This window comes from Pangasianodon hypophthalmus, chromosome 23, assembly GCF_027358585.1.
Source record: "Pangasianodon hypophthalmus isolate fPanHyp1 chromosome 23, fPanHyp1.pri, whole genome shotgun sequence".
In the NCBI taxonomy this organism is placed as follows: Eukaryota; Metazoa; Chordata; class Actinopteri; order Siluriformes; family Pangasiidae; genus Pangasianodon; species Pangasianodon hypophthalmus.
In genome coordinates this window covers 18,533,498-18,788,440 of record NC_069732.1, presented here as the reverse complement: position 1 = coordinate 18,788,440, position 254,943 = coordinate 18,533,498, and the positions used below count along the sequence as shown (strand labels likewise).

Genomic DNA, 254,943 nt, shown 5'->3' with positions numbered 1-254,943 from the left:
GTAAAGTAAAATCGAAGAAAAGAAACGTCGAGGAAGACGAGGAAGAAGTATGAAAGTTAAAATCTTTGGCTTAGTGGGCAGCTAGTCTAGAAAAAAGAACACATTCATATAACTGTTTATGGCGTGCTAACAGCTAACAATAAGTGCTCGGGAAGTTGTTCAGAACTCCATTATGCGGTTACAGTGCGTGTGTTTAAGCAGGAACATGCTGTTTACTGTGATAGTGTCGGATCTGAATGTAGACATTATGAGATCTGTGCGGGATTAGCATGATCAGACCTTGCTGTCTGCAGTAAGAGCTGTGAACTGAAGGTCTGTGGTAGGTGGAAGGTCTGCATGTGCAGTCGGTGTACCTGGTTTAAACTCCTGCATCAACTCGCCATGGCATTATCCAGATCTCCTGAATCTGAAGTGAGGAAAAACTCGATTGTTAAAGTGACATCCTGTTTATTTTACAGCTCTTCACTCCAGACAGTGGTCATCTTGATGACAGCGATGAGGGGAATGATGATCTCTCAGACAGTGAGGAGAGTGTCTTCTCCGGGCTGGAAGACTCTGGAAGTGATGATGAGAGTGATGACGATGAAGAGGCAGAAGAAATCGATTCCGCAGAAGAGGAGGCAGATATTAATGAAAACGGAAAGAGCACGAGTGAGCCTTCCACCAAGACTGCAGGCAAACCTCAGGTATGGTCCATTATATTCAGCTAATATAATTTTCTTAGTGTTTAAGGAAATGATGACACACAGAAAGCCTTTGTTTTGGTTTTTAGACCAGAGTATAGTACTGTTCACTTTCTCATGAAGGTCTTTATTTCTCTGATGGAATAAACAGTTAACTAACCTAATAAACAAGTTTGTCTTGTAAAGTCCGAGTCAGTCAGCTTGCCAGTACGGAGAGGAGTCTTGACTGCATGTGTTCCTCGTATCCTGAGGGATGGTGGGTCAGGTCGAGCGGCGCTAGAGCCTTGAAGGACCTGCACTGCTGAAGCACAGCTGCTGGTGTTTGAGTTTAAATGCTGCATTGAGAAACAGTCCACCAACCAAAATCTACAGCCAACAGCAGCAACATTTATTCAGAGTCTACTGTATTTATCAAACCCGCCAACCTTTTACACAGCTTGTCTTTTTTTTTTTTCCTATAAATCAGGAGGTCAGTCACTCGACATGAATCTGGAATCAGAGCAAGAGTATGATACAGAAAATTACTGCACATAAAGCAAATACAGGAGGAGGATTGCACTTACAGCCTCATGTTCATATTCAGCCATAAGTGCAATATTCGTCTTGTGTTTGCTTTGCATGTGCCGTATTTCTGTATTACTCTTGCACTGTACTTTGTAGTGCCTGTAATCGTTGTCTATTTATTGTTATTTGCAATTTCAATAATTTTGTAATCTCAGATTTGTAACTTGCTTTTATGGCCTGGTCTCAGGATGCCTCCAACAGGTTTTCATTGTGTCTAACACAGTGACAATAAAACTTTGAATGATACACGCAGATGCTTTGAACCCCATATTGACCAACACTGCCTGGAAGCCCCGTCCCTTTCCCCTCAGTCTCACACACTCTCAGCTGTTAGCTAAGTGATGTGTCCTCGCTTTCTGTCACAGTAAATGAAGTTCATTTATATGAAACAAAATCTGTCAGTGTGTGTTCGAATGAACTATATACACTCAGGTCCATAAATAATGTAGACAAAGTTATTGTTATTTTAGCTGTCTACCACAGTATAAGCTCAAAGCACAGACTTTCAGCTTTAATATGAGGGTGTTTATATCCAAATCAGGTGAACAGTGTAGTAATTACAACACTGTGTATGTGGTCCCCCCTTTTTAATGTACCAAAAGTAATGGGGCAATTGGCTGCTCAGCTGTTCCATAGCCAGGTGTGTGTTATTCCCTCATTATTTCACTTACAAGTAAGCAGATAGAAGGTCTAGGCTTGATTTCAAGTATGGAATCTGTTGCTGTTAACTCTCAGTATTGAGTCCAAACAGCTGTCACTGCCAGTGAAGTAAGCCATCGTAAGGCTGAAAAATCAAAGCAAACCCATCAGCTCACACTGGTGAGCCCAGGAACACCAAAAGGCCTGGAAGACCACGGAAAGCAACTGGGGAGGATGGCAGGAGAACTCTTTCCCTGGTGAAGAATACAAGAACAGCTGACCAGATTAAGAACACTCTCCAGGATGTATTCGTATCTGTGTCAAGATTTCACCAGAGTAAATACAGAGAGTTTACTACAAGACGTAAACTATTGGTAAGCCTCAAAAACAGGAAGACCAGATTAGAGTTTAGCAATAACATTGAAAAAGCCGGTGCAGTTCTGGAACAAAGTCCTATGGAGAGATAAGACAAAGATCAACTTGTACCAGAATGATGGGAAGAGAAGAGTATAGAGAAGGGAAGGAAATACTCATGATCTGAAGAGTACCACCTCATCTTATGGCGTGGGTGTGTATGACTGCCAATGCAACTGGTTCCCTTTTATTTATTGGTGATATGATTGTTGACAAAAGCAGCAGGATGAATTCTGAAGTGTACAGGGAGATATACAGGGCTGCATTTCACACCCAAAGAACAAGCAGGAAGTGCAGACAGCTGCAGTAAAGACCTGGCAGAGCATCACCAGGGAGGAAACTCAGTATCTGGTGATGTCTCCGGGTTCCAGACTTCTGGCAGTCAGTGACTGAAAAGGATTTGCAACCTGCAGATATTAAAAATAACAATTTAATTTATGATTGCTAGTTTGTCCAATTACTTTTGGCCTTTTAAAAAGGGGGGGACCACATATAAAAAGTGCTGTAATTCCTACACAGTTCATCTGATTTGGATGTTCATACTGAAATTAAAGCTGAACGACTGCACTTTGAGCTAATCTTGACTAATTAGTTTCTGGTATACATGTAGTATGTGATAGACAGCTAAAATAACAATAACTTTATCAATGTCCAAATATTTATGGACCTGTCTCTTACCTAACATCATATTTATTAGGGATGCCAATGAAATATTTTGACTGAAAATGGTCAGAAATAATGCTTTAGGTTTTAATTAGACCTACAACAATGTGTCAGATCCAACACTTTACAAATAATGTTAATGGTGATGATTTGAATGTGATTTGAGGCAGTTTTTTTTTTCGACCAGCCGCTGCGGACGAGCTGAAACACCGAATAACAGTCGGCCATGTGGATATTTTAATCAATTGAAAATGGAAAAGATAGATACAGATAGATACAGTAGATAGATAGATCCCTTTATTCATCCCAGAGGGAATTTCACCAACAGCAGAAGCACTGAGAGTTAGTAGTATACTAAAAGTAATCTAATGTTATAAATGAAGCAAAATAAAAATAAATATGTAAAAAGAATACAGAATAAGAGTACGAAGTGGCAGTGCAGTGCAAGCATTGTAAACAGTGTAAACAGGGAAACAGTGATAAAATGTGGGATATGCCGTGCTGTATAGAGTGAATATGAGAAAAGGAAAGAAAAGGGAAAAATGAATAGAAGTGAAGTGGCAGTGCATATGGATATGAATAGTGGATGGTAGTGAAGTTCAGCTGTTGTTCAATGAGCTTAAGACTGTCTCAGTGCAAAGTGTGTCATATTGAGACGTCACTGTATCGTAGTGAATTAGAATTCTGTTGATGGTTATATTTAACCCCTACTGTTGTGTATGATAAAGTTGTGAAGATATGGAGAGTGGCAGTAGTGTGACCTGTTTACATTTTTGCTTTAGCTTCTATTATTTTATTTCCACAAAGCAATAATAATGAACCACCTCATCTTATGGCGTGGGTGTGTGTGACTGCCAGTGCAACTGGTTCCACAAAGTGATGATGATAATTGTCATTATAATAATAATAAGCATTTTGAACGTAACTTGTTTTACTTCTTATTTAAACACAAACCGTCAGAATACTAATTAAAATAAAGATTACAAATGACTTTTATTTTACTTTAGCGCGTGGGTTGAGTGAAGTGCCGACCCTGGCATATGTCAATCAAGCTGAAGGTGAATCATCATCCCAGGAAGATGTTTTCAGACTGATCGAAATCAGCATTTAGCTAATCATCATTTGCGTGGCTATTTTTTATTCTCATGCTGTAATAAACAGACTTACAGACATTAGCATTCATGTAGAAGGATATTAGAGGCGTAATTCATAGCACTAGCTTCACACTTAAGCAGCCATTTAGTAGGCAGTTTAGACCTTATAGCTAGCAGGTGGCTGCTGAGGCCTGGATTTGTGGCGTTTTCTGCTTTTTTTAGGCAGAGCTATCAATATAGAAAACAAGAACATTGCTTTATTGCTTGTGAAATTTGGATCAATTAATCTATAGTCCAAAATGCTGTCCTTGTGGAAAGTGTTGTAAATGCTAGATTATTTTAGTTTACTTTATACCATGAAAGTGATATTTTAAATGTTTCTCAGTGCTCTCACTGCTGCCCTCTAGCAGGACATTAGTGGTGCTGAGAAGGTGAGAGGAATCTTTCTATATCTTTACTTTTCCTGCTTTATCTCAAATGTACAATGTAATGGTTGTTATTATCCACATGAGCTGCAAAAAAAACGTCGTACAAGCTCATAACTCATCAGTTGTCATGTTACTGAGCAAGCCTGGAGGAACCTCACTGCACTGTTTAGTTTTGTGTGTGTGTGTGTGTGTTTGTGTGAGAGTGTGAGAGAGAGAGATTCCCCATGATGGTGGCACAGCAGGCAACAGTGATGCCTCACAGCTCCAGGGTCACCGGTTTGGTTCTGGACTCGTGGTACTGTCAGTGCAGAGTTTCTTCTCTCCCTGTGTCTGTGTCCACTTTTTTTGGACTCTCATGTTTTCTCCTTCTTCCCAAAAACATGCTTGCTAACTAACTAACTAAATAAATAAAGCATGCAAGCCCATTGGGGTTATTAAACATTTAATCAGAATTCTAATCATGATTACGATTACAGGCGATCGTGAAAAGTCATGATTACAGATGTCCACTTGCGTTATTCTGTGTGTTTAGGAGGTGTGTTTAGAGCATGTCACATTGTGAGAGGCGAATCACAGCCTTTTAATGTCTGTAGGCGTGTCCTTATCAACAACCTGCTGATCCACTGCTGCATGCCTTACGTTTCATCTCATTTCATGCTCATTTCCTGAACATGTGTGCTGATAAAGAAACATCCAGCACCTTGCAAAGTGTTGCTCAGAATCAAGCATTAGTACCGAAACGAAAGGCATCATCTGTGGTGTGGAATTATTTTGGATCCACTAGCAATGATGTCAAGCAGCGCGTTATACTGTGTAAGTTACGCTGAACAACTGTTTCTGCACCAACAAGCAGCTCCACAAATTTATTCAACCTTCTAAAATTCAACTTCAATTCAAGAGTGCAACACGAGGAGCGTCTTAGAGTGAAGGAAAAAGCACCAAGTCATGCAAGAACTGCTACACAGACACTTATCATGGAATCAGTGTTTAGTGCTTCCCGTATCCAGCAGGTTTCTGAAGTGGAGATAACTGAAGCGATCATCTGTTTCACTGCAAGAGACATGGCGCCAATTAATACAGTATGCAGGGCGGGGTTTAAAAAGCTCATAAACGCACTGGATAAGAGACACGTCATCCCCTCCCGCTGTCCTTTTTCTCACATTTCGCTATCTTTGAATCAGATCTGCAAAAGATAGTGCTCTATTCCACCAACACTGATTTATAGTCAGTAGAACTGAACTGTTTTTATGGCTTGTGTTCTTGGCCAAAATACTTGATAAGGCACTTTTTTTTTTTTTTTTTTTAATTGTTTTTCCATTGTTTTCATTTTAGATAACATCACTATACCATGCCTATTTTTGCTTTTGATTTTTTATTTAAAGAAGAAACCAAACCAATGTGTAGTGAGGTTTAATGCAATAGAAAAGCAATAAAAGTTTTTCGGGAAGACAGTTATCAGCTTATGTATGTGTATATAAAAATATAGCATGCAGTGGCTTCAATGTTATAAAGCGATTCAAAACATCATTCAGTGTAAATTCTAATAACTGTGATAATTAATCGCAATTACAATTTCAAGGGGAATAATCGACAATTATGATTTTTGTCATAATCGTGCAGCCCTATAGTTTAATTTAAGCATGGATGCACATATTAGTTTGTTCTCAGGGTGAATTATTTGGTCTGAGTGTAAATGTCATAGGTTCTCCTTAAAAACATGCAGAGAAATGAGTGGTGCAACAGAAGAGTGCTCACCCTGTCATTCGGAGGATGCGGGTCCGAATCTGCCGGTGTCCGGGAGTCTAGAGAGCAAAAACCGGCCATGCAATTTTTGGATCTGTGAGCTCATGTATGTGGAAGAGGGCAGATAGCTTGCCGCTGGGTGTTACACTGCCTCGTGATGCAGCATGAGCAGCAGTTTGGAAGGATGTGGTTGGCTGGCTTCATGTGTTTTAGAGGAAGCACGTGTTATCTTCCTAATGTGCCGTGTAATTTGCTCATTAGATTGCTGTTCTGTGCGAGACGTGCTGCCTGGTACCGGTTTCTAAGAAGCCACGTCTCAGCACACACACTAACTACAGTCCAGTGTCACTGACCTTTCACATCGTGAAGGCACTGGAGAGACTTGTCCTGGCACACCTCTGTTCTGTAGTGAGTCCATCACTAGACTCCGTGCAGTTTGCCTCCCAGCCACAGTTAGAGGTGGAAGATGCTATAATTTTCCTCCCTCACTGGGTTTATACTCACCTGGATGAACAGGCAGCGTTAGAACCATGTGTTTTTATTTCTCAGGTGGACAGTACGTAAAGCCGGGTTTACAGTTGCATGTTTGCGTCTTTGCACAGAGGGGGATCATGGGTACATGGTGATAATGTGGCACGCAGATGTGTGCTCGCGCTGAGTCTGCCTGAGCTAACTACGCATGCTATGCCTCAGGTGTGCCCTGATTGGTTGGGGGAGAGGCGCGTCTGATTGCATACCTGGAAACAGTTTGATGAGACATTGTGACGTTTTGTCTACTGGTTCATCTGAATTAATCAAATTCAGATTAATATTAGAGTAATACTGTTAAACAATCATTTTCCCTTATTGCATCCAGAAATTTCCATCTTCTATAGATGAGCTTGTGCTCTGAAACTGCTTTCTGAAAGCGTAGTCTGTTTAAAAACTTGAACCATCCTTAAACGGATGGAAACGCTGTGTATAAATCTCAGTTTAAACAAATTCACTGTCTTAGTTTTTCAGAGCACAGAACACTTCTCCTCTGTGAGAAAACTCTCACACCGAACAGCGAGTAGAAATGAACGCAATGGTTCACACACGGTGATGTGATCACATTACTGTATAATGGTTTTATTTATGGTAAACTACAATCATGATGTTGTTGTATATGAAAATGAAAAAGTGTGAGGCATTATAACGGCTGTAGTTTATTATAACGTCAGTTTAATCCTGCAGGACTGCACACGTTACTTTCTTGTTCTTCCCGATAAACACACAGTGTAGGTGAAGTAAAACACAGCAAGTCAATAAAAATAAAAACTAAAGCATCGTCAGGCAGCGATTGACAGAATTGTGGATTTAAACACTAGTTAAATTGAATAGCTTCGGTCCAAAAGCCGCTCATACTTCTGAGTACAGACGCTGAGTTCAGACGCTCAGTTCAGAGTTTTTTTTTTTCCTAAGCACTTTACATAACAAATTTATGCCCGTGTTACGTTCTTATTAATTATACCTACAGTGAAACGCAGAACTCTGCTTGTTTTGTCTTTTCTTCGCTGTCTAATTCTGTAAATTCTGATGTGGTTCATGGGACACTGCTCTGCTAGAGGACACGCTCACGTTATATGCAAGTATGAAGACGTTTTGACACACTCGCAGGTATGCACTTGCAGTTGTATAAACCAGGCCTAAGACTGCAGGCCTGTGTGTTCGAGACTGTGGTGTGTAGTACAGGAGCACCACAGGGGGCTGTCCTGTCTCCCTTCCTATTCACCCTCTACACCTTCAGATATACAGGGGTTGGACAATGAAACTGAAACACCTGGTTTTAGACCACAATAATTTATTAGTATGGTGTAGGGCCTCCTTTTGCAGCCAATACAGCATCAATTCGCCTTGGGAATGATGAATACAAGTCCTGCACAGCGGCCAGAGGGATTTTGTGCCATTCCTCTTGCAGAACAGTGGCCAGGTCAGTACGTGATGCTGGTGGAGGAAAACGTTTCCTGACTCACTCCTCCAAAACACCCCAAAGTGGCTCAATAATATTCAGATCTCGTGACTGTGCAGGCCGTGGGAGATGTTCAGCTTCACTTTGATGTTCATCAGTCCACTCTGTCACCAGTCTTGCTGTGTGTATTGGTGCATTATCCCCCTGATACACGGCACCACCTTCAGGGTATGATGTTTGAACCATGGAGTGCACATGGTCCTCCAGAATGGTTCGGTAGTCCTTGGCAGTGACGCGCCCATCTAGCACAAGTATCGGGCATAGGGAGTGCCATGATATTGCCGCCCAAACCATCACTGATCCACCCCCATGCTTCACTCTGGGCATGCACCAGTCCGGGTGGTCTCGCATAACGTCCACACCGTAACTCCCCCGGATGTGGGAAAGACAGTGAAGGTGGACTCATCAGAGAACAATGCATGTTTCACATTGTCCACAGCCCAAGATTTCCGCTGCTGGCACCATTGAAATCGACGTTTGGCATTGGCACGAGTGACCAAAGGTTTGGCTATAGCAGCCCGGCCATGTATATTGACCCTGTGGAGCTCCTGACGACAGTTTTGGTGGAAACAGGAGAGCTGAGGTGCACATTTAATTCTGCAGTGAGTTGGGCAGCTGTGGTTTTATGTTTTTTGGATACAATCCGGGTTAGCACCCGGACATCCCTTTCAGACAGCTTCCTCTTGCGTCGACAGTTACTCCTGTTGGATGTGGTTCGTCCTTCATGGTAGTAGGCTGACATTACCCTGGATAGCGTGACTCTTGATACACCACAAAGACTTGCTGTCCTGGTCACAGATGCGCCAGCGAGACGCGCACCAACAATTCGTCCTCTTTTGAACTCTGTCTCCCATTGTGTTGTGTGCATTGCAATATTTTATTTACAGCTGTGCTATTGCTCTGCTAATTCAACCTTCAGACTCTGCTCTTACTGGTGGAATGTGCAATCAGTGAAGATTGGCCACCAGGCTGCGCAAATATAGCCATGAAACCTCCGACACTATATTGGCCAGTGTTTCAGTTTCATTGTCCAACCCCTGTAACTCTGAAGAGAGCACTGCCTCTTACAGAAATCCTCAGAAGACTCTGCAGTTGAGACTCTATCAGTGGTGGAAGAGAGGAAGAGTGCAGGGGAGTTGTGAATGGCTTGTAGAATGGTGTAGACTGAACCACCTGGAAATACCCATCGTAAAGATTCAGAGCTAGTGGTTGACTTTAGAAAGCAGAGATCCACTCTGACTGAGGTGGTACAGGAGTGCAGTAAACGCTCAGGCTCTGTACAAAAATGGTGAGAGTACACCACACCTTCTGAGGATGCTACGATCCTTTAACATCTGCAGAGCTATGCTATGAATGTTCTACCACTCAGTGGTGGTCAGTGTGGTCTTCTACGCAGGGGTGTGCGGGGGCAGTAAGGTCAGGGCAGATCACCAGTAGGGTCAACAAGCTGATCAGAAAGGTTAGAGCCATATTGGGTGTGCAACCGGACTTTCTGGAAGAAGTGGCAGAGAGCATCACCGCTCACACACAACAGTCACAGCAGCACTTTACGTAAGAGGTTCAGACCACCAAAGAGCAACACAGAACGCCACCGGAGAGCTTTCTCCCTGTGCCAGTCGGACTGAACAACCTCTCCCCTTTCTGCAGGGGGGTTCTCTAAAATTCAAACACTGCTCACTGTTAAGTCAGTAATTTCATTTACATGTGCAGAATACTTCCATTTTCATTTTTTTATTTGCACTTCTACACGTACATTACATTACACTTGCGTTTCATTTACTTTACCCTAGACTTGGGATGATTGATGATAGATTCCACCTATCGCGATGGCTATCAGCGATTCCTGACACTATCAAGTCAGAAGATTTAAATGTCTGTGGCTTTAAGATCATCAGAAATAAGTTGTATCTTTTAGTAATATCGGTTTGCTTTTGGCCTGTTTTGTGTCCTACATGATCTTTAATATCCTGCTGTCTGACTTCAGAGCAGAGCAACACAACATCTTTCTCTGATGCATTTCGTCATGATTTTCTTTTCTCACAAAACATGTACAGGGGCTGAAATAAAAAAATCAGAAATGTTCAGGGTGACTTCATTATAAAAGAATTCAATGCTGTTGTTCAACACAGAGCACATACATGCCTAGTTAATATCATTAACTTCTTTTTATAATTTTATAATACAGTTTATTTACAGCTAATAACTTCAGCCAGCATTCCTGATCTTGTTAACGTGTAATTAATCCAGCAAAACTGACTAAATGCTAGTGACTAGCACCTACAGCCAACTCATAACCAGATTCCAGTGTTTTTTCTGCTGTAATGATGTTGGTAGTTAAATTATTCATATTGTTGTTTCTGAAACAGTCACAGACGAGGATAAGTAAACGCAGTGACAAACAGTGCAGAGTAATAAATACAATAAATTCTGAGAATAGACTATGTAATAAACGATAAATTATGCAATGCAGTACCACTAAATTGTACATAAACCTCTAGTAATATTTTGAAAAGTAAAAGTAAAAATAGTCCTAAGCAGCAGTAGAAATATGAAGTGACTTGTACATGTGGATTTTGTATATATGCCTCTTTTGTAAAGTAACTGAGTGCAGTGGATAGAGGAGGTAGGGTAACTGAGTGAAATGAAATGAAATGGCCATAAGGCAGATCTGTTTAGGAGTCTAATGGCCTGTGGGAAGTAACTGTTCATGAATCTGGTAGACTTGGCCCAGATGCTCTACAGCCTTCTTCCAGATGGGAGGAGTGTGAAAAGTTTGCCCCTTCTAACCCCTATACACTACTCCTAATCTCCAGCATCGGCATGCTCGTGGTAAAATTAGTTGTAATATACAAAAGTAGTATCATAACAAAGCAGTTTTACAAACAGGACTTTTTAAAGACCATTTTTTCTTGTTATTACATGTATGGTCATATATGAAGAATAGCTGTGAGAATAACTAGACCATTTCAAATGGAAGAGTTCTTCCACTTCATCCTTCACACACCATGTCTTCATGGAGCTCGCTTTGTGCACAGGGGCATTGTCATGCTGGAACAGGTTTGGGCCTCTTAGTTCCAGTGAAGGGAAACTGTAAAGCTCCAGCATACAAACACATTTTATACAATTGTGTGCTTCAGACTTTGTGGTAACAGTTTGGGGAAGAAGCACATATGGGTGTGATGGTCAGGGGTGCACATAAATCTGGCTATATAGTGTATTAATGAGCAGAGCTTGTGTATAATGTATTCAAAATAGCTAAGCTGAGGACAAAAAAAAAAAATCACCCAGTTGCATGCACCAACAGCATGTCTGAACAGTTTAAAATAAGCATCATTCCGCTGGAAACCACAAACCTGCCAGCGCTGGGGACTAGGCAGTGTTTTGATGATGTCCAGGATGCAAAGTAACAAATGTAGCTTCACAGAAAAAGTATTTAAGCATATTGCTTGAGTAAAACCTGTTAAACTCTAGCTTAGGAAACGTTTTGTTTTATAAGGGAAGCTCCCCAATCTACAGTGACTAAGACTAAGTAACTTTCTTTTCCACAATTTTTAGGCATGAAATAACTTTGTGTCTTTTAAGCCGTGAACTTTTCCCCCTTCTGAGTCACGTTAAGACGGTTTGATTCGCCTGTTGACAGAATGCAATGTCACCTAGTTCAATTTTATTTGTATAGCGCTTTTAACAATGGACATTGTTGCAAAGCAGCTTTACAGAAATATATAAATTCTGGATATAAATTTTAATGTATAAATTTATCCCTAATGAGCAATCCAGAGGTGACGGTGGTGAGGAAAAACTCCCAGAGACGACATGAGGAAGAAACCTTGAGAGGAACCAGAGTCAAAAGGAAACCCACCCTCACTGCTAGTGCTTTATTATTTAAATGCAGTATTGAAAGGTATCAAAGCTTCAATACGTCATGCAGCTCTAAATATAAAATACACCTGGAGTTGTTTAATGCTGCAGGACAAAGTGGAGTGTCGTTTTGTACAGTAGATGTGTCTGTGATCACAGGAAACTGTATCAAATCTGAAACCTTGAAGTCTTTGTCAGGAGTCGGGGTCAGTCAGTGGGCCTCACTGTTCTCGTTTCAGCTTTTTAATCCATCTAGCTCCTCTGTTTTCCTCCCTTATTTCACTTGGTCTGGACCATGATGCACACCAGGCAGAAGTTAATGCAGCTGCTGGAGAAGTTTTATGATCCCTGGGAGAGTCGGCGCAGCAGTCGTGGCTCTGCTCCAGCAGCGGCCACATTCACGCTGTGTTAGTGAGTGGGTGGGAAGGCGAAATGGGGTTCATCTTACCAGGAAGGCTTCTTTCTCTTGCAAATTGCACTCCCACGCACAAGTGCCACTCCACAGACATGTCTGGTCTACTTCCATCGCCAAGACACAAGATTTCTCTTCCTAGATTTGATGAGGGGCCGACTGTGGGCGGGAAGAGTGGGCTGATGGAAATTCACCTGATTATGACCTCCAGCGTTTGTGAAGGTGCTGAGGGCCTTCACTGATTGGGTGCCATTTTAATTGGTTAATGATGTTGGTCCACACTCACTAACTCATCTGCAGCTCACAGGAAGCAGCAGAATAATTAGGGATCTGGGGCCTGCATAAGAAAAATTACAGTAAGTCAGCCAACATAAGATAGGTCTGGCGTGTGTGTGTGTGTGTGTGTGTGTGTGTGTGTGTGCGCACTTACCCCGCATGCTGATGGCCGCGTAGGTGTGTGTTTGTTCACCCAAAGGGCCACTGGAGGTGCTCAGATTTGAAACGGATGTCCTGAAGATTACTGGCTCCAGTTTATCATGTGCTGCGCTCCAAACCACGTTCAGTGATTCAAAGTTTAGGTGATTCACAACTGTTCAGAATTATAAAAGGAGCAAGTTGCCATGGGCATTTGTTTCAAATTTTCCCCCACTCTTTTTTCCTCACAGACCACAGCTTTTCATCTTGCAGCACAGTCGATTTATTGTAGCTCTCACAGCACAAATATAGACATATATATTTGTACTCTGTTGATTTTAGTGAGCAAGGAGCAAAACTATGGAAAGCATTAGAGTAAGGATGCACATGTACGATGTCAGCGTGGTCGTACCTCAGGGCAGTGGTAGCTCAGTGGTTAAGATTGGAAAACTGATTGGAAGGTCGTGAGTTCTGTGAGGCTGCCTCTGCTGGGCCCTTGAGCAAGGCCCTTAACCCTCAACTGCTTAGTTGTATAAATGAGATAAATGTAAGTCGCTCTGGATAAGGGCGTCTGCCAAATGCCATAAATGTAAATGTCATGATGTAAATTATCTGTATTCTGAAACAGTGGCCAGTATTTCTGCTTTTATTTTTCTGTGTCGCATTAGTGTTTGAAGCAAACCTTTTGAGAAATTTAGAGCTCCAGGAGCAAAGTAGGTGACAAGTGGATGTTTCTCCGTGGTTAGTCCATCTACCTTGCTGGAAAGATTTGTTTTCTGATTATTGTTCAGATTAAACACTCCATAGTTAATTCATCTGCATCACTGGGAATATTTTTCCCATATTATTATTCAACAACTTTTACTTCTCCTTTTGTCCTTAGGCTAAATTTTACAACACAACAAGCATGGTTGTTCCATTTTACTCCTTCTTTAAAAGTCTTTAAAAATCATTTTCACCTTGTGTTTAACTTCTCAGGGCAGGCTAGGAAAAAAGCCCATCTCCCAGGTTTCTGGAGGCCGTTTCTTTGAAACGGCTCAGCTAGCTTGATGTGGATTTAACTAGACATCAGGGAGGAAGTGTTTCACTTAATGCTGCGTTCCAAAAGATATCAGGACACCCCAGTGCCATAAATTAGCATAGGTTACTCACCTGCCTCTCACCGCCTCCTGGGACATGCTGGAGCTTAAATCGTTCCTTTTATGTTTGTCTGATGGCTCTGCTTTTCCTGAGCAAGTGACTTACTGAATAAGGGTCAACGCTGTGGGATTTCATCCACAATGTCCCTGACCAAATGCCCTGTGTGTAAATCACATGGAGGAAGTTTGTGCAGTAAAACATTGCACACTCATGCTGCCATGCAGGACATAGAATTTAAACTTGGGAAATGGAAAGTAATGTGATTTTTAATGTTGTTTTTGGTGGTTAGACCTACAAATGCACTTTAGTCTGACCAGACAGTGTGTATTGTCCAAAAATGTGAGGTTTGAGTAAAATAATTGTGATTTAAGCTGGTTGACCTAGCAGAGGCGCTTTTGCTCATGGATTTGGCTGACTGTGTGACTCCGCATGCACAGGAGCAGCTTCGGACAGCTATACTGCGATATACAAGACGTGAACCAGCAATCCATCAACATCCATATACTCAGAAAACTTTTCCCCACAAATCCCACCTCTTGCTCTAAACCTCTGCCTGTTGGTCAGTTAAGACAAAAATTGTGGAGACAAATGTCCAGCAAGAGAGATTTGTCTGAACATTGATAAGTGAATAAAAAAATAGCCTGCATTAATGCTTCTCAGATGGTACTGTTTTTGTTTGGGAAATGTAAAGGCCTGTAAAACCCCTTCATGTGGTCAATCTTTGACATTTTCTACTGTATATAATTGTTAAATCTACATTGTGTAATCGAGCATTTCCCGTGATTTAACAGATTTTAAAAGCACTGATTGAAAATTCTGAAGGCCATCTGTCATTTTGACAGATATAAAATAAGGCATTTAATCTAGGCATGCTGTTCTAGCAGCACTTTACCTGCAGTAAATCCCTCTGCATGCACTCATTTAGCAGCAGTAGTGGAGCTGTGCACTTCCATGTTTACACGAATGCAAGTGTAAGTAATAGTGTTTCAAAACTTCTGGTGAGATGGTGAACAGTGGCAGCAAATACAACTCACAGCCACCGCAGCGTCGCTCAGTTCATGAATAATTCATACAAGCATCTGTACTTGAGCTTTCACTCATTTCACAGATGTGCTTGTGAGACAGAAATGGCTTTGTGCTATTCACCGGGATGAGGATGAGCGTTTTAAAAGGCAGCATGTCCGTCTGTAGCCGGCTTTTCAAAGAATCTCACTACTCAAAATCCACTGGCTATAACACCTGAAACATTGACTACACCCTCTCGATTTGAATGGACAGATCAAACGGCTGTTGTCTGGCAAAATGTTTCTTGACAGACTCAAAAAAAAAAAAAAAAAAGAAAAAAAAATCCAGCATTGTTTATTTGTAGGATGTGCTCGTACAGACCACGCCTACACAGCTGTTTCTCCTCCAGATAAGTGTGTTAACCTGTATATAAATTGAATATTAATTTTCATTGCACCCTGCACATGGCCTAACTAGTTTATTGGGATTGTTTTCATGAGCGCCTGTGACTTAAACTAACTAGCTAGCTATTAACTGCTTACCTTAATCTGGACTATACCGTTAACAGGCTGTTTGGATGCGTGATCACTCATGCATTTCAGTACTTAAACAGTGTTTAAGTGGCAACCGGAATGCTGCTATTCATTATCAGTTATTACATCTCAAGGTCTCAATTATTCTGTTGGCAAATTAAACTAATTTTTAATTAAAAAAAAAAAAAAAAAAAAAAAAAGACTGACAGAATTTGACAACCCTGTCCATGAGTGTAATGGATAATGATTTACTGTAACGCAAACTCTGCACCTAAATCTGTAACCTAATCTACTTCTGAAAATACAGCATTACTGCCAAATTGTAAAGAATTATTCATTTCCAACGGGACATGAGTTCTTACTGTATCAGCCTCAGATCCACGTCAGTCTCTGCCTCATCACCTGAGGTAAAAGTCACCCATGACACTGAAACACGAGCCTCATCTTCGTCTCTTCATCAGCTGATCTCCGTTCACGCTAACATCAGGAGGGAAATAATCGCTGATTAATTCAGGTTTTTGTCTGTACAGAGTGAATAAGCACTCTTCTCGGTTTTGGCGAAGTAACAGTGCCTTGTGGACATTTTACAGCTGATTTAGGGCTGGGCGATATGATGATATAATATCAATATCGTGATAAATTATGTCATGATACTCTTTTCTGAGAAAGAGTAATTATACGTTTGTTTTTTAATAATTACAAACTAAAAGGAATTAAATTTTAACTGCTGATTTTTACAGTTGTAATGCAGCACTGCAGTTTGCTGGCTAAATTGAATATTGTGATGCATATAATGTATCATACAGATGTCTAAAAGTGTTGTGATGTTTTTGTCGTATCGCCCACTCCTGCTGGTATCTGATTACAATCTGAATTGATTAGGCTTATGTCCGTTTCACTTTGGCACGTAGCTATGGTAACCCAATCAAATTCTGCCAGATGTTTCCTTTAACAGGAGGAGTGTCAAGGGTCCTGTAGCACTGATCACTCTCTATAAACGAATGTTGTTTGGCTTAACTAGGTTCGTCTCATCTTGTTTTTCATGTTGTTTCCAAATAACTTGCAGTAAAGTGACAGAAACAGGGAGAAGGACTCACACTCCTTTTTCTTCAAGGCGACTCGTGGACGCAGTCAGGACATAAAGCTGAACCCCAGCTGTAGAGAACATCTCTGCTAAACATTTTACCATTTGTGTCCTCTAGGGGAAACGTTGTTATGTTTTTAAGTTTTGATTTCAATTCCGTCTGAAAAACTTTGATTTGACTACACATTCATTTTTTTGTAAGTGCACTGAAATATTTTATTAAATGCTTATAGAATTTGTTGTGACCTTTTCTACAGACAGAAAACAGAAAGCTGAAGAAGGAAAAGCATGTGGCTGAAAAGGATGAAACAGAAGAAAAGAGTCTGAAATCAGACAGAGCCAGTGGCCTTAATACATCATCTCAGGTGGACGAGTATGATCAGGACACTTCAGATGAAGAGGTGAGGTGTATTTACTTTTTATTAAAGGCATTAAATAAAAAAAATTGCCAAACATATTACATGGTGTACGTCGCCTGTGTGATCCGTGTGGTTAATCTTCAGCTTCGTGTGTAATTACCAGAGATGAATGCAGTTTTGTTTACTTAGCTCCAAGACATTCCTGTTTTTTCCAGGAAATGTGTGTAGAGCTGTTGTTGGACCTTCATTAGGGGGTCGTGTACCAGGGGAATGAAGGGCTCCTGTTTTTGTTGTGGTTTGCTGTTTTTCCTCTTCTTCCTTCCTTTTCTTTTCCTTCTATTTTCCCCCTTTTTCTGCCATTTTGGCGACTACTTTCCACTGTCACAAGAGACTTTTTTTACATTTTTAAATGCTTTTGAGTGGAAAATGAAAACTGACTGTCTAGTAGACTCAAAAGTGATGACTGGGAGTAATTAAGGCAATCTTACTACTAGGTTCACAAAATATCATCCATACACACTAGCAGTCAAAAGTTTGCACACACCTGCTCGTAGAAAGATGGCTTTTCTTCATTTTTACTATTATAATATAATAATGAAGACATTATTCATGATGAATTATGATGAATTATGAAATGACCAAGAAAAGTGTCAATCAAATCCAAACTTTTTTATATGTTAAATTCTTAACAGCATTCCTGATGAAGCGTACACACTTCTCCACCAGCTTCCTGCCCAGGAGGATTTCTCCAATGGGCTCAGCACTTAGTTGGCCTCGTCTTCTAATTCTAAATGAAAACTACTTATTTATGGAAACAATTTCATTTAATTAATTGTACCTGGCTTTTATACTACACTTTAATACTATTGCATTAGAGTCACATTTTAAAAGTAAAACTGCTTTAATGTAAGCATAATGATAAATAGTTTAAAATTAAACTAGCTGTTGGGTTTATTAGTTGTGGAACATCTCTTAAGGTGAAGGAGGAGAAAGCTGGAGATGGAGGTTATTGGGCTGCTGCAACTCCAACAACTTTCAGATGTTCAGACCACTCTCTACCTGAAGTTACTGCTTTTCTGTAAAGTCTGTATTAGATTGCATTTTTTCCCCTTTCTTTTTTTTTCTTCTAACTTTAAGAGGCCTCCAGAGTTGTGATGCAGACCTTCTTTCATTACCAGGAGCTCTGTGACTTCTCATATTTGCATGTGGAGCCATTAAAGAATTCTTCCTGTTCTCTTTAATTTAAATGCTCCATTGAAAATCATTGAACCTTGGCACACAGAGGGCTGGAGTGTCTGCCAGGCTGTACAACCTAAACATGTCAGCCATCCAAAACTGTTCTTGGCAGTTGCCTACCAACCCGGAATGAACTGTTAACAGTGGCCTTCTTTTTGGGGTAGGTCCCTGCTTTGTGTATTTGGGGGTGGATGGGAGTCAGTGACCACCTTCCTCATTTAGTCTGTAAGTGCTGAAAAAAAGCCACATTTTTCAAAGATTGTGCAGGGTTGCTGCCGGATATAGCACCGTCTGTAGGCCTCCATGTGGCTCGCTGTTACAAACTTGAGACTGCTAATCATTTATTTCAACTTCATTGTTTTGACATCAAGCCTCTGACCTGTTAAACAGTGAAGTCGAAGTAAATGATTGTTAGCCTCATGTTTGTAACAGTGAGATGCCCACATGGAGGCCTACAGATGTTTTTTCCCTTATGCTTAGTTTGCTGTGCTCACGGAGAAGATGTGCTCTACCTGGGATTGTATGCATCATATTTCTCACAGGAAAAACCATCTTCTAGGGTCAGTGCTTGTGACTTATGGAACTTAAGTTGATCCGATCCACTCAGCGTTCACACTACATGAGCTGCAATAAATGAAGCGAGAGTTTCTAGCACACTACCTGTCCAGAAGATGTGGACATGTTCACCCTGTCTCATTTCAGGCTTCACTCCAGCTGAGCCTGTTGCACATTCTTAGCTTTGTTTTCTTTTTTCTGTTTTTGCTCCTGTCCCCAGTAACATTGTCGAGGTAACCACCAGTATCCCCAAATATATTTCAGTTTACTCAGATAGGGTTGTCTAGCACAAAGCAGTTGTGCAGTGCTTGTTTTTGCTTCTTTCCCATCAGACAAGAGCAGGAGAATCTTGTTTGCACTTCACTTCTTGTCTTTTTATTAAGACTTATGCTTGTCTGTCCCTTCTTCATTTTCTGCTTCATGTGTGGTTACAGGGAGGTCTTGTAACATTTTGTCCCTGTTACTTAGACCCTTTCTTTGCCTGGGGACAGCAGATAAGATCGGCTCTCAGTCAGTCTCTCTTGGATCTCTGCACAAGTTGTCTACAAATAAAACTCCAGACTTCCAAATCCCTAGTTTCAAGCCTTCCTCCTCTTCCACCCTCCTTTGTAATAATGGGCTATTTCCTGTGAGCAGAGTGTAGAGGGAATACGGGCAACTGCAGTGCCTGTCCAAGGCCTAGCCGGCAGGAAAGGAGACCCCCCCCCCCCCCGGAATGGGTTTTCCATGTGCTCAGCAAAATGAATGAAGACACATTGCGGAATAAGACTGACTGCGACTCCGTCTTCCGGCCACCGAGCAGCTACTGCAAGAAAAAAACCTGATCGTTACCAGGAGCTGTGCACAGTAGAGGGGCAGCACGGTCATTTGAACATGTTTGTGTGAGCATGCATAAGAGGGAGTAATGTGTTCATACAGAGAATTTGTCAGTTCTGAGAGGAGGCAGCTTGTATGAGACAGTCGCTCTGGTGTTACTGCATCTTTATTGAGCTATTGTGTGGCTCAGCGTGGGATTGAGAGGGTAATAGGCAAGCAGTTCATTGCTCATGGTTGCGTTTGCCGCTGGTCATCAGAGCGCCCTGTTTCTGTTACCTGCGGTTCTGCAGACATGGTTTGATAACATTGTAAGCATTTCTGGACTGGTTTCTGATGCAGTGGAAAAGTGAATGTTGATCTTTTTCAATGTCCAGTTATGGAGTCTACAGGGTCTGAAATATAAATATGTAAAAAGACAGAGAGAAATTCTTCAGTGTGGTATTGTTTAGAATGTACCCATAATTCTGGGAATTGCTATTAACTGCATTAGAAAATATTAATAAAGATAAGTGGTATATGGTGACAGTATGGTGACTGTCCCGAGGTGTGAGGTAAGAACAAGAATAGTGTTAACTCCCGAGCTTGATGAAATGAAATCTACTAAAATTAAAAGTGAGGCACAGAGCTGGGCAATATGATGATATGCTGTTGATTTCGTGATAAATTTCACACTATGCTTTTCTGAGATATCAGTGATAGTGTGATATCCTTCTGTGTGTGTTTTTTTTAATAAATTTAATTACAAACTGATTTTTTAATGTTTATTTATTTATTTTTTTAAATGTAGTATATAAGTTGCAGATGTAAACAGACCTGTGTACATTGTGATACATATCGTAAAAATGCATTCAAGAATCATGAAATGATATTTTTTTCATATCTCTAGCTGTCCACACCTGGAAGCAAATTGTGCTTTCATCTACACATTTAGATAATCCCTAAGCTTAAATTTATGATTGGGCCATGTCCAGGTGCAGGGCTTTATTACTTCCCCATGGACTCTATTGTCAATTTGATGCTAGTTAGCAAATAAAAGTAACAGTTGTAACAGCAGAAAGCTTTTGTGCTTGGACTTTGTCTCTAATGAAGATGGAGACTATATTACTCTGATCACGTCCTTGGAGCACAGAGGTTAACACTGGGGTTTCCTTTGTTCTCTCATTTTAAGCCCAGACATAGAGTATAAATGTCAATCTAATATTCTTCGACTGGGAGGAGATTTTGTTCTTTGTTGTGTGTATGCCGTGTGTCAGTTTTCCACTCTCTTTATTCCCTGATACTCATGCTCCCTGTAAAGTTGTTGACACTGTGCCTCTGAGGAGAAACAGATTTATATCTGAATTCATCAGTACTCAAATCTCCAGTAGCGTACAGGTAGGAGCAAAAGTAAATTCCTGCCTATATGAATTAAGATTTTAAGCTGGATATCAGCTCGGGGAACGGCGTAATCATGGGGGTGCTGAGCCAAAATGTGGTTGAAAAGCTGCGATACTCTTGGATAACTTTGGAACTGGAGCTTTGGCTTCTCACGGCACTCGCAGCAGGTTGTACAGACACTAGGGAAAGCCTTGAAGAGACTTTATTGTAATTTTTGCCCAAAATGCAAAAGTGTGTGTTTTGGTCTACTTCTTCTGACTATAAAAATGATCGTGATTTAATTTTTGATCATGTTTTACTAGTTTCTCCTAAAATTCATTGAAAATGCTATTTTGTGAGAATGCCCAGAGCTACGTCCAGAGTGGTATTAATATAACGCAGATCACGGTACCTCAACAGCGAGAAGACTTGCTTTTAACACCGGAATAAAATAATCATTCCCAGCCCTCAACGACCATTAAAACTTCCTTTATGGAAGTCAATGTAGCTATTAATGGTGTAGAAAATGCAGTTGGTGCTGCCTAACCCAAAGATGACTACATTTTCCACTGCGTGAGGGATCTCTACAGTTTTACCCATTTAGTTTTTTACTTCTTTAAGGCATGACAATATAAACCCTACAGTATGAAGTCCACTTGGAGTAGTCTATAGAAATCTACTGTACCTAATATTAATATCTTTATTTTTTTAAAAATATTTTTATGGATTTCATTTATTGTTTAAATAATAATAATTCAAAGTAATTACAGTATTTAAATATGTTAGAGTTAATGAATGGATATTTGTGACGTTGTTCATCAGGATATCGATATTATGTGGTCATTGCGCAAGCCCTCGTCTGGACTACTGAAAAATAAGTCTAGTTTTGTTCACATCCATTTTGATTAAGCCTTTTTTAGATTTATAAGAAAGTATGTGAAGAAAGGTAGAAGTGTGGTTTAAATGCTTTACAGTCACATTTTCCTGTTTATTGTTTTATTTTGTTTGTGTAGTCAGAAAGTGTTTAGCAGAATCATTCATTTAATCATCAGTAAGAGTGCATTTCTTACCAGTAAGGACAGATTATAAAATGATTTTAACAATATGTCATATTCAGACCCTTTAAAATAAGCAGTGACTTTAGCTTTTGTTCAAGCACACTTGAAGAATCCCATCAATCCCAATCTGATGTTTTAGACCGAGTTTGCATTGCTATGTATGAGACATGTTTCAGATTACAAATAAAAGTCTCTTGAATTAGAATTTAAAATATTCTGTTCATGTGATCATGAAAAAAAAAATCTTTCACGTGGAAAAGTCTTTGGGAAACGTATACCTGCACTACTAAAGTAACTTTAGCAAAGTTAAATCACTATGATTGTGAGAGATTTTTTTGCATCCACAGTGGGTGAACATCTTTCCAAAAGCTTTCCTTTCTGAGGATACAAAGGTCTGCTTTCAGTCTTCTTTAGTCTGCTGAAATCAATATGGTGATAAAATTGACAGATCGCTCGTAAATTATGTGGAATTTTGGCCTGTCACTGTGCTATCAGCAGGAAATCTCTTTTTAATAGTCTATTTAAGGAGAAGCAGGGATGTGTTTTTCTAAGTCGACGGGGGAATGTTGATCTAGAGCACTTGTCTGGCTTCGGGGGAGCAGTACGAGGGTGGTCTGAGGGACGTGACTAGGTGGATTGTGAAATGCATGCTGGTCGGACAGAGCAAACAGCACCCCGGGCTTCAGTTGGCCAGATTCTTGCAGGTGTGTGGGGGTAGGTGGAGGAAAGGATCGAGGAGAGATGATTCTTCAGTCGCTGCCAAACTAGCCACCTGTCGTTCCGTCGTTTTTAGGATTTCCTTTTCATCCGATCTTCAACACAGCTCCCTGTTGGCCCAACGTGTGTCCGGCCAGAAGGCCTGATTGAAACCAACTGCCAGCGAGCGCTGTCATCAGGGAGGGGGTTTGGAGCGAGCCCCTGCCGGGGGTGAGAAGGGGTCACGCAGAGGACTTAGAGGAAGGAGAATTCAACACTTTTCCCTTAACACATACCTGTGACAAAAGCTGTCTATTCTATATCACAAAGATGTACGATTCAACATACATTCAGACCATCATGTCAGATTTTCATTTTATTTTTCATTATACAACACTTTACAAAAATAAAGTCAAGTGAGGCGAGTTTTCTCCATAGCATTAGGTGCTAACTTTATCCATGACTCTTCCTTCTCTGAAATAATAGTTTACCTTCCATTTCTTATAGTTATAAATGACAGTATGCATACTTTAAAACTAAACAAACCTTACAACTAAACTATTTTTTTTTTTACCAATATGTAAGGAAGAGAATCAAAACATATCTGTATGCAGCTCACATCTGGATGTTTTCGGTTAATGGTTAAGAAGGAAAGTTGCAATCTCGGGCAAACTGTTTGCTCTCCTGGCCCCTACTAAATGGCTTTCACTTCTGTCATAATACTGGAGTCTGTAGTGAAGAAAGCTTCAGGGCATCATTAGATATTTAATTTTCAATAAATAACGACCTTCTCTGAGTGATGTACCGGATGCTTGGAGGCCAGGTGGGAAACCCATTTGAAACCTGGTTTGCCAAAATGCAAACTTTCCACACGCAATTTCCAAGGTTAAAGCCCTGTGTACAAGAATCTCCAGGTTATTTATTTATCAGGAGTAGAATGGCAAGTCCATGCTGGAAGTAACAGCTTACATCAGCCTTCATTTTTTGCTATGAGTAATTGCTTGCCCTCCAAGTGACCTCCATTTCAAGACTGTGGTTTTAGGTGTTTTAGAAATAATGATGAGATTTATTTTATGGGTTTTGGTTTATAAAGCCAAATAAGATGGTGAAAATGGAGGGAAATGGAGGCGAGGGACGGAGGTGTACGGAGGGCTGGGACATGCAGCTGTCTGAGATAAGGGGTTTTGTCTGGGGTTCTGGATGGTTCCAACTCGAACAAAATGTGTAGATTTCTTCCGTTAAGTTCCATGCTTGCTGGGATGGGATGCCTGAAGCAAAACAAGCTGATGCTAAGCAGAGCAGAACCAGGCCAGACCAGTCTGCTCGTCATCTGCTAACCATCCTCCAGACAGACTCAGGGCTAGAGGAAACTTGGCCATTGGGACCATTATTACAGTCACATCCAGTCTTTTGCTGTGGAGTTGGAGCTTGAAAATGGCCTATGTGCCCTGATGGTATGACCAGTGTGTCTCTGCAGATGGTCATGGTCAGGTTAGGGAAAAGCTTCCCTACTTTTATGCACTAGTGGGTTATTAGTCTCAGCATATGAAGGAGAGAGGTAAAAAAAAAATTGAATTACACTTCTCATAATGATCAAGAAATTATTGTAGGCAACATTCAGCTCCATGGAAATCTGTCCTGGAGAGGGAAAAGTGTAGTCACACTTGCACTTGAATTAGTTTTGAAATTTAATTTATCCAACTATATCCTATTTCATCTTTTATACAAAATAAAGCTAGTTTGACAATTTGTTAGTTTTCTTTTTATAGTTGTACACAAGGACATTTAGACACTAAAACTATACATTACAACTTAATAGTCTTAAGAGGTGATTGATTAAGCAGCACTGCACAATGCACATTCAAATGACCATAAATGAAATTGATTCATGTCTAAAAATCATTATTCAGTGCTATAGCATTGCAGTATTTGTGGTTTATATCAATGTCATAACTAGTCTGTACTGGAGCCAGTGGGGAGGTGGAGTAGGTTACCGGGTTTGTGTGGATGTGGCGCTGTGCTTTCACGCTGATCAGGGATGAGAGGCTGACAGCATGGCTCTCAGAGGTATACATGAGGGGAAAGTCTCAGAAGGAGTGTGTGTTGGAGTCTGAGACTGGACTGGTAACCTGACCTGTGCTGGTGAAAGTCCTTCCCCCCCCCCCCCCCCCCCCCCTCTCTGAAGTGATCTGGATGCGAGCCTCGAGAGGGCTGGGAGGTTTCGGCTTGGGAACTCAGTGGGCAGTTAGTTAAGGCAAGTGAGTTAGTAGCAAGCGGCAGCTACAGAGATCAGGAGCGTCCAAACCTTCTCTGCCTACAACTTACCAAACACACGAGAGTGCTATTGGGTGGATGGATAATGGGTAATGGAGGCTTAATTAGAACAGGATGTGTAAAGCTTGATTGTTGTTATTTTGTGAAGGCACTGTATACAGTATGAGTTGTATCCTGAGAAAAGGTATACGGCAGCACATACAGGAAAGATTAACATGGCCCCTGCACAAGGATGACACCGATGTGCCGTGCTGTCAACCTGATGTCATGGAAGGAAGAAGAAAGTGTTTAGTAGATATGGTGAATTGGGAGTGTTTCATATAAACTGTGTGCAGTTTTTTTTTTTTTTTTTTGTTTGGGAGGTGATTTACCAAACTGTAAACTTAAAGTGAGACATTACATACAGATACAGATCGGTACCAAAAAAAAAAAAAAAACCAATCTTGTCTTTGTTTTATGTTTTTAATTTAATGAACAGTGAGTATATGAATTTTGCCATATTTAACATACATTATATTGTTAATTTTTTAAATTATTGGCTTTTTATTATTTAACTAAATGTGCAAGACACATTTCTGAGAATATCAAATTTGATTTATTAAAGGACAAACTTATTGCCATTCTTCCTCCATTAACCTATAAATTTAAAGCGCTCACAGTGTCTGTCTTGATCTTTATGTCTGTACCCAGTTCTTCTTTTTAGTTTCTTGCTTTCCAGCACTCTGATCGTACAGGTCCAGTTTAAACTGCAGCGCCGCTTCTCTTTCCGGATGTTCAGTTGCTGAAGGTGTTTTTGTTTTTTTGGGTTTTTTTTTTTTTTTTGCTTTTTTGGGGTCCAGCCTTACATTTTGGTGAATATCTTTGCATCTGCTCTGTGCTAAAGCTGGAAGCTTTGGGGTTCCTAGTGAGTTGTAGAACTGAATATCTGCACTAACTTGAGGCTGTGGGGGATATGGAAATATTTTGAAAAGGCCGTGCTGTCTGAGAGGTTTAGTCGTCATCGTAATTGCTTTCCAGCCCAAGGCTTAGGGTCCGGGTGTAATTTACACAGAATCAATTAAATATGTTTTTATTTGCATATATACACTGTAAAGTCAAGTCTTGAGTCAGAAGTTTGTGATTGTCCTCAAATCTCTGCGAGTCCATCGGTTTCATCCTCTCTGTATTAATTCCTCAGGGCTGTTTTTCTTTCTCTGTCTTTGCTCTGTAATGAACATAGAGAAAATGTTTATTAGATTTATTAAACATAAATACTGTGTGTGAAATTCAGTCAATTCAGTTATTCAACTGAGTAAATATTTGGTAAGTTGACTCTTTGACTCGGTCTTGGGGATTTTTGTCTGTAATGCACTTTAACTCCACATCCATTACACGCACACGGCGTTTCTGTAGGCGTTAAGTCACCTGGTGTTTTTATGTGCTCACCTTATACTGTGTAGTACACACACGCACGCACGCGCACACACACACGCTCGCATGCGCACACACACTCACACACACACACACACACACACACGCAGACACCTGAGAGCTTGGCTGAGAGCAAGAGCAGATGTAATGGCATCGTTTGCAGGGCTAGGTTCTCCCGCAGGTGGAGCTTTTAGCCAAAATACTCAACACTTAATTAATTAAGTCTGAGTGAATTTCATTTCAAAACACCCCAAAAAGATTGTCTTTCTCTCTGTACCCAAACCCCTTTTTATTCCTCGTACTGATTTTAACTAATTGTAACTATGAGCATCACATGCAAGCTTGTCACATCACATTTTTCATATTTTGTGTAATGTGCTGTAAAGAGCTGAATTCCCAGGAGATGAAGCCTCACTTGCTCAGAGGTATTTTTTCTTTAGACTTGAGACATAACGCAAATATTTGGGTTTGTAGGTTGACAGGTAATGATGTCATATTTGGTATCTGGTGCAGAGTGCAGACGTCGATTAGATCAGGAGCTTTTAATAGACTCAGCAGTGTATAGTGGATGTAATAATATTTGCTAACTTTGAAAGCCAAACTGTTTTTGTTATTTTGTCTGGCTGGTAGTCTTCAAAAGAGATTTTTTTTCATCCCATTATTTATTTTAGGTATGAAGTGTGAAGTATGAGCTTTTAGATCTTATTCTTCTTTTGTACCTCATTAGACGTGCTGTAGGATTGTACTGTAATAAAATGTTTTACAGAGATGTCTGTGGAAAGGTGTTGAGCAGGTTTAATGCCTGCGTTTCTGAAGGTGAATCTGTGGAATGATTTCAGCTGATTGCTTACGTTAGCACGAACAGTGTTAAACTCTTCTGTATGCCGGTGATGAAGGAAGCCTTAAGAATTACACAGAATATATATGGAGCGTTGTACAGCTCTGGGACTTGCTCGTTTGTTGATTAGTAACCTGCTCAGCTGTCTTTACCTCTGAGAGGAACCGCAGCGAGGCTTCTGAAGTGCCTCAAAAACGCCACCACACACTCACGTTGTATTGAATTCCCTTTTTTAACAGCCTTAAGAACCCCCCAACCTCCTCTTCCACAACGCACACGCACACACAGTCTCACACACACGCGCACAGTCTCATACAGGGGCGCACAGTCTCATACACACGCACACAGTCTCACACACACGCACACAGTCTCATACACACGCACACAGTCTCACACACACGCACACAGTCTCATACACACGCACACAGTCTCATACACACGCACACAGTCTCACACACACGCACACAGTCTCACACACACGCACACAGTCTCATACACACGCACACAGTCTCATACAGGGGCACACAGTCTCATACAGGGGCACACAGTCTCATACACACGCGCACAGTCTCATACAGGGGCACACAGTCTCATACACACGCACACAGTCTCACACACACGCACACAGTCTCACACACACGCACACAGTCTCATACACACGCACACAGTCTCATACAGGGGCACACGCACGTACACCCAGTCTCTCACACACAGTCTCACACACACACGCACACAGTCTCATACAGGGGCACACACACGTACACACTCACACACACAGTCTAGCACAAGGACACACACGCACACTCACACTCACACACGCACACACAGTCTCGCACTCACGCACACAGTCTCATACAGGGGCACACGCACGTACACCCAGTCTCACACACACATGCACACACAGTCTCACACACACACACACACACAGTCTCGAACAGGGGCACACACATGTGTACACACACACACACACTGGTTGAGCGATCACCATCTTCTAAAGTCTTTGTCCTGACCTGCTAAAGATATTATACAGGTATTTCATAGTGAAAGAGTAAGCACTTCCTTCTAATGAGCTGTGAATCTGTTTTTTTAAAACAAGATTTAGAAAAAAGAAAGATATAGAAAATCTCTATTTTGTTATCTTTGTAGATATTTTTTTTCATATGACGTCATTTCATGGTTGTTGCTTGTGTAAATGAAAAAGTAGGCCTTCGGTGCACATCTTTCAAACGCACCTCTGTCCAATCACTTTAGTTAAACTTTTAACCAGATACATCATTTACTTGGGGAAAATTTTTGTTATGGCAAAAATGTATTTTCTTTCATAAGCACAATCAGTTTTATATTTTATTCTCATATTTGAAGTAACAGCCTGGATGTTATTTTGCCTGTCACTCTGAATTCAGCTGGTGGCTCGCACTGACCTCTGTCTGGTTTATCTCACAGTACGAACATATTAAACCTGGCAACAATTAAACATTCATATTACCTCAATGTGTCCCCCTTTCAATATGTTTTTCTTTAGAAACAATAAAGTAGTGAGTCTTGGCTGAGCAGTGTGTTTTGCTCTGTAATAAGCCGGGCTGAAGAGTGTGGTTTGGCGGGATCTCGTGGTAGGGCTCGGTCTGGTTTAAATATCTCAATAGCACAGAAATCCTCAACACAATTGTCTAATTTTCAGCACAACATGCATACTCATTTCATCTGCTGAGGTCAGTAGGGGGGTGGTTTTGGATGCTGCGATCATGCCTGTGGCCTTTACGTTTTTAGAGTGATACTAAACATTTGTTTTACCCCACTTTGCCTGACAAATTTGGTTAAATTGGAAAACTCATACTTCTGAATACCTGCTGTGAAGAGTGTTTGGGTTACTTGTTTTAATATGTACAATAATTGTAATATTCCATAAATTTCCACACTGTCCATTTTGCATCTTTGTGATTTATTTTTTTTATTTTATTTTTTTGTGTAGGTTTCACAGTGTGTTTTGCTTGACAGGGTTATTAATTGAGCGGTTAGGAAGAACTTTAGGCAACAAGACTAAGAGTGTAAATCGCTCAGGATGGTGCTGAGCTGCTTGACAGATGCTCCCACAATGCCATGGGCCTAATATTTAGTTCACGGAACATTTACATTTGCATATTTATACCTCCCTTCGGCCCATTTGTCATAAATATGCATATTTTAATTCACCACTTCTGCATCAGTATGCATTTTTGCAATTTCTTTGCATCTTTTTTTCTCTCTGCTTTTTCCAGGTATTTTCTGCCCAGTGTATTCCTTACTCTGTTTTCACTGAGCTATGTTTTGGAAGTGCTTTAAATTTCTGAATGGGCAAAATGCGCAGTGTGATGGTTATATATCAAACCAAAAAATGTTCCTGCTTCATGGCTGACACAGATTGTCCCAGGCATATTTTGTATTTCACGTCTGACCTCCCTTAGCTGCGCGAGTTTAAATTACAGTTTTCCACTCTGTTTTTGGTTTGGTGTTGTTGTGTTCCTCATGGCTAGAGTGTGATTTACAGATTTATTTTTAATGTACCGTGATGTTGGCTTTATGGGCTAAGGTCAGTGACTCCCTGAGGACCGGTGGCAGGAAGACAGACGGGGTGTTTGCATGCTGCCTGACAGTGTTTTGTCGATCAAATAGTTTCCTGCAGCAGATGTGATATTTTGTAAAGTCTGTTTATGAAGTAATGGTAACAGCACTGAGTGTAATAGCAATAGGGATATTTAAGTAACTCAAGCTCAGAGAGCTCAGTATGTGTTTCAGATATCTTGATGACTGAATTTAATATCAGAATTCATTGCGGTAGATTACAGGTTGGTATTAAGCCCTAAACGGAGGGTAATAACAGTCTTGGCGAGTAATGACCCATCGTAAGCTCAATACTGAAACTGACATCTCCCAAAATCTCATTTTTCAATTCATGACAAAATGACCATGTATTTTAAAATGTTTAATTTAGCATCATGTGACTTGACATGCTATTTATGCTTCTGCCAGTTTTCAATCACTTAAAATCACTTTTCTAAGATTCTAGGAGAATATATTCAATATATATATATATATATATATATATATCTGTAGCCATCATGCAGCTGCAACTTGAATGCAGTAGATTCATCCTTCATCCCATTGATTTTGCAGGCCTTATCAGGGCAGACATCTATGTTTGCCACTCACCATTTTCCTCTGGTTGCTGAGGCAGAAAGTGCAGATCTGTTTGGGCTGCGAGTTCTCAGAATCTCGTGTAGGTGATCCATGATGATGATAGTAGGCTGCCGAAGGTCCACCGCTGTGGCATGGCTGCCCGTCACCACAGGCCTCGCCTACCAACAGGACGTTGCCGAGATGCGAGATGTAGCTGGAAGCAAGGCGGAGAGTCTCAATTTTGGACAGCTTCCTGTCTGCCGGCTCAGTGGGGATAAGAGTCCTGAGTGCTGTGAAGGCTGTATTCACACTGTTGGTACGGTCTCGTTCCCGCGCATTGGCCGCATTACGCTGCCGCCCCTCACCTGGTGGACCACTTGCGGTGCCTGGTAGCACTCCACCAATCCGCCCTCCTCCACCTCCACTGCCCGGTTTCCGTTTCCTGCCGCCCACCTTGAGCTCGTAGCCAGAGGCATCCAGTCGGAAGGAGCGGTCATCCGAACCCGAGCTCTCGCTGCCATTCTCCTCGTCCTCAGACATCATGGAGATGTCCGAGTACAGGTAGCGGCTTGGGGCTGGACGCACCATTGCAAATGACATTTTGTGTAAAACCTTCTAGAGCACGCTTTGGCTCAGATCTCAGACGTGGTCCAGAGTCATGCAGGGTTGGTCATGCAATCACGCAGTATGTAGAAATTATACAGCATGCAGGATTGTGACTCACTCTCCTCACTTTTGATTCCTTCCGAGCATGGGGTGCACCTCAGCCTCGATACCTCATGGAATACTGGCTTGGGTTTTTTTTTTTTGTTTGTTTTTTTTGTGAAGCAGCACAAAAACGTCCTCTTTACTTTCTGAAGGCTTCTACTGACAATAGTGTTCTGTCTCTTTACCTTCTTTACTCACATCCACTGTGTTAGGTCTGTCTATCCACAGCTTCTCTGGCTTCTTTGAAACTTTGTCCCGTTCTCTGCCTCTCACTCCCTCAGCCGCTAGCTCTGTGCCTCTGAGTTGAGCTCCACGTGTGGTTTCTGTCTGAGAAATTCAGTATGGTTTGGATTTATATGCTGTGGGAGTGTCTGGGGTGAATGTACCCCTCCTCTCTTAGTCCCTCTCTCTTTTCCTCACTCACTCTGTCCATCGCTCTCCTTCACTGTTTATGCAAATATCCCAGCTGGCAGCATGGCGGTGGCAGGCAGCTGAGATGAGCTATCAGCTCCCATATTTAACCCTCTGTTCACTGGCCTGTTTTAGCACCAACTTCACATCTTTTACTGTAGTCTCTGTTTTCTTCAGTTGTATTATACTGTGTGTTTGAGAAACAAACTTGCTTGATTAATGAGAAACCAGGTCTGACAATGCGCTGAAAACACAAAAAGAGCAACTTCCTTTTTAACCAGTGTTTAAATCCACACCAGCATTTAAAAAGACTTCCTTCAGACATAGAATGATAGATGGTTTGGAAATCTTTTGAAGATCACAAAATATTAAAAATGATGTGATACTGGTTTCATCACCTACATACTGTACAGCAGTGCTAATTTAATTTAATGACCACTACAGCTGTTATTAATCGTCTCTTTATATTTGCGTCATTTTTTTTTTTAATTAACAACTTTAATCATTTATATAACAGATTCAGGTGTTGGACACACGTATGCAGCGTGTGTATGTATCTTGTGGTGAGCATCTGCCTGGCGAGCTTTATTGTTTCTTTTGAGAGGGTGTTGTGTATAGCGGCCTTGTGGTGGCTTTAACTGCAGTACAAAAATCTCCACCAGACTCAAACCAAAGGGGTTTAGTCAGAAGGAAGCAAAAAGACTTCAATACAGACAAGCAGGCAAATGTTGAATCTCCCATCTAAGACTCTCTTAGATTTATCAGAAAATGCATTCAGAGTGCATTAGATGTCAAATTAATCGTATATATATATGTTTGATCCTTGAGGATGATTTGTAGTCCTGTTTATGTGTGGGTCGTGGACATAATGAGGAATCCTGGGCCCCTAGAAATAATATTGCTCTAATAATAAATAAAATTGCTCTTGTCCCCAAACCTCCTTTTCACCCCAGATGAGGTGGCTCTCGTATGGGAAAGTCTATAGATGCTCTTTGGTTTGGTGTAAAAACTCAGGTTTAATTAGCTTTATATTAAAGACAGCACCGCATTGTTTTTTTCTCATTATAATTATTCTCAGTGCCACGCTCTGCTTGGGATGCACTTGACGAAGGGGAAAATAACTGTCGTTGCTCATTAAAACAAAACCAGTCCCTAATTTAAACCATGGCTAGACACTGTTTGAAAGTGCCTTGATGTTGTAGTGTGTTGTCCACAGTGTGTTGATGGCTTTATTGTCCCTGTTTTCACACTAAACCCTGGTGATGTGGCTAAGATATGCCATTTAAACCCATTCAGGTTGCTAGTACATGAACTTTGCTTCCCCCATTTTAACCCTCCAAAACCCCTGAGCATGCAAAGTGGAACTATTTTTACAAGCAGTGTACCCATAGTCCAGATCCCAGATTCAAATTGCAAGCAATACTGAAAGTTAAACTTCATTTGCAAGCGTTCTGTCCAGTTTGGGATTGCGTATTAATGTCAGCATGCTTCCAGAATTTCTGGAAAATATTAAGGTATAAATGTTGAAAAATCATTTTCCTCTCATTTCTTAAGATCCAAATTTCTAACATATAAGATCAGGCCTAGTCTGACTGTATAATGATGTGGTTTGTAACATGTCTTTACAAATGATGCTTTGAGATTGACTCTGATAGAAATTTTTCTTTTTTTAAATAAAGCTCAAAAGCTCAGATGTTCTGAGGGCACAGTAAATCCCTATAAATGCAGACTTGTGTGTTTAGTCTGTCCTGAACCATAGCCTCATTAATGAAGGATGTGAGCTGCAGTCAGTGGGTCAGCCAGACAGGATACCTCATTTCCCATAGAGCTTAAGAGCTCCACAATACCCTCCATGATCATCAGTATCAGTAGTGGTAGCTTGTGTCTGTCTCTCTCTCTCTCTCTCTCTCTCTCTCTCTCTCTCGCACTCCAGCAAAAACTTTTTTTTAATTCAGCCTCTATTTCTGTCTTAAGATGTTCTCTGAATAACTTGTGCTTGAGCAAACCTTGTCTGTAGGTCAAAGCAAAAAACTGTCTTTCTTAAAACTTTATGGTTAGTAGGTGTGTTTGGGTGTGAACCGTTACAGAAACTTTACACATTATCATTAATGAAAACATTAATAGCTGCTACAAGTACAGAGATTTATACTCCTTGTGGGAGACGACTCATTTGCCTAATCCTAATAAGAAGGAATTTTGACTCACTTTACTGGCAGCAGTAAATCATTAGTAGATTTTTTAACACTATTGTACTCAAATAATGGTTTCCTTATGTCATGTACAAAAATCGGATATACTTTCCTCTTTTTAGATTTCACTGGAATAAAATCTAAAGGTTTTTTATTTCCTCTTGAAACTAGTTTTATATCTGAATTGCTTTACCATTCACTTCCCAGTTTAATTCTCTGAACAGACTAAAGAGTATCAGTTGTCTGAGTCTTTGGATTTCACAGGGAGAGTTTAGTTCAGCCCCTTTGTTTGTGATACTGTGGAGAAGAGTATAATCAAACTTTTAAAAAATAAATGAAAAAATATTTGTGCTTGTTTCATGCGTTTGGCAAAAAAAAGGTTTAAAAGATATTATATTGGTCTTTTTATTTAGTTTTAGACAGGATCAGTCAAACTAGGCAGTATAACCTTCAGTTGAAGCAAGATGTGCTTTTAATAGTATCAGTAGTTATTTTTGTAATAACCATTTCCAATATTGTGTTTTTACCTGATTATAGTTTTGTTCTGTTACCCCAGAAGGAAGGAGGTGAAATTAATATATTGCTCTTTCTTTTGTTCATTACAACAATCTCACGAGTCCTCTTTAGGACTTCTGCTTTGACCCTATGAGCATTAAGGAGCAAACTTCATACAGCAGATTATATATTAAAAGTCAAACTAGGCTGTAATATGACGACATTCATTAGGGTTAAGTGAGACCACAGTGGCCCTTTCCTCAGATGGAACGTTTTGTTACCTCATAAAGCCTTGCGTCTGGGGTAACAAATGACAACGCTTGTTATCATCCTGTCATATGGGGGTCTGCCCACTTGTTTTCCTTAAAGCAGAACCAGAGGTTCTCAGCTGACAGCCATTAGAGTTCTCTTACTTCCCCCAGTGTGATGTGACATCTAATCCCGTCCCCCCCACCTGCGGAAAGCTCTTTCTCAGCCCCGCACCTCTCCCCAGACATGGTTCTCCAGCTGGGGGATGTGTCTCCAGGCCAAAGCGCCGTCAGTCTCGGGTTATGCTCCCGGCGTGTGCTGTGCGTGACCACAGCTGCTGTGATCCAGCCATCAGAGCCACGGCTGCTGCGAGCGCGTGGGCTTCAGCGGGGGTGTCTCCGTCTGGACAGACCCTGAGGATATGGGCCTCTGTATCACTTTCAGCCTGGTGCAACATAGTCAGCTTAATTTAAGCCAGACACAGACAAACTGAAGGCCCCATACACACACACACACACACACAAACACACACACACACCATTCACAGTATCTCACTCACACACAGAACCTGCTAAGGTCACAACAAGAACTTCAAATAAATGAAATGGTGGGATCTTATGCAGAGAGGCAGAGTGTAGGCAGTTAGATTAGCCTTTTGTTCTGGTTTGAAATTGCACTTATTGCAACTTTTCCATTATTATCCAGGTCCTTTAATGGCGTGTTTTCTCTCGGGTACATTTGCACTGTGTTGAGCATATAAACAGGCTGGAAATACGAACGAGCAGAGGAGGACTTCTGTGAATTTAGTTATTCCATTGTAATAAGAATATGAACATCTCATGGGTTCATATTAAAGGGGCAGTGCACTGTGTTCTTCCATGAGTTATGGAGAATGTGTTCTGATGTTTTGCACATTGTATGTTAAAATGAATCTGCAATTGAGAAAAAAAATTCACTTTTCAGTGAGTTATTTTCTAATATTCTTTACTCAGCCTGCATGGTTTTGGATATTATTCCATGGTCATTTTCCAATTTCTGATTTTTCCACCGGGCTGTTAGTGGTAGCCGTTAGCAGCGTTCCTAATGGCCCGCGTGCTGCCAGTCACGAAACCCACACAGACACGAGTACGAATGAACACACCTCGCAAAATGTCAACACGCATTCTCTCAGCAGACGCATCACTCTGTTTGGATGGGGTGAGTGGAAAGTGGAGCAGCGGACAAATTCCACGGTGGGGTGAAGATTACTTGTATTATAAATGATCCCATTAGAGGGAAAGGCAAACCTACACTTGTGGAAAAGAGGCACAGTCTGCTGAATTTGCTCCATGAGAGTATGCTATGGAACCACTTCCATAAATCCCTTTGCTTAAGCAGCTCTGCTCTCTCAGCTTCTGCCCTGTCTCCCTCAGCCCCTTTTAAAATGCACCACTCTGGGGTAGACGGACTCGGCAGTTGCCAGCCTATGCCACCACAAATGACCCTGTTGCTGGAAAAAATTTCAGGGCCAAGTTGAGTTCATACATCACATCAACATTAAATGTATGATTCTTTATAACGCATCATGTTAAGTTTGAAACTGAGGAATCTTGCAGTTTTTTTTGTTAGAAACAATAAATTGTATACATACTATACACTCCATTAGAATTACTGTGGAGGTCTTTGTATAAAATATTGTTTTGAAAAGCACAATATTTTAGAATAATATAGTACAGTCTTGATTTAGACAAAACATATTGAGCTTTTCACACACTCATGGCTCAAACCACAGGAAATCTGGCAATAAATTTACTGATTGAGATGATTTTATTGATTTTATTTATACAGCAGTATCAGGAATCACTGATTCCCACTATTGAGAACAGCTATCAAGTTGGACAATTTAAATGAGATTCCTCTGTAATGAGGTAATGTGTACACAATGTGTTACGTATGTCTGGCCACGCCCCCTTCCCCCAATCCTCTCCCGTATGGGTAAGAGTATCGCCAATCGGCGATAGTCAGGGGGCATGATAGGATGATGGCACATTGCACATGATCACAAGCCTTGTAGGTGCACTTATGTTGTACCTTCACTTGCTGACAATTTCATTGGGTACAGCTGCACTTTGTAGGTATACAGTTACTGACTTTAGCCCATCTGTTACTATGCACAATTTGTCAACCCATCTCTAGTTCAACAATGAAAAGAGACCACCATAGGATTACCACTGACCAGATATTATATCTACAGTGGACCATTCTCAGCACAGCAGTGACCCTGGCATGGTTTTCCCCAGGTGGTGCTGGAGGATTGTAGTCCATAGCTCTCTTTCTATTCTTCCATCATCCCCCTGCATTAGACAGCTGTGTATCTGTGTGGGTGATAAAGGTGTGCTGTTACCATACCCCCTCCCACACTGCCACCTATCCCCATCTCCATTCCTCCAGTCCAGAGATCTTCCTGAGCATGCAGACACGTCCATAAATGTCTGAAATATCACACACACTCTACTAATAGACCACTGTGCTCACACAGGGACCAGAGGCCCGGACCACAAAACTTGCAGTGGATACCCCACATCCGTAACGACACCCCTGTCAGCTGTTTAAGGCATTATCAGAGTCTGGATCTGATTCTCCTGTTTCTCCTAATGCTCTCACTGTACTTCCCTTCCAATGTGTTAATTTACCATGGCAGTTTACTTTGATAAGATGTCATGAGGAAAAATGCTCCTCAGTCCATCGATCATGTCAGAGTTATCAGTGGGCTACAGTTTTAAGCTGAACACAGGTCAGCGTATGTGAATCACATTATCACTACGAACTAACCCATCAGATTAGAGTCAGATTAATAAATGAGTTCAGCGTGAACCAAATCCTCTGCTTATTAATGACTGCTTGTTTACTGAACCACATTTTAGGGCTCCTTCCCCATTTAGGTCCACATGTTACCTCTGTTGAGACCTTGAGCCAGTCATTTTAAAAGAAATGGTGGCGAGTTATTTGGGAGAAAAGAGGAAAGCAAAGACCTCTCTACATCTGTGGTCTCTCTCCTTCTCTTTCTCTAGACCATTGAAGTACACTGAACTCATTGTTCATGGAACTATATGATTGTTTGGAAGCATATGATTGTTTTAGCCATTATAAGATGTTAAATTGTGGACATGGATGTGCATGGTCAGCAGTAATACTCAGATAAGCGGTGGCATTCTAACAATGCTTGATTGCCGTTAAGGGCTCCAGTGTGTGCCAAGAAAACATTCCCACCATCACATCACCACCACCAGCCTCACAGGTTGCATCCGTGGATTCATGCTGTTGACGCCAACATTTTTCCTTAACCATCCAGTATGTGTGAGTCTGTGCCCATGATAGCCTCAGATTCCTGTTCTTGTCTAACAGAAGTGGAACCTCATGTGGTCGTCTTCTGTTGTAGCCCATCTGCCTCAACATTCAGTGTTGTGCATTCTGAGATTGTACAACCACGGCGAGAGTGTTTGAGGTGTCGTAGACATCCTGTCAGCTCGAACCAGTCTGGCCATTCTCCTCTGACTCCTGTCCTGTATAAACACCCGGGACTGATGTGTGAAAATCCCAGGAGCACTTGAAAGAACAGTGTTGTGATGGTCCATCTTCATTTATAATAAGAGCACTGTACTTGTGTTTTAATGATGTTTCAGGATAAACTATTAACTGTGACTTACCTTTCATGCATACTAACCTGAACTTCAATGGCAGACTTATCTATTATATCGATCATGTTTCCTTCCAAATAACCTGACAGCCAGATGATGTTCAGACGGATACTAGGGCTAACATCTACACAGTTACACAGATATGCCAGGAGTGTCTTTTTTTTTATTATTCACAGTATTTTACCCTGATTTTAGTGCATTTAATACATCTTTCCATCTGACTGTCTGATGCATGCAGCTTGGTTTGTTCTGGTTGATCCTTTAAGATGTGCAAGACTGTGATTTGGATCTGTTTTCTGGAACAAATTTGTATTTGATCACATTGTTGCATTTATTTGCATTGAGGTACTCAGGTTTTTCCTCCTGTCTAGACGGTCTCAGGTTATAGAGCGCATTTAAAAAAGTTACTGTCAGAAGATTTTTCTCCCTAAAAGGAACAATGGATAAGATTAGTGATGGTCCTGACAAACTTGCTTAAGAAAAAAAAGTCTTGTGGCATTCATCTAAGTCAGAGTAATCTATGATTGTTTTCCGCTGCCATAAAGTAAACTTTGTAGTGAGCAGTTTGGAGAAAAATGTGCACGCATTTATTGTCTAGACTGTGAATGTGGATTTATTCTTAAATCAGATGCCTTAACCCATGTCCTTTAGCCCTTACCACATATGGAATAATTCATTTCTTCAAAGGCAGTGTATCATTGTAGGTATATACTACACCAGGTTCATACCTAAACTCACAATCCATTATTCTGTCTTGCATCTTGTAACATTGGAGGAATTTTCTCCTTCTGCAGACTTTTTATTCAATAGTTTAATCATAACACAAAATATAGCTGAAGAGACACTTCTAGAGCATCATCTTGGTTTTTTTGAGAGCCACCGAACATTGCATTTTAAATATTTTATTCTTTTTCTAATATGTGTTTACTCATTTTGCATTCATAGTAGGAATTTAAGTCACAGCTTTCTTAAATTCTGCATTATAATGCTGTTAATATCCAAACTGCCAAGGAATTCTGAGAGGTCAGCGGTGCGGACAGGCGGAAAATGTGAGCCATTCTCCTGTCAGTCTGCAGCAGACACGTTGATTTTCCTTTCCTAAACCTTGCAGCTATCCTGACAGCAGCACCAACTTATTTTTACCCTTTTTGACCAAAGCCACGGGCGTGCAGGGCAGCTTAGTGATCCACAAAAAACAAACCAGAGGGGAAGTCTCAGTTCGGCACTTCTGCTCCATTTGTTGTGATTGGGGGACGTTTTGTGGGCTCCTGACCTGTCTTGATGGATGAGGCTGTCATTTGCTTGCCACTGTGTGTCTCGATGTGCCAGTGTTGCATCACGCTAATTACTGGTGCACAGAGATCCTAGCATCTGTATGCAGAAGATCATCCGGCACTCATTTGCCTCTGTCCTGTGTGGGTGCCTGCTGCAGTCTTCTGCTAGATTATCAGTTAGAGACAAGTTCGAGATCTGGATGACTTTTCCAAAGAAGAACCACTTTCAAACACCAGCTGATGCCAGCACACTGCCATATTTCACTGTCTTATTTTCATGAGTAAAAAGAAGAAGAAGTGAGTAATTACACTGCAAATATCTTCTTTCAATAAAAACAAAATGTGGTGTTCTGGAAATAAAATTGGGAATATGGCTCAAATAGCTCCAATAAATGTATCATTATTTTAGGATTAAAAAAAGAGCAATGTGTAATGAACTGAATGAGATGTTAAATGTAAGACAGTCCTCTGGAGGTCATTTGCTAAGCTCTGGAGTGCCTCAGACCCTTTTATGCATGCACCTCATGAAAATATGGGGAGTCATGTTCACCGTTACGGCCTCAGAGGAGTTTATGAACTATGAGGCATCTTCTTAAATCTGGGCTCTCTACGTTTGATCCTCTCTTGTAAAGATCATATTTCATGGGTGTGGCATCCCAGCAGACAATTCCTAAAAGCTTCACTGTGGCATTACCTCATCTGGGTTGTCCGTGTAACCTCGGAAGCGGGAAGTTGGAGCTCGGAATGAAGTCTTTTTGGACCTTCATGCGTTCGAGCTACAAAGTGGGGGAAAAAGCGAAGATGCCTCTATGTCGTCTTTAGTTAGTAACAACTTAGATAGCTAACTGTGACGAGTGCTGTATATTTTTCTCCTCAGAACAGTGAACTGTAGCGTGAGTTAATTAGTGAATATATCTGTATGTTGATAGATCTAAAGTATATGCTTGTAAATACAGTGTGTGTGTGTGTGTGTGTGTGTGTGTGTGTGTGTGTGTATGTATAACACACACACATATATATGCACACACACACACACACACACACACACAGTATAACTCATTTAAAGATAAGAGGTGCTACTGTGTTTATTGTTCATGCTGTGAGCAGGCATGTTGAATATGATGTCACTTGCTGAGGAGTTGAGGAGACCGAAGTTCCCAAGTAGGAATTCCGAGTAGAGGAGGCCTTGACTTTGGTTTTTCCTAGTCCTGCTCGGAAGTTATGAGTCACGACGTTTAGTTGAATGCAGCATATGTGTATGACTCGCTGTTTGTACGGCTCTCTGATAAGATTGTTGAATTGTTCATGCTTATGTTGCTTTGAGCACTGTGTTGGTTTGAAACATTGGTCCAGATCCGTGTGAGTGTCAGCATTGAGAAACATCCTCTACGTGACTTCTCTGTGCAAACCAATGACCTCCTCCACCAAACTCTCCCCCACAATAGCAGCTTTACTCATACCAGACACTTCATAATGGCTGTGTTTGCCTGCTGAATTGAAAGCAGGTGAGCTGGAGATTTTTCAGGGTCGAGGTGGACGACTGTGTCCCTCTGCTTTGTGTTCTTGCAGACTGTCGCTGGAGTTGGAAAAGTCTGTTTCGGCTCATGCAGAGACATTTAGAATCATTTTTAAGTACTGTTAAAAAAGCTGCTGATGACGTGATGATGACTTGTATTAAGCTGCTAAGTATACTTTATCAGTTTTTCAAAAATTTTAGTCATGATTACTATAGTTTTACTTACTGATGGTACTTTCTAGAATTTAAAGTTATTAAAATGCTACAATATTTATCTTTAATAAATGGGCAATTGCAGTGTGTTGGATGTGATATTTGCACTCACGCTGGCTAACAAAATGCCTCAGAGACAAGCTTAGGATCAGTGCGTCATTTTTGACGTTTAACCTAAACCCCTAAAAATGTATTGATTTACAGGTTTCAAATACATGTAATCAAATACATACAATTTCAAATACATACAATTTATCAATGTTATGGATGTGACATCAAACACAATTTTTTTTTTGTTTTTTTTTACAAATTTTGTGAATTTTAAAGACCTTCGCAGAAAGCATCTGGAAAAAAAAGGAATATGTGGTCAGTCAGATTTAAGAGAACATATTACATATAGTTTTCATAAAAATATTAAGATTCTTATCAAAACATGATGTCCTTGTTTATACTGAACTTAAACAAGTTTCTAGTTTAATAGAAATTCATTATCATAATTCAGATTGAATTATGTAGAGTGAGCCGATGAATTCACTCAATATTAATGTGTATTATGAAGTCTCATGAGGATGGTGGCGCTGATGTGAATAAATAACTATAGAATTAAATTAACGAGATTAAAATGTGCGGTAGAATAGCGCAGTGTCTGTGGTTGTTGCAAAACGCCAGCGCACCCAGGTTCGATCCTCAATTCAGGGGAAAGCGCGAGGTTTTATTTTATTCATGGCTTTGAAAATACAAAGAAGATGAAATGAAGATCAAATCATGTTGGATGTATGACAACAAAGTGTGTTAATGTAACACAATTCACTCAGATGGAACTGATGTACGCATTTGAATTAATTTCATTGAGCTTTTTTTCAGTGTACATATAACATGAAAGAGACTCGAATGAGCAGTGAAGTGTAGTTTTGAAAATATTTCTTGTTTTGAGAATACACCATTAAGAAAAAAAAAAACTGGTGTTATGAATGTGACATTTTTGCGTAATGGATGTGACGTGTCCGTATATTTGATGTATAAACAATGCAATTTTCTCTGTAATTTATCCAGAGAAGTTAAATACATTGAAAAATGAGTGAAAGACATGAGTCAGCATTTTAAATGTAGTTTTGTTCCTGTGCTTACAACTGTATTTTTCCATGGTAAAGTTTGACATTTGCATGGAATTGTTTAAATTCTCATTTTTCATTAATATTAAGTTAATAGTATAATAATACTTAATAATACTTTCCACTCGGTTAGCATAGTGTTTTTCCTGTTAAGAAACTAACTCAGCCTGTTATGACTTTATTTTCATGAATAGGCGTCACAGTTGGTGAGCATAACAACTTGATAAGGGGTTTAAGCCCTAACACTCATTCTTTTTTTTAATTTTTATGATTTTTAATGATTTTTTTTTTCTCCTCTTTCTCCATGGCAGTCTACAACTTTCACTCATGCAATTCCATGTTTTAGGCAAAATTACACAAAAATCAGTTTAAATTTAAATATGTGTGATGGAACTGTTTAAAAACTGGTTTAGACCTTTAGATTTTTTTATTGTACTGCAGTGACTACATTTCTGTGTATCTCCACTCATTTAACCTGTGCTTCCTAACAGGGTGGAATAAACATATCACATGTAAATGTTCTTCAGGAAATTCCTTTGAAGAAAAGAATACAATTCGCACATCTTTTGTAAAAATACTAAATTAAACCTTTATCACATCTTAGTGTGTCATGATGTTTCACACTCTGGGTTTTTTAATATGATGTGAAACAGAGTTTAAATGCATAATGAAGAATCAGGTACGTTGGGAAAACGTGTGTGGAAATGAACTGTGGGGTTTACCTGGTGAACCGCAGAAACAATAGCACTGACAGAGGAATGATTCCACAAGAATTCTGTTATAATTAAATAAATATTTTTAACAGATTAAGAATATACTCAAGGATACTTGTAGATGCATCCAATTGAAAAACTTACAGGACTTTACCACAAGGTTTGAACCAGTGCTAAGTTTTATAGACAAATGAAGAAATGAAGATTAACTGAGAAAGGAATTCATGTTGCAAAACATATCATGTTATCTGTTAAACATGGGTTCACTGGCATTTATGGCAGTCACTGTACAGACTCATTTACGTTTATTGATGATGTGATTGCTGAAGTGTACGTAAATGTCCTAATTGCTCAGATCCACCCCAAAACCCACTGGCTAACATTTCATCCCGAAGCAGGACACTGAGCCCAAACACTGGTCTGGGAAGATACCAAGCATTTGGTGGTGTCTTCTCTGTACTTTTCTCCAATAAATGCAATTTAGGCCACAATCAGAGCAAACATTTCACTATTCAGTTGCAGTTGCGCAGCCAGGCCAGAGGTTAATGCCACAATTTTGAAGAATGAGGGGTTCCGCAGGTTCTGCAGCTGCTTGAGGCTGTGGGAGAGAAAGCGTGACATGGCTGCCCGCTCATTTCTAATTGGATATGGTAGGGGTGTTTTTATTGAAATCACTCACAGGTGCACGCCTCACTTAAAAACCTCTGAAAACTTTCAGCTGTCCAGTGTAAAGTGTGTCTCTCTTTATGGATGTGTATGTATACTGTCTTCTCAGACTGTTTATTAGCTTATTATTGCCTGGATAATAGTGTTGTGGTGTATGTAAGTGACTGAGTGGAATAAGGAGCTTGTGAAGGGCAGGGGTTTGTATGTCCTCAAACTAGTTTTTACCACCTGTGCCCTGTGGAAGGGGTCTGACCCAGGGCTTTATCCAGGCGTGGGTATTAATGAGGAAGGGGAAAGGGCCTGAGCAGTTTTAGAAGAACTTTCTTTCCTCAGACAGAGAGGCCAGAGAAAATTACTAGGGCCTCATGTATAACCCTCTGAATAGGAGGGAAAGAAAGAGGACAGAGTGTATTAACCTTGATTTTATGCTGGCTTGAAATAATGGATGTTGAGCTGCGAGACTGAGCGCTCTCTCTCTCTCTCTCTCTCTCTCTCTCTCTCTCTCTTTCTCTCTGTCTCTCTCTCTCTCTCTCTCTCTCTCCTCCCCTCCTCCACTCTCATCTGTCTTTCTGCTTTCAGGACATCCGCAACACAGTGGGCAATATTCCAATGGAATGGTACAAAGATTATCCCCACATCGGCTATGACCTGGACGGCAAAAAAATCTTCAAACCAATCAGGAGCAAGGATGAGCTAGACGAATTCCTAGACAAAATGGACAATCCTGATTACTGGTGAGTGGGACTGGGCAATATGAGAGATGATTATTGATGTTGTGATAAACCAATATCATGATACGCTATTCTAAGTATCGTCAGGTTTCAGTGCTTTTATAACTCGTTTGTTCACTGTAAAAAATAAACCAATTGTACCAATTGTTTAATTCTCCCTCCTTTTCTTCATGAAATCCTTGGCTTGTACATATGATGCGTTAAGAAGAAGTCGTCTCCAAATATTGCAGTATGATATTTTTCTGTAACACCCTCCTCTCCTGATGGGACGAGAAGGCCACCCGCATGAAAAGAACAAATCTTACAGTTGATATTGCTATTGACATATCACTTTTTTCCTATTTCTTTTCCAGGCGCACAGTCCATGACAAGATGACTGGCACAGATATCCGTCTGTCCGATGAGCAGGTGGATCTAGTGCACCGCCTGCAACAAGGCAAATTTGGTGATGTTAACTTCAACGAGTATGAGGTACCCCCAAACACAAACACATGTTTTATAGACTCTCACAATCTCAGCATCTGCAGTGTGGCCTTTTTACTGTGATTTGTTTTATGATAACCCCTGTATACAGCAGGAGGAAACGCAAACCACCTTCACTTATACAGCCTCATACCACTAAAGTGCCATGCTGCGCTTACCACTAGCTAATAGCTCTTGATCACAGCATGATAACATGCCAACAGTTAGTCTTATGTAGGAGGGAAAGTCTGTCACCAGTGGGCGGAGTCCACATATAATAATGTCTAAACATGTCTAAATGCCGTCAGCGCGATCTTTATTAGCGTTACTGCTAATTGTCCATTAACTTGTATTATAAAGTAAACAAGCAGTGAGCCACTCCACACTTAAGGCTTCCTGTGATCAGTTTGGTAAAATAAAAGCAACCTCAGACACTGTTTAAAGACAGTTAAGTGTCTGAAAAAGCCACCTGTCATCTGGGAAATGGTGTGACAAGTTAAATCTGTGTGTGTTGTCTGCAGATGCTGATAGCCCAGCTGTTCTCAGTTATGTCCTTTACTCATGTCTGTTCCTAATTCTGTGAGCGTGTTTAGCAGTGAACGTAACAAAAACAGTTTGTACTCTGGCTGCCGAGTCATTGCACCATTTTCAGTTTTTTTTCCCCACCCTTTGTTAAATGTAGATTTACCATTAGGGTCAGTTATATATGACGCATGTCTGATCTGCCATCTTGCTTTCATTTCTCCCAGCCTGCAATTGACTTTTTCTCCAACGAAGTGATGATCCATCCGGTGACCAACAGGCCTGAGGACAAACGCAGCTTCATTCCCTCTCTCATTGAGAAAGAGAAGGCAAGTGCCCCCAGCTCAGTCCTTTCTTCCAAGCCTCTCTACCTCATCTCCCAGCTTATGATGTAAATCATTATTTGTATATGCTGCACGTAATGCAGCTGGGGTTAGATGAGAAGAGTCATGTTTCGACCAGTTGAATTTCTAACTGCTTGCATCTGTACAGCATTATAGGTAATGATTCCCACATAGGTTTTTTTTTTTTTTTTTTTTTTTTTTTTGGAACGAGGTCTAAAACTGCAGTAATTGGAAGCTGAAAGAAATTAGACCCACAACCTTTTTAGTCAAAGTATTAGAAAAAAAAAGCATTCACAGTCTCTTTTAATGCGGTGGTTTAGACAGTCAAGCTTAAAGTTCTCCAGTAATTTATATCAGTTTGGTTTCCTGCTGTAAATTGGTCATGGGTGATTTGTGTCACTCTGTAGACCTAAGCTTCAAATAGCTTGTAGTGTTACTGTAGTAATACCAGAGTTTTCAGAGCAGGACCATCAGACCATGCTTTTTCCCTGTGCTACCATTAGGTAGGCAAGCTGGTTCATGCCATAAAGATGGGCTGGATTAAGCCACGCAGGCCCAAAGACACCACACCTCAATACTATGACCTGTGGGCACAAGAGGACCCCAATGCCATCCTGGGGCGCCACAAAATGCACATCCCTGCTCCAAAGATGAGACTGCCAGGTCACGAGGAGTCCTACAATCCCCCTCCAGAATATCTGCTCACAGAGGAAGAGGTCTTTTTGTTTGTTTGTGTGTGTGTTTCTTTGTGTGTTTCTTAGATTTTTTTAGATCTAAACATTTCCACATGGGCATATGTTCCTAATCTATCACAATGAGGTTTCTAGAATTTGCATATAAGGGATTTGCTTGTGGTTTGCATACAAAGTGTAAGTGCTTAATACAGGTGCATCCCCACTTAAAGCTGCATGTAATCTGGCCTTGCTGTTTCACAGAACTGCCCTTTATCCAACATATTCAGTGGAAGAAAACTGGATATTAATGGGGGCTAGCACATATGAGTAAGAAATGGTAGTCCATGTCTGTTGTTTTAATGAATGTTTTTTGATGATTGTTTGAAACCCACCAGAGATTGGCATGGGAACAGCAGGACCCAGAGGACCGCAAGCTGAACTTCCTGCCGCAGAAGTACCCCTGTCTCCGTGCCGTACCTGCGTTCTCACGCTTCATCCACGAGCGCTTCGAGCGCTGCCTTGACCTCTACCTGTGTCCCCGCCAGCGCAAGATGAGAGTAGGTTATCTCACTGTTATTATAATATAAGGGACACGCAGCAATGTGTGCTCTCTTCATAGTAACTGCTTAAATTACCTTCATTTAAACTGAATACCTTCAACACACAATGGAAGGATAGTAAGCTTTCTGAGCATAATCATGTTAAGACATTCAGTAAATTAGGAAGAAATTGCATTGACAGTATGTACATTTTATGCTGAACTGAGCATCATTATGAATCTGTTGTCTCACAGCATTATGTCCCCAATGTGTCTTCATCTCCCTCTCACAGGTGAATGTCAACCCAGAGGACCTGATTCCCAAGCTGCCCAAACCTAAAGACCTGCAGCCCTTCCCTACCACCCAGTCCCTGGTAGGTGAACATCAGCCCAGGACAATCACAAGGCACTGCAGAAGGACAGTCACCTGAACTTCCACCCCTGATTTTGAAGATTCGAGTCACAAACTAATCCTAAAATGAGATTGGGCCACAGTATGAAATGAGCTTAGGGTATCAAATTTCAGAGACACTTTAATGTGGGGGGAAGAAACACATTAGTCTAGTTGGGTGGCATTTTTCAGGGAGAGGGGAAGATCAGATGGGAACGTTGAACAATGCTGTTTTTTGAAATATTTTCAGACAGCCGCTCTTGTAAAACTCTCAGTAAACCAGAGTTTAGTCTGCCATTTTTCAGGACTGTAAATAGAGGAGCTCTAAACATCTGGGCAATGGCAATGATTTAGTGAGAAAAGCTGCTTTGGTTGTCCTCATATGATCTCACTGAATTTATGATTATATTGCGCTTAGCCAAGGCCATGTTATTCACTTTTGCTTCAGCTTTTTTAATCTTTTTAAGACTGAACATGTCACTCATAAGTGACACATACTTAAGGGTTTAAACTTTTATTTTAAACATATTTAATAGCATATTCTTGACCTTCTTTGGGTTCCTGTGTTCCCTGGTATTGTCTATAATTAACAGAGTTGAATTAGCTTTGTGGTATGTGTGCAGAGTAAGGTATGTAATGTGTTAAAATACAAGTTTAGATACATCACTTAGAAAAATTGTGAATATTGAGTCATTTTAAAGCTGGTAATAATAGTTTCTGATCCCTCCACAGGTGTACCGTGGTCACTCCAGTCTAGTCCGTTGTATCAGTGTGTCTCCCAGCGGACAGTGGCTGGTATCAGGTCAGTCTTTTCATAGCCATGCTACTCAATTTTCTAATATAACAGATGATAAAATAGCAAAAGAAAGCAAACACTGCAAATATGTAATTGGGAAGGGTCTTTTTATGTTGCTGTGTCTATTTCATCATATACTGTGGCTCATCTCAGCCTCAGCTCCAGGCCTCGTCTGCTGTTATTTCAACCAGTAGCTGAGCGGCTGGTTAAAACATCCCCAGAGCATTCGCTATGATGTCATGGTGGTGGTGATGGCCCTTCATAATGGAGGGCCCGGCGTCCCATTTGCAGACGTCAGACTTGGAGTGAGGATGAGCACAGACACAGTTTTGCTGGAATTACTCGAACCAGATAAATTAGTCACGTCTAACTCACCACTCATCTCCCTTTTCCTCTCTTCTCTAGACAGGGTTTTTTTTCCACTGTATTTTTATAGATTTTGGCTGCTTGGCTTTCATTGTTAGCTGCTCTGGGAAATCAAACAGGAAAGAGACTTCACTCATGTTGTTGCCATTTAGGATCTTCATGAAGTCTCAAAGGGACCTCAAAATATGACCGACAACAAATTAGTTATGGGTGCTATTTATCAGGAAAAGTTCTTTGCTTCCATTAACTCTTGACTTAAGATTCTTTTTAAGATCAAGAACCTGCTTTACCTACTAAAACATTTTTAAATAACACAAAGGCAACCCCAGATCATGCTATAAAACACATTTAAATGATTACAGAGGCAGTTCTGGATAAACAGCAACTTTTTTTTTTTCCCAGCCCAGAAGCTCTGCCTGTTTGGTCTTTCTTTAAATATATAAACGCTTGCTATAATTGAATATTTTCTTGGGTAGTATTAAGCATCTGATTGCCATTAGCTTTGGTATTAAATATATGAAAGAGCTGTAGAAAAAGAATAGTTTTAATAACATTGAGCCCAAGTCAGTTCCTCTACGCTCTAGTGAAGGGAGTGGTGCCGCCAAAGCCACAAAACCCAAATGATATCCCTTTCAGTATGAAAATGTGGTCACATTTCTTCGGGTGATTTGAATGAGGCAGCCTAGGTAACTAATAGGCTATCAATTAGAAACAAAATAGTGGTGGTTACCCCATACCCTGTGTTAATATCAGTCTTATCTAGGCAAAGTAGGGGAGCCTTATCACAGCTGTGTTCTAATATAGTATATGTGTAGGTGTTTGCCATTAAATGTACTTTTATTCTGGCTGAGATAATGAAAACAAGTACACTTATGACTAATGCTATGACTAACACAGCTGTAGATGGAGAGGAAGGCTGGCAACAATTTAGTGGCAGTATCTGCTAAGCCGTCCATAACAAAGGACTCCATAAAGCCATATGCAAAACCACTAGAGTCAAGGCCGCTGTTTTGTCTTGCTGTAAAATATATTAAACCAGTAATAAAATGTCCTTTCCCACAGTAAAAAAGGCAGTTGACAACCTCCCAGGCATTACAACCCTTCTCAAGTCTATAACACACCCACCACCCCACCCCTAGACCCAAAATTTGTTTTTCAGTTGTGTATGTGTGTTAATTGCCGTATCACTCCGTATCACTGGGTTGGATGATCGTGACTGTTTTGCTCCAGACTTGAATAATGTTAGTGCATTCTGCTGAGTTTTACACTTAGCTTGTGTTCTAGAAGCAAATCAAAAGGAAAATCTTGAGAAGGCACTATGCTAGTGGCAGAAAAAATCCAGGACAAATTTGTTTTAAAATAGAGAAAGCTGTTTCAGGAAACTTCAGCAGTACTTTCCTCAGTACTTTAGAACTGCCTTTTCTGACCCCTTATGAATCTTTTTTTTTTTTTTTTCCTGGCCCAATTAACAAAACCACCACTCCAGTTGAGTTCTCTCTCTTAAGTTTAGTAGCGTTTTGGTTCTTACTTGAAGCTGCCACACAACAAACCTGTTAAGTGCAGGCAGTGCGAGAGCTCCCTGTTACCCCATCCAGCATTCCACATAAACAGTATGGCCATGGAAGAATGAGAAGCAGGATTTCAAACCCTGCTCGATGTGCCTGAACGGGATGGAAGGATGGAACCTCTGTAACATGTCTCCCAAATGCTGTTCAGGATTTCACTGCAGAAGCACTTACTGTATCGCAGCTTCTGTTTAGCGACAAATCTGACAGTCCTGCTTTGTAGAAGTGGTTTGATATCTTGTTTCTGAAGTGCATTTGTGCTGTTTGTTCTGCTGCCCAGCTGAATATAGGAGTATCTATAAAGCTGAAAGTAGAAAAAAAAAAAAAAACACAACTACAAATTAGTGGGGTGGAGACAGGAGATTTGAGGGGTCAGAAAAGGCAGTTGTAAGCCACACACAGGAAGTACTCACGAAACACCACGCCATCATTCACGACACGCTGCACTGGCTGGGGTCAAGTCCAGTCAGGAAGTCATTATATATTCGATAAAATATTAGTGGTAGTTGTGCTTTTTTTCTTAAGCCAAATGTGGGATATTCTAAGAAGATATCCTGATGTCAAATGCCATAAAAGTCTCAAGAGGTTTTTTCCTCTTCTTTCAGGTCACGTTGTTGGTAAAAGCAGATACGTTATTGTTGCTTCTCTTGTCCTGCAGTACAAGAATAAAAATGAATCAAATGGAGTGTAGACGGAAATCAGATGTCACACTGATGATTACCATTCACAATTAATCTAAATTTATACACAGGGAAGCCATGCAAACACAGTCAGACCCACGCACATCGAAGCGAGTGTCCGTGCTGTGTGTGTTTGGCTGAGCCGGAGAGATTTACGGAGGAGACCACAGCTATGTGTGCCAGACGGACCTCTGGGCCACGGCCTCAGGGACCGTCCCTGCTCTGCTATATCCGTCACCATAGCGCTCACTACTTAAAAAACGATTATGGTTTAGGGAGTTATTACACTCCACCCTCCATCCAGGACTGCTTGACTTGTTTTTCCTGCATTTATGAAGCGTGCAGGTATAAAAGTTTCACAATGACACACTTTTAGCTGCCTTGTGTGAGGTGGATGTTGTCCCAGTGGTAGGGCTGAAAAGTTGAATGTTGTGCATGTGCATCCTGTAACAAAGTCAAGCTGGACTTTAACACTTAGCCAGGGTGCCAGAGCCATTTTTATTTTTCAGCAGCACAGGCAATAGCAGAGGAGAGCTTGAGTGGTGGAGAGGCAGAGTCGCAGTGACAGATGTGATGTAAGATCAACAGAGTGCTTTGTTGTTGTGCCTTTGTGTGTGTGGGGTCCTGTCATGCGCAACACACTGTCAGAAATGTGTAATGCGTAAAGCACACTTTCACTCAGTGGATGAACCATATCATGACCAAGAACAATGTTAGGAAATGGCCCATCACACACAAGCTTAAGCAAACACACACACACACAAACACACACACACACTTTGCATGCACATCTGTATAGACTGCAGTTATTTGGTGTTGTTAATCAGTGTTCTGATGAACTGCTACCAAAAAAGTTTCACTGTTTGCTCTTCGACTTTCTGACCCCAGGCTCAGACGACTGCACAGTGCGCTTCTGGGAAGTGAGTACGGCACGCTGCCTGAAGACGGTGGAGGTGAGCGGGGCTGTGAAGAGCGTGGCGTGGAGTCCCAACCCTGCTGTGTGTCTGGTTGCCGTTAGTTAGTAAGTTCATTTCCCCTTCCTGTTTAATTAGCCACAATCAGGCTGGGTGTTAGCAGAATGTACACCACTTACACCCCATGTGACCCCTCATGCAGCAGGGTGTGCAGATTTGTAGCTCTTCAACTGGAAAGCATAAAAATAGTTTCATGTTGTAATAATGGTAAATAAACTCTGTGAACAGACCATTTGCATGCTAATTATCTAGTGACACACCTGGAAGCTCCTCCTCTCTACCGTGTTAGTAGCTGTCCTGTGAGTTTTGTGTAATCCTATACCGTCGTCTTATTGGTGGATTTTAGCGCCATAGCAGCAGTCACACTTTTAATCTAAATTTTCTGACACTGCCAGAACTTTGTTGCCAGGTGTCTTTGGTTGCTGCTGCACTAAATCATCTGCCGGTGAGCGTCACATTATACATTCTAAAACCGCCGATCTCAAGTCACGACCAAAGATTATCCTTGGCGATGTATGGTTGTGCCTGCGACAACACAATCAGGCCAAATATCGTACAGTGTAAATCCAGCTTAAGAAAGTAATCTCAGTATGGAGACGAATGATAAACATTGACGCTAAAACCTGCACTCCAGTACGTTATGTACAGTAAGAATTATTGGCACCCTACAAGAAAATTAAGAGGAGGTGGAGGGGATGTTGGGATTTAATGCATCAGATAAACAATTATTCAGGTGTTCCGCTCAAATTGTAGGACGAATCACTTTTTATTTCTACATTATATTCACTCCCAAAAACATTTTAGTAGAATTTAAATATTTGGGTATATTTGTTTGTATAAAATATGCACACACTTTTTTTCTTTTTTTTTTTTTTTAAGTCTCCACAAACTAGTGACCTTTGATCATGTCCTGTTTGCACACACATACGCAATACACATGTAAAAAATATATTTTCATACAAAGACAGAGAACAGAGAAAATGAAACAGATGATTGTTAAACCTGCTCAATAATCAATAAGCAGCTAAAAATATCATGGAGCACAGTCGGGGACTGGCACCATGAATTCCACAACAAAGATGGATTTTTCCCATAAAACAAGGCTGACTGAGGTTAATATGTGGATTAATATTTATGTTTAAAAAAATATTATACTAAAAGAAAAATGTGCAGAATCTCCAAACACTGAAGCTAAGACTATCACTCATTTCACCTTATTTTAAATTATCATTGTGGCCAGTTTGCTAAGATAGCATCTCATCATTTTTATTATTCTCGGAATGTCTTAAAGAACAGGAAACGTTCAGTACAGTTCAGTTTTCACCCAGACATCCCTTGGATGAAAGATGAAAAAACAGAACAGATAAAACAACACAATCTGTGTGGCATTTATAGAATATGGCCAATGTGTGAAGGTTTTTGATATTTTGCAGATATATATCAGTGATTTAGTAAAGCTGTGTGTCAGTTTTCATAAGTCAAACCGAAACTAAAAATTCCCACAAGATTTGCAAATGCTTTGGTAATCCTGATTTTTGTCAGTCTTGCATGTGTATGTTGATAAATGCCATCATCTGTAAATTACCAAGTGTGTTCTTGGCACAGCTGATTACATTTAGTGACAGCCACAAAACTAAAGCTTACAGAGAGCTGAAAACAGCAAAATAGCGCTCCCTAAGTGCAACATGTGCTAAATCTTCCAGTAATGCAGCTCAGCCACTGCAGCGCATTAGCTTTCACAGACACACACTAACTCTTCCTCCATTTATAGGGCACCATTTCTTTTGGTAATTAAATGGCTAGTCTTATTTCTCTTAATTTATGGATTTGTTTTGGATTGCTGTTCTACTTAAACAGTTCTGTAGCTGCAGGTTGGCGGTTTCTATCCTTACAACTGAACTGAATTCTAAGATACCACAGTTCAAAGCTAAGTCAGGAGTAGCTCCAGGTTTTACTGAGGGTTCTGCTCTCTGCTTAATTCTGGGGTCGTATTGTGACTCTGTGTGTGTGTGTGTGTGTGTGTGTGTGTGTGTGTGTGTGTGTGTGTGTGTGTGTGTGTAGTGGTGAGACTGTAGTGCTGATAAACCCTGGGCTTGGAGATAAGCTGATCTGCAGTGCCAGTGATCAACTCATCTCCTCCTACGAGGACCCAGAGGAGGCCAAGGAGCAGGCGGTGCAGTGGGCAGTTGCTGAGGGCAAAGGTCATGATCAGGGCCAGCGGCTCATTCTCACTCACCCCAAGGTACCCTAAATACAGAAATACTCAAGTACACATGAATGCTTGTCATTAGAGTGTTAACATGCACTGTGTTTATTCCTTTCTTATGACACCGATACTGCTAGAAGCAGTTGTATGATCTCTGTGTAAGATATTTGTATTACAGGGCTGATCAGTGCAGCAGAACAGAGTCAGATGAAATGATAAAATTTTGATGTCTCCCCCCCCCAATCTCTCTGTGGTGTGCTCTGTCCCTCACATAAGCTGTAGCCAGGAGGCTTTTAACTATTGGCAAAAGCCACAAGGTTGTGGTCGTCTTTTTCCTGAAATGGAAAGAAATATAAGACGCCTCCAGTGTCCAATTAAAACTACTGGAAAAAGAAAAGCCGGCTCACCAGCTGGCAGGCTGGTAAAGCCAGTATTAATAGCCATAAATTTAGTCTTGGAGTGTCTTTGAGGTTATAATTGGATTAACATTGTTGAGGTTACCGCAGAATGACTTTGACCATTGACCTTATGGTCATAAGAGGCATCCTCCCTCTTTTCACAGTGTTTCACTCCCCCCTTCCTTCCTGTCTGTCTGTCTCTCCTCAGGCTGTGAGACAGGTGAGTTGGCATGGCAAAGGTGACTACCTGGCCTGTGTTATGCCCGATGACGGCAGCTCTGTACAGGTGGTGATCCATCAGGTGAGCAAACGGCGCACGCAGAACCCCTTCCGTAAGAACAAGGGCATGGTACAGTGCGTCTCTTTCCATCCCATCCGGCCCTATTTCTTTGTGGCCACACAGCGCTATGTGCGTATCTACAACCTCATCAAACAGGAGCTCACCAAGAAGCTCATGGCCAACTGCAAGTGGATCTCCAGCATGGCCGTGCACCCGGGAGGTGAGTGTACCTGACTGGGTTTGGGCTCTCTCAGGAGTACACACATCATCTCTGTAAAGTTCATATTTTTGAAATATTTATAAAAAATAGTTTGTGCTGGTTTGTTGTTATATGACATTGTCGATGGCTCAGTGACAGGGCTTCCCAATGAAATATACTATATTTTATAATGATGAAGTGCAATCTCCCTGCTGTATGTTTTGTTTAAATTGTATTTTACAACTGCAACTGGTAGAGAACTGGCAGATCATGGCACACTCGAGATGCAACATTAGCCTTTATTAAAGAGTCAGAAATAATTGAAGCAATGACACAAATCAACGAGTGAATGGATGTTTGGGAAGCTCAGTCCAGCACCCACCTGAATCCGGCCCTGCAGACTGACTATTTCAACATAAATCAGCACAAACTAATGGCACTAATTTGGTTAGATTCTGTTTTTTGTTTGTTTGTTTTAATATTTGAGTTGAATTGGTTTTAATTTACTGCAGCATCACTCTCTGCCGTAGACCTGCACTGAAATATAGTTATCTCAGGAACCAATTCCGCAACAATAATCAGCACAAATGAATGACAGAGATTGTGTTTTTTATGCAGCTCCAAAGCCACAGAGGTACAGTTTCAGTCCAGGGGTGGTGTACACACCAGGAGTGGTATTCTGTGCCTAGGCTAGCATGTATATTAGTTTCTATTTATGATCTAACCCTTGAGTTAAAGACTTGAGTAATTTTAGAGTGATGTAAATTTGTGATAAGGTATCCTCAATATTTGTATATTAATCAGCATGTTCAACTGTTTCTAAAACCAGGGATTTATTGTATATCTGCACTGCTTTCTTCATTCGAACTTTGATGGATGTTTAACACTAGAGTTTGATGTATATAAACATTTTCAATTTTGTATACTGTAGGATTTTAAATGAATAAAACCCAGTGTGAAACTGTATATGCCCACTGACTGATAATTATCAGTTGGAAGTTGACTGGGATTTAGTTGCTCTGTTTCTCATTCTGCCAGGTGACAATGTGATCTGTGGCAGCTACGACTGTCGACTGGCCTGGTTTGACCTGGATCTGTCTACAAAGCCCTATAAAATGCTCCGGTGAGACAGTGCCACTGCATGTTTTCATCATTGGAGTGTCTGTAAAGGGGCTCTAAGGGGAGCATTTTGCTAATGCCTGATCTTCATGACATGAACCTTCTATCATTATATACTGTCTTTAAACAGGCACCATAAGAAGGCTCTGAGGAGCGTGGCCTACCACAAGCACTACCCTTTGTTTGCCTCAGGCTCAGATGACGGCAGTGTTGTTGTCTGTCACGGGATGGTGTACAAGTGAGTGTCTTTTCTCCTTCTTATGTATGTGGTTTAACTTCTCTCTCTGTCTGTTTCCCTCTTTCTTTGACTTCTCTTGCTCTCTTTGTAATTCATCCTCTCCCTGTCCTCTGCTCTCTTATTCCTTATTCTGTCCGTTCGCACATTGGGCTTGGATCCAGTGTATCCACAGGATCATCCAGCCTGTATGGTTAGGAATGCTCTTTGAGCAGGAGAAATGGTCCGTGCATGGTCGAAGGCATCAGCTGGACTTAATAGATCTGTTTATACCCAGCCAGAGGATGTAATGTTATTTTTCCATTTTTGCCATCAAGTCTAGCTGTTGATGGTAATACTGCAAACCATATTTCCAGTAATGTAGGTTTTATTGTAACTATAAGCTTCTCAACCATTTTGCTCCACAAAAGGAAAGAAAACACTCACGCTGTATTTTTTGCACTAGCCTGATGATATCTGTTGTCTGTTTCCTCTTCTTTCCTCTCACAGTGACCTGTTGCAGAATCCCCTCATTGTCCCAGTGAAAGTTCTGAAAGGTCATACCATCACTCATGACTTAGGGGTGCTTGACGTGGCTTTCCACCCTACCCAACCCTGGGTCTTCTCCTCAGGGGCTGATGGAACAGTCCGTCTCTTTACCTAGTCAAGTTTTTTCTATAGCTTAGTGACTCAAACTGGATTAAGAGAGAATGTGATTTTTAATTTTCATTTCTACAAGTTTTAGTACATCTACATCTTGTTACTCCCAGAAAATGTATGTACTCAGTATAATCTCTCTCTTGCCTTGTCTGTCACATTTTTATTAAAAACAAGAGAAAGAAGAAAATATCAAACCAATTTCAGAGAGCCATGAGCATGCTTCACTGCATAAAGCAGAAACCCGTCTGATTACCCCTGATTACCTACTCCTGAAACCATGAGCGGTCCGGAAGGCCTTTTCCCACACTGCCGAGCAGCCGCCTCACAGTGAACCAATACTGAACCGCTAATCCTTGGACAAGGAGACAACTCATGAAAAAATATATGTTCTACTATTAGACATGCCAAAAGAAACAACAAAGAACAAAGCTGAAGCTGTGAGCTTCAGGAGTCCTGTCCTACCCAAGCTCATTTTTCAATTAAACCCAAGCTTGTTTTACGTCCTGATTTTGAACTGCTGTTTCAGTTATTTGCCAGTGTTCGTGATCAGGCACGCTATACTGAGTCATTAAACATGTTGAGTTGTGAAACGTTGACTGAGTGAATTTCTGAGAAACGTTATTTTTAATTAAAACTGGTGTTCCTTGAAGGGCCTTTTTGGCATTTTCTTTTGCTGTCTTTTCTTCCTTCATATTGCCATAGGTCAGTGAGGGGGGATTTGAAAACTCCTGAAATATATGCAGCAGGAGACTGGGGAATGGGGCTCTTTTCCTGTGTGGGGAGGCCCAGACGTGAGCGATCAGAAGCCTGTGTGTATTATAGATCAGGTTTCACCGAGGCAGTCCACCTGCAGGCGTCTCTCTCCCCTCTCACCATGAGGCTTGAGTCTGCACGCCTGCCGATCTTCCAGAAGTGTAGGGGCAAACCTGTCAGTTTTGTTCAGATCATTTTACAGTCTAAAACACCATACTTTAAAACTGAAATTAATGTCTTCACTGATATTCTGAAAAGAATGTTTATCAGACTCATTTATTGGGAACTGTCTGCACATTGTATCTATATAATGGCCCAAAAATGGTATATAGACAATGATATGTGTTCAGTTCCTGCTCTTGTTGAAGAGCAGGTTGTGGTGTAAGGGGAGGATTGATCCCTGCTTCAGCAGCCCTAGGAAATTTTAGGATGATTATCATGTCAAAACTATATATGTCAATGCAGTGTTAATGTTTCATTATTTAATTAAGATTCTGTTTAAACATGCTGCCAAACTGCCTACTAAAGGAATGTGCTTAGGAAAGTATCTCACATTGTCACGTTTATTTGTCATTAACTTCTTTAAAAAAAAAAAAAAAAAAAAAAAAAATCTGCGCATGTTACACTATATAAGTTGGAAGCACACAATTGTACAGACCGTCTCTGTGTGCTGTAGCATTACAGTTTCCCTTCACTGGAACTAAGAGGCTCAAACCTGTTCCAGCATGACACAAACCTCAGCTCAAACCTGTTCCACCCTGTGCACAAAGCGAGCTCCATGAAGACATGGTGTGTGAAGGTTGGAGTGGAAGAACTCAAGTGTCCTGCACAGAGCTCTGACCTCAACCCCACTGAACACCTTTGGGATGAACTGGAACACCGACTGAACCCCAGACCTCCTCGACATCCCAACATCAGCGCCTGACCTCACTAATGCTCTTGTAGCTGAATGAACACAAATCCCCACAGCCACGCTCCAACATCTAGTGGAAAGCTTCCCAGAAGAGTGGAGCTTATTATAACAGCAAACACAGGGGAATAAATCTGGAATGAGATGTTCAAAAAGCACATATGGGTTTGACGGTCAGGGGTGCACATACTTTTGGCTGCATAGTGTATATTTATATAGTAGGGATGCAGCTGAATATGAATACATTATTTGGATTAATGTGATAATGTGCTCGAAATGAATATGAACACAGATACGAATAGGTGGTGCACTACTCTGAGTCTTTGTATAAAGCAAGCTTGCAGAAAGGACATCTATTTGAGACTAAATCTTGTGGGAAGCACAAAAAAGTGGAGTGGGAGGTTTTTACTGTGCTGTGATGCAGACTCGCACATTAAGTGCACAAATATGAAAATCATGGGACAACCAAAGACCAAAGTCATTAACGTGAGCGTGCAGTGGTCCTTACTAACCGTGCCTGGTCACTGTCACTATCGTTTAAATTAGGCCTAATTTATATTAATATGTTTATATTTTGGGAAATTAGTTAGAAAATATTACGAGCATGTACAAACAAAAATACTAAATGCATCAGCAAGTTTTAAAAAATAAAACCCTGCACATCTGTAGTTGATTTAATTATGAGCTGGAGTGATATCAGAGGCAGAATACACACACCATGCTGACAGTGCTGTTATTTTACCACTCCAGGAGGTAACCGAATACGAATACATTCTGACTGAACAGAAAATGTGTTCTATTGATAGATATGGAAGGTGCACTATTTATCATTTTTATGTTTGGCTTTTTTCTTGGCTTTTTGTGCAAGTGGGAGATTTTTACTTTTATGCAGTGTGGGCTTGAGTAAAGTTCATTAATGTGAGCAGGAGGTGCACTGTTCTTTTTGTTAGTTTGTAGCCCGACCTAAACGCTGCCTTACTTGGCTCCAAAATAAAACCATATTGCTGCCATATTTCTGTATACCTGGCCCAGAATTCACAACAGATATGTATTTTATTTATAGAGCCACCACTCCATATTGACCACGAAGACCAAAAGGCAGCATTTTTTAAATTATTTAAAAAAAAGAATGAACTTGTATGTTTATCGTGTGTTTTTATCACTCATACACAAATCTTTATTAAAAGTTAAATTTTCACAGAAAATCATGCAGGCATTATAATGAAATGCTAAAAGGACCCCATTTTGACTCGTAGCAGCACTTTGTCCAGTGAACTTTTCTGATCTTTTTGGTAACAAACCCAAAACTAAAGTTAAATGAGAACATGTTTCCAAAATAATTACTAATAAACATTATATTATTTAGATACTATTATATTAAAATATTATTAGGCAGCTGTTGACCTTAACAGTTGTTTGATTTGGGAAAGACGGTTAGGAAAGCTCGTTCCCCAGCTTACTCAGTCATATTAGATAGACAGCTTGCCAGAAAGGTCCACAGGATGTTGGGGTGAAACCAACTGCTGAACTTCGAGCTCCACCAGAGTACTAACAAGAAAATAAAACTGACCCGGTGTTGCCATTGGCTTTGACCAGTGTTTGTCTGACCTTCAGAATACTGCCATGTCCCCTAAGATCAGACGTAGATACCCTAATAAGAAGTGCTTTAATATTGTGTACATGTGAGCTGTGAAATTGACACGCCTCTTAAAGTATACTGCATTCTTTCCACAATTACTTTTGTTTTTGGTCTTGAAAATCTAAAAAAAAAAACAAAAAAAAAAAAAAAGAGCTACTATATGAAATGATAGTGACGCATATTGTTATTACTATTGTGTCTTTTTTTCCCTGGTTCTGTTTTACATCTGTTGTTTCTTTGCTTAGGGTTAGTTTTCATGTTTGTTAGTCTGTATTCTCCTCCTTTATGGGACCTCATCACTTTGTGGAGTGTTTAATAATACCAACAGAGTTCAAAGGTCCTGTGAAGAAGGGTGGAGGGAGAGGCTAAAATGGGCCCACTTCATTTTACCACATTTATCAAATAACACTCTCAGATACAAGAAGACTGCTCCACTGATTGCAGCTGTATATGTTCAGCGTTCCCCAGCACACTCCTGCTATAACGGCCGTGAAGGAAACTGCCTTGCAGTATTATTATTATTAAATCAATGCTTTAGGATTTTGGTTGCATACATAATATATGGAAACTTTAAAACATCCAATTGTCTGTAGATTTGAATGTTTAGTGTAATAAAACTGACAGTCATTGGTGCCTAAACTGCAGCACTGAAATCTGGAAAAATGGAGACGGGATGTCCAGACGTGCTTGACACTCGTATTCAGACTGAGAATGGCACGAGACAGATTCCGGGGCAAAGCGTTTGTCTGCAAGATGACATCGTAAGCGCGCAGAAAGACTTGGTGACCTCTTAATGACTTCCTCTGGTCGGCTCCTCTTCTCAGGCACAGCCAAACTATCAGAGGTACAGCCTGATGGGCCATCACAGATCCTTGTCCCTGCAGTAAAACTCTTTTATTAGCTCTGCTAGACAGCGTACAGTGAATCGGGTTTTATTATATTCGGGGTTTTGTGCTGTTAAATACATAAGTTGCACCGCATATTTTGCATCTTGCCTCTCCATGATTTGAGTATGACTTCAGACAGTGGCACCGAAACAGTCTGAAAAGAAACCCCTTTGGAGGCTTAGAATGTCTGTCATGGCCTGTCTCGCCCACAACCCTGTGTGTGTGCGTGTGTGTGTGTGTGTGTGTGTGTGTGCGTACACACGTACCTGTGGTTTTCCTGTAAGTGAAACCCAATAACAGTCCCATTGCATCACTCTGAATACTTTTAGAGGAAAATGGATGCAATCTTGGCAGTCACTGAGTGTTTCCATTGCTTTTTCAAAATCTTTTTCCTCCTTTACTTACTTTCCCCACAGAGAGCGCGGTCAAAACAAACAGCAAATATGTGGTGTAGAGAGACTGGGCACAAGGAAAGCCACATTCCACTCTAAGTGGAAAAAATTAGAGTTCAATTGTACCCTGTCTGAGTTCTAAAGCTCCTAGCGATTTTGCTTCCATAAATTAATTTGGGAACGTTGCTAAGAGGCTGAGCATTTTAGACGGCTCATAATCATGCTGTCAGCGGCTTTTTCACTGGAATACCCCCTATAGGAAAACCATACAGAAAATGAGGACCAAGGCCCTACAAGTTAAGTAATCAGCAGGTATGATGCATTACTGGGCCGCATTCTGGTCTGAGACTGAACACACAGGCTGTCATACTGACAAATGGCATTTGGGATGTAGAAACAGCTGGATAGCAGTGTGACGATTTTGTGCTCGAAATAGTAGAATGAAAGACATTATTAAATCCCACTATCAATCCCCTTGACTAATGTATCCGTTATATGTACAGAAAAATATCTTAACTTGTGGCCTTGTATTTGGCAACATGAACAGGATCGAAAAATATACACAGTTGCAGTATTGCTAACAGCTTTCCTCCCAAAAATACATCCCAGCACGTCTCCGCAAAGACTGGTCCAAGAGTCCAGTATGTAAGTTGTTGTAGTTGAAAGAAGGATGACTTTTAAGTGGAGATATCAATAAAAATTTGCCTTCTGCAGAAGCTGAAGTCTGGTGAGTGCACAACTGAGCGACACCGGGCTGTTACCTATATAAATCCTATAATATAAAAAGTTTTTTTTTTTCCAAAAAAGTCTACCACAAAAGTGCTGCAAATCATTCATAATGGTCTGTTCTTGCACTGTATTCATTACTCACACAAGGGCTTTGGCAGAAGATACCTGTATCATACTCTCACTTTCCTCCAGAGGTCTTGGGCTTTTGAGTGTTCTAGTACATGGAGAAATAATGCCTCAAAAGTGATTTGGCAGTTCAATAGGATTTTTTCTTCTATCCAAAAAGAAGTTTGCCTTTGTGAAAAAACACTTAAAGCCTTCTTGAAGTATTTATTGTGGTGTTTTCTGTCAAAATTTGATTTTACTCAATATGCTAATGCATGCAATGAGCACACTATCAAATCCAACCATCAAAACAACGTGCAGGTTTTATGGAGTGTCGTTCTTCATCTGTTCCATCTCTGACAGAGCCACACATCTGTACTAACAAATTCATGTCTGGCCAGAGATAAGGTAAATATAAGTATAGCATTTTTACAACCATAATTTGCAGCTGTATTTTCATCCTCATTATCTGTGCCATCAGGAATATCAGCAATAACAGTAAGACTAGTTTAAAAAGTGTTTCTAGGCCTATAATAATGTTCATTATATGTTCATTAGAGCTCTTGCCATATGAAAAGACTCCTAATGTGGTCAAACTTGTAATATCTGTGGACTTAATACATATTCTATGCACTCCCACTTACATTTATAGCATATCTTAACTTTTACACTTTTTGTGTATTTTCTGAAAGTTACACAGACAAATTGGAAAGCACTGTCATGATGCACTCTTTATTTAATTGATCACGGATTAAAATGACCTGTGTATGTATATATATATATATTGGCACCTCTGCCGTGCACTCACTGCAAAAAAATATATCATCTTAGCAAGTGAAAACATCTGAGCGTATGGTCAAATATATCTAGTGTTTCTTATTATAAGATTATAATAAGACAAATACTTTAGATTAAGATTATAAGATTATAATAAACCAAATTATAATAAAACAAAATATTAGTTAAAAACATCTAGAAATAGGTTTAATAATCTTGTAACTGGCTTACTGTAATCCTATAATATGAAACTAGATACAGTATATAGTGTATACTATGTACTATATCCAAGATATTTTAACTTGCTTTTTTTTTTTCAGTGCTCTGGTCTTTAATCGATGGCTACAGAATTCAGTCCATTATGCCACAGCAAACTGATCTCATGAGAAATTCTCAGAAATTAAAATGAACTAGGGTAATGTACATGGATGTTCTTAGACATAATTCAGCTCACACTATATACAGCACACCCCTGCACAAACACATTGGGCACAAAGTAAGCTGCACAAAGCACAACTGCACAGTGTTTACTGCACTAGTTCTCTCTGCTTTCTTCTCAAATATGCAGCTCACATATTGTGTTAAAATTAAGAGTTTATCACATAAAACTTTAAATGACCTAAATTCTAGGGGTTAATCGTCTAATTATTCAAACTGAGAATTTTCTTTTACCTAATTGTGAGAATATGACATGTAATTTCCATAAGAAAGAACAAATAAGAATTCCGCTATATTATTCAGATGAGTACTAGTGTTGCGTTCATTAATAAATGATTCTTCAGTCGTGAATCAGTCTCATCAGTTTGCAATGCATGAAAGAATCAAACTTTTTTTTAATCTACACAAAATATCAAGCACAATTTTGATAAACAAACCTGATTACACTGATGACTTTTGAGAAGTTAAATGTAAGTAAAAGATTATTTCTTAAACACAATTATTGCTTGATGCTGTTGTGACTGGTGAATTTTTTATTTTTTTTAATTGCTTAGATCCATAACTCTAATAGTGCTTCCAGAGAATAAAATCAATAAAATAAGTGCTGCATTTAAAACTTCTGGCTATTTAGCATGCTACCTCTATTTAGTGGTCTGTCAAAATCTGAGCTCCGAGTCCTTAATAACGTATTGTCTAGCTGCTTATCTTAACTAAATAACTGTTTAAAAAAGTTAGAGTTTGGCTGTTTTATGCTGTTTATGCATGCTGTCACACTGTGAGGTTTTCCCATTTAAAATTGGGACCAGCTTTGTCTCCAGAAACAGCGATCAAACGCTTTACTGGTGTTGATGTCTGGGGTGATGTATCCTGCAGTAATGTTGCATCCTACTACTATCCTACTGAGACATATCAGCACACAGTCTGGATTTGGCATTGACAGAAGAGAACTTAAGGCCAACATCTCACTGCCAAGAGTTTTTTTTTTCCATTCCAAACAGTAGCAGCCAAACACATTATTGACATTGTGAGGGCACATTAAAATTATTTTCCTAGCATCACATTTGAAGAACCCTTTGCCCTGCCCCTCAAACAGACACACACAGTCACGCTGAATGTATCTCTCTAATCATAACCGCAGTCAAGAGATGAGGTTTTCACTTTGGAATCTGGATGACAGTAATTCCAAGACAATTATGGTTTTGAATGGGTCTGGGTCTAGGTTTACTGAGTATTAGACACAGTCACGCTTTTAGTGTTAATGTATAAGCAAACCGACACAAATCTCTTCATAACCACACTCCCCTGATAATACCACTAAGCTGGCTTTGCTTTTTATGCTGTGGACTTGTAGCAGAAGGCAGTTACCAATTTAAGCTATGAATAATGTCTGAATAAGCAACGGTCTATAATTGCTTTTGTTCCAGGGGTGATAAAAGTTGTGATGATATAAAAAGATGCTTTGAGTTGCAGTTGTACTTCTTCAGAGAGGATCTCAGATCATGGCTGGTGTTCAGACACGTCCTATTGTTTCCTGCTTAGAAAGAAATGCTTAGATGCACAGACTTCACAGACACGCAGAATCCAAACACACACGGCTGCTGTCCCAGACGCTTAGGGACACTGTGGCCAACACAAGCTGAACACAAAGCACCAGAGGCAGGAGCAGGCCAACCTGCTCACTCACAGATCCTCAATCTTATTTCGTCTGACTGTGTTGTCCTTCCTGACAATGGAGCCCTTCTTCAGCTTTGAAGACTTTGGCAGATGTCGCCCAAAAAAAACACACTCCTGCATAACTGTCTGTTTTTTTCTACTTAGTTATGAATAGCCAAAAGGAACTGAAGCCCCTGTATGTCTTATTGAAATGGAGTATCATTTAGCGAAAGGCAGTCAGGTTTGATACTCTTTGACCCCAATTTGGAGCACCTGCAAAAATCCAAACTTTGGGAGTTTACAGTCTCTTAATTGGATGGAAAATGGTCCTGTGAACTCTTGGCAACCAGCTTAATTCAGATCTGTTACAAATTACTGCTAAATAGGGGAACCTTTTTTTTTATTTTCCTCCACATGTGCTTACAACCCAGCAATGACATCATGGTGCTCTAGCTGTGCAGACGTTGGTGGAAGTGAAACCGCACCAAAATTGAGTTGCCTGAGCTAATTTAGAGAAAAGTAAAAGCCTGCTCTCTGGTTACTTTAAGCACCACATTTGATATGGAAGGGGTGGCTTTGAAGGAGAGGCCAGAGAGGCAGACTCCTGCCCTCCGTGTGCAGTAACGAGTACTGGCGGCACCCAGCAGCAGTCTTTTATTATCCGGACACACACGGACCTCTTCCAGCATGTGTGTGTGTGTTTTAACAAAAGTTCCAGGACACCCTCACACCTACACTAGCACATGTCGTGCTGGTTTCCTGTGAGTGCAAAGACTGGGTTTGGGTTTGTTTTTGTATGATTCTAAGGCGGTACTCTTGGGTTTATTACTGCTGATCTGGTAGGACAATTTTACTTGTCACATTCAGCTCTGTTCTGGTCATTGATAGGTTTTATTTAAGAAAGACTATGCAGTACTCAAAATACCAGCTTCACAGTGTCTTCAACCACCAGAGCTGAATACTGAATCGATTGCTGTTTGTTTGAATCGATTACCCTTACACTATTTCCCTTTTTCCTGATTGTTCTTAACAACAAAATGTAATTATCTTTTTTACCGTATATTGGCTTACATCATATGTTTGTCATATCCTGTGTTATGAGTAGTACATGAGTAGATAATAGTGACACAACAAGCAGAAACATACTCTGTGGTTTTCCACTTTAGAGCTGCCTCCCTTCCAACATTTGTTGAAGTATAAAAGTGGAAGCATGTTTGTGAATGTTTAGTAGAATAATAAGATTAATAACCCCATTTGGGACCTACCTTGAACTCTTGATGACTCAGTGTGGGTTTGTGAAGGATGTGCTGGATGTAGGTGATTAAAATGCCTCAGTGCCCAAGTCTGGACATTCACCCTGTTTCAGTACCATTTCTTTCTGAAAATTAACGTCGACGTCTCAAAGCAGGACGCAGCAGATGCTATCGTACCCATTTACTGCTTTCTCACTCTGTTTTTTCCACAGTGAAGAGAGAAAGAAAGGGAAAAGAGCAGAGAATGGAGTCTTTTTTATTATTAAATATACAATACTGTGTAAAAGTCTTGGGCATCCTAATTTTAATACAAATTTTGTCGTAGATGTTTATTTTATGACTTCTGCATTATCGGGTCAGCAAAAAAAAAATTATATTTCCAAACGTTACTTTTCCAGCAAAAATTAAATGTTACATAAAAATGTTTGTATGTCAGTAAAGAAGGTAACATTGTGTAATAGACTATTTTCAGACAAAATATGAATGCAGGCTGTCAGGGATTAGCTGAAAAAACTTCAAGATACTTGGAAATGACTTACCAGCCGATTTCCTTATGAAACTGCACAAAATGTACCTGAGATGTATTTTTAAAGGCAAAGGGTCATCATGCTAAATCTTGACTTTGTTTAGTTTATTACTGTTTACAGTATTATTTTCATGTAGAAGCATTTAATTTCATTATTTTTGAACGCATCTTTGCTTTGCAGCATTTCTTTTGAACAGCATTGTATATGTATATGTTTATGTAAAAATTGTAAACATTACATTACAGCTTGGGTTGTCATGTCTATCACTCTTCACCACAGTTGTTACAATTATCAGTTTTTACCTCATCTCTCTGTTTCCTTTCTGTCGATTTTAGATGATGCGAGACCCCCTGATTTATTCCCCCTAAACCCTTCCTGCCCTGGCTCGGAGATAATCCCCACCCCAGCTGTGAGGTCCCCCCCTTGGCTGTAAATCTAAGCCCCTAAATCCTTACCTGGATGTTATTCAGAAAGTGCACTTCTAACAGGAATCTGGAGGAGGAAGACGGTTAGGAGAGGGGCAATGTGATCCCTGAGCTCCTCTCTCTGTGTAACACCATGTGAAATCCCAGCTGGGGAGATCACTGTAATGTACACATATAGCATTAACAAAGCTGTCCATGCCTTCATGTCCTCTTAAGCAGAAGTGTTGATGTTGTTCAGGAACCAACTCTTCATTCCGAGTGAATCTCAGTAGGCTGCAGTGGATTCTTCATGCCTTGCAGGGAGGTGATTCTTAATGAATCATGCAGAGGGTCTGGAAGGACAGGAAGCAAGGTTTTTATGACATCCTTGCTCTGTTTGTTTGTTTTGCTCTTGTGCTTTGCAACTCATCTTTGGACTTTTGCTGTATTTGACTAGAGGTTGTAACTCATAATTTGTAAAAAAAAAAATATATAGATATATATATAAATTTAGGTGTACTGGTGTTCCCAATAAGATGGACGGTGAGTGTATATATATATAGCTTTTGCTGTAGTTGACTGGAGGTTGTAATTTATACACACACACACACACACACACACACACACACACACTCACTCACTGTCCACTTTATTAGGAACACCTGTGATAACTTTGCACATTTATTAAAAAGAAAAAACACTGACACATTATAAAATATCACATTAACATAAGTATTCAGACCCCTAATTTAGTTGCAGCACCTTTGGCAGCGATTACAGCCTCAAGTCTTTTTGGGTATAATTCGACAAGCTTTGCACTCCTGGATTTGGGAATTTTCTGCCATTTTTCTCTGCATATTCTCTGTCAGGTTGGATGGGGACTGTCGGTGGACAGCCATTCCAGAGATGTTCGAATTGGGTTCAAGTCTGAGCTCTGGCTGGGCCACTCAAAGACATTCACAGAGTTGTGCCTAAGCCACTCTTGTGTTGTCTTGGCTGTGTGCTTAGGGTCATTGTCCTGTTGGAAGGTGAACTTTCGGCCCATGTTTTCATTAAGGATATCTCTGTATTTTGCTGCATTCAGCTTTCCTTCTACCCTGACCTGTGCCCCAGTACCTTCTGCTGAAAAACACCTCCACGGCATGATGCTACCACCACCATGCTCCATCGTTGGGATGGCATTGTGCAGGTGATGAGCAGTGCCTGGTTTCCTCAGGACGTGACACTTGGAATTGAGGCCAAACAGTTCAATCTTCATTTCATCAGACCAGAAAATCATGTTTCTCATGAGTTGAGTTGAGTTGAATCATGAGTTCTTTAAGTGCTTTTCAAGTGGGCTTTCGTGTGTCTTGCACTGAGGCAAGGCTTCTGTCTGGCCACTCTGCCATAAAGCCCAGATTGTTGGAGTGATGGTTGATCTTCTTCAAGTTTCTTCCATCTCCATACATGATCTCTGGAGCTCAAAGAAGAGTCCTAGTTGTCCAATCTTCTTCCGTTTAAGAATTATGGAGGCCACTGTGCTCTTGGGGACCTTCAATGCAGAAGAAATTTTTTTTGTAGCCTTCCCCAGATCTGTGCCTCGAGACAATCCTGTCTCTGAGCTCTGCAGGCAGCTCCTCTGACCTCATGGCTTGGTTTTTGCTCTGATATGTATTTTCAGCTGTTAGACCTTATATGGACAGGTGTGTGCCTTTCCAAATCATGTCCAATCAATTGAATTTGCCACAGGTGGACTCCAATCAAAATGTAGAAACATCTCAAATGATCCAGAGAAATGGGATTCACCTGAGCTAAATTTTAAGTGGCCTGAATACCAATACCAATGTGATATTTCAGTTTTTTCTTTTTAATAAATTTGCAAAGTTATCACAAATATGTTTTTTGCTGTGTCATTAGGGGGAATGGAGTGTAGATTGATGTGAAAAAAATAATTTAAAGCATTTTAGCATAAGGCTGCAACATAAAGTGTGGAAAAAATGAAGGGGTCTGAATATTTTCTGAATGCACTGTATATGTCCTCAGCCCTCTGAAATTAATTTCTGATTACACCACTGCCAACACAACACACAGCGTCCTTCTGAATCAATAGCTGCGAGTGTGACTTACATCAAGCGCAGCACACAGGGGTTAACCAGCATTTCAGACTGCAGTCAAGCCAGCCTCAGTAGGAACAGGAGTGCTCGTATACACAGTGGTTTACAGTAACTACCCTTCGGATGGGAAAATAGGCTACTGCTCATTGGTTTTAGTTAAGCACTGTAATGTGAGCTCGTGTGAGATTTACAATGGCGGTCACTGCGCTACGGATCTGCTGTGAATTCTGGATAGTGTGAAAATGTTGAGCAGTAGTGTACTATTGGCCGTTTCAGTATTATTTTTCCAAGTTCACGTGGGCCGAATGAAATGAGGCTGCAGGCCAGATTTGGCCCGTGGGCCTTGTGTTTGACATGTGCTTTAGTTCAATCAACATACAGACATATTCACTTAAATCTATGACACTGACTTTGAGGAGATAAATATACGTGACTCATCACAGTTAGCTGGCTAGCCTGTTGCTAACAAAAGACGAACATGGAGGCCAAGTCCATGTTTTTTTTCCCCACTTTGTAGCTCGAATGCACAGAGGATGAAAATTAGGCTTTCTGGGGTAGGTCGAATGCAGTATTTGACTCAGCGCTGGTGCACACTCAGACAGCGTCACATCAATCACAGGTTGCAGCCTCCAGGACCAGCATTGGATCACAAAAATAAACTGGGTGAAAAGTGGTGAAAAAAGGACCAGGCAAGTCTCATCTGTTGCACATTAGCTGGAGTGGGGCAAACAGTTTAATTTCCAACTGCCTATAATTATAGGACTGTTGAGGAAAAGGTCCATTTCACCCCATCATGACTGAGTTTGTGGGAGTTGATCACTGATGTCTTACGGTTGCAAGGCCATATAACCTACTGTCAAATTTGTGTCCCCAATGGGAGAAGAAGGTCTAATATCAGATCATGATGTTCCAAGTGCTGCAACCAGATATAAGGATTCTTATGACATTATATGGTTATCACAAAGATTACTGTTAATCCTGCAGTTAAATGGATTTAACTGCCTAATGTTAGAACACTCTTCTAATTTATAGCCCCTCATTTGTTCATTACTTAAATGTTGCAATTACTCTCCATTTGCAGTTTTCTAAATCCCTTAATGCAATCCAACTTAATCAAGTCAATTAGTTATTAAATGTATTATTTTCCTTATGAAGTGTTAGAGTACATTGGGGGGGGGGGGGGGGGGGGATTTTTAACATGTGTAACATAAAATTCATATAATTTTATTTTAATTATAAAATGATTAATCATTTTTCTATAATAATGACTAATTGTCTAAAACAATTTCTCACCAAATCTATACGAAGGCTTTAGCCATTAATCCTAATGGTGTAAATGAATAATGAGATGGTTATTAATTTAAGGACACAGGTGTATTGTTAGCAACTTTGGTTAGTCTGATAGAAGAAAAGAGAGACCAATAAATTTACAGGATTAAAATAAATATGAGACAGAGCAATGAGAGCAAGAGAACTCTCAACAATTATAGAAATTTATTACAGTCATAAACCTTCATGGAAATCCAACACCTGATGTATGGCTAAATGAAATACAATTCATATCGAAGGCAATCAATCTGACCATCTTAAGAGAGTCGTGAGGCCTGTGCTGAAACAAGCCCTGCTCTGGAAGCCTCTAGAGGACTTTTAAACTGAATATCACACCCAAGGTGGTCTGGTTGAAGGCTATGGGCTAAATGGGAGGCAGATGCTTGTCCATGACCACCCGTCCCGCTTGTTCCCTCCAAGCATTCTCAGATACGACTCATGCTAAAGCTGTCGCTGTCTCACACTTCTCTGATAAGTCACTGTGCATGTCACACCAGTTCCTGCTGTGAATATGATGGTGGAATACTGACTTTTGCTTCAGTCACAGATCAGATTTTATCACTTCTATGGAACTTACTGGACATGTTATATGAAATACAAATCCTTAAATAATAAAATTCAATGACTAGAAATAACAGTGACAGTCCAGTCCAAGTGACAAAATATCAGTTTCTAGAAGGAAGGTTATGTGCTGTCCAGCCATTCAGACCGGAGCTCAGGTGACTGACATGGATGACAGTCCAGAATGAGGGGAAATGGCACTGGTGTCTGAATATCAGTTCTCTCATTCAAACAGTCTGAACCACCACTGTCTTGGTCTGAGTCTAGATCCATGTCATAGATCTGCTCACTGCTCCACACTGTAGCACTGGGCTGAAAGGGACACTGACCCCCACACCCCCACCCACCACCCCAATCTGATGGTTCAAATAGCATTTAGGAGCAGAAGAGAAAATCTGTAGAATCTCCAATGTCACATGGAATGTCATAAATGGAGATTGCTTGGCCCTTCTACAGTACCACTGGGCTCAATAATGTCAATTATTTTTGTTTGCCCTCACATTGACCCTTCCAGCATAACTGACCCTCAGTCTGTCAACACTAGTGCTGGGCTACAGACAGCAGACCAGTGGCATTATCAATATATAGCCTTCTCATCAGCTTGACTGAGAGAGGTGACATGCTAATGCACACATGGTTTTGGTTCCTAGCTTTATTTTGGGAGCAATATACAGCTTATTTACCTGCACTTCTGCTAAAATACTCCTGGCCATTTTTAAATTAAGACAGATGACCATGAGAAGTCTTCTTGTTTTGCCATTTCAGCAAAGTCTGTTTTTCTTTTTTTAAAGGAAAAGAGTTATAACCATTGAGCATTTAACTGGCAATCTAAGATGTTTATAATGACATTATTTCTTGTGCCTGTGTCATGACTGATTTTATTCACTAATTTACAAACGCATTTACACTTTAGCCTCCATCAGTCAGAAGAATAGGGATAGGGTTGGGAGAAGAACCTGTTTTATTCTTCATCTTCCCCAATGTGTTAACTGAACCCAAGAAATGTCATATTGTAGTTACAGATGTTAAAAGTTTACAGTTGACCATAGTGAATAAGAGAAAAAAAAACAATTAGGCAGTAAGGTTGAACCTTTGGGTTGAAGGCTTATCCAAATCAATGTGTTTGTGCGATTGCCAGAGGTAGCCATGAAGTGGAGCCGTTTGGCAGAGGCCCACAGAGCGAGAAACAGGAGCTCTATCTTAAAGTCCAAACACTGCTGTTACCATGATTTATGAACGGTTAAGTTTATGATATGGGACGTGTCAAATGAAGGTCAAATGTGAAAGGGAATTGAGAAATATATCACGTATTGTGGTGCGTGAAATGGTTTTAGTTCACATAGGATGCTGAATTTAGAAATCCAGCTTTCTGAGAACAAAATCCACTGCTGCGTGGCTTGACTGAAAAATGTGTGTTGTCTAGATAGCGCTCTTTAACTTCATGGGAGCATGTTGATAATGAAGTATATTTCTAAGCAAATGTTATTATGGTGATGTCACACAAGCAAAAATTGGTTATTTATCAAATGATGATAATGCTGGTGTACATTCTTATAAGATTTATACAGCATCAGTAAGTAACTACTTACTTAGTATAGCCATCAATACTGTAGAAGCACTCCTCAGAGGCTTGGAGCAGTGGGGGTGTAGAATTTACATTATATACTGATGGATAGCAAATTAAAGGAAACACTGGGTGGCTTTGTTATGCTGTGGGGTCATGGTCTGGGTCTACTTGTTCACTGAGGGAAGAGTCACTGCAAATCAGTACAAAGTTATTCTGAGTGACCACCTTTATCCTCGGATGAAACATTTCTGTCCTGATGCGAGTGGTCTCTTTCCGGGATGACTCCGCCCAATCCACGGGGTACAAGGGTTCAAAAAAACGGTTTGATGAGTATGAAAATAATGCCTTCACAGTCAAAGCTATGGGAGATTATGGACTGACGTGTCAGACAGCTTCTCCACCAGCCTCATTATCCAAACACCAGTTGAGGGAATATCTTTTGGAAGAATGGTGTTTATCCCTCCAGTATAGTTCCAGAGACCAAATCTGTGCCAAGACACACTGAAGCTGTTCTGGCAGCTCATGGTGGTCCAAGACCTTACTAAGACACTTTAAGTAAGTGCTGGTTTTTCCTTTAATTTGTCACTTGTCTGTATGTACTTGTGGGAAAAAAGTTGCACTTACCTTTATTGTGATTAATAGATGAGCTGGGTAGAGGCTGTATCAGCATGGTGGAGTTTTGCTAGGTCTTGCAGCCAGGTAACTGTTGTGAGGGCTTCTTATTTATTCATTAAAGAGCTCTCTTCTTTGCTATAAATCTGTTCCTCTTACAAGTGAAAGCTTCACACAGAGCCTTGGTGGAATGAGCTGTATGCACACATAAAAATGCTTGTATAGTTTGGATGTTTTTCTTTGTTGCTAGCAGCATATCTCCATGGACTCTCCCAGAGTATTTTAGGTAACCTCTTTAACAGTGGAGGTGAACTGAAACATGAATATCAAAGACCTCATATCTCTTTCTCGCCCACAGATCTGTCAATATATGATGATATGCCAGCCGGGCGTTTATTTAAGTAGTAGCTTGATTTTGGCTGATTTCACATAATTTGTTTTTCTTCCTCATTTAGGCTGCCCTGCTGTATGAAGCGTAGGAGTCTGTTTCCAGTGGATTGGGTCCATCTGGTTTCTGAGTGCTTCCTGGTTAATACTCTTACCACCTGTTCAACATCGTGGTTCCCCACAGCCTACCCACACAGTGCACACCAGAGCACCTAATCAAACAAGAAGGTGTACTTTTAAACTCAACAATTGTTCAACATTGGACCGTCAAAGGAAGTAATATTACCTGGGACACATGGTTTTACTGATAAATGGGACTGAAGTACTCAGTTTTTTCATTGTTTTAAAAGCTCATTTATAACTCCATCAGTCAGAAGGTGGAGAAAGAGAGAGTCTGTTTCCCTGTTCTTTAGCAGTCGGAAGGATAGAGACACAATCTCTATCTATTCATAGTATTCTTCATTAAATATATAAGGAAACTTAATTGATATTGTGGTGTTATCCAGCAGAAAAATATAGTTTGTCTGCTAAGGATAGGTTTTTGAGATGAATGAGTTAATGTATACTAATTAACCAAATCCTCAAATTACTGCTGAAATTAACTCGGGTTTCCCACTACATATGAACCAACCTCCTTACGCTCTGCTAAATGGTCAGGGTGGGATTGAGGGGCGCAGGGGGCAGAGCTCCCCCACCTTTGGTTTTCTGAACCAGAAGAGGACTCGAGGTCCAGAACTATAAATTCATCGTCAATAACTGCTTTTTCCTGGGAGCAGTGGGCATGAGGTGGGAATACACCTGAACCAGTCCATCATAGGGCATCAAAAAAAAAATCAGGTAATATGAATTCACATTAAAAAAAATTCAACCTGTTGAAAATTCAGGTTAAAATGAGTAGAACTCCACACCAAGAGGGTCGATGGGAATGCCTCTGCCACCAACAACTCTATCACTTCCTGTTGCGAATTTATACGCCTCAAAGATCCTTACAATACACTTCAATCATGGAATAAGCTAAAAAAGAAAAACTATTTCAGAAGACTATTTAACCTAGCTGTAACCTTGACCCTGTTTGGATTCATTCCAAAATACAATCAGTTCATCTGCTGGATACAATGATAATTCCATATAAATCCCACAAACATTCAACCACTCACTCTTGGGATATCAAAAAATTAATTCCATATCAGTCCACCTACCTGCATGTTTTGGACAGTAGGAGGAAACCAGAGAACTTGGAAGAAACCCATGCAAACATGGGGAGAATATGTGAAACTCTACACAGACAGAAACCCGAGCTCTGGGTTGAACCAGGGACCCTGGAGCTGTGAGGCAGCAACGCTGTGCCACTGTGCAGCCCACTATAAATGAATGGAAATGTAAATTATAGCATGCTGTAATGATAACAATGATTATGTAATTCACACTGATTTAAAGGCTTTCATTTCAAAATTGTAAAATGTCTTCTTTCTGTCAAGGCAATTGTTACCTGCTGTACATGCATTTGATCAGAACAACATGTACGCCTACAGGCTTATCTTGGCTTTCCTTTTCTTTTCTTTTCCAGAAAATAATCAGAATATATTTTTGACATCAAACAGCTGACAAACAATATATTTCATACAGTTAATCTGTACAGGAATTTCAGTCTGTAAATAACTTGGAGAGCTATTTATATGTTTTATTCCTTCTTATTTGTGGTATATTGTGAGTTTATTGTGCACTGTTAAAGTCTCATGAACTGTTAAGTCTTAGTCTTCCTTGTTGCTCTTGTGTTGTGGCTGTTGTGGCACCAAATTTCCCCTTGGAGATAAATAAAGTACTCTCTACTAAACAAGGAACACTGGAATCTTAAAGTCAGACCACCCAATAGAAGTAGTAAAATGAAGCACTCGTGACACGGCTTTTAATAATAAAAATATCTTTAATAATAATTCATTATATCAACTATGTAGGCTATGAATACGCCCTACATAAAACTCCAGGACTGTTCCCACACTGTTGCCAGTGAAGCAGTAGCAGAAGCAGTGTCCATTACCTGATCAGATGATACATATCCCACTTTGAGCATAATAAACTTGTGGAGACTTTGTGTGCTTGAGCATAGGGCCAAGGAAAATAGCTTCTGCTATCTATTATCATCTTCAGGAAAGACAGGAGATAAAATAGATGTTCACTGAAAATTGATTTAAGCTAGTGTTAGAACCGGATGTCATTGCTAGGAAAGCACAACTCTCTCCAATAATTTTCTCAGAGGTCATCTTTTTGCGCCGGAAACCTAACCATTCGTATCGGCTACTGTTCCAAACCACATTCTCGCAGTCCGATGATAATTGGTTTTTCGACAGCTCCAAACCACCTCCTTCGGCTGCTGTCAGAAGAATATATTAGCCAGCCATATTCCTCAAAAAGTTTAAGATCTCTCTAGGTAATTTCCCCTTTTCGACCGCTGGAAAGTCTTCCGCTGAGGGATCGCAGCCGTTGCTGAAAGCAGCCTGAAGATTAACTGTACCTGTCAGTTATACGCTGAAAGGCTCCAGAGCCAGTAGGCTACTAATCGCCACACTTTAAAACAAACTGTCATTTTCTCTCGTGCGTCAGTGCCAAAGAAAACACACAGTGAAAGGAATGATGTGATGTCGCGTACCTGCACCAAGTCTGCCTCCCATGCCTTTTCTTTCATTACCTGGTTGTTATCACGCACGAGCGCCGTTAAATCTATTTTTCTCCCCGTCTGCCTTTCAGCGCACAAGGAAGCGCTGCATCACAGCACACAGGCCTGCCGTTTAAAACGTGTCAGAGAAGGCCAGGCTTTTAAATGTGGAATTACAACTAATCACGTTAACATTTTAAGCATGATTGAAAATCATGTTTCCCATCTCCTGGATATATTCACTGTATACATGCTTGATGTCATCCTCTTTGAACGAGGGACATTTCAAAAGCCTATATGCATATCTTTGCTCCAAGGTTGCCATTAAGATAAGGTGCTACTGTGTTTACTGTTCATGCTGTGAGCAGCCATGTTGATTTGATGTCACTTGCTGAACTCGGAGATGAGGAAACCATCCTGAGTTCCTGAGTAAGAATTCCGAGTTGAGGGGGGCATTTTCCTCTAGTTGAATACAGAATACATTTACCTCTAGTTGAATACAGCATACTTACAGGATGTACAGGTTACAATCTGATGGGCAGATTATTTATTGGATTCATTTATTGAAGATTTTACAAAGATGAAGTGCATCTCAGAATTGTCATACTGTTTGTTTTGCTATTATTTATTTCTTATTTTGCACACATTGTAAATGTGAAAGTATCTCACTAGATGTGATAAATGAGGATTGCTGGTTGTAGCTATCAGATGTTGGCTTCACAACACAAACCAACATAGCAGTTATTCCAATTCTGTAAGTGTACTGTATGTGCTGCCATAAACCCTGGTTTCCTCACACCTCCCAAAAACATGCTGAAGTGAAGTGACCTGTGGCCAAGTATGGTGACCCATACTCGGAATTTGGATGCTGGTGTGTGAATTGATGACTCTAAATTGCCCCGAGGTGTTTGTGTGTTTATGTGCATGGTGCCTTGTGATGGACTGGTGTCCCTTCCAGGTGTATTTCCTCCTTGTGCCCAGTGCTCCAGCACTGACCAGGATAAAGGGCTTTCAGAAGACGAATGAATGAAACCACTTCACAGCTTTGGTGAGTACTTTCCGTGGCTCACTGTCCTACTCGGCTCCTGAGATTCTGCTCTGAGGTACAGATGAGAGCAGGCTCTGGAGCTTGTGACCACACGCCTATATGTACTACATTACGGTAAAGGGGCAAACATTATGCTTGACAATTTACTAGATTTAGATTTTGAGTCTAGTTCTCCTGTATAGTGTCAAGATGATTTTTTTAACTAAGTTTCCAGAAAATACCCACATTTATTTGCATATTATTCCTGGAAACTGCAAAATTGTTTAGCAATAAATACAATAAAATAGACACTCAGTATTCACTCAGTGCCTCATGAACATTTTTTCAATATAGGGACTGAATGATTTTCTTTTCTTCTGCTTTTTCTCATCAGGAAACATCGTTAATTCCACAAACCAAAGCTACATGCAAGTTCTCTTCTCTGATACTAGGATTTTACTTTCTTATTCACTTCTTGGTGCCTTTTAAAGTGATGATAAATTTTGGGTCCAGCAGATGGCACTAGTAATTGAAGGTAAAGAGGTTGTGATGTTATGCCATAATATTTTTCAGGTGCATCTCTTTTAAATAACCTAATATACCTGATATATACCTAATATACCTCATCTTATTCTACCCATTAATATACCTTCACACTGTGAGCTACTATTAGATAACAGCTTACAAAGCAGATGTATGGCAATGGTAATGCTGAGAAGCCCATTCCCAATGTTGAGTATGTTGAGGAAGTGATGAAGCAGTAGGTAAATGGTGCACACTACACCAGTCCACATCACAAAAACCTACATCACAGTCAAGACAGACAAGATGGACTATAAGGGATTTTAATATACAATGTTCATATTATAAAATCTGTATACAGAAAACTGACTTCTGTATAGGTGACTTCTTTTTTTTAATGTCCATCCAACACCCCCTGTGACTCCACAGCTGATAATCTGATTAGTATACTGCCATCCAGACCCAGTTTCTCCTAAAACTAAGGGGGTGTTTCATAAAGATGTGCTTTTTAATCATTATCACTTTACTAGCTCATAATATTAAAACAGCATAGCACCAAGGCCTTAGTTATAGGAATTCATTTTTGGATGAATTATGTTATACAAGTGACTCATTAGGAATTGGTGATGTGTGTGAGATGTGTGTGAGAGGTGTGTTTGGTGTCCATCCTGATGGCTGGTCATCGTTCCAGCCCTTCCGGATTTGAGTTGCGACACCTCTCAGTTTCCGCTTTGAGCAGCTCTTGTTGCTCCTTCTCAAGCTGCTCCTGCTCTTTGGCATCCAATTCCTTCAGCTTCTGCTCAACGTCCTCAGGGATCTCCACCTCCATTAGGTTCTCCATCCCTGCATCCGGCTCATCTCCGATCAAAACCTGACCACACCCAGAAACACGCAGACATGAACCAAAACTGTGGGCAGACCCTGTCAACTTCATGAGCATGTCTGATAGATTAGATTTCAGTTCAGTAAGAATAGTCAGGAGCAGCAGTACAGTATAACCTGATTAATGAGTTTCCAGACACCACTTAGGTTTTATAAGATTGCTATTAATTAGACAACCTAACAAGATGGGAAAAATATGTTCTGTAATCCTGCAGCACAGGGCCAGTAAAAAGCCATTAATCTTAAGTAAATATTAGGCTTATGTTGAGCCTTGCATGCTGAATGTTTTATGACGCTGATTAAAACAGTTGGGTAAAAAACCAAAATGACTCGAGCTCTGCTTGTGGACTGAGATCAGAAGGGATCTCCCACATATTATGGAGTACACCAAGCTTTATTAGGAGACCTTGTGACATTTTTTCCATGGATCTGTGCTCATGTGTTACTACTGCCACAGTGCCACAGTGACAAAACCAGGAGTTTTCCACCAAATTATGCATCCTGTCTATTTTTTCTTTCCACTCAAGCCAGTAAATCTCCATTTGGTGTACTGAATTCCATCTGCTTGCTGTCTGGGGTCATACCAAGCACAACAACCAGACAAGAACTTGTTACGTGCTAGCCATTCACCCGAGCAGGTAAAGTTACGCCACAGGAAAGGGAAGCTTGTTTCATGCTGTATGACTTTGTGAAGTCAAATTGGCATAATGTAACTGAACGTCACACACTTAATGTTATAACATGACAGAATTTGACATCAACAAAGAGATGAGTCTATACCTGAACAAGCTTTTCACAGGCAGAAATCACTTGGGGATCCTTCTCCCACTTATGAAACTCCCGCATAATGGGATAAACATTTTTCTTCTTCATAATCTGCCGTCCCACTTTGGTGGCTGTAAGCTGTGGTAAATCAGACATTACTATAGCACTAGAAACATTCACAGCAGTTGTACATGAAATGGGAATGTGCAGTTAAATCACACTGAGCAGACAAATAGGAAAACTGTTTCTTACCAGCAGTAGTGTCTCTATAAGCATCTTGCGGATGTCTGGGTCTTCCTCTCTTGTTTTGTCCTCAGGAAGGTACTGCAGATCCACAGGCAAACCTTCACGCAAACATATAATCCAGCAATCAGCACCCTGCTATACTGTCAAGAATTTAAAATGCCTTTGGACCATGGCCACTGGAGACGGTATTGCCATGGCACCACTACTACTTCATACTGTATGTGCTTGTTGAACGTCTCATTCCAGATTTATTCCCAGTGTGTTTGCTGTTATAAAAAGCTCCACTCTTCTGGGAAGCTTTCCACTAGATGTTGGAGCGTGGCTGTGGGGATTTGTGTTCATTCAGCTACAAGAGCATTAGTGAGGTCAGGCGCTGATGTTGGGATGTCGAGGAGGTCTGGGGTTCAGTCGGTGTTCCAGTTCATCCCAAAGGTGTTCAGTGGGGTTGAGGTCAGGGCTCTGTGCAGGAGACTCGAGTTCTTCCACTCCAACCTTCACACATCATGTCTTCATGGAGCTCGCTTTGTGCACAGGGGCATTGTCCCCCCCCCATAAACTTCCTGCGACCCCCCTGCCTGCCCCTTCGCTTTTGCTAATGTAAGACTGGAAGTGCTACGCACAAATTTCTTGCTCCCTGCAGTGAAATGCATTTACACCCCCTCCAAATATGTATTCTATACCCCACAACAATTCCTGTTCACTTCCAATGTATTTGTTGTTGTTTTATTACATTTAATTTAAATTACAGTGAAATGGCTCATCATGATTGTAACATGAATGCTTCGTGATGACGCTAAAAGATGACGCTGCTATCTAGCCGAGCCGAGTCTCTACCATAACTCGGCACAACTGGTCGCATTGCATTCTGGGACTCTGAGTGAAATGCATTTACACCCCCTCCAAAGGCTAACAGTGACGCTGCTAAGCACTAACTAGCATGTAACGATCTGTGCCCTTTTGCTAATGCAATATCAGAAGAGATATCAGACAAACAAGGCTTTGCAGCTTATTTTTCTTCTCTCATCATCAGTAAAACACCATTTGCATGAAACCTGTGTCCTAGTGCTTAAAAAATAAAAATAAAAATAAATATTGCAGAGCCAGTTGCTCTTTCTTTATCAGTTTAAAGTCACACTCTGAATTTCCATTTCCATTTCTAAATCAGTTAAACATCTAGAAATGAATATATCATTGAATAACATGCCATGTTTATTATAGGATGTCAAGCATTAAGGAACCATAATTATAGAAAAGCTACAAAGCAAGTACTATCTCTGTGCAATGCATGTTCATCAAGTTGGGCTTGGCATGAAAATTTGGCAATAAGCGGTGCACCTCCTGCTTTGGTCTCTGGAGTTTTCTCTTTATTGGGTTGGTTATGCTTCTGAAACCCAAGTGCAGTATTAAAAGGGGAAATATACCACAAAGATACTGTATAAAATTATACAAACTGACTGGTGACACCGTCCACATCTTTCATTCTGCATCAGAATCAACTGAATATTTCTGGCTATTTTCAGGAAACAGTCCTGATCTTAAAGGGAAACTCCACCCTGAAACACTGAAATATTTGTGATGTGTTTAGACATTGTGGTGCTAATCTGTTGGTTGATTCTGTATTGATAAAAGTGATATCTTTTATCTCCTAAAGACAAAAGAGCAAGTGCTTCTTTTCTCACTCACCATTTTCCAGCAATGTTCAGTGTCATAATTAGAAATCCAGCATAGAAATAGTGAAGACAGCAAACCCTGCACTCAGACTCCCAGAATGCAATGCGGCAAGTTGTGCCGAGTTATGGCAGAGACTCGGCTCGGCTAGATAGCGACCTACAAGATGATGAGCATGATGGTACTGACTGGAGTACTAGCATGAAAGCTCAAGCTTTGGAACCCGATCTGTTTGAGCGGTGCGTACAGATGAGCTCGTGAGAGAGCTTAAGGACAAAAGTGCTGCTGCATCGCTCTCTTTAGGTAGACATGGTGCAACATGTTGATGAAAGAATTTTAAACTAAAAAAGGTTAACTCAGAATTTCATTACAAAAATCAATCTTGGAAACTACTGAAGATCACAGTCTGCAGCGTGGAGTTTTCCTTTAACGTACAGCCTGCTCATGATTTAATTAACACTGCCCTCTATTGACACATATCAGCAGCTGCAAGAGTAAAAAGTATAAAGATCTAAACAAGAAAAAGGTCTCAAAAAACAAGACTTTGAAGTAAAACACATTTTAGTTTTTAAAACTAAATTTTATGTTTCATAAAATATAATGCAAAACCTACCCTCTACAAGATACCGCTAGGCACAGAACAGGGCCAACAATAAACACATAAATAATACACATGTGCTAAAAAAAAATAAAAAAATAACTAAAAAAATAGTGCTATTATTTATCTCTTCCTTGATGGTCTGAATGTTGTCATGCATTAGTATAGAACAGAGTTCATTAGAGCTAAAAGGAGAACAATTACCTTCATTCTCCTCTTCAGACAGCTCCTCTGGCCCGGCCAGCGGCAACAGCAGGAAGGGCAAAATATCCACTGCGTCACTTAACAACCACTCATGATGGGCTGCGACACAAACACAAATGAAATGTCCTGAGGGTGCTATCTACTTCATCTACAAGATTAAGAGGTCCAAGATGTGCCACAGACAAAACAATAATTTGCTGCTGCATCACAAAGGGCTGCTCATTCAGTATTAAAGCAGTAAGTACGGGATGCCACTGAAGAACACTGCTAGCTCCTGTGGTTCAGGTTCCAGTCACTCGGTGCAGGTCACCAGTTTTAGATCCATCAAAACACCACAATGCTACCTCCACCATGCTTCAGCATTGCTGTTACACACCATGTTCCTCCTGCTCACTTAACCCTATTTGATGCCTCAGTAAATATTTCCAAACTGCTCCAAAACATCATCAGCAGCAGCAGTCCTGCTAACTGAAGACTTCTCTCTGACGTGGACACTTTCTTAGTGTTCTGTAAAAACCAGAGACCCTCAGGAACATGTCATGTGATTGTAACAGTTGTAACATTTTTTTTGGACAGTATAAACCACAGTGCTCAAAAATACTTCTAGCAATTTCTCTGTAATCTTTCATTCATCACAGTAATAAAAGTAATAACTGTAAAATAAAATCCATTAATTTTACCCCCCCTACTGGAGCCATCGAGCTTTTTAGTCCTGAACTTTCCACTCACATAACAGATCCAAGTCTACATTATTCACAGGCCTACTTGTTATTGAGGTTTGGATAAAACCCATTCAATTCAAGTCACCAGGCAAACAGGCGAAGAACTGAAAGACCTCAATATTAAATATAATAACTTGTAAATCCCCCCCTGGCTATGCTTCATGGAGCCCTGGGGCTCATAGCCCACTTTTCACTGTCTTAGAGAGTTCCACCAAAAATCTAAATTTATTAACTAATAGATTAATGATTAATCTATCTATTAATCAAACCTAATAATTGGCAAGCTCTCAAAACAATACCAGAAAAAATGATAAAACAAATCTACTGTTATAATGTTGTCTGCTACAGGCACTTAATTAGGCCATTAGATTCAAGTCATTTAATAAAAAGTCACAAATATTTCTCACTTCACTTATACCTATTCTTTACTTGCATTTACTTGTTTATTTATATTTACTTGTTAACTTATACTCATAAGTTAACAGTGACATTTAACAAAACCCGCTAATATGTAGGGTGTTCAGACATGTTTGACTGGCAGTGTGGATTCTAGAAGGCTGTATTTTTTACTCTGCCTGAGAGCAACTCGGACTCTGCATGTTAGCACTTGGTTTCTGAGTCACTACTGTAGACATGGCAAACCTATGTTCTAGAAATGTGTGTCTCAGAAAGTTACCAAATATTACACCAGCTCAAGCTTACTGTAGTCAAAGCAGCAGTTTCGGAGTGTGCCCACAGCTCCACCACGTCTGGTGACTGACGCCTCATACTGCGTGTAGGGAAGAAGCCTCTGTATCACACACCTGCAGCAAAAGGTGAAAAAACAAGACTGATGTTCAGCACAGTATAGTGTAGGTCCTATGCTAACACAGCTCAGACTTTCCTCCGTGAAATTTATTCTTCTGCCAAATTCTACTGGCTTCCCCAAATAAGACTGACCTTTCCTTGTCCAGGATGAAGTGCCTGGCCTCGGGTAACTGTGTGAGGTTGGACAGCAGTGGCCCCAGGTAATGCAGTGATGCTTTCTTATTAAAGCCCTCAGTGCAGAAGATCTCGACTATTTTGGCCAGGCCGATCTGCTGCTCCTGCAGCTCATGTAACACATCCACACATGTTCTTTCATGCCTAGACAGGTTGGAGAGGATGGAGCAGATGCGGTCAGAGAAGTCATACTCTGGGTCAAGGATGTGGTTTAGCAGCACAGGTAAAATGCCCGCCTCCTTCACCAAGGGCTTGTGCAGTGTTTCGTCAGCCGAGAGGTTGATCAGGGCATGGTAAGAGTCCTTCACAATGGCGATAGAGACATCTGCCGTGAGCGTGACCAGAGCCTTGAGGAAGTCAGGCTTTGTCCGCAGGTAGCGGCAGCCATCTCGTGTTCCTGTCAGACCGAGGATGTACTCCGTAGCCCGGCCCTTAACGTCTGCCCTCGTGTCCAGTCGGAGGAAAGAGAGGAGCTCTTGAGCTTCGGTGTCACTTAGCATCGTGTGTGCCAAAGTGTTCATGGGCTACAAGGGCTTCAGAAAGCTCTTGGTGTCTACAAAACTAAAGACATAAACAGATGATAAGATGACACTGGAACATCTACTAATAAATATGGAAGATAAAGAACAACAGGGACTATGGAGTCATGTTGCAGTTTGGGGCAGCATCATGTTGGCGATGTACTGAACGCTACATGCAGTGCTGCCAAATTAGCTCTTGTAGCAAGAGTTGGCAAACTTCTAGACCCTATTAGCAACTTTCTTTCAAAAAAGAGCCTAGCAACAAATGCAAAGACTTTCTGAACAGAGATTAATGACTGTACTGTACTCGATACGGCTCTCCAGCTCACATCACAGCTGCTGTTAAACGAGCTGAGAGAGCAGGTTCACTCCACTCAACACCAGTGTGTAACGTCTGACTGTGTCGTACTTGTGCGAACCTATATTCCCTACGTCCAATCACTGATCACTACTGTTCCCTACGTCCAATCACTGATCACTATTGTTCCCTACATCCAATCACTGATCACTATTGTTCCCTACGTCCAATCACTGATCACTACTGTTCCCTACGTCCAATCACTGATCACTATTGTTCCCTACGTCCAATCACTGATCACTACTGTTCCCTACGTCCAATCACTGATCACTACTGTTCCCTACGTCCAATCACTGATCACTACTGTTCCCTACGTCCAATCACTGATCACTACTGTTCCCTACGTCCAATCACTGATCACTACTGTTCCCTACGTCCAATCACTGATCATTACTGTTCCCTACGTCCAATCACTGATCACTACTGTTCCCTACGTCCAATCACTGATCACTACTGTTCCCTACGTCCAATCACTGATCACTACTGTTCCCTACGTCCAATCACTGATCACTACTGTTCCCTACGTCCAATCACTGATCACTACTGTTCCCTACGTCCAATCACTGATCATTACTGTTCCCTACGTCCAATCACTGATCACTACTGTTCCCTACGTCCAATCACTGATCACTACTGTTCCCAACGTCCAATCACTGATCACTACTGTTCCCTACGTCCAATCACTGATCATTGCTGTTTGTCCCACCTGCACACTTCTTTGTTCTTTATTTTAGACTCTCTTCTTGGCTATATTTCCTGAGTATTCACTACTACTGCTTCATTTTGTCTGCATATTGGAAAGAAATTATAATACTTTGAAAATGCGTAATATTAATGCTGCCATAACCAAAGACTTATTCTTTCTATAAGAAATTTTATAATCTCTTATTCTAATGAAACTCTCTTCTGTTCTAAGTATCTACAGAAATCTTCCTTCACGCCGACCAGTATGCAAATTATTGCATTAGTTACTTTCACCTGAAAAGAGCTGACAACATTGACTACAGGTAGTAGCAATAGTCGTAGTATTAGTAGCAGTACCAGCAGTACCAGTAGCAGTAGTAGTAGCAGTACCAGTAGCAGTATTTGTAGTAGTAGTATTAGATGCAGTAGTAGTAGTAGTAGTATTTGTAGTAGTAGTAGCAGTAGCAGTATTAGTAGCAGTAGCAGTATTAGTAGTAGTAGTAGTAGTAGTAGCAGTAGCAGTATTAGTAGCAGTAGCAGTATTAGTAGTAGTTGTAGTAGCAGTAGCAGTATTTGTAGCAGTAGCAGTATTAGTAGTAGTAGCAGTATTAGTAGCAGTAGCAGTATTAGTAGTAGTTGTAGTAGCAGTAGCAGTATTAGTAGCAGTAGCAGTATTAGTAGCAGTAGCAGTAGCAGTATTAGTAGCAGTAGCAGTATTAGTAGCAGTATTAGTAGCAGTAGCAGTATTAGTATTAGTAGCAGTAGCAGTAGCAGTAGCAGTATTAGTAGTAGTATTTGTAGTAGTATTTGTAGTCGTATTAGTAGCAGTAGTAGCAGTAGCAGTAATAGTAGCAGTAGTAGCAGTAGCAGTAATAGTTGCAGTAGTACCAGTAGCAGTAGTAGTAGCACTACCAGTAGCAGTATTTGTAGTAGTAGTATTAGATGCAGTAGTAGTAGTAGTAGTATTTGTAGTATTAGTAGCAGTAGCTGTATTAGTAGTAGTAGCAGTATTAGTAGTAGTTGTAGTAGCAGTAGCAGTATTAGTAGCAGTAGCAGTATTAGTAGTAGTTGTAGTAGCAGTAGCAGTATTAGTAGCAGTATTTGTAGTAGTATTTGTAGTCGTATTAGTAGCAGTAGTAGCAGTAGCAGTAATAGTTGCAGCAGTAGCAGTAGCAGTAGTAGCAGTAGCAGTAGTAGCAGTAGCAGTAGCAGTAGCAGTAATAGTTGCAGTAGTAGCAGTAGCAGTAGCAGTAGTAGCAGTAGCAGTAGTAGCAGTAATAGTTGCAGTAGTACCAGTAGCAGTATTTGTAGTAGTAGTATTAGATGCAGTAGTAGTAGTAGTAGTAGTATTTGTAGTATTAGTAGTAGTAGCAGTATTAGTAGTAGTTGTAGTAGCAGTAGCAGTATTAGTAGCAGTAGCAGTATTAGTAGTAGTTGTAGTAGCAGTAGCAGTATTAGTAGCAGTATTTGTAGTAGTATTTGTAGTCGTATTAGTAGCAGTAGTAGCAGTAGCAGTAATAGTTGCAGCAGTAGCAGTAGCAGTAGTAGCAGTAGCAGTAGCAGTAGTAGCAGTAGCAGTAATAGTTGCAGCAGTAGCAGTAGCAGTAGTAGCAGTAATAGTTGCAGTAGTACCAGTAGCAGTAGTAGTAGCAGTACCAGTAGCAGTATTTGTAGTAGTAGTATTAGATGCAGTAGTAGTAGTAGTATTTGTAGTATTAGTAGCAGTAGCAGTATTAGTAGTAGTAGCAGTATTAGTAGTAGTTGTAGTAGCAGTAGCAGTATTAGTAGCAGTAGCAGTATTAGTAGTAGTTGTAGTAGCAGTAGCAGTATTAGTAGCAGTATTTGTAGTAGTATTTGTAGTCGTATTAGTAGCAGTAGTAGCAGTAGCAGTAATAGTTGCAGCAGTAGCAGTAGCAGTAGTAGCAGTAGCAGTAGCAGTAGTAGTAGTAGCAGTAGCAGTATTTGTAGTAGTATTTGTAGTCGTATTAGTAGCAGTAGTAGCAGTAGCAGTAATAGTTGCAGCAGTAGCAGTAGCAGTAGTAGCAGTAGCAGTAGTAGCAGTAGCAGTAGCAGTAGTTGTAGTAGCAGTAGCAGTATTAGTAGCAGTATTTGTAGTAGTATTTGTAGTCGTATTAGTAGCAGTAGTAGCAGTAGCAGTAATAGTTGCAGCAGTAGCAGTAGTAGTAGTAGCAGTAGCAGTAATAGTTGCAGCAGTAGCAGTAGCAGTAGCAGTAATAGTTGCAGCAGTAGCAGTAGCAGTAGCAGTAATAGTTGCAGCAGTAGCAGTAGCAGTATTAGTAGCAGTAGCAGTAGCAGTAATAGTTGCAGCAGTAGCAGTAGCAGTATTAGTAGCAGTATTTGTAGTAGTATTTGTAGTCGTATTAGTAGCAGTAGTAGCAGTAGCAGTAATAGTTGCAGCAGTAGCAGTAGTAGTAGTAGCAGTAGCAGTAATAGTTGCAGCAGTAGCAGTAGCAGTAGCAGTAATAGTTGCAGCAGTAGCAGTAGCAGTATTAGTAGCAGTAGCAGTAGCAGTAATAGTTGCAGCAGTAGCAGTAGCAGTATTAGTAGCAGTAGTAGCAGTAGCAGTAGCAGTAATAGTTGCAGCAGTAGCAGTAGCAGTAGTAGTAGCAGTAGTAGCAGTAGCAGTAGCAGTAATAGTTGCAGCAGTAGCAGTAGCAGTATTAGTAGCAGTAGTAGCAGTAGCAGTAGCAGTAATAGTTGCAGCAGTAGCAGTAGCAGTATTAGTAGCAGTAGTAGCAGTAGCAGTAGCAGTAATAGTTGCAGCAGTAGCAGTATGGATCTTGCTCAGTCCAGTTTAAGCGGTGAGGGTCTGGATGGCTAACTATCCCAACATGCAACGCGGTGTTACACACTTTTATTCTAGTCTTTATTAAAAATGTTAAATAAACCTTATTCTTCAATAACCATAATTGTTTTGTTTGTTTTTTTGTTAGAAATCAATGTCACACAGTGACGTTGCCATCAGATGAGATGAGATGAGATGAGGTCAGAAGGTGTGATGTGTAATATATGTGTTAAATACAAAAGTAAGTTGTAATGTTTTAGTAATAAAAGTAAGCGGCAGTAAATAACAGCGAAATGATTTCTCACCTGAAAACAGTGAACATGACTGAAACGGAATCTGTTAAGTGCACTTACCGACTTCAGGACTAAAACACGTGTGTGTGTGAGAGAGAGAGAGAGAGAGAGAGAGAGAGAGCTCTACTGCCACCAGCAGGCCTGGAGTGTGCAGTGTGCAGATGTAATAACGCCTCCTGTGTGCACAGCCTGTCAGTGATGGAGCAGAGAGTGTGCCTGTAGTAAACCTGAATTCATCTGCAGAAAGGGGATGAATTATGTGTCCATAACTCACAGGCTGTAAACAGTGGAATGTGATGTCGAGCTCCTCTTTCAGGGAAATCCTCTTTTTAAGTGATAGTCTCAGTAAGAGCCCATTCTCCAGCAGACTTCTGCAGCTGCCGTGAGGTAGAGCTCCCTGCTCCCTGCTCCAGAATTACAGCATCAAACATATCGAACAAACCAACTGAACTGTCCAGTCAAAATCAAATCAATTTTTTCAAATCAATAAAACATTCCAGTTACTAAAAGAGAATTTGCTGTGGTTTCATCACAGGTTTGAAATGAAGGATAACGGATGTTTTTTCTGTAAAGTCAGAGATGAGACAACAGCCCACTTGTTTTATGACAGTATATTTGTAAAGAGTTTTTAAAGATGTGCATAGCTGTGAAAAAAAAGAATCCCCCATTTCACCAGAGATCACCCAGTTTTTTGATTCAGATAATAACATTTTATTTTTATTTATTTTGTGTTAAATGAATTGCTTAGCCCTGCCAAGTTTTTAGTGCATAAATGCAGGTGCGTAAAAGCAACACCTCTATTTAGAGCCTTTAATAATGATGTAGTATTTTATTCACTTCCTTCATAATATGCGAAAACACAGTGGAAAGAAATGTTTGTAACTACTTGATGAATTTAGATTCTTTGATTTGTTTTCTTTTTGTTTCTGTTATTCTTTCCTGCTCAGGAAGCCTAAGGCACATCTGCACATTGTGCACGTACATTAGTCACCCCAGCACAGCCTCTCCACACTCTTACATCAGGCAGACGCTACAGGAGGGTTAAAGCCAGAACATCAAGGCTGAGTAGCAGTTTCACCCACAGGCCATCAGGCTTGTGAACAACACCCATCTTCACTACAAAGATTACCCTTGGACTATCAGAGGTGTCAACTACCCCATCCTTCCTACGCACACACACACACACACACCTCAATGCAAACAACATCAGAGACTACAGACTAACTCTGCATACTTTGCACACACACATACATCCTTCTCAATGCAATAAGCAGTATGGACTCATCCACATCTACAGGACTTTGCACATGCATGTCTTCTTTGTTACATTGCACACAGTACACTTTATACATGCAGTTATTTTTGTCTCTTGCATTTTTGCACTATTAGTAATTTTGTAATTGTAAATTTGAAATTTACGCCTTGTGTATTATTTTCTTATGTCCTTAATTTATGTCATAGGCTGCTGGAGGACTCACAGAGTAAGAATTTCATTGTGTGGTGTAACAGACTGTTTCCTGTACATATGACGATAAACTCTTCAATCTTGAATTTTGTATGCTTTATGCTTTTTGTATGCCTTTGATATTTTTTGCTAACATTTGCAAAATAAAAAAGGGTTAATGTACTTTTACAAACGGTGTATGAGTTATTTCAGAATGCCATAAAATGTGCTGTAATGTTGTGCTGTAACAACACATGCATGGTACAGATCATCAGACAGGGGGTGTGAAGCAGGTAACCACAACTCTCTCTCTCTCTCTCTCTCTCTATATATATATATATATATATATATATGTGCGTGTATGTGTGTGTGTGTGTGTGTGTATATATGAATGTGAAAATTCCTAAAAGTCACTAACAAATCAATAATATAAATTTGTCCTGTTGTCATATTCACATCATGATTGTGTAAAAGTATATTATATAAATCTAAAAAAAGATTTATAATAAGGCTCTCATTAGGGAATTGCACTATTTTGTTTTTAAATTGAAAACAGCTTATCTGGTTATCTTATTCAAATAAACTGAACACATGCCGTGGAACATTTTTAAATAAAAATAAGATTAAAAGAAAATTACAAGAAAAAAGAAACCATTATATCAACAATAAATAAATATCAAATGCACAGAGTTCAATAAGCCTTTATATGTATATAAAATGAAATTATGTTTATGAAATAAATAAATATTTGGAGTAGAGCTCACCATTCTACATTTATGAATGTGCTGTTTTCCAAGAAGAAATAATAACTTAATTAACAGTCAGAAACAAGAGTGCTGCTTCATTTCACCCTGTCAGACTGAAGGATGTGTTGAAGAAAAGTCCAGTAAAGAGGAATGTGGAGAAAAAGAAGTGTTCCAAAGATGACTTCTTCTTCTTCCTCCTCAGTGCAGATTGAGCATTCTGCTGAAAGGTCAGCTGTAAATGTATTTAGTCAAGTGGCTTTATTGTCATTTTAACCATATACAGCTAGTCAGTACACAGTGAAATGAAACAACGCTCCTCCAGGACCAAATGGTGCTACATAAAACAACACAGAACTACAGGAGAATACACATATTTACATACAGTGCACATGCAGACGGCACAAGACAGCACAAAAACTACCAAAACAAGACAATAGTGCAGCGCCGACTAGCACACAGTTCCAGTAGGAAGTGAATCAGATGAATGTAGTGTAAAAGAGTAACAATATAAGTTGCTGTAAATGTAAACATCAGGAGTAGCAGCCGGGTAGAGAGTATAAAGATTATATACAGTATATAATACATATTTGTAGCAGCAGAAATTGAATACAGAAATGTGCAAAAATTGCAAAGAGTATGGGGTGATGTTCAGTTGTGTGTGTGTGTGTGTGTGTGTGTGTGTGTTCAGTCCAGTCTCTGAGTGTTGAGGAGTCTGATGGCTTGGGGGAAGAACCTGTTGTACAGTCTGGTCGTGAGGCCCGAAAGCCTCGGTACCGTTTGCCAGACAGCAGGAGTGTGTAGAGTGTGTGTGAGGGGTTTGTGGTGTGTGGTGTGTGGTGCAGTGTGTGGAGTAAATGTCTATGATGGAGGGAAGAGAGAGCCAGATGATCTTCTCAGATAGTAACATGTTACAGGGATAAAAAGGATAAATGATTTACAGCTGAATGTCTTTCATGTCAGTAGGTAAAGAAAAGCTTCAGCTCATCTACACACACACACACACACACACACACACACACACACACACACACACACACACACACACACACACACAAATATACACTTTTCTTTTGAAATGTCATTCATTCGAGTCTCCCTCACCACAGTCCGCCCTGTTTAGCCCGTAGCTCGGCGCTTTTTGATGACGTTGTGTAAACCAGGTTGAAGTTTAAACGAGTCTATTCTCCCTATATATGTGCACTACATAGTCTGTGAAATAACAGGTCGCGCACACTACATAGTGCACTATGTGTCCAGTAGGAAGCCATTTTGTTTTCAGCCTCCGAGCCCATGGTGCGTTTGAAACATGGCGACTATACAAGTTAGCGAAGCGGAGAAAGTGTATATTATGCATGGAGTGCGGGTAGGTGAACATGCACCTGTGAACATACACCTGTTTAACTACACATTTAGGTTAATTTTACTGGTCCTGGTTTAAAGATAAATGCTGTATATGCTGTTTAACACACATGAGTGTATGTTACAGTATTAGCCTTGTGTGCGGTGGAGTGGTGTGTGCTGATCTCTGAGGTCTGATCTCTGAGGTCTGATCTCTGATCTCTGGGCTGTTCGGGCTGTGTTTTGGGGCAGGATGGTTTAAGAGTGGACGGGCGTGGCTGTGAGGACTACAGGCATATGGAGATTGAGTAAAGCTCTCTTCTAGCTGTGATGTTCATGTGTTCACACTGAAAGCTCAGACTGTGCAAATGTGCTGCTCTGGACACACCACAGGTCAGCTGATTGCATCTAATCTTCATTAATCTGATCACACACACACACACACACCTGCAGCTGTACAGCTGGAACAAACATATACACTCATCTGCACTTCCCAGAGCATCAGTAGACCTGTACTTGAGAACTGCTGCTGTAATCATAAAGACTGTCCTGTGCTGATCCCAGGGACGGCCACTTTATTAGAAACACTTGTAACCCTGCTTATTCATGCAGTTATCCTCTCAGCCAATCATGTATCTGCAGCACAGTGCTTAAAATCATGCAGATACAGGTCAAGCGCTTCAGTTCAAACATCAGAATGAGGAAAAAATCTGAACTCTGATTTTGGTTGTTGGTGTCAGACAGGTTGGTTTAAGTATTTCAGAAACTTCAGCTGTCTAGTTTGGGTGCGTCTGTGCCCACAGTAGCCTCAGATTCCTCTTCCTGGCTGCCTGGAGTGGAATCACATGTCATCGTCTGCTGTTGTAGCCCATACATGTGGGTTTCTGTTGTGTGTTCTGAGATGCTTTTCTGCTCACCATGGTTGTACAGAGTGATTATTACAGTAGACTTCCTGTCAGATCAGACAGGTCTGATCATTCTCCACTGATCTCTCTCATCAATAAGGTGTTTCAGCCTGCAGACTCTCCACTCATGGGATGTTTTTGTTTTTTTGCACCATTCTGTGTAAACTCTAGAGACTGTTGTGTGTGAAAATGCCAGGAGATCAGCAGTTTCCGAAATACTCAAACCAGCCCATCTGGTACCAGCAATCATGCCACGGTTAAAGTCACAGAGATCACTCTTTCCTCATGCTGGTGTTTGATGTGAACGTTAACTGAAGCGCTTGACCTGCATGTGCATGATTTTATGCATTGCGTCTCTACATGATTAGATGACTGCATGAATGTGCATGTGTACAGGTGTTCCTAATAAAGTGGTCAGTGAGTGTATATATTAATTTAATTTACTCAGTTTATTAGGTACCTACCGAGTAGCTACCATCATTGGTCATTTCTCAGGTAAGCTGATGATAGAGAAACACTTCTTAGTTACTGTTACTGATTGTAGCCCATTTGTGCTATGAACATTTTTTGTTTGAACCGTCAGTGAGGTATGTGTGAAGATAAAACCACCTTCACACACTTCCAAGTTCAGATACTTTGTGCTGGTTGTTGAGTGTGCTGCTCCATGAGCCCTCCAGTCGTAGGCTTCAGAGGTTCCCTAACGGCCATGTGTGTGAAGTAGGGCAGGGCAATTCAATATAATATTGATATCGTGATAAAATTTGAGATTGTGTGTATCATGATGTAATTTATACATTTTGTAAGTGTTTTTTTTTTTTTTTTTTTTTTTTTGACCACATCATTACAAATGAGACATGGATTTGTTTTCTATTGTCTTTAATATTAAAAAATTTAAAAGATTTAAAAGTGCATGGACACTGAGCAGTACCTTCCCTCTGAGGGAAAAACTAGATCACTCAGAGGCCAATAAATACGGAACTGACTTACACAAGGTATGACAACTGATTTCATCTTAGAATTGTGTTTGAACATTAGCATTGTGGGTTGCTATAGAGTATTTGTAGCTAGTAAACTTGGCTTTGAATGTTTAATGAAGTATCACAATGATTTCTATACTGTTACAGGGACAGACAGACGTTCTTGTGGGAATAAAAGCTGAGATCGGCAGGCCGAGGCCCATGGTGCCAGATGAGGGTTATCTGGAGTTCTTTGTTGACTGGTAAGTAAATATTTAGCTAACAGGATGCACATGATCTTTGGCTTTTCAGATGCAGCTTAAGTTTAAACTTGCATTTGATTTTTTTACTCAATAGGAGTGTTTTTTTATGGTGCACTTCTTCATATCGCAGGCACTTTGGTTACAAATCTCACTAAGAGAGTAAAACCTGCATATGTTCTCAACAGGGCTGGATGATATGAGCAAACTACCATATAACACCACCATTAGACAATTCTGTGATACATGATATGTGTCACGATATATAGGTTTGCTAACAACATGCCACTAGTTCTGCATTTAAAAAAATTAAAACCGAGTTTAGTTTAGTGATAATTTATTTATGTAGATATTAAAGTAACACTGAAAACAGAAAAACATTTCAGAATTTTAAAGATATAAACCAGTACAAAACTTTAACATTATATCAGCTGCTTCCAGCCAGAGTTTGTAATTGTTAGTTTAAAACACAGAAACATAAAAATGTTATCTCATTAAAATAAAAAAATTAAATAAAATAAAAAGTTATCTCATTATCTCAGAAACGTATGTTGTGACGTAAATTATAAGGATGTTGGTACTATATTGTCACATTGCCCAGCCCTAGTTCTCAAATTAAATTTTTTCCACTGATACTGCTTTCTACAGTGCACTGTTTTTCCCTGTCTGTTTCAGCTCAGCAAACGCCACGCCAGAGTTTGAAGGTCGTGGGGGTGAGGAGCTCAGTGTGGAGCTGAGTAACAATCTGTATAAAGTCTTTAATAACAGACACAGTCTGGACCTGCGCAGCCTCTGTATCTGCGCTGGAGAGCACTGCTGGGTTCTGTACGTGGACGTGTTGGTGAGCAGTTACACTTCAGAACTTCATAAAAATGACCATACGTTTTAGATTATATGCTCTCAATTCCTAGCCACATTGCAAATTCAAAAACAGATGCAGTTTCTAAAACACTGCTAACGGCACAGCAGAAATGCCGAGTCTCGAGGATGCGCAGATGAACCTGACCTGTGATGGGAGATTGACGTACCATTGAAAAATTGGTTTGTATATATTTGTACATAAATATCTAACAAAGACTGGAAGTGTGTATAACTCACACTGTGGGGAGCAAGAGCCATTCATTCATTCATTCATTCTTCAGCACTTCTTACTGGTCAAGGTCCAGAACCTGTCCTGGGAACACTGGTTAAGAACCAAATATATTTGTAAACGTTCATCTGTTAAAGGAAAATTCCAACATAAATTTGAGTCTTAGCTTGCCAGTTAACGAACAAGCCTAGTTTATATCGCTGTAACAAACCAACTTAGCTCTACATCAGTCGTGTTCTTACTGAGGAGTTGCTTGTAATGGACATTTAGTTGTCTAACTTTGTTCAGCTTACAAAAGAGTTTATAGCTTCTGTTTGGGCAGCACTTCAGTGTCCCCAATGTTTTAATCGTAAAACAAACCGTAACATGCCACAAACTACAAATGTGTAAGCATCAGGAGACTTGCTGACATTGGTGACATTTATTTCTCTTTATTATTTCTCTTTATTTCTCATACTCTGAGTTTCTATAAGATATGTATACATGTCCGCTCATCACAGGCTAGACCACTGCATAGCATCATTTAGCCACTGACAGGACGCCAAGCCATAAGGATCTTCCAGAGTTTCACCATTAAAACTAACAAGTGTTTGTTTAGCTGAATAACACTCCCTGCTATTCTATTCTATTCTATTCTATTCTATTCTATTCTATTCTATTCTATTCTATTCTATTCTATTCTATTCTAGTATTAATGTATATTGTAACTGTAGCTGTGCCACTGGAATCGTGACTTTTACATGCCAGTATGTCTGCTTCCAGCTCCTCCAGTGTGATGGAAACCTGTTTGATGCAATGTCCATCGCCATAAAAGCAGCTCTGTTCAACACACGGTACACAACACCACTTTATGTTAAATATCTATGTCTCATAATTTGGTTTATCTTCTTGGGAACCCATGGCTATAAAGGCTGATCAGGAATAGAGATTCTCACTGTTGTACCTAGATGTGTAGTTTTGTGTAATGATGTTGTTTTAGACTGGACCATCACCCTTTGCAAGTATCTAAATGCAAATCAGGTCACCTGACACTGTATACACAGCCGTGAAAGAGCATTACAGGGTAAATCAGAGCCTCAAGACACTACCATTTTCATCAGAGATCTTTGGTACTGATAACATCTTTAATTAAGGGAAAACACATATGCACAAGAATATGTGAAAGTCTGATTATGATGTTTTGCATATCTATACAATGCATCAGTTGCGTGCCCCATCCCTCGTCTCAGCACCACTTAGTAAAGGTGTCGACTCTGGAATATTGTGTGCTGTATGGAAATTACTGACAAAATATTTTCATGCAGTAGGAATGAAGAAATAATGCTGTTTTACTTTAGTATCCATATAAAGCTAGAAATATTCACTAAATCAGACTGAGAACATCAATAATCGAGGCAGATGACACCATCCTGTAGCTGCCTGCTCTAACAAGCCTAGCTCCAAAACTTTGCACTGTCTTGCATTCAGAATTTACATGAAACCACATTTGTATTTCTTAATGTGTATGGATGAGGTGACAAAAATTTTCACTTGATTTTGGATAAACAGGATTCCTAAAGTTCACATATCGGAGGACGAGGAAGGGGGGAAAGAGATTGAGTTGTCTGATGACCCCTATGACTGCATGCGTCTCAACGTGGAAAACGTCCCCTGCATTGTGACCTTGTGCAAGGTGCGCATGTACCATCGCTCACCGTTTATTAATTATACACAATGGCCAGTATTACTGCAGTGTTTTTACACCACACGTTTCCAATCCCGGTCCTGGAGTACCCCAGTCACAGTCCAGTGTATTCTAGAGGTGTCACAATACACTCTAGCCATGATACGATTCAATTCAATTCACAATACAGGCTTCATGATTTGATTCAATTCTCAGAATATTTTGAACAAAATGTTAAGGATGAAAAATGATGACTGAAAAGACTTTTTATTTCTGAATCATAAACAATGCAAAACCGTGTGCATTGCTACAAACACAGGTTTAATATTGTAAACAAAATCTAGTACAGATTCACCATATATTTAAAAATAAATAAACGAATTTGTAAATTCTCCCAAAAATTTCACTGAATAAACAAAGTCTCTAACCCAGGGAAAATGATGCACAGAATCATAATGAGCTCAGTAGCAGTGCCTGAGGCATCATTTTAACGGTAAATAGAGCTCCAGAGTTAGCTAAAACGCCTGACTTCCATGTCATGATGCATCATTACACTCCTAGTGTAACGCTCTAATGCTGCAATCCATTGCAGCATCACACACCAACTTCAACTGAGGAAAGCCTGTTCATTAGGTGATTAGTTGAATCAGGTGTGTTTAGAAGCAGGGAAAACACTACAATGGGCAGAGCAGGAAGTACTCCAGGACAAGGGTTGGGAACCTTTTGACTGTTGGTGTGTGTGTGTGTGTGTGTGTGTGTGTAACAGATCGGCCATAGGCACGTAGTGGACGCCACCTTGCAGGAGAAAGCCTGCTCAGTAGCCAGTTTGCTGATTTCAGTCACCCACAAAGGAACAGTGACTTGTGTACGGAAGCTTGGAGGAGGCAGTCTGGACCCAGACAGTATCTTTGAAATGACAGAGGTGGGCAGATTATAGACAATCAACAATGAGATATATGACAAGAGAGGACGATGTTCCTAAATACATTAAATTTGAGAAATCATTAATCCCAGTATGGATATACATTTGTAAAGAGCTTAGTAATGCATTAGAATTAAGTCCAATCACCACTGTTGTGTGTGTGTGTGTGTGTGTGATTAGACGGGAAAGCGAGTGGGGAAGATGCTTCATGTACCGCTGATGGAGCTGCTGCAAAAAGAAGAGAGTCTTGGAAGAGAGAGAACAAAAGTGGGCTTCCTGGCCTAGCATCTCTCTTTTTTTAACCTGTATTTTTTCTATTTTCAAATCTGAAATAAATATTTGTTTTTCCTTTTTAAAAGGTGGTTTCTTTTCCTTCAGCACATCTACAGAACAGCTCTGCTCTTCTGCTGCGTGTTGAGTAAGGTTTTTGTCGTCCACTGATGAAGGAAACGGTGGCTCTGTATTTTTAGTTCTTTAAAAAGAGGTTCCGAAAAAAAGGGTCATTACAGTTCCACTGCTGATCTTCCTTTATCTTTTCTGAATAGCGTACGCTGCTCAGGGAACTGTTGCTTTTAGACATTTAATACACAATTATTAGCTCAAAGTCTAATAGGGAACAAGAAACAATAGGGGGAAAGTGCCCTTTGACACATCTGCTTTAAAACTTAAAATTTATTCATTAAAAATGTGAAAAGTATACAACTTTAAAATATATTTTTAAAAAAAATCTACATTTGTACACCTGAAACCAAATTATTCAATATTCTTCAGAAGTCTTTCAGCAGAAGTAGAAGACACAAACTGTTAGCAAATAAAACAGGTTTCCCAGAAATATTGCATGAAAAAGATCCTGCTTCAGAGTTTCTTTTGAATAACCAGGTCAGTGTAACTAACAAGCTTCTCAGGTTTCTCATTCCCATTACACATAACGGAATTTATGAACAAGCAGGTTAGGTATAAGACTTACAGTCAGTAGATAGGATTTGGAAAAAAAAGAAGAAAAAAAAAAACCAGACAGACACAAATAAAATCACAGGTTTCACAGAAGCAGAAAGTTCTGCTTAGTTTCTCTGTAAAACATCCATAAAACAGGCATAGAGAACACTCCGTGTGTGTGTGTGTGTGTGTGTGTGTGTGTGTGTGTGTGTGTGTGTGTGTGTGTGTGTGTGTGTGTGTACACACATGTTGACTGACAGTGCTGTTGGAGTTCAGTACAGGCAAGCAAATTCTGCTTGCTTTTATAACCTTCATGAGCTCCTGAGCAGCAGGACAGCCTTCTTTCATCGGGTCCCATCAGAAATCAAATGTACTCACTGATCCTAAATCAGAACTTTCAGACTTTAAGTCACATGGTTCATTATTCCACTGTGCACTACATGGCCTCGTCATATTCTGTATCGGGCTGCTCAGGCTCAGAGCAAGAGTCGGCCCCAGGCTCTTGCAAAAGCACTGGTTCTGCAGCAGAGAGGCGGATTGGATTTGGGTCGCCTGGAGTTTTGAATGTATACAGTACGTTATCCACCATCCTGCGGTCCTCATAGTCCATTGAGTCCAAATGACCCAGTGGAGTGCGAGGCCTGGAAGGGATAAAGGTTTCAGATGGAGCCAGGAACAGCCTATCCTCAGGTCCTCTCTCCACATTCTGCTCATATCCAGTATCCTTAATCGTCTTATCCATGGGGCCAGTGAATGTGTGATAACTATCCACTTGATGGCCATTGAAATGGCCAGAACCACTCCCGTCCTGCTGCAAAAGATGGCCATACACCATGGTATCATCAATGGAGGTGTACACATGGGACTCGTTGTCGGCTCGTGTTTTTGGGAAACTGACATCACCAGGAAGAGAAGCAATCCCTTTGGGGATGAAGATGGAGGACCTGTTGTTCATTTGCCGCTTCTTTTTTCTGTTGGTAAGACAGAAGTCAGATATTATTCAAGTTTTGAATCTGTACAAACACAAATCAGGAGATATAGGTGCACTAATATGTTTGGCATAACCAATTTTGTAGAGTCGAACATAACATTTAGTCCGTACACCTTAATACACAACCATTTATCTGGATTTATTTGTAAATCTTTCATAGGAGCATTTAAACAAGAAATTTGGTGTTCATGAAAATCCCATACATTTGGAAAAACGTTCATATCCTACTCATGCTCCTGAGTGTGTAGATTTACGCATAAGAAAACTCACTAATGGTAAACCTTGACTGATCAGCTTCAAATCATATAAATCCAGAGGAGTTACTGTACAAGTTTATGTGTATTTCAATTACACACACATATTTTGTGATGTGTGCCAACATTGACTTCCTTACGACACTTACCCTCCTGCTTTTCTAACACGGCACTAGTGTGAGAGAGATTAATGGCTGTGGGTCACTAAGACACGTTGCTTAAAAAAGTTTTTTTTTTTTTTTGTTTACTCGTCATTTCAGCTGTGTGAGATTTGCCTTTTTATGGAGTTTTGTGGGTGTCACCAAATGCAAATCAGCTGTGCCCTGCACACACCTGGTAATCTACGGGTGGTTGGCATTGATCAACATATGTGCGTGAGTATGAAGAAAATTAGCATTTCCAAAACTTTTGTAAATATGGCAGACATTTTTAGTTCGGTTTGGCCTATGCAAACATTTACCCACAACTTTATTAAAAGCCCACTGTGAAAAATTACATATCAATATTGTGAAAAATTTACACCAGTAAGAATACACAATAAAAATGTATAGGACAGAGGACAGAACCTATGAATTACCTTACCTACGATATACTACACAAACTACAATAAGAACGATGATCAAGACTGCCAAGAGTGTTCCAACCACACCCAAAATGATGTCCAGCAGTTTCCCTACAAGATAAATAAGCAGTGTTAATACTTAATACTATAAGTATCAATAAGTATCAGTGTCCACTGGCTGTTCATTCACTAAATCTCACAAATCAGAGATTAGATTAGAGATTGACTGAAGACAGGAACATTTAAATTGTAAAAACTTACTGGGCTTCTTCTGCAAGGAGATCTTGCTGAGAATGGCAAATTTGCCTTCCTCAGGCTCACAATTGGACACGTTGAGGTAGAAACTCCTCAAAATGTTGTGTTCAAGAACCATTTGCTTGTCCTCCCTGAAGCCCAGCTCCACATTTGAGTCTAGCTCCTGAATTTTAACTTCAGCATGATTCACAAAGCACTGTGGCCAGCTGACATTGCTGAAGCACAACTGAGCACTGTACTCCTCTGGAACATTTACAATCCATGACAAGGTGGAGTCCGGCTTCATTGCCCCAGGCCAGTTGGGTGTCACGAGGAGTGCAGGGGTTGAGATAAGCGGAGAGACTGTGTAGATCAAGGTCTCTGAAGAAAAGAGCGAGGCGTTATAATGACAGTAAATAAGGTCATACCAAGTGATCACTGAGCTCAAGCTTACCCCTGATCTCTGAACTAAAGGACACGTTGAGGATAGGTGCTTTCTCTTGTCTTAGGTCCTTATCCCCATCTGCAGTGGCAGTAACTGTGATGTTGGACGAGATCTGAACTCTCTGAATGATGCCTTTGCCAGTAGAGCAGAAACGGCCAATGTTGACGCCATCGGCTGCAGAGACCAGCGCAGACAACAGGCCGTCACACTCCTCCACTCCAGGCACTGACTGATACAGGCTGCCCTGAGGTGAGCTTAGCTCCACAGTGCCCTGCTCAGGAACATTCAAGACCCAGATGACCTGGCTAAGTGAAGGCGGCAGGCAGGAGGCTAAAATGGGGATGGTGAGGAGAGTCCCAGCTACTGGACATAAGGACAAACTCTGGCACTCTGAAAGATGACGAAAGGAAAAAATGTCAATGTGAGGCAAGATCAAAACCTTAAATCATATAAACACCATGTTCCTGCATCACTTTAACCTATTGGGCCTTGCTAATTACTTATCACATTCCTTTCATTTAATTACAAACAGTTTTGCACTTAAGTCTCCATCACTGCACAGCTGATAACTTCAACATAATAGACTTCATGCTAAAACTATAATGAATTCAGTAATGACTGATGCTCATATTCATAAGCTCATATGTTCCTGTTTACACAACTGCACTTTTGACTGAGTTTTTCCTTGCCACCTTAGGGATAAATTTATAAATTTAAAATTTATATTCTGAATTTATATATTTCTATAAAGCTGCTTTGTGACAATTTCCATTGTTAAAGGCGTTATACAAATAAAATTAAATTGAATTGAAATTTGTGTAAATTTATGGGTTTATCTTGGTTTGCTTTCTTTTTTCATATTTAATATTGACATCTTTTGAATGACTTTAGTATGAGTCCCTGACCTAGTGACCTAGCATGAGGATGTGTTTTTGTAGAAATTAAGTAAATCATCAAACCTCTTTTTTTTTTTTTTTTTTTTTTAACAGAACACTACTGTTTTGCTGGCAGCTTGTGAGGAAACCCATATATCATGCTACATATATACATGTATTGTAGCAATGTATCTGAGAATCGTGATATGATATTATTATCAAATTGTCCACCCCTATTCGGCATTATTTTAATTATGGGCAAAATGCCACATGTGCTGGATAATATTACAAACATGGCAGGAAAAAAATTAGAAAATATACTATGACAACTTTAAACATATCCCATTTTCTGGCTTGATTACCATCACTACTGACTGTAAACACACTTTCATTCACTGTTGAAACCAAATAAGAGGATACTAATGCTTACGAATAGTCTTAGTGGCTGTGAGAACAAGATCATCCTTAGGGCAGTCCAAGAAAGACAGGCTGGCTTTGGAGCCTGCTGCCACTACAATCTTCTCCTGCACCACTGCATCCATACCCAACTCACAGAAAGTGTCCAGATTCTTCTTCGCTATTTGAAGACTCAGTCCTTCATCATTCTGAAGATCCACTGTGCACAAATCTGAACAGGACAAAATGACAACAACGAGCAATATTCACCTGCACCATGCTCAGGTAAAACACTGCATTTAATCTATAGCTCACATGGTAACATATTACATGAGCAACATATTTTTACCAAATATCCAGCCTGCTAAATATGATGCCACTAGGACAGATATTAATTCTGACTAATTAAATCAATTTTGACAAGTAACTGTGTAGTGACACATGAAAAAGTATTTCCCTACCTGGAAATCCACTCCTAAACACAGAGACCCTAAAACTGAGCAAGGGCCCAGCACTCTTCACATCACAGTTTGTCAGAGACAAGTTGAAGTTTCCCTGATAATTAGCAGGTTGATCATCCGTCAGTGTTTTTTCAACTGGTGCCATGTTGGCCTGCTGGTATTTCACTTTAACTGGTTTGCTTTGGCATTCTGGCTTATTGTAGTTCACAAAATGAACTGTGAAGTTATGCTTGGGTGGTAAAACAAAGTTCCACATCATTGTATAATCAGGAGGAATGCCACTGGCACTGAAGAAGTCCGTGTTTGATTTGCCACGAGGTAGAACAGCATCTACAGCTAACACTGAACCTACAGAAAAGAGATGATCATATTGAAAATTTGGAAACAATGTTGATTAATTTGTTTTTATTCATTCAATCATCATCTGCTGTCTATGTTGACAGGCAAACACACACACACACACACTTATGCAGTGAGATAAGTAACAGTTGTGCAGTTTAAAAAAAGACCATTGAGCATAGCTCTTTAAAGGGGCCACTGCACTGTCAATATTCAAACCAAAATGGTATCCGTTCCCACCTCACACACAGCGTTCCCGGGAGAGGCTTCGGATCCACTGCGCCCCTGACCGGGATAAAGTGGTTACTAAGTGTGAGTGAATGAGTGGACTGTTCCTTACCAATAGCCTCAGAGTATTTGAAGGAAAATGAGCTCAGGGTTGTTTCTCTGGGAACCTCCAGAGTTATGCGCCCTTTCCCTTGAATTTGGATGCGAGTGATTGTGCCATTTTGACAGAATGTGCCAAGGTTCACAGGTCCTGTCCGTACGTACATTAAGATAGAGTAAGTGTGTTTGTCGGGACATTGTTCTAATGACTGGATCTGTCTCATTCCTGGAGCTGGAAACTCCAGCTGAAATGACTTGGTGGATGATGAGACTCTCATGTCCCATGTAAAGGTTCTGTTGAAATCTTGGAAGAAGGACCAGTCTGCTTGTATGGGATCATAGTTGCACGACTTTGAACAATCTAAGAGGAACAAAATATACTCATTGTTAGTTAATGAAGAAATATGTCAAGTATGTGAAACTGGGGCTTTTGATAACCGAGAGTCCAGGAGTCTCATTTATCAAAGCAAGTTCTAAAGTTCTTTGTGTGTAAGAACCACCAGTAGGCCCAAGAAAATTGGTACTTATTAAAGGTGCATACGCACAGCTGTACAAAATGGACGCTGGTAAATCTTACACGTGCTAAATCGCTCTGCTCGTGCACAGCCACGCTTGTTTGCATAAAGAAACGCCCTACGATCACTATACATGGTAAACAACTTTCCTTTAACTTTTTTTTGTTACAGACAGCATGGAGCATGTCAAAAGGTCTAAGTTGATGAACTTCATTGACAACGAAGTAGAGATACTGTTGCAGGAAGTAGAGTAAAATAAAAAAGGTTTATTTGGCACTTTTTGAGTGGTCAGAAAAGACAATAATTTACTTTATGTTTTGTCTGTGTCATCCGTCTGCACCCTGTTCTGTCTGAAATCAGTAATTACTCTTTCAGTTAGTTGATAAAATTGCTGATACAATCCCGAATACACATGTGCACAAGAAAAACTTGATAATCACATTCTCTGCGCAGAAACGGTTTATGCACAAAACTATGCATACGCAGAGGAGATAAATGAGAGCCCGGGTTTTTAGACATGAGATAGCAAAGTGGGGACACTACCTGTTCATGCAGAGCACAAGGACGTATTTGCCGAATATGATTTGTTCTGTAATGCAGTGAATAGCCACAATCTCAAAATACCTACATGGCTACAGTGATTAAATCAGCATGAAACAGTTATAGTTCATTGGGGACTCATTTATTACCTGTGTGTATGCATAGTTTTGTCCATAAACCGTGCACATGCATGTTTCTAGGCAGAGAATGTGATTTATCAAGTTTTACTTGTGCATGAGGATGTGCGTACATTTACGAACACTCCTGACTATGCTTATGCAAGAACCCCTAGTGGTAGAAAAGTGTAAACGCAGATAAACTGATTATGAGGAGCTCTCGATCCACTTACTGTCAATATCAGCACAACTTACTGACAGAATAATTACTGATTTCAGTGCACAGTGCATACAGGTGACACTGATGAAATGTAAAATGGGATAAATGCACATCTAAAGATTGACTGACAAGAGAGATGACTGGATTTCATTTGCCCAGTGCAGTTTCAGTTGCTCTCTGTTCTAGGGTTTTTAGCCATGGGCACATTTCAAAGGGAAATTGGAGCCAGGTCTGGGATTTCCCAACCAACTATGAGCCAGATAATGACACACATCTTATATGCATTCATATTGCTCACACTGCAATACAATACATTTCAAAAAAAAAAAAAAAAAAAAAGAAGCAGCAGCAGAAGAGACAATAATAGTGAGGAATTTTTCTAACTGTAATTGTGGTAATAGAATACCTAAACACATATTTCTCTTAAAAACATGTCTCTTTATGCAAATGAGTGTGGCCGTGTATTTGCATTTATGGCATTTGGCGTGAGCAGAACCAAATGCTGTAAATGCCGTGCAGAGCATTTTAGAATGTGTGGAATTTATCAACGTCCATAACATACAGGTCTTGCGTACACACGTGATAAAAGCCAATTTTTTTTGTGCAGTTAATTTTTTTTTACTGTATAAATATTAGGATTAACATCATAGACTAATAACAGTACAGTATGTAATGCTGAACTTGCATTTAGCTAATGCTAGTTGGCTTACATAACTAGCTAGCTATTTTCTGCTATTCTAACCAAGTGCAACTGGGTCAACAAGTAGGCCTAGTTGTGGTAAGCTCAATTTACTTTGTGGCAGGTAGCTACATTAGAGGGTCTCCCACGATTTGACAGATCACATCACCACCTCATTCAGCCACTGACAGGCATAAAATTAGATATATTATATATATGTCCCTGGAATCAGTTTGAACTAGTAATAACTAGTAACAACTAAAAGACTAAAAGAACTAGTAATTAACCAAAGCTGCACAGTTGTTCACAGCATTCAGAATGAAACAGGAAACAACTATACCAACTAGCGAGCTCCTCTGTTGCTACTTACCAAAGTCTCTATTAATCTCAATAGTGAAGATGTCCTGAGGTCTGCTGCAGGTGAAGTTCACCTGAGTGGTTTGAGCTCCATTGATGATGTATCGTGTGTCACAAGCCTGAGAGGAGCCTTCACCCACACACACAGAACAGTTAGGGCCCCCTGGCGTTCTGCTTATGATCACCTTGGTGAAACGTCCAGCGGTCACACTTAATGTATTTCCCTCTGGAAAAACAAAAAGGGAAGCATTTCAGCCAAAATGCTCCAATAAATTTGCAAAAAAGTACCCTATCTGTAGTTGTTGAAAAACACTGCTGATTAGGTAATGGTTGTATAATTTATACAGTAACATGATTCACCTATTCCTTACTGATAAAGAACAGCTAAGATACTCTTCCGTACAGATTACACAGACGCCAGATGGTTAATATATAATTCATAAAATGTGCTGCTGGAAATTGATTGTATCTGGAATTAGCCTAAAAGTTAATGAATAACAAAGAACTTCCACTATTACAGGAAAAATTTGCTTGAGCTATTACTGGTATTCCATCTCTCCAGAGTAACAAGTTTCCCCACAAGTCTAGGCTTGAGAGACATTGATTGCATAAATATTGCATAAGTGATGGCACACATGTAGACCTTCAGGATAATGCAAATAAAACAAATTTCGAAGATTAACATATCTAACATATCTGTATAATATTTAATATTGTGTAGGTCCCCCCGTGCCGCCAAAACAGCTCTGATCCCTCTCAAAGCATGGACTCCACAAGACCTCTGAAGGTGTGTGTGGTTTCCGGCACCAAGACGTTAGTAGCAGATCCTTTAAGTCCTGTAAGTTGCGAGGTGGGGCCTCCATGGATCGGACTTGTTTGTCCAGCACGTCCCACAGATGCTCGATCGGATTGAGATCTGGAGATTTGGAGGCCAAGTCAACACCTTGAACTCTTTGTCATGTTCCTCAAACCATTCCTGAACAATTTCTGCAGTGTGGCAGGGAGCCACTGCCATTAGGGAATACTGTTGTCATGAAGGTGTGTACTTGGTCTACAACAATGTTTAGGTAGGTGGTACGTGTCAAAGTAACATCCACATGAAGGCCAGGACCCAGGTTTCCCAGCAGAACATTGTCCAGAGCATCACACTGCCTCCACCGGCTTGCCTTCTTCCCATAGTGCATCCTGGTGCCATCTCTTCCCCAGGTAAGCGACGCACACACACCCGGCCATCCACATGATGTAAAAGAAAAAGTGATTCATCAGACCAGGCCACCTTCTTCCATTGCTCCATGGCCCAGTTCTGATTCTCATGTGTCCATTGTAGGAGCTTGTGGTGGTGGACAGGGTCAGCATGGGCTCTCTGACCGCTCTGCAGCTACGCAGCTCCATATGCAGCAAGCTGAGCTGTGTGTTCTGACTCCTTTCTATCAGAGCAGCATTAACATTTTCAGCAGTTTGTGCTACAGTAGCTCTTCTGTGGGATCAGACCAGACGGGCCTTCACTCCCCACGCGCATCAGTGAGTCTTGGGAGCCCATGACCCTGTCGCTGGTTCACCGGTTGTCCTTCCTTGGACCACTTTTGGTAGGTACTAACCACTGCACACTGGGAACACCCCACAAGACCTGCAGTTTTGGAGATGCTCTGACCCAGTCGTCTAGCCATCACAATTTGGCCCTTGTCAAAATCTCTCTAATCCTTACGCTTGGCCATTTTTCCTGCTTCCAACTGTTCAGTGTTCACTTTCTGCCTAATATATCCCACTCTTTGACAGGTGCCATTGTAAAGAGATAATCAATGTTATTCACTTCACCTGTCAGTGATTTTAATGTTACGGCTAATTGTTTATTTTATATATATATAAGCTTCAAATCTTTTCCCAATCATGAGAATATACAGGAAACATACCAGACCCTCATACAGCCAAACTAAACTGTAAACTACCTGTCTGCAGTGCGTCGAGCCATAAGGAACAGTTCAACAGCATGACATACAATAGTACAACTATTTGTTGTTCCCGCACAGCTGCAGTTACGGGCATTCCGGTTGGACAACTACCTGACACAGGATTATCACACGCATGAATCTTAAAACAGCATCAGAAACATTTGAAAAGAGATTATTGTATAAATAACACATTTATTTCATTGTTTATTTATGTATTTAGTTAGTACACCTACATTGTTCCTACAATATTGGATATTTTATCAGGTAGACCTACCATACAGATGCACTAGATACAGTTACTGTACTGACTATAACCCACCTGTTGCTAAGCACATTTTTTTTGATAATGGACAGTGTATAATGGGAAGGTATAGCAGCACTGTTCTTTTTAAGCAGTGTGTATGCCCTTAGTCGAAATGTTATTAGACACACAAACCTTATAATAAACATTTAGAGACTATAACAATCTTTTCCCATATGTAATGAGTGTTTAATGTTCCCCTAGCCCTTCACAAGGCTACTGTTGGCTGGATGTTTGTGGTTGACAGATTATTCTCACCCCAGCAGTGTTTATAAACCTCACCATCTTTCCTGTGTGTGTGATACACTCGTACCACTGCAACACCACTGCCATTTCAGTGCAGAGTTGTGAATGATCCACCAGCATGCTCAGTGGACAATGAATGACTGTCTGAACATATTTTCACACAATGTCTACAGATGTAGCTGGTTACAGTAACAGATTTTTTTGTTTGCTGTTGATCATTGCATGTTCTCATTTCTCTCTACTAGTGCCATGATTAAATCTCTGTGACAAGTGCTGAATCAACCTGAGAAAATGCTGCTAGAAACTGATGCAAATGAGAAATAAAATCAATAATCATTGCAGCAGGGTTTCTCATTTTCATAAATCTGACTCTGGTATAACATAACCTACATTTATCTTTTGGCTCAGGAAAATTCATTTTAAAAAGGATTTCTAAAACGCTCCAAACGTGTGGAGAATAAGAAGTTGTCCTGGACTGCTGCTATGCCACTCCATAATGTTTAAGCTTTCTATATCCAATTAAATGTAAATGTAAATCAATGTAGGGTTAAGAGTTGAAATCCAAGCACGCCTGAAAAGCCCATAAGCCTGAGCTGGACTGAGAGTTAGCTCTAGCTGTTGCCCCACCTGCAGTGTCTGCACTCAGAGCCAGGAGCAGTCCAAACAGCAGAAAACTCATTTTGTTTAATCCACCATCCGAAGACGCGAGAAAAAAATGAATAATATTCCACTTGTCTTCAGGCCTTGTCAGCTCGCATGTTGGTTAAAAGCGCGTTATTGTAACTGGTTATTCGGTTGCCCTTGTAGCTGACTTGCGGCGCCACTTCCGGATTGACTCACCTGGTTGGGCGTGGACCAGCTACCTGCCCAAACTTGACATGGACGGGCGAGTTGAAGCGCAAACGCGAGAACGTGACAACCAGCTCCTGCTGTACCGCGCTGACGGAAAGCCGCGTCAAAATCAGCGCGTTTTAATATTTAAAGCGTTTTAAATACTGCGGGAGTCGACTGATTAATGCTATTTTAATGTGATTTTCACGCGCGTTTAGACTCAAACCCCATGATCAGACTGCTCGAAACCCCGACATGCACGTGCTGCTGATGATCAGACTGCTCGAAACCCCGACATGCACGTGCTGCTGATGATCAGACTGCTCGAAACCCCGACATGCACGTGCTGCTGATGATCAGACTGCTCGGAACCCCGACATGCACGTGCTGATGATCATCAGACTGTTCTGACTTGCTGTGTGGTGCTTGTTGATGTAAAGTCTCTTTGCTTTTTGTAAAGAGGTGATCAGTTCACAGACTTGGATTCTTTCGTTGTCTCCACACGCCCAAGCAGGCGCATTCCCGGGAAGGCAAAAAAAAAAAAACCAAAAAAAAAACACCACCAAGCATCAACCAAATTAATGTAAATCTCAAACTACTACTGCACAGATATTGTTTCACACGATTATCTCTACTGCTGCATTTGACTATTTCATCATTTCTGACCGAGAAAAACTAAAGTAAATGCCCCCTCAACTCGGAATTCCTACCCTGGAACTCAGGACGGTCTCCTCAACCCCGAGTTCAGCAAGTGACGTCATATCAACATGGCCGCTCACAGCATGAACAGTAAACACAGTAACACCTCTTTAATCTAAATGAGTTATACTGCATATACAAGTGCTTTAGATAAATCAACACACAGACACATTCCCTTATTAAATCTGTATCACTGACTCTACAGTTCACTGTTCTCACAGTTAGCTGGCTAGCGTGCTGCTAACAAAAGATGAACATGGAGGTGTTTTTTCCCCATTTTGTAGCTGGAATGCAGGTCAAAAAATGACATAATTCAATCTTCCCACTTCTGAGGTAAGTCGAATGCAGCATTGGTCCCTTCAATGTTTATTGTTTATCAGGCCCTCTGAAGCAACTTTTTATTTTTATCACTTCTGTTTGGGCCTCAGGTGGCCTCAGTCCATTTCCAAATCAAAATCCCAGTGCGGTTCAATTGCAGTGTAAATCCATCCAGAATACATGGAGTGAAGCAAACATGCTGTGTCTTCTGGTAATTATTACACTGTGGGAGTCTCTGTGGTATGAACTGAGCAGTAAGCACAGTATCTAGGCACATACAAATATTTAGCCTAAATGCTAATCTCTAAACATTAGATACACTAAATGTTATAATGAAGATACAATATCCAAGTAGAAGAGAAACTTCTAAGAGCAAGAAAAATCATTACTCAACTATTTTACTCAGAAATTGGAGCACAAAGACTTTATTAAGCTGGCTAGCGTGCTGCTAACAAAAGAAGAACACTGAAGCATCCCTGGCTTTTCCCCAGTTTGTAGCTCAAACGCATGATGATCGAAATGCAGCATAAATCTCTCTCTCTCTCTCTCTCTCTCTCTCTCTCTGTGTGTGTGTATATGTGCATGTGTGTGCATGTGTGTGTGTGTCTCCTGCTGTGTCAGGGTTGGGCTTGATCAGAATGTCGTGCTGTGGTGGCAGATGAGCGCACGAGGGCAGCACAGCCTCATCAGTAACCGTCTCATTAACAATCCTATTAGCTGAAAGGAAGAAGTGTGCCAGTTGTCACTGTTCTCATTTAAAGCCAATTGGGGAGTTCACCACAACAGAAAGCTTCTTTCATTAATCTATGATTGAGATTTAATATCTCTTAAAAAAAATCAGACATGTTGACGTTATTACGTCCTTTTTGAAGGAAGGAGGCCCTTCAGGGACCGTTCTCTCATTTTCAGGGCTGCCCAGAGACAAACGTGATACACAAAGGAAGTAATTAGGAATAAGTCGCCTAGATATATTTCCTTGTTAATTTCTTTTTAATAGCAAACACAAATATCCAAAGCAAGTTCTTACTGGAACCTCAAGGGCCACTGATGTAGCCACAGTCAAAAACAATATTCCACTACAGTTAAACACGTCTGTGTGACATTAATGAGCAGTTTATATGAAAATATTTTCTAAATCAAACAACTGAAAACATCTGTGGACTTTTTTTTTTCTTTTTCTTTCTTATTTTCTTCTGCTTCTTTCTCTCTCACACACATTTGCACCCCACCTGGCTGCAATAAAAAATGACAAACTCATATTATTTAAAATGTCTAAAACATTTAAGCAACAGATCCAAAGTTTCTGGTTGATTTGTACACACAAAAAGTAGGTGAAAAGCACACTATGAGGTGTTTTGTTTTTTTTGGTGTGGTACATTGTGATCATGTCACTGTCTTTCAGGTTTTCCCCAGAGTGATTGCTCTTCTATCTGGCACAGAAACTTTTCCATGATCTGTCAGTGACAGGAGATGAAGTGACCATTAAGAATATTATCTATACTTGCAGCTCCTGAAGGAGCCAGTGAGACTCCATGCTGCTGTGCTGAAAGAAAATGGCATCATGTGTGTCACATATAGATGGCAGTGTTGATGTAGGCAGAAATGTGCTTCATGTATACCATTAATGTGAAAACATTTCTGCCTGAATTATTTTAGCAGATGTCACAAATTTGTCACCTGTTATGAGTGACTGCAGTGAGTTTTATAAGTTGGCAGCTACTCTATGTCTGTTAACGCTCAGCGTTAAAGGGTCGAAGCTTCCTAAAAGGGTTAGTTTGGATCTTTTTCTGGTAAACATTTTGTTGTAGGAATCTACATGGAACCGTTAAGACTTCCCCCAAGAGGGATGACCTAAGAAATAAAAAAAAAATTGCATGTGACCTTTTTTCCTTGTACTAACATCTGGGTTTTTGATGAATAAACCATTATAAGTTAAATATATATATATATATATAAAAAAAAAAACAGTTAAAGCCCTTAAGACCTCCTTGTTTGTCCATGTGGGTGAATCTTTAAAGGCTCAATGGAGAAGCTAACACATATAGTGTTTCACCATCATAAAGGTTTCGAAGTAAAGTTTAGGAAGTTAAGCCCCAGTGCAGTGGAAAGAATCAGTGACTAATCCCTGAATGACTTTATTTCTAAGAGTGCTCACATCCTTTCCGTTCACTCTTTCCATTAACCATTAAACTGACTTTCCAGTGTTACACAATGAGCAACTACGTTACAGAAATCAGACAAAACAAGGGCAAAATAAACATAAAGATGATAAATTTTTCTATATTCTATTTTACAATTTATTCACAAAACATAATTCCAAGTTTATTTAATGTTTTTTTTTTCTTTTCATTAAAGACCCGAACTAAATAGTCCTTTATTTTAAATTACATCGATTTTTGCAGTAAAAAATGGCTTATGAACAAATGAAAACTATTTTAGTAGCTAGTGTATCTAGCTACTGTATGTATTGAGTGTATCTAAAGACTGATTTCAGTGCAGGTTATTTATAATGCGTTACTGGAAAGCCGACTGAATCAAGTGGCTGTAAGATCGACGCTTTATTGCACCACATGGAAATGTGGACCTGAGACCGAAAGCGAAAGCGGCTGTGTGTGTGTGTGTGCGTGAGTGTGTGTGTGTGTGTGAGTGAGTGAGTGTGTGTGTGTGTGTGTGTGTGAGTGAGTGAGTGTGTGTGTGTGTGTGTGTGTATGTGTGTGCGCGTGAGTGAGTGTGTGTGTGTGTGCGCGCGCGCGTGTGTGCATGTGTGTGTGTGTGTGTGTGTGTGTTACGCAGGGCGTGGTGGCTGGTTCACTGAGCGGTTTGATGTTCTGCTTCAGCTCGGGCAGGGATTACTCTCAGGTCTGAACGCGGATTAGTGGATTCGTTCTGAGCTCTGTTTCAGGAATTAGATTTTATAAAACATTTCGGTGATGGCATGCCTCGACTTCTTCCGGGTACTGTGCCTCTCAGCGTGTTGTATTCTCAGAGGTAGGATTTGAGATCTTTGACTTACCCTCGTTGTTTATCCTCCTGCTGAAGTCTGTGAATACTTTCATTCTTCACGCGGTAAACCGCTGGCCTGATGTTTTCACACGGTAGTAGATTGCCTTACTGAAGCACGGGTTAGGGGTTTGCTTTATTTATGTTTTTTTTTAATTATTCTTTTCTATAATAAATTAACTTCAGTTAAAGGTTTGTTTCTCTCATGTTTGAGAGATTAAGCTAAATAACCACAAAGACTTTCTCAGACTCACTCTTACTAACATTATTCCACATTAAAAATGACCTTAATGACTCTCAGTCATTAAATCTGGTGGTTATTTAATTGCTGAAGAAACTAGCTGAGAATCCAATATGATCCAGACTATCATTCTGCAATCCAAACCATATTTGTTTTTGAATATGTTTCTAGGTGCCAGTGAAATCTTGGTGCTTGAGCCCTCGAGACTGGTGGTGGAATATGGAGCTAAAGCCTCAGCTAACTGTTCCACTAGCATCAGCCATAATGGAATGGGCTGGGAAGCCTCGCAGGGACCAGTGGATATGGTAGAAAATGCTCGGCTCCTCACCTGGACCGTGCCGACTCTTACACACTGGGATATACAGCCAATTTGCTATATTAACTTGCAAAATGAGTCACAGACTGAAAAGAATCTCCCAGTTACTGTTTACAGTTAAGTTGCTGTCTTTTAAATAACTTTATGTTTGAGTGATCAAGTGTCCAAAGATGCTGTAACTTATGCATTGTTGCCTTTAAAATGACTTTGCCATAAAACTGCTTGTGTTGTGGCATGAAACATAAAAGTGTTATAGTTTCAGGAAATGAAGCGAAGTGAATAAAACATGCCCAAATTTACATTGTATAACATGCACACCATGGAGCGTGTCTGGTCTGTTTACTCTTCTACATGCTACCATTATAAAGGGACTGTTCATCCAAATAATGGCTCAAAAGTGGCTACCAGTGAATGGACGGCTGCCAGTTAGAAACACTAGCTTTCATTCATCGGTAGCCATTATCACTGTTTAGTTGTTTTGTACTAAGCCATATTTTTACTCCACAGAGCTTCCCGATGCATTGTCTATCAGTTTTAAGAATTGCCCAGGACCAGTAACTGAGGGGGAAACCTGTAGGCTTCAGTGTGACATTCAAAATGTTGCACCTATTCGGTACCTTAAAGTCACGTGGTACAAACAGTTTCATATGGAACAAACTATGTCCTTTACTGAAACCACCATCATACCAGTGAACAAATCAATTAACTGCATGATCCAGCCCAGCAGAGATGATGATGGAGCTAAGTATTGGTGTGAGGCAAAGCTGGAACTGGGGCCAGACGGACCACAGCCTCCTCCTACAAAGAAATCGGATCCTGTCAGTATCACAGTACACTGTAAGTTTCTAAAATGCAACAGCCACATGTGCTCACACACAATGGATATGTTGAAAGCTGACTTCGTTGTCATTTAAAGAGGTAAGCAAAAGTGACAGAGCGCAGCAAGATGGTAAAAAAGCAAGGGCAGTGTCCTTTCTGCTTCTGAAGCTTGTTAGCCCAGTTCTGAGAAAGGTTAACTCTGTGCCATGTGATATTTTAACTGTTCTTTCTGAAACTTACGTTATTAGCTTTAGGTTTAGGTGTATATGACTGCACTGAACACTCCTGTATTATGTGACGTGCTTAGTGCACTGTTGTGTCTTTATGCTCCAGGACCTTGTACTTCCCTACTTTCATGTTTTATGGATCCAGCACTGTTTAGATCTTTTATGTGCTGATGACTAACTTTGACTAGCTGATTGCTTGTTTTTTTTTTTTTTTGCTTTCTTCAGACAAGCCAGTGTTCTCGAATGATACAGAGATCATAGTGTCAGGAGATGGGGAGATCACCTTAAACTGTACTACCAGAGCAAACCCTCCTTCTGAGTACACCTGGGAAGCACCATATCAGGAAAAGGCAGTTACGTTATCAGCCCCCTCATTATCTGTTTCTCGTTCAGGAAACTACACTTGCACTGCGTCAAACCCATATGGCAAGGCAAAGAAACTGTTCATCATCAAACCTAAATGTGAGTAACAAAGATTTATTTTGTTCTTATTTGATGTTCATTCCATCCATTTATTTTTATTTTTTATACAATGCAAATTGCACCATGGACCTTTCTCTTCAGTTTGGGCACTTAATATACACCATGATAGATTTATATTTATATATCTGATATATCACACAAACTTTATATTCAGCTACTCATTCATACACATTTGTGAACATACTATGACATGTATTCATTATAAGTAAAAAAAAAAAATATACAATTTATAACTTAAATTAGTTCTCAGCTGGTGAAGCACTATGTTCCTTGAGCTCTGCTGATTTTAGTGCTAAAGATAAAATAATACCTGTGCTTTAGTTCCTAATATCTTTTTCTCATAGATCGTGCCAACACCACTTTGTGGGCTATTTTGGGGGTCGGATTACTCTTTGCTGCGCTGCTGATTACAGTTTACATCATCAGAAAAAGGTATACGCCATGTAAAAGGTCTGCCAACCAGAGTAAGTCACCCTCTCCAGCAGTTCAGAGAGAGGAAGGTGAAGAGTTAGTTTCACCTGTTAAATAAGCTAAATTTGTTTCCAGAAAATGTGTGTTTTTGTGCCAGTGGTTGCACATAGTGATTCTTATTCTGGTACAGCATTGAGTAGCAAAGAGATCATGAGTTATAATCTCAGAGATGCTTGGTCTATTTGTAGTTTTTTTTCTGTTTTTAATGTGCTGTGACATGAAAAATAATCATCTTGCCCAAGGTTTAGACAAACAGGAGAAGAGAAACCCTGCTGTTGTGACTAAGACCTGTGTTAATCTGTCTGTGAAGCCTTCACTCTCATTTGCATTCAGTTCTACATATATTCTCTTCAGACACATTTACATTTTTTGGCTCCAGTTCACATTCCGATTTTACTACATAAATAATCACTATCACAGATAAGAGTGCTATTGTAGTGAAAATCAGCACGGCTGTGATTCGGCCATAGTCATGAAGCCGCAGGTTCGATTGCGACTGTGAAGTTGCTTTTTTTAACAGTTCTATAAACAAGCAATTAATATTGATAAATTATTAAGAAATTAACTAACATTTCACACACAGTATGTCCAAATGATTTGTTTATTTTTTATTTTTTATATTTTGAAGAGAGCTGTATGTGTTGCCATGGTAACATGCAAACTGACTGACAGCCAGTAGTGTAGTAACAGTTTCAGTGTAATGAACTATTGTTAGAGTTGGAATTTTTGTGTAGAGAACATGGACAAGCGGAGTGATACACACAGTGAAATGTCCAAGTGCTTTTTGCTAAATATCAGCACTCTTGGAACGCTGCTTGTCCAATCAGATTAATGGACCGGAACTTTGTAGGCCACATACATCTGTACATCTTGGTTGATACAATTCTGCATTGTGTATATGTATTATGTATTATTTAGCATGAGGTGGATATATAGTGGGCATATACTGTATGTTTACACACAAATAATTCAGTCTTTTTTAAGTCACTTAGTGTCACTAGGGAGAATGAAGCTGTAAGTTCATTCTTTTCGTTCATTGCTGCTGATTGCAATTACTTTTTACAGCTGGCCCTGAAGTGACTTACAGTGGAGTAACCATACATATAGCAGAGTTACAGCAGAGTTACCACATGGTACAGTCCATCACATCAACTATGGATTAACTGTGACAACCAGAATAATCAACCAGCAGTGTCAAAATACTTTTTTTTGTCTAATTATGACCAGTATATCTATTTTATTTTATTATTTTTTTTTTTTTAAACATAATCTATTTTTTCGGAAGTGTTTTGCTTGAAAAAAAGGGGGCAGTCGTGGCTTAATGGTTAGAGTCTTGGACTTGTAACCCGAAGGTGAACCTGAAGGTCGTGGGTTCCAGTCTCTGGTCCAGCAGGGATTGTAGGTGGGGGGAGTGAATGACCAGCGCTCTCTCCCACCCTCAATACCACGACCGAGGTGAGACCCTTGAGCAAGGCACTGAACCCCCAACTACTCCCCGGGCGCCGCAGCAAAAAAAAAAAAAAAAAAAAAGGCTGCCCGCTGCTCCGGGTGTGTGTTCACTACTGTGTGTGTGCACTTGGATGGGTTAAATGCAGAGCACAAATTCCGAGCATGGGTCACCGTACTTGGCTACACGTCACTAAAAGGAAGGTGTGCTTGGGGTATCTTTGTAAAATTAAATGCTACTTGGTTTGACATGTTGTTTTCTAAGCAAAAAAAACAATGGTATGCTGCCACCAGTTACATCTAGCAGGCATGGTTCATCTATTTTGTTGATTATACCTGTTTTTTTAAAGTAATTTACTGATGGTACTATATAAATATGTTCAACTGTCTAAACATTGGGCTAAAAAGATATCTGTTTGATGTCTGTGTGCTTAATAAAAGTCGTGTTGTGCTAACTACTTGCTATGGCCTACATTAAAAGGGGGAGAATGTGAGCTTGTACAGACGGGTGGAATATACTATTACTGTTATTATTACTATATAATTATATATTACTATATAAGTGCAAATAATATGATTGAAGTTTGCTGCTTTTTGCAAATTCACAGTAATAACACCACAAAGAATCTCAGAAGCAAACCTTCAATTGTGCTGCATTCGACTAAACGTCGTAGCTCGTAAATCCCAACTCCAGCCTAGGAAAAACTAAAATAAACGCCCCCTCAAATCCTACTCAGGAACGCAGGGCGGACTCCTCAACCCCCAAGTTCAGCAAGTGGTAGCTCAGTGGCTAAGGTTCAGATCCCATCACCACCAAGCTGACACTGCTGGGCCCTTGAGCAAGGCCCTTAACCCTCAACTGCTCAGTTGTATAAATGAGATAAATGTTACTGTGTTTACTGCTCACAGCATGAACAGTAAACACAGTAACACCTCTTACCTTTAAATGAGTTATACTGTATATACAAGTGCTTTAGATAAATCAACACACAGACACATTCACTTGTTAAATCTGTAACACTGACTCTACAGTTCACTGTTCGGAGGAGGACAATATACATCACTCATCACAGTTAGCTGGCTAGCTTGTTGCTAACAAAAGATGAACATGGAGGTGTTTTTTCCCCATTTTGTAGCTGGAATGCACAGAGGTAAAAAAATGACATAATTCTAATCTTCCCACTTCTGAGGTAAGTCGAATGCAGGTCCCTTCAATAAGTGTTTATCAGGCCCTCTGAAGCAGCTTTTTTTTTATCACTTCTGTTTGGTCTATTTCCAAATCAAAATCCTCAGTTGCAGTGTAAATCCATCCAGAATACATGGAGTGAACCAAACATTATGAAGCGCATTATTCCACATGGCAGCTATACGTGAGATGGTAATAAATACCAGAGAATAGACCTGGAATGTTACAGAACGTGTTACAGAAAAATGCTCCATACAGTTCACTAATATTACTTATGTTAACTATTTTAAACTGTGTTTATGTAAGCATTTATCTATTTATTAATTAACAGCAGCTATGTATTTTTTTCATGTTCAGGTGATTTTATGCAGAAGGTTCACGCCTTCCACCTTATTTCTGGCCAGTTAATGAAAGACTTTAATTCCCCACCTATTCCAATAAACCACTCATTTTTAAATCTGTGAAGTGTGAAACCAAATTGGACCAAATATACAAATGAATCATTTTTTTTATCCTGATTTGGACTAGACAATCTTTCAAACAGGGTACTTCCACAGTTGAGGGTACCATTACATTTACGAATGTACATTTGTAGATGTATGTAAAGGTAAAAGATTTTAACAGGTAAAGTGTGCTTCACAACAACCTACGTGCATATCTCAGATAAATAATTTGGGGGTGCTGTTATAGGAAAATTATCAGTGATGCGGTGGGGTGAAGTGAAGAGCTGTTCACTCCGAAGTTGATTATTTTCCAATAATAACATGTCCTGAAGTTCTTTATCCACACACACACCAACAATTAAAATAAAAAAATGATATTTTTTGATTTATTAATGAACAACACATCATACTTTAAACCATTAAAAGTTACATTTAATGTTACATTATACATTACAGCATTACATTATCTTACATTATAGCAGCTAAAAGCAGTAACATCAACACCTTCTGACCAGATCTAGAGGTGATGCTGTTACTGGCGCCTACAGACACTTCGGAGCAAATCTTGGCTCATTTAGTTGGTTTCAGCTCTCTGAGAGCTTTGTCTTTCATGACAAGTGTGCATCACTAAACCTAAATCAACTGCACTCTGAACACACTTATATATCATACTGTACTACATCTCAAGTTTAGCAGGGTGCTGATGATTCACTGATTATAACGCTAAAGTAGTAGCTCCCTTAATAAAAAACAAGCCACAATATAATGAATCATTTTATGACTAGAGTTTCTGACTCCAGAGATAATATATCAAAAAACATACATATACACTATATAGCCAAAAGTATGTGCACCCCTGACCATCACACCCACATGTGGTTCTTCCTCAAACTGTTACCACAAAGTTATACACAATTGTATAGAATGTTTCTGTGTGCTGTAGCGTTACAGTTTCCCTTCACTGGAACTAAGAGGCTGAAACCTGTTCCAGCATGACAATGCCCCTGTGCACAAAGCGAGCTCCATGAAGACATGTTGTTTGAAGGTTGGAGTGGAAGAACTCAAGTCTCCTGCACAGAGCCCTGACCTCAACCCCACTGAGCACCTTTGGGATGAACTGGAACACCGACTGAACCCCAGACCTCCTCGACATCCCAACATCAGCGCCTGACCTCACTAATGCTCTTTTAGCTGAATGAACACAAATCCCCACAGCCACGCTCCAACATCTAGTGGAAAGCTTCCCAGAAGAGTGGAGCTTATTATAACAGCAAACACAGGGGAATAAATCTGGAATGAGATGTTCAACAAGCACATATGGGTGTGATGGTCAGATGTCTATAAACTTTTGGCCTGAATAGTGTATGTAATATTAACCAGTTTTCCTTATGTTAGAATTTGCTGGCCTTGAAATGCTTGTAATTATTACACTGTGGGAGTCTCTGTGGTATGAACTGAGCAGTAAGCACAGAATCTAGGCACATACGCATATTTAGCCTAAATGCTAATCTCTAAACATTAGATACACTAAATATTATAATAAAGATACAATATCCAAGTAGAAAAGAAACTTCTAAGAGTAAGAAAATCATTATTACTCAACTATTTTACTCAGAAATTGGAGCAGGACTAAGACTTTACTAAAGTTATACTGCAGTTGGCATTTTGAAGTCAAATTATTAGCAAGTCAAAGACATTCAATTTGTCTTCATATAAGCAAGTCAAAATAACATGTACACCTATCCATGACGGTTTCTTTACTGTACTGTTTATTAGGCACCTACATTGTATTTACACTCATTAGGCCATTTTATCAGGTACACTGAACATACGGATGCACTCTGTAGGTACACAGTTACTGGGCTCATTAATCGAGCTGGCTACAAAGAATTTACTTGCAGGAGCATTTACACAAGCAGTGTGGTGTTCAGGAAAATTCTGTTAGTTCATAAAAAAACATTTGTAGATATATACATGAGTTCCTGAGTCTGTGTAAATGTACATATGAGGAGACTTGCTAATGTGTATGTGTATAACTGCCATGGCTTACTGCATGCGATTACTTTCGCCTCTTTAGTCATTTTGTCATTTTCAGCTCTGTCTGAACTTTGTCTTGTCTTTGTCTTTTGTAGAGATTTGTGTGCATCTCTAAAACCTAAACTGGCTGTGCTGCGAAAGCACTTGGTCATTTACAGGTGATTAGCATCCAGTCCACATGATCACACGCATATGAAACTCAGCGGGACCACAACTTCTGTAAATCTGATGGAAATTTTTATTCTGGTTTTGTATACAAAAACTTTTACGCACAATTTACTGGACATTTGATAAACGAGGCTCAGTGACTCCATCTATCTGATGCTGTGCACAATATACAAGCTTCTCTTTACCGACAGGCTACAGACAGTAATTATACTCCTATAAACAAGGGCACGGTGGACAATACTTAAGGAATTGTACTTTGTTACTAGACTTAACTATTAGTTTGGTGTATTTATACTTGTATTCTTACTTAGTTACATTTTCAAGAAAACCCTCCTTAAATTTTTTATTTAGAACTTCAAAGTTGAAAGATCTCTTCTTCTGTCATACAGCCAGTGACTGTACGCCGTACATCAATAAAATGGGCTCAATTTAGCATCCAGTCAGGTTCATCAAACAGGTGTGTATGTGCTCATTTTATTTTAAAAATACCCTTTAAAATGTTAAACAAGTTGAGACATTAAATCAACTATCATAGACATTACACACAATGTTAGAAATATTCATGTATGTGATAATTACAGGGGAAGTTGGAAGATTTTTAGGTTGAAAAAAAAAATTGCAGGGCTCTGGCGTGTTTGGACATCTTAGTGAGGTCTTCACACCTGAAAGGGCAAAGTGTCAGTAGAGCAAGGACAGCTCAGAATACAGTGTAACTACTGTTGATTTTTTGTACTGTAAAAGTTGTAATGTTTTAAATGGATATAAAGGGAGAGTTACACATACCATCTGTAAATCCATCCAATTAAAACATAAGGAAGACATGTGAAACTAAACACCTGCGAAAAGGAAAAGACGCATGAATCTTAATGTCCGTTTTTACTAGAAACCCATACAGAATCTTTTTAATTTTTGTGTCTATGCTGTGAAGGTGAAGAGTCCTTCACCTCCATATGCTCCACAGCGCTCGTATGCTGTATGTATTAGGGTAAAGCTGTCATCTCTCTCCATAATATATAGCATTCACATTATCATTTATCATCCAGATATTTTCAGATTTTCTAAACAGTTGCTGATTTTTTTATTTCAGAAAAATAAAATCAGTGTAACTAAAAAAAACCTTTGACACATCATTCAGTGACATGTACAGTATATGTATCTTACAATAATTTCAGTACTTTCAATGCTTCATGAAAATGTCATAACTGCAGTCCTTACTGTCCCAGATTTATTTATCTTTAAGGTGTTCAGCCTATTCCCAGTCTGTTGTAGTTGACCATACCTTGTGTTGAATTATGTCCAGAGTCTCATAAAGTCTTACCTTTGGATTTGAGCTTGACGATGAACTGCTTGCTTGATTTGCCCAGTAAATTGTACGCAGTACAGGTGTAAGTGCCTGAGGAAGAAGCTGTGAGAAGCGGTTGATTATTGTCACGCTCCTGCAGGTGCAGTGAGCTCCAGCTGTACAGAGGTGGTGGATTTCCTCCTACTGAGCAATTAAGCATGATCTTATCGCCATCATCGAGCTCGACGACCTCCTGCTGTGGGTCGAATGAGTCAGGAGGGTCTGAGGGAAAATAATCATGAACATCTTCACCAATGTTCTCACAAAACAATGATACTGAACTATAGACAATGCTGGCTGGATGCACTTACAGTGAACATTAATGCTGAGAGGCTCTGATTTCACTTTGGGAGGAGGTTGAGGTCCTTCCAGTCCCAGTTCCAGTGCTGCCTCACAACTGTATGGAGCTCCATCCTCTGCCTTGCTTGGAGTGATCAGCAGCGTAGAAGACACTTGGACTGGGGTGGCAGGTGACAGCTCAGAGAACGTGTTATTGTAAACTTCAGTCTGCCCTCGGTACCACCGCAGTGTGAGATACTGGACTGGTGCAATGTTCTGCACCTCACACAGCAGCTGGTACTCTCTGCCTTCCACCATGGCTCCGGTGTGGTTCACCAAGCTGATGGAGATGCTGTCTGGAGTTTCTGGCAAATCAAAAAGTAATATGGTCACTCCTTCAACCTTTAACTCTATAGATAAAGTCTTATTATCTAAGCAATAATACATGCACATTACTATTCAAGATGGTTTTTCATACTGTATAGAACAAGGTTGAGCTTCTCTTCACACTGTCTGGGTGCAGTGAAGAAAACTCCGTAGCAGATTGGCTCCTCAATCCAGTCAATCAAGCTATCCACCTGCCACTGGACTGTGAGGTCATGGTGAGTGTATGATGCACCAATGGCTGACTCCCATCCTAACACACGTACAGGCCGGGACGCCACACAGCTGACTGACACCGGTTCTCCAAACCTCACCACTGCTCTTGAGGGAGAAATCTCAAGAGAGCAGTCATCACCTGATGCTAAGGACAGTGGGAGATTATCATAGACATCTACTGCACTGCAAGATTTCAATACTTGTAAGGGAAGCACTATCCATCAGCAGACTTACTGTACAGATAGAGACTGAATGAAATTGGCTGTTTTTCAGGGGGGTATTACTGATCAGGAAAGTCTGTTCTCTCTTTTCCACAAGCATTGTGACCAACCTCTATAAAAAAGGCTGCATAAAAGAAGGTGTGTACCCTCTTCACTGGCCTCACTCTTATGTCTTCCCACCACAATATCTCCGTCTAAATACTCCAGTAACTTTATCATTAAAATAGCTTAAAGCTTTGGGTCTGATTTTATGTGGCTGTTGGTTTCAGAAATAGAATTAAAGAGACAAAGATAGAGAAAACACACTGGTCACATGATCGATTTTTACATTCCAGTCATTCACCTCTGCGTGCTTGTGTGTGTGATCTGCTCTCAGGATCTCAGTACAAACACAGAGTCAGAGACTTGGGAGGCAATCTTGGAACAGGTCCATAACTCCTCCATGTGCACATATCTATAGTGTTCTACAGTGCTGAGTTGTCCATAGAGTACACTGGTCTAAGAGCAAACTCATCAACACATTGCTCTCACATTTTACTGAATTAGTAGTATTCTGACACTGTTAGCTAGGAGACTCTTTCTAGTTCACTGAAAAAACCCGCACCCACAAAACCCTCCCACGTCTTTGGATAAAGTCGGCTGGTTTTTTTTCTCTCCCTTCTTTTTTCTCCCCCTTTCCTTACTTCACTTCTATGTTATGCTATGTAATATTATGTTGTTATGTAGCTTTATTTTTATATTTGACAATGTTATTTGTTGGATTGTATGCTTGTTTATGTATTCTGTTTGATTACTTGCCACATAAAACATTATAAATAAATCATAAAAATGTAGTTTTAATACAGAGAATGTTCCTTTCATGTTCAGAAAACACTTCACATTTTTCCATTTATAAAACTCAAGGTCATTATAAACTAAATATAGAATTGTGCATATCATCTGTACTTCAGGCTCCTGCCAACTGTGTTAACTTACCTGTTTGGAGGATGAAGAGAACAAGGCATTTCAGCATATTCTGGAGCATGTTTGAGATTTAGTTGAAATCTACACAGTCCTGGTGCAGAGGCGAAAGGAATTCCGACTTGATCCTGCTTGGCAACCCAAAAACTGAGCTGTGACTTCTAACAAAAGCTCTGCTTTGCATCGCTGCTCTTGTCCATGCCATAGTTCGACTGAAGGGGGACCAGAAGGGACTGGGGCCCCCAGTAAAGCAAACCTTCTTTACACTGAAAACAATTGTAAGCACCCCCTCCTCGCTTCTAATGACGTTGCAGCGGGTTCGAGGGAAGCTTGCAAACCTTGAATTCAAATCAGGGGCAGTAGTTAAGGAGAATGTTCTGACTAATGTTCATAGTTTCTTATTGTGTTTCCAATTCAGAGCAAAATGATCCATTTAAATGTATGTGTACATGCGGTGTACATGAGCATACAGTATATACATGAGCAGTGTTGTAGCTGTATTATGTATCTCTTTGCTTTGCTAGAAGGAAGTCGCTTCAGCACACTACTCAGCACAGCAACACACCCAGTGCATTTTAGCAGCAGACTGGTTACAGTAGACTTTAATGCATCCCAGCTGTATGAAACTCATTGGACTGACTATATGTATGAACAGAGCAGGAAACTGCTTCATTCTTTTGAGTTTGAAAACAAAATACTGTAGTTACAAATACTTTGTACAACATCTATGTAATGATATTGTATTCTTTTTGATGTGATGTCTTCTTTATTAACTGGGATAATGTGATTTGGCAGGCCGTTTCAAAATGTCCCTAGCGCAGCCAAGTTGCTATGCCAACATGCTCCACACAAACACTCCAACACACACGGTTTTTGGCAGGAACAATTTCAAACAGAGGGCTTTTTTTTGTTTAAGTTACCAATGGGACATAAATGGACACCATCTGATAAACACAAGCTACTCAGACAACTTTCATTTTAATTTTGCAGAACTCCTTGCTGTCGTGTGATGTCAGGTATAAGGACATGAAAGGACATCCCTGTGAAATGGCGGGTTTCACCTCACTGTACCATTACAATAAACATTCGCAGTCATGACATATATAAATATTTACCTTAGTGCTTGTATAATCACGACGTGATTGGCCATGTTACTCCCTCACCATGGACAGGACACTAATGTTATATTTACACCAGTGTATTATTGCTGACCTTCAGAAATTGAAGACTTAGCAATTGAAGTGCAGTGGTAAGATGTTGGAGTTGTTGTAGGAGGAGAGCGGCACACATTCAGTTACACACATGATTCCAGATCAGTCAACCTAGCAAAGCCTACAGTGAGTTTTTTAATTAGCTAAGTGTACAGCTGGTTGGCTACTTCATCCAAACAAACAGCAGCCACTAAATACTACTGGACATCTGATTGTTGTTTTAGTTTAGCTAGTTTAGCAGCTAACTTTATTAGAGCTAACTTTATTAACGCTGCTGAGTATAAAAGCGAGAATGAAAGCGTGTAGGGGCAGTCGTGGCCTAATGGATAGAGAGTCGGACTTGCAACCTGAAGGTGAACCTGAAGGTTGTGGGTTCGAGTCTCAGGTCTGGCAGGGATTGTAGGTGGGGGGAGTGAATGACCAGCGCTCTCTCCCACCCTCAATGCCACGACCGAGGTGAGACCCTTGAGCAAGGCACTGAACCCCCAACTACTCCCTGGGCGCCGCAGCAAAAAAAGGCTGCCCACTGCTCCGGGTGTGTGTTCACGGTGTGTGTGTTCACTACTGTGTGTGTGCACTTGGATGGGTTAAATGCAGAGCACAAATTCCGAGTATGGGTTACCATACTTGGCCACAAGTTACTTCACTTCACTTCATTATTGCTGTTGGCCTGGATAGAGTGCAATAGAGTGAGTAAAGTTACAAGCTAGCCTGTTAGGTAACAGTATTACTGTTTGGGAGGATAACAGATTTTCTGGAGGATAACAGATTACACCAACAGAAAAATGACCTGCGGAACAGAAAGGGAAAACATCTTGCCAGTGCTGAAAAGTCTTTTCTCACTTCTTGTTCAGTTTCATTGCTTTCTGGATGCTTTCTTTTCCACTGCATCGTCTCATGCTGTTTAGTAGTTTGTCATTATAATCTGTGTCAACATAAACCACAACCTCTGGCTGAACATCAGCAACACTGCAATAACCCTGTCATAATCCTAGACTTCTTAACTTCTTAACTTCTACTCCATCAAGACATCATTTATAGCCAATAATAACCGGTCTGTAAAAGGGCTTACAATATGATGCCATAGGTATTAAATGGCCAATGGAATAATATATGATATCAATTATCTACTAAAATATGAAGAAGTTAATAACACGTGACCTGAACTCACTGCAGTGTTTATCAGAGGGCAGAGAGGACGAGTTGGGCCCTGCATCTGCTCTGAACGTTGTATATACTAGCCAGCAGTTTCTTTTTTCTTTTACTGGACAATGTTTACAATTTTAGTCAAATTATTTCTAGTGTCATTTGCAAAAGAGCAGGCCAATATACTGACAGATAAAACACCATGCGTCTTTTGCATGATAAAAATCTCAGTGTCTATTTTGAATTCATATGAAACACAGCCTTTTTAACTAATGTAAGATGTCTATTTGCTTTCTTAAAAATATGTTCTATATTTGCTGTGAAATTTAGTTTGCAATTCAGAATGGTTTCCAAATACCTAAACTCCTAACCTTTACAGGGCCTTTACAGGGTGTTAAGGACATTAATCAGGACTGGTGGAAAAGAGTGAACTGAGCTGAGTAGGTGCTGATGTTCTTTGTCACTGAGCAGCAGAGCACTACCTCACCACCACCAGCTGTGCTCCACAGTATGGTGAGCATATATCAACACTGTGAGTGTCCTATTACTGGAGGAAATGAAACCATATGATCAGCATATTTATATAAAAGAACAGTTTTATACATGCATTTCTTTTATAAAGGAAAGAGCGGTGGTTAGAGCACACAGCCTTGTTTAGGTGCGTGATCTTGCACACTGATCACAATCTGTGAGAAGCTGTTAACAGTTTCATATTACACTTTACTTTCCTCTTGCTGCATGTGTTTCCTCATATAGTTCTGAGAAGTAACTTATGAAAAACTCTTTAGAAAAAGTTTGTGCTGCTTTATGTTTTCAGTAAAAGAATTTATCATTGTGGTGATTGCATCCCCACTGCCACGATCCTCCTTGAGGTTAAATAACAGAATTATAACGTGTTTTATATATAATTCCACGTGATTACTCAAAATAGTAGTTATCGGCACTGATCTAAAACACATGTGAACAAATTTCGGCAAAGATTTTTATTCTCATTTTACTACCCAGACATTCTCTTGAATTCTATAAAAGCTAAAGTACAGTATATGAAGCTGCAGCAGTGGGATGTGGTCAAGTATTAGATTAAGTGTCTAGTGACTAAAATGAGACTGACTCCCCTGTCCTATAGGCTTTGTCCATCATTTAGATCCACTTGAATTAATGTAATGAACTAAAGTTTGTAATAATGAGTATGAAATGGCAGATGCACCTTTGATTACCTTTGATGTTACAAATTACTTCAAAACTTCAGTTTCAAAACAAAACACATGAACACATCTATACGTTTAGTGCCATCTACTGGATGACGTCAAGGTTCTGTCTCTTCAACTTGCTGTTTGTTGTAGAGGTGTGAAAACGGCATGTGGTCCTGCTGTGGTAACTCTCCCACACTCAGGGCTGAAGACAGAAACGCCACGCCCCCTGTGTGTGTTGCATCCCTGGGTGATGTGTTGAAGTGTTATAGCTCGGCTCAGCTGAGGCAGGCCTACTCTTAGTCCCCAGGGTCACTCCAACTCATTTACATTTATGGCATTTGGCCTTATCCAGAGCGACTTACAAAAGTGCTTTGAAGTGCATCAAAAAATACATTCTAATAGTGGCTCACTAGGTCACAAACTAGGAATACCATCAGTCTGAAAGCTCTGTTGGGGAGGAAATAGACAAGCGCTCAGACAACTCTGTTCTTTCTTATGCAGCTCTGAAACTAGTGCTCCAGAAAGTATTAGTAGCAGCTTGTAGGTGTTTTTCTATAACACACAAAAGAGCAGTCATCTTGTGTTTACTCTCTTAATACTTATTTTTATGACTGAGACATATTCAATCTTCTCAGTGCCACACCAGCAAAGTTTTCAAATCATTAGATGAAATTAGCTCTCACTGTACTGCTTTTTGGGCAGGGGTGTCTGATCTGTTTAACTAAAATAACTTCACAACTGAGACAGTCCACACTGCAGAACCAGGTCCAGAGGGTGGAGCTGGACCTGGTCCAACTCCTCCTATAAACCCTAACCCTGACCTCTAACCCCAAACTCTAACCCAGGCAATGCTCTACAACACAGTACAACACACTTGTCCAACCTGAAGCACACCGAGTCTCTGGCCCCTGGACTTTTGGCATGACTCCGCCCAGGTGGGAGGGGCTGGATTGAGTCTGACTCCACCCCCTGGATGTTTGGTTCTGCAGGAGGGGTATACAGTGTGTCACCACTGGGTAATGATATAAATTCCACAATGAGGATAAACCAGATGACTTTCACTAACTTCCCACCAAGTCAGAAAACAAATAAATGCCTTACCTGTTCAGCAGGAAAAATATTAACACCTGAATCATTTTTCTTCATTTTTCCTCTTGTTGTGATATTATATTATGGTATCTCGCTCTCCTCTGATTGGCTGCCTCGTGCTTGTCACAGTTCAAGACTTCTTTCATATCTTACACTGAGGCATAATGGTGATGATTGAGGGGTCTGAGCTGGGGTGTGATTTTTGCGCCAATTCCAACCCGACACCTCTGACCTGAGTGTGAACCACAGGGAATTATTCTGCATTCCAGTTACCTCGGAAGCATGAAGTCAGAGCTCAGAATTCCGTCATTTTCGACCTCCATGCTCACACCTGGATGACTCCATGTTCGTGTTTTTTTCAGCAATAAGCTAGCCAGCTAACTGTGATGAGTGATGTATATTTTCCTCCTCAGAACAGTGAACTGTAGAGTCAGTGTTACAGATTTAATAAGGGAATGTGTCTGTGTGTTGATTTATCTAAAGCACTTGTATATACAGTGTAACTCATTTAGAGGTAAGAGATGTTACTGTGTTTACTGTTCATGCTGTGAGCGGCCATGTTGATTTGACATCACTTGCCGAACTCAGGGTTGAGGAGACCGTCCCGAGCTCCTGAGGAGGAGTTTTTTCTGGTGTCCACGGTGTGAGTGCAGGTTTTCATTCCAGCCAGGCACAAGCCACACCTGATCATCTACTGAAATCCAAGACCAGAGGATTAACCAGGTGGAATCAGGTGTGGCTCCTGCTTGACTGGAATGAAAACCTGCATCCACACCGGCCCTTTGTGTGTGGATAAGTTTAGACACACTGGATTTAGTCAAATACAGCACCATTTCTGACATGGTGTCAGGGTGTCTGACATCAGCTATATCATATTATAGTACGTTTGTCCTCTGATACAATAATCGTTTTTATTTTTTATTTTAACAAAATGCACGATGCTTTTATTAAAGCATAGTGCATTTTGTTAAAATAAAAAATAAAAACGATTATTGTCAGTATTTTAGGAGCTATATGTGTGTGTCAGTCACGCAGTGTGAAAATGAGAATTTCTGTATTAAAGACTTTTATTTTGAAGACTGAACAGGACTCACAGGGATCGTCCCTGTTGTATCTGATGTCCAAGTTGCTGCGAGTAGACCAGTGTGCGTGTAAATGGCATAGACATCAGATCCTGTAGGCAGGAGTATTTCGGATGTGCTTTCCGTCACGGACCCTCCCGAGTTTCAGCAGGCAGGAAGCGCGAGTGTCTCCGGGGTGCGGAAGGTGATGTGAGCTGGACACGTTCAGTCCCAGCAGCGCCGCGGCTCCTCTACACCCAGCAGCGGGGCGGTAGGTGTGTGTCTGCGGCTTTACTCTCTTATTTTACATTTCGCAAACCACACAGTTTGTTTTCGATGAAGCTTGTGGCGAACCAGGAAGTGGCCTTATCGCTACTGTATCACTACTATAGCTACTGTAGCAGACTGGCGTTGTGTTGAGATCACAGTTGTGTTGAGATTGGGGTTGTGTTGAGATGTTTGTGTTGAGATGTTTGTGTTGAGATTGGGGTTGTGTTGAGATCACAGTTGTGTTGAGATGTTTGTGTTGAGATGATGTTTGTGTTGAGATTGGGGTTGTGTTGAGATGTTTGTGTTGAGATCACAGTTGTGTTGAGATTGGGGTTGTGTTGAGATGTTTGTGTTGAGATTGGGGTTGTGTTGAGATGTTTGTGTTGAGATTGGGGTTGTGTTGAGATGTTTGTGTTGAGATTGGGGTTGTGTGGAGATGTTTGTGTTGAGATTGGGGTTGTGTGGAGATGTTTGTGTTGAGATTGGGGTTGTGTTGAGATCACAGTTGTGTTGAGATGTTTGTGTTGAGATTGGGGTTGTGTTGAGATGTTTGTGTTGAGATTGGGTTTGTGTGGAGATGTTTGTGTTGAGATTGGGTTTGTGTTGAGATTGGGGTTGTGTTGAGATTGGGGTTGTGTTGAGATTGGGGTTGTGTGGAGATGTTTGTGTTGAGATTGGGGTTGTGTGGAGATGTTTGTGTTGAGATTGGGGTTGTGTGGAGATGTTTGTGTTGAGATTGGGGTTGTGTTGAGATCACAGTTTGCAAGTTTATAGTAGGAAGGTGAACACTAACATTGTTCTGAGATTATCATCATCATCATCATCGACTCTTTTCCTGACTTTGTGCATCACAATCCAACAACAAACCATAACTCCATTCTTTACTCTTACACCGATACAGTGTGTGTGTGTGTGTGTTTGTGTGTGGATGTGTGTGTTTGTGTTAGTGTGTGTATTTGTGTGTGTGGGTGTGTGTGTGATTCAGTTAAATTTGAGGTTCTTTATTGGCATGACAAACTGTTGGTCAATTTTAACTGCCAGAAAATGGTTAAAAAATAATTCTGTCTCTCTGCTGGTGAGGACTTTACATGCTGCTAGTGTCCACTATAAGTCCAAAAGTATGTGCACCCCTGACCATCACAACCCACATCCACATTTATTCCCCGTGTGTTTGCTGTTATAATGAGCTCCACTCTTCTGGGAAGCTTTCCACTAGATGTTGGAGCGTGGCTGTGGGGATTTGTGTTCATTCAGCTAAAAGAGCATTAGTGAGGTCAGGCGCTGATGTTGGGATGTCGAGGAGGTCTGGGGTTCAGTCGGTGTTCCAGTTCATCCCAAAGGTGTTCAGTGGGGTTGAGGTCAGGGCTCTGTGCAGGACACTTGAGTTCTTCCACACCAACCTTCACACATCATGTCTTCATGGAGCTCGCTTTGTGCACAGGGGCATTGTCATGCTGGAACAGGTTTCAGCCTCTTAGTTCCAATGAAGGGAAACTGTAATGCTACAGCACACAGAGACGTTCTATACAATTGTGTGCTTCCAACAGTTTTACGGAAGAACCACATGTGGGTGTGATGGTCAGGGGTGCACATATAGTGTATCTCTACCAGAGTTAAATAAGAACTTTAAAAAGGAAATGAAATAGTAATGGGCTGTTTGCAGGCAACCAAGAACCAGATGTTCCAGGTGTAGTGTCACGAATGACAAAATGACGAAATGTTGATGGTGTTTTTTTTTTTTTTAAAACTTAGAAAATCAGATGTTAAATGACTCAGATCTGCCAGATGAAGGGCATGTGAACACAGGATGAACTGCTTCATCCACTCTGGTTGTGCTTATATCAGCTCATGCAGTGTGTCTGCCAGTGCAGTGGCTGTTAGTAAGCACACGCAGACATAAAATCAGGCTACGTACAAAGATCCCGACGTTTCCGCAGATCGTAACGTTTCCGCAGATCCTGACCCCTCCGCAGATCCTGACCCCACCGCAGATCCTGACCCCACCGCAGATCCTGACCCCTCCGCAGATCCTGACCCCACCGCAGATCCTGACCCCTCCGCAGATCCTGACCCCTCCGCAGATCCTGACACCTCCGCAGATCCTGACACCTCCGCAGATCCTGACCCCTCCGCAGATCCTGACGTCTCCTGTGGAAAAATAGAAAATGGAGAAGCACAAATTTCACCGGAAGCAAGTGGGAGACGTAAAAACAAACTCAGGAAGACATTATAGACAACGTGAGGTACAGGGCCGGATCCCGTGACCGTGTTGGCTAGGGGTGGGCGATATAACAAAAATATGAGATCACAATACTTGACATTTTCATAATGCACAATATGTATCAAAAACAGTAGTGTTTCATTTAAAAATATATTTATATTTATACAGTATCTACAAAAATAAACTGATTTTAAAAAGTAAAAATATTTATAATTTTAATAAATTCTGTAAATATATAAACAATACATTTTACAATTGTGTCATGCAAAAACTTGTACAATTTTTAAGGTTCAGTACAAAATTTTAACATCAGATCACCTGCCTCCAATCAGTTTGTCATTGCTATGAAAAAATGTTTGAAAAAGATATCACAATACAATCGTGCCATAATTTATCGTATAGATATTATATGCTCCTATTGCTAGTGTTAGTCAGATAATCACAATGTGAAAATATTATAGTCTAACAGGTAGCATTCAGCCGTTTCTCATTCAATATTTGGGTTTGAACCAAATGTCATGTTTATAGTGTTTTTTTTTTTTTAAAGTTTTTAAATAAGAGTATATAGTGTTAGAGTTTTCTGTTTTTGTTTGAATTTCTATTTTCAGTGTTAATTTCAACTAATGATGTATTGCCTACATACTTCCCTAATAGTACAGTACAGCCTTCAACATACACACCAGAAGAATAATAAACACTAAATTACTGAATAAACTGTTTATTAATCAGAAATATAAGAAATATAAGCTTTAATATTAATGAAGTTCTCTTTATGGTTACAAACTACTTCTAAGGCCATATGCTGCCTCAGATGTGAGGAGTCAGAGCTTGGAATTACATTACTTGAAATCATTTTCAATCTCCATGTTCTCAAGGTACAAAGTTAGAAAAAAACCACGGATGCCATGTTTGTCTTTTGTTAGCAACATGGTAGCCAGCTAACTGTGATATTTACCTCCTCAGAACAGTGAACTGTAGAGTCAGTGTTACAGATTTAACACAGGAAAATATGTGTTGATTTTAATATTTTGTTCATTTGAAGGTATGTGTTGGAGTTAGTGTTGGAGTTAGTGTTGGTGTTACTGTGTTTACTGTTCATGCTGAGAGCATGTTGTATTTGATGTCACTTGCTGAACTCGGTGTTGAGGAGACCGTTCCGCGTTGATGAGTTGAGTTGAGTAGGAATTTGAGTTGATGGGGTGTTTACTTTGGTTTTTCCTATTCAGAGGTCAGATATTACACGTTACACCTTTAGTCAAATGATTAAATAGTTGGACTTGCGGTTGTAGTTAGCGTTAGTGTTGGCGTTAGTGTTGGAGTTGGGGTTGGAGTCGGTGTTTGCGTTAGTGTTGTGGTTGGAGTTAGTGTTGGAGTTGGAGGTATTTTTTGGGTTGGTGTTGGAGTTGGTGTTGGAGTTGGTGTTGGAGTTGGTGTTGGAGTCGGTGTTGCCGTTAGTGTTGGAGTCGGTGTTGCCGTTAGTGTTGGAGTCGGTGCTGCCGTTAGTGTTGGAGTCGGTGTTCGCGTTAGTGTTGGGGTTGGAGTTGGACTTGTGGTTGTAGTTGGAGTTAGTGTTGGAGTTAGTGTTGGAGTTGCAGGTATTTTTTGAGTTGGAGTTGGTGTTGGAGTTGGTGTTGGAGTTGGTGTTGGAGTTGGTGTTGGAGTTGGTGTTGGAGTTGGTGTTGGAGTTGGTGTTGCCATTAGTGTTGGGGTTGGAGTTGGACTTGTGGTTGTAGTTGGAGTTAGTGTTGGAGTTGGGGTTGGTGTTGGCGTTGGAGTTAGTGTTGGAGTTAGTGTTGGAGTTGGTGTTGGAGTTGGTGTTGGAGTTGGTGTTGGAGTTGGTGTTGGAGTTGGTGTTGCCGTTAGTGTTGGAGTCGGTGTTTGCGTTAGTGTTGGGGTTGGAGTTGGACTTGTGGTTGTAGTTGGAGTTAGTGTTGGAGTTGGGGTTGGTGTTGGCGTTGGAGTTGGAGTTGGTGTTGGAGTTAGTGTTGGAGTTGGAGTTAGTGTTGGAGTTGGAGTTAGTGTTGGGGTTGAAGTTATAGGGTTGGAGTTATAGTGTTGTAGTTGGAGTTAGTGTTGGAGTTGGGGTTGGAGTTAGTGTTGGGGTTAGAGTTAGTGTTGGAGTTGGAGTTGGGGTTGGAGTTAGTGTTGGAGTTGGGTTTGGACTTGGGGTTGGAGTTAGTGTTGGGGTTGGAGTTGGAGTTGGGGTTGGAGTCGGTGTTTGCGTTAGTGTTGGAGTTAGTGTTGGAGTTAGAGTTGGACTTGTGGTTGTAGTTGGTGTTAGTGCTGGAGTTGGAGTTAGTGTTGGAGGTATTTTTTGGGTTGGTGTTGGAGTTGGAGTTGGTGTTGGAGTTGGAGTTGGTGTTGGAGTTGGTGTTGGTGTTGGTGTTGGAGTTGGTGTTGGTGTTGGAGTTGGTGTTGGAGTTGGTGTTGAAGTTGGTGTTGGAGTTTGTGTTGCCGTTAGTGTTGGAGTCGGTGTTTGCGTTAGTGTTGTGGTTGGAGTTAGTGTTGGGGTTAGAGTTAGTGTTGGGGTTAGAGTTGGACTTGTGGTTGTAGTTGGAGTTGGTGTTGGAGTTGGAGTTGGTGTTGGAGTCGGTGTTAGTGTTGGAGGTATTTTTTGGGTTGGTGTTGGAGTTGGTGTTGGAGTTGGTGTTGGAGTTGGTGTTGGAGTTGGTGTTGGAGTTGGTGTTGAAGTTGGTGTTGGAGTTTGTGTTGCCGTTAGTGTTGGAGTTGGTGTTGGAGTTAGTGTTGGGGTTGGAGTTAGTGTTGGGGTTGGAGTTAGTGTTGGGGTTGGAGTTAGTGTTGGGGTTAGAGTTAGTGTTGGGGTTAGAGTTGGACTTGTGGTTGTAGTTGGAGTTAGTGTTGGAGTTAGTGTTGGAGTTGGAGTTAGTGTTGGAGTTGGAGTTGGAGTTGGAGTTGGTGTTGGTGTTGGAGTCGGTGTTTGCGTTAGTGTTGGGGTTGGAGTTAGTGTTGGGGTTGGAGTTGGAGTTGGTGTTGGAGTTGGTGTTGGAGTTGGTGTTGGAGTTGGTGTTGGAGTTGGAGTTGGAGTTGGTGTTGGTGTTGGTGTTGGTGTTTGCGTTAGTGTTGGTGTTTGCGTTAGTGTTGGGGTTGGAGTTAGTGTTGGGGTTGGAGTTAGTGTTGGGGTTGGAGTTGGACTTGTGGTTGTAGTTGGCTAATTCTGATTTGCTTTTGCATATGAAAATGTGTAACCTGTGTTGCTCATTTGTAATTAGTCTACAGAATAGGTCTACACTGTGTAGTATGTGTTTGGGTTTGGGGTTTATTTTACTTTAGATGAAATATAATATTAAATCAAAATGTAAATCAAGATAAAAAAAATTAGGCTGTATATTAATCTTTAATGTTCTCTGGGAGTGTGTTTCTAGTTTCTCTGGAAAAGGTGTTGTTCTCTCGGAGTACTTGAGAATGTTAAGAGCTGGAGTGTTGAGAGTTTTGAAGCGAGATTTCTGTCTGCTTCCTTCCACTCACCTGCTCTGATTAGACGGTGTTGCTTTGTTGAAACAGTTCTTTATTCTGTAATATGCTTGTGTTTAGCGATCTGTCCTGTTGGTTCATTCGAGTATGCTAAACAGTTTTACCTTTGCTGGATCAACATAGATTTATTTCCTGTGTTTGTCCAGAGGGAGATAACAGCCCTGTTCAGACTGGATTAGTTTATCAGAGGAACGTCTGTAATACATTTTCTCCTCAGTCATAGAACTCTCACATCCGGTCAGCAATAAAATGCACACAGGAGAAGAGAGCTTCTAGTGGGTTGTATTTTCTATGAACCCGGATGTCTGCGTCATGTGGTCATGACCACGCTCCAGTCACAACATGACATTCCAGCGGTCAGAGAGGCACTGGCGTAGAGAAGAGATGTCAGCTCTTATTTCACTTTGGGGCAAACCAATGATCCAGCGACAATATGAAAATACAGTTAAACAATAATCACAAAGTATATGAGAAGCATCCATTTTTTATTTTGTGACTCAGGAGGTGTTTAATATCTGGGGAGAGTCACTGATACGCATGCTGCGAGACTGAATATAGCAAGTAGCAGCAGTCAGACATGTTTTTTTTCCAACACGACGTGACATTTGCAGAGAAAATCACGGCCATGTGCATCCGGACTAAAATTATCAGATGTACACTGAGTTTGGTGAAAAACATTAGATAATTCAGGCTGTAATTTTCTGAGAGGAGGACGGAGAAAAACACCAACATGGCTGATTCGGATGGAAAAAAACACAGAATAGCATCTGTAAAATAATAAATTACCCCATGACTCCATGTAATTTAATTCCAAATAGGGCTAATGATCTAGATGTTGGTAGCGTTGTGTGAATTTCATTAATCAGCTTTGTGCAGGGACGCGGGCCTGTGTCACTGGACCCACTCCGCCGTTCCTATCGGGATTGAATATCCCTTTACAGGTAGCACATGTCTGTAATAAATGCTTTATTATGTTTCAGTGCTTTGTCTCAGCACACCTGAGGCAGGTGATTAATGGCATGACTGACAATGGCACTCTGTATACTTTTGTTCTTCATTATCCAGCTCCTTTATTCTGAAACACTGAATGGCTTGTCTCACAGGTTCCTCAACGTCCAAATCAGGAACTCCATTCATCACGTGCCATGTTCAGATGCAGCGCTGGTGCACTGCGTTCTCACAGACGTGATCCCGGGTCTCTGCTGGTTGTCTCGATTTGAACAGACTACAGCAAAGACCTAGATTTCTTAGTTGTTTTTACAGTTAAAGGAGTATTAGGCAAGATTTGACAAAAAATAGTCAAGATTGGTTCTCTAATGGTTAAATAATGGATTTGAATAACATTTGAATGATTTTTTTTTTTTTTTTTTTACTCATTCAGCCCGCCCCATTCCCTCCCATGTACTCAGAGCTCCGCCCTCAGAACTTACGGAGGTTCAGCTAGAGTTAGCATTAGCAAGGGCTGTCATGACATGGCTTTCAAGCACACTTGTATATTCAACTGCTTAAACATGCAAAATTGGCTCATAATGATTTATGAGGATGTTCATAAGTGCTGTCACTGTCCTTTTTTCTTTGTAATAAGATCTTATGATGAGACAACAGACTGTACAGTAGTGTTGTCTTTCACCCAGTGGGTGTGTTTCTACTGCAATTATGATACTGGATTCCTGACCTCAGTGTGGGTAGTGCTTAGGAAACCTGACGCCACAGTCTTCCTTCCATTAAGCTCTTATGAAATATATATATACTGTATATGTGTGTATACAGTACTGTGCAAAAGTCATAGGCGCATGCAAATAAATGCTGTAGTGCAAAGATACCTTCAAAAATAATGAAATTAAATGTTTCTACATTAAGAGCAGTAAACAGTAATAAATGAAGCCAAGTCAATATTTGGTGTGACGATCCTTCACTTTAAAAAAATAAATAAAAAAAAATAAAGCGCAGTCTCAGGTACGGTGTGTGCAGATTTATAAGGAAATGAGCTGGAAGTGTTACTGAGCATCTTGCAGAAGCAGCCACAGTTCTTCTGGAGACTTTGACTGTCGACTCGCTTCTTATTTCTGCAGCGAAACCCAGCAGCCTTCATTATGTTTTTATCGGAAAAGTGTCTCTTATGGAATCTGCTGCTTTCTTTACTGATATACAAACATTTTTCTGGAGCATTTCATTCTGTGCTGGAAAACTAATGTTTGGAATCTAAAATGTTTTTGTACTGAATCAATAATGTAGAAGTCAGAAAATAAACATCTATAACAAAGTTTGTACTAAAGACTTTTGCACAGTACATACATATATACGCACACGCGCACATACATATATGTGTGTGTGTGTGTGTGTGTGTGTGCGCGTGTGTGTATATATGTATGTGTGTGTGTGTGTGTGTGTGTGTGTGTGTGTGTGTGTGTGTGTATATATATATATATATATATATATATATATATATATATATACACACACACGCACACAGCATGTTGTAAACCAAGTGGTAACAGATAATGGCATCATGTATATAAATATATATAAATGTACATGATGCCATTATCTGTTAGTGCTACTTCAGTGTTGGTTTACAAACTCTCCTCCAGCTGAACAGAGCAGCACTCAGCACCAATTAGATATGAGAAACCTGACACGCAAATCTAATAAACCACAACCCTTGAACACTGTATTGATCCAAGTGTGGTTTGCATTAATACATCAGTTGAGGGCAATGTTTTTAAGTACCCCTTAAAAATTTTTTGTAGAATAATAAATTATTAAATATGTTTTTATATAAGAAAGAAAACCCGTACTAACATCAGCTGGGAACATATCTACACCTGTTACTTTCAATACACACAGTGTTTCTGAATGTAATTTGTTAATAGTTTTAGTTTTGTTATATCTCATGGGGAAAATACTGTTTTTTCTTCAGTTTGAAGACACTCTGTCTGAAACAAAACCAAAACCAAAACAAAAGTATTGGCCAAGTTTAAAGTATGAAAATTAAAATATAGATGAGATCTAAGATGACTTGCCAGACATGCCATCCTTCTGGGAGTTTTAGGTAAGTCACTGAGGACAGTATGAGGTGTACGTACTACATATACAACTGTTGGTTGGTTATACTGTATACGTACTACATATATAACTGTTGGTTATACAACTATGCAAACCAAACCGAAGTAACAATTTACGACAGATTTACAGATGTTTTCATACTCGTGCATAAGTTGATGAATGCCATTCACCTGTAAAGGCCAGAATTTAGAGACAAATTACTGAAATGTGAATTAGGTGTGAACTAAATGAGGTGAAAAGAAATTGTGTTGGTATGAAATCCGAGAATAAAAGATATTTACACTTAAGTGTCTTGGTGACTGTTGGTCTCTCACGCTGATGCACTGGCTCTAAAGTTTTGGACAGCATTAAAAGAAGAAGACAGAACTGATTCATAAGCCTGCATTCATCCTCCTTAAAAAATCCTACTGTGCTCTGAATATCCGTTCCCTCATACGCATGGTGTGTGCCAAGTCTTCCGTCAGCTGAGGCATTTGTGTACGGTTTACAGCTGAGGCATTTGTGTACGGTTTACAGCTGAGGCATTTGTGTATGGTTTACAGCTATACATTTCTTTTGTCTTGGGTTTGTGTTGGCTCGCTTTCTTTATTTTTAACATTCTTTAATTAATGCCAATAATATAAATGACTGGTTTTGACAAAATGTTCACAGTGGTGCTCTTAGTTCCTGACCGAGTAAACTAGCATGAGGATGTGTTTTTGATAGAGACTCCAAACCACTTCTGTAAGTCACTCTGGATAAGGGCGTCTGCTAAACGCTGTAAATGTCAATAAATAAGCGATTTAAACTCAACCATATAATGCATATTTAAAAGTGCAGTAATCAATGCAAATTATGTGATTTGAATCAGATCAATCAAGGTTTTGGGATTTTAGTATCTGGCTCTACATTTGCGTTGCTGTGTCAGCAGTTATTAATTTAGAATTAGACAAACCTGTAGAAATATATCATAACCATTTTGATAATGACTAACATTGGCTAAGTTAGCTAGCTTAGCACACAGGTCGTCCTGTTATCTTGTGATAGTTTATTTAATGACAGAATTGAAACATGTTCCCTTAACCACATTTATGGAGGTACTGTAACAGAAAACTTTGTTCCTGTGTTAACAATTTTGACACAAACATCAAGAGGAATGGACAATCCAAGAGGATATCCACTTTTCTTATTTTTCAGCAGGACTGTTATGTAAATATTAAACTTTAAATGATAAACTGATAAACTCAGAGTTTGTGGTTGGCAGGTGTGAAACCGAATGGAGGATGTCTAGACGTGGATGTTTCAAGAGTACTAAGCAAGGGGCGTCCACAGAGCAATGCGAGGCGCCTCAGGGGTCGGGGATTCATGTCTACCTGTTCTGGACCAAAGATGGAGATAGTTATCTGACTCACCAGGATGGTGAAGTGACGGCAGAGGAACTCTTGATCCGGGCAGCAGAAGTTGTCGGTAAGAGCATTGACACGCACGCGAGACTGTGTGTGTGTTTAGATTAAGAGGATGTAAGAGATTTATAGTGTGTTTGGTGTCTTGCGCAGGCATCACACCTGTATGCCATGTTCTGTTTGCGCTGTACGACCCGTCATGCTCCTGTTGGTACAGTCCTAACCACAGATTCGACCCAAAAAAACAGTCAAGCCTGGTACTTCACTTCCGCATGAGGTTAGTATGAGACTGTGTTCCCTTTTGTTTTTTTTGGTGATGAGCTTTTATTACAACAAAACTATTTGGGCAAAAATGTTTTTTAAAATGTGCAGGTTCTACTTTCGGAACTGGCATGGACTGAATGAGGAGCCGATGGTGTCGCGTTACGCGAGTCAGACAGGGAGCGAGAATGGAGCTGCGCCTCTGCTGGAGATCACATCTCTGGAGTACCTGTTTGCTCAAGTGAGGTTCTAAAGTCTAATAACCAATACTGATGTTTTTGTAATATCTGCATTTTACTACTATAGATTTGTATTGAGGAACTCCATAGAGAGGCTTGGGTCGTTGTTTTACGATTAACAATCCCAGAATGTCTTATTTTGAACAGAATATAGAAAAAACTCATTCACAGTTTGCATAAACCAGATGAATTCTACCCATTTTCTTGTAATAATTGTGTGTTTTGGCTGGCCACAGGCAAAATGTGATTTTGTGAATGATGTGACATCACTGGAGGATGTGTCAGGTGAAGAAGAGATCAGTGGCTTTAAAAATGAGAGCTTGGGCATGGCTGTGCTGCACTTATCTCACAAGGCTCTGCAGAATGGCACCTCTCTACAGGAAGTGGCCAAACAGACCAGGTGTGAGCTTCATTTTGCAGTGCATGAAAAAGTTACTTATTAGAAGAGAGTAAAGATTTTGCATGCATTAATCTCACAAGTCATGCTGAATGAGATGTCTGACATCCAGTGCAGGTGACTGTAATTCACCTACAGTTAAACGAAAATTAATTTGAAATCTGAACAGTAGTGGGTTAAAGATATGTGCCTGTGATTGCTGAGGTTCTTAATTTCTTTGTTTGGACATGAAACTTCTACAGCTTCCTGCGCTGCATCCCCCGCTCGTTCTCTCGGCAAATCACCAGAGACAACTTTCTAACCAAGTTCCGCATCCGCCGTGTGTTCGCTGACTTTGTGCGCAGCTTCCAGCAGCATACAGTGGGCCAAGGCAGGCTTGGCTCTCAAGAAGTCATGTATAAGTACCTGTCCACGCTGGAGCGTCTGGCTCCCCGCTTTGGCACTGAGACCTTCTCCATCTTCCACCATGACTTGAGACCGGGTGGCGATGGCAGCGGCTCGTATCTGAACGCCTCGCGAGCACATGAGCCCCCGGAGGAGATGACCTGCAGTCAGCCCACACACGAGGTCATGGTGTCTGGCACCACCGGCATCCAGTGGAGGAAGATCCCGGCCCAGAGGGTAGCTATTGTTCTGTTTTATGTTGCTGAGGAGTGTTTCAGCATGGGCCCTCTGATTATGATTATATGTTGCAGGCTCAGGAAAATAACTATATGGGGAATGACTACTTGAATAAGAGAAAGCGAGAGAAGCATGAAGTTACCCAACAGGAAAATAACACACCAGAAAGCTGGAAGGTGTTCTGCGACTTCCCTGAAATCTCACACATTGCCATAGCAGGAGCAAATGTCTGCATCAGCCGGCAAGACAATTTGGCAATGGTGAGATCCTGAACCTTAAACTGGTACTGTACTGTTAGGGTAGAAGAGACAAAAACAAAATGCTAAAACGTAAGCGTGAACTGTGTAAGAGCTTCTCAAAAAATGTGAAAACATTGTTCTGCTGTTTGACCAAGAAATTGTTTTGCACTATGTAGCATCCAGTAAACGTTTTTAAAAAGTGAATTTATTCCAACCATTTTTAAAATGTTCAGAATCTTACCTAGTATACATTTGGTAGGTTTCTGGTTTTAACTTCCTCTTTTTACACTTCTTTTTTCGCTTTAAAAGTGCTGTAATTTGGCTTTCTTGTGAAATGACGTATGGTATATGCCTAACCATGTTGTAATACAGGACTTGCGTTTGAAGTCCACTCTTGAGGCACGCTCTCTGGTGTCTCTGCTTGATGGGTACTTCCGCCTGACAGCAGACGCTCACCACTACCTCTGCCATGAGGTGGCACCACCCAGAGTGGTCCTGAGTGAGGCCAACGGCCTTCACGGTCCAATACTGTAGGTGTCCATTTTACATATTACTATATCTCAGTTACACACGTTTAACCCTAACCCTGTGTGGTGCTGAGGTGTTCTTTATTTACTTTCCCATCAGTGATGAGTTTGTGCTGCAGAAGCTGAAGAAGGAACACATGGAAGAGGGCGCATACTTAGTGCGCTGGAGCCTTCTGGACTACCGACGTATCATACTCGCGGTTCTGAGTAGGACTGAGGTACCAGTCATATAATTTTTTTGGAAAATTCCTCTTGTTGCAAAAACCAAAGTAGCCATACAGAATTTTTCTTCTTCATGAGAATCTCACCTACCCAAAATTCAAGTCAAAATTTCATGACCTCAGTATCGTAAAGTTGGATCTGGCATTTTGTTCCAAAATGAGTCTACCACATAAACTTCATTACTGGGGAGACTTTATTCTGTGTTGTTATTTTGTTTTGTGCAAAGTTTTTGGTGTGATGTGGTCCAAACTCACAGGTAAATTTGGTTTTATTAGGTTAAGTCAGTGTACAAAATAGGTACAGTGCAGGTCTCCTGTACTCACTGGTGTTAATTTATAAATGTTCTGGCACATTAGAAAGACTTTAGCGTGGACAGACAGCTAATATTGTGGCTTACATCAGCTTACATTAGCATTATATTACTGACGTTAGCTAGCTACATGCAGTGTGCTTAATAAGCAGAACTTTCACATGTGACTAGAGACTGAAGGTCAACTAGCAGACGTGAGATGTGTTTTTGTGGTTGCTTTGTATGTTCTAATGAATTTTAATATTGTTAAATGTTTTACAAAGAAATGTAGAGGTAAAATATTTTGTTTAGGAACAACTTCAGATTGTAAGAAGTGAAATATCTTGTATTTTAGAAATTACTGAATATGTTCACGCTTAGATTATCTTTGCTGAGTTTATTACCAGTTTTAATTATTTAATGAGATTAAGAGAAACAGTCAGAACCTCTAAAAAACCAAACCGTATTTGATCTTAGAGACGTTTTATCAGTTTGGCCAGTCTTCACAAGTTTTACTTCCTAATTTTTTTTGGAGAATGTAAATTTGAAGTAAGTTTAAAGTGAAAGCTTTGTAGATCTGTAGAAGGGAGATTACAGTACTGTGGACTTTTGCCAGCTGGAGGAGTATCAACACTCAAAACGGCTCTTCATCCTAAACCTTATAATACTAAGGCCATGATTTTTTGGTGCATATGCATTTGTATAGAATTAATTGGAAGTTATTGTTTTGGCTTGTAACACTTTGTGGGAATATTTGTTCCTACAGGATGGACAGAATCCTACACATAAGCAGTTCAGGATCATGCAGAAGGGCTCTGTGTTTACGCTAGAGGGCTGGGATCGAGAGTTCTCTAATGTGAAGGAGCTCACAGATAGCCTGAAGACCTTTGTGCTTAAGTCTGGCCAAGACTGCTTCACTGTGAAGAAGTGCTGCCTGCCCAGACCTGCAGGTGATTTATGGTGTTGATAACATTCTGGAAACCTTGAAGTATGCGATATGAAATATACTTGGAAGTCAGGGACCTGAAGGTTGGGGGATGGGGGTTTGCATGTTCTTCCTTATATGTTTACACATACTTCAGGTACTATTTATATGACCAGTACATACAGTTATACACAGTCTGTCATCCCTGTGTCAGTTTCACTAGCAGCCACTCTCCATTCAGTGTGAGGCAGCTGAAAGAGGGTGCAAAAGGAAACTGATATTGATTTGAATTCCCTTTATCTATTGGTTGTATTCTGCCTGTTGATAATGCAGTGCCTGAACACAGATTATTCTAAGTGATTAAAAGTTGGAGCAGGATGTTTCATGTGCTATTTTGTTTATTATATCAGGTCAGATGATCATCATGTTACTGTTTTATATGCAGCTTACTTTGTTGGTGATGACTGGCTATCATCATGTGTGCAGAAAGTGAGAGCGCACTAATGTTAGCAGCTCCTCTGACAAACTGTAGCTGTACCATTAAATTGACACAAGCTGACATAAGCATTATTCGAAAAGGAGGATGTTTTCTCAGCTCTGTCTGGCTTTTTTGTCTGCCAGTCTGCAGTATGATGCGTCAGTATCCTTCGGCATCACACCAGAGTATCAGCAATGTGTGGGATGCGCTACAGTTAAAAGAAACGTTTCCAACTAAGAATATTTCACACATCTCCTCAAGAATAAACATGCTTCTTCTTCATGATCTTTACAGAGCTATCAAACCTCCTAGTAATGAGAAAGGGCATGAACTCCAAGCCTATTTCTGAAACCCTCAACCTGTGCCAACTGAGATTCCATCAAATTAAAGACAAAGAGATTATACAGGTTAGTTTCACCTCAACATCGAATAAAACGCTGTTGTTACTTTTTTTTATTTGATGCTGTCATGTATGTTGTTATTTATGTAATTGTTCTATATGATTTTAATTTTCAGGAGCAGCACTTAGGCCGTGGCACTAGGACCAACATATACTCAGGTCGCTTGATGGTGCGCAGTGGAGTGGAAGATGATGAGGATGAATGGAACAATAATCACACCAATGAGAAAGGCATTCGTGTGGTTCTGAAGATCCTGGATCAGAGCCACAAGGACATAGCACTGGTGAGAGAAGCTGTTTCATCAGCAGTCCTTGATATGGCAGGAAAGCATGGTAATTTAACTCAATATCCTACATTAATATAATAAATCACTCGTCCTGTTGACTTCTGTTTTGCAGGCATTCTTTGAGACTGCTAGCCTCATGAGTCAGGTGTCTCATTGTCACCTAGTTTTTGTGCATGGTGTTTCAGTCAAGGGATCTGAGAGTGAGTCGTGTGCTCTTTTGGGATTTCCTCTTTTGCCCTAACAATCATCAGAGTGTACATAAAGTTCTATGCACCTGCTGCTTTCTCACAGTTCTCTAACTTAACTCAGGAGATGACTTTCAGTCTGTTAAACCTTTAATGTTATTATTGCATATTATCATATAGACCTATTTGCACCTTTGATTTCAATTTCAGTTCACTTACACCTGGAGTTTTTTCTTTATGTCTGAACAGACATCATGGTGGAAGAGTTTGTCGAGTTTGGCCCCCTAGATGTCTTCCTGCACAAAGAGAAGGCTCGTGTAACACCTCAGTGGAAGTTTACGGTGGCAAAACAGCTGGCCAGTGCACTCTGTTATCTTGTAGGTGTAAAACAGTTCAGCCAAACAGACCTGGATTTGATATATAAAATGTCCCTAATATAAAATGTACCTAAACCATAATTTACAGTACATTTCTAAAAAAAAAATGTTTTTGCCTTTAGGAAACGAAACGCTTGGTTCATGGGAATGTCTGTGCAAAGAATATTCTGGTTGCTCGCAGGGGACTGGAGGAGGGCACGTTTCCGTTTGTGAAGCTGAGTGACCCGGGCATAGCTCTTACTGCACTCTCACGTGGAGGTACAGGACATCACACTGCTGCTGTAATCATAAAGACTATGATGCTCATACTGAACATCTTTTTAAGCAGAACACAGTACTGTTTGAATTTCTAGTATATAATAGTGTAAGACTAATGATTTATAATCACACTGTCCAGCGTCACCCAGAAGAGGATGGGGTTCCCTTTTGAGTCAGTTTCTCTAAAGGTTTTGTCCTCATCAGGAAGATTTACTTAGCCACTGTCACCTGTGGTTTGCTCATTAGAGATGTAAATGTAAAGCTGCTTTGTGACAATGTTTTTATGTTATGAATATTTTCCTGGCCATTTGTACTAGTAAGAAATAAATAAAACTGACTTTAATTCGAGACTCACAGCAATAAATTAATCTGGTCAACTGTGAAATCTTTTTTCCTCCCTGAGAAAGTTTGAGTTCAATCTTTGACCACACAGTTTCTGTCTGAGAACTTTTGCTGCCTCTCAGATGTGTATTTCATCTGAATTATTGTTTATAGTCACTTGTGGAACAGGAAGCTTAATGCTAACCACTTCCTGGTGGTTGTGTTCACTTCCTCTTGTGTTTTATCTTTAATAAGGTCACAGAGAAAGTGATGCAGCACAGAAAGCTTCTGGTCTGTTTTATGACTGTTGGGTTGTTTTTGTTTCTCGCGTGTGTTATACTTGTAGAACGAGTGGAGCGCATTCCATGGATTGCTCCAGAGTGTGTGCTCTGCGGCGCTGTAATAGGCAGTGCTGCAGATAAGTGGAGCTTTGGAGCCACACTGCTGGAAATCTGCAACAACGGAGATCTGGCCATGAGCGGCAGCACTTTGCCAGAGGTACACCATCAGCCTAGCTTATGTGCCATCCACTTACTATATATATACGGTATAAAAAATGTTGCTGACCATAAACCATCCTCTAATGACAGAAAGAGCGGTTCTATGAGACGCAGAGCCGACTGGCAGTCCCCTCATCTCAGGAGCTGGCCAGCTTCATCAGCATGTGTCTGACCTATGACCCAGCAGCCAGGCCATCATTCCGGACCATTCTACGGGAACTGACAGAAATACAGATAAAGAGTGGGCTCTCTTTCCCTTTTCTCTTTTTTTAGTGTGGTTTAACCTTTTCCAGTGGTTAGTTTTGTGCTGGTTGTGACTGAATTCAGTTCATTTTCATGACAATATGGCCTGGCACTCTTTCACCAGAAAACAATAATGATTTTGCTTGTTAATAACAGACCCGGACATTTCTTCTGACTGCGAGGCGCTTCCAGACAGAGATCCCAGTATTTTCCTTAAGCGGCACCTGAAGAAGATCCGAGACCTGGGAGAGGTAAGTTTGCTCCTGTCTGAGTTTGAGTTAAAGATCATGGTTTTCCTATTCAGTGTATTTTTCTTTTTTCTCTCTCCTGCTCTTTCTACAGGGCCATTTTGGGAAAGTGATGCTCTACGTGTATGACCCTGCTAATGATGGCACTGGAGAGTATGTGGCAGTGAAGACCCTCAAGCAGGAAGGGGGCAATCACCTCCATGACTCTTGGATGAAGGAGATTGAAATCCTCAAATCACTCTACCATAACAACATTGTCAAGTATAAAGGCTGTTGCACTGAACTGGGTGAGTTCTTCAGGTCTCCACCTCCTACAGTTCCTCTCAAATGGGCTGTACTTGTCATATGATACCATTCATAATATTGTTCTTTGAAGAATACAGATAAAACTCACTCTCTTGGATGATTGCTGGTTGTACTTTTGTATAATCTTGAGTGATTATGATATTTCAGGTGGCCAGGTGGTCCAGCTAATCATGGAGTACCTTCCGCTAGGCAGCCTTCGAGAGTACCTGCCCAAACACCGTCTGGGATTCACACAGAATCTGCTCTTCGCCCAACAGATCTGCCAGGTAAACAAAGTCATTTGCTGCATATTCACCGGTTCATTGAGAAAATGAAGTAATAAAGAATAATTTATGGTCCCCACATTACAGTGATTCATGAACTTAAAGAGTGGTGCTTCTTTCTCAATAGGGAATGGATTACCTGCACTCGAAAAGATACATCCATCGGGATTTGGCTGCTCGCAATGTTCTGGTGGAGAATGAGGGAGTGGTGAAGATCGGTGACTTTGGCTTGACTAAGTACATTCCTGAGGGGGAGGTGTATTACCGGGTTCGGGAGGATGGCGACAGCCCTGTTTTCTGGTTAGTTTGAGTGGCAGGTGGAGGGTCATGGATTGTGCGTGACTTGAAGGAAAATGCCACTCAGAGGCACATTAAATGTGTTTTTTTTTTAATATTTGTGATGTTTAGTGATTTTGTTTGTTGGATGGTGTTGGATTTTTGTTTTTCCTATGAGAAGTTTATCTGCGCTGGCAGTGGCATTTGATAAGAGAGAAACTGTAAACGATCTGATGCTTAATGGATAATGATCTGGTTTCGCTATTAGTGCCTAAGAACAAAAGAGCAAGAGCTTCTTTTCTCACTCACCATTTTCCAGTGTCACAGTGATGAAAATCCAAAGTAGAAGTAGTGGAGAGAGCAAATGTTCGACTCCAAGTTCCACAATGCAGTGCAGCTATAGGACACAGTTGTGCTGAGTTACGGCAGATATTCGGCTCAGCTAATTAGCGATGGTATTGATGGCGGTATTAGCATGAAAGTTGAAGCTTTGGAACCCTAACTGTCTGAGCAGAGTGTACAGATGAGGACCACTAGTTGGTGGAGGCATCACACAGCAGCAGAGAGATATCTGTGATTTTGCCAGCTGAAGTGTGAACTCAACACAACTGGCATTCCTTGGAATCGGTAAACCTTCTGGATAGGGAACCAGCACGCATATTAGGGCAGTGATAGCTCAGTGTTTATGGCATTGGGCTACTGATCCAAAGGACATGAGTTCAAATCCCAGCGGTGCACCCATCGCCAGGTCCTTGAGCAAGACACTTAACCTTCAGCTGCTCAGCTGTATCCTGTCTCAATTGTAAGTCGCTTTGGATAAAATTGTCAGCCAAATGAGGTAAATCATTGGAGTGATGAGATACAAGATGGTTACGCTTAGTTGGTTCAGAATCGTGTACGTAACAGAGCCATAGACTGTGTGTGTAGTGTTTTGCCTACTCCACATTCTGAACAATACAGTCACATATCAATCAGAGGCTTGGAAAGTTGCGATTAACCACCTTCTTGATTGTCCTGATCATTATGATTGTATTTTGCTTACTTCTCAGGTATGCCATAGAGTGTCTGAAAGAAAGCAAGTTTTCCTTTTCTTCTGATGTCTGGTCTTTTGGTGTTACACTGTATGAGATCCTGACACGCTGCGACCATCGTCAAAGTCCACCTGCGGTCAGAAACCATTCCCCACCTCAGTCTCTTCATGGTTTTTAATAATAATAGTAATAATAATAATTGTTGTTGTTGTTGTTTATACAATAGATTTTTATATTTATGGAGAGCATTTGTTGAATATTATACTTGTGTATCTATTAAATAGTGTAATAATTGTACACAATTTGATGTACTTGCTATAGAAATATGTCGAGATGATGGGGATGGTACAAGGTCAGATGACTGTGATGAAACTGATTAGCCTCTTGGAGAAACACAGGCGGCTGCCATGCCCTCGAGACTGTCCACATGAGGTAGTGTGAAACATTCAAAACACATGTCCAACTCTACATTTCATTTTAAACACTGTACTAATCTGATGTCTTGCCCTAAATTTAGGTGTATATGTTGATGGAGCAGTGCTGGGACTTCACACCAGCGCAGCGTCCAACATTCAAGTCCCTGGCAGAGTCTTTGGAGGAAATTCGCCGTACGTACGAGGAACCTGCTGTGCGACTTGCTCAGATTAACCATCACTGACCACGTTTACAATATATACCACTTCCTGATGATGTGATCCCATTGACAGCATTGGTTGTAAAACAGATGTTGCTTCATTGTTATAGTAACAATCGATCCACTCTGCTCCTCAAGTGCTCTTTGTTGGTACCTTTATGTTAAAGACTTATTAACTAAAGTAAATACAGTGATGAGACTTTATTTCTTGGTGTGACTAAGTGTATTGTAAATAGATGTTTTGCTGGTATTTTACAATTTTATTTCATTATTTCACTGCTCTGCCTTAAACATATACAGTACATACAGAATGTATTTTTCTTCTATTTTTATTAATTTGTTGTCCCTCCCCTTTGTTTTTTGATTAGAAATTAAATATCTAACAAATGTAAACCAAAGTCAGTAACATGTTCTGAAAGGGCTTAATAGTTCAGTCTGTTTTGCCAATCTGCACCTTATTAGTTAGGAACTCAAAGTTTTGTGAAATTTTCAACTATCCCTGAATATTTTTTTAATTGTATTTATTTTCCTCTTTTATAAAATGAGTAATTCTATCCTTAATACTCAAAGGACTGCAGCATTATATCGAATGCTCAGAGATTCACTGATGAATGAGAATGTAATTTTGGATGGCTGGATGAATGGATGGATACAGGGCTCGCGTGTTCACACCAACAATGGCTTTAATAAAATGTGTGTTTCAGACCATTCAAAACTTTACAGTTGTTTAAGGTCTTGTATATTAAAAACCTATACACATCATATCTGAACTATTTTAAATACCATGTCAGGGTACTATTTTAGTGTGACCTGAACTCAATGAGAGTACTTAACCAATAAATATAGTCACTGATATGCAGTACATTTCTCTTCAAAATGAATTCATGAGTAGGCCAAATCAAACCTGATTACACTCTGGAAGATTTTTATTATTTTTTTTTTCTTTTAACAGATAATTTAGATTACAGATTAATTTAAATACAGGTAAGATTTTCTTACTCAGCTAAAAGTGTAAGTATCCGGCCAAAGATGTACTCCGCTATTAAACAGTAAATGCTTTTAACTGATGAAATCTCATGTTTTTGTGTGAAAAGTAACTTTTATTACTTATCTAAAAGTGTTTGATTTTTTGTTCTGTAGCAATGATGTCGTTTTGCCTGAAAACCATCATTCAGTCTCTGTAAGTCTGCAGTATTTACCATTCGCTAGAATTGACTGGCTGCCTTGTAAATTACTTTAGCTCCTGGAATCGATGCTAGTCTAACCTGGCTTTAGCAAAGAAAACAAGAAAGCAACTAATATAGCCAGTCAATGTTAATAAATTAGCTTGAAGTTTAAACTTTCCTAAACATGCTTTTTCAAATTAGATTAGAGTTCATGCTTTCTATAGAGTTTTACTCCAGCATACTGAATCATTTTACTGAGGTAGGGCCAGGGGCCCGCAGACACACACATGGAGAGCAGTAGTGTCAGCTCCTCTGTAGCTCACAGCAAATGAACTGGAATGATCTTTATCATTTTATTCTGCACTGATGAACTCTGGATGCTAAGTGAAGTGATTGGATGCTAAATTGAGCCCATTTTGTTGATGTAAAGCGTACAGTCACTGGCTATATGACAGAAGAAGAGATATTTCTGAATATTTTTGTAGTACCTCTGAAGGTCTAAATAAAAGTGTAAGGAGTAAAAAGAATTTTTTTTTCTTGGAAAAGTAACTAAGTACAAGTATTCAATTTCAATAATACTCAATAAATCTATAAATACGTCAAAATAGTACTTAAGTGAAGTAACAATGTCCACCCCTGCTCTTTAATAATCAGATTTATTAGTAGGTGTATCAGTAATTAGTATTAATAAGCTTTATTGGCTGAGCGGAAGTTCACCACTGAATCCTCACAGCTCTGCTGCTTAGCGATTTAAACTGACCACGTGACCAGATTAGCTCCGCCTCCGACGCCGTAGTGAAACGCGTCCTCCTGTCAGCCAATCAGCGGCCGAGTTTGTCCCACGCGTGTATTGTTTAAACTGCTCCGAGCGAGCGCAGCACTCTGAGCCAAACCTGCACACGAAGCTATGGCGGCTGCCGTGTCCGTTAGCAGAGCTGCCGAAGAGGAGGCGTGCTGCGCCGGGGCAGGCGTCACCACCCGCCCGCTTTATGAACACTATGATCAGGCCAAGTCAGAAAACTGGGCCGCTGAAAAGCGCAGGGACTCGGAGGCGGATCCGCGCGATGAGGCGGCGGCGGCGGGGAGCGAGTGCGCGCGCAGGGCTGAGGACGCGCTCCCTGCACTCAGCCCCGAGCAGGTCGCCAGTCGGCTGGAGAGAACCCGAAGAGAGTTTTACAACCGCCGCAAAATCATCATTAAAAACCTCCCCGCTGATATCACCAACCAGGCGAGTAGCTCTCCCCCAGGGCAGGCGGGTTAATGTCGGTCTCTCTCCTGTCAGGAAACTGCAGTGAGTTAGCTCCACTAGCGCTAGCGCCTGAATGTGGAGGAGGAACGGCTGTGAAAGTTCATTTAAACTTTAAAACTTTAAAACAAGGTGATGTGTGATGGCTCCTCTGCTGGGACTAACATTTCAGACAAAATCTGTCCGCCCCTGATCGCGGAAACGCTCATGAGCCAGTGGAGTTTAGAGAATGTATCTGGAAGCTAAACTAGCTAACGTCCCGTAATAACCCGTGCGCGCGCCTGCTCATGGTTCGCTAACCCGTGCGCGCGCGCTGATTTACCCGGTGTTTGTGTCAGTCCTCACTGTTGCAGATTCGCTTTAAAGTTATATAAATAAAGTTTAAATATAAAAGCCGCGCTTTAAAGTTATATAAATAAAGTTTAAATATAAAAGCCGCGCTTTAAAGTTATATAAATAAAGTTTAAATATAAAAGCCGCGCGCGCGTCGCTACAGCAGGCGACATCTTGCAGGAAAACGCGCGACTGGTGTGGAATAGTGAGTGGTGCGCGTGCGCGCGCTTCGTCGTGAACGCGCCTCGGGGACGTGCACTGTGGTGGTGATAAAAGGCCAAAAGCGCTTTAACAACAAGTTTCAGCTCCTGTTAAAGGAAAGTGCTCGACTGAAGCAGTTTTTCCCCTCGACTTTTTTTTTTTTTTTATACACAAAGCCTTGACATCCGGTTTAGAGTACAAGTAAAATTAAAAATATGCTGTTTTATTTATTTTTTTTATAGCTTTATCACGATAAACCGACATTACAACACTGATTAAACCTGAGGCGGCGATTCTCAAAGGGAGCTCTGTTACTGTCTGTGTTACTGTCTGTGTTACTGTCTGTGTTACTGTCTGTCTCTAACTGTAACTTACTGTAACGGTTAGTGTGACTGTAACGGTTAGTGTAACGGTTAGTGTGACTGTAACGGTCAGTGTAACTGTGTGTAACGGTTAGTGTGACTGTAACGGTCAGTGTAACTGTGTGTAACGGTTAGTGTGACTGTAACTGTCAGTGTAACTGTGTGTAACGGTTAGTGTGACTGTAACGGTTAGTGTAACTGTGTGTAACGGTTAGTGTGACTGTAACGGTTAGTGTAACGGTTAGTGTGACTGTAACGGTTAGTGTGACTGTAACGGTTAGTGTGACTGTAACGGTTAGTGTAACGGTTAGTGTGACTGTAACTGTGTGTAACGGTTAGTGTTACTGTAACTGTCAGTGTAACTGTGTGTAACGGTTAGTGTTACTGTAACTGTCAGTGTAACTGTGTGTAACGGTTAGTGTGACTGTGTGTAACGGTTAGTGTGACTGTAACTGTCAGTGTAACTGTGTGTAACGGTTAGTGTGACTGTAACGGTTAGTGTGACTGTAACGGTTAGTGTGACTGTAACGGTTAGTGTGACTGTAACGGTTAGTGTGACTGTAACTGTGTGTAACGGTTAGTGTTACTGTAACTGTCAGTGTAACTGTGTGTAACGGTTAGTGTTACTGTAACTGTCAGTGTAACTGTGTGTAACGGTTAGTGTTACTGTAACTGTCAGTGTAACGGTTAGTGTAACTGTGTGTAACGGTTAGTGTGACTGTAACGGTCAGTGTAACTGTGTGTAACGGTTAGTGTGACTGTAACGGTCAGTGTAACTGTGTGTAACGGTTAGTGTGACTGTAACGGTTAGTGTAACTGTGTGTAACGGTTAGTGTGACTGTAACGGTCAGTGTAACTGTGTGTAACGGTTAGTGTGACTGTAACGGTTACTGTAACTGTGTGTAACGGTTAGTGTGACTGTAACGGTTACTGTAACTGTGTGTAACGGTTAGTGTGACTGTAACGGTTAGTGTAACTGTGTGTAACGGTTAGTGTGACTGTAACTGTCAGTGTAACTGTGTGTAACGGTTAGTGTGACTGTAACGGTTAGTGTTACTGTAACTGTGTGTAACGGTTAGTGTGACTGTAACGGTTAGTGTTACTGTAACTGTGTGTAACGGTTAGTGTGACTGTAACGGTTAGTGTCATAGTTCTGAGCTTATTTGAATGTTCAGTTGGATTTTAAAATTCTCACTGTTTATTTATAGTAAGCAACATAAATCCTGTTTTTATTTGAGCTTCATTCAACCAGCTTATAGCTTCTGTGGTGAATCCACCATCAGCTGCAAAGGAGGATCAGTGCTGGTCTTCTGGATTTATTTTTGTTGGCTCCTCCATGAAATACCGAATCAAAGTGAGCCATCAGATCACCGAGACCAGTGACGGTGGCTGCGCTACAGTTCAGATAATAATCAAGCACCTAGTACTGTTTAAAAAAAAAAAAAAAAAAAAAAGCTAGGCAAGCTGTAGTTTTGCGCAACCTGTTTATAAATTACACATTATATAGCCTACATGTGGGCACACTGAAAATTTAAAATGTTTCTAAAATTGGGCCTCATTCGTCAGTCTTTATAAATTTGTGTGTAAATGTTTGCGTAAGCCAAAGTGAACTAAAAATTTACAAAAGCTTCTGTAACACACGAGTATAAATCACACACAAAGTGCAAAGCATGAGTGTGTCTCAACTCATTTGCATTTAGTGACGCCCACAAAACTCCATAAAAGGTCAAGCTCACAGTGATCTGAACGCGTGAAATGACGAGGCAAAAGAACAGGAATTTCTCAGAGGCAGAAGTGGAAGTTACTTTGACTCGCATCTCTGCCAATAAAAAAAATATTATTTCAGCGTAACATCACCTGAAAAAGAGAAAAATCTGTAGCCAAATTCCAGAAAAGCTGAATTAGGTGTGAATAAGTGAGCTGATATAACAGCGTTTCTTTAGTCCTAGTTTATGGTTTTGTGTTGGCTTGTGTTCTTACATGTTTTTTTAAATACTTAATTTTGGTAAATGAGGCCCAGTGATTGTATGACAAAATTTCATGATATTATAAATGTAAAAAGTAAATTACAAAGGGTTAATAATAATCTGGCCTCCAAAATTTGGCAGTAGGCAGTTAAATGAGATGACAGTAAAGCTCATTTTAAATCAGATGCAGTAAGTGTGACACTCCTGTACATGCTAGTTCAAGCTAGGCGTCTTTGAAATTTATAATCTCTCTCTTTTTTTATATTCAGGAGGTACACGAGTTGTTAAGAAACTATGATCTGAAGTACTGCTTTGTGGACAAATACAAAGGAACAGGTAAGTCTTTTGTTCACACGCTGGTTGCTGGAACAGTTAACCACCACTTTCACTTAAACCAGCAGCTGCAGCGTCGTAGCCGAAAGTTAACTTAAGTTTATCCTTCAACTTCACATTTTCTTAGTAGAAAGGTTCGTTATAGAATAAGACTACTTTTTGCAAATTTTGAAATTTTGCATAAAATGATGAATGTTTCTTTTGTAATTGGATAAAATCGTATCTCCTTATTCTGGTTGTTATCAGTAAGAATTAGGTTTCGTACCGTTAGCATGCAGTAATTCCTAATGCTCACTTCGCTACGCATGGTTCGTGTTTCCTCGCAGCTTTCGTGACTCTGCTAAATGGCGAGCAGGCCCAGTGCGCGATCAAGGAGTTCCACCAGCAAGTACTGCGTGAGCGGGAGATCTCCGTGCAGCTGCAGCCCACAGACGCCCTGCTGTGCATCGCCAACCTCCCACGGGCCTTCACGCAGCAGCAGTTCGACGAGCTGGTGCGGCCTTTTGGCAACTTGGAGCGCTGCTTCTTGGTGCACAGCGCATGCACCGGCCACCCCAAGGGCTACGGCTTCGTGGAGTACATGAAGAAGGACTCGGCTGCCCGGGCCAAATCGGAGCTGTTGGGCAAACAGCTCGGCTCGCGCATGCTGTACGTGCACTGGACCGAGGTGGGGTCGCTGACGTACGCCACACTGCACTCGCGCTGCCTCTGCGTGGACCGACTGCCTGCCAGCCTGCTGACTGCTCAGGATCTGCTGAACACCCTGGCCGACATGCCAGAGCCCATCTTCTGCCAGGTTAGGAAGTAAAAAATATTCATTCAAAATATTTAAAAAAATAAAGTTCCTGTAAGGAATTCCAGCAGAGCTTCAGAATAACTTTTGTCGTAGGACTGGGTGGATTTTACTGACGAAGCTCACAAGTCAGAGAAACACTGCACTGATTAGCGTGGGAGTGTGCTGGGTGCTGACGCGTTCACCACGTTCATTAGCTCGGACCTGGACTCATCAGTCGATGCGGTCGTTTTACAGACTGTTGGACTTCTTTCCCCTTAACTTTGCGTCTTTTTTTTTTTTTTCTTTACTCCTTATTAACTGGTGCCAAGTTTCCTTAAAAGTGATTATGTATGTGAATGTTTTTACTGGCGCTAGCCTTCATAGTTAAGGATCGGTTCAGTTCAGGCACAGAGCGGGATTAGTCATTAGTGTTTCCCTTTGACACAAGTACGTTTTGAATTTTTGAACATTCGCAAAAAAGTGTGCAGGGTCGTCTACTGATGAAGTCGGAGTTTGAAACAACATTATTTTCGACCTCCGTGCATTTGAGCTATAAAGTGGGGGAAAACCACAGACGCCACTATGTTCGTCTTTTGCTAGCAACAAGCTAGCCAGCTAACTGTGATGAGTGATGTATATTTTCCTCCTCAGAACAGTGAACTGTAGAGTCAGTGTTAGATTTAATAAGGGAATGTGTCTGTGTGTTGATTTATCTAAAGCACTTGTATATACAGTGTAACTCATTTAAAGGTAAGAGGTGCTGCTGTGTTTACTGTTCATGCTGTGAGCGGCCATGTTGATTTGACATCACTTGCTGAACTCAGGGTTGAGGAGACCGTCCTGAGTTACCGAGGAGGAATTCTGAGTTGATGGGATGTTTTACTTTTTGACCTCCTTTAGTCGATTGCAGCGTGCTCTCTGTCCAGAACACTTCGTGGCATGAATTTGATTTTTGACCGCCTAAAGGTGACGGTTTGGAGGTGAGAGCAGACGGGTGTAAAGTTAAAGAAATGGACATACGAGCGACTTTCCGGAGCTGAACATCACGTGTGTGTTGTAGTGTGCAGTCAGTGTGTGTGTTTTGTGTCATTCAGTCTTCCGCACTGGATTACAACCCGTACACTGTGTTAACCCTCATACTGACCACCAGCGTTGGGTGTCGCGTGTTACTGAAATTAAATGACTTTTCCCCTGAAAACAAGTGCAGCAAGGGATTACTCTCCATTTTTATATGATTATACTGTATAGACTTTCAACAATTCTGTATAAAACTATATTGAATTTAAATCTTAATTTGTCATCTAAAGATAAAATGTTTTCTAATTTAACTCTGTAAATTCGTTAGCTGTAGGCTAGCGCACGTGCGCGTCAGTTCGCCTCAGGTGGCTGAGAAGTCGCTCAGGTTCGAGCATGTCGGCAGAAACGAGTGGCTGTTTTACTAAATGGAAACATTTCATTACTTTACATTTTTTTGACACATGTAGAGAAGAACATCACAGTAAAATGTAAGTTATGTCCTGGGGGAAAACACTATCGGCCTCTGAAGCACAGGTAACCTGCTGAAGCACCTGAAACGGCAGGTTAAGCCAGTTTATCTCATTAGTTTACATGTTTGTGTTGTTTTAATAAAGCTATGCTTAGCAGGCTAAACTATTCCATGTTTGACTCCACTGTAAGGAATTAAAAGAAGAGTTTTATTTCTATTGTCCATGGGGTCGATAGGGATTTTAAGAAGTAATTAGTGATGAATAATTCAATTACGTAATTTAAATACAATGTTGACGACGTAATTAGTCATTAATTACTTTTTTGATGTGACCTGGCCAACACTGCTGCTCACTAATACTCACCCTTTTCTCTGCTTCTCTGTAATTATGGTTTTCCCCGGTGTCAGATGGTCTGTAACCTTTGCCCTGCTTTCCCTGAGGCTGTCCTCAGTTTCTATGGCAATGAGCACTGATGGTTTGTATGGAGATGACCAGCTGACTGTGCTGAGTGCTGAGTGCTGTCAGTCAGCAGGCCCTCTGGCCCGCGGCTCTTTCTGGAATGGGAGAGAGCAGCTTGTCTTTTCATATGTCACAACACACACTGCAAACATGCGTGGCTTCATGCCTGCTACGATTGTTCTTCATTTGTGAACAGAAAATTGGAGTTGGTAGAGGGGAACATTTCCTCTCTTACTGAAATGAACCAGTTCTGTGGTCTCTACTTTATAGTTATATATATATATATATATTGCCTTGCCCTTGATGTGCCCAAATACGCAAATTATTCAATATGAATCATATGTTTTTCATTAAGATTAAGCAGTGATTATCACAAACAGTCACATTGGTCTGTTTAGTGTTTAACCTGAAAATGTTTAAAATCTGTTTAAAATAAATTTTAAAAAAGCTTTAATATTTTACACTTTTAAAGATTCAAACAGTCAAACTTTATCAAATCAGCCACCTGTTATTAAAAACAAACTGAGATATTATATAGCTGTATGGCCCAGCCCTAGCTTTCAAGGATTATTTGTGTATTTAGGGAATCTTATGTACTTAGTGTTTTTTTACAGCGCAGTGTCCCTATCTTAAGTGAAAATATCTTGAATCAAGGCAGATACGTAATTTTCCTATAAAAAGATTATAATAAATAAAATATAATATTGAACCTGTTTGTACACATTTTTACTAATTTCAAGCTTTTAATTCTATTGGCAGATCATTTTGCTTCTTTCTTCAGGGTGTCCCAAAAGTCTCCATACATAGCAGAAATTAACACTTTTTAGCAAAATCTAACTTTATTTTAAAAAAAATAAATAAATAAAATCCTCTAGATGATTTCTTTGTAAACACACACGGGGTCGTGTCTCCCAGCTTCAGCTCCCAGTTTGGCGACAGTGTGGTGTGTGATGTGCTCGCCATCGCAGCCTTGCTTCCTGATCCAGCCACGAGAATGAGTTCAATACCACCTTCTTTTGTCAAAGGCGTTCTTAAAGGATATCTGGGAAAAAATATATATAATATAAATTAAGTATGAAAAATTTTGGGAGACATTTTGCTAAAAAAGTGTTAATTTCCTCTGTGTATGGAGACTTTTGGGACTCGCTGTAGAAATAAGTGCTTAAAGAACAAGACTACTTCAAGGCTGATGTTAGTAAAAATGTCTAGAAATATGAGAACTGGTTTAATAATAATCTTATTCACTTTATTTTAAACTTTTAATACAAAATACCACATAAATTTGCCAATGTTCAAGATATTTTCATTTGTTTAGGATGTTTTTTGTTTTTGTTTGTTTTTGTTTTTTATAAAATACAGTGTACAGTGTCGTTTGCTGCCGTTGTTCACTATCTCATCAGAAGTGTGTGTGTGTGTATGTGTGTGTGTGTTCTCTCAGCTTGCTCAGGGACAAGATGGCAGTTTTCGGCGATTTGCCATTTTGGAGTACTCCACGGCAGAGATGGCTGAAGAGGTGCAGCGATTAACTGATGGAAGGCCTGTAGGTGGTAGCCATATTCGCGTGTCCTTCTGTGCTCCCGGGCCGCCGGGCAGGAGCATGCTGGCAGCGCTTATTGCCGCTCAGACTTTGGTATCGTCACTTTTGTAGTCTAATTCAGCATTTCAATTTTTCATTCTTTTATTGACACTCATGAGTATTTATTTATTTTTTTTAATACAGGCTATAAACAGAGGAAAGGGTCTCCTCCCTGAACCTAGTGCCATGCAAATACTTTCTAGTTTGAGCAACCCGGCGACCCTGAAAATGCTGCTGGCGCCTCTCAATCAGGGACACAAACAAGGTACTGACCCCGATGTGTGTTCTGTAGCTGAATATCTGCTCAGCATGTTAAAGCGTGTGAAGAACCTGTTGCAGTAAACTGGCCTGTGTGTGTGTGTGTGTGTGTGTGTGTGTGTGTGTGTGTGCAGGTCTGCTCGGCGCAGCCCCGGCGATGCCGCTGCTCACTAACCCCGCGCTCTCCGCCGCTCTGGTGCAGCTGCTGCTTCAGAACCAAGTCCAGCAGGTATTGAGCAGTGTTGAACACTTCTTCATATTTATTCATTTAAATTTGTTGCCTCTTGTGATCTGTGTTGCTCTTCTTATTAGTTTCATTAGTCCTTACTCTCCCATTCTCCCTAGCAAGCCTTTCTAGGAAACCCTCTTCTTTGGGCACAGGTTCTGCACAGTACAGAAAGCCGTCTGCCACCCTGTGTGAGTGGTGCTGTGTGAGTTTGTGGTGTGGCATACTAGGTAGAGACAGGGACAACTTGTACACAGCGAGGCCTGGTAGCTACAGAGTGGTGTATTGGATGTCATCAGCTGGTAACAGGTAGACATTTGTATGCCTTAATGAATTCACCTGGCCTGGATGTAGAGCCAGCTTCAGACCAAAGACACACCAGTTACCCCGGGCCTTACGTACGTCTTTATCCTGATTATATCCCTGAAGTGGAAGTGGAAAGACTCTTAAGACACGGATATATAAACTTGATCCCTCAAACCCCTTCAGGAAGAAAATCTGAACTGTATATAACACCTGGTTAAAGTGCAAGTTCTGTAATCCTCATCTGTAATGCCTTGAACTTCACCACATAACTTTGTTTTGTATATGTTTAACTTATTAAGTGATATAAAATAGCCGATGTGTTTTTGTGCACTGTAGCTTATAAATTATTCCCTCCTGTCTAATAGGATAATAACATCAGCTCGTCCATATAAACAGCGTGAAGCGCGATAATCCCAAAGTGGATTATTTTCATGTAAGCGTCTGTCGTGTGCTGTTCCCCTTATACCACAGCGATCTGATACGATGTTTAATTTATTAATGAACGACACGTCACACAACTTAACGGTTTAGAGTCAGATTTAAAGTTGTGGAATGACAGAGAAAAGTTAGTTTCTGTTCTCACTTGCATTATAGCAACAATAAACAGTCATTCCCTCACAGGCATCTCTCTCTCTTTCTCCCTTTCTCCCTTTCTCTCTCCCTTTCTCCTCCTTTCTCTCTCCCTCTCCCTTTCTCCTCCTTTCTCTCTCCCTCTCTCTCTCTCTCCCTTTCTCTCTCTCTCTCCCTCTCTCCCTTTCTCCTCCTTCTCTCTCTCTCTCTCTCTCTCTCTCTCTCTCTCCCCCTCCCCCTCCCTTTCTCCTCCTTTCTCTCCCTTTCTCTCTTTCCCCCTCCCTTTCTCCTCCTTTCTCTCTCCCTTTCTCCTCCTTTCTCTCTCCCTCTCCCTTTCTCCTCCTTTCTCTCTCTCTCTCTCTCTCTCTCTCTCTCTCCCTTTCTCTCTCTCTCTCTCTCTCCCTTTCTCCTCCTTTCTCTCTCTCTCTCTCTCTCTCTCTCTCCCCCTCCCCCTCCTTTCTCCTCCTTTCTCTCTCCTCTCTCCCTTTCTCTCTTTCCCCCTCCCTTTCTCCTCCTTTCTCTCTCCTCTCTCTCTCTCCCCCTCTCCCCCCTCCCTCCCTTTCTCCTCCTTTCTCTCCCCCGCTCTCCCTTTCTCTGCCTCTTTCCCTCCCCCTCTCTCTTCCTCTCTCACCCTCCCTCCCTCTCCTTTTTCATCCCCCTTTTCTTCACCCCTCTTATCATTTTACTGAGAAACCAGAAAGTGTAAACCCCTCTGTCCTGAAGACTTTCCCATGCTGGGAAAATTTACAAAGCTCTGGCACTGGAGACTCCTTCCATAAATGTCACCACATCGATTGTTTTTCTTTGTTGAGCACTTTTTTAAACGTTTTTGTTTCTATAGTAATACCTCATTAGAACCAGCACATTAATATTAATGTTCGTGTTAAGAGTTGTGCTGTTCAGCAAAAATAATGCAGACCTCTTGACCAATCAGATTCGAGAATTCAGTGGTGCACATAACTGCACATAACTGCACTTAACACAAAGCTGCGATCACAGCACCTAAACTGTTACTTATGCTTATTGCCCTGGTTAATTTGCAACATGCTCACAGGTATTAATGCAGTTTGTATGGCTTCAATGCATGTAGTTTATGATTGCTAAAGTGGGTGCTGTGTTTGTTGTGATTTTTTTTAAACACCAGCAGATATGCTTTCGTTTATTTCTTTTGCTGTGGCAGCCACGTTTTCCCCGTTGCTCTGTACATCAAGGAGCAGCACTGGGAGTTTGTGGTCGCGTGTAGTGAGCTAAGTTGCACAGCCGTGGGATTTAACCTGGCAGGATGCATGAAACAAATAGGAGTAAACAGAGGGTCTAAATCGGTGCTTCTCCTTTCCTGTGCTTCAGGCCAAGCACTAATGCATACCAAAGCTCATGATTTTAAATGACCTGAAACAATTTCTAAATCCAAGTCTCAATTTTCTGATCGTAGCTTCGTTTGTTGTTCGAGTGTTTGGTCAGCTTTGTTGCAGTGTAGTTTTGGTTTCTTGTTCTTTAGCCCATGCTATCTGTGCAGAGATGCTAATGTGGGTTTCTGTTTGTTTTTGTTCAGCAGGCTGGACTGCTCGGTGAAAACCCTCTGGCTGCTCTCCCTCTTCAACACGGCATTAACATGCTGGGAGATCTACCTCATGGTAACGGATTAACCACCACTTTGTATTATCTTTGGGCCTTATTTGGTCAGCATATCTTTATTTATTTATTTTTAACATTTTTTTATTCTGCTGCCTGGGCCAGTGGTGGTAATTCTCTCCGTTCTCTCTGATGCAGGTGCCATGGCTCCTGGCTTGGGCATGCAAACAGAGCCTTTAGGCCCCATAAAGCCCCCACCCCTGGGCCGGACACTAGGGAGGGAGCCAGAGTCCCCAGCCACACCGAATAGTTTTCCCACCAACCCTTCTCCTGCACTACAGGGCATGAGCGTCCCGCTCCTGGGGAGTGTGCTAGGAGGAGATGGATCCACACTGCCAACGGTGAGGGATTTTTCAGCTGTTAGCTTCATGGTCTTAATTACAGGGAGATATGTCGCCTATCCCATAGCTTGTTTTTATGTAGAGCGTCAGCACCGATGATTAAGCAGGATGTGTTACTGAATCAGTCTACTTCTGATGAGATGATTTATACCATTCATTAAAACTCTGTTGATTGGGTGGCGCATTTTGGAAGATTTTAACCGTTCACAGATAACTAGCATAGAGTAGAGCTCAGAACAGAACTGGCTGAAAAGGGAAACTAAAAAAGCACCATGTGCTCTGATCTTGGGTAGCTCTGCTGCTAACCTCAAATGTTAAATGAAGAGGATAATTTATAGTTTTCACCTTCTGTGGATTAATGGAACAAATTTTAACATATGAATATTATGTCTGTGGGAGTTTAAACTTAACTGAGCTAATTAATATTTAAACTGCATTTCAGTGCTTTAATAATCACCTGTACACTGTCAGTTTTTCAACATGATTACATAGGAATAGATGTAATTAATATAACACAGAGTTTGATTAAAAGCTTTTCATTGTTTCCCTTTTCTGTTTAGGCTTCTTTATTAGGAGAGCCACCCAAAGAAATCGGAGTGTCCCCGAACCCCTTTCTGAACGCGCCCAGTATATTCCCAGCCTCTGGTGAGTTGTCTGCCATATAGGTTTTCTTTCCTCCTGTGGTCCTTATGCTTTTTATTATAATCTAAATTTTGTGTGTGTGTGTGTGTAGTTGCCAACTCCAGGCCGCACCCGTACAGGAAGAGACCAATGCTAGGTGGCATGGCTAACCAGCGGCCCATCCCGAGCATCAACTCCAATTATAACCTGCGCTGCCAAGACTCGTACGAGTTCCCAGCAGTACACCAGGTTAGCATAACTTAGTTTATACTTGAATCTGATTGGTCAGGAGGTGTGCATGATTTCTGTATAACCACACAACTCGAACAGTGATTCCAGCTGTAAATGAACAATACATTTAGATTAACGTGCTCGTTCTAATACGTTATTGTTTACGGCTATAAAGTAAATGAGAACAGGAACTATCTTGTCTCTCAGACTTTCCACATCATTAAGATTTAACTATAAACTGTTGAAATGTGTGACGTGTCGTTCATTAATAAGTTAAACATAGTAATTGTTCGCAAATCACTGTGGTATAAGCGTAATAACACACTCCAGACCGTGCAGTTATATAAAAATAATCCACTTCGGAGAGGTAACAGTGACTCCATCACAGCACCCTGGTGTGGATTATTTTCTTATAACCACATTTATTATGTTATTTATTACCTGCTCTTTATATAAACCTTCTACAGGACCCCCTCTCTCACCTCTATGAGCAGCTGGAGACTCTGGACAGCACAGCACATCTGGCCTATGGAGCACAGGTATGGCTCTGCATGATTACTTCAGTCAGGAGCAATAATTGTTGAGGGGAAATTAGAAAGGACTACATAAAGTGATGCAAAGAACAACTGGTCTCTCACTGGCCTTCATTCTTGTTGCCAACACTGAAGCAATAGTTTGGTCTCAGATTAAATTTACCTTATTTTCCCCTTACTCTGAGTATATTCATTTAGCCGGGGCACATGTGGTGCTTATTTGCCTCTAGCCTCATGATTTCATTACACAGTTATAATGTTGCTAACGAGTCGGATCCCGTCTAGCATTGTGTAAACTGCTTAACTAAATCACACGATTGCCTTAAAAGACCTTGTTTATATGCAAATTCTATTAGAGCCAGTTTCATTTGAGCAGAATAGGACTGTATTTAAAAAAAAAAAAAAACAAAAAAAAAAACTGTAATCGTATCATCTGAGAAATCTAACACAAAATTCCACATTATATTTTTGGCCCAACCACCTGCCTGAGTCTGATCCTTACACACAGAGTTTCTGAACTACATGCGAGAGAGTAATTCTGGCTTTTTACGATTTTTAAAGTTAATAATGCATCATACTTAAGCAACAGAACAGTGTGTATGTGTGTGTGTGTTATAGTGAATAACATCACAGCTGTGACTCATATATAATTCATATGTTTTTGCTGAGCCTGTAAACTAGCAGCTAGTCTGTAAGTTTCATTAGCCACCTCCTCAGTATAACGGCTAATATAGTCATCATGTTTGGTAGGAAAAGGCCAACCCCTTCCCAGCCTCTGTGGAAAAGTTCCCTGCATCAAGCGAGGAAATTTATCCAACACACTGCTGAATATGATGAATGTGTTTGTCCACCATACAGCAAAATGAATAATTAAGCATGTTAAAAATAGAAGGTGGTAATTGACAAATGGTGACCCCTCATTTTGACCTCTGTGGTTAAAACTGCCAGAGCTGTAGTTTGTTCATCTACAGAAACTCAATGCACAGCTAAAATCATGATCAGTGAAATCAACCCTGGTGTGGTGTGATGGAGCCAGATGCAGAATATAATACAGCATCCTTTTTATCTGTTTATTAAATATATTAAGTGTTCTGGCACATCTTTTATGAGATGCAAGTGATAACAGGAACTATCAGAATGGCTATAAACACTTGTTCCTTTTCCAGCTTCTCCTTACAGAAGCTTCACCACATCAACGATCACGTGTTTTGGTTAAATAACAGGGTTTAATAACTGAGTTGCAGCAGGGGGCGCTATAGTCAGCTAAGGGCAAAGGCTAGCTTCTCCCAGTCAACTGTCATGGCAGACCACATGTCTCTTGCAGAGCTGGTTTGTCCATATAAACATATGTGATGTATCATCAGCTCTTCAGTCGGATGGAAATGTCTGGCAAGAAACTGTTCTGTTAGTTCTGACACACACAAAAAAAAAAAAACACACACCAGGAGAAACGGTGGAAGGATGTCTGTAGCAGGGATGCTGCGAGTGGCTGCGGCTGTCCTGATGTTTCAGTCAGCACAGCGGCGATGAGGAATATGTCGTAGTTTGGAAACTAATGTCTCATCACTCTTCGCAGCACTCGAGACACGGAGCCATCAGTGAGAGAACATCTCCCTTCGCTTACGCCTCTAGCCCTCCTGGCTCCTCCTACTTCAGCTTTGGTGCCCCTGGGACTGCGCCTTCCACCCAGCTCAATAAGGTACACTCCATCTCCAAAACTGCCTTCAGAGCTGCTGATAATGCGTGAGGAAAAACTGCACCTGCTTCCGATGCAGCACTCATTGACTCCTTGTCTATTGATTTTTGTTTTGCTGTTGAGCTGCCAATACCTTCAACCTTGTACCTCACTGTAAGGAGAAAGAAGCATGTAAATCATTAAAATCCTTCTTAAATGCTTCTTAGCCAAGGATATTTTTGTTGTAAATAGGTGCAGAAGTAATGGCTCCTCAGTGAAATGTGTTGGTGTATTTGTGTCTCTGTGTTTGACCAGGCTGTGGGAATGCCTCCCATGACTCACTCCAGTGTCTTCTCTGCTGCACCTGGAAGTGGAGCTAAGGTAGGTTAGCTTTCAGCGTCTGTGCAACACAGAACCACAAACTATTAATCCCTCAGGTAATGGCTTTATCTGCGCTCACGGACTCCCTTCATGTGCTTTAGACTCCTGTAGGAGGACAGAAGCGTCTCTTCTCACGGCTGATTCCGTCTCCAGAGCCCAGTCCGGAGGGTGGCTACGTGGGTCAGCATTCTCAGGGCCTCGGGGGTCACTATGCCGACTCCTACCTGAAACGGAAGCGCATATTTTAAACCCCTTGCTCATTGGTGCCGTTGTTGACCCCCGCTGGCTGTCAGTGAGGGACAGAGGTCGTTCCAGGATCCGGGAAACATCCTGTTAGCCTTTTCCATGCCAGTCAGTGGGAGTTTTGTTTGTGAATGATTTCAGTGCGTATGTAAATTATTTTATTTCCCCATTTTTAATTTTAAATTCTTTAATTTGCCTTTTTAAGTTTGCTCTTCCATTAACGCTAAGACCGCAGGTACCTCACTAAGGAAAAATCCCCCCCCCCCCCCCCTTTTTTTTTTTAATTTTTTTTTTTTTATTATAAAATCTTTATTTATTTTGTTCCTTCCCCCTTAATCAGACTCCCCTTTGATTATCTATTCTGTATATAGTTGAGTAGCATTCATGAATAGAGTCTTTCCTTTGGTCATGGTTCTTGGAAACCCTCTTGACGCATCTTGTGTGATAGTCTCAGGTCTACGTGTGATCCGTGTGCTTGTCGTCTGTCCCAGCAGCAGCAGTACCGGTAGCTGCTCTGTTCGTCTGTGTTCATTCCTTCACTCCTGCTGGACACCATGTTTGTTCTGTTTTTCTGTGTTAAGCCTGTCCCAGTCCCCTCCACATGTCCCCTTCCCACTCCCTCCATCACAAGTCCAGGTTTCCTGCACAAAGTGTTGTGTGTTGCACTTGGAGGATGTGAGTCACGTGAAATTTGCCTTCCTCATCCTGTCCTTTCCTCACCAGCCATTCGTTTTCTACAGTTCTGTAGTCTTACTTTGTCTCCCTTCTCCCCGGGTACTCTGCGTTCAGTCTGTAGTTTTGTCGTTACCCTCCCTGATCTCCACTCAGTACTCGCCCCCGTACCACCAGCAGAGGGAGCTGGTTAGCTTTTGAGGAAAAGTGCTTTATCTCATGTGCCTGCCTTTTTTTTTTCTTTTTTTTTTCATAATTTTTAATACTGGAACAACTGACAGTCTGGAGCAGGCCGGACCTGTGCTCAAACATGATGGTTCATGTTTTTTTTTTTTTTTTTTTTTTCCTTTTGAATAATTATTGCTGTTACTGCTGCAAGTGTGCCAACTCCATCTTGACTCCTGTGGGGGAGGAGTTCTCACTGACTAGAACATGGCTGGATTACGAGTAGCAGATCTGTGACTTGCTTAATCTGGCTGACATTTTGATTGTGGTAACTGAATATCTCCGGTGTGCTGCAATTCATGATGGAATCTGCAAATCTCTCTCGTGTCTAAACTCATGATGTGTTTTAGTGTAATCTCTCCCACACTCTCTATTTAACCTGTTTATTTGCTGTGTACATACCTGAGCTTGTATATTTCTTTGGAATTTTTGGCTCATATTACTTTTTTCTTTATCGAGTCTGTAATTAGATTGGAAATGCTGCTGTATTTTTTTTTTTTGTTTGTTTGTTTTTTTTTTTTTTGAGTGATATTGCAGCATCTTGTTTGAGGAGTTTGCATATGCTATATGGACTACTGCTGTATTGTAAAGAACCAAACGGACTTCATCTGTAAAATGACTGCTTAGCAAGTGCACCATCATTTGTACAGAGTTGCCATGTTTTTGTGACTTATATTTCAGCAAGTAAATGTTATTTATGTTCACTCCTCATTGTGTTCTTTATCTTTTACATCTGTAGTGTAGTCCAGCATTCGATACGCTTCCCACTTGTGGGTTTTTTTTTTTTTGGAGGAAACTTGTTAATAAGTCTTGGGGCAGTTGTTGGGGGTGTGTAAAAAAACATTCTACATTTTTGTAGGATGTTTTTATGAATTCTTAAAACAAAATAATAATCTTTAGATTTAGAGCTTATTAGCATGAAATAGTGGATTGGATATCTGATCCTGTAACGAATAACGAAGATTGGAATTGGATTTTGAAAACTATTTTCTGGACATGTTTTTATATACAGTCAGGTCCACAAGTATTTGGACAGTGATACAATGTTGGTAATTTTGCCTCTGTACACCACCACAATAGATTTGAAATGAAGCACTCGAGATGTGATTGAAGTGTAGACTTTCAGCTTTAACTGTCAAATATTGCATTAACTGTTTATGAATTACAGCCATTTTTTACAGAGTTCCTCCATTTTCACAGGCTCAAAAGTAATTGGACAAACTCACAATTATAAATATTAGGATTATTTTGAATACTTGGATGCAAATCCTTTGCAGTCAGTGACTGCCTGAAGTCTGGAACCCATGGACATCACCAAATGCTGAGGTTCCTCCCTGGAGATGCTTTGCCAGTTGCTGCTTGTTTGTGGGTCTTTCTGACTTCACTCACTGAAGACAGTGACTGACATTTAGGAACATTCCATTTCTTTGCCTTAAGAAGCTCTTGGGTTGCTTTCACTGTGTTTTGGATCATTATCCACCTGCACTGTGAAGCGCAGTCCTATCGGTTTTGTAGCATTTGGCTGAATGTGAGCAGAGAGTGTAGCCCTATACACCTCAGAATTCATCCTGCTGCTTCTATCAACAGTCACATCATCAATAAACACCAGTGAGCCCGTTCCATTGGCAGCCATACATGCCCATGCCATAACACTGCCTCCACATGTTTGACGGATGATGTGGTATGCTTTGGATCATGAGCTGTTCTTTTCTTTCGCCGTACTTTTCTCTTCCCATCATTCTGGTACAAGTTAATCTTGCATCAGAACTGCTCAGCCTTTTTTCGAGGTTTTTAGCAAAGTCTAATCTGATGTTTCTGTTCTTGTATGTTACCAGTGGTTTGCATCTTGAAGTAAACCGTCTGTATTTACATTCATGAAGGTGGCTCTTGATTGTAGACCTTGACAGTGATATGCCTACCTCCTCCAGAGTGTTCCTGACTTGGCTAGATGTTGCGAAGGGGTTGTTCTTCAATAAGAAAAGAATTCTGCGTTCATCCACTTTAGTTGTTTTCTGTGGTCTTCCAGGCCTTTTGGTGTTGCTGAGCTCGCCAGTGCATTCCTTCTTTTTAAGAATGTACCAAATTGTTGATTTGGCCCTCCTAAAGTTTCTGCTGTCACTCTGATGGGTCTGTTTTGTTTTTTAAGCCTAATGATGGCCTCCTTCACTTGCATCAACACCTCCTTGGACTGCATATTGAGAGTTCCCATTTACAGCTACCAAATGCAAATTCAACACTTGGAATCAACTCCAGACCTTTTATCTCCTTAATTTGCCATGAATTAATGAGGAAACAGGCCACAGCTGGCCATTAAACTGCTCATCAGTCAGTTGTCCAATTACTTTTGAGCCTGTGAAAATGGAGGGACTCTGTAAAAGATGGTTGTAATTCATAAACGGTTAACCACTTCAATTAAAGCTGAAAGTCTACACTTCAATCACATCTTGAGTGCTTCATTTCAAATCCACTGTGGTGTACAGAGGCAAAATTATGAAAATTGTGTCCAAATACTTATGGACTCAACTGTAAAGAGCCAAGGGTTTGCCCCCTTGGACTGCAAAGGTTTAACTGTGAAGCATGTGAAGGGAAAGCAACAGTTTAGTAGTTTGTAAAGCACACTATATGTCCTTGTCAGATGATCCTCAAGGTTTCAGTTTCGGTATTGGAAAAGAAATTTAAGGTTAGAGGTTAAACTCTTCCCCAAGACAAAAGAAGCTGGCCCCAACTGGTATTTTCGAACTGATGCTCATGATCACATCACAGGGAAGTGTAACACACTCAAGAATACGCAAACTGCCCTCTTCTACATACATGAGCTCTCAGATGCCCACGATTGTCTAGTGTCACTGTGTCGTAACTCCAACTGTGTGAGCGAGATACAAGTGTGAAAAATAAGAGTCCTCTCTTTACCTCCTAGACTTTTTTTTTTTTTTAAATATTCAAGAGATGCTACCAAAAAGATTATGAAGATAATTAAGTCTCTAAGTAAGGAATAAAATACAACGGGGCATGGGAGGTGTGATGCATATAGCTTGTAACATAACTGAGAAACTGCGACATTTCTCCTTCCTAAACGTTCCTTTCTTTCTAAAGCACTGATACTGAAGTTCAATTCAATTCAGTTTTATTTGTATAGCGCTTTTAACAATGGACATTGTCACAAAGCAGCTTTACAGAAAAAAATGGATTCACAAAAATATATTGTAAATATTTGAATTTATCACTGTGAATTTATCCCTAATGAGCAAGCCAGTGGCGACGGTGGCAAGGAAAAACTCCCCGAGATGATATGAGGAAGAAACCTTGAGAGGAACCAGGCTCAAAAGGGAACCATCCTCATCTGGGTGCAACGGATAGTGCGATTATAAATCATTCCCTTCTATTATTGTGTACTATATGGACAAATAGTGCAATTGTGCAACCAAGAAGTCCGGCTGGTTAAAATCTATCCACTGTCCCCTGATGGAGTCCTGAGTACGAAGCTGCTCGTGGTAACTGCAGGCCAAAGCCACTACAGCAAGTCTTCTGAAGGCTTCTTTCCTAAGTATTAATATAAAATATTTCCTTAAAGAAAACTCCATCAGAGTGACATAAATAAACCCTTTTTATTCATTTTTTAAATTGTGGCTTTAATTTTGAGCACCCTCCATACAAGTGAATTAGCCGTTGCTATAGAAACAATAACGTTAGAATGAGAGCATTAATATAAACCTGTAATTTGCCTTACAGTCAGCACTCCATCATAGCTGTGTGATTATAGAAAATTAATCAACTTCTGACTCAAGAATTCAACAATGCTGTAGTAAAAAGTGTTCATGTAATAGCCAAGTATGGTGCTGATACTAAAGAGAACCTTATGTTCAGTGTGATGTTCATGTGAGCTTTTAGCTTAAACTACAAACTTCTGTCCTAAGTTTAAAATGTGAGTAATGGTCTTGATGTTGTGGGGAAAAAAAAAAAAGACAGTTTTTGGCAAATGTTCTTGGCTTGCTCTCATGGATTCAGAAAATGAACAACAGGAAGTTGGGTTATGTAATAAGTTCCTGTAATGGTTTCAGATCATTCCAGATTTTCTTAGCTAAAATTTCCTGAACATTAGTAAATCAGGGAGGGAGCATGCTTTTATTTGCTGTGCAGCTCCATGGGTTTTGGCTGATGTGGTTGGCGCGAGCACTTCCGGACCAGCGGGGAAATAGATTTGGCTGGTGAGAAAAGGCCATCACACAGAGATCTAGCTGCCTGGAAAAAGTCAGTGTGCACCCTGCTGTCACCACCAAAGGCCGAGATTTTGATGATGATAGTGTATCTGTGCAGAGAGCAAAAAATGTTGATGGGAGCAGGGCTACTGAATGGTGTGGAAGGAATTTAAATTACCTTTTCCACTAGGTCCTTCCTTCTAAATGGCAAAAGGAGAGATTATTAGAAATGTTAAAGGCAAAAAAAAGGATTTTCCAACTGATTTAATTCCTAAATGACATTTGAACATTTATAGTGGAATGGCAGGTGGCCTGGATTAGCTATTTTTTATGCCACTGAGTTATGTTCTCCATCTCTTGACTTTCAGTGACTTCGTCCACCTCTACTGTCTTTCCGAAGCCTTTTATACAGTTTAATTAGGAACAAGGACCACTCCAGGAAACTGCTGCTCCGTGGCTCTAATTAGGTTAATGTGCCACACTGATTGCTTAGCCTCTGCCAAGCCAATTGACGATGCAGGTCTAGTGGAGATGTGACACATAAGCAAACGAGATAAATAAACAAGTGGCTCCAAAAAGGCAAGATTCTCACTGCACACTATGCAAAATGACATGTTATAAAGCAAAAACATTTTGAATATTGTGAGTTATCTCATTTTTCCTATCATTAGACAATAAACCAAATATAAGAGTGGTCAACTTATTTCTAGACATTTTAACTTATTTCAAGCGTTACATTTTCTGGTTCTACTGGCAGATAATTTTGTTAATTTTAACCATATATTTCTAGAAAGAAGCAAAATTATCTGGGAATTGAAAAAGCTTGAAATGTGTAAAAATGTCTAGAAATGGGTTTAATAGTGGTATATTTGGTTTATTGTAATGTTATAATAGGAAATGCTAGATACATGTGACTATTTGCAAGATGTTTTCGCTTGATGTCATTTTTTGCAGTGAGTGGTCGTTTCTGAACCACAACAAAAGCAGCAGTATCAGGAGAGTATTGCTGTGTGTTTTAATAGGCTTCTCTTGCTAGCTGCACAGAGACAAAAGATAAAAATAATAAAACAGATCTTAAAAAGCATGTCTATGCCTGTTATTATGTGTCATGCTCTTAGCTCACATCCCCATTGCTATAAATATGCCTGAGATTGTTCTTAGATCATGGAGCACTGTGCCTGTATCCCCCATTCTCCCAGAGGGGAACCAAGGCAACACAGTGGACAAATTTGTCACACATTTTAGATTTCTGCCTTTGATGTACCCCCACCCCTCTCTTCTTCCACCCACACAGTCCCTGCGCACCGCCCGTGTTGACTCTGCTGCAGAAACCTGTGATTTTCCAAAATACCCACCGGCAGAAGGCTGCTGCTGCCGTAATGTATAAAAGGTGCTCACAGCAACATTAACGCTCTCCTCACTAGACACGTAAGAATGCCGGAATGCATCATTATTCTTGTCTAAAATAATGTCTGCATTTTATGAATCATCATCTGAGCTTTGGTTATTCCACACTCCAAGGGCTTGACAGTAAACACTGAGATGCCTTGGTGCAGGCACAGTGTCCGTGATATAATAATGGACTATAAGCCAATGAGAATGGATGTGTAATGGTGTTGAGTGAACAGCAGCATCGCTTGGTCGGGTGTGCGGTCACACTGACACTCGACCCTGTCTCCGGCTCCATCAAGTACCATCTGAAATCCAGGCTTTCACAAGTTCTCCAATCCAATTAAAGTGCAATTAGGCCACTTAGCTTGTTCCTGCTGAAAACCGCAGATGGCCTGATGTTTTCTCTCCTCCAGAAAACTGCTCTTTACTTCTTCACACACGCAGACGCTGTCTAAGATTAGTTTGGGAGAAGGGAGGGGAAAGGGTTGAATGAGTAGTTAATGGACTGGCAACTGAGATGAACTAAATGTTTCAGCTCCACTGCAGCCTTGTGACTTAAGTTACAGAACACACGCTCCTCCATTACAGGCTATATTTGGTTTCTTTTTTGTAAAAGCCCAGCGACTAAACCATGGAACATTTCCTGCTAGGAACCAATTCATTTGGCCTACTCAGAAGCATGACTGCATTCAGCTGTCAGTATCATCACTTTATTTAGAGAAGTGTGCACAGAGAAACACACTCTCACTGTTTTATGCACTGGCCCATTCTTCAATGTCAGCATAAAGGTAAAGCATTAATATTTAATTCCTCCCACCTTCCCCGGGGAAAGAGGGAGGTTCCAGTTCCCGTCATTTCCTGACGTTGGGTCTGGAGTTTTGAAATGGGAGGAGCTGACACTAACAACCTTTCTTGGCACCACACGGGTAGATCACCTTTCATGTTTGTGCATTTTGGAGAGAAGTAAAGTGCACTCAATAATGTTTGATGATAGCAGAATAGAAAACAGTCCCTGATAAAGCGTCTTGTGTGACCTTCTGGCAAAGCAAACTCATCAGCCTTGATACTTTAATTATGCTATTTATCTGACAGACAGACGGGGGAATTCCCTTAGGTCTCTTCTACAAAAAGAGAGCTTAAGAGTCTGAGAATCTCTTAACTATCTAAATGGCATGAATGCAGAATTTATAGTGCAGCACTGAACTCCAGCAGGACTGGAGAAAACCAGTTACAAAAAGTACCTGGAAAGAAACCATGTTATGTTGTTGTGCTTGGCACTATTCAATCCCATAATTCCAGGATGAAAGAGTGACTTCTGAGACAGTCAACTTTGACAACATGCAGCTGTGTTTGGTAACCAACCACTCATCTGCTTTTTTCCCATTAGCTCAAGCAATACAAAAATGTTGCAATGGAGTGTAAGGTCAACTTTGACCTCAGGTGATGTTCTTTAAATTGGTAGTAATTTGTTTTTTGTTCAACAAACATTTCCAATTTAGAGACTGTAGGAGCAACTCAGGGTGATATATATTAAGTCTGAAATGTTGAACATTTACTTTGATTCCTTAATTGATTCATGTGAATAAGTGGTCCTATGCAGTACCCAGAATACTCTTTCTGCACTGGTGTTCTCATGTATAATATCTGCAGACAAATACTTCCAGTGTGCAATCTAATGAGGTGCTGCCAAACTCAACACTAGAGTATTATAATCAGGGGTTAAATTGGGGAGCATTATCCCCCCACCTCTGGTTCAAGTGAGCATTAAACAGAACTGGGCTCCAGTACTATAATTTCACTTAAATATAAATTACAGCATGGCCTAATGGTGATAATAATAATAATAATAATAATAATAATAATAATAACACAATATAATGTAATACAATATAAATATACTTTATACAGTATACTACAGGCCTGGAATAGTTACCACGAGATTCGGAAGAAATCCTGGTGGCCTGTCTTGTGTCTGATTTTGGCCTTCGCTTATTTTTCACCTATGATGCCAAGTGGCTGACAAATTCTGCAGTTCCTATAAATGATGCGTAAACAACCTGAACAGAAAGTTATGCAGTCGCACTAAAGAATGAACAAGAAGTGGCCAGGTGAAGCAGAGGGATAAATGACACAAAACAATAAGGCCCTACAAGACTATGCTGCAAAATAACAGACATTTTTAAAGTTACTTCAATTGTAGTTCAGTCTGATCTGCAAACATGTAGCGAATGTTATAAGGTGGTATTAACTGCAGTATCACTCTCTAGCAAGTAAAACTAAAACTAAAACAGTTAAATATAATTTTGTTACAATTCGTTCAGAAAGTCAGTGGATATTTTTCAAGATTGTCTCTAAGAAACCTCCACTCTTCATTAAAATGAAGCCCTTGATAACCTGTAAGTGCTGTCACTTACTTATCCCCATGTAGCCTAGCACTATCAAGCTAGCAGCTACAACTAAAGCTACTCGCTGTTGTCCGCTGTTGTTCCTGTGCAGCAATTTTAGTCCAAAATGTACCACGAATGTTTGAAGTTCAATATAGTAGAACAGAACCAACAGCCTCTCAGACCTGTAACTGGAAAAGTAACTTAAAGTAACTTCTTATGCTTTACATGCTCTGACAATGCAAACAAAAGACTCGCTTTCGTGGAGGTGTCCATGTTTTTTTTTTTACTTTGCATTGCACTTTGAATGTGCCGAGGTGAGAAATGATGTTACCACTTACAAGGTGCCATGAACGCAGCATAAATGTAAACTGAAAGTAGTAGCCAACGTTGGTAGTCAGTGACGCACTAGCTAGTTAGCAGTTTGCTAGCTAGCTAGTTGTGGCATAAGGGAGGCCTACACTTCATGGTTAGCCAGTGAAACTTCAGGTATAGGGCAGACAGAAAAAAATATATGAGTTTTTAAGATATTTGTCACAAGGGGCAATTTCAATATTTCAACATTAAGATAGTGATTTTACATTAAGGAAATAAGTTGATTTAGTACTGTACGTACATGTATGAGATGCACTCACTGACATATTTATTACGAACCCCATTCTAAAACTGTGTAAGACATTCTGAGATGCATTTCTGCTCACCACAGCTGTAAAGAGTGGTTATTTGAGTTACTGTAGCTTTCCTTTCAGCTCAAACCAATCTCTCTGATCTCTCTCAACAACTGCTGATAAACAGAGCTGCTGCTAACTGCTAACTGTAAACTATACAGACTGTTGTGTGTTGTGTGACTGTTGGTACTCAAACCAGCCCATCTACCAACAACCATACCATTAGATATTTGCATTACATTTATGCTGCGTTCATGGCACCAACCATGCCATTAGATATTTAATGTTTAATGTATAATCACTCCTTCTTAATTCATGACAAATTAAGCAGATAAAAGGTCTGGAGTTGATTCCAAGTGTTGAATTTGCATTTGGTAGCTGTTCATGGGAACTCTCAATATGTGGTCTAAAGAGGTGTCGATGAAAGTGAAGGAGGCCATCAATAGCCTGAGAAAAAACAAAACAGACCTATCATAGAGATAGCAGAAACTTTAGGAGGGCCAAATCAACAATTGGAATGCACTGATGAGCTCAGCAACACCAAAAGACAATGTGGATGATGACAATGTGGATGATCACAGAATTCTTTCCTTGTTGAAGAAAGACCCCTTCGCAACATCTAGCCAAGTCAAGAACACTCTGGAGGAGGTAGGCATATCACTGTCAAAATCTACAATCAAGCAACGCCTTCATGGATGTAAATACAGAGAGTTTACTTCAAGATGCAAACCACCAGTAACACTCAAGAACAGAAAGGCCAGATTAGACTTTGCTAAAAACCTCTAAAAAAGCCTGAGCAGTTCTGATGCAAGATTAACTTGTACCAGAATGATGGGAAGAGAAGAGTAAGGAGAAGGAAAGAAACGGCTCATGATCAAAAGCATATCACATCATCTGTCAAACGTGGTGGAGGCAGTGTTATGGCATGGGTGTGTATGGCTACCAAGGGAACAGGGTCTGGTGTTCATTGATGTTGTGACTGCTGATAGAAGCAGCAGGATGAATTCTGAGGCATATAGAGCTACTTTCTGCTCACATTCAGCCAAATGCTGCAAAACTGATAGGACAGCGCTTCACAGTGCAGATGGATAATGACCCTAAACATATTGCGAAAGCAACCCAAGAGCTTCTTAAGGCAAAGAAATGGAATGTCCTTAAATGTCTGATAACTTTGACCCAATTGAGCTGCTTTTCACTTACTGACGGCAAAACTGAAGTCAGAAAGACCCACAAACAAGCAGCAACTGAAGGCGGCTGCAGTAAAGACCTGGCAAATCATCTCAAGGAAGGAACCTCAGCATTTGGTGATGTCCATGGGTTCCAGACTTCAGGCAATCACTGAAGGATTTGCATCCAAGTATTAAAAATAATCCTTATATTTATAATTATGTTAGTTTGTCCAATTACTTTGTACGGAGTATACTATTTGAAAATGGAGGGACATATTTGATAAAGCAGATATAGCAGATAAAAGGTCTGGAGTTGATATCAGGTATTGAGTTGGCATTTGGCAGCTGTTCGACTGGAGCTACCAATATGAAGTCCAAGGAGATCTCAATACAAGTGAAGGAGGCCATCATTAGGCTGAAAAAACAACATACAGTCAGGTCCATAAATATTGGGACAGTGACACAGTTTTGGTAATTTTGCCTCTGTACACCACCACAGTGGATTTGAAATGAAGCAGTCAAGATGTGACTGAAGCGTAGACTTTCAGCTTTAATTCAAGGGGTTTAACAAAAATATTGCATTAACCGTTTAGGAATTACAGCCATTTTTTACAGAGTTCCTCCATTTTCACAGGCTCAAAAGTAATGGGACAAACTAATATAATCATAAATATTAGGATTATTTTTATTACTTGGAGGTAAATCCTTTGCAGTCAATGACTACCTGAAGTCTGGAGTTTCCTCCCTTGAGATGATTTGCCAGGTCTTTACTGCATCCATCTTCAGTTGCTGCTTGTTTGTGGGTCTTTCTGCCTTCAGATTTGTCTTCAGTAAGTGAAAAGCAGCTCAGTTGGGTTGAGGTCAGGTGACTGAATCGGCCATTTAAGAACATTTAATTTCCAAGCTCTTGGGCTGCTTTCACAGTATGTTTTGGGTTGTTATCCATCTGTACTGTGAAGCACTGTCCTATCAGTTTTGCAGCATTTGACTGAATGTGAGCAGAAAGTATAGCTCTGTACACTTCAGAATTCATCCTGCTGCTTCTATCAACAGTCACATTATCAATAAACCCCAGTGACCCAGTTCCATTGGCGGCCAAACATGCCCATGCCATAACACTGCCTCCACATGTTTGACGGATGATGTGGTATGCTTTGGATCATGAGCCCTTCTTTTCCTTCTCCATACTTTTTTCTTCCCATCATTCTGGTACAAGTTAATCTTGCATCAGAACTGGTCAGGCTTTTTTTATAGGTTTTTTAGCAAAGTCTAATCTGGCCTTTGTGTTCTTGTGTGTTACCAGCGGTTTGCATCTTGAGGTAAACCGTCTGTATTTACGTTCATGAAGGTGGCTCTTGATTGTAGACTTTGACAATGATAGGCCTACCTCCTCCAGAGTGTTCCTGACTTGGCTAGATGTTGTGAAGGGGTTGTTCTTCAATAAGAAAAGAATTCTGCAATCATCCACTTTAGTTGTTTTCTGTGGTCTTCCAGGCCTTTTGGTGTTGCTGAGCTCGCCAGTGCATTCCTTCTTTTTAAGAATGTACCAAATTGTTGATTTTGCCCTCCTAAAGTTTCTGCTATCTCTCCGATAGGTCTGTTTTGGTTTTTCAGCCTAATGATGGCCTCCTTCACTTGCATCAACACCTCTTTGGACGGCATATTGAGAGTTCCCATGAACAGCTACCAAATGCAAATTCACCACTTGGAATCAACTCCAGACCTTTTATCTCCTTAATTTATCATGATATAAAGAGGAAACAGGCCACAGCTGGCCATGAAACTGCTTATCAGTCAATTGTCCCATTACTTTTGAGCCTGTGAAAATGGAGGAACTCTGTAAAAAATGGCTGTAATTCCTAAACGGTTAATGCAATATTTTTGTTAAACCCCTTGAATTAAAGCTGAAAGTCTACGCTTCAGTCACATCTTGACTGCTTCATTTCAAATCCACTGTGGTGGTGTACAGAGGCAAAATTACCAAAACTGTGTCACTGTCCCAATATTTATGGACCTGACTGTAAATCTATAAGAGAGATAGCAAAAACTTTAGGTGTGGCCAAATCAACAGTTGGGTACATTCTTAAAAAGAAAAAAAGCACTGGTGAGGTCAACAACATCAAAAGGCCTGGAAGACCACAGAAGATGTGGATAATGACCCTAAACATACTGCGAAAGCAACTAAAGACTTTTTGAAGACAAAGAAATGGAATATTCTTCAATGGCCAAGTCAGTCGCCTGATCTCAACCCAATAGAGCTGCTTTTCACTTACTGAAGACAAGACTGAAGGCAGAAAGACCCACAAACAAGCAGCAGCTGAAGGTGGCTGCAGTGAAGGCCTGGCAAATCATCTCCAGGGAGGAAACTCAGTGGAAACTTGGTGATATTGATGGGCTCCAGACTTCAGGCAGTCATTGCCTTTTTGGATTTTCATCCAAGTATTAAAATTATGGTTATATTTACAATTATATCATTTTGTCCAAATACCTTTGAGCCCCTGAAAATGGAAGTACTTTGCTTAAAATGGCTGTAATTCCTAAATGGTAAATGCCGTATTTTTGTGGAACGTCTTAAAATAAAGCTGAAAGTCTACACTTCCATCACATCTTGATTGTTTTATTTCAAATCCATTGTGGTGGTGTATAAAGGCAAAATCACAAAAACTCATTGTCCAAATACTTCCGGACCTAACTGTGTGTGTGTGTTTGTGTGTGTGTGTGTATATATATATATATATATATATATATATATATATATATATATATATATATATATATATATACACACACACAAACAGACACATACTCACTGTACACTTTAATAGGTATATAGTCAGATAAAGTAACTCAAATAATCACTCTTTACAACTGCGGTGAGCAGAAAAGCATCTCGGCATGCACAACACATCAAACCCTGAGGTGGATGAGCTTCAACAGCAGAAGACCACATCAGGTTCCACTTCTGTCAGCTAAGAACAAGAATCTGAGGCTATCATGGGCACCGACTCTCACAAACTGGACAGCTGAAGACCAGAGAAATCACCTGATCTTCTTGTAATCTTTTTTTAAATGGTGGATTGGATACCAGTGAAAAACTGTGATGAAAGAATTTGATCCAATCCTGTAAAAAGTGGAAAAGATTTTTTTTGTTAGGATTGTTTTTTATATTTTACATTATAAAAAATTATAATATTAATGAAAGAAAAAAATTAAATAATAATAATAATAATAATAATAATAATTTTTGTCTAAGTTGTGTTTTTCGCTGTGTATTTTTTCCTGTATTTCTTTAAGTGTTTCAGTTATTTATTCATGTTTTTTAAATCATCTTAAAGCTTAATAGATTTTACAGAAAAATCCCGGATGGGTATGGATGTGGTCTGATGTGGTCTGATGTGGAAGGTGTCGGTGCTGATATGAAGTTTATTTATAAAGCTGTTACCCTCTGTATCAATGATTCAGTTTTCATTCGTCTAAACGTGTAGATCTGATATCTTAGCGTGTGTGTGAATGCCGAGGAGACAGACAGCTGCTTGCTGTAATAAATGCAGAGCTTGCTGATGTTTGTGGTGAGACAGTAAGAGGAGACAGAAGTGTGTTACTGTACAACACTGCGACAAACACACACCATGGCAATACACCGGCTTTACTCCTGACCCTCTGCACCGCTCTGCTCATGAGAGATCAGTATCCTGTTTAGCAGTGTGTCTCTGAGGCTTCAGGCAGACTCCAAGTGCTGAATGAATCTCCATCATCTCTCTGAAGCTCCGCTCCACAGGAGGGTCCACACCGGGGAGAAGAGCACCGCCGACCGCGAGCGCAAATCCCATCATCCTCACCCCGACAAACCAAACCCGCGGCGATGGCACGTCCTAATGCACGCTCAGTTTCAGCAAAGTAGGCGGAGACACTCACTCACACACTCACACACACACACACACACACAGAGAGAGAGAGAGAGAGAGAGAGAGATATGACGGAATCCTGAATCCTGAGCGACATTAGTAAGAACACGAGGAATAAAATAACTGAGAACTGCAGGACCTCGAGTCAGGATTCATTTCGCCAGAGCTTTAGCGGAAGCGATGTTTTTTAAAGCTTAAAATCAGGAAAAACGCGCAGGAGAAGGCGCTGATGGATTTCGGGCGCATCCCACGCGCGCTGCGCTCCGGGCTGCACATCTCGAGTCGCTCATGACATGAACCTGCGCGCGCGGAGCTTTCACATGGAGGTGGACGGAGAAGCTGCGGACCGCGAGCGCCACTTTTAATCTCCGCTCACCTTTCCCTCAGCGCACTTTTCTTTTTTCTTTCTTTTTTTTTTTAATAAATAAATATTATTCTTATTATTTCCATGGCTCCACCTGGAGTGATTTGGAGCGACTCAGACATGTGCTGTCATCATCATCAGCAGCAGCAGCAATAAAGGACCGGCACACAGCACGCGGAGCAGCGCGAGCGCTCTGAATGCGACTCTGCAATAAAAAAAAAAGACTGACAGAAAATAAAAAAGCAATAAATAAATAACCTGCGCCGTAAATGAACGATTCGCCGCGCGCGGAGACAAACTTCAGCAGAGATATCGTGTGTGTATGTGTGGGTGTGCGTGCATGCGTGCGTGTGCGCGCGCGTGTGGTGTGTGTGGTGTGTATGTGGTGTGTGTGTGGTGTGTGTGTAATGAACGTGCCGAAGGCTTTTCCTGAAGCGCAACTTGTGACTTTCCTCCCCGTCCACATGTTCAGGAGTCTGGATAACAGAGCGCCTTCACCTGTTGTCCGTACACTGTGATCAGTTTCAGCATTTATCTGACTTTGTCTGTGTGATTTTGTGATACTGTCTCGGTTTTTGAAGAGAAACAAAAGAAAGAAAAAGCACATAATACTATCCTAACTGCCTTGGACTTTAGTTCCTCAACATTTCACTGCCGCACATGGAGAAGAGCCAGCCATGGACCGCACACGGTCTTCTTTTTGACTTAGGAGAATATATAGTCATAAAGGATTGATTTCCTACAGTACGTTTATCTGAACAGTTCTTTCTGATTTGCACTATAATGGAAGTGCCACCGTGCTCTAAGAAGAGCCTGTCCCTCTCGCTGCCGGTGCCTCGGGAAGGACAGGCGACCCTGAAGCCTCCTCAGCACCTCTGGAGACAACCGCGGACTCCGATCCGGATCAAACACCGCGGCTACTCCGACACTGACCGCCATCATCACCCGCACATGGAGCGCGCAGACGCCATGGACACGAGCGACCGGCCCGGGCTGAAGAAGTCCCGCATGTCCTGGCCATCCTCCTTCCAGGGTACCACAAGCACATCCACCGGGAACTGTGCTGGGAACAAACGGTAAGAGAAGACACTGGTCACGTGTTTGTATGTTAAGGGTTAAACCATGAGCGCTTTAGCTTTATCAGGCGGGGCGCGTGGGTTCTCCAGTGATGCGTAACGCGTAACGGGCCGGAACGGTTCTCCAGAGTGATGCACTCCGAGCGCAACGAGTGACTGACACTAAAGATTCAGCTTTACATTCGACTCTTTCCAAGTGTCGGTTCATCTGGAAATATTCATCTGGAAATATGTGAGGGCACTAAAGATCTCACGAAATGTCAGATCACTGAAATATGCGGGATTTAATGTTGATGTGCCCACCGTGGAACACACTGACTATATATATATATATATATATATATATATATATATATATATATATATATATATATATACTGTTAACCTGATCAAGATCAGGGTCGTTTTATATGTACATGAAAAAACAAAACAAAACAAAAAACCCATGAGATTCTTTCTTGCTTGGGAATCGTTTCCATCGACTCACTTAAACGAGTGAATTCAAACGGTTCAAAAAGAATCGACTCGTGGATGAATCGCCTGTCATTGACCAACCCAAGCGAATCTAAAGTGGGTCTAAATGCAGTGGTGCGAATCCCTGGGCGCAAACACATGATAAGTTTTACAGCCTGTCTTTAGAGGGCTTTCTGTAAATAATCGAAGCGATAGATCATTTTTGGACTCAAATCCAGCTTTATACTAAAGCTCTCTGACACATAAAGGTTTTTTTTAAATAGCTAACAGTATGCTACATTCATCTTTGATCCTAATATGTTTGATAAACTGTATGATCCTAATCTATGGGTTGATAAAATAGATCAGAGTAATGGATGTTACATTTGCAATAATTCATCCAAAATATTATCACGCAGTCTTTCACATTATCATTCAGATCGATTGCTGAGGCGTTCACACCTGCCTCTGTGTGTATCCACCATTACAAAAGGTTTGTATCCTGTTATATTACCTACAAATTCAGTTCTCACTCCTTTGCATATTCCTTTGGCATGTGATTAGCCAGACGTCCTTGTACATTTCTATGCCAGACTTATTTAAGTCTCACATCTATATATCGTTTATGTATGCGTCCTTGTTCTCTTAAAGGAATGAGTGTGGGTGTAGTGTCCTGCATTTGTGTATCGCTGTTGTGCGGTGCGTGTACTGTACATCTCCACAGAAACCCCCGCTGTAGGCAAAGAGGGGGAGTAATACAGTAATTCAGTAATGAAATACAACAGTAATAAAGTAGCACTGTGAGAGGCCAGGGGGAGGCCAAGTGCCTGGAGCCTGGCTTCTTTCCTACCAGGTTGTGCCCAGGCACAGACGGCACACACAGCCGGCTCATGGGAGTGTGTCCAACTCCGGCTCACTGGAATCAGGATACTGATTTGTATTCCAGGCTGCAGGCCACACTTACAGGCAGTTCAGGCACTAGTGCAGCCGTGGTGACTCTACCTGCCCTGCTCTTACTGTGGGCGGCCCAATGGAGGAAGAGAGAAGTGTGTGCATGTGTGTGTGTGTGTGTGTGTGTGTGTGTGTGTGTATCATAATCATGTGAAATAGGGGTGAGTGTGCCTTCAGTGGGTTTACTGACTGACTAAGCAGCACTGTCCAGATAATGTAGTCTAGTTTATATGCTGCATTCGACTAAATGTCATAACTCGACCTCCAACTAGGAAAAATCAAAGAAACGCCTCCTAAACGTGGAATTCCTACTCGGGAGCTCGGGACGGTCTCCTCAACCCTGAGTTCAGCAAGTGATGTCAAATCAATATGGCCGCGCACAGCATGAACAGTAAACACAGTAGCACCTCTTACCTTTAAATGATGTATACTGCATATACAAGTGCTTTAGATAAATCAACACACAGACACATTCACTTATTAAATCTGTAACACTAGGAAAATATACATCACTCATCACAGTTAGCTGGCTAGCTTGTTGCTAGCAAAAGACGAACATGGAGGCGTCTGTGGTTTTTTTTCCCCACTTTGTAGCTCGAATAAATGGAGATTGAAAATGACATAAATCTGAGTTCCTTCTTCCCACTGAGGTAAGTTGAATGCAGCTATAAGCCACTCTGCACACTTTGTAGCCTATACATTTTGTTCTGGCTAGCTAAAAGCTAAAAAAAAAATCGAATCATTCAGGAATTGTGATTTTCTTTTTTCTTAACAGTAATAAAGGAAACAGGAGGCTACAAAAACAATCCTGCTTAGGTGAAAGTATTGTGTACTCAAAATGTGTGCTCAATTTTTAACTCAGTGGTAAAAAAGTGTCCACTCATAAATGGACTCATGTATTTAACTTAAATTACTCTAAAGTAAATTAGATTTCTTTTTTCCACAAATGTGAATTTATATTTGCATGGCTATCTATGAATATCTGTGTTATCTAAAGTTACAAAGGTTAGAGTTAACTGTGAGGTTTAACATTTGTACCTTGGCTTTACTTGCATAAAAGTTTTTTTTGCAATAAAGTTTATTGAAACATAATTGAAGAATTTCACTCCACATCACTATTACTTTGAATTTGAATTTGTTCAGTTTTTTAAATGAGATAAATTTCTTTAATGGAAAAAAGAAACTTATCTCATTAAAAAATTTAATAAATTCACTGTATGAAGAGTGGATGAGATTAAAAGGCAGCCCCTGCACAAAGATGATTGGTTGTCATATCCATACAAACTGTATTTATGGATTTAATTGGATGTTGTAAATATAGTTATTGAAATGTACTTTTCTGAACAAAACAAGTCAAAACTTTGAAATATATAAGTAGTTGGAAGGTCTGAATGAAAAGAAGGAGTTATATTTAGGTAAAGTACAAATCCCCAACTATGCCACTTCAGTGTAGTAATAAAGTACACTCCCACCTCCGGGTAAAGGATACTGTAGACTTGATCATAAATTTTAAGCAATGTAACAACAATCAGTATCAACAATCTTTTTGAATAAGTGACTGACGTGTGTCACATTTGAGGTGCCACATTTGATTGACGTAGCTGTCATATCTCTCTAACTTATTAAGGGGAAGCATTTTCCAGCCTATAATGACCTGTTCTATCACGCTATTGTGAAATTCAAAATAAGCCAAAAGAGGAGTTTTCACCCTCAGTGCTGACACCTTTGTTCTGCTCATGCTGTGCAACTGTACAATGTGTGTGTGTTTGTGTGTGTGCCTTCATTTACATGTAACGTGTATTTAGCATTAGAGTTTGAGTGTACATGTGTGGGTGTGTGACTGGAGGGTGCTGCATAGCAGAGGATGCTAATCAGCACCGTCACCTCTACACTCACATACAGGGTGGGTGGAGGGAGAACTTCCATTGTGCAGGTTAAATTTTTTTTTTATTTTATCTATCTTCTCCATTTATTAAGATGATGCTGGGTGTCTTAGCTGCATATAAGGAGCCTGACTAACATGCAGGTCGAGATCAGTGCTCCTCGCATGTCATCTGCTGCTTAAAGCCCGGGGCTACTCTTAGACTGCTCAAGAGTGATGTGGCCTCTCACACATCTGCTCACCCAATCTCGACAGCCATGGCTCATGTCCTGCCCTGTGAGACACACGAGGCAAAGTCAAAAAGTCACAAAAAATCTTTTCATTTCTTAAGATAACAGGATTATCATCATAGCCTTGAACAAAGCTGTTCTTTGAAGGTGAATGACTTTTACAAATCTGGTGGAACCCAAAGCCTCAGGAGTGTGTCTAGTCACAGTGCAATCAGGAGAGCTGATCTAAGCCAATCTGAAACAATCAGAGCAGCAGACATACTCTCTCTCCTTCTCTCTCTCTCTCTCTCTCTCTCTCTCTCTGACACTGTGTCCATTGTTGCAAACTTAGAGACTTCACTGCTAAATTCTGTGACATTTTAGACCCCTATAGCAACTTCATTTGGAAAAATACGAGCGTAGCAACAAATCCAGTGACTTTTTGAGCAGATGTTAGAGACTGTCCTGCACTCAGTATGGCTGGTATTGCTGTTATACGAATTGACAGCAGGATCGCTCTACTCACCACCAGTGTGTAAAGCCTGATGAGTTAGGTTTGTGCGAGCTTATGTTCCCATCAACTAATCCCTGATCACTATTATTTCCAATGACCAATCACTTATCCCTGTTGTTTGTCCCACATGCTGTGTTCTTTGTTTTAATCTCTCTTCTTGGATATACAGTATTTAATAGTAATATAAGAGAGTCAGTCAGTAACTGTTTCCTTCATGTCTAATTCACAGCTCCTGACTATCACTGCTTCTTTTTGTCTGTGTTTTTGACGGAAGGTGTAGAATTTTGTAAATGAGTAAAAAAGTTAGTTTGACAAATATGACTTCTTTCTATAAGATAATATATTATTTTACATTGTGATATTATTTTCTGATATTAAAATCTATTATATAGTATATACTATACTATTCTCTTCTATATTAAGTGTCTTCTGTTACTTCATCATATACCCTTGTTTATAATTTTATATGCCAGTGATGAACCATTGAATATGCAGATTAGTCTATGATATCATTTGGTGACTTCTAGCAGTGTTTTGAGCGTTCTTTAGCTACTTTTCGCTGAAAAGAGTTGGAACACTGACTGTGTCTTGTGCTGTGGCCCTTGTGCAGTCTGAGGAGCATGTGGTTCTTCCCAGATGTGAAGATTGGAAGGGCATACTGTGAGAAGTAACTGGTGTACTGTATGTGTGTATCAGTCTGGTGGAAAAGTGGTGACAGTTTTCAATTAAATTCTGGAGGTCCATGATATCAACTGGGACTCAAACTTTCTCCCTTTACTTTGGTTTCTGTCAGATGTGTTTGTTTCTCAGTTAGTAATTTCTGTTGTATTTATAGCAGCCCCTGAGTGGTGAACCTGGCCAAGGCAACGCTTGGCAGTGCGGTGCTTTATTTTCAGATCCTAGCTGTGCTGTGTGCTGTCTGAGTCCAGGGGAGAATGCAACTGGCTCATTATTTTTTTTATTTTTTATATAGAGAGAAAAAGATGGCAGCAGAACACACCAAGCGACATGCCAGCAAATGAAGTGGTTACATGATTATGTAGCAGAATCAAGTACTTCTACTCAGATCACACTGAAGAACTTGGCATTACTGCGTGGGCAGCAGATAAAAGCTGTAACAGGTTTTATATACAGCTGCTGGTTAATAGGAGACTTTCTAAATTGGAGTAAAACTGGAGTAAAGGAGTAGAAGAGAGAAGGAGTAGAACAGGGAGAAGGAGTAGAAGAGAGAAGGAGTAGAACAGGGAGAAGAAGTAGAGAGGAGCAAAAGGAGTAGAACAGAGAGGAGGAGTAGAACAGGGAGAAGAAGTAGAGAGGAGCAAAAGGAGTAGAACAGAGAGGAGGAGTAGAACAGGGAGAAGAAGTAGAGAGGAGCAAAAGGAGTAGAACAGAGAGGAGGAGTAGAACAGAGAGAAGGAGAACTACAGGGAGAAGGAGTAGAAGAGAGAGAAGTACAGGGAGAAGGAAAAGTACAGGGAGAAGGAGTAGAAGAGAGAGAAGGAGTAAAGGAGGTGAATAGAGAGAAAGAGTCGAACAGAAAGAAGGAGTAGAACAGAGAGGAGGAGTAGAAGAAGGAGAAGTACAGGGAAGAAGAGAGGTACAGAGAGGAGGAGTAGAATAGACAGAAAGTGTAGAACAGGGAGAAGGAGAAAGGAAAGGAGTAGAACAAGGAGGAGGAATAGAAAAGAGAAAATGGGTAGAAAAGAGAAAAGGAGTAAAAGGGGTAGAACAAGGAGAAAGTGTAGAACAGAGAGGAGGAGTAGAACAGGAAGAAGAAGTAGAGAGGAGTGAAAGGAATAGAACAGGGAAGAGGAGTAGGACAGAGAGATGGAGAAGTACAGAGAGAAGGAGTAAAAGGAGTAGAACAGTGAGGAGGAATAGAAAAGAGAAATGAGTAGAAAAGAGAAAAGGAGTAAAAGGAGTAGAACAGGCAGAAGGAATGTGACTTGGGAGATGAAGATACAGGTCCAGAGTAAGTCTATCTCAGGATCCACATCAGTACTTTGGCACAAAAAGAGAGCTTTTAATTGCACTTGGTTTAATAAATATGTGGCCCAGTACAAGCAGCAATCTGGAATATGAACATTTACAGCTTTTAGAAACGCTGCTGCTGTCAGCCATCACTTTCAGTCATACTGCAGCTTTCAGAAATCATTTTCCAGTAAAGATGAGTACAGGGACAACGAGCCCTCACTCAATCAGCAACACATATACAGTACAAAGTCCACAGAGATTAGACTCATACACATGCCACGGTATATACACCATACAATATACTGTACAGGTCATGTTCATTATATTTACACTGTTATAGACTACTGTGTGTTAGAGAATGTACGGAGACAATATAAGAATGAAAAGGCTTGGTTAAATAATAGAAGGCTGGGTAGGAGAAAAAAAGAACTGCCGTTCAGCTGTGCAAAGTCAGTACAATAGAGCGGTTGCACAGAAATGTCAAGAGCAGAGTAACAATGGTGTAAACAACACACACAATAGTGTAGCTGTAGGCTGCCAGAAATTATTAATGAATGTGCTTCAATGAGTGTGACAGATAAAATGATCAATATCAAGACTGCTCAGTAAGCTCATTAATAACGACACGCAGCTTATTAGTAAGGCTGGACATGAATATACACAACATATTATGAAATGTAGTGGTGTCTTTGTGTTAGAATATGAAGGCTTTCACATGTCCTTCCCAGCTCCAGAGGGTGTGAGCAGTGTGTGACCTTGTAGGTAATGATATTTATGGTGTCTTTGTGTGTAACATAAGGTGATAGCATCGACTGAACTCAAAGGTCAACTGACAACTGACATGACATCTCTCCTTCAGGACCTGTTGTATGCCTGTGTATGTCATTTTCTTATTTCCTGGGTCTTATCCTGACCAACCCATACAGATGTGAGAAATGAAGATGGGACTGCACTGCCAATGCTTAAACGATACCCTGTTATTAGAGGTCGCTACAATCATTTCCCGCTCTGTGCCATGCTAATACTGCAGCTGGTCATTGTGGAATTCATGACATTCGAAAGATTTTAAAACTACTGGATTTTTTTGTTTACACAATTGCAGCTTCTCTAGAAAATATGATGTAGTAACAGGATCTGATTGAGTCCTTGCATTCAGTTATGCTGAATATTTTGCTTTGAATGAATATTCCACTAATTCTTTTCTTTAAAAATAGAGTGATATGTATTGTCTGGTAGATACATTTGTACTTTCATGCGTACGTTTTTGAGGCTCTCCCCTTCACAAAAGCTCAGCTCAAGTGTGTGGAATAGGAATCAGTTTATATCGTGTCACCTTTGATAATTTTGTACCTTCTGGCACATACACATTTGTGTACACCATATATATATATATATATATATATATAAATGAACAGGCGCTATTGATCATGGGAAATGCAGACCTTTCTACATACTGCACTTGTGAACATACTAAAAGCTATGAATTCTTTGACTGCACTAGACATTTATTAAACACATTATACAGCCTCATTTGTACATGCGTGCGGAGGTAATTATTCATGGGCTGTGCCCCAGTGTAATCTGGGAACTTACTGATATTTAAAAAAAAAAAAAAAAGAATGACCGACATTGAACAGAGGAACCGTTCAGCCTGCAGTTCTGTTGCTATGGTTACTCATTTTGTGGACGTGTAAAATAGATACATTTCCCCAAAAAGGCAAAATGAAGTCTTAATTCCCTGATGTACAGTGTGTTGTTATGACATGTCGAGCCACACGCATTTTATTAGCTGTTCAGTGTGAAGTTGATTTATATTTCTGATGTCTCAGAGCCCAGAGGTGATATGTCACAGAATAAGTTAGAATCTTTCATCTAACATATGTTGCTGTTATCAGTGTGGCATTTTTAAATGTAACTGTCCCTGATTTTCAAGAAAAAAGTCCATCATCCAAATGAAAATACAAACCATTACGCATTTCCATCAACAACTGTTATGCAAATATTTTGAAGAGGATGCAGCAAAGATTAGATAATCAAAAGAGCACTAGCCAAACACGCTCCAGTCATGGAGAAACTGGAACATGTAGCAAATATCATTTGTTTATCACGGGTTATTGTATTGATGACTTCACCTCAGCCCAGTATAAAATATTATTCAGGTATTATTCTTATGCACAATTTTAAAATTTACATAAAGACAAATGGATGGAAACCCACTTATCTAAATGTTCAGCAGCTTGTTAGCTTGTTATCAGATTTGTTTAAGCAATTGGACACACCTGCGGTTAATTAGCTCACACCGTGTGATTCACGTATTGTTCAAAGTGGAAAAAAAAACCTTAGAGCCCATTAACTATAACCTAATGTTCATGTCAGCAGGATAATTGCCTTGATGAATGCCTCTTTCACACAGCTTTGTTTTCTCTCGCTCAGGTTTCAACCTTGAATTTTAAAGCCTCTTCAGGAACTTTTTTCTACCTATATAGCCTTGGCCAAAGGTGAAAGGTTTATGCATCTCCATAGGTTGTTCCTGTAATCTCTATTCATAGAAATCACCTTCTCATGCATTAGGGCAGAATGTGCTGTTTCTTATGCTCTCTTCTTCCTGTCTTATTATTGGTAGTGGATCTACAACTCCCTCAACACTCATTCATCAGGGTGTCACTTGTGTACATGCAGTCTGGATCTGAGGCTGCTTGTTCCTCATTGAACATCTTGCTGCCTCTTTTCAGCTCCTTGTTTTCTAATTACACACCCTATAGGAGTCTTTGTTCTCCATAATTACTGACTTCAATCTCTGTCGTAATCCCTTACCGCATTTCTCTCCTCCTTCTCATGCAATTTTGTCTGATTTCCCGTTTCTCCAGCTTCCTATTCCTCTGTTCTCCTTTTGTCTTTGCTTTTTCTGCTTTTCTTCTCGATGGATCCGAGTCAGATTGTGGCTTATACTCTCGCTCTGGTGCTGTCTCCTGTATTTACCACTGAGTTAATAACACATCTTTAAGTCTATCTTTTCTTTTTTCCTCCATTGTCCTCATAGACTAACATTTCTCCATTTCCATTATTTGTGAATAATCCTTGCTCCAGTGTCTGAATAAGCTGGCCACCATTAGAAATTTGCTTATTGCTTCTCGATGGCCCCCTTGGGCACATCCAGTTAATGGCACCACCACTGTACACAGCGTTTCATCCTGTCCTTCGCTATACATCAAAGCCCACAACAGCACTTTTATTATAACTCACCAGCCAGGCAAAAACATAGAAAAAACCCTTAGAGACAGAAATATAGCAGTCAATGGCTCTCACACAGCCCCCTGTCGCAAACAGCCTGTTTTAATGCTTTGTTTAATTAGCAGAGCTATTTGAAATGTGTACAATTTCCAGTTCAGAGCCCCACCACCAGTGAACAAAAATTAATTCAAGACCTTAAATTCAGACAGATCTCATGTGGCTTGCTGGCAAAAGCATTGTAAATCTGATTAGCTGTGCCATGATGAGGAGCCCTTGGTGTTTCCTGTTGGCTGCAATGACAAGGACAGGGGTTGGGTCATAGTGGTCATTTAATTGTCTTTGTGAACTGATTTATTCAGATAGCCACACTGTCTTACAGCAAGCCGAGAGATTAGTGCTCTCTGTACTGCTTGCTCCTCACATTAAAGTATGAAATAAAATGCATGGTTCAACAAGACTTATCACACACCTTAAAGGGTAGATAGAGCTTTCCTCGATATGTGCTTTGCTGCTCCGTAGAATGAGCAGAAGTTTGAAAAGTTCATGTGTCTTGAGGAAGCATGTGTTAACCTTCATCCTCCCCAGTTGGTAGCTGTCATGATAGGAAGCGCTAACCAAGACCAAATTGGGGAAAGAAAAAAAAAAAAAAAACCCACAACGACAACAACAAAAAGGGCTGGCTTGGGACATGAACACAGTAAAAACATGAATTCATACAGTATACAAGCTGTTTCAATGCTCAGTTCTGTAACCATTATTTCTACATTTCATCCATCTTTCTTTCATTACCTTTTTTTTTTTTTTTTTTTTTTTTTTTTTTTTACAATTTGCAATCTAGCTTTTCCCCCAATACAGTGCACTTTATTTCTCACGCCCTTCACGCTCTCATTCCATTTCCATCCTCCCAAGGGGGGTGCGCCTCACACTTTGGGAACTACTGCCTTTTGCCCTGCAAAATCCTAACAATGGTTCCTAAAGACAATTTCTGTTTGCAAAAAAACAATTATTTTGTTGCTGTTATTGTTGTGTTCAAACACTTTTGTGGTCCTCCTTTCTCCATGCCTATGTCACATGGCTGTGTATGACAGATGTGAAGTGAGAGTTAGGTCAGTGCCTGACTCTTTGTGGCTCCACAGCTTAAGGCACATAGCCGCCAGCTCAGGCGTGGTAAAGTGACGTCACACCGAATCTACACCTGTCATCTTTGTGCAATGATGAAAGGAGTGCCACTGGCTGTGCAGAGTGATTATGTGAAAGTCTTGTTCAATTAACAAATGTGCTGTTTCCATATATTCTCATTTAAAAAGCAAGACAGTATCAATATATAAGACTGAAAAACTATTCGAAAAACACATCGCAAACAAAATAAAACCTTTTGAGTATACAGTAATTTCTGAAAGCCAAGGCCAATTCTTTTGTTTTTGCTATACAATGAAGCCATTTGGGATTCAATTCAATTTCAGTTCAATTTTATTTGTATAGCACTTTTAACAATGTCACAAAGCAGCTTTACAGAAATATATAAATTCAGGATATAAATTGTAAATGTATGAATTTATCCCTAATGAGCGAGTCAGAGGTGACGGTGGTGAGGAAAAACTCCCTGAGACAATATGAGGAAGAAACCTTGAGAGGAACCAGAGGGAACCCATCCTCATCTGGGTGCAACGGATAGTGCAATTATAAATAAATCCCTTCTATAACTGTGTACTACATGGGCAAAAAGTGCAATTGTGTAACTATGAAAATTGATTATAATTTACACATGAAGTCTATTTTATAAGTTATCAACTGTCCACTGATGGAGACTTGAGTGCAAAACTGTTCATGGGAATTGCAGTCCTAAAGCTATCAAAGCACTTGTAGTCCAAAGCCATCGTATCAAAACTGTTCATATCAAATGAAGTCCAAAGAGGGATTGAGATCAAAAGATGAATGATGAAACAACAGATCAGAAATTCAACATTCAATAACTGATAATTACATTGAGATGTGGCACCTTTTGTTTGAATCCACACATCATGGGGCAGTCGTGGGGCAGTTGTGGCCTAATGGATAAAGAGTTGGACTTGTACCCAGAAAGTGAACCTGAAAGTCGTGGGTTTGAGTCTCGGGTCTGGCAGGGATTGTAGGTGGGGGGAGTGAATGGCCAGCGCTCTCTCCCACCCTCAATACCATGACTGAGGTGAGACCCTTGAGCAATATTGGAACAGGTGACTGATGTGTGTTTCTTGTTGCCCAGATGTGCTCTGTTAGATTGATTGTTTAAACACTTAATAGCTCTGAATATCTACTCTTGGCTTGAGCCCTGTAAAAGCTGCATTTGTTGTTAAAAAGGATAAACCAAAATGAAGATCAACGAGCTGTCTATGGGAGAAAAGCGAGCCATTCTGAAGGTGAGAAAAGAAGGAAAATCGATTAGAGCCATTGCTCAAGCATTAGGCATAGCCAATACAACAATTTGGAATGTCCTGAAAAGAAAGAAACCACTGGTGTACTAACAACCAGACATGGAACAGGTCGGCCAAGGAAAACAACAGCAGCTGATGACAGAAACATTGTGAGAGCTGTGAAGAAAAACCCAAAAACAACAGTCAGTAACATCACCAACAAGATCCACAGGGCAGGGGTGAAGTATCACAATCCACCGTTTAAAGAAAACTTTGGGGCAGAAATATAGAGGCCAAACCACAAGATGCAAACCTCTCATCAGCACTAAGAGTCAGAGGACCAGTTTGGAATTCACAAAGAAATACAGAGATGAGCCACAAAAGTTCTGGAACCGAGGGCTCTTAATTCCATAACTTCTAACTTTTAATGAATTTCCACATGCATGCATATTTATTATATATTGTTCATGAGCTGAGTCACAAACTGTATGTTACAGTGGGGAAAACACAAAAATGTGCAAAGCATGATGTTTTAGAAGCATGACTGTAAACCACCATCTTTAAGATGTCAGAAATTATATATCCAGCAGGTGTGTATGTCTGAGCTGTATGCTGGTGTGAGAAATTGTGCTTCCTGCCTTCTACCAGCCAGATGACCTAATGCAACCTGGTTCAGTTATTCTTTTGATCATAGACCAGGCAGTGACAGCTTTTATGGGGAAATCTCAATACATGTGTGTGTGTTCTGGACCAGTTTCTCAGTGGTTCTTCACAGGGGTATCAGTATGATTTCAGCTGCACATCTTTTCTTACATACAGTCAAGCTGAAAGTGAAATGCCCCCGGCAACAGCAAGGCAGACCTCCTCTGCTGTGGTTGAGTCAGCCCATGGGAGAAAACCTAGTTCAGATCACAACTGTAGCAAATCAGAGTCCAGCCAAATGCTCTAGCATACATGGGGCTGGACATAGTTTGACACAGGCAGATATAAACTGCTCTGAACTGCTGTGGCCATGCCGGGTTTCCTTCAGTCCTAAAATTCAGTGTTTCATAATTCGCTGAACTGCTGGCAGGAGCCCAGAATTTCAGTGTTCTGGATTATTATGAGAAAGTGGCAGCCTAGCTTGCTAGAATAGGACAGATGGCTGGATGCTGCAGTATCAGCAGAATATGTTACTGGCTGTTACAACGGGTTTTTATCCATTACAGTAAGGTATTTATTTAGAATTTCCCCCTGTGCAGTTTAATAAATTAGTTTGGCATCACACAGTAGAACTGTGATGATAGAACTGAACATCAATTGCAGTTGAGAAAATGGTGTATCAGGAGTGGGAAACATTTTATATCTCCAAGATACAGATCTCATAGGCCCTGGTTGTGTATGATGAATCTTGCTGAGGTGATGGAGTGGTTATACGTGAAATCTTCCACCTACATTGAATTGATCTGTTTAGCATAGCAAAATTCTTTTAATGACGTTTGGTTTTCTAATGTCGCTCAATGATATTTGTCAAGTTTTACATACATAATTTGTTCTTCTGTATATTCACTTGTACAAATAAATATAAAAAAATTACGATTGACAGTATAACAGCATAGTCAAACCAGATTAAGATTTAGAGGGTATCGTATGTAACTTGCTATATCTAGTGAATTTTTATAGTAAACCTGTAATTGGCAGTTGAGAGTGGAAAATTTACAGTCATCCACCATATAATCTAGCAGCTGTGTTGGTGGTAATATCATTAACTATTGTTGACAGGTTTCAGCCATATTTCCAGCTCTCTTTCCCTCTCTCAATCTTTCTTACAATCTTAATTGTTCTGTACATCATAGACACAATGTCTGCAATTAGACTTTGCTTTTTTGTGGACATTTATTAAATTTAATTCTGAGTCTTTAACTGTAATTCTTGTCATTAACTGTAATGTCTGCTGCCCCTCCATCAAGCAAGGGGTAGAGTTAATCCTGCCCCAATGGGCCTCTAGTAGCACTTGTTGCTGTTCCCGTTTTTGAACACTAGGTGCAATAATAACTCTATGGAAGCAAAGTAGCATCTAAAAAGGTGAGAAAATCAGTGGAACTTCGGCTTATATCTGTCACATAACAAAAAATTTTTAAATCGTTGGTCACTCAAAAGAGGTAATTAATACTTAAATGGAGATTAAAATGTATGGAGTTGTGAATGAGGAATTTATGATATTCCAAGTATGTCATACTTGGACCCCTAAGTAAATATGCTGAAGCCAAACCTGCATTCTTGTGAGCAAACAAGATACTAATAACACAGCAGACAAGATCTCAAGTTCTCAAGGTCTCGTGGGAATGGACGAATGAGCTAGAGGTTTGTTCAAATAGGGTCACACTCTGCTGCCCTCTGACTGGTGACAACGAAGCCAACTGAATGGTCCTTTGATGACAGCAGGGACTCCAGCACTGGATAATAACTCATGGCTAATTTGTTTTTTTGCTGTGCTCAAATCTGATTTCATTTTATACTTGGATTTCATTTCATACTCATGAGCCTATCATAATTTATTATTCATCATAATTTGATAAATGTAATTTTCCTTGTCCTTTTGATTGGATGTATTGCACAAAGATTTGCATAAGAACACCTAGCATGCCCCTGTCCAGTTAATGAACAGTGAATCCACCATCCTGTAATACAGGGTTTACTAAACTTTTTGGGCAAATGAACCCAAATGGACATTATGAATTTTCTGAGATCCGAAGCCTTGACCACTCTACATTCTTTTATTCCAGATTTATAATATAAGACTTATGTAACATTTGAACATTTTATTATGTCAGTGACAGAGGTATGTATAACGTAAGTGACTAAAAACCAAAGGAATATTCCTCACACTGACCAGTCTAGTGGGAAGTGTTGTGTTGTTCCCGGAACATAATCCATGCCGGGGTGGGGTGATAGGGATTGATGTGAAGCAGAGGAGCCTGGATTGTACATTGACGTGCAGAAGCAGTGGCAATGTGAGCGGTATTGTTCACACATTCATTGCGTTTCTTATGTACGTCCAGAGGATTTAAAAGCGACATTCGTTAGACATCACGTCAGGGCCAAATCATCCCTGTCCATCAGGCTTCCAAATTGAAATGTAAAATGTTTTGCAGTTTCATACACAGCAAGGTTAAACACACTGACGTGCTCTGTCTCTCTTAAATGTTCCTGCTGTCATTGTGACTGTTGTCATGAGCTGCCACTTACATCAAAAACTCTGACCTTCCATTCAAAAGTATTTACTAGTCTAGAAAATACAGAGGACTAGTATACAAAACAGAGCTTTCTGTAGGTTTGAAGGTGCCTTGAGAAGTTTTTGTTTTTTAATTCAAATGCTAACCGTAATTGGAAAACCAATTAGTACATAAGTATGCGATTTGAGTCCCTGGTTTGTTTAGTGGATGTAGATGGGAAGAGAAATTTGTCTGTTTCTATTCCTGAGTTCCTTCATTACTTCACCATGGCAGGAGAGTGAAAAAGACTAAAATAGCTCTCACACTCTTACTTTAAATGTGGCTTGTCTGAATGTGACTCCCAGTAACAATTTAAAATATTAGCACACAAAACCTCTCTTTGATATTTTGAAAATAAATGAATGAAATAAAAGAGGAGGTTGTGAGTTTCTCTCATGACCCCATTTGTAAATCAAGTGACCCCATATGGGGTCGTGACCACAAGTTTGGAAACCCCTGTTTGTGAAGAGAATAGCCAACAGCTACACTTTTTTTTCCCCAAACTATCAGGCAACTCAGTGTCTTACTTGACTGTTCAGAATATCAGTATCTAATATCTTGCTATATTCATTTATCAATTATAACAAAACTCTATCAGACTCAGTTTGTCATTATTTTGTTACCAGCAAGTTTTACTACTTTTAAACACTTTTGCTAGTGGGCACATAGCATACATTTATATTACCTTTTACGTATGAAACAGTGAATCAAAACACAGGTCATTAATATCATTGGAGCTTAATGGCCATTTTCATTTGATGACAATTAAGCATGTGAAATGAATTAAGAATGTTTTTTGTTAAATAAATCAGCAAAAAATATTTTTAATGCACCTCAGCAGTTTGCTTACCAGCTTCATCCTCTCTCTTTCCCTTTATTCTACCTTTTCCCACCCTTCCTTTGATTTGTGTTGTTTTTATAATGAGGCCTGAAGCAGCTGGACTCTAATCTTGGTTATCTTCATGCACCAGGTGTTTTCCAATTATACCCGCATGATACAGCAGCCCAAATTTTGGTCCTGAAAGAGGAATGATTAAATAGTGTGGAAGGTGATGGTGACACGCGTAACACTGGTACTCACCCTTGGCCACATTCTTTCTGCTGACAAGACGCTTATCAGGCATGGTAGACGAGGGCACTTGTCACCCGCTCTGTTTAAACCATGTTGGCTGTGACGGGATGTAAAAGGACAGTCTGGGTCCTTGTCGAGGGAGGCTGAGGGCTGAGGACAGCACAAATAACTGAGTATGAATAAAAACTGAGAGAGAGAGAGAGAGAGAGAGAGAGAATGCATGTGGAGAAGTGAGGGTTTTGAAAAGGATGCTGCCATGAGCAATTCACAACAATCACCCACTTGGCCAAATCAAATTAGAAAGGAGCTCTGGCTACCATTGGTCCTGTGCACTGTCACTCACGTCATCATAGCAGAGTGGTGCATATGCGTAGGACGGCTTGCCTTCCTGTCAACGTACTATAAATAAACAGAGAAAAGGCCCAAGGCTCCCACTGGAATGACATTAAACCCAGCCAGCCTCGGCACTCAATGTGTTTTGATATGACTTCAGATTTCTTGCCGTATTCTGCTACTTATGAATACAACAGCAAGGGTACTTGCATTCAAGGCACGTTTTTCCCTCAGCATGTGTGTCTTTTCTGTTTGTAGACTGATGTGTGGCTAGATGTAGATTGAGAGACCAGCAATCCTGACTTAATTAGCAATTTATCTTCACAGAAAATTGCTTTTTTCTTGTCCACATGCAGTGCAAGTCCCAAATCTTTCCCAATTGCACCATCCTTTAGCCTTGCACTGATGCATGAGGGTGCCATCTAGATTTTTCTACTTTTTGTCACTTATGAATATTGAAACCTATTGATATTTTCTGAATTTTAAAGTGTGTCAATGTATATCAAAGTGGCTGCATGTGAGAGACATGGTGAGTATTTGCATGTGCCTGGGGACAGAGTGGGAGACATCCATTCTGCTTGGCCATACTGCTGGTTCTTAATTTGTGATTACTGTACATGCTGGAACAGCTTGCTGGGAGAGAGTCTTTTATTATGCAGTCAGCCAGGACTTGTTAGCCAATCACTTAGCACTATACTCTGTCATCAGCCAACTACAGATTTTTAACACACATTTTCCCCCAAGTCTATTTTTGTTTTACTACTGATAAAGTAGTGATGGATGCCCAGTGTAATAGGCGCCACCAATCTGGCAGGTCAAAAACCACACAGTGCATGTACAACTCACTACTGCGTCATACTGAGAACGCTAGACTCTGTGCTAGACTCTGCCATATGATCAAGCGACGCTTCAACTGGCTGTGACTGTGCTTATTGTGACTCGGGGATACAGAGTGTTCTGTTTAATAATGTGCATCTTTCTTTTGATTTGCCAGCGTATGAACGAATAAAATCTATTAGCTGTGTTCAGTGCACACAAGGTTTGTTGGAAATAAAAAAGGCATTCTGCAGCAGGTCTTTGTGGGCAAGAATGTGGAAATGAAAATAAAAATCTGAGAGTTTGACTGTTGATTTTCCTTTCATCTTAAGTAAATATAAAAATGCTAATGGGGATAATAATGAATGAAAGACAGTAGGGATCGGTAAGGATTATGCAAATGAGATCATGCTATCTGGCATGTACTGGCTTTTAGTGCGAGCTAAATTAACATTTAAAGAGTAAAATATTCCTTTAAAACTTTTACAATGTCTCCAGGGATTTTGATTTTTTTTTTTTATTTTTTTTTTTCTTCACTTAAATATTGTTTCTCAAACGTTCCTTCGTATTTCTCTGCCTTTATTGACACGTCTTCTTTTCCGGGGCACAGCAGCTGTCACCAGGAGAGAATGGAACAGAATGATTTAGGTGGATGATGCTCACATTAAGGCTTGTAATGCTTGGCTAATTGCCCCCATGTTATACCTAATGAGTCCAAATCACTGAGAGCTAAGCCTAAAAGATTTAGAGCAGTGGCACCAGCGTAGTTTGATTTCTCTTTTCTAAAATAACTTGTTAGTGTTGGATACAATTGTCCCTTATTTGGCCAGAGATGGATTCCCCAGTGGAAATATAGTGGATCCATATTTTTTGAGGGATTCAAGATGGCTAGGATTCACACCACCAGCCAGGTGGTTAGGGAAATGGAAAGCTCTCATGCATAACTAAAAAGCATGCCTCTCAATGTTGCCAGTTGTGTACATGAGACCTGCCAGCTACAGGAGACTTCAACATTTGACACTCATCCAAAGCTCAGTTTTGTTTGAACTTTCTTTGTTTCTAGCCTTTGATCATTTGAAAGCTTTATGATATTAAAGCATCAGGGTAGCCTGCTATTTTCTCTTATTCATCCTCAAGCTAGTTCCAAATCAAGGGGGCTGTCACACTGTGTTATCTCGTAGATCTCCTCTTTTTTATAAATCTCACTTGAATCACAATGTGGATTAGTATTAATGTAATGCTTAGCTGAGCTCTCTCATATACGATCATCCATCAGCAAGGAGAGAGAGATGTGTATGAACAGAGCGAGAGGTAGCAGTTCACTGACTATAGATTGGCAAATGACTGAACAATTTGTGAAGATAGAGAGCAAAGGAATACACTGAGGAAATACGAGAGGGACCCAGAGACAAAAGGGATGAGAAAAAAAGAAGTGGGCAAGACAAAGCTGAAGTCTATGAATAGAGCAGCCATTTTTAGTTCTGAAGTTTGGCTATAGGTGTTAATTCCCTAAAATAGTTCCATAGAATTATACGTTTTGTTGCCCGAGGATGAGATAACCCACATCTCTTTCATGTAGCTTCATACTCATGTAAAACCAACCAGAGAAATGTGTAACCCACATTACACACTATCTTGTGTGACTTCACTGGCCATTTTATCAGTTCACATCCTATATACAGTAGCTGTTTACATTCATCAGTAGATAAGGACCACCATAGGACCACCAGTGATCAGATATTATTTGGACCGTTCTCAGCATAGCAGCAACACTGACATGGCATTAGTATGTTAGAATATGGTAAAGGTATGCTGACGTAGGCTGTAGGTGTAGACACGAAGGAATGGTTTTGCATAGATCTTTGCAGCGTAAGATTGATTTCGACATCATTCAATTCACCAGATACAGAAGATGAAACTTCTGCATTATGGAAAATGGCTTTCTGAAAGTCAGATACAAAAATGTGTAAGCATTTTACAGGAAATCAGTCCATGCCAGCAACTTTTGCCTGAAGGCCAGTGGAACCCATGCTGCTTTTAAAGACAAAACAATCTGCTCGGAAAACCTTTCCTTTCTTTCACTAATGACTATTTTTACTTCCTCTATTACTATGTGTAATTTCTATGCCATTACGTTTCCTTTATTCATACATAGTTATATATTTAAGTGCGTAGGTGTTAACATCTTGTGTCACAGACTAAAAAAAGTCTGTTTCATTGCACTCAAGGCTGTTTTGGGGCAAATTTCTATGTCTGATGTGTCAAAATAAACAAATTCTATAACAGGCTGATCACTATGCAATCAGATGGAACAAAAGAAAATATTCAAAATCGAAATATCACCCAATTATTTTCTTCCAAGTATTTTCCATATTTAGCTTATATCCTCTCCCATGGTTCTAATTTCTCATATTACATCAGTTAGCGTCCTTAATGTGCTATAATACCTGGGAACCATATCAGGGTGTCTTCTAAATCTGCCGTGACAAAATAATTTTGAAGGTTGCCAAATGAGATAAAACTCATTAATAAATTGTTCATCACAGGGGAGAAACATAAATTTGGAAACAGATGTGTACCAGGGAACTGTACTAGGTGTGTGCAGAGCGGATAGATCAATACAAATAATGAAAATCTTTAGACAATTTTTGTTTGCTCTTTACTGTCAAACAAGATGAATATGATATGATCATTAAGCTTTTTTACATATTTGACCTGTTGATTCTAAAGCTGTTTATCATCAGTCAGTGATGATTAGTAATGTTCACTTGACAAGGGGCGATTCATGCGTACACAACACTAAATGCAAGTGTTACCAATATCTGAGATGAGCCTTCTGTAATATTAAACCATAATCTTGAGAAACTTCCTCATTATTTTGAGATAGTGAAACATAATTTTTTAAAATTTAATTTAAATTTTTTTTATTTATACAGCAATTTTAACAGTAGACATTGTGCAAAAAGCAGCTGTACAGAAATCCAGATATAGATTTAATTCCCTAATGAACAAGTGAAAGGTGACAGTGGTGAGGAAGATCTCCCTGAGCTGCCATGAGGAAGAAACCTTGAGAGGAACCAGACCCCAAAGGGAAGCCATCCTCTTCTGTGTGATAATGGATAGTGGGATTATTAATCATTACTCTTACACAATTATATAAAATATAGTCAAATATTATTGAGTGTGTTTAAAGGATGTTCAGTGTGAGTGTCATAGTCTTTATGATTTCAGCAGTAGTTCTGTACAAGCCTACAGTATCCAACTGAAATTTTCCACTTAAGAACGAGTGAGACTTGGGTATAAACTGTTTTTGGTTAGTGAAAATGTTAGTGTTTCCAAAGTCCAGCCCCACAGCCAAATGCAGCCCGTGGACAGATGCTACTTGGCCTGCAGCTTCTGTATTAGAATGTATGATAGGTGACCCACCGTCCAACGCGTTGCAATTTTTCCTTTGTGTTCACACAGTTAGCTAAAATACAAGAGGCTTTTTTTCTCTGACTACACCTGCAAATTAATTAACATGTAGAATGATATTTAGTCATGGCTACAAACAAAAAGGGGAACAGTGAGAAGGGGTGATTTCACTAAGCATGGAAAACCCATTGTGAATTCTCGAAAGAGCCCTTAACTAAAGTGGATATTAGTATATTGTTTCATTCATTCAGTAAGCATATTGAATTTACTGAAGTCAGGAAAACATTTTAGAGCTTTGAGTTATGACTGACTGAGCTAGTATTTGTTAGCTAGCTGACATTATCCATCATTTAAATCAAAGTATTGTAAGTATAAGCTAATGAAATGTACCAAGTGAAACTATACTGGTGAACAGCAGTCAACAGCAGTAATCATGTGGTAGCTAAGGTCATACAGTCAATAAATTAGCTGGAGTTAGTTGCCTTGGTTTATGTCATAATATCATCTAAGGGAGTTTTTCCTTGCCACAGTCACCTCAGTCACCTCAGGCTTGCTCACTAGGGATAATTCTGTCTAACATCTTGGACTGTTTGCATGTTTTTGTTTCTTATGTTCTGTAAAGCTGCATTGAGACAATATTCATTGTTAAAAGCGCTATACAAATAAAATTGAATTGAATTGAATTGAATAATTCAATCATTCATTCCCTCACGCTGGTTTGTTAGTTATAATCTCAGTGCAATAGCTTGAGAACTCCCTGCTGAGGGTCTGTTAGAACAATTTACAACATAACAAGACATAACTTTGCTACAGAACTGTCAAGAGCTTCATGTGCATGTTGGAAAGCATATGCACATTTATGAGGCTTGACTGTCATGTCCAAAAGTGTCAGTCACCTCATCAACCATGCCATTTTATTTAGAATCAAATAACTCCTATAAAATGCATTTATCATAAGAAAAAATGGAGGCTGGAGGAGATATCAGGGTCAAATGATTTTGTAAAAAATACAGAACACTATTCCAGATTTGTGGAGATGTAACTTAAAATGTAAATTTGGGTCCTTTCCCATTCACTAACATGGGAATGTGCGGGGTTAAAGATTGTACGAAGGGCCTCAGAGACATTTTGGCTTCTTTTTTGAATCCTGGCTAGGATGTCCACCTTTATGTACAGTCATTGATCTAGTCACCTGACGTGGTCACCATTGACCTTACTGATGTAGCTATTGACATTATCTTGGCTAATGTAATCCAGCTATCTAATCAGCTGTCAAAATGGTGCCAAAACTTTTTTGTGATTTCAATTAAAGACCTTTGAAAAAAAAGGGAATTGAAATCTTTTCTCCAAATAAATTTTAAATGCTTGATAAAAATTTATTCTGAGCATATTGGTATACTAGTTTTAAAAAAATTTCTCCCATAAAATTGGAATAAACAGTTTAATGTGGACAATGAATAAGTAGCCTGAATATTTAGCATACTCAATACTGTTCATGCCTGTATTATTACATCAAAAAGTTAATTAATAATTTACTTGGCACCAAGTGTAATTCTCTCTTAGGCTAGCATATCAAAAATACACTCATATTATTTTCCTTGAATATATGTAGGCAAAGCCAAAATGTCTCTGAGGCCCTTTCACAGCAAAAGTAAACTGTAAAGTTAGTATGCCTGTAGTAAACGTGGTAAAGTAACTTAGTAGTATATTTGAATAAACACATAATTAACTTGGTACATCCAAGTATAATGTGTGACTTGTTTGAGCTCTCTACTCAAGAGGAGCTGTGTGTGAGGTCTTTTCCGCTTCTGACTCAAAGCAAAAGTTTTCCTTTTCTTTCCATTTCATGAATTTCATAGCTGTCTAGGAGAAACTATAGAGTTAATAAAAAGATCTTTTTTTTGGATATTTTTTTCTAATGGGTGTGTATACCAGTTAATGATAAATTCTTAAATTGTTGGAACTAAATTTGAACTACAGTTTGTGTCATCATAATTTTGTGATATGACCAAGTGTGACTCATCTCGGACCTGGACACAAAGAATTCTTTCCTGGCAAGTAGTTCAGTCAAAAAGTGGAACAATTATATCCTAAGTTAACACTTATCTAAACTCTACATTCTTCTTATATACTGAAACTGAGACCCCAAAATGCCCAAAAAAGAAATTGAAAACTGGTGGCAAAACACCAGGCATTTGATGAAGCGTGCTTTAGGTTGTCATGGCATGTAAAGGACATTGCAACCAAGCATTAAACATGCCTTTCATATTTTAAAATAATATGTTAAGTATCTAAACTGCTCAACCATTCAGTGGTTCTTCTGCGGATGAAAGTGCCATATTTTAGATACAGGAAAACATGGAGAGGTAGTGGTGGAGGGGAAGGCATCTCTACAGTGAGACAAAGGTAGCTCTTGATGACTCACTCCCTCTCTCTTTCTCTCTCACTCCAGTCTGGATTAAAATAACAGAACCTCAGCAGTCTCAGCCCGCAGAGAGGGAGTTACGCATTCCATCTCAGAGATAGGGTGATCGTCTAAAAATACCTCTTCATGTGTGGGTTGTACTTGAAGATCAGGATCGGGTGGAACTTGAGGAGATGCGTTCCAAATTACCATCTGACATAAAGTGCATGTACCAGCGGCGGCCCTCCTAGTCATTTACTGTGACTCTTTAGATCTGCGGCACCAAAATCTAAAATCTTGGGATTTTATTTGAGCTACTTTATTAGGCCTTCTAGAATGTAGAACTCTACTGATCAATAACATATATTTCATATACTGCAGGTCGATTGGCGTTATTAGAGAATTGGCATGATGGTATGCCGTTCAGCATGCATCTGTAATTATTTTTATTCAGCCAGCCTGGTAATGTGGCTCATGTTGTCACATTTTCATAAATGCGCTCCAACACTAGCAGAGGAAATGAACCATGTTTTTTTTTTTTATTGAAAAATGCCTCTCAATCTGTTTTTTCCTTCCCAGTCACTTTATTTGCCAGTTCATCTATATTCTCACCATCGTATTTAGAGACTAATATACTGCTTTTAAAGATAAACATTTGATTTTGTTTCCAAAATGCAGAGACGAGGTGCCAAATCATTAAAACCTTCAAAGCATACAGTCTTTAAACTAGAACAGTCGGTTGTCAAAAGCCATTTTATTATTTCATTTTCATTTTCCTACCCTAAACGAACCCTAGTGTAGCAAGTAGAATTTAAATGACCAGGTTTGCCGAGTGTGTTAATGTGAAATGTGAGAGCAAGATGGAGAGAGACAGTGGGAGAAGTGGGAGTCTTTAGTATGCTGTTGAGCACGTCACGAGCAATTAGTCAGGCCGCAGATAAGGACATGAAATGGGGAACTGGTGGGACTGGTGGGAACCAGGTTGATGGCTGCGGGCTTGCTGATGGAGCAGACACTTCCACAGTGAGGCAGACTGATATAGAGAACAGCAGGGGCCTTCGTGCAATATGATTTAGAGTGAGCAAGTTTCTATAGCGAGGGTACAGCCCAGTGGAATCTCTGCAGACTAGTGTTTTATTATAGGACGATACAGGAAACCTCATCAAACATAATACAAGAATATTCGGAGTGCATACTGCCACGGAGGTTCAGGTGATGTTTTGAGATTGAGGGATTAATTGGAATGATGGGCTGTGCTTGTTGTGAAACCAGTTGTTGTTTCAGCTTGTGCATGAGTGCTCTGAAAAGGTTGGATTAATGTGACTGAGGGATGTCCCTGGTGGCTTTCGCAGGAATATGGTGAAACACTGTGTGAATGGCAAACAGACATGAGAGTGGGACTGGCAAAACGTTCGTCTGGGGAGACCAGGCAGACACAGCCAAATGACTACTTGCTTTAAAAGCCTTCTGAAGGATATATAGATTTCCTGAAAAACATTGGATGGAGCCTCTTGCATACTATGTCTGAAGTATGTCCCAAGTGAATGATTTTACATTTGAAGCAAAACAGCATGGTGAATTTGCAAGCTGCTGGAGGGGTTTTGGTGCTGGGCCACTTTCAGCACACAATCTCTGATCCTGTATACCACGTAATCTGCTGTACTCCTCCCCAGCCTGTAACACAACCATGTGGCCATGCTGCCTGGCTCAGTCTGACCTGTACGGTGTGTATGAGGCAAAAGTCAAGGAAGATCACTGGACTCAGATCATGACCTTCTGCATGGAACTGAGATAGCCCTGGCACTCACCTGGTGGGGGAGGGAGGCAGTGCAGGTGGGCAGATGGATGGGTGGGTTGGCAATATATATCAATGCTCTGGAGGATAGAGGGAGAGGGGGAAAGAAAGCACTTCTATGTCTTTCCTAAAATATACCAGTGAGTCACCAGCGAGGCTGTTGAGCTGTGGCCTTGCTGTAATATGCAGTCAGAGTGGCAGTGCAACTAAATAGACCATTTCCCCCACTGCTCTAGATCAGCTGCAGCTCAGAACAGGGAGGCGGTAGAAGGGGTGTAGGGGGCTTTGGTGCACACTTGGAAATAAGCATCTGTGCTTAGCTGTTGGAGGAAGCGGAGGTAGGAAATAACTGTCACACTCCATTCAGCTGCATGAGTGTGTGTGTGTGTGTGTGTGTGTGTGTGTGTGTGTGTGTGTAGGAGGGGTTAAGCACTAACTTGGGTGAGAAAAATGAAGGATTTCATTTTATAAATGGCCAGGTTTTTAAAGCAGAAAAGTGGGCCCTTTATAAAACAATATCCTTCATATCTGTATTTTTTTGTTAGAGCATCACAAAAACACTCATAGCTCCATCATAGGTTGAGGCCAGGCTTTTGTGTCAGCAAAGCCTGTGGGCACCGCGTTCACTTTTAATGAACAATTAGTCAGGAGGTCATCAGAAAAAAATGGTATGTATGCTCCTAGGTTTAATTATTTTTTATCAGCCCATTCACTCCAGCTTCAAAGCGTTGATATAAGGGAGAAAATAAAATCCTTTTCCATTTGCTGTGTAAAGTGTGAGTGCCTGTGGTGTTTCCCAGGCATTTTAAGAGCATGTACAGATTTATAGCCACGCTGAGTTTGTGAGATGATTATTGGCCAGTGGATGTGACTGTTCTGGTTAAAGGTTACAGCAGTGGTTACGGTATGTATGTTGCTTGTTGAGAGAAAGAGCAATGAAAGTATGCGACTCAGTTCAACTTCTCTGCACTTGTGTTTAAAGATGAGACACGTGGGACATTATGGAATGATTTACAAAATGTCCAAATGCTTGAAGCCACAGTGATATGTAGCATCTAGGAAATATGTAAAGATTCATAACCTGAGCAACAACACTCAAATGTTACACTATATAGCCAAAAGTATGTGCACCCCTGACCATCAAACTCATGTATGGTTCTTCCCCAAACTGTTAACACAAAGCCAGGAGCACATAATTGTCTAGAATTGTAGCATTACAGTTTCCCTTCACTGGAACTAAGAGGCTGAAACCTGTTCCAGCATGACAATGCCCTTGTGCACAAAGCGAGCTCCATGAAGACATGGTGTGTGAAGGTTGGAGTGGAAGAACTTGAGTGTCCTGCGCAGAGCCCTGACCTCAACCCCACTGAACACCTTTGGGATGAACTGGAACACCGACTGATCCCCAGACCTCCTCGAGATCCCAACATCAGTGCCTGACCTCACTAATGCTCTTGTAGCTGAATGAACACAAATCCCCACAGCCACGCTCCAACATCTAGTGGAAAGCTTCCCAGAAGAGTGGAGCTCATTATAATAGCAAACACAGGGGAATAAATCTGGAATGGGACACTCAGCAAGCACATATGGGTGTGATGGTCAGGTGCACATACTTTTGGCTATAGTGTAGTTCTAGTGCTAGAGTGGTCTAAGAAGACCATTGTCAAACCTAAGTGCATACAGAGTACAAAAGGCAATCAGTAATGAAAGAATTTCAAACCTAAGTTAATAAATAATAATAAGATAAAGTGAAAACCAGTATGTAATACAAAAGTCAATTAATGCAAGGGAAGTGCAGAAGAAAGTAAGGTGTTGAAAGAAAAGCTGAAGAGAGCTGCATGGAAAAGGATAATTTATGTGGGTCATAGATGCATGTGTTTATTTTAGAACGAAAGAAGACAGTCTTACTGGTAGGAACAGCAGAGGGGGAAAAAAACAAGCAATGCCTGATACTTAGTAAGATCTGTAGGTTCTTTAAATTTCCTCCATTTTCTCTCAGCACTGTGCACTGTTCTTCCAGAATGCAGAATGTCAGACAGCTAGGGGCTGGAAGGTGTCAGTCTGCTGACTTGCTGCAGGTCAGAGAGCAGACTGAGTCCATCGATGTCCAGAACGTAGAAGTGTGTGTGTCAACAGCAAGTCTGAAAAAAAGGCATTGGTGGTAGGGATTAGAGCACAGTATAATGGAGACAGGGTTGTAGCATTTCTGTGGAAGAAGTAGAGTTGAGGATCAATAGAAGAGAAAATGACTCTGATTGTTACATAAAGATGAGTTACTGTGAAGTTTGATGTTGTTGAGATCTTGATGAAGACAATGTCAAGGGTGTTATATAAAATTAGCACAATAATTCAAAATTTCCTCTCAAACAATAGGTGAAATGATTTTTTTCTAAAAAAATATATTCTCATTAAAAATACTTTTTAAAATAATGGTGTTTTTTTTTTTAAAAAAACATATATGTGCCAAAATTACTAACACCTCCCAAGGAGCATTCTAAATAAATGCAAACAAATTGGCATTCTTGAAAAATTTATGATGTTGGCTTTCCTGTGGTATAAATATTACGTTGAACACACATGAAATCTCTTTTTTTTCCTTTTTTAACATGGGAAAAGAAAATGAGAATACAAAAAGAGACTATCTAGAAACTATTTAGATGCAAAAAAATGTAACCGCTTCACCCTAGCTAGAGTCATGATGAATCAGAGTCATGGTGGATCACATCACAGGGTATCATGCACACAGACATTTGCACACATTTAGAATCACCAGTCCACCTACTGGCATGTTCCTGGGAGGTGGGAGGAAACCAGATGACCCAGAGGAGACCCATGCAGACATGGGGAGAACATTCAAATCCCAGTGCAGATGGTAACCTGAGCTCAGGGTTGAACCAGCACCCTGGGGTTGTGAGGCATCAACACTTATTTAAAAAGCAGTGATGTTACTATACCCGCTACTGAACTAGGTACCAATACTAATAATAAAATAATGACTAATAATAATCTCAGCATAGGTAAGCAACTTGAACAAGTGCTGTTGTTTGGTTTGAGAAACATACCTTTAACTTTAAAGTTTAAAGTACTCTTTTTCTAAATACATTTTGATGCTTATAATCGTAAATTAAAGCGTAATTTACTACTAATCGTAAATTACTACTGCCTTCATTGCAAAAAAAAAGGATATCTTAAAAATAAAAATATCTTGTAAAGATAAAAATATTTTGTATCTTGTATCCAGTAAAAAATATCTTGAATACACAAATTCAACTAATATTTCTATTTTTTTTTTTATCTTAGATTAGTAGATGTTCATTGTCCAGCTGCAGTGTGAAGCTTTGTCCAATGAGTTTTGAAACAGTTGGCTGAATGTGAGCAGATAATATCTCCCTGTACACTTCAGAATTCATCCTGCTGCTTTTGTCAGCAGTCACATTATCAATAAGCGCAAGGGAACCAGTTGCACTGGCAGTCATACACACCCACTCCATGAGATGTGGTATGCTTCAGATCATGAGTATTTCCTTTCCTTCTCTATACTCTTCTCTTCCCATCATTCTGGTACAAGTTGATCTTTGTCTTATCTCTCCATAGGATGTTGTTCCAGAACTGCACCGGCTTTTTAGATGTTATTGCCAAACTCTAATCTGGTCTTCCTGTTATTGAGGCTTTGACACAGATACGCCTACATCCTGGAGAGTGTTCTTGATCTGGCCAGCTGTTCTTGTATTCTTCACCAGGGAAAGAGTTCTCCTGCCATCCTCCCCAGTTGTTTTCCGTGGTCTTCCAGGCCTTTTGGTGTTCCTGGGCTCACCAGTGTGAGCTGATGTGTTTGCTTTGATTTTTCAGCCTTATGATGGCTTACTTCACTGGCAGCGACAGCTGTTTGGACTCAATACTGAGAGTTAACAGCAACAGATTCCATACTTGAAATCAAGCCTAGACCTGTTCACCTGATTTGGATATAAACACCCTCATATTAAAGCTGAAAGTCTGCACTTTGAGCTTATACTGTGGTAGACAGCTAAAATAACAATAACTTTGTCATTGTCCAAATATTTATGAACCTGAGTGTATGTCTAGAAATACGCTTAATGGTTTATATTTGTTATATAATTATCTCACAATGAGAAATGTTGCTAAGTTGCTAAGACGTCTTTTTCCCAGTGAATTCACACCTACTTCACAGGTATAAGGTATGTGAAAACACAAATGAACAAATCATTTGTGGTCCAACTGTCTTGATTGGATGTGCAGTTTTAACTCTTTAAACTTTTCAGTGATTCTACTCACGCTGTCTCCCTTCAAGTACCGCATGTGAAAGCTATTATGAATCTTAAAAACCCTTTGGTTAGTCATCTCGTGTGGGATTTCTCTTGTTTTGTTTTTTTTCAGCACATGTCAGTAGGAACACTCATCAGCCTGGTTGTCTGCTGCAATTATTGTCAGTTTCAAGACTTTCTGTAGTCACTCCAAGGTTAGTAATTCAGGGAGGCAGACCAGGTACATTAAACAAGGCAATCAATGTGCGAAGGCTTGTTTTCTGCAGCTTAGGGAAGCTCTGATGTTAGCATGTTATCTTGCATAGGGAAAGATATCCAGCTGGCAGAAATCCTTTCCTCTGTGCACCCTCTGATCATCATGTCATTGTCCAGAGTTCTGCTCTCCAGGGGTTGTCTTATCACTGAGTGAAAAAGAGAGGTGCCAGCCTATAATCACTGTGTGTGTATGTGTGTGTGTTCATGAGAGAGAAAGAAGTGTGTATGTTTTTTGTACATATCTTATTTAGTGTTTTTTCCCCCATCTTTGACTACTGATGCATATCAATTACTATGTCAGGTGTATTAATTTGTGCCGTTAGATGAAACTGCATATCTATCCTGCATGCACTTGAGGGTGGCCTAGTTTAAGTCGTGAATCACACACGATAAATTTCAGCAATGACTTTTCAGTTTCAACATGTACATAGATTCTGTTGGACACAGCAACTCATGCTTCATATTAAAAATGTCATTTTCTGTGGCTCTGTCAGTATGATCCATGGATCTTCTTTAACCTACAAACAAACCAAAGCTCCAGTGTAGCAACACACACTTGGCTCCTGCGTTATTCGCCACTGAGTCATAGCTACAGAGGCAAAATTATAAACAAAGAGATAGGCAGAGGATGTAGAGAGACGTGAACTGAAAAAGACTGAAGTAAAGTGACACAAAAAAGGGGGAAAGAAGGAATGGGGTAGTGGGAAAGCATGAAGACACAGAAGAGTCAGGAGAAAAAGAAGTTTGACAAGGCTTGTTATTTTTTTTATATGTTCCTCTATGAATGATGCTTGAGACTGGCTGGGTGCCAGGTTTTCTCTCAGTTCTTTTTAAAAAAAATGTCATATGACTTCAGAAAGCATTAACATGAGACAGAGAAAGAAGGAGTATGCGTGTGCACCCACTCACTCCCTCTCCCTCTTCACACACACACACACACACACACACACACACAAACACACATATATACAAATATTGTATGTGTGCAACTGATGTGACAGATAAATGTAATTTGCTCTGAATTAAAAAAACAGCAAAAATAAGTAGGTACTCATGGGAAAACAAGCTTCATTTTGAAGAACTTGTATAGACGCTGCAAAAAAATTCATATATAAAATATCTTGAATATAGTCAAATTTATCTAGTATTTCCTGTGATAAGATTACAATAAACTGAAAAATAAGATTATTATACCTATTTCTAGACTTTACCCCCCTAATTTCAAGCTTGAAATTAGAAAAAAAAAGTCTAGAAATAGGCTTAATAATTTTAGTTTTGGTTTATTGTAATCTCTATTACTAGACACATTTGACTGTATTCAAGATATTTCAACTTGATAAGATATACATTTTTGCAGTGTATGTTTTCTTGTCAAGTGCAAGAAAGGACAAGTCCATATTTACATTTATCTAGGGAAACTTATCTGTGTGTTCGTGACCTTGCCACAGTTCTTGATGGAAAAGAAAACATTTTGGAAGAAAACACTGCATGCTCCAGCCTTTCACAGTATGTAAATATTTAGAGCCCTAAGTCACCCCCAGCCCTCTTCTGTGGTGCCTTTAGTCTATTCCTCACGTTGATATGTTTTCTTGTCACTCGGATAGGAACTCTGTTTGCTGGAGATAAGAAGAAGGGAAGAGAGAGGAAGGGGAGAGAAAGCAGGAGGAAAAGAATATCTGTAGTAAGAAGGTAGAAATCATGCTTATAGAAGGAAGGAGATGAGAGAGTGTGGAATGTTGGATTGGTCTAGACTGGACTGGAGTAGAGCAACGTGTCCATTAAACCAAGTGGTGAGTGAAGGGGTGAGCAAACTTGGTCACTCAGTTTCTCCGGAGAGATGATAGCACCACGGGAGTCAGAGACAGGCCTTTGACTGTTCTGTCTCTTTTCATAAACAGGCCAAAAATAAACAAGCAAAAAAGGTGGCTCTGTAGTGCAGTTTCGGCAGCACTAGTGCTCACTAAAATGACTCAGGCTAGCTCTTCATCAGTGCATGAAATGAGTGGCCAGGCTTTCGATACTGCATCTGCCATGTTTTGTTGTGTGTGTGTGGGAACAGGGTTATTAGACTCCTAGAGAGAGAAAAGGAGTGAGGGGGAGGAAGTCTGACTGACAGAAACAGAGAAAAAGACAGCGGGTGAAAAAAAATCTTGGCATGGTTCGAGTTCTGACGCTGAGTGTTTGCATGTCGTTTTCTTTTTCTTTTGGTGTATGTTAGTTTGTGTTTGAAATTCTGAGTGTTGCAACGTCCCCAGAATTCCCAGAGATGACTCAAAGGAGTTCAGCATGCGCCAGCAAACCTTCCCACTTTATGTTCCTCCTCCTCCTCGGCTTAGGTCCTGACCCTAGACACACCAGTCCATGTGGCTGAACTGCAGCGTTCACGATTTAGCACTGGATAATACACCCCAGAATTATAGCTACTGAAATTATTCCTTATGCTGAGCTCACTTTCCTAAACGCCACACCACTCTGCCTGTTTTTCTTTATAGGACATCATGCTATGCTGATAGCAGCCATAATGTGCGTGTCTGATGTGTGTAGAGATGGTGAGGAGATGATTTGACGGCGGGAAGCTTATGGGCCATAAACACCTCAGTAATCGTGGATGCCAATCAGCTCTCTTCACTTCTTCTGTTCACATTAGCAGTGTAGCATGACTGTACAAACATACTTTGGAACCAGCAGTTGAACACCTTGTGCTTATCATTAGTATTTTTCCATTCACAGCTCGTAACTGTTGTAGACGTGTGCATTCTGTGGACATCGCTATTGTTTACAGTCAAGATAATGGCTGCATGTACCAGTGATTATCCTAAACAAGGCGAAGCAGGCTGAAGATCTTTTCCCATGAGGCTGCTGATGGTTATGCTAATGGGGATGCTGGGTGGCTCAGGATCTGTCTGTCTCAGCGCTTTAAAAGCTCAGATAATGTCTGCTGTATGTGTATGAGAGGGAGCCAGTCATGACTGTCTTTGCTCACGACTCTCTTTGTCCTGTCTCAAAGTAGGAGGCTAATACTGTCTGTAGTAAAGGAATCTGCACGATTGATCTAAATAACAAGATGTGTTTACCTCTTTCTATATCTGTAATCTTTCTCATTGTCTGTCTCATTCTCTCTCCTGCCACTCCTGACTGTATATCACTTTCTCCAGTTTTGAAGGTGAAAATGGACCGTCTCCTGGCCGTAGCCCAATGGATTTGCAGGCGAGTCCGGGGCTTGTGCTCCATCCCTCCTTCCCCCAAAGTGGCAGGAGGGAGTCTTTCCTCTACCGCTCCGACTCTGACTATGATATGTCACCTAAGACCATGTCCCGTAACTCCTCCATCAACAGTGAGGGGTAAGCAGCCTCATTCACAGCAGCACACACCTGACATGTAACCCATACATTCCACTGGTCACTTTCCACACAGCCCAAATGCATAATTGCTGTGAACCACTGTGCAGGATTATACATTTACCCTGTGTACTTTACCCAAAATTACCAAATCTAATGTTGAAGTAATGAAAGTGCCCTCCTCTCTCTACACTACAGCACAGGCAATAAATTATGGAAATAAACATTCTGATGTGGTGTCAAGTCTTTTTCTTTCAGGCACAGATGATTGTATTTTCTTGCATTGTTTCCTTGGGCTAAAGATAACAGACTTTATCTGTATAGATTTCAAACACATCTCTCTTTTTCTCTCTTTGTCTCTCTCTAGACATGCTGAGGACCTCATAGTCACCCCTTTTGCTCAGGTAAACTGTGTTGTAGATTCTACATGGGATCGCATTATGAATTTTGCTCAAGAATAACAAAGATGGTGTTGACACCCTGCCCTCTCAGCTCTCCTCTTTCTCTGTCCTAGGTGTTGGCCAGTCTCCGTACTGTCAGAAGCAACTTCACCATTCTTGCCAATGTCACATCGCCTACTGACAAGTTAGTACAGTGTCTAGAAAGTAGTCTTACTTTTGTCTTTATCATTTTTTATGTGCCACTGCCGCACTGCATTCTCAGGGCTTTCCAGCCCAACATACCTTTTGTATATGATTTAAAGCACATTTCATAAAGTCATTTCTATGATATGCAGAAGGAATTTCTATTTTAATTCTATTTTATAAAAACAGCTCTTGTTGACTCAGAGGATAGTTAATAAATATAACTTACACTAATTCTGCTTATGGGCAATTCCACGCAAATGTCAACTTTACCATGGAAAAATATAGTTGTAAGCACAGGACCAAAACAACATTTAAAATGCTGACTCACGTCTTTTCAATTTTTCATTTAAATTTTTCTTTTCTCATTTTTCAATGTATTTAACTTCTCTGGATGAATTACAGAGAAAATTGCATTGTTTATACATCAAATATATGGACACGTCACACATCACTGTGTATTTGAAACGTGTAAATTAACACGTGATTTTTTTTTTTAAGATTTGACTGCATTGTTCTCAAAAGGTTAAATGACAACGAATGCAAACTGACTCATTGATCCTAAGCTTGACTCTGCTGTGTGACATTTTGTTAGCCAACATGAGTGCAAATATCACATCCATAACACCGGAATTGCCCTTATTCCCTTATTTCTTATATTTTGCACATTGTATGGATTGTAAACTGACAATGCAATATCCCCTTATTAAAATTTATCTTCATATCAGAATAAGAATTTCAGATTTGATAAAAAGCAAAATACAAGTTCTCTGTCAGTGTATATCCTTCATTTACAACAAGCTTGTTTACATCCATCACTCCCCTGACTTAGCTGAGATCATGAGTCTGTCAGTGCATTTACCACCAGCAGAGGGCATCCTTCAGCCATGAAGTTGACTATAAGTCTCTTTTTGTCCACAGGAGGTCGCCCGTTACAAGCCAATCTACAGTTCCACCAGCAACACTCTCTGGTATGTTTACTGTAATAAATATTAGTCACTGGAGAGCATCTCTCTCTCTCTCTCCCACACACACTAGCGCTCTTCCCACACACTGTCTCTCACATTTACTTGCACCACGCTTCCTGTTGTAGGCACTGCTGCCAGGACAAAATGAATTATATCACCGGACGCAGTGGAACAATATGGGCAACAGGGGCTGGAGGCCTACCAGACTCTTTAATCAGACTAAAAACAGCTCTCAGTGGCTTGCCCCTATGATGAAAATAAATTACAAATTGTTTGGTGCCTGCTCTGTTCTGCTGAGGCTGGAAGATAAATGCTAGCATGTTCTCTTGATGGCAACACCCCCCTTGGTGCCACTCCTAGGGGTTAAAGTGGAATCTAAGTATGGTGTGGGAGCCATAATTCTTTCACGAGTGCTAACAATAGTGCTGTTTACTGTGTTCAGTGTGATTAAAACAAGTTTTGGATATACAGTATACATTTTCTGATAAAAGTGGTTAATTTTTACTAACTACAACTGCCAGAGCCAGACTTTATTAGCAAATATTCAATATACAATAAAGCTTTTAGCATTTTGGGGTTTTTTGTCCATTGATATTTCACTTAACTCTTCATGCACACTGTTATCTAGATACATACTGTACATAACTAAGTAGGATATAAGAGGCCTTTTGAGTGCATTCAGCAACAGCCTCTTGTCAAAATAGTAACCATCATAATTTTTCTTTTCTTGTGACAAATGCTTAATTACCACCATAAAAACTACTACTGGCTGCAGTTAGAGTTGCAAGTCTTTTGGGATATGACTCTATCTGCTTTGCACAACTGGATATTTTTGCTCATTCTTCTTGGCAAAATTGCTCTGTCAGATTGGATGGAGACTGCTGGTGTACAGTATTCTCACCACTGATTCTCAATCAGATTGAGGTCTGGGTTTGAGTGGGCTATACTAACACAGTCAGGTTCTTGGTTTTGAAGCACTCCATTGTAGCTTTGTTAGTGTGCTTAGGGCCATTGTTGGAAGGTGAACATCTGCACCAGCCTTAAATCTCTTGCAGACTGGAACAGGTTTTCTTTTACAGTTGCCCTGTATTTGGCTCCCTCCATTTTGCCCTCAACTCTAACCACTTTCTCAGTCCTTGCTGATTTCTTGAAAAGCAATTCCACAACATGATGCTACCACCATCATGCTTCACTGTGGGGATGTTGTTCTTAGGCTGGTAAGCAGTGGTAGATTTCCACCAAATATAGCATTTTGTGCCAAGGCCAAACTGAAAAAGTTCACTGTTGGTGTCATCAGGCCAGAGAACCTTTTTCTACATGTTTGCTGAATCTCCAACATTCCTTTTGGCAAACTCAATTTCCACTCAATTCCACACAGAGTGTCTTGTCTATGCAACAGAGAACATTCTGGATTTTAATTCAGAAGATGTCATACCAAGAAAAACAGAACAGGGTACTAATCTAGGGTAGGATTGAAAATCTACTTGCATGATCGCAAAAAAAGGAATTATGGCTATAAACATTAAGTGCCAAAAAGGCCTGCGACTGGAATGATCATGGAAACTAAAAATGGCCTTAGTGTAGAGTTTAGCTGTCCAGGGGTTGTCTGTCCTTTATTACAATAAATAATTAAAGGGATTTAACAAATAATGTATTAAGAATATATTTACCTTCCAATAAAATGACAGGCTTGCAGGCTTGTCATTCACATAAACAAAGGTGCAGCAGCTTGCACCATACCACACGGGGTGAAATACAGGTGACCAAAAGTGTGGTAGCGAGCTGTAAATGTCAGAAAGAAATTTCAGGTCAGGTAGCATTTTGTCCTCTGTTTACACTGGTATCACTTTATGTTGATTCTGTTTATTTTGCTTCAGACCCACAAGCTGTAATATCAGATTACCACCTAAGTCATGCAAAAAGGTCTTAAGTCAGGTTATAAAAAATATTATAATCCTTGATCAGTTCTCATATTTCAGGTAGATGTGATAACTTTAGGGTCATGGATTCACTGTAATTGTAAGGATACTGCACTGCTGTGCTACTTTTTATGTGCATAATGAAGGTAATGTTATTATAGCCACTTCAGTAAAGGTTCTCTTATCATTTTAAAGACAGACTTTCTACACACATTTTTAGTTTTTTAACTATTACTTTTTTGGGTAAAATTCAAACATTGCAAAAATATAACTGTCAAAGAATGTAGGAGGGCAAATACCACTGGATTAATTAACTTTATGAGATGATACAGTGGTAATGCATGTTTATAATATTCTGATGGTCACTACTGATATTTGTGTGTTATATTTATATAAAAGAGTCAAAGAAATCACAGAATCGAGTGCTCCACTCCTTGTATACCTGAAACATGCATGCAGCGTCCGGTGTAAAATGAAAAGCCTCATGTGTCCTGTCACTTCTGTTGCAAAAAGGTCTTAAGTCATCATTACAATTTGGAAATAGTAACTTGAATGAATTCCAGCAGGTTTTCTTTGACACTGAATGCTATATACTGTATGTATTAGAGTTTCACAGTTTTGCATGGTTATTAGGCTTTCTTTGCTGTGTGATTTGTTTATCAGTATTGTATTGATATCAGTATTGTAATTCTGATCTGAAAGCAGTCATACCTTGATATGTTTGATACAAAGACTTTTCAGAATTTCAGCTATACAGTGAGAGAAAATTTCCTGGGAAGATGCCTAATGTTCTGATTGAACCAGACTCTACAGGGGGTTGAGCACAGTGATCTAACATTGTTCTAATGCGTGAGTAAAGTCGTGCTAAAGTTTTAACTATTCTTGTGTCTCTGTAATACAGAAGAGACATACCAACAGCTGGCACGGGAAACCCTGGAGGAGCTGGACTGGTGTTTGGACCAGCTGGAGACCATCCAGACACATCGTTCTGTCAGCGAGATGGCCTCCAATAAGGTGTGCTTTCACCTTTTTTTGCAGCACTACCACTAGGGATTATTACAATTCCAACAATCCCTTCAGCTGTGTTGCCACATTAAAACAGTTATACCTCTTGTCTGGTATCAGCTTGTATATCTACATGCATGTAATCCTTCCTGGCCAGGGTTACAGGCTTACGTTGAAGTAATAGTGACTGTATACCCATGACACTCTGTAATATGGCCAGCGAGATTCCAGTTCATTGGATCCAATTCTTTTACAACACAAAAGATCAGACATTTGAAACAGATAACTTAAGACTGCAGAATGCAGAAACTGAATGTTATCTTGGTGTGGTTTTCTTTACCACAGATTGTTCCATTTAAATCTGAGTTGTTGGTTTTTGTGTGTAGGTGCTCATTAGTATGAGGAACTGATTAAAATGTATTTTCCTACTGAGTACATTCTCTCTCTCTCTCTCTCTCTCCTGCAGTATGTGCAACCAAATGCGCATTTGTGTGAATGCCTGGCAGCCTTGTCATATACACTGGCTTCTGGCTTTTAGAAGAGGGAGGGGAGAGAAAAGGGAACAAGAAAGAAAGAAAAGGAAAGAGAGGGAGGCTTGAGGGAGAGAGAGAGAGAGAGAGAGAGAGAAAGAGAGAGAGAAGGGATGGGAACAGGGTGCTCTCAGGTCCTGATGCTGTCTATGCTTTAACCTTGGTTGCTACGGAACTGCAGCAGGGTCTGCCCCTCCTGCTTTACTATTGGCTCTCTGCAGTGACCACAAAACATGTACTTTCAATATGAGCCAATGGCATATCATTACCTCTCTTTGCTACCTTTCTCTCTTAAAGAAATAGGATAATTTTCTCATTTTTGTTATTGCCCCAAAACAGCTGGGTTGCAATATGCATGGCTGTTCTTCGTTCTCATCCTTGTAATTGTACAGTGTGCACACAGCTGAAAGATGGAAGACTGTTGTATACAGGGTTGTAAGTGTGTGATTTGACAGTGCTTTAAATTTTGGGGATGAAAATGGTGATGTATCAGCAAAGACATACACCCAAAGCCGTTCATGGAGAAATCAGCATAAACCTCTGAGTCTTTCACACATACACACACACTCTTTCCTTTTTTCCCCCCACACACACTGTCATGCCCTCTGCTGCACATGCGCAATCAAGAGTGCACACTCGCACACTCACCGCACACAAACACACACATGCACGCTCCCGTCAGAAGAGGCTGATTAGCTTGCAAGAGCTGTCTACAGCATCCAGGGAGACAGAGCTCAAGACACAGAAACAGGCAGCAGTGGATCGGTTAGCCAGACACATCTGTGTGTAGATTCAAGCAGTTGGTGCTCTAAAGGGAGGCAATATCACCGGACGGACAGGAGCTGCAGCTTAAGCTCTTTGCTAGAACAGGATCGGTGCACACCGTGGCAACGTGGGGCCCGGCTCAAACCTCCACCGTGGGGGAGGGGCAACAGACCCAAGGACAGCGAGCAAAAGACAAGCTGTTTTTCCAGACCCTTGCTTGAATAGGATTGCTAAAGGCCCTGGCTCTATTTTTGTTTCCTTGTTTCTTCCATTTGTGTTGCTTGTCGGTTTTCTTTGTATGTTTTGGATCAAGTGTTCCTGTTAGTAGCCAGCTGGCTGTGTTGTTTTGTTCCATCCTATCCTGTCATCACATTCGCTCTTTCCCTCTCATCCATCGTCGCCATTCTGGTCTCACTCACCTTTCAGTCTCCCCACAACTCCATCCTCCCACTTTTCTCCCATTCACTACACTGTCTCTGTCCTGCTCTGCACTGCCTTCTCCTCCCCGTGCCCTTCAGACGGTCTGCCTTTTCCGGAATTCTCCATCTTGGTCCACTCCTCTCCTCTCCCCCCTCCCCACGCGGCTGGATTTGGGTCAGCTCTGGTCCTTTGCTGGGATGCAATGTAGCCCTCTTGGACTGCGGATCCAGGCGGCTCCTGGAGAGCCGTTTACAACTCACCCTGCACCTGACACCTGCATGTAAAGCACCAGGGAACGAAAAACAGAGAGGAAGAACTCTTGGGTGCCTGGACTCTTGCCAATCCACACTCTGGAGTGGCCTGGCGGGGCTGGCTGTGGCCTCAGCAAGCACACCCTGACTGCGCCCGCATGCCGCTGGGGTACAAGTGCTGCACCAGCCCCGCTGCACTACCGTGCCTCCTGCCTGTGCCAGCGGCCCGTGCCGCAGGTCTCACTCAGCATGGGTGTGGTGGAGGCCATCGAGCCAGCTACCTCACCTGGACCTTCACCTGGCCCTGCAGCCTTCCGGCTGCCCCACTCCTCCAGCTACAGCAACCTGCAGGGGAGAGGAGGGGCAGAGCTGGAGCTGGGGGCGGTTGGAGGGCTGGAGGGAGGAGGGCAGGCCGCCGAGCGCAGGAGCCCCTTGATGGATCTGTTCTGTGAGACCTGCTCCAAACCCTGGCTCATTGGCTGGTGGGACCAGGTAGGGACAGGAAGTAGAGGCCTCCCAGGCCAAATGGGAAGGGGTGTTTGTCCTGAGTGATTGTTAAAAGTGGGCATTAAGAGTGTTAAAGGCCAAAGGTGAGGAGAATTAGGTATTCTGGCAAAAACAATTGGACAATTCTGGTTAGACATCAGATAGTTATTTATATATATATATAAAAAAGTTTTTAATCATACTTAACAGTACTGTGCAAGTCATAGGCACTCTGAATTCTTTTATAAATTTTGTGTTAACTGTTTGTTAATCAGTAGGAAAGAGTCAATTTTAGATGGCCAAACATTCATTTTCATAAATAAATAAATAATATTTAAGAAACAACCACTCGACCACATAGATAACAAATAGATTGGTAACAAAAAGATGTTACAGATTAATTAAAGAAAGTTAATTTGTTGCTAAAGAAAGAAGAATATTAAATAATAGACAGGAAAAAAACAGAAACATCCAAGTGAGACAGCGAAAGTCTACAGAAATGTGGCAAGTTGTCAAAGATGCTTGGAACAACCTACCAGCTAATTTCCTAATAAACTAATAATCTAATAAACTGCATGATGGTGTAATGAAAAGAAATGATGAAATTTTAAAGGCAAAGGAAAACAGTCATACCAAATATTGATCTGATCATTTTTTATGCATACTGCTAGTTTTTCTAGTAGTTTACCTGATATACAGAAACATTCATTATTTTGACTTCAAAGCATCTTAGCTTCACAGATTTAAGGTACATGTGCAGTGTATGTTCTACAAGACAGTGTTCTCTAAACTGTTGGCTTCTTTGCTTTGGTCTTCAAATCAATTCTGAGCTGTGAACCTGACCACCAACACCAGGAGCATGTCTGGGACACATAGAAGAATGGCATTTTCAAGAGCACTTCTTTTTTGGCATATTTGCTCTGTTGTTTAGAGGTTGTCTCACTCTCTGTCCTTCACACCCGTTCCTCCTATCCCTCTCTCCATCTTTTACATCCTACGAGCACTTAGACTACACCAATAAATATCTAGCTCTGTACTTCTCCCAGTTGGATGTTCATAATTTGATCTCCTTTGAGCATTTCATTAGTGTGATTTTATCTTGTGGGAGACTTTATTTGCTAATCATGAACTGACTTTCACATCAGGTGGTCTGTTCTATTGATTTTTAATTAAAAACTTGCCAAACCCACAGACTTTGACTTCAGACCTTAGGTGTGCATTAAATCCGTTATGATCTGAACTGAAAGTTATTTCATTTTTCCTAGGTATTGTTTAATGGTAATAAGCTTATTTAATGGCAGTGAATAGGAAGTCAGATGACCCTCTTGAAGAAACATGGCAGAATATGAGTGCTGTAGCTTGACTTGGCATCATGCAAACACCTTCGGGACATTATATATAATTCAGTGAAGGGATTCTTAATGACTGGGGGAACCATAGAACCATACTGAGCACATTCCTTATAATATTAGTCCTGATCTTTTATCTCTCTATTGATTTTTTTTACAATTATATAAAATGTGAAGTCATGACCTTGATAAATGGTAAATAAGGGCCTTTTGGTGAGGTTTACAGTCACCTTGATATTGTTACTGGGTTGTTCATCCCTACTGGTAATGAACAGTAATTAGTTTGATCTTTACATTTGGTTTTTCTTGCTCCACATATTTCTGAATCAGTTTGTTCATGTCTACCTATTTGGTATGTCTAGTCTTATAAAGAGACTACAGTCTAATTTGGTGGGGCATTATGATCCATGGAAGGAAGAAGATCAGTTATTGGAAGAGATAAAAGAAGACAACAGAGAGAGGGAGTAAAGGCAGGGGATATAGCAGCTTTGTGCAGGGAGGCAGCAGTCGAGAGAAAAAGGGACAAAATAATGCATGGAAAAGCATGATGTGGAGAAAGATTTGAGGGAGAACACGAAAGAGCAGGGGACATGGAGAAAGAGTGAGTTGCTGTATAGAGCGATGACCTTGGAGGAGGTCAAAGACAGACACCTGCCTACTCTCTCTGACTGTCACCCAACCAGTTGACTTGCTCCTGTAATGCCGCAGGAGGGAGTGTGAGGAGACAGTTGCTAAGGAAACCTGCTGGTTGCCATGGAGATTGTAATGTGTGAAGGACCAGTCAGTGGGACCGCGCTGGGGTCTCATCCGAATCCCACAGCGAGTCTGTCGGGTCTAGTTATGTCTTTTAGGCTGTGTTTACATAATTTTATCTAACCCTAGCAGTAATTTAGTAATGTATAAACATATTCCTCTGCATCTGTGCATTTGGGTTTGCAAGATATCACAAATATCTGCTTCTGCCATTGCTTCATTTCAGTGATTTGTGCCAGGATTGCTTGATTGGCCAGCATTTAATTAAAGTTTCACTATGTATAGATGTTATTGACTTGACAATATAATATTAGAGATGAGATTGGGTTTAAATGAGCATCTGTCAAATACTACCAGACATATGTGTATTGCATAACTAACACACACAGCCTAGTAAATGACACAGAATAGTACATGATGAGTTGTTTTTGACAGACTCATATTATCATATCTTTCATGCCTGATTATTTCTAATTGGCTTTAATAAAATGGCTTATTTATGAAAGAAAAGCCCTGCTGAACAATCCAGCTACCAGTCTGTTAAAACACAGGCAGAGCTGGTCAAGCTTTGCCAGCTGCAAGTTATTTTCCAGCTTCCTTAATTCTAGATAAAACTGATCAGTAGATGTTTGAGATGTTCTAACTGCCTCACTGTTATTTTCTTTAAATCAACATGGCTATGATGTAGCATTAGTGGTGGATATTCAGACACTGTTTCCATCTACCAGCACTTACAAACTGGCAAAGATGGTCTACCAGCTCGGTCAGCTTGGCCGGTGTTTTGGCAGCTGGTAGCTGTTCAGGCTATGCTGGATTCTTGCAGGTCAAATTGTTATTTTGTTTGTACTGTCCAGAGCTTGCCCATTATTGCCCACTTGAATTATTAGGATTGGAGTAATTGTAATATGATTTGCTTACTTATTGACAATGTTTTATGTTTTATAGACTGGAATGTTTAGGTGGTGTTCTTTGAGTTTAGATGGCCTTTTGGTAGACCATTATATTTTCGGGCTGTCTGTCCGTCTGTCCATCTGTCCATCTGAGATTCTTGTTAGCGAGATATCTCAAGAACGAGTTTGTAGGACAGATGAACTGATTAGATTTTGGAATTGATCCAAACAGGGTCAAGGTTACAACAAGGTTAAATGTCTGAAATAGTTTTTCTTCAATAGTTTCCTTACTGTTTAAAGTACATTTTAAGAGTATTTGTGGCATACAAATTAGAAACAAGAAGGACTGGACTTTGGTCGAGTTCTATTTTTTGTCAAAGAAATTTAATGAATACCTATAAATATCTATAGCAGCATGGACTACACACCAGAAATCTCATGATGTGCTGTATTCTTTTACAGTCTATTGCTCTCATATCATTCTATATTGATTATTGCTGGTAATGAAAGCATGCTTACTCACTAACTGTAATTATTGTGAACACCACTGGTAGACAGTCATTTGTAATTTTCATTAATTCTTGTCCAGTATTACATACCAAGTATCATTATAAATACTGTAATATAATCCAACCCTACTATGTTACTTTTCATCAGAGATATTGATCATTCTCCTCTCTCTGTCCTTCAGTTTAAGAGGATGCTAAACAGGGAGCTGTCTCATCTGTCTGAGATGAGCCGTTCAGGGAACCAGGTGTCTGAGTACATCTCCACTACCTTCCTAGGTGAGTGAACTCGCTCGTTCTGTTCTACAGCATCTAGCCCAATTCTGCTGCTATTTTTAACTCCATGGAGCTCCAGCTTTATAGCAACCAAAATGTTGCTCTGCAGTTCCTACATCTTTGTTGATTTAAATTTATGAGGTCTGTGTATGTTCCTCAGACAAGCAAAATGAAGTGGAGATCCCATCCCCGACACTGCGGGAGCGTGAGAAGCCCATGTGCCATATCAGTGGCGTGAAGAAGCTGACACACAGCTCCAGCCTGACCAGCAAGGCTCTGCCACGATTTGGGATCAAGACTGAGCATGAGGATGCACTGGCCAGGGTACTGATTGCCTTCCTTAACACATAAAAATGTCTTTAAGCAAGATAAGCCGGATGGTCTCATGTTAAAAGATATTTGTATGCTTTCTGCAGGAGCTGGATGACTTGAATAAGTGGGGCCTTAATATTTTCCGAGTGGCTGAGTTTTCCAATAACAGACCTCTGAGTTGCATCATGTTTGCCATCTTCCAGGTACTTGAGCTGATGAATTTCTGGTTTCTGTGCTGCTCCCTAGAATGTTACTTTATTCATTAAATTCTGGTTAATGTTGCTAAGAGAAGCATAGTGTACCACAGTACATGTTGTTTGTTGGTCTCTTCCAAGGAGCGTGATCTGTTAAAGACATTTCGTATCCCTGTGGATACATTCATTACCTATGTGATGACGCTAGAAGATCATTACCATGCCAATGTGGCCTACCACAACAGCCTGCATGCAGCTGACGTCACACAGTCAACACATGTGCTGTTATCCACGCCGGCACTGGACGTAAGTGCAGTTTTTCTCATACAGTTAGATCTCTGGGTTGCCCATCATTGAAACGATACAAATCCACCAGATTTGTTGCTGGTATGAGTCATGGTGCATTGTGAGTAGATTCTATTACGTCTCTTCAACAGGCTGTCTTCACTGATCTGGAAATTCTGGCTGCGTTGTTTGCTGCTGCCATCCATGATGTGGACCATCCTGGAGTTTCCAATCAATTTCTCATTAATACCAGTAAGCCTTCACAGTGGAAAATTATAAATTATACGAATATCAACATGATCAGTTTGAATGAAATCTTGAACTAAGTTTGACTATAAATAAGACTCTGATGAACAGTTTTACAGCTACCCTAGAAGTATCTCCTAAAAAGACAAGCATATATAGTCTAAAAAGGATCATGTGAAGTCAACTAATAAAGGCAAATATGATTAAAACAAACTGGGCATGCCAAAATGATCTATAATCTGTACTACACACCTACAAACAAGGTAGCACTGACTAATAAAGTGTCCAGTGAGTGTACATCATGTCTAAAACCCACAGCACTGCTGTCCCTAAAAAACTCACACCAGGACTACACCCACCAACCAAAGCTAAGATAGACATATGCAACTGATGTGCGGTCGGCGTTCCAGTTTATGCCAAAGGTGTTCAGTGGGGTTGAGGTCAGGGCTCTGTGCAGGACACTCGAGTTCTTCCACTCCAGCCTTCACACACCATGTCTTCATGGAGCTCGCTTTGTGCACAGGGGCATTGTCATGCTGGAACAGGTTTCAGCCTCTTAGTTCCAGTGAAGGGAAACTGTAATGTTACAGCATACAGAGACATTCTATACAGTTGTATGCTTTCAACTCTGTGGTAACAGTTTGGGGAAGAAACACATATGGATGTGATGGTCAGGTGTCCACATACCTTTAGCCATATAGTGTAGCTAGTGTAGCTGTACCTGATAAATTAAGAAGGAATATCCTAAGTGTACCTACTACAGTGCCAGCTGAGTATATGCATGCATGTGTTAAATGCCTGTTTTGAATTATTGTTCGTGTATTTATTTGCAGTACTGGATCAAATTATTTATGACCAAAATATGACCTTGACTTTTCTGCATACATAAATATTGTCTGTAATTGTCATGTCTCCTCTACCTCCCACACTGCTTAAACTTGTAAAACTTTTAAATGTTTTTTCACACAAACAACAATCAACACAACCAGTTTCATTAAAACAGATTCATAATTCATAGATTTTTAATTATTTGCTGGAAAAGCAGCCCCACAACTGCTTGACCTGTCCATCTCTGTCTTTGCAGACTCAGAGCTGGCTCTGATGTATAATGACGAGTCAGTTCTAGAAAACCATCACCTTGCTGTGGGTTTCAAGCTCCTCCATGAAGACAACTGTGACATATTTCAGAACCTGAGCAAGCGGCAACGCCAAAGCCTGCGCAAGCTGGTTATTGACATGGTGAGGCACTGCTGATGTGGTGTGTTTCAATAGAATTAATATTAGAATTTAGCTTTTCTTCTGACCCATGGTCTGTTTTTTTGGTTGTCTTCTAAGGTACTGGCAACAGACATGTCCAAGCATATGAGTTTGCTGGCGGATCTAAAGACCATGGTAGAGACTAAGAAAGTGACCAGCTCAGGAGTGCTTCTGCTTGATCATTACACTGACCGCATACAGGTAACACAAGCACTTCTGTAGAGACACTGCTTTAAACATGACTAAAACCAACAGCATGAGATATATTACGGTACCTGGAGTGTACCATATTTTCTTCTTATTCAGTCTTTGCTAATTCCCACCCATTAGGTAGTTCTGTCCTATCTCCTACCAGGGAAAGTGTGATGAGAACTGCTGCTCTTGCAACATCATAGGCCAGAGTGGTCAGCATATGTTAAGTGAGCAAGTTATAGTAGTCCAATCTTGAGATGATAAGGGGCTGAACAAGCACCTGAGTGTCCTCAGTGGACAGGAAAGGCCAGATCCTCAGCCACATGTTTTAAAGGAGAAACCTACATGACCAAGTCAGGTTAGCAATGTGAGGCAAGAAGGATAGTTGGTTGTCCAGAACTAGCCCAAGGCTGTGTGCATTATCAGATGGTGTGAGCTGATTGTTGTCCAGGGAGATGATGTGAGCAGAAAGATGAGTGTCTGAGGGAAGGAAAAGAGAGGCTGAGTTGAGTGTCTTCAGCATAGCAGTGTTTGCGCATGTCCCAGCTTGTTAGGAAGCTGGGGTCAGAGTGCAGGGTCAGCCATGATACGGCACCCCTGGAGCAGAGAGGGTTAAGGGCCTTGCTCAAGGGCCCAACAGTTTGCTTGGACATGAGGCATAAAACGGTAACCAATACTGGCCAATAATCCAGTTACGTTTACAATTGCCCAGATGCGCGACCGATTAACGTTGTACAATTAAATGTTGCTACTGGTGGACATAACTAATTTGTTTTATCTGGGAAGCTTTTTATTTTTTTATTCTTTATTTTTCTTATGAGAATATTTTTTAGAGAAACAGTAAGTAGTTTTTCTAGTTGTTTGAATGGAAAATTTTAAGAATTGCATGTTTATTTTATAAAAAAAAAAATCAATCTTACTCATTCTATTGAAAGGTGCCAGTAATTTTGGAGCTTACTGCAAATCATTTCTTTTTCAGTATTTGTGAGACAAGTGACTGACAAAAGCCTGCTACCTTTAATCCACTATGAAATTGTCAGAAGCTTTATCAGGTGTTGGTGTGTAGTATAAATCCAGCTGAATGTGGCGTCATCCGTACACTTCCTCCTGAATCATATGCAAGCTGGAGGGAATCTAATAACATGCCCTCATGTTTATATGTGGTCTTTAATCATCCTTTCCAAACTTTTCATAACCTGTGAGGTCAGAGCTCTAAGTCTGTAGGCAGTGAGGGTGTGGACTTTCAGACTGCAGACTGCAATAATTGTTAATATATTTTGCTTTAATGAATACTAACATTTCATTTTGAAGACAGCTGAATGTTTTGAAAACCAGTATGTGAATTTGTATGTAGTTTTTGTTCCTTTCCTTGTAATAAAAAAATGAATATAAGTGAATAATGCTTCTTTGGAATGGTGATAATTGCTTATTGCATCTTCAGGGCATTTTAATTTAAAAGAGGAGCCTCATATTTAAATTATATTTGTATGATGTGTATGTATATATGTGCTTATGTGTAGGTTCTGAGAAACATGGTGCACTGTGCTGACCTTAGCAACCCCACTAAGCCTCTGGCAGTGTACCGGCAGTGGACAGAGCGCATCATGGAGGAGTTTTTCCGGCAGGGAGACAAGGAACGTGAGCGTGGGATGGAAATCAGCCCCATGTGTGACAAACACACTGCATCTGTGGAAAAGAGTCAGGTACATACACAATACACACAAACACACACACTAGGGACATAACCGAATATTAAACAGATAATGTGTTCTAAACAAATAAAAATACAGATTACGAATATGACGTGCACTATACATTTTTTAGAAAGCCTAGCAGAAAGCTTCACATTGAGACTAGGTTTGTGCATTGGGACTGGAATCCCGCAGCATGAAACAAAAAAGTTCTGTAATGCGAGCACAAGTGAAAGTATGGAGCTATTGGGCAGCTCTCTCTAATGACTCTCACTGTGTCCCAGCTTCATAGCAGAATATGGTACAGTGAACTTTCTGATCTTTCTGAAATGTAGCAAACCCAAAAACTAACGTAAATCTGATCAAAATACTATTAGTTGGCTATTGTTGCCAACTATGAACAACAGTTATGTGATTTGGGAAAGACCTTGTTGTTTTGAAACATAGTTAGTCATGTTAGTCACATTAGAAAGAAGATAGAAAGTTTGTCAGAAAGTTCTACAGGACATCTGGTTCAGGAGTTGAATAAAGTTAGGTTGTGCAAATTGCAATTTGTTGTTATAATTTGTGAATTTAAAAGTGATTTTTCAGACGCCTTGTTTTTTTTTAGCCTTTTCCACTGTTTCCATGGAACAAAACAAAAAATAACACCAAACGAAAACAATTCCACCGTAGACCATTCCCTCTCCCAGTTTAAATATAAATATGAATACAGATATGAATACTTGGAGTACTTAAAAGTTAGACAGTGGCATTGTGTTAACTCTCATTTCAAAAATTAATCACCATTTTAAGAAAAATAATGCTATTTAATTGTGTAATTGTGGTCCTAGGAATAATAATCACCAAGTGCATGTGTACACATGCTGAGACCTTCCATCAAAGTCACATAGTGAAATATGATGCAGTATTTGCTATAAATACTACTGCAGAGTCAGTCGAGTCGCCTGATTCATAAACTTGGATGATATGGACTTGTGAGAAATGCCTACATTCAACCAATAGTACACCACAGTCATTTGGCCAAAAACATGTGCAAAGTGAGCTTATCCCCAGGGCATGTAGTTCTCCCACTTTGCTAAAGTGATTGCTAGCAAAAAGGCAGTTTTTCAGAGATACCCATTTCAGTTTGGTATCTTGCCTAGGCTTGTAAGGAGGAGCCTTAAGGGACTCCAGCACAAGAGGGAGATCCCACACCAATCTCTTAGGGAATTGTGGTGGATGCAAAAGCCTTGTCCCTTTCAGAAACACTGTAATAAGTTTATGAGTGCTCAGAGAAGTGCCATCCATGGTGCTGTGGTGCACTGTGATGACTACCATATATACCTTTTGAGTAGATGAGAACTTGCCACTGTTCAGCAGTCCCTCGAGAAAAGTTTTTGGAACTCAAGCAATGAATTGGATCCAGTGAATGGGTGCACAACATTTGTGGGACAAATTCCACCTGTGGGCATATAAGACCCATAAACCACAGGCTCTCCTGTTCAGGAGTGTTTCCTGGACTGCTGGGTCACAAGTTTCACAAGGAAAAACCCTGCATTTAATAAACCACAGTGTCAATGACAACAACTTCTTCTGAGATCATCCAGTTAGAGCTGTTCCATATTTACTAAAGGGTGCATCCAAGATTTAGCCTATTTTTTAGCCAGTGTAAAAACAGGCTTGAGTCAGTTGATCAGCAAACAGAGTATCAAAGACCCGAATAAAAAAAATAGGAACGAGAACATGGGAATGAGAATGACTGCAGTGCTGGATGTCAGTCACTCCAGCAGAAATGTTACTTGTACAGCGCTCCTGGACATATAAACACTAAAAACGCTAAATGCTAAAAAAAAATGCTAGAACTCTGACAGTTCCTACTCATGAGCTCAGAGCAGTGAATCAAGCAAGCGGAGAAGCTTCCACGTGCAAGTGTGCTTCCATCATGCGTACACTCAGCAGTGACACGCAAATGCTTTGGCTTTTCAAGTTGAATTTTGAGACTTTGGGGTCAGAAATAAGAGGGATGTTCCCACGGCATTTATTGCACTGATGCATAGGAAATTTTTGGTGCTGTGGGTTGCTGAGCACCATCCAACACCATTTTAAAAGTGGCTGCCATGGCTAGATTCGAGTCTGTCAGCTGCATGTGTGAGCTGGCAGAGACCAACCCAGACCCATCTGCAGACATTTCTGAGACCGGAGTTGAACATGATGATTGAACAATCTGTTATCAGTTTAGAAGAATCTCACAGATGTGGCTGTAGACATAGCATCCTCACACACCAAAGGGGAGCAAGGAGGTTGACTAGTCATTGGGCTATAAGGAGGGCTCTGTTGAAGGACATGAGCCTTAGAGTTGTGTAGTCCTAAAACACCTATATCAGCTATGTCTGCTGCCAAGATGGTAATTTGCCTAGAATGTCACTGAGACTGTTTTTGAGCTTTGTGTCCATGTTGTGTGACTAGCAAACAGGCTGCAGGACTTGAGCTGGAATTTTGAACTTTGAATCAGGGTCCAAATCTGCCAACTAAGCAGACCATGGCAGCACCTGCACTGCCATTCAGTCAGCGCAAAACATATAAGAGTAACATACTGTGTCCTGTAGATGGTCAATGCTGAGATATTGATCACATAGCTTGTGTCTGCCTTCAGCTTTTAAGGGACAGACACTGCACAAGTGCCATCTGCACAAACGCTAGTACTGCACCTTAGAAACCAACCAAGTAAAGAGAATGAAGGGTCTGTTGTGTGGACAGAAAATGGGTATTAGCAGAAATCCAGGTGACTTAGCTGATTCAGCAGAGAACAGTACATTTCGAGGTAACACACTCAACCTCTCATCACATAGCCACAGGCCGGCTAGCAGGAAAAATGAGAGGTAAGTGTCGATTTAATGTGCAGAGAGGGAAGGCCTACTTGAAAACCACCAGAAGGCATGTGTCTGAGATTCTCATTAGTGTGATGTCTCAAAAACAATTTGTATCCTACTTGTTTGTAGGATTTATATGGACTTATTCTGGACAGTGGTGGCTGAACGGTTAAGGCTCTGGGTTACTGATTGGAAGGTTGGGGGTTCCAGCTGCTGCTGTTGGGTACTTGAGCAAGGTCCTTAAACACATCTGCTCCAGGGGCGCTGTATCATTGCTGACCCTGCGCTCTGACCCTAGCTTCCTAACAAGCTGGGATATGTGAAAAACTGTATTTCATTGGCTCTGTACTCGTACTCTGCACAATGACAATAAAGTTGAAGCTAATCTAATCTTTATAAGCAGCAGATGAACTGATTGGATTTTTTAATTGATCCAAACAGGGTCAAGGTCACAATAAGTTCAAGTATCTGAAATAGTTTTCTTCACTAGCTTCTTTAGTGTTTGAAGGAGGTTTTAAGGGTATTTGAGGCATACAAATCAGTAACAAGAAGGACTAGACTAGTTGGTGGAGGAGGTATCCTTGTCGATGCCTATGGCTTTGAGTTCTACCTGCTTTGTAATATCCTCGACTACTTGCCAGGGATTTCTCCTGCTTTCTATTAGAAAAGCAACATTTTGATTTTGGTCATATATCAACCAGTAGACACCCAACCCTGTCCAGTATGTTTTTTTCTTCTTAACCTAAGCCCAAATCCTTACCAGCCAACAAGTCTGTTATCCTGTGTATCAGTACTACAGGGTTAGCTGTTAGTATAAACATTAAGCATTGACTTTAGTAACCTACCTCCAAGGACAACAAAGCAATTTCAGGAAAAAAAAAAAAAGATGGCTACCGAAGGAAAATTTATTTGGAAATTAACCTATTTTTGTATTTATGAAAATGAAATATCCATGATCAATGAACAGTTCACCTTGACCTCTGAATGGTTACTGGTTATTCGGAGTTGGGATTTGGGGAGCTTTGTGACAGCCTCATTTTCTCAGCCTGAGCCTGGAATTGAGGCAAATTGCAGCATAAACTAGCCACATGTCCCAGGTTTTACAATCCAAATTTTGATTTGAAATAATACATTGTAACACCAGTTTCAGTTCTGTTAAAGATTAGGAAGTGATGAGATATGCATTTTACGTTTACCCAGCTATACACTCATGCTCGCTGATGTGTGATAAAATCTGTACCTGCCAAGTCTAACCAAGTACCTCATAACCTACCTTTTTTCTTATCTCTTATAGGTGGGCTTTATTGATTACATTGTGCACCCTCTGTGGGAGACATGGGGCGACCTAGTGCACCCTGACGCTCAGGAAATCCTGGACACCCTTGAGGACAACCGGGACTGGTACCAGAGCACTATCCCCCAGAGCCCCTCGCCCCCTCCAATCACCGATAATGAGCTTGACTCCTGCACAGACAAGTTTCAATTCCAGCTTACCTTGGAAGGTGAGCCAGCTCAGGAGGCTGGGCCCAACCACAATCATATAGGTGGCACTGAGCAGGAGGTGCCAAAAGAGCTGAAGGAAGGGGAGAATCCTGGGGGAGGACAGGATGCCGGTGGTGGAGAGGAGGTAGTGGCAGTAGAGAGGGGAGGGAGGAGGCGACTGCAGGTTCAGTCAGTGGTAGAGGAAGAAGATGAGGAAAGACATTCGGATGCGAGTCCAATAGAGGAGGCAGAGGATGAAGAGGAATCGTCTTTCTCACCTGCTGACGATACGTGAGGCTCAGTAGCTGTCAGGAATATCGTAGGAGTGCAGGTGGTCCCAAGAGAACTCTCTTTTTCTCTGTACCTTACCCTCTACTTCATGGCCATACCATGAACAAAACAATATTTCTGCACCAACTCAATAAAATATTTAATTTTATTTTTCAAAAAGGGAAGAAAATAATATTATCAGAGAAGTAATTCACACAGCAACTGTAGATTTGGAATGGGTGCTGGGCCCCTTTCTGGCAGAAGGTAAGAGTTTGCATGGAGGAATACAGTTTTAGTGGTGTTTCAAATGGGTCATTTAGACCATGTAGCACTCTGGAATTTTGGTAGATCCCCACACACGTGCATTTATACCAACATAAAGATGCAAACATGCATACCCACACATCCACAAAACATTTTCAGTCTAATCTAATCACAAAAGATATGTGCACACACCTGGGGAAACTTTGAAGGGATTTGGGATCTCTTTGGAAAAAGCCATCTTAAAAGGAATACCAACTATTTTCCATCTCAGTAGTTGTTTTAATGCTCAGAAACAGCTTTTAATGCATTCTGAGACTGAAATCCTCAGAAATTACACGATTAGTTAAATCAGAGTGACTTATTTTCCATTTCTGTCGGAAATAAACCCATAAGGACACCTGCTGCAGAGAGACAGAAGCTTTGGCTGCTGCTGTGGAGGCGGGAGGATGGGGAAGTGGAAGCATGATTATCAAGTTCAAGTGGCACAAGACTGGACCTGTGGCACAGGTCTGGCCCCTTTTTTCCCTTTACCAGGAGTGCTACCAGTGTGAGATGGCCACGTGCCTTTCTGAACCATCAGCTTCAGCTCTGGAGCTGCCGTGAAGCAATGCATCGTGGGATAGTGGTCTTCTTTTGTCTTCATTTCTTGATTGTTGCTTGTTTCAAGCTCTCTCTCTCTCTCTCTCTCTCTCTCTTTATCACTCTCTCTCGCTCTCTCTCGCTCTCTCACTGTTGTGCATGATTGGAAGCCTTTCTGTTATTGTGTTGAAAACCTCATTTTATTATGTAAGGTCTTCCTTGGTTGCTTCCGTTCTTGTCGAACATTTTGGGGACTGAATTAAGGAACTAGCCATGGGAGTTGCTCATGGTCTACTGTCTCCTACCACATTTAATGCAAACAAGGATAGTCACTTTTGAGAATAAGCCATGTTATTCTTCGGAATTTATGATTTTGCCTTCTTTTGAATTACATTTCAGGATGGTCCTGTGAAAACAGCGGAAATCACAGAATCCTTTCAATAGCAGCACAGATTCACTTTCACCTGCTCATATAATGCAGCCATGCTCCATCACAGCCAATAATATTTTCCATTTTGGCTTACCAAAGGAATGGGTGGTAACTAATACCTTGGCTGAGGGATTGGTGGAGAGTTGCAACTTGAAACAGTGGAACTGAGCACAGGGAGTCACATGCAGCCATTATTAAGTTTGATGTTTTTATGCCTTAACACTGCAGGGTTTTTGTATGTGGCACTATGCTGACTGTCCTGAGGCTCATAAGAGATCCCAGAATATTTGTGTTTTGTCTGTACACCTTCACTAAATGTCAGCTGTTTTGTCTTCTCTGATACTAATAGCTATTTTCATTGAATAGCCCATTATTATTGGAATACATCTATCACAAATGTCAAAGTGAAAGGATCACATTTATGTTTACCAGGGTCTTTGAATCTATGTTGCAGTTAGCCTTCATCGAAATAATGGGTTGTCTGTGACTCTGAATGTAACAGTTGACTGGGAAATTGTGGGTATTTTGTGAGAAAACTTCTCCTCTATGGATGTGGTGGCAAGCTGGTTTCTGCTGGTCAGTACCTTAGCTCCAAGTGTGTGCCTGTTGCAACTGAACTTTGACGTTACACCAATATAAATATAGTAACAAAATGCTTGGTTGATTAAATAAAATAATACATGTTATCAGAAGTTATGGTTTTGGTACCTTGGTGAATGGCTTCTAATAAGTTTGCTTGGATGTTTAACTGGCATCTAATTGGTGGATTATAGACTTGTAACCCCAAGGGAAGTAGATCTGTTGTATGAACTGATGACATCCCCACATACATTTGCGTATGTTACCCAAGAAAATGCTTCTGTTTGTGGCTTTTCGTTAACGAGGCAAGCTCTTAAGCAAACAAATACTTCTTGCCATTTTAACACAATACTGTAGCAATTGTTTCTTATAAAGAAATTAATTACTTGCTGCCATTCTTTTTGAATATCAAAAGGAAAAGTTTTCTTTGGACAGTTTGTGTACAGTTTTTATTTTTGTATCATGCTGGTTGGTGATTGTGATATTGAAGAATTGATTACAAGACAATATAAATATTAGACTTATCACTGCTTATTTTGTATATATTGTAATGTCAGTCTGTACATTTAAAATCACTCAGAATTTCTCATTGTCACTGACCGCTTATTATGTTTAGTGGTAATAAAATGTACTTGAATGGTTGAACTTTGCAGAAAAAACCTACACACTCTTTCCCTGAACCTTCTTTTTTAGGACTAGATAAATCCTACAATCACAAAACTGTTTTATATTTTAGTTTTGTTTGATGGCAGCCTAATCATTTGTGAATTCTTAAACCTGCACTTTATTTTGGGTTGTAAGGTGGTTAGTCTAGGTTAAACCACATGTAGATTTATTGTTTTAAAGTGATACAATAACACTTGCACAAGGGAAGCACTTCACATTGCTTGATCCCAAACTTTTCAACCATACCGGCACTCTCTCCCTGCAACCTGACGAAAAAAAAAATAAATACTCTGCAGTAATAATCCACATTGTAGAGGCTGGTAGTCATGAGATTTACAGTAGTTTGACTGAAGGTGTGGCAGACTGATTTGATAAAGATTGTGGCTTGAGTAGAAGAGGGTTTATTTGTATTTTAAGTCACTTTCTTCTAATGAGAATCCTTTATGGAATGACTCTCTGGGCTTTAAACAATATGTTACTTGTTAATAAATGATAATATAAAGAGAAAAAAAACACAACAAAATGATTGTAATATTTGTAAATGATGTTGCTGTAATGTGTATAATGTGTCCAAGTTATTTTATATTATATTATTTTTATGAAAGGTTGTCCTCTGAGAGAACTGAGGTGTCATTTTGTGAATAAAATGCATTTAATAAGCAAATGACTATATATATAGATATATATATAAATATAAAAAACAAATATATAAATATATATCAGTATATTTTTCTTTTGTTTCACTGTTCAGTACTGTAAAGTGTGTTCAAAATACAAATAAAGGATGATTTTTAACAAATATGACGAGAAATATTTTTTGTGCCAAGTTCCAGAGCAGCAATATACACTTGTTCAAATGTTATTATTTATGTTGTCATTATTATATATACATGTTATGATTTATGTTGTCATATCCTCCATGTGTGGCTAGGTATGGCTCCATGTATTTAAAGAAAACCTGTGCCTACACATAAGGGCTTAGGTTTGGTTTTAACATTGGCGATGCTCCCAAAAGGACACCTGGCACTCAAATGCTTGCCGGTTCTGAGACGTCACCACTTGTTGTCCTGCTTAGACAGTGTCATATCTGTCAGCTATATGAACAGTCAGGGTGACATGGGGTCGAGTGGCTCTCTCCACCTGGTACAGAATCTCCTCAGGTGGTCCCACGTGGCGTCACTGAGAGCAACTCGTTTGCCGAAACAGTACAATGGTGTGGCGGATGCATTGTTAAGATGGTGCATACACTTCCAGGGAAGTGCTGTCACCAACACTGAAGTTGTACCCCTGATCTGGGAAAGGTTTGGCAAGGCACATGAAAACCAGTTGTGGTTCTCCCCAGCCCATAATTGGACAAATCACCTGTATGCCTATCCTCCTCTATGACTGATTCTTCCTACACTGTACTGAATTTTAAGCCACTGCTTTCACTAGTTGTCAGAACACCCTAGCGGTTTCCTCTCCAAGCAGATCGGCTGTCCCAAATATATGGCAAGGTTTGGCATCCTCAGCCACCTGTGGACCTCACAGTCCAGGAGACACTTCTGAACACGGGAGCCCCACCACATGTGCCTTGTAAGCCCTTAAGTGTAAACTGTTAATCAGCTGGAGCCAGTGCATTGCCTGATTCCCAGAATCCTCATTTAAAATGGGTATCTCTAAAAACTGCATTTTTGCTAGCAATCACTTCAGCTTAAGTCGCTGGTGAGATATATGCCCTGGCAATACGTTTGCTTTGCATGTGTTGGGTAACCTTGTGGTTGAATTTGGGATTTCTGCCCTTCGTCATATCACCCAACTTTGTGAATCATGTAGGACACATATAGTATATATAAATATATTGTAGTTTTTAATTTGGGGGAAAAAAATGAATTCCACAAAACATTTTTTTCACAATATATAGTCAGTATAATAAGCTACCATAGTAGGCCATCCTGTAATGCATTGTTTCTTGCATCATACTCTACTTTGCCAAACAAAATGTCATATAAAGCAATTTTGTTTTAAATGTGTAACTTCTATGGCTAAATTTTAATAGAAAAATCATTACAGTTTAACAAACTTCGGTGACTTTCTGTAAAAACATTATAGCATCTAGTCGAAGTTATCTGCAGTAATAAACTGTCTTAAAATATCTAATATATTATAATATATAAATTATAATATATAAATAATATTCAGATCCTTGCATCCTGTTTGCTTTGAGTATCTTGCGATTTATCTAGAACTTGAGTGGACTCCACCTGTGGCAAATTCAAGTGATTGCATATGCTTTAGAAAGGCACACACCTGTGTGTATAAGGTCCCACAATTCACGGTGCATGTCAGACCAAAAACCAAGCCATGAAGTCCACAGAGCTCTCTGTAGACCTCTGCGATCAAATTGTATAGAGACATAGATCTGGACAAGGGCATAAAACCATTTCTAAAGCTTTGAATGTTCCCAGGAACACAGTGGAGCATTGTGAAATGTAAGAAGTTTGGAACCACCAGGACTCTTCCTACAGCTCAGTAACCAGACTAGAAGGGTCAGGGAGGTGACCAAGAACCCACTGGGGTCCTCCACAGCGATGGGAGAACCTGACTGAAGGACAAACATCTCAGAAATACTCCATCAATCAGAAATAGTCCATCAATCAGGCCCTTATGGTAGAGCAGCTGGTTGGAAGCCACTCCTGAGTAAAAGGCATAGCATGAGGAAAATGATTCTCTGGTCTAATGAGACAAAAAAATTTAACTTTTTGGGCTGAACTCCAAGCACTATGCCTGGCAAATACTGGATACTGCTGGTTGTGCCACCATCGTGCTATAGGGGTGTTTCTCAGTAGCAGGGACAGGAAGACTGGCCAGAATTGAGGGAAGAATGAATGCAGCCAAATACAGAGAATTTCTTGAAGAAAACCTGCTCCAAAGTGCACATGACCTCAGACTGGGGCAAAGGTTCAACTTTCAGCATGACAACGACTCAAAGTATTCAGCCAAGACAACTTTGGTCTCTAAATGTCCTTGAGTGACCCAGTGCCCCGGTCTCTAAATGTCCTTGAGTGCCCCAGCCAAAGCCCAGATCTGAACACCATAGAACATCTGTGGAGAGACCTGAAGGTTGCAGTTCACAGATGCTCCCTATCCAATCTAATTGCGCATGAGAGGATCTGCAAGGGAGAGTGAGGGAATCTGCCCAAATCCTGGTGAGCAAAGCTTGTAGAGACTTACCCAAGAAGACTTGGTTTTGCTTTGCCATTATGGATTATTTTCTCTAGACTCAATTCAAATTTTTTTTGTATAGCACTTTTTACAATGGACATTGTCACAAAGCAGCTTTATATACAAATCCAGGATATAAATTTTAAATTTATAAATTTATCCCTAATGAGCAAGCCAGAGGCGAAGGTGGTGAGGAATAACTCCCTGAAACGATATGCGGAAGAAACCTTGAGAGGAACCAGACTCAAAGGGAACCCATCCTCATCTGGGTGACACCAGGTACGATTATATATAAATGTATGTATAAATGTGCTGATGGCCAAAAAAGTTTATTTAATAAATTAAATCTGTAACATCTGTAATAAAGTGTAGAAAAACTGAAGGAGTCTAAATACTTTCTGAAGCCACTGTGGATATAAAACTTAAACAAACTTGAGAAAACTTTTACTGGTGTGTTAAATGAGGGATTAAGGGAAAAGGGATTCTTAAGTGCTTGGAGCCCAAATGACATTTAGGTATATAGAGTACATTTTAACCCTACTTTTTATAACTACTCTTAAACCAAAAATTTTCATGCACAGTTTGTCATACATATGCACCACTAATTTTGTTTTAGTGTAATCTGAACACTGACAGATTTGATTCGTCTATGTTTCACTGTACATTTTTTGGTTGTTGCAGTAGTTTTTAGATGTGTCAATATCATACAAATAAGCCACTAGCTACAGCTGATTTAGCATTTGCCCAAAATTAGCACTTAATAAAGTGCACTTTTATGACGTTCCCTTACTTATTTTCCAGCAATGCTGTTTGGCATGTGATTAATGGTGATAAAACTCAACAGTTACATATCTGTAACTGTGGTTCTATGAACATCGTATAAATGCCAAGAGCAGTAGTGAAGTGAAGTGAAGTGAGTAAGAATCACCTGGATACCTTCTTGTGTGCATGTACACACATGCCGAGACCTTCAACAAAGTCACAAAGTGACTGAATGACCCTACACAGTGGGCACACTAACAAGACAGTGCATACCCCCAGGAGGATGGCGTCCGCGCCCAGAACTGGTGGCCTTTCTGAAGGAAACAAGGCTCCTTTTTCCACCATGCTCCCCAAGAGCCCGGCATCTCACCCTTGTACTAGAGTCCCTTAACAAACATGTATATGACACACACTGGGGTGACAGGACGGCTGGCATTCTCAATAAAGGTAGCTTCATGCTGATGAATTATACGGCCTGCTTCCGTACCAGGAAGCGTTTTTGCGATTTGCAAGGAGGGTGGATGTCACATGGTTGGCCTTCTGCTTTGTGGGGTGAAACAGGTGCCAGTTTCTTCAAATACAGGAATAAGCTTACATCTCTGGCCATCAGAGGTGATGAGGCCGTCATTGTAATGCTTTTCCTTGGAAGGCAAACCTCTAAAAGCATCTCTCGTCTGGAGTGACAGGAACTTCATCTGCATCTGCATCAAGCAGACCCACAGAGATGAACCAGTCTTGTGGCTGCACAGCATGAACATCTGATTGCCTTAGCAAAAAGATGGGTTTCAGGAACCAGTTCAGCCCTCTCAAATCTAGAATACAACAAAAACCGCCATCTTTCTTCTGAACTTTTAAGTACAAGTATATACCCTGATGGAACAAACTTCTTGGAACCTAGCAAAAAACTTGATGGGGATTGAAATTGAGGGCCTGAGCTCATAAAAGGTTGGGGAATGATGACGGGACTGATGTTTGTACCCCTGTGACACAAGGAGTGGGAGGGAGAATCAGCTCTCAAACTATAAGCTTCCTCTACTAACATCTTCAGTTTCAGATCAACTGAATCAGTTGAGCCACGTTTGATTCCTGAGTTGTCTACATACATAGAACGTTTAGGCTGAGTCACTTGGGTCAGATTCCAACTCCAAATCAGGGTCTAAATCTGCCAGCTGAGAGCGTGTACTGGCATCGGATATCTGAACTGGAGACTGTTTCTCTGTGGTGGTCAATGCCTAGGCAGTGAACACATAGCCGGTGTTTGTCCTTGAGTTCCAAGGAGATTAGACATTGGCTGCATAAGAGCGGATCCTGTAGCATGACTTGGGGATAGTTTTTGAGAACAGGTTGTCTATAGCTCTGACTTCAGGCACAATGTTAGGCGGGTGCTCCAAGATGCACATGAGGTCTGACATGCACCAGACGAGTAGAAGAATAAAGGCTGTATGCATATGTTTTTAATGCTGTATTTGACTTACCTCGACCTCAGTGCTTTTGAGCTAGGAAGTGGGGAAAAAAAAACATGGATGATTAGCAACAAGCTAGCCAGCTAACTGTGATGAGTGATGTATATTTTCCTCCCCAACCCAGTGAACTGTAGAGTCAGTGTTATAGATGTAATAAGTGAATATGTCTGTGTGTTGATTAATCTAAAGCAAATACTTGTATATACAGTATAACTCATTTAAAGATAAGAGGTGCTGCTGTGTTTATTGTTCAGACAGTGAGCAGCCATGTTGATTTGACGTCACTTGCTGAACTCGGGATTCACAGTAGGAACCACTTTCAGAGCAGGAATTCTGAGCTGAGAGTGCAACTTCTGAAAGATTTTGAAATAAATGCGTGTATTTTATATTTTTCACACCCCGTTATGAAGTGTCTCTCTCTCTCTCTCTCTCTCTCTCTCTCTCTCTCCCCCTCCCTCCCCCTCTCTCCCCTCATTCCACCAATCAGAGCACAACACCGCAGTGCACGTCAGCACTGGCGGAGGTTGTTCCGGAAGTGGCTAATGAATGATTAGCTGAAGTCGACATTTTGTGTACTTTGTTAAGCTCTGATACAATATTTCGGTTTATCCAAACCAGAAAAACCGTGAGTAGAATAATTACACTTTCTTTTCTTATTCACGTGTTGTTTATTATTATTATCAGTCGAGAACTGGGTTTTACTTCTAGCTAAGTCTGTCAGTGTCTTGCTAGCTGGTTAGCTTTAAAGCGAAATAGAGCTTTTTATTTATTATCCAAGCACAAAGGAAGGAAATAACTATTCGGATTAATAACTTCTGCAGAAACATATTGCTAAATTCATTTACTTTATTCATTTTAGTGGTTGGTAATATGTGTGGGTTAAGCAAGAATAAACCTGACAGCTAAAAAAAATGCTTTTCATACTTCTGTTTACATGCGAATGTTTGTTGTTTATGATCAGATATTGTCTGTCTTCATCGTCCTTCATACACTGATCCTCATGAGCTGCACACACCTGCTGCTGAGCCTGGCCCTGGCCCTGACCCTGAGCCTGACTGTGGGCTCAGCTGGGGCTGTGGAGGTCCAGAGGCCTCGGGGAGTTCCACTGTCCAGTAAGAGACCCTTCAATATACTGAACCTCCTCATAACACCAGTGCTGCCAACTCTTCTCAGGGGAAAGTAGATGAAGCACGCTCAGAAAGTCGCATGTTAATTATTCATCATGATCACTGGCACATCAAATTACAAATTAGGGTACACTTAGATTTTCACTTAGACAATAATAAAAATTCAGTAGAGTTTTATCAGAATAGAAAGTAATAGGTTTTAATTTATTTCTTATAGAAAGAAGTCATCTTTGGTCATGGCACCACAAACTATACTCTTATGCATTTTCAGAATACTCTACTTTCTATCAAGAATGCAGACAGAAAGAACCAGTGACAGTGATTAGTCATGAAGGAAAAGGTTACATGCTTTTATTACTTGTAAATATCTCCAAAAAGAGAGTTTAGAACAAAGAACAAAGCACAAGGGTGGGACAAACAGTGCTGATCAGTGATCGGTTGTTGGGAAACAGTGCTGATCAGTGATCGGTTGTTGGGAAACAGTGCTGATCAGTGATCGGTTGTTGGGAAACAGTGCTGATTACACACTGATGGAGAGTCGAGTGAACCTGCTCTCTCAAATCGTATAACAGCAGCTGTGATGTGAGCTGGAGAGCCGTATCGAGTTCAAGACTAGATTTTCACTAGGCTTTTTTTTTCAATAATAATAATGACAAAAAGGGTCTAAAAAGTCATACTGTAAAGCATCTGAAATGCTCATATTGTATAACCAACTTGTGATCGTAACCAGTTTCCTTCCACTTTAATATTCACAGGACGAAACTTCTATGACGAGAACAGCCCGTTCACTTGTCTGGATGGCTCCCGTACCATTTCTTTTGACCGAGTGAATGACGATTACTGCGACTGCAAAGATGGCTCTGATGAACCAGGTGAAACTGAAACACTCTCTCCGAAAGATGACTCCGCATAATTTGTGCAGTGAATGAACACAGACCCCTCTAAAATGTCCCGTAAGCTAAAAGCGCTCGGGCCAACTCCAGAGCTTGTTTGTGGTCCATTTGACTTGTTTCAGTCTGACACACATTGTGCTTTATGGATAAAGAACTTGCAGGTTGCTGTAAATACATACACTATTTGGCTTTTGTGGACACCTGACCATAACATCCATTTGTGAATCCTTCCTAAGCTGTTGCCACAAAAGTCAAAGCACAGAATTGTATAGAATGTCTCTGTTTGCTGCAGCTTTACAGTTTCCCTTCACTAGAACTAAGAGGCTCAAACCTGTTCCAGCATGACAATGCCCCTGTGCACAAAGCGAGCTCCATGAAGACATGGTGTGTGAAGGTTGGAGTGGAAGAACTCGAGTGTCCTGCACAGAGCCCTGACCTCAACCCCACTGAACACCTTTGGGATGAACTGGAACACCGACTGAACCCCAGACCTCCTCGACATCCCAACATCAGCGCCTGACCTCACTAATGCTCTTGTAGCTGAATGAACACAAATCCCCACAGCCACGCTCCAACATCTAGTGGAAAGCTTCCCAGAAGAGTGGAGCTTATTATAACAGCAAACACAGGGGAATAAAAAGGGAATGGGATGCTCAGCAAGCACATCTGGGTGTGATGTTCAGGTGTCCACATACTTTTGGCTATATAGTGTATGTGGTGTAAAAATCATTATTGCTTCTTTTTCTCCCCCCCAGATGCTTCTGGTATTTTGCTTCAGCTATGATCTGCTCTTTGGGTTTTTTTTTCCCCATCCAAAGCCATCATGTGAAGCAACCATTTTGAAAGGCTCTGTCCTCAATTCAGTGTTACACAACTGTTAGACATTGGTGAAGGAGTTGTGTGAAGAACAAACGGCAATACTAAACTGTCCAGAAAGAGAGTCCTGTTTTGAGAACACTTGTATTGAACACCAAAAGCATTGAGGTCATTTACAGCTAGCTCCCTTTTAAGTGGACCGAATAATTTTCATTTAAAAAGAGCTGTATGTGAAAACACCATGAGCTAGCATTTAACGTACTTCATATATCTTAGGTAACAAGGGAAAGTTTTAATCAACCTTTATTTGACATCTAGGCACTGCTGCTTGTCCCAACGGGAGCTTCTACTGCACTAATGCCGGCTACCGACCCACCTTCATCCCGTCCTCCCGCATTAACGACGGCATATGTGGTGAGAGCCTCCACCTCACACTCAGGTCTAACCTTACACACTGTCACACTCGGAGGAATAAGGACACACAATCAGAACAAAACATCACCTCAGACCTTACTGCAATCACAATACACCTTGCCTATTAAACTCATATTGATAAACCTATCATGAGGCAGGGTTAAACACCAGCCAGCATTGTTAGGATTTTTGGATCATGTAAATGTAGTTGCTTCTCAGCCTTTTGGCTAAGATCAAGTGTAAGTCATTTATTAAGTGAGCCAATCATTTGTTTACATGTTCTGTAATATCATTATGGTGAAGGCGAATGTGCCCTAGTTTGGGATTCAACATTGGTTTGCACAAACCATGCAATAAAAAAAATTCTTTTCCCACATAGACTGCTGTGACACCACTGATGAGTACAACAGTGGAGCCAAATGTGAAAACACCTGCAGGTAAGTTTTCTTAAAGAGAAGATCATTCTGCTGTCTGTAATTTAATGAGGCTTGTACAGTTAATGCAGACTGTAGAAGAAAACTTGAGCTGTATATTAATAGATGTATTGTCATTAATGAATCAATACTATTGTGTGTATGTAGTCTGTATTTTCGCAGCAGTTAAAATAAAGCGAATGACACTTTGTTAAAAGCAGCTCTCCTAATCTGACTCCTGTTAATGTTTTTTCAAACCTCTAAGTAATTACAAGGTGAACGCACATGAACGCCACCACAATGTCATAGTTACCACTCGGGAACTCGTATATCATAACAAAAAGTTATGAATGTGACGTTTACGGCAGAAGGGAAGATTTTAGTGATAATTCTGCCTGTTCAGTTCTTTATTTTCTTTCAGTAAAGCAAAATAAACTTCTGGTCATTGATGAGACACACAGACAAAAAGAAGTTAAACCATTCAGTCTTTTTAGCCACTTGAACGTACACCACATCGTAGTTACCACCTCCAAACTCATACACACAAACTTACGAGAAGGACTTCAGTCCTGGTCATTGAGTACCGCTGGCCTAGAGTTTGGTATTTCACTGCTCCCAACTCACCTGATTCAACTTGTCAGCTAATTAACATGCAGGATTGAGAAACACAGCACTAAGTGGAAGCAATTTACTGAGAAAGCTATCAATGGTAGTAATATTTACAGTGTATTCATTTGTACTATCTTGTGCATTTGTTAGGTTGTGCATCACTTGTCATGTATGTACTTGTTTTGTACATTGCATGTTCTGTTATGCTGTCGCAATACATGCGGTTGTACATATTATTTGGTATTTTTCACCACCAAGGTCCAGCAGTCATTATTTTTACCCCATTTCATAATGTGTGATATTTGACTCTTGAGCGAAAGCTATCAAAGGTAAGAGAGCTTTATATAAAAACAGCACCTGTGATCATTAGTGTGAAGTTGTGCTAACAGTCTGGTGATTCTCAGGGAAATGGGCCGAAAGGAGAGGGAGGTTCTGCAGAAGATGGCCGAGATCACCAAAGAAGGTTTCCTCCTCAAACAGCAGCTCATTCAGGAAGCCAAGAAAACCCAACAAGAAAAGCAGGTAAAAAAAAAAAACTTAACAACACTGTTGCTTTCAGAATTGTGATTTCAGAATTCAGCTTGGATCCCACTCAGATAATTTTTTCAGCTGTGATAAGAATTGTGTTTATTCATTTTATAAAATTGTTGTTAGCTCAGCTGTCCATTGTTTTACAGTAGGCAACCTGGATCATTGTAATTTGATTTATTAACCTGCTGTGTTGTCTGTTACAGAATAAGCTGACTGACCTGCAGAACAGTAAGAAGGAGTTGGAGGAGAAAGTGGAGGAGATGAGGACCATTAAAGAGACAGCAGAACAGCCAGAGAAGGAAGCCAAAGAGCGCCACCTTAAGGCCTGGGAGGGTACGTGCAGTTGTTTTTCATGATTTCATTATTTTTCTTATGAATAAATTTCCACATACAGTGTATTATTTTTTTGCATGTATATTTTCGGATGAACTCTTTATTGGATTTATGCAGTGATTATCATGCTGACAATTTTTATATTTGTCTGATCATTATGCTATTGCACAAGAAACCATTTATAGTATGTAATGAGAAATAAATATTTCTATGTATGCACAAAAATTGTAGTGAATCACTTAAACATCAGTCCTAGTGACTGGCTTTCATATCAGCTGGTTCATGTGTTTCTGAGCCACGTTGCCTCTTTGCTTGCCATTATTACAGAGCAAAAAGCAGTGATCAGTGCAGAGAAGGACAAAGCTAAAATGGCAGAAGCTTTTCTTGAGCTAGACGATGATGCGGATGGATTGTAAGTGCAGTTGTTTGAGTGTGTCTCTCTATGAAGTGGAGTGCATTTTGTTTTTGTTTTTTTGGCCATATGATATAATGTGTTTTTCTGTTTTTCAGTGTTTCTGTTGCTGAGCTGCAGACACATGCAGAGCTAGATTCAAATGCAGATGGCACTTTTTCTGAGACAGAGGCCCAGGTATGTTTGCTTATTTTTTCTTTCTTTTCTTTGTTTGCACCTTCTATTTATAATAACTACAGTGTGATTTCTTCCCCAGGGGTTGCTAGGAGGAGCTGACCAGATAGACACAGCAGCTTTTGAAAGTGTGTGGAACAACATTAAGGACAAGTATGTCTCAGAGGTCAGTAAACGTCAGTCTGATAAAAGATAGACCCAAACTGACCACAGTCTAGATTTAGCTTGCTTTTTTCTGGCTACTGCTTAACTTTTTTGTCACACAGAGAATGGTTCGTGACAGATTTCTTATTATATGATCAATTTAAAATAGGGTTGCCTCTACCCATTAGTATTTTTTATATATGAAATGGCAAACCACTATTCATGGTACTAAATGTAAAAAAATCATTAAACAGTGCTTTGTGATATGTAGCTGTTGAAATATTTGTTTCTGACCACCAGTAAAAGAACACTGATTTGGTATGGAAGGATCTGTTGCTGAATTTGATTTATGGAGGCAATTATGTCTGGTGCTTATGATATTTAACATTCTTTAGTTTTCTGTATATGGATATTGTGTTGAAAGTTAGTGTCAGTGGCTACCCATTCTTATTCCCTGTAATTGTTCATTCACATTGAACGGATTTGTTGCAGTCTCAGCCTAAGGAGCCGCCGACGGTGGACACTCCAACAGAAGAAAGCAAGGAGCCCGTCGTGGAGAACGACTCCGAGCCATACCCCGATGACGACGACATCCCGGAAGAAGAGGAAGAGGACGTTGACGAGGAAGATGATTATCCAGAGGAAGACCTTGATAAGGTAAGGAAGGTGAACAATATATCTATCTGCTCAGTTAGGTGACTGAATTGGCTCGTTGTTCTGTGATTTGCGTTTGTGGATTTTTGACTAGTTACATTATTTTCACAGGCTCCTTCCAGCGTCAAGACTCCAGAGAAGATGGAGGAAGAAGACACTATGCCACCTTACGATGCTGAGACTCAAGCTTTAATTGATAGTCAGTAGGACTCTCTCTTTTTTTTTTTTCTTTTGCCAAATATCTCCTATAGGAGTTTAACATTCAACTGCTATGTTGTTTAAAAACAGATTACTGTTATTCATATCAGTGTAGCGTAACATTAATGATATAACCAATTCAGCTTTCCTTATCATGGATATCTACTCATGCCTAAGTTACCTCAAGTACGTCCCTTTCATGACAAGCATAATAAGTAACAGCCATTGCTTCTTCTCTGATCCGCAGCCGCTCAGAAAGCCAGAGGTGACTTTGAAGAATCGGAGAGAGCTCTGCGGGAAGTGGAAGATCAGATCAGGTTGGTGCAATGACACCAGTAACATGTTTGTCTATGTATGAAAGTTTTACAGCGCAGTGTTTGACATAGATCTGTGCATATGTCTGCTTGAATTTACAGGAACATCGAGAAAGAGCTTTCTTTTGATTTTGGGCCCAGTGCTGAGTTTGCTTACCTTTACAGCCAGTGCTACGAGCTCACCACTAGCGAGTAAGTCAACCAGAAACAGCATTATAGAGATGCAGTAGTAGGATGTAGTTCTCACAATATTAACTGTTTTTGCATACTCATATTCAGAATAAAACTTTGGAATCCCACAATATTAACATGTGACTGTATCTAAAAAGTTTCTAAAATGTTTTACAGGTTAAGGCCTTGGAACTATAATGTTCTATTTGATAATTTTGTGATTTTAAGTTATTCAGCCATAAAAACCTATCCTTAATAAGATCAAAGCAGGTACAACATTTATATAGTTTTAAATAATAAGAAAATATAAAACTTTATAAAACATTTGTACATACTTTTCCATAAAATAATTTGTAATTCTTTTAATATGTATTTCTGGTATAAAAATATACTAAATATCATGTATTTTTAGTTGGCATAAATAACATTTATAACATTTGTCATTTTTGCAAAAAAAAAAAAAAAATAAAAGTTAGAAAGAACTTTATAAATCTGAAATCTAAAGATATGTTCCCAGATTAAGACAACTGGAATTTTTAGCTTTCTCGTCCAGAAAGGTTTTGTGTTTGGTACGTCATGACACCATGTCAGTTCATGTGATATTCTTGCTAATGGACAAATGAAAAATGTAATAATTAGAGATGATAATAATCTGATATCCAGGATTGTTATTGGGCCGATAACAGCAAAAACTGGTGAATTGGATATCGGTGAAAATGTAAAGGATGTCGGATCCTGTAACAAATGGCAAAGACTAGAACTGGATTTGGAAAAGAAATGTGGTTTTGGAGCTGGTAATGCTTACATGTATAAGAGTCTTGACCTTTTTTGTTGTTGTTAGGTTTGATTTTATTATATTTATATTATACTTTATACTTCAAAGAGTGAAAGAGTTTAACTGTGAAGTGCTTCAGTTAAAAAATGTAAAGTTTAGTAGTTTTTAAAGAAAACAGTATTGGAAGATTATCGGTATTGGCTGATATTAAAGGTTTTGGTTTTGAAAAAGAAAAAGTGGTATTGTGCCATCTGTAATAATAATGTATTGATGCATGAGTAAAAGTAAGCATCACACTTTTAATTTTAATTTTCATTTAATGTTAATACTCATTATTCTCTCTATAGATATATCTACAGACTCTGTCCTTTTAACCGTGTTTCCCAGAAACCCAAGTACGGAGGCTCAGAGACGAATCTTGGGTAAGAGTGTCTCACCATGATTTGAAGATTTAGTCAGTGTTCTTAGGAAATGGTTATCGTTACTATTATCTTTCTGTCTTGGTTTGTGTGTGTGCACATGTGCAGGACATGGGGAACCTGGGCAGGGTCTGAGGACAATAAGTACCTTGTGATGAAGTATGAGCATGGTACAGGGTGCTGGCAGGGCCCTAACAGGTCCACCACAGTAAGTCATTGTTTCCACTCCTACCACTGTGTGTGCTTTCTTATTAACATGGTGCATCAGTATGTTTCTGGTTGGAAATTGTCTTGGATAGTTATTTGTTTTATGAGTCAGTGATGAGGCACCAAGCTTCTGGTTATAGCCAAGTGTTTACTGAAACTAATACTAGGGATCAATTTGATGGATGGATGCAGGAAGATTGCTATCCACCTAGTCTTAAAAAAACAGCCATTATCTCCCTTGTGAAAGTTCCACAACTTCCACACCAAGTCTCACTCACAGCATACAATCAGGATTAGTTTTTTTATTCAGTATGTAAATTGAATTTGAGTTTATAATCTTTGGGGATTACTGTATGTCACATTAGTAAGGCTTTTAAATTAGTACAGTATATAGAGAAAAGAGAAAGGGCAGTAATGCGTTACGAATACATATTGCCCGCAGTGGATAAATTACAAGCTGTTTAGAAGGGGCTATAGAAAGAAGTGCTTCCTAAGATCAGCACATAAAATGCTGTGACTGAACATCATGTTTTGCAGTCAGATGAGCCCAAACCTTTTTCAGCTATTAACACCACACCATAATTGGTGGAAAAGATGAGGACTGCAAAAATTAAACAAAACATCGAAACCTGCTGTAAAATATGGTTGTAGGTCCTTGATGTTTTGCGGCTGTTTGATTGCTAAGATCGATGGCTTCATGAACTTTGCTGTACTACCAGGATATTTTATGAAATACAGTATGGTTGCCTCTGCACTTCTGGTCATTTGAGCCAATCATAAGTTCTGAAAAATTTTCCAGTTCAACCAATAGTTATATTAAACTATACACACACATATACACATATATTACCACATGTTTCTAAATGCCTGATAAATCTTGTAATCTTGTGTGTTTCATTTTTATTTCCAACCTTCTTTAGGTAAAGATGACATGTGGGAAAGAGACGACGGTCACATCCACCTCAGAGCCAAGCCGCTGTGAGTACCTGATGGAGTTCACCACGCCCGCTGTGTGCCAGGAGCTGCCCACCATCGACCCTACCCTGCCTGAACATGATGAGTTCTAGTGCCCTGTGTTTTCAGCAGTGAGTTTAATCCCAGTGAACTAGACTATGAGTTCAAGTAACATTTATTATGAGCAACAATAGGCTTCACTGGAGCTGTAGGCTTCTTAGTGTTAGGAAGAGACCACTTCCCAACACTGACTCATCCACACCAGTTACAGCTCACCTCACTGAGGGTTCACAGACTGAATTTGGTGTGAATTTGGTTCAAAATGCAAACAAATCAGCAGTAGTGTTTACACAAATCTCAGGGAGTTGTGATGGATGCCAGGAAGAGGTCAGCAAGAGCGGAAGAGGAAGCACACAGACACTGTACTGAAAATTGATTCACAGCCTCTTTTCCGCCGGAGGAAGGAAACTGTTCATGTAGTAAAACAATTTAGACTGACTGAATTACACCGATTTATTGGCACTGTTTATGGAATTGAGCAAAAAATATTACATTTTAGAGAAGCATTACACCTGGGCTGGGCCATATGCCAAAAATATCTATCTAATATCTAAATAAAATATGATACTTGAAGACATTTCTATGGTACATGATATATATCACAATATGCTCAGAAATGGTCCACAACACAGTACTGTTGCATGTTAAAACAAAAAACCCAGTTTGATAATTTATATCTAGGCTTCTCAAACTTTTTCTAGCCAGAGACCCTTTTAACTATAAAGTCACCCCTTTGAGATGCACTGATTTATATAATATGTACATTATATGTTAAATATTGAAACCATAATGCAACATTATTTAAAACAATATCAATATTTTATCATTATATTGCCCAGCCCTAACATTACACATTAGATAATACAATTACATAATAGGAGAGTTTACTTGTATTGTCCTCAAACAGTAATTTTATTTTATCTCAAAAACATTTAACAAAATTGTTATGTGCCTAAAAAATATTGCTTTTTAAATTATTGGGCAGTCCTGATAATTTTGAAACCAGTATTTTGCAGGCAAAAATTGCAATACTTTTTGTAACTTTTGTGTCTAAAAAAATATTGTGTTGAAGTAAAGCTATACAGTGTCACCATATGTTAAAGGTCAAAATATTATTCCACATGCAATTCATTTTGTATGCTTGTTTTTGCTCATTTTCATTAGGAAGTGGCAATAGTTCTGGAGTTGATTGTATTTCCATAGATAAATAGAGAAGTTGCATAATGACAGCACTCCATGGAAAAGTGCATTCTCCTTCTACTCACTATAAGTATCTGTAGTAGACTTGATATTAGATGTTCGTTAGATTATAAGATCATACATTAATCAGAAACAAGGTTTTAATATCAATATGTTATGAATTAATTTCTACCATATTAAACTGTAAACCTCAGTAGACTCCTATGCTATTAAGACAGCAGCTGCTTGAAAGTGGTTAACTTCTTTACTGTTTTCAGTGTTCCAGGTCACAGCGTGGAGACTGCGTCTGGCTCATCTCTGCCCCAATCAACACTTTGGTGAAAATTAGTTAAAGATAAGGTGTTTTGTGGTTGTCTGTTTTTTGTTTGTTTTATTTTTTTTTACTGAAATTGGGTTTTGCTCACATTCCATCACAAATAAAGTCGGATTTTAAATTCACATCCCCTTTGTTTTCTTCTGAATTGCAGTATTTGTCTTTTTTCTCCAAACAATCCTTAACCAGCGTAGTACCAGAGTTTGCTTACAGTACGTTATTGACTATAACACTGTGCATAGAGAAATCTCCAGCTGCAATCCAGGCGCATCAGTGGTTGAGTTAATTCCACACAGAACATCGTTCTCGAGCCTTTTCCAGGTTTT

The 254,943-nt window shown here is 40.3% G+C and overlaps 11 protein-coding genes across 21 annotated transcripts in view; 7 read left to right on the top strand and 4 right to left on the bottom strand.

Annotated features, from left to right (window-relative positions):
- Nucleotides 1–57,406, top strand: part of bop1 (BOP1 ribosomal biogenesis factor) — a 65,452-nt gene extending 8,046 nt beyond the window's left edge. Inside the window, exons 2-17 of the mRNA XM_026929879.3 lie at nt 7–47; nt 459–686; nt 16,922–17,065; nt 44,218–44,372; nt 44,723–44,840; nt 45,581–45,682; nt 46,201–46,413; nt 46,767–46,928; nt 47,203–47,283; nt 48,033–48,102; nt 51,596–51,728; nt 53,743–53,923; nt 54,494–54,785; nt 55,803–55,887; nt 56,014–56,121; nt 56,608–57,406. Coding sequence (XP_026785680.2) covers nt 7–47; nt 459–686; nt 16,922–17,065; nt 44,218–44,372; nt 44,723–44,840; nt 45,581–45,682; nt 46,201–46,413; nt 46,767–46,928; nt 47,203–47,283; nt 48,033–48,102; nt 51,596–51,728; nt 53,743–53,923; nt 54,494–54,785; nt 55,803–55,887; nt 56,014–56,121; nt 56,608–56,761 — 2,267 coding nt within the window. The 3' untranslated portion in view covers nt 56,762–57,406. The remainder of the gene's footprint in view (nt 1–6; nt 48–458; nt 687–16,921; nt 17,066–44,217; nt 44,373–44,722; nt 44,841–45,580; nt 45,683–46,200; nt 46,414–46,766; nt 46,929–47,202; nt 47,284–48,032; nt 48,103–51,595; nt 51,729–53,742; nt 53,924–54,493; nt 54,786–55,802; nt 55,888–56,013; nt 56,122–56,607) is intronic.
- scxa (scleraxis bHLH transcription factor a) lies at nt 26,171–34,856 on the bottom strand. The gene is made up of 2 exons (XM_026929884.3): nt 30,449–34,856; nt 26,171–26,218 (listed from the first exon to the last, which is right to left on the bottom strand). The coding sequence occupies exons 1-2, from the start codon at nt 31,013–31,015 to the stop codon at nt 26,180–26,182; spliced, it is 606 nt and encodes a 201-aa protein (XP_026785685.1). The 5' UTR covers nt 31,016–34,856; the 3' UTR covers nt 26,171–26,179.
- Nucleotides 57,407–76,719: 19,313 nt separating the features above from the next.
- Nucleotides 76,720–88,850, bottom strand: hgh1 (HGH1 homolog (S. cerevisiae)). Of its 2 annotated transcripts, none has more exons than XM_034298323.2 (7): nt 88,716–88,839; nt 84,000–84,602; nt 83,763–83,863; nt 82,339–82,437; nt 79,875–79,966; nt 79,638–79,760; nt 76,720–78,846 (listed from the first exon to the last, which is right to left on the bottom strand). In XM_034298323.2, the coding sequence occupies exons 2-7, from the start codon at nt 84,560–84,562 to the stop codon at nt 78,655–78,657; spliced, it is 1,170 nt and encodes a 389-aa protein (XP_034154214.2). In that variant the 5' UTR covers nt 84,563–84,602; nt 88,716–88,839; the 3' UTR covers nt 76,720–78,654. The 2 variants fall into 2 exon arrangements, with proteins under 2 accessions (XP_034154214.2, XP_034154215.2); XM_034298324.2 differs by having other exon boundaries at nt 76,721–78,846; nt 88,764–88,850.
- A 3,276-nt stretch (nt 88,851–92,126) lies between these two features.
- Nucleotides 92,127–98,385, top strand: exosc7 (exosome component 7). Its single transcript, XM_053228557.1, has 8 exons — nt 92,127–92,256; nt 92,484–92,539; nt 94,233–94,355; nt 95,028–95,193; nt 96,205–96,275; nt 96,991–97,114; nt 97,872–98,027; nt 98,208–98,385. Exons 1-8 carry the CDS (start codon nt 92,200–92,202, stop codon nt 98,310–98,312), a joined length of 858 nt encoding a protein of 285 aa, XP_053084532.1. The 5' UTR covers nt 92,127–92,199; the 3' UTR covers nt 98,313–98,385.
- A 296-nt stretch (nt 98,386–98,681) lies between these two features.
- cdcp1b (CUB domain containing protein 1b) lies at nt 98,682–110,416 on the bottom strand. Of its 3 annotated transcripts, none has more exons than XM_053228556.1 (9): nt 110,312–110,416; nt 106,288–106,500; nt 103,861–104,208; nt 103,182–103,529; nt 102,755–102,952; nt 101,459–101,839; nt 101,032–101,385; nt 100,791–100,881; nt 98,682–99,934 (listed from the first exon to the last, which is right to left on the bottom strand). In XM_053228556.1, exons 3-9 carry the CDS (start codon nt 104,123–104,125, stop codon nt 99,400–99,402), a joined length of 2,172 nt encoding a protein of 723 aa, XP_053084531.1. In that variant the 5' UTR covers nt 104,126–104,208; nt 106,288–106,500; nt 110,312–110,416; the 3' UTR covers nt 98,682–99,399. The 3 variants fall into 3 exon arrangements, with proteins under 3 accessions (XP_053084531.1, XP_053084530.1, XP_026785257.1); XM_053228555.1 differs by lacking the exon at nt 110,312–110,416 and adding an exon at nt 109,611–110,056; XM_026929456.3 differs by lacking the exon at nt 110,312–110,416 and adding an exon at nt 109,398–109,604.
- A 2,958-nt stretch (nt 110,417–113,374) lies between these two features.
- On the top strand, nt 113,375–118,076 carry LOC113535857 (carcinoembryonic antigen-related cell adhesion molecule 5). 2 transcript variants are annotated; one of them, XM_026929394.3, is made up of 6 exons: nt 113,375–113,606; nt 114,031–114,291; nt 114,683–115,012; nt 115,447–115,683; nt 116,049–116,136; nt 117,241–118,076. In XM_026929394.3, the coding sequence occupies exons 1-6, from the start codon at nt 113,549–113,551 to the stop codon at nt 117,248–117,250; spliced, it is 984 nt and encodes a 327-aa protein (XP_026785195.1). In that variant the 5' UTR covers nt 113,375–113,548; the 3' UTR covers nt 117,251–118,076. The 2 variants fall into 2 exon arrangements, with proteins under 2 accessions (XP_026785195.1, XP_026785194.1); XM_026929393.3 differs by having other exon boundaries at nt 116,049–118,076.
- A 3,836-nt stretch (nt 118,077–121,912) lies between these two features.
- LOC113535937 (pregnancy-specific beta-1-glycoprotein 8) lies at nt 121,913–125,092 on the bottom strand. 2 transcript variants are annotated; one of them, XM_026929525.3, is made up of 6 exons: nt 124,873–125,090; nt 123,555–123,821; nt 123,109–123,441; nt 122,774–123,019; nt 122,239–122,291; nt 121,913–122,117 (listed from the first exon to the last, which is right to left on the bottom strand). In XM_026929525.3, the coding sequence occupies exons 1-5, from the start codon at nt 124,919–124,921 to the stop codon at nt 122,284–122,286; spliced, it is 903 nt and encodes a 300-aa protein (XP_026785326.1). In that variant the 5' UTR covers nt 124,922–125,090; the 3' UTR covers nt 121,913–122,117; nt 122,239–122,283. The 2 variants fall into 2 exon arrangements, with proteins under 2 accessions (XP_026785326.1, XP_034154284.1); XM_034298393.2 differs by lacking the exon at nt 123,555–123,821 and having other exon boundaries at nt 124,873–125,092.
- Nucleotides 125,093–130,585: 5,493 nt separating this feature from the next.
- On the top strand, nt 130,586–151,233 carry tyk2 (tyrosine kinase 2). 2 transcript variants are annotated; one of them, XM_026929631.3, is made up of 24 exons: nt 130,586–130,828; nt 140,850–141,052; nt 141,142–141,265; nt 141,361–141,490; nt 141,725–141,888; nt 142,128–142,506; nt 142,581–142,766; nt 143,118–143,275; nt 143,373–143,490; nt 144,550–144,733; nt 145,481–145,593; nt 145,703–145,870; nt 145,986–146,073; nt 146,308–146,435; nt 146,558–146,693; nt 147,361–147,512; nt 147,605–147,755; nt 147,914–148,008; nt 148,100–148,292; nt 148,459–148,577; nt 148,702–148,874; nt 149,900–150,017; nt 150,203–150,313; nt 150,399–151,233. In XM_026929631.3, exons 2-24 carry the CDS (start codon nt 140,869–140,871, stop codon nt 150,537–150,539), a joined length of 3,513 nt encoding a protein of 1,170 aa, XP_026785432.1. In that variant the 5' UTR covers nt 130,586–130,828; nt 140,850–140,868; the 3' UTR covers nt 150,540–151,233. The 2 variants fall into 2 exon arrangements, with proteins under 2 accessions (XP_026785432.1, XP_026785431.1); XM_026929630.3 differs by having other exon boundaries at nt 130,586–130,832.
- A 1,071-nt stretch (nt 151,234–152,304) lies between these two features.
- On the top strand, nt 152,305–169,038 carry raver1 (ribonucleoprotein, PTB-binding 1). Of its 3 annotated transcripts, XM_053228390.1 has the most exons (15): nt 152,305–152,909; nt 156,060–156,126; nt 156,450–156,919; nt 160,283–160,474; nt 160,565–160,685; nt 160,813–160,907; nt 161,024–161,095; nt 163,333–163,414; nt 163,551–163,753; nt 164,314–164,398; nt 164,487–164,623; nt 165,073–165,144; nt 166,715–166,837; nt 167,129–167,194; nt 167,296–169,038. In XM_053228390.1, the coding sequence occupies exons 1-15, from the start codon at nt 152,589–152,591 to the stop codon at nt 167,440–167,442; spliced, it is 2,253 nt and encodes a 750-aa protein (XP_053084365.1). In that variant the 5' UTR covers nt 152,305–152,588; the 3' UTR covers nt 167,443–169,038. The 3 variants fall into 3 exon arrangements, with proteins under 3 accessions (XP_053084365.1, XP_026785312.2, XP_026785311.2); XM_026929511.3 differs by lacking the exon at nt 161,024–161,095 and having other exon boundaries at nt 152,307–152,909; nt 163,336–163,414; XM_026929510.3 differs by lacking the exon at nt 161,024–161,095 and having other exon boundaries at nt 152,308–152,909.
- Nucleotides 169,039–182,112: 13,074 nt separating this feature from the next.
- Nucleotides 182,113–239,744, top strand: pde4a (phosphodiesterase 4A, cAMP-specific). Of its 3 annotated transcripts, none has more exons than XM_026929895.3 (15): nt 182,113–183,488; nt 215,874–216,059; nt 216,424–216,460; nt 216,571–216,641; nt 217,562–217,611; nt 220,429–220,541; nt 226,668–226,761; nt 226,919–227,082; nt 227,175–227,273; nt 227,406–227,570; nt 227,702–227,801; nt 228,880–229,034; nt 229,131–229,253; nt 230,765–230,947; nt 235,082–239,744. In XM_026929895.3, exons 1-15 carry the CDS (start codon nt 183,196–183,198, stop codon nt 235,562–235,564), a joined length of 2,316 nt encoding a protein of 771 aa, XP_026785696.3. In that variant the 5' UTR covers nt 182,113–183,195; the 3' UTR covers nt 235,565–239,744. The 3 variants fall into 3 exon arrangements, with proteins under 3 accessions (XP_026785696.3, XP_053084340.1, XP_053084341.1); XM_053228365.1 differs by lacking the exon at nt 182,113–183,488 and adding an exon at nt 208,427–208,518 and having other exon boundaries at nt 235,082–239,743; XM_053228366.1 differs by lacking the exons at nt 182,113–183,488; nt 215,874–216,059; nt 216,424–216,460; ... (1 more) ...; nt 217,562–217,611; nt 220,429–220,541 and adding an exon at nt 222,542–222,990 and having other exon boundaries at nt 235,082–239,743.
- Nucleotides 239,745–243,953: 4,209 nt separating this feature from the next.
- On the top strand, nt 243,954–254,742 carry prkcsh (protein kinase C substrate 80K-H). The gene is made up of 18 exons (XM_026929922.3): nt 243,954–244,111; nt 244,448–244,598; nt 245,369–245,485; nt 246,641–246,736; nt 247,116–247,173; nt 248,163–248,280; nt 248,493–248,622; nt 248,950–249,034; nt 249,133–249,211; nt 249,291–249,374; nt 249,845–250,009; nt 250,118–250,205; nt 250,452–250,521; nt 250,621–250,710; nt 251,812–251,886; nt 251,992–252,091; nt 253,011–253,175; nt 254,562–254,742. The coding sequence occupies exons 2-17, from the start codon at nt 244,487–244,489 to the stop codon at nt 253,155–253,157; spliced, it is 1,614 nt and encodes a 537-aa protein (XP_026785723.3). The 5' UTR covers nt 243,954–244,111; nt 244,448–244,486; the 3' UTR covers nt 253,158–253,175; nt 254,562–254,742.
- Nucleotides 254,743–254,943: the final 201 nt, after the last annotated feature.

Bases quoted from the DNA above. Each gene is read 5' to 3' on its own strand.
- LOC113535857 (XM_026929393.3), top strand. From the start codon at position 113,549: ATGGCATGCCTCGACTTCTTCCGGGTACTGTGCCTCTCAGCGTGTTGT. The intron at 113,607-114,030 runs GTAGGATTTGAG...ATATGTTTCTAG, and splicing joins AGCGTGTTGTATTCTCAGAG to GTGCCAGTGAAATCTTGGTG. The intron at 114,292-114,682 runs GTTAAGTTGCTG...TTTACTCCACAG, and splicing joins TCTCCCAGTTACTGTTTACA to AGCTTCCCGATGCATTGTCT.
- raver1 (XM_053228390.1), top strand. From the start codon at position 152,589: ATGGCGGCTGCCGTGTCCGTTAGCAGAGCTGCCGAAGAGGAGGCGTGC. The intron at 163,754-164,313 runs GTGAGGGATTTT...TTTTCTGTTTAG, and splicing joins ATGGATCCACACTGCCAACG to GCTTCTTTATTAGGAGAGCC. The intron at 164,624-165,072 runs GTTAGCATAACT...AACCTTCTACAG, and splicing joins AGTTCCCAGCAGTACACCAG to GACCCCCTCTCTCACCTCTA.
- prkcsh (XM_026929922.3), top strand. From the start codon at position 244,487: ATGAGCTGCACACACCTGCTGCTGAGCCTGGCCCTGGCCCTGACCCTG. The intron at 249,212-249,290 runs GTATGTTTGCTT...TTTCTTCCCCAG, and splicing joins TTTCTGAGACAGAGGCCCAG to GGGTTGCTAGGAGGAGCTGA. The intron at 250,522-250,620 runs GTTGGTGCAATG...TTGAATTTACAG, and splicing joins GAAGTGGAAGATCAGATCAG to GAACATCGAGAAAGAGCTTT.
- exosc7 (XM_053228557.1), top strand. From the start codon at position 92,200: ATGGCGACTATACAAGTTAGCGAAGCGGAGAAAGTGTATATTATGCAT. The intron at 92,257-92,483 runs GTAGGTGAACAT...GTTTTGGGGCAG, and splicing joins ATATTATGCATGGAGTGCGG to GATGGTTTAAGAGTGGACGG. The intron at 96,276-96,990 runs GTACACAACACC...TTGGATAAACAG, and splicing joins GCAGCTCTGTTCAACACACG to GATTCCTAAAGTTCACATAT.
- tyk2 (XM_026929631.3), top strand. From the start codon at position 140,869: ATGTCTAGACGTGGATGTTTCAAGAGTACTAAGCAAGGGGCGTCCACA. The intron at 143,491-144,549 runs GTACCAGTCATA...TTGTTCCTACAG, and splicing joins CGGTTCTGAGTAGGACTGAG to GATGGACAGAATCCTACACA. The intron at 148,875-149,899 runs GTTAGTTTGAGT...CTTACTTCTCAG, and splicing joins GGCGACAGCCCTGTTTTCTG to GTATGCCATAGAGTGTCTGA.
- pde4a (XM_026929895.3), top strand. From the start codon at position 183,196: ATGGAAGTGCCACCGTGCTCTAAGAAGAGCCTGTCCCTCTCGCTGCCG. The intron at 226,762-226,918 runs GTGAGTGAACTC...TATGTTCCTCAG, and splicing joins CATCTCCACTACCTTCCTAG to ACAAGCAAAATGAAGTGGAG. The intron at 227,571-227,701 runs GTAAGTGCAGTT...TCTCTTCAACAG, and splicing joins TATCCACGCCGGCACTGGAC to GCTGTCTTCACTGATCTGGA.
- scxa (XM_026929884.3), bottom strand. From the start codon at position 31,015: ATGTCATTTGCAATGGTGCGTCCAGCCCCAAGCCGCTACCTGTACTCG. The intron at 26,219-30,448 runs GTGAGTGGCAAA...TGTTCATTACAG, and splicing joins TCAGCAACCAGAGGAAAATG to AGCAAAGACAGAGAAAGAAA.
- cdcp1b (XM_026929456.3), bottom strand. From the start codon at position 109,449: ATGAGTTTTCTGCTGTTTGGACTGCTCCTGGCTCTGAGTGCAGACACT. The intron at 104,209-106,287 runs GTAAGTAGCAAC...TGTTCCTCTTAG, and splicing joins TGAGATTAATAGAGACTTTG to ATTGTTCAAAGTCGTGCAAC. The intron at 103,530-103,860 runs GTAAGGAACAGT...TCTTTTCTGTAG, and splicing joins CAAATACTCTGAGGCTATTG to GTTCAGTGTTAGCTGTAGAT.
- hgh1 (XM_034298324.2), bottom strand. From the start codon at position 84,562: ATGAACACTTTGGCACACACGATGCTAAGTGACACCGAAGCTCAAGAG. The intron at 83,864-83,999 runs GTCAGTCTTATT...CTTTTGCTGCAG, and splicing joins TTCATCCTGGACAAGGAAAG to GTGTGTGATACAGAGGCTTC. The intron at 78,847-79,637 runs GTATAGACTCAT...GGGTGTGGTCAG, and splicing joins CCTGTGAAAAGCTTGTTCAG to GTTTTGATCGGAGATGAGCC.
- LOC113535937 (XM_026929525.3), bottom strand. From the start codon at position 124,921: ATGCTCCAGAATATGCTGAAATGCCTTGTTCTCTTCATCCTCCAAACA. The intron at 123,822-124,872 runs GTAAGTTAACAC...CACTGTCCTTAG, and splicing joins TCTCTTCATCCTCCAAACAG to CATCAGGTGATGACTGCTCT. The intron at 123,442-123,554 runs GTATGAAAAACC...TTGATTTGCCAG, and splicing joins GCTCAACCTTGTTCTATACA to AAACTCCAGACAGCATCTCC.